This window comes from Hyaena hyaena, unplaced genomic scaffold (assembly GCF_003009895.1).
Source record: "Hyaena hyaena isolate Hyena2069 unplaced genomic scaffold, ASM300989v1 scaffold_165, whole genome shotgun sequence".
Lineage (NCBI taxonomy): Eukaryota > Metazoa > Chordata > Mammalia > Carnivora > Hyaenidae > Hyaena > Hyaena hyaena.
In genome coordinates, this window is record NW_024080797.1 from 2,258,971 (window position 1) to 2,510,994 (window position 252,024).

At 40.8% G+C, this 252,024-nt stretch overlaps 1 protein-coding gene across 2 annotated transcripts; it reads right to left on the bottom strand.

Moving 5' to 3' along the window:
- Positions 1-43,740: 43,740 nt before the first annotated feature.
- ITGA8 (integrin subunit alpha 8) lies at positions 43,741-231,242 on the bottom strand. 2 transcript variants are annotated; one of them, XM_039239983.1, is made up of 30 exons: positions 231,037-231,242; positions 230,220-230,353; positions 209,246-209,346; positions 205,313-205,436; positions 198,686-198,747; positions 197,350-197,395; positions 187,192-187,317; positions 186,022-186,066; positions 179,437-179,480; positions 178,330-178,386; positions 175,596-175,648; positions 161,582-161,787; positions 157,861-158,052; positions 120,891-120,936; positions 118,904-119,011; positions 111,951-112,006; positions 111,384-111,538; positions 109,955-110,092; positions 109,397-109,464; positions 107,661-107,808; positions 101,288-101,380; positions 96,717-96,796; positions 90,084-90,164; positions 80,185-80,290; positions 77,409-77,567; positions 67,476-67,604; positions 62,778-62,891; positions 55,455-55,556; positions 48,300-48,422; positions 43,741-46,537 (listed from the first exon to the last, which is right to left on the bottom strand). In XM_039239983.1, exons 1-30 carry the CDS (start codon positions 231,240-231,242, stop codon positions 46,451-46,453), a joined length of 3,189 nt encoding a protein of 1,062 aa, XP_039095914.1. In that variant the 3' UTR covers positions 43,741-46,450. The 2 variants fall into 2 exon arrangements, with proteins under 2 accessions (XP_039095914.1, XP_039095915.1); XM_039239984.1 differs by lacking the exon at positions 186,022-186,066.
- Between the last annotated feature and the right edge of the window lie 20,782 nt (positions 231,243-252,024).

Sequence of the window (252,024 nt, forward strand, 5' to 3'; positions counted from 1 at the left end):
TAGCAACATGGATGGACCTTGAGGGTGTTATGCTGAGCGAAATAAGTCAGGCAGAGAAGGACAAATACCATATGTTTGCACGTATAGGAGGATTAGGAGGAACTTGACGGAGGAACAAGGGGGAGAAGAAGGGCGGAAATGGTGGGGGAAAGGGAGAGAGGCAAACCATGAGAGACTCTTGAATGCTGACAAAAACTGAGAACTGATGGATGTGGGGGGGAGGGGGGGATGGGCATGGAGGAGGGCACTTTGGGGATGAGCACTGAGTGTTATGTAGAAACTAATTTGACAATAAACTATTTGTAAAAAAAAAAAAATAGTTGTGATGAATTAAAAACTGCTATAAATGAGGTACATAATTAAATGGAGGCAGAGAGGAGAATAGGTGAATTAGAAGACACAATTATAAAAAAAGAGGAAGCTGAGAAAAAGAGAGATAAACTGATCCAGGAACATGAAAGGAGAGTTCGAGAGCTGAGGGATACAATCAAACGGAACAATATCCGTATCATAGGAATTCCAGAAGAGGAAGAGAGAGGGAAAGGTGCTCAAGGAGTCCTTGAACAAATTATAGCTGAGAACTTCCCCAATCTGGGGAAGGAATCAGACATTGAAATCCAAGAGGCACAGAGAACTCCCCTCTGATGTAACTTGAATCGGTCTTTTGCATGGCATATCATAGTGAAACTGGCAAAATATAAGGGCAAAGAGAGAATTCTGAAAGCAGGTAGGGATAAAAGGGCCCTAACATACAAAGGGAGACCTATCAGAGTACTTAGAGACCTAGCTACTGAAACTTGGCAGGCCAGAAAAAAATGGCAGGAAATCTTCAATGTGATGAACAGAAAAAATATGCATCCAAGAATCCTTTATCCATCAAAGCCTGTCATTCAGAATAGAAGGAGAGATAAAAGTCTTCGCAAATAAACAAAAATTGAAAGAATTCATCACCACTAAACTACCCTACAAGAAATCCTAAGGGAGACTCTATGAGGGAAGTGTTGCAAGGAACACAAGGTACCAGAAACACCACCACAAGCATGACTCCTATAGAGAACACAGGGACTCTAAACCCATATTCTTCAATAATAACACTGAATGTAAATGGACTAAATGCTCTGCTACACAGGGCGGCAGAACGGATAAAACAAAAAATCCATCTATTTGCTGTCTACAAGAGACTCATTTAAAAAATTTTTTTACATTTATTTATTTTTGAGAGACAGAGTAAGACAGTGCATGAGCGGCAGAGGAACAGAGAGTGAAGGAGACACAGGATCCGAAATAGGCTACAAGCTCTGAGGAAGCATTCAGCACAGAGCCTGATGTGGGACTCAAACCCATAAACCGTGAGATCATGACCTGAGCCGAAGTTGGACACTCAACCAACTGAGCCACTCAGGCGCCCCTACAAGAGACTCATTTTAGACCTGAGGATACCTTCAGATCAAAAGTAAGGGGATGGAGAAATATCTTTCATGCTACTGGAAGTCAAAAGAAAGCTGGAGTAGCCATTCTCATATCAGACAAACTGGACTTTTTTTTTTTTTTAATGTGTTTTTATTTATTTCTAGGAGAGAGAGAGAGAGACAGCGTGAGCAGGGGAGGGTCAGAAGAGAGAGGGAGTCACAGACTGAAACAGGCTCCAGGCTCTGAGCTGGCAGTCAGCACAGAGCCCGATGCGGGGCCCGAACCCACGAACTGCGAGATCATGACCTAAGCAAAAGTCGGACGCTCAACCGACTAAGCCACCCAGGTGCCCCAGACAAACTGGACTTTAAAGGCAGTAGCAAGGGATGAAGAAGAAGGGCATTATATAATAATTACAGGGTCTATCCATTACAGGGTCTATCCATCCGGAAGAGATAACAATTTTAAATGTCTACACACTGAATTGGCAAAGAAATGTCACCACATCAGAAACATAAATGTCACTGCATCAGAATTGGCAAAGAAGAAGTCAAACTTTCACTTTTCGCAGACAACATGATACTCTACATAGAAAACCCAACAGACTCCACCAAAAAAGCCTACTAGAACAGATCCATGAATTCAGCAAAGTTGCAGGGCACAAAATCAACGTACAGAAATCGGTTGCATTTTTATACACTAATAATGAAGCAACAGAAAGAGAAATCAAGAAACTGATCCCATTCGCAGTTGCACAAAAAAACCATAAAATACCCAGGAATAAACCTAACCAAAGTTAGAAGAGATCTGTATGATGAAAACTATAGAAAACTTATGAAGGAAATTGAAGAAGACACAAAGAAATGGAAAAACATTCCATGCTTATGAGTTGGAAGAATAAATATTGTTAAAATGTCACTACTACCCAAAGCAATCTACACCTTCAATGCAGTCCCAATCAAAATTGCACCAACATTCTTCTCAAAACTAGAACAAACTATCCTCAAATTTGTATGGAACCACAAAAGACCCTGAATAGCCAAAATAATACTGAAGAAGAAAACCAAAATGAGGGGCATCGGCATCACCATCCCACACTTTAGCCTCTACTCCAAAGCTGTCATCATCAAGACAGTATGGTATTGGCACAAAAACAGACACATAGACCAATGGAACAGAATAGAGAACTCGGAATTGGACCCACAAATGTACGGCCAACTAATCTTTTTCAAAGCGGGAAAGAGTATCCAGTGAAAAAAGACAGCCTCTTTAATAGATGGTGCTGGGAGAACTGGACAGCAACATGCAGAAGAATGAAACTAGATCATTTTCTCACACCATACACAAAAATAAACTCAAAATGGATAAAGGACCTGAATGTGAGACAGGAAACTATCAAAATCCTAGAGGAGAAAGAAGGAAACAACCTCCTTGACCTCAACTGCATCTATTTCTTACTTGACACATCCACAAAGGCGAGGGAATCAAGAGCAAAAATGAACTACTCGGACCTCATCAAGATAAAAAGCTTCTGCACGACAAGGGAAACAATCAATAAAACTAGTAGCTACCGACGGAATGGGAAAAGATAGTTGCAAATGACATATCAGATAAAGGTCCAAAATCTATAAGGAACTCACCAAACTCTACACCAGAAAAACAAATAATCCAGTGAAGAAATGGGCAGAAGACATGAACAGACACTTCTCCAAAGAGGACATCCAGATGGCCAACAGACACATGAAATGATGCTCAGCGTCCCTCCTCATCAGGGAAATACAAATCGAAACCACACTGAGATACCACCTCACGCTGGTCATAGTGGCTAAAATGAACAAATCAGGAGACTCTAGATGCTGGCGAGGGTGTGGAGAAATGGGCACCCTCCTACACTGTTAGTGGGAATGTAAAATGGTGCAGCCCCTCTGGAAAACAGTATGGTGGTTCCTCAAAAATTGAACACTAGAACTCCCCTATGGCCCTGCAATAGCACTGCTATTTACTCAAGGTATACGGGAGTACTGATGCATAGGGGCACACGGACCCCAATGTTCATAGCAGCACTCTCAACAATAGCCAAAACATGGAAAGAGCCTAAGTGTCCATCAACAGACGAATGAATCAAGAAGATGTGGTTTATCTATATGATGGAATACTACATGGCAATGAGAAAGAATGAAATCTGGCCATGTGTAGCAACATGGATGGAACTTGAGGGTGTTATGCTGAGCGAAATAAGTCAGGCAGAGAAGGACAGATACCATATGTTTGCACGTATAGGAGGATTAGGAGGAACTTAATGGAGGACCAAGGGGGAGGAGAAGGGGGAAAGTAGTTGGGGAGAGGGAGGGAGGCAAACCATGAGAGACTCTTGAATGCTGAGAACAAACTGAGGGCTGATGGGGGTGGGGGAGGGAGGAAGGGTGGTGATGGGCATGGAGGAGGTCACTTGTTGGGATGAGCACTGGGTGTTATATGGAAACCAACTTGACAATAAACTATGAAAGAAAACAAAGAATAAAACTTCACACCTCTAATTCCATTTTGTTTCTCTCTGGGGTTTCCTTCAAATCCTGTTTACTTTTTTCATTCTTTTTTTTTTTATGTTTTAAGTAATCTCTACACCCAATGTGGGACTCGAACTCATGACCCAGAGATCCAGAGTTGCACACTCTACCAACTGAGACAGCCACTCGTGAACTTTGAAGTCATTAACAAAGATGCTCTTGCTCAACTGTAACACTGTCCTCAAATCAGTTCACTGTTAATGTGTCACCAGCCCAATTTTTAAAGAAAATCACATGATGCATTTTCTTCCTCACTTTGCAATGACCTTCAGTTAAGATTTTTAAAAAAGCGATCTGTTGACACAATAGCTTCACACTAACTTATTCCACTGGACCATCTGGTTTCACTATATTCCTGGTTAAAGAATTTAGCTTCTCAGTGATGGGGATGACTTTTAGCTCACCTGTAAGGTTTCAGATCATTTCTGAAGTGTTCTGTGGAGTTGCACACGAGTGAGGTAAATGTATTTAAAGAGTATTTTTTTGGAGGGACCGTCCATAATAGAGAATGTATCTCAAATCTCCAAATGTGGTTAAGAATGTCTTTCTCATTCTTTTGCTAAATTCATGACATTTTCATAGTCCCAAAAGCTTTGGTCTGTTTTATTATGCTTTTAGCTACTGACTCTAGGATGTTCTCCGCCACCCACCACCCGCCCCCCGCCCTCAACACCCACCACTTCATTTCTTCCATTTTAGGAAATTTGCCATAGCGTTTAGATTTAAAAAGAATACTTTTGGAAGGAAGAGAATTGCACCCATACAGATGGGGGATAGAATTCTTTATTTCTTAGTGAGGCTATTTGTAACCTGGGCTTAAACTTGATTAACAACAAGTCGTACAGTTGCAGCCTAAGTGCACTAAGAAAATCTCAAATCTTGTCTAGGCGGTGTGTGAGGAATGTGGGTATTAGCAAGAGATTTATGTACTGAAATTGGAGTTTGTCTGTTGCAAGTGCTCTCCTCTGAGCCAGCAGGAGAGGGGGAGTAGCATGTTTTGTTGAAGCACTCATGGGTGACTGGAGAAACCCAACAGGGTTCAACAGGCTGAAGCGATGGGGTCCTCTGTTTCCTAGGCAGGAGTCCTGCCTGCTGCCCAAAACCAATAATGTGTCCCTAAGCCTCTTTGTCCAAGACTGTGTTTCAGTTGTCTAGATGTTTGCTTTGGAAATGTCACAACGAATAACCTAAGAGAGGGTATTAGAGAAAGGTTACAAATTCTTTGGGGACATAAAGCCTCATGCATGTGGTCTCTGAGAAGAGGAAATCACTATAGATAATGTTTGCTTTTTCTGCATTCCCTGCAGACAATAAAATAGAAACAGGAACAAGAAGTAGAAGAAAAATCTGGCATTTCTTCACTGACTAAAGCCTTCCATCTAGTCATTTTTGTCAGACAAGGGATGCTGATTCAGTGCCCTGGGACACAGGAGTTAGATGGTTTTATCTGGTGGGGTGAGACCCACTCCCACGTCTGCACCGCTGGACCAGGTCTCCCCTGGGGATCTTGGCAGCGCGTCCTGCGTCTACCGGGTCTCCAGTCCATCTCCTCTGCCACATCCTGCGGATTTCTGGTGCAGAGTGAATTTGGAGATGGTTTTGCAATCTTGGCTGAGGGAGACGAAGGGTCAAAATCAAAGCACTTTTCATCACAATGCATGATCTTGTCTGTGCACAGGCAGGGGGCCTTCTCCTCCCTAATCTCTTTGAGCATCACTCTGGAAGGGCTTTGGCACAGGCACAACAACTGCCACAAGAATCGGTGAATCCGAGCCAAATCTTACATCACCAGGAAGATGAAACACTCCCTGTGCAAGGCCCACTAGCACAGAAGCATTGTTGGGGGACAGAAGAGGGCACCGGCTGCATCCTAGGTGCTGACCCTCCTCAGGCCCCACTGCCCCTCACCCCGAGGAGGAAATGTCTCCCATGGAGTCCCTGGATTACTCAGAACTCATCAAAGAAAGGCCACTACTTCCCTGGAGAGTGGCTTATTTGTCCTCCTAATTACCAAAGCAAAGCCTAAGTGTGTCTTTTCTGAAATGTTGATTTGGAATTCTGAATTTAAAAATGGGAGGCTGCCTCGTTTAGCTTGCAAACAAGATTCTCAACAGCACAGCAGGAAGACCTTTGGATTATACTGCCCTCAACCTGGAAGAAGTAGACATGAGAGTCAGGGAACCCTGAATTACTGACATTTCCAAAAGAGTTAGTAAGATGAACAAAGATGGACAAGTAACCATGAAAGGTGGAAGCTGCTCTATTAAAATTAGAGGGCTTTAGCAAGAAAGGGTCCCTTAGCCATCCGGAGGGGGTCACACTGGGATGGAAATGATTAATTATACTTGAAGATTCCTCTAATGTTGCAGATGACAGAAATGAAGAACGGTCTTTATTATCTGATCTGAAGTAGGGAGTCAGAAGTTGCTGAAGAGATACATATGGCTGATAGGGAGGAAGAAACGAGCAAATTTAAAATAAACCCAGGAAAGACTTATTGAGCAAAGTTTGGGGTTTTTTTGGGTCTACAAGCAATGGAATACTACACTTTTTAGACCATTGACATTTATTTTAAAAAGGAAGAAAATAACAAGACAGGCAGTGTCAACCAGGATGTAGTCTTCTGAGGAGCTGTGGTGCCTAGGCAGCCTTCTTTCTGGTCACAGGTGTGGTTTGTGGATCTACCTGTATGCTGGGTTAGTGCGGCTCCTCTGAGAAGCAGGTGCCAGGATGAGATTAATACACAGAGGTTTCTACAGGGGAAATGCCTGTGTGAGAAGACATGCAGGGGGAACCACGAAGGGAAGGAGAGCTATCAGACTACAACACAGGTCTGACCCTGAGTGAAGGAGAAAGGGAAGGGAGTTGGGTGGAAGCATCCAGGATTGCCACATGGCTCAGGGAAGGTTCAACAAGGCTGTTGAGGAGCTCTTGAACCAAATCCGGGTTCTGTGTCTGAGAGGCATCCTGTGTCTCCCAGGTGTGCCCTGTTGTGCTTAGCCATGGGCTAAGAGCAGCCTGTGGGAAGTGACCTTGAGGCAAAGGTGATGGTGGATTGAGCATGCAGCTCGACCTCTTGGTCACTTACACTTCCTGTAGTGGGAAGTTTACACAGCAAATTCTCATGGCCACCAGTTACCCAATGCAGCATTCATAATGGCAGTACGGTCTTCCATGGAATTGGAAGGGATGCTGGAAGTCATTGTTCTAACCTTCTCCTTTTGCACATGAAGAGACTTGGGCATGTGAGGCTTGTGCCTTCATTATTAGACAACCATGGGTGACAGAGCTGATTTTCCCCCTTAGAACATTCACGTCTCCTGAATATAGTGCACTTTCCACTGAGCCAATGAGATGGTCAATCTAAGTCATCCTTAAAAAATAAAGTTTTCATTTTCTGTGATAATTATACATGTTGTAAAAATTTGGGGAATAAAAGAGAAATTATAAGAAGGAACAGTATGACTCATAACAACCAAACCTCCAAAGTCTTAACCTTTTTGAAAGAGGATAAACTAGATGTGATTGAAAGCACAGGCTTTGGAATCACGCACATTTAAGTGTAGTCCTCAGCTTGGTCCTGGTCACACAACTGTGGATAAATTCTGTAATCTCTGTGAGCTTCAGTTTAATGATGTCTGAAATGGGAATAGTAACATATATCTCAGTTGGCTTATGTAAAGATCACAAAGATGTAATGCAAGGAAGGTATTTCACACTCATTTGTATACAGTTGAGTACTAAATAAAATCACTGCTATTATTGTTTTGGGCTTTAATTTGATAATGTTTTGTTTATTACTAATTTATTTATTATTTTATTTTTTAAGTGTTTTTATTTATTTTTGAGAGAGTGAGAGAGAGAGGAGGAGAAAATGAGTGGGGAAGCAGGTTGGGGGGACAGAAGATCTGAAGTAGGCTCCGTGCTGACAGCAGTGAGCCCAAGGTGGGGCTTGAACTCCCAAACTTCAAGATCATGACCTGAGCCAAAGTAGGATGCTCAACCGACTGAGCCACCCATATGCCCCTTATTACCAATTTATTAATCTGTTATTAACCAGAATTTAGCCAGAATGACATATCTTGTTCATGTAGCAAACCCAGATGTTTCCTTTCCTTGTCAATGACAGTGACAGAGTAGCTTTGCCAGCACGTATCGCCACTTGATGCTCATTATCAGTGATAATGGATTTGGATCTGGGTTATTACGAGTACACAGAAATCTTAGAGTAAAACACTGAGTATTTAATCAGTCTGTGACTTAAAATACTTCCAGTTGGTAATTGTGATTAATCTCTACTGTAACTAGGGAGTGTTTGTTTCTAGCTTTGTGTATAAAACAGTACAGTACACCTCAATCTCAGAATTGGGTTCCAAGCTCCCAGTACAGCGAATGGCAGAAAGAACAGTTTAACCCAGCTCAGGTCCCTAATTCACTTCACGTGTGCAGGAATCCAGTGTGTTCCATCAGATTCTGGTGATAATGTAAACACTCCTCTCCCCTCTACTCCCACCTTGGAGTTGGGAGCTCTTTGCTGCCCTTGGCCTCTGACACAAAAGCATAGTAGTTGGAGCAAAGGAGCCAGCGTGGCTGTAGTGAGGTGGGGGTCGGCTCACTGATCTATCCAGCGAGAAGCACATCTGTTCGAACTGGCAGAGCGTCATGGCGACGCTCTGCTTGATTCAAGATTTCCACGTGGTGTGACATTGGTCGTGCCTGCCTCTCCATTTGGTTAGCGGAACTGTGTCTTGTAGATGGCATTTTAAATAAAATCTCATGCAGGTCTGAGAATGTCTTTCATTTGCAAAGAGTATGTTTTTACCGGTTGAATACAGAATTCTTGGGTCACAAGCTTTTCCCCACACAGAGTCTGGTGGACTGTGCTTCTTTGTCTTCTAGTCATTAATGTTGCAGAGTCATTGAAGACCACACTAGTTTTTATTCCAGAGTCAATACTTATGTTTGCTGTCTGAGTGCTGTGGAATTTTTTCTCAATCCACTGGGCTAGAGGTTTCAATAATTTCCTCCAATTCCATAACCCCTTCCTAGAGAACTTGCTCCATCCTTAGCCCAGATGGGGCAACTCAAATGACAGTATGACCCTGGCTTTTTGGGTAAAGCTAATTGGTCCATGGATGGACAGCTATCTAGAGCTGGCCCATCATTCATCTTATCCAGAAACTCATCAGTGGGGAGCAGAAACTGATTAAAAAAAATTTTTTTTTAATTTTATTTCTTTTGAGAGAGAGAGAGAGCATGAGAGGAGGAGGGAAAGAGACAGAGAGAGAGACAGAGAGAGAGAGAGAGAGAAGGAGGGAGGGAGAGGGAATCCCAAGCAGGCTCTGCACTGTCAGCACGGAGCCTGATGTGGAGCTCACACCCACGAACCACAAGATCATGAGCCAAAACCAAGAGCTGGATACTTAACCCACTGAGCCACCCAGGTACCCCAAGACTGAGTTTTTTACCTGTAGGAATTTAAGCTCAAATCATGCTGACTCAGGTGTTGGATGTTTCATTTGGGAGCAGGCATTGTGAGCCCTGCATAAGCAAATGAGCAGGGAAGTCAGTTCATAAAGAAATGTGGATGAAGCCGTCGTGGAGTGGAGTTGAGGTGTGGTGGGTATGAGTAGAGGGAAAAACTCCTGATAATGCTTTTTTCCAGGAAGCCCAGCTATCCTGCCATCAGTTGACCTCTCTGAGATTCTCCCGTACCATCTCCACAGATGCACAGTTAACCTGCTTCCAGAAGTTCTTGTTCCTCTTGTTCCTCAGTCAGCACATTGACGGAGGCATTCTTATAACCCACTTTTTTTTCCCCCCGGAAGGAATCTCATTGTTGGTTTGTATTAACTGATTTGGTTTGGAGGTTTCTTTTGATCTACACACTTGGTTCTTTGTCTTAGCTCAGGGACTTTTGTTTCAGTCATTGCTTCTATCTCAGTCTGGTATAATTCTCAGAATTACCTATAATTCTTAGGTAAAAACACTGCTGTATCTCTATCATTTCTCTCTCTCTCTCTCTCCTTCTTTTCAACTTTTCTCTGCATTCTGGGAGATTATTTGAATTTTTCTTCTGTGTACCATATTAAATTATTTTCTGAGAGGTTTCCTTTCTGAAACAATTCCCTTTCTCCCGTCCTGCTGACTTCGGGGGCTTTTTTCTTTTCCTTGTTTTCTATTCTAGGATAGTAGCTGTAGAGAGTGAAGATTGCCCTTGGCTACATTCACTGTTCACTGGACGGGGTGGTGCTTCCTAAGATGTATGGAAAGGACCACTTAATGTGTAAAATTCCTAGCTGATTTTCCACTGTCAAGAAGGAACTTTCTTGTTTGTTTTTATATGTTTTTGTTGAGGTAAAATTCACATAACATTGCATTTAAAAGTGTGCTTCAGGAATTTGCACGTCACTTTGCTCAGGGCCACGTTAATCTTCTCTGTATTGTTCCAATTTTGAAGCGAGCGTGGCACATACTTAGCGTGATTCTGACGAGCTGAGGTGAAGTGATACTCTATCCATTGCCTAGTTCTCTGAAAAACGAAATCAGGTAAGACCATGTCCTGCCGGACCTTCCTTGTATTCTCTCTAGTCTGTTCGAGGGATCATTCCCTTCACACCGAGGCTGGTCAGCAGACACCAAAGAACAATGTCTCCTTGTCTCCGCGTTGTTTCCTGGAGTGAGTTAATAAAATGGCACCATGGGAGGCAGCTCTACTGCTGCCTAGCCAGGAGCAGAAGCTCAGCTGGAGTTTCTAACTGAGCCTGAGAAATATCAGGTACAAGATTTGGACCATTGTCGGTAGATAGGCCACCTCCACAGAACGATGCCATAAGCTTTTCATAGAGTGTTCGAATAATGGCAAGCAGAATTAAAAAAGCAAATGGTGAGGTTTGAGGATGCCTCTAGTTGCTGTGAAGCGCTAAGAATGTTAATGGAAGCTAAGAATGTCTGCACGGTTATTAAACTTAGAAGAATTACCTCACAGACTGTGAAGAATTCCAAAGTCCTGATAATTATTAACTATTTATCCCAAATGACTGGCAAATTTCTAACCGAGAGAAGACTGACAAGCCATTGGGTGTTGGGAAATTCAATCGGAGTTAAAAATTAAGCCTACTTTCTGTTGAGGAACAGTTGGAGAAGTTGCCAAAGGCTCTCAGCAGCCCTGGAAATGGTCTCCAAAATGTATTTGCTGTTGAGAGCACTTGCTTTGGGTTTAGTGCCAGTTAGGCTACAATCAAAGCGATTCATGAATGACCTAAGTTAGCTAGACAGAGCTTCAGTTTCTTGTTAAGTCAGGAACCTATGATGTAGTTCTTCTTGCTTTCATAAAGTGGGAAGGGGATCAATGAATTCATGTCGAAGTTAGGCCAATAACTTGCATTAGTGTTGCAATAGTGTTGATTTTTCTCCCCAAAGAGTAGGATGAAATAGCTCCTGCTGGAGTGGTTTTCATTACTGAAGACTAAAATTAGAGTAAAGTGCTTCTGAAAAGTAAGATCAGATCTGAGGAAAACAAAATATCTTGAGCTATTGAAATCATCATCATTACCCTCGTTACCTCTTTGGGTTTGTGAAGTTTGGGGGGTAAAGCAAATGAAACACTAAAAGTGCTTAGTACAGAATGGGAGGGGATGGTGTAAAGTACTGCATGACCTCAAGTGCGCATGTTCATTTGGTTAAAAAATACATAGCGCACCTATTGTGTCCCAGACATAGCACATGCCTTCAGCACTGTGCGGGGTGGGGGATATAATAGGGGAAAAATGAAAGTTTCTGCCCTCCTGAAGTTTACATATAATAATACTAACAAAGGACATCTGTAATATTAAATCTCATCAAGGCCAGTATAGGCTAGTGGAGACAGCCTTGGGTGGTAAAGAATAAAGCCTATACTTTATATGTAATTATGCCTCTATGTGTCCTCAGAAAGTCACTGATACTTTCCTTACTGATGTCTGTAACCTTCTGAAGGGCAGCACTGGCATCGGATTGTCTGAGTCTCTTAAATTGTGTGATTCCTCTGTCTAATAGATGTTCCATGAATGTTTTTTGAATGAACAGACCTCATATTCTCTTAAATTCCTAGCATTATGTTGAATGATTATGGTATTACAAATTACTTTGTCATTGAGACTCAGCCTTGTGTCTTGCATTTGCCAGTTTTTAAACCCTATAAACATGAAATGCAGGAGAGATGTCCCTCCTTCCACTCCCCTCTGCTCCCTCTCCCCCCAACCAATCAAATGCTAGCCAGAGATTCATTCAGCATGGCCCAGACACCCCTTGACCTGGCATTTCCCTGGCTCTTCTATTTGTGTCTCTGTCCACAGTAATCTTAAGTGGTCACATAGCATCTTTTCCTACTGGCCCACTGACTATGGTCCTCCAGCATCCATTCATCTGCTTGGGACTCTGATTCCAGAAACCCAGGTTATCTCCCTGAGACACAGTGCCCTCTAAATGATGAGTGAGTTCACTGCAAATTTAAAATCGCATTTTATAAGTAAAAAGAAGAATTTTTCAGGACTGCCAGTAAGATGAAAGATGTAGGTGATACATAGGTCCTGAGCCAACGAAAGGATTCCCATCCCATGGTGGCTATTTCTCCTCACTCCTGACTTCTCCTGTGTTGACTAAACTGACCCCCAGAATATAGGGATAGTGACTGTCTTGTACATCTCTGCATGTGTAATGAGCAGCTATGTGCTGAATAAATGAATGAATGTATTCAGGCTCTTGTCTTTGCCAGTTCAGGCTGCTATCAGAAATTATCACAGAATAGGTGGCTTAAACAGCACACTTTAATTTCTTATAGTTTTGGAGGCTTGGGGTCCAAGGTGAAGGTGCTGGCAGATCTGGGGTCTGGTGAAGACCCACTTCCTGGTTTAAAGTCCACTGATTTCTTGCTCTATCCTCACATGATGGAGAGAAAGAGAGAAAGTAGAAGCAAGCTCACTCATTTTTCTCCTTATAAAGGTACTAGTCATATGATGAGGGCTCCACCTTCATGATCTAATTATTTCTCAAAAGCTTCACTCCCTTATGCCATCATATGGTGGGTGAGGATTTCAACATACGAGTTTTAGGGAGACACAAACAGTTAATTGAAAGCAGGTTCAATCTCTTCTTCTGGGGTCCCTACTTCCTTTTCTAATGTATGTCCACAAATAATTTATTATAGCCATTGGGTTTGTGATCATCATCATCTTAAATTTTGGTATAATTTCATTGTTTGCATCTATGTCTGAATTTAGAACCAGATGAAACATAAATCTCTACTCAACCAGGACGAGGGTGTTACAATGATCACCTACATAAGTAATTAAAGGAAATCTTTGAAACGTGAATATGGACTAGAAATTATTAGTTATCAGAAAGTTGTTAATAATCTTAGGAGTGATTATAACACTGTGATTGTGTAGGAAAAAATAGATTTTTAGGAGCTTTCGGATTATATACTTAAGGGTAAAGTAACATGATATTATTTATTTTCCAGTGGTTTGCAATATCTAATTATTTTCTATCCATTTACCTAGATAAAACAAAGATGGCAAAAAGTTAACATTCTGGATTCTGGGTGGTGGGTCTGTGTGTGTTCGTCACCCTGTTCTTCCATATGTTTTCAGGATTTTTGTTAAAAGCATTGGAAAAAGCAATAAAGCAGATGTTTATGATCTTGGGAATACATGTGACCCCAGAGGGTCATCTGTTTTGGGCTTGCATCCCTCCAGGATTGCACATGAACCGTGAGTGTTGGGGAATCCTCTTTCCCTCAAGAAAGCATCCTTGCGCCCTCTTTGGCAGCCTCTCCTATATGTTCATCGTCTTTGCTGTCAAGAAGGTCTCTCTTATGTCTATTCCAAATGGTAAGTGAAATCTTTGAACCTCTTGGCTGTTTTGGTTTCTTCTGACTTCAAAACTTCGTTGGAGGTTTGGAGCAGGTACTAGATGTTTACTTTTCTTTAGAATTCAGATTCCCATAGGCCTTCTGGAAGAGCTGATAAGACAGGCCTCTCTCCAGTGTGGTCTGATATGTATCGGAAGCTCTGAAGGGAGACAGAACGCAGCTATGACACTGCGCTGGCTGTGTGTGGGTCCTGCTCCCTGGCTTCATGCTCTGCTTGGAAGGGAGGCTTTCCTTCCCTGACCCTCCTATCTGAATAGCACCCCATTACTCTCTCCCTGTTTCCTTGATTTACTAAAAAAAAAAAAGTTAAAAATGGTTGCCTCACATTATTTCACACATTTGTTATTTATTTACTGCCCAGTTTCTCCAGGAGAGGGTGTGCTCCTGAGAGTGGGGTCTTTGTCTGTGCCAGTGGTTTCCCAATTTAAATATACCTCATCATCTCCTGGGGATTTGCTTAAAAAAACCCAGATTGCTAGCTTCCCTCCTTTCCCTGCCTAGATTTGTGGTCCAGTAGGTCTGAGATGGAGCCCAAGAATGTGCATTTCTTTTTTCTTTTTTAAAAAGAATGTTTATTTCTTTATTTTAGAAAGAGAGACAGAGAGAGAGAGAGAGAGAGAGAGAGAGAGTGTGTGTGTGTGTGTGTGTGTGTGTGTGTGCAGGCTCCACATTCTCTGCACAGAGCCTGACATGGTGCTCGATCTCACAAACTATGAGATCATGACCTGAGCAGAACTCAAGGAGTCAGATGCTTAACTGACTGAACCACCCAGGCACCTCAAGAATTTGCATTTCTAATAAGTTCCCACGGATGCTGATGCTCCGGGTTCCAGCACCAGAGTTTGAGGACCACGGTTTTATTATTCGCCAATGTATCCCAGCACGTGGAATAGCTAATGCTCCTTAAGTACTTGCTGAATATGCATGAATGAGTGAATGAGTGAGGCTGGCTCTCTGATATGGTCACTGGGCTCTGGAAATGGGAGAGCTTTGAAAACCAGGTAACAAGCATCTGAGAAAGCCAGTGTGGCCCCCACACTGGAAGCCTGTGACATGGGGCCCATGTCCAAGCATGTTTTACTAAGAAGAGCATCCCAGATCATTGTTTTAAGTTATTCTGACCAACGCTTGACAGGGAATTTATGGATGTTTAGAAACTTCTGAGGATGATGTCATAGAGGATAAATTCTATTTAATTCCCTTTAATGCTCTAACTGGAAAGAGAACATGGAAGTAGATGGTCCAGTGGTCTGCATTTGTAGGACTTTTCTTCTTTTTTGGCTTTGGTATCTTCCTAGGATGCTTTTCCTTTGTTGGGGATAGTTCCTTCTAATCTTTTCCTTTCTAAGGGAAATACCTTTGTTAGAGCTCCTTCATTTGGAGTTACATGCTTACTTGGGTGGTCACCAAGAGGCCATTCTCCAAATGTATCTGATCTCTCGAATCTCACAGAAACAGAATAGCTTAGCTAAGTGCCTCAAATACTTTTCGTCAAGCTACATGTGATCATTTTCTACTGATATAAATAAAACATGCTGTTGGCTGCATAGAGGACTGGGCTCGCAGATTCAGCACCCGACCGATCTTAGGTGTTATTATTAGCAACATGTTATGTTTGAGTAAAAACAATAGTTTCCAAATGACACAAATGATCTCATCTTCCTGGGAATTATTCTGTAATGGACAGCCTGGTGTTTAAGGAGCTTAGCTGAGCAATTTGTGTTAACAGATGTACACTTGTTGGTCAAAACTGTGTACACATGCCCTATAGTGAAGGTGAGTTCAAGTCTGAAAGTGCACGTGTGTGCATATGTACACACACGCACCCACACACACACACACAGTCGCCAACTAAATATATGGGTGTGCTTCCTGGGATTGAAGCTGAAAGAGGCAGCGGGGCCCTGGGTGTGCTCAGTTGTTTGGGGGAGTGGGGGTCTGGGATGTTTTCAAAGTTCTGTTTTGGTGTCAGATTGAGTGGAGATAGAGCATCCATTAATTTAGCAGAACATCTGGGATCTTTAAAGCCAGAAAGAGCCCTACAATTTATCAATCTTAATTTGCTTCCCATGCAGTTAGAGGCAAGCTCTAGGAGACCCTGACAGGACACAGATGTTGCCCATTCAGCTGCTCTCGCACACCAGCAAAGCTGCACGGCCCCACCCCCACTTCCCCGGCCCCGTCAGCCCACTGCCTGCCATGTTTGCCTGCAGTGCTCTGCCCACCTAGTACTGAGGAGCTGACGTGCGCTAGGTCTCGGAGGTATCCTGTGGGCAACCCTCCTCGCACCCGGAGGCCACCCTATTTTAAGCCACTGGCCCTCACCATGGTGGAACCTTCAATCTAATAAATTATTTTTTTAAGTTTATTTTGAGAGAGAGCGAGAGAGCAAGCATGTGTGAGTGGAGGAGGGGCAGAAAGAGGGAGAGAGAGGACCCCAAGCAGGTTCCACGCTGTCAGTGAGAACCTGAGGTGAGGGTCGATGCCACAAACCATGAGATCATGACCTGAGCAGAAATCAAGAGTCACTCAACCAACTGAGCCACCCAGGCGCCCTATTTGTGTCCTTAATAGCAGATGAAGAGCGTGTTCAGGACACTCTTAGGTCTCAGAATGTCTCTCCTGCATCAGCCGTGTTGCAAGTTCCTTGAAGGAGCGAATTGGATCTTCCAAATCTTTTGTTTTCATCTAGTTTCTTCTATAGTGCCTTGTATGGCAATGCGCAAATAGTATGTATGGCCGAATGGGATCGTTGGACGCTTGCCTGTGTAGTCATTTTCATGGATTCATCTTCTTTTAAATTTCTTCTTGGAAGTTTGATTGTTAGTCCCATAGGATTAAAAACCAGCCACCCAGCCAACAAACACATTTCTCTCTTTGTGAGGTTACTGATTTCCTATGATGTGCCCTGTCCTAGTGGTCTAGCTCTGGGCATACAGAAGATAAGATGGAGAAAGCTGGCGGTTGAGACAGAGAAGTGGCATACAGAGTGATAGATGCTAGGGGGACAGGACAGGGGGATGTCCTGGGTCTTACAAAAGTGGATAGCCCCATTTATTATTCTAGTCCAGGGGTCACGAAGGAAGAATACTTATTTTGATCCCTAAAGCATGACAGGGAGTGAGTCTGGTGAAGGTGGGAGTGAATGTTAGCACACATTGCTGCAGTTGCTTTGATGGCAGGGAGAGAGAGAGAGAGAGAGAAAGAGAAACTTCCCTTTTTTTCTTTTTCCTGGTGCATAGTCTGTGCATGGAAGGAAGAGGTGACTTTCCTGATAGCACATAGAGGCATGAGGTTCTTGGGATTTGCATTATTGCTTGAATTTAGCCATTATATTTTAGAAGACCTCTGTAAAAATGTAAATGCTCCCAGGGAGAAGTAATAAAAAAGTAATTACCATTAGCAACTTGAAGTGATTTAAATGATCTCTTCCTACTTTCTAGTCACCTGTCTGGGCTCTGAGGAAATGAGCAATGTGGCTATTGATTTTTGAAGGGAAGAGGTGAGGTTCAGAAGAAGGAAGGAAAGCCAGAGATGGTAACGTCTTGAGGTTCCCAGTTGGGTTTTGGGGAACACTACTTCAACCTAGTGCTCTTGGGTTACTTTTGCTTCATTCAGTGACCAAATAACTTGGGAAATGCATGCCTAAAGAGTGAAAGTTTATTTATAAAAGACTTTTCAAAGCCTCCATGATGCCCTGTGCACGGCGATTCTCCAAGAAATGTTATGACATTAAACATTTCCTTTGTCCTTGACCATGAAACCCCTTGATGGAAAATTTTCTGGGGTTAGTGTTCCAGGAAACACCCGGGTTTGGTGTATGGAGTGGTTGAAAGGAAAGGCGCCTGCAGGAAGGACCCCTGTGTCACTGCAACGGCCAAAGCATCACATGGCAGAAGGTTTTGAGTTGACTCGTTTTTTTACCAAGGATCAGTCTGATTTCCTGCATGAGTATCTGTTTATGCCTGGTCTACTGTAGAGTTTGGAATGTTTTGGTTCTGTAAATAGTCTTCCCCTTATTTATGTACTTGTCCTTGTTTTTGAGATTAAAGTTTTGCACTGTGCTCTCTAAAATGAGGCAGACCCACAGAGTATCTGAGCGCTTATGCACTTGCTTTCCAGTAAAACGCACAAACTTCGTCTGTAAACGTCCTATGCAATCCATCTTGTCCACTTGACCTCTTTTATCTTGCTTCATTTATCAGTTCATCTTGGAAACACACACTTTCACCAGGCTGACTGTGACTATTTATATACATTTGGAAGACATTCCACTGGAAATTACTCTCAAAATGTCCTGTTCAGTATAGCAGGGAAGTGGTAATAGGACCTTACTGTTTCATCACTGTTTTCCTTAAGCTAGTTTCCTGCGGTGTTATCAGCCAGTTAAGGATTAAGAAAATCTCCCGCAGGCATTCCAAGACTTCCTTCCAACTCTTTTGGTTTCTGGAGCAAGAAACATTTAAGCAATTTCTTTGCTAAGAGCTGAGAAGACAAAATCTAAGAGAGGAAAGAGGGGGAGAGCTATTTGTTTTCTTTATTTCAACTATTTAAACATCCACCATGCACAAGAGCCTCTGCTTCATGCTGCGAAACATGGGGAAAGGGGTATGACATGACCATGTGGCTCTTGCCATCAGGAGACTGACAAGAGAAGAAAACAAGGGATCTGCACAACTATCGGGCAGATAAAGGCCAACAGGAGATAGCAACAAAATGCCCCAAGACTCACACTCTAAGTGGGGTGGAGGAAGAGCTTTCTGTGACTTCCTGAGAGCGCTGGAGGCAGGCTGTGAAGGGTGGGATTTCACCTTGAAGGCATTTGGGGATGATGCTTCAGGGGAGGGAAGAATGAGAGCAAAGATGTGGACATAAGTGTGTCCAAGAGGCAAGAGCAACCATTTGTATATTAGCACTCCCTCATCCTGGACTGTCAGCTAGGTGGCGGGAGTCAGTCTGGACTCCTCTGCCTCCGACCCCTTTCACTCAACAGCTCCCCAAGCCCTGTTGGTTTTCTCTCTCAAATCTCCCACCACTCTGTGCCGACTTGGCTTTCCTTTCCTTTCCTTGCAGCCGACGCCTATCTGGTTGCCCTTTCTCTTCCTGGGAGGCCTCCGATCTGCTCTCCACACTGCCACCAAAGCTACTTTGAGGAAGGCGAATCCACCCCTTCCACACACCTTCCCAGCGGCCTGTGGCCCACAGGGGAGAGCCCAAATTCCCCACCACAGCCTAGGCTCCGCAGTCAGATGAACCGCGGCTCAACTTCCCGCTCTGTTGTTACATGTAATATGAGCATCGCGGTCAACCTGAGCTGTGTAACCAAATCTCAGTTTGCTCCTCCATAAAGTGGGCATCATGAGTAGCCCTCATTGGTGTTCTTGTTTACTGATTCCTCTCCTCCTCTTTCCCAGCCCCCAGCTCTAAGGCCCTGCAGGCGTCTCTCTCTCTTACCTCTGTTCTCCCATCCCTTCTGCTGCCCCTCCTGTCTTCTGAGACTCACCTCCAGCACCCTCTCCTCTAGGAAATCTGCCGAATTTCCTTTCCTCTGCCCTCCCTAGTCCCCGGGGGCTTGCTATGCGCCCCTGTGCTGCGTTCCCGCCCCCCCCCTCCCCAGTACAGACCTCACAGTGTGTGTACTTTCCTCTTCCCCTACCTGGCTGACTGTTTCTCCAGGACAGATTCCCAGAAGGGGAACTGCCGGTCAAATGATACGCATATTTTGAAGTTAGATATCCCCAGTGCCAGACCGTGCTCTCGAAAGGGTATCAATTTCTACTCCCACAAATGGTGGATAAAAGGGCCTTATTTCCCTTGGCTATTGCGTAGCCATCCCTGGGTAGGATCACTCTTTTCAGTGTTTGCCAATCTGATAGGTCAAATAAGATACATCATTGTTGTTTAATGGGACTTTCTTTGATCTCTCCCAGTATTTCATGGTGTCTGTATTTCTACCTTTGTGAATCGCCCCTTTGTTTTTTGCCCATTCTTTTGTGGGAATCCCTCTTTCCCTTGCTGATTTTGATTTGTAAGATGCCTTTCAATATTCACCTTTAAAAATATGCATTGTAAATATTTCTCCTAACTTGTCATTTACCTGTAAACATATGTCATATGTCTTTTTTTTGTAATGATAATGAAACCTACCAATATCTTCCCATACTATTTTATGGGATTGATTTTTTAACATTTGAACTTCAGTCTATTCAGAATTTATTTGGATATGGAAAGTAAGGATCATTTTTCATTCCCCGCCCCCCCAACTGGTAGTCCATTAATTCAGTATTTGGTAATAGTCTTTTCTCTGTGAGTCACCAATTTGAAATATTTGTATCACATAATAAATTTGTAAGCATGTGTGTGTGTAGCATGTGTGAGCGTGTGTGTGTGTTCACATCTGGTTTCTGGACTCTTCATTCTTTTCCATTGATCTGTCTTTCCTCTGTGAGTTCTGTACTATTTTTAGTTAATGTGGCACAATAGTATGTTTTGAGATTGGCAAGTCAGCCCTCAACAGTCTTGTTTTCGGAAATTTGCCTGTGGCCCCGACCTTGTGACCCCGGGAGGAGGAAAGGAATCATAACTCCCTGCAGTCCCGGGACATGCTTAGGATGCTGGCCACCCCAGCAGATCTGAGTGCCCTTAATTGGTATGTTCTTTTAGAAACCCTCAAGATTTGGGGTGGTCTTAGATTTGAGGGTGCTTGCTGAGCCTCTGGGTCTCCATGCTGGCTCAGACCTCTCTGAGAGTGTCTATGCACTGTGGACTGTTTCTATAACAGTAGGAGATTCTAGAAATTAGGTATGTATCTCCTGGAGATTGATGATAGTGGTGAGGGAGGGCCTGACATGACATGATTTTGAACTCTGTTGCCATGGTCATTTATACTCCTTACCAATGTGACCCCCACAAGAAGAAGATTTCCACATTCCTAAAATTGGGATACTTAGCTGAATCTATTACTCTTAAAATAAGCACGTGAGAAATGAAGGATTGCAGACATGAACACTGGGGACTAGAACACTGTGTGAAATGTTCATTGACAGAAGGAATGGGATGTTGTTTATTCATACCATGAAATTCTTTTCATTAGTTTTAGGGCCAAGAGGAGACGGATTTTCCCCTCATACCTTACATGGGCCCCTTGCCTATCCTTTCTTGAAGTGAGAGCTCTTAAATTCGCCATGCCTTCGTTCATACATCCATGCTCCCAGCCACTGACACTGTCTAACTCTCTTAACTCAATCCAGTCCCACAAAATACCAAGTGCCAGAAATGGATCAGGAAAGTCAGCAAGCAAGGCTTGGATTAAGCCTGCAGAGAAGCCCGGCTGGAGAACTGTTACGTGAGGAAAGGACATGATAACACAGGTCACATTCCACCGAAGCAAGACTGGGGCAAAGCCTTCTGTGGTCTGCACTTTTCTTAGACCAGTGGTTTTCCTTAAAGTCGGCTATACCCGAAGGGCAGAGCGATCTTCTGTTATTGTCCATTTTTGTAGTGATTAGATCCAACCTATAAATAGAAATTGCAGTAAAATGTTCTTATGGGAATTTGGAGCCAATCAGACCTACACTCAGCTTTCGGAAGTGACTTGTCAGATTATGGACAGAGTATCATTTCTCCTTTGTTAGAAAATGACACATTTCTGAGTGGCGGTGTCATCCGCAGATGTGCAGTATGCGGAATGCTCTAAAACGCTGCTGGAGTGTCGAGATGTCTCTAGGCACCTTATTTCTGATCTGAGTTTACAAAATGAAACCCAGATTTTCTTTCTAGAGATATAAGTGGAATGACTCCCATGTAGAATTCATGGCTGGGACGAGTAAAAATGAGTATTTCATTAGCTTCCAGTTGTGTTTTATGATTTTCGGTATCTGCATTCCTGGATGCAGTCAGTTCAGAGACGGACTCAGGAATGTGAAAAGTGCTACTTTCAACCTGGCTTCCCTCACTTCAGACGATACCTTGCTTGGCAGTGAATAGTCCAAAAAACCAATCTTCCCCAATAAAGATTTGATTGAATATGTAATGAGCACATCAGTGTATGTCTGGTGTTTTGTTTTGTTTTCTTGGCAGCTTGTCTTTATAACATTTCCCTAGAAGTAATGAGTACCCCTTAGAGGTGACCACAGACATTTGTCGAGTGTCTGCACATGCCAGACCCAGGGATGGGCCTTGGTGGCCCAGAGGCAAAGGCAGAGTCCCTGACCTATGAGCTGGCAGCCGGGTGGATGGAGAAATGAACGGTGACCATCTGTGAGGTGGGAGGAAACATCAGAGCGGCAACTAATGCAGATTCGGGATGCGGATGGGGCGTCACAAAAGGCTTTCGGGAAGTGGCGATGTCTGACCTAACTCTCCAGAGGTAGAAGCAGGCCAAGTGAAGGAGGGAATGAGAAAGGTACTCTGGGCAGAGGGAATAGCATTGCAAAGTCATGGAAGCCTGAGAGGTAGTCCAGTCTGGGGAGCAAGTGGGCGCTGTGGGGTAGGGGATGCACAGGAGGAAATGGGCAATGCTGGCATTGTTAGGAGCCCCATGCACCCTTGTCTTGAGTGTGAGAAGTGACAGAGGAGTCAGGATGTTGGGCAGGCGATGCACCATCAGTCTGGTCCTTTGGAATGAACCATTTTAGGAAAGGGTGGGTGAAGGATGGAAAGGGATGGAGGTATTGAAAGTGATCAGCAAGTTGTTATTAGTAATGAATGTGAAGAACAAAGCAGGCCTGGGCTAGGGCAGTGACCCAAAGGACAGGTAAGTTGCTTCTGGCTGAACAGATGGTTTTGATGGCAGGGATGGAGAGGGAGAGCGTCTAGAATGATCCTTTGGAGGCTTGGATGACTGAAAGCAGGGCTGTTGGCTGACCTAGAGAGTGGAGAAGGAGGAGCAAGGGAGTGGATTCTGGAGAAGGCGGGGTGATGATGTGTTCAGATGGGGTGCGTCTGTGGCACCTGAGTAAATGTTTTCCTTCCTTCCTTCCTTCCTTCCTTCCTTCCTTCCTTCCTTCCTCCTCCCTCCCTCCCTCCCTCCCTTCCTTCCTTCCTTCCTTTCTGCATTCATGTCTGTAGCTCAGAATGAACATGCCCTTCCCTCCCTCCAGCCCATGGTAACCATTATTCCACTTTGTCTATGAATTTCACTATTCTAGAAATTTTGTTTTAGTGGAATCATACAATATTTGTATTTTGTGATACACATTTTGTTTATCCATTCATCTGTTTATGACATTCAGATTGTTTCTACTCTTGGGCTGTTGTGAATAATGCTGCTGTGAACAGGGCTGTGCACATACCTATTCTTGACTCCTGTTTTCACCCCCCCTGAATACCTGAAATTCCAGATCATAGAGAATTCCATGTTTATTTTTTGAGGAATCTCCATGCTGTTTTCCACAGCAGCTGTACCATTTTACATTCCCTCCAACACCAAGTTCCCAATTTCTCCATATCCTCGCCATTACTTATTTTCTGTTTCTTGTTCATTTTTTTTTTAAAAGTGTTTATTTATTTGTTTGAGAGAGCAGGGAAAGGGCAGAGAGAGGGAGAGAGAGAGAGAGAGAGAGAGAGAGAGAGAGAGAGAGAGAGAATCCCAAGCAGGCTCCATGCTTTTGGTGCAGAGCCCAGTGCAGAGTTCAAACCCATGAACTGTGAGGTCATGACCTGAACCAGAATAAGAGTCAGACACTTAACTGACTGAGCCACCCAGGAGTCCCTATTTGTTTTTTTGGTAATAGTTCATCAACTGTTCTTTTAACTTTTCTCTCTTTGGAGCTTATGTTCACCGAACTTGACCAAACCACATTTCCAGTCATCCCTTGTCATTAGGCAAGGCCATGAGGCTGGCTTCTGGCTTATAGAGCATATGTGCTGCTCCCAGGCATGGCCCATAAAAACTTCTATATGCTGATCCCATCCCCTAGCTGAATGGAAGCCTGCAGGGACCTCGGGGAGGGCAGAGCCACAGGACGGATGCCCTGGTCCTGATGAAAAGATGCCATGGTGGACCATTACAGGAGCAAGAAGTCAAATGTTATATTGTTAAGTCACTGGAATTTGGGGCTGTTTGTTATAGCAGTTATTGTACCTTAATAATAGGACTGCATAATCTTTCAACTCTGGTTTTGTCAGCACTGCTGCTTCATTTTCTTAAATAATTAGCTTTCTTTGCTTTTCCTACATGAGGCAGAAGATAGCCACCCTTAACTTTGCATGTCCCCACATCCTTCCAGTTTCATAACTAGTAGAGATGATTAGCCTCACCGAATTCCAGGTTCAAGTGGTTGGGATAGATAGAGAATCCGACAGGCCCACCTTGGAGCAGATACTCTCCCCTGGCCAGTCTGCCTCGGCCAGTGTGGGGCCTCTGCACCCCAACTGTGGGCCGCACAAGTCCTCCCGGTGGTGAAGGGGGGTTGAGGGCTGCAGGACATCTCTAAAGGTGTTTACCTCAGTATTGTTCCTTGAAATGAGATCTAAAGCTTCCCTGACTTAGTAGCACCTAATGAATCTGCACCTCAGGGGTGGAGTGGGGTGGGATGGCTTTAGAAGTCGGTGTTGTGGACAAATAGTGCAGGTGATGCATTTGCATGCGCAAGTCAGAGAACTGCTGTATTACAGGACTTTCATTGGTGTTTTAGCACCTGATCTCAATGAAAGCTTAGAACCTTCTGAGATTAAATATGCTATCACTAAAGTTTGTCTGAAATGGGTGTGTGGAAGCTCTCCTTGATTGAAAACTGAATATTCTTTATTCGTGTTGAGTCACTCTCTTGAGGTGCTCTCAGTGTTCTCTCAACTATGTACCAAGGGTCTCCTTGGGCACTACATGCTCACGTACTTTTAGGGACCAGGCGGGTATCATGAAGACAAGCTGCCAAAGGGTTTAAGACAGTTAGAAACGAGGGGACCCTCAGCAAATGGAGCATGTATGTTACATCAAGACTTCCATACTCACAACTGTGTTAACTAATGTGGTCGCACAGAACATGCATGGGGGAGGGGACCTGAGTACCTCAGTTGGTTGAGTGTCTGACTCTGGATTTCAGCTCAGGTCATGATCCCAGGGTTATGGGATTGAGCCCCACACTGGGATCTGTGCTGACAGCTTGGAGCCTATTTGAGATTCTCTGTCTCTGTCTCTGTCTTTCTCTCTCTCTGTCTCTCTCCCTTCCTCCCTCCCTCCCTCTGTCCCATTTCCTGCTCACTCTCTCAAACAAACAGAATATGTGTATGGAGGCTATACTCAAGAGAGGCTGTAAATTTGGGTCCTTTTTCCTTCCAAATCAGACCATTCCACATCCTTTCATCCTTTTTCACATGACCTCTGTGCCAGAAGTCATTTCTGCTACTCATTTTCAGACCCTTCCGCCATTTTTGGAGAAAAAAAAAAGGTAGAGAAGGAAACTTCAGTTCATCTTACTACATAAAAAATCATCAGTGCTAAGAAAAGGTCTTTATTCTTTTTTTAAAATATTTTTTAAATGTTTTATTTATTTCTGACAGAGACAGCATGAGCAGGGGAGAGTCAGAGAGAGAGGTAGATACAGATTCTGAAACAGGCTCTAGGCTCCCAGCTGGCCGTCAGCACAGAGCCCGACGCGGGGCTTGAACCCATGAACTGTGAGATCATGACCTGAGCCGAAGTTGGATGCTTAACCGACTGAGCCACCCAGGCACCCTGAAAAGGTCTTTATTCTTAAGCATCATCATTTCTATTAATATATGTTAGCAATGCGTTTATTTAAAACCGTAGTTGTTTAAATGTTGGGATTAAGGTAATATGTAAGCCCAGAGGAAAATTTGGAAGAGACAGAGTGAGCAAAATGAATTCATCACATCTTCATCCAAAAGCAATCACTGTGAACACTCAAGAGGTCTTTTCTTCCAGTCTTTTTTTCTGTGTAAACTTTGAAAAAATAATTAATTTTTTAAATGTCTCCTTAAAACGATATAGCATTTATCCTTCTAAAAAGAATGAAAGACATTTTTAAGTGATTGTTAGGTTCGTCTCTATTCATGCATATTTTATTTATGCATGTATTATATACATAATTGCAGTCATCTTGTGTGGTGCATGAGTGCATTCGACTGTAGTTTTTTTTTAAACCATGTGTCTAGGAGATCTCTCCGTGTTACTTACAACAACAACTAACAGTTATTGAGTACTTTGCCTGTGTAAGACCTTTATAGGTAAGGCCTGACTTTTAATGCTCACAACGAAGTACTGTTGTAAGCCTCACTTTCAGATGAAGCCCTTGGGGCACAGCGAGGCTCAGGGCTTGCTGTTCACCCAGTGGTGGGTGGTGCAGCCGGGTCAGGATACCCACAGGTCTGACTCAAAACCACAGGCTTCAGTCCGAAGCTGGACCGCCTCTCTTGCTTTTGAACTATTTGGTAGTGATTCATAGATGCCACCACCATTTTTTAAAACTAGTAATGTGAGGGGCGTCTGGGTGGCTCAGTGGGGTAAGCGTCCTACTTTGTCTCAGGTCATGATCTCACAGTTCCTGAGTTTGAGCCCCACATCAGTCTCTGTGCTGATAGGAGCCTGCTTCGGATTCTGCGCCTCCCTCTCTCTCTGCCCCTCCACTGCTCATGCTCTGTCTGTCTCTCTCTCTTTCAAAAATAAATAAACATTAAAAAATTTTAAAAAAAGCAATAGAAAGAAAATGAATGAAAATATGACATGGTCAGACCAATTTTAGATAAGAGGAAAGCAGCCTAGGCTGACACGTGGGATGGCTTGTTAGCAATCTGGCCCCCAAACTGTGGGTTCCGAGGAAATACAACGAACAAACTGTTCATTTATGATGACTGTTCGGATTATGTTGCTCACTGGGGGCACAAGCTAAGTATTTGTTTCAGCAACATGGGGGCTCAGTTGAAAGTTAAGGTTTGTGGTCATGTGTTGTAGCCCAACCAGGGTGAGTATTCGTGTCATTTCAGGGGGAGGAAAGTGAACTGGAAAAGGAGGGAGTAGAGAGTGCTGCTGTCAACACATAATTAAAAGGATTTTTTCAAGGTCATGTTTTTTAGGGACCTATGATTCTGGTGCGATAACAGGCTAAAATGGGGGTTGAGCTACAGAAGCATTGAAAGAATTTGTAGTGATTGTATACAAAACCCTTTGACCTGTGTACTAAGACTTGCCCCAGGCCTTCAAACTCCTTTAAAAATAACCTCATTATAGCTGCGTGAAGGATTGCCACATTTTTACCCACTTCCTATAAACAAGAATACTATGGCATAGACTTGGTCAAGATGATAGAGCAGAAAGATTGAATTAAAGCTTAAAGCTCCCGTGTGATGGAATATTAATGATAGGCAGATAACATTTAAAGAGTGGGAAGCCATTCTACATAACTGTGATTATCTCCTTCTTGTCTCTCTCTCATTTGACCCATGGGAACTGTCTCCTTTCTCCCAATTTGTCTGGAGGCATTTTGCATTTACTACTTAATATAACCAACATGATACCTGATGTGAAGTGATGAAAATGTCAATGCCCTTGAGCTGCCGCTCTTGCAGGTGTGGGGGAGCATGAGTCTGGAGGGATTGTCATTTAAAGATGCTATACAGAGAGTCACGGCCACCCTGTTGCTGTGCCAGGGGCATCTGTCTGGACTAAGACTCTAGGCAGGACTCGTCCTGTCCACTGAGTTTCAGCCAAGGCCATATCCTGTTCTCAGTGTCCTGAGGACCACCAAGAGAGAATGTGGACACAGAGTCCAGTTAGAAAAAACAGAGAGCAGGACATTCTCGAAGGCAGCCATTATTTTCAAACCAATTTGGAAAAAAAAACCAAAGTCTCCATACAAATAGTTGATAATAAATATTTAAATATTGCTAATTGGTCAGGTTATTTATGGTTTGTTTACCCATGAGACCGTAAATGACATGAGGGAAGGGAACATTTCGTTTACCATTGTATATTCCATGCCTGCACAGTGCTTTGCCTACGGTAGTGCTAGAAGATAAATTGACCGAGGTGCATTAAAAATTCTCAGAGCTTATTTGAGCAAATATTGATTCTAATTGGGTAGTGGTAAACCAGAAGTGTTTAGGAGTACTTAGCTGACAGAAGCTAGGAAAGACTTATATATAAAGAAAGGAAATTACTTGATTACCTATAGCTTAATTTTTTTTTACTATTTACTTATTTTGAGACAGAGATAGAGAGTGGGTGAGCAGGGGGGGACAGAAAGAGAAGGAAAGAGAGAATCCCAAGCAGGCTTCACACTGTCAGCACAGAGCCAAATGTGGGACTCTATTCCATGAACCTTGAGATCGTGACCTGAGGTGAAATGAAGAGTCAGATGCTTAACTGACTGAGCCACCCAGGTGCCCCTATAGCTTAATTCTTAGTTGGCTGTTTGTCCCTGGTTGTTCTAAGATCTGAATTGTGTAGCCTTGAAGCGTTTACACGCTTACATGTTGGTCTGCTTGTGTAGGCCGCCACAGCATTAGGGCCCCTCAGTCTAGTGGCCTCCCTGTTAAATTAACTTAATAGTGGCTACTAATGTTTATCTAGTAAATGCATACGGGAATGAATTCACAAGCAAGGACTTGGGAGAAGAGGTGGGAAGAATAAAAAAATCCTGAGCAGACAGTGTAGAGTTAGAGCACTTTGAGATTACAGAAGATGTTTCCTTGTGGACTTTGTAGCAGATAATTAATAGCCCCCATCCCACCCCAGACACACCCATGATTGAGTCCATAGAACCTAAGAATATGCCATGTTCCATGTCGAGGGGACAATAAGAATGCACATGAAACTAAGGATGCTAATCAGGTGCTCTTGAAGTAAGATTATTCTGGATTATCTGTTGGGACTAGTGTAGACACAAGAGTCCTTTCACGTGACTAGAGAGGTGGACACAGAGGTCACAACAGAGAGAGACTGGCAAATGCTGGGCTCTTGGCTTTAAAGATGAAGGAAGGGGCCACAAGCCAAGGAAGACAGGCATTCTCTGGAAGCTGGAAAAGCCAAGGTAACAGATTCTCTTGTGGTTTCCCAAGGAATATCATCCTCTTAACACTCATGTCAGCCCTGTGAGACCCATTTCAGACTTCTGACCTACAGAAGTTTTCCTCCTTTGTATCAGAGGTGAGCGTGCAATTTCAGACCTGGTCAACTGGAAGATTGTGTTTGCTTGGTCACAGTTATTATATTTTTCTTTCATAGTTTATTGTCAAGTTGGTTTCCATGTAATACCCAGTGCTTATCCCAACAAGTCTCCTCCTCCATGCTCATCACCCCCCCTTCCCCTCTCCCTCACCCCCATCAGCCCTCAGTTTGTTCTCAGCATTCAAGAGTCTCTCATGGTTTGCCTCTCTCCCTTTCCCCCACCATTTCCGCCCTTCTTCTCCCCCTTGTTCCTCAGTTAAGTTCCTCCTAATCCTCCTATACGTGCAAACATATGATATTTGTCCTTCTCTGCCTGACTTATTTCGCTCACCATAACACCCTCACGTTCAATCCATGTTGCTACACATGGCCAGATTTCATTCTTTCTCATTGCCATGTAGTATTCCATTGTATAGATAAACCACATCTTCTTGATCCATTTGTCAGTTGATGGACACTTAGGCTCTTTCCATGTTTTGGCCATTGTTGAGAGTGCTGCTGTGAACCTTGGGGTACATGTGCCCCTATGCATCAGCACTCCTGTATCCCTTGAAACCACATCTTCTTGATCCATTTGTCAGTTAATGGACATTTAGGCTCTTTCCATGATTTGGCTAATGTTGAAAGTGCTGCTATGAAAATTGGGGTATGTGTGCTCCTGTGCATCAGCACTCCTGTATCCCTTGGGTAAATTCCTAGCAGTGCTATTGCTGGGTCATAGGGGAGTTCTAGTGTTAATTTTTTGAAGAACCTCTACACTGTTTTGCAGAGGGGCTGCAGCCTGGTCATAGTTATTACTTAAGAGGTGGATATATCCGAGTGGATTAAGAAGAAGAAATGGCTTTTCCTGGGACCTTTAGAAGATAGGCTTATGGGTTGAACCATGGAGATATGGGGTCCCATCTTACCACCACAGAAAGCCCAAAACTAAAGGCAACATGATCAGAGCCAAGAGAAGGAGACAGATTGGATCCCGGGATCAAACTGCTCTTGAATTTCTCTGTAATATGAGCCAATAAGCTCCTTCCACCTATTTTCATCATAGAGCATGTTTTCAGTGTGCCCATCCGGTCACTTTTTCATCTTTAAGAAGATCTGTGTAAAGGCAAGCCCATTGCCAACACTACCAGCTGTAGCTCTTTATTGACATGCGGTCAGTTTGAATCTGTCTCACCATTAGTGTCAGGATTCTTTCAGGAAGACAGTACTCCATGGTGGAATTTTGCTGTAGCAAGTGACGCTTCTGTCTCTGTGTGCTCTACATTATATTTCTTCACATAATCAGATTCTTCTCTTCCTCATTTGAAAACATCAGCTATTAGGAGTTTAAACATTACCAGGAGGTTGTTTTTTAAAGTGCAATAAATTTTTTTAATGATTTGCCTTCACTAAAAAAATTTGTTTGGTTTTCCTGTGGTTTATCCATATTTAATTTATTTCTTAAAAACCAACTTGATTTTATACACATTGGCGGTTTTATTAGTTGAGGCATATTTGTCACTGGGTTATTCCACATCAAAGTACACAATTTTCTCTGCGTGGAAGCCTCAGTTAGGAGGCTTCATCCTGGATTGAGGCTGTCTTCTATTCACATGGGGGGTGGGGCAGTGGGGGGACTCACCAATTCAGGTGATGGTCGGGGCCAGATGGGTCATGGATGCAGCAGGCCAGTGGGCTGGGTGGAGACTGTGGTTAACAGGTAGCTCACGTTGGTTGGAAAGGCCCTGCTGCTCAGGCCAGATGCTTCCTGCTGCAGATTGTAGACTCAGTTGCCGGTCTTAGAGTTTTTCAAACAAGGTCATAAATCTGAATACGGGCAGTTCCAGAGCTTTACATATAGGAAACAAAGTTTTTAAAAAAGTACTTTATGGGCCAAATAAATCAAACAATAAAAGTCATGTCCCCAGGCTGTGTTGTGGCTCCTAGGCCACAAGTTTGTCCTTCTAGAATACACCGATTCTTCCCCTGCATCAACAGATGTCATGGGCCTCACTTTGATCATTAGTCTCAGTTGTGTTCCCTGGGCTTTGTGTTTCATCATCACGTGTTTTGGGACATTGTTAACCTTCACACGGCTAGTAAGTGCAAAAGGTGTGACACTGTTGAGAACACTAGCAAGGAAAGGACACAGTTATGGTGGGAGGGTATTAGAGAAAACATGACACAGGAAAATGCGACAAAACACAACTTCTGTCAGAAAAGGACAGGTTACACACACATCGTGGATAAATTCTTTGAGGATGGGTATGATTCTGAAAGAGAAAGAAAATCTTATAATATGTGAAAAGTCCATGCCCGTCCAAGCTTCAAAAGTAGCAAGAAAAGAAGAAAAGTTGTGCTAAACTTTGAGTGACAAAATGGAAAACGTGGTGGGATGTCTGGGTAGCTCAGTCGGTTGAGGGACCATCAACTCTTGATTTTGGCTCAAGGCAGGGTCCCAGGGTTGAGGGATTGAGCCCTGCACTGAGTGTGGAGCCTGCTTAAGGTTCATTCTCTCTCTCTCTCTCTCTCCGCCCCCCCCCCCCACCATCGGACCCTCTCCCCCACTCACAGTCACTCTCAAATAAATAGATAGATAGATAAATAAATAAATAAATTCATTTATAAAAAGGAGAACATGATGATTGCTGGCTGTAGGATTCGGCAATAAAATAGATGCTTATTAACCTAACGCTTTCTAAGAGAAGGTTGGCAGTGTGTTGAACTTAAAGATTATATACATGGTAAAAGTCCTGCAGATACTTTTGGGGCAAGCCATGGGTATGTCCATGGATCAAGTCCTATTTGGATAAGGAGGTGGCAAAAGTATGAATGTTTTAGCCATTAAGGAGTTTGCTGTGACATTTGTGGATGTCCTCAGTGAAGAGATTTATTTCCCTCAGCTGATTTTCAGTGTTGATGGAACTGTTTTCTTTTCTTTTCTCTTCTTTTCTTTTCTTTTCTTTTCTTTTCTTTTCTTTTCTTTCTTTTTTTCTTTTCCTTTCTTTTTCTGTGACATGATCTATATAACATATAATTTACCATTTTAACCATTTGTAAGTGTACAGTTCAGTGCATTCACATTGTTGTGAAATCATTACCACTATCCATCTCCAGAAAATTTTCATAACCAACTGAAACTCTGCACCCATTAAACACTAACTCCCCATTTCCCCTGCCCACACTGCCCTTGGTTGCCACTATTCTACTTTGTGTCTGTATGAATGTGACTGTTCTAGGTACCTCATATAAGTGGAATCCTCTTTGTCCTTTTGAAGCTGCTCTTTTTTCTCAAAAATATTTATTCATTCAGTTAAATATTTGTTGAACCCTTAGCATGTGCTAAACTTTGATCTGTGTGTGGGGATATGGCAGTGGACATAACAGACCTGGTCCTTGCTATTTAAATGGGTGGCAGGAGACAGACAAAAAAGGAATAAACATGAAACAAAGTAGGCAATTTCATACTAGACTTTGAATATACTAAATTTGAGATTCCCATTAGATGTCCAAGCAGACAGGTTGAATAGGAGTTGAATGGCGGGTGAACCTGCATGGCATACCTGAGGTAAAGCCTTGGTGTTCTTGTCAGAGAGATGACATCTAAATCCATGGTCTGGAAGAGGTCATCTAGAAAGAGTGTAAGTATATGAAACTGGAGAGCCTAGCGTGAAGTGCTACAAAACTCCCAAGATTTAGAAGTTGAACTATGAATGGAGAAGGACCAATGACTTGGAGAAACTCAAAAAAGCCAAAGGAAGAGTGGTTAGTGAGAAGGGAGAAAGGTATGTGCAGTGATTCAAAAGCCAGGAGAAGAGACTGTTTCCAAAATGGCGGGGTGGTCAGCTGAGCACATATGACTGAGTACTGGAGATGAACATTCTCACAGAGAATGCTCCCCTCCCAGGGGCAGGGGAGAAATGGAGATGTCGAGAGGTCATGCTGTGAAGGAAAGTCATGGAATGAGAGATTCTTTCTGAGAGAGAATTTTTCAGTAAGTGGGAGAAGTTCATGCCCCGCTTTCAAGACTCCTAGAGCCCATTCACTCTCTGCTCTGGAGAAGATGCCTCAGAAATTGCCACTTTCGAACTTATTAACAAATCCACTTGCGAACCACCTCTTAAAACCTAACACATTTGTAAATAAAAGAGTGTTTCTAAGCATGTCTCTTTTATTAAATCTGAAGAAGGTGAAAATATTTTGGCAAGTTTTTTCTCCTAAGGAACTTGGGCCAGCAATTTGTGTAGTAGGTCATGTTTTAGTGTAGGTAAAACAGTGTTTTATGCTCAGGTGGAAACTTTTCCATTTTGAAGTGATTTCATGTGGCAGAAGTATTCTGATCATTAATCAAATGGTGCAGGTAGACAGATAAGAGAGAAAGAGAAGGGATGATAGATTCTCAGGTGATTCCAGCAAAAGCCCGGATATTTAAGAAACACCATTGCAGGCAACACTCAAGGCCACTGGTCGCCATCCCTCCATGCCTGGCTTGGATTATGAGGCTGCTTGGTGCTGAAGTAAATAAAGCAAGAGCAGTACAGGCATCAAAGAGGGACCAAAAAAAAAAAAAAAAGACGATATGGTTTTGAACATTTAAAAAAGGCACTCTACAAAATCTTGTCAAAAGCTCTAATTGTGCCCAAGAATTAACAGTTGTGCAAGATTTAGAGTTTCCTCAAGGCCTCCCAATTTTTGTTAACAGTGTCTTCCTGGTCATTAAATTTAGGGCAAAAAGTGGTTGAGGAGCATGAATAAACTGTTAAATTTCCTCTCTGAAAGCACTCTCTATTCCTTCTCTCCAAATAAAACCCATACCATTCAAAAACCCACGCATTTTCAAGCTAAAGCATCATGGCCACGGGAGGGAAGCTGCCACATTACATCGTCCCAGCTGCTCTTCCCGCTACAGAACTTAACGCTCTCCAGATGTAACCCTTCACTCCTTCTCCCTCCTCATAATTTTTGTCTTGAGCAAAACACAACTCAGTGAGATTTTTTTCTCATGTGCATGTGAACTCAAAAGCAGGAAACACGAAATTGCAACTTCAGTGATAAATACTTGGTAGAGTGTGGTTTTTCTCCTGCCCCTTGGATATACGTATAAGGGTGACGGTATCATGAGGGAAAAGGAAAAAAGATATTTAGAGTGGGGTAAAAGGACTAGAGTAAAAAAAATAATGGTAGCTTATATCAAAGGAAAACCTTGGTTGTAGACTGAAAACGACAATTTATCAGTAATGACTCTTTCACACACAATAGTATTAAGGATGAAGAGGTTTGTGTGTGTGTGTGTGTGTGTTAGAGAGAGAGAGGGAGAGAAACTGAGACCCTGGTTAGGCAGCTAGGGCGATACTCTATGTAATGACTTATTCTGGTGGAGTAAATAGTCTTCAGGTTGTTTTTAGAATTAATTATATGAATATAGCTATTATCTTTTTTCCATGGGATGAGGTGAGCTCAGGATCCTTCTACTCCACCATCTTCCCTGACAGTACAGGGGGTGATAACAGAATGACTTCAAGAAACAGAAGTCTTGTGGCACCTGGGTGGCTCAGTCAGTTAAGCCTCTAGCTTTAGCTCAGGTCATGATTTCATGGTTCCTGAGTTCAGGCCCCACTTAGGGCTCTGTGCTAACAGCTCAGAGTCTGCAGCATGCTTTGGATTCTGTGTCTCCCTCTCTTTCTCTGCCCCTCCCCTGCTTACATTCTCTCTCTCTTTCTCTCTCTCTCTCATAAATAAATAAATAAACATTAAAAAAAGAAAAAAGAAGCCTTTGTAGGACATGACCCATTGGATATGAGGAAGGAGAGGGAGCCACATGGCACAAAAGACTCAGCCTCTGGTTAAGTACAAGATAAGGGAGGGCATGAAAAGGTCCTTTCTCTGGTGCTCAGTGCCTTGCTAAGTGTTGTAAGGGAACAAGACTGTGACGGGCAGTGTCCAGGGCATGACTTCAGACAGGTGCGGTGGCCACCACTGATGAGGGTTTTGAATTTGACTTTACTTCTCAAAACTTAGGACTTACAAATTACTAAGCACAAAATGGACCTAATTTTATATGGAAAACTATTTGTGGGCACCATCCAAGAAGCTGGATGCCCATTTTCTAAGCTTACAGTGAGGAGTCTAATAGCATATCTCTGTGTGATCAAGAGAATAATATTTTAATCAATTGACATGTTCTTAGCTTGTAAAGGTAAATATAAAATGCAGACTGTGATGTGTCTGCTTGTGATATGTAACTTCTAGATATATATGTTTACTTGAAGAGGATCTGAAGTTTAGTGCAGGAATTTTTAATAATTCATGAGAAATTTCAGCTTTATAGTAATCCTGTCATTATAAAAGCCAGCAGGGGCACCTGGGTGGCTCAGTCATTTAAGCTTCCAACTTCAGCTCAGGTCACAATCTCACGGTTTATGAGTTCAAGCCCCGCATTGTGCTCTGTGCTGACAGCTCAGAGCCAGGAGCCTGCTTCGGATTCTCTGTCTCCCTCTGTCTCTCTCTGCTCCTTCCCTGCATGTGTTCTCTCTCCCTCAGAAATGAATAAACATTAAAAAAAACTTATAAAAGCCAACTATAATGAAATCTGAAGATGAAAGCACTTCAAAGAATTGAAGCGTTGCTAACATAACTGGTTACCCTGTTAAAGTTCCAACCATACATACCTTATTACATTTGCCCATATTTTTAAAATGCTCCATGCACATATAATATGTACATATTATCACATATGTAATACTTCATTATACTTAAATCATGACATGGAGTTCAAGAGTCATTTCTCCCTTTTCGGCATGGGAACCCTCCTATTGTGTATGTTGGGGAGAATTATCCTATCTCATGATCCAACCTCTGACTGCGCAGGGGACAGGGTGGTGGAACAGAGGTTGGAGAAGAAGACCTTTCCAGGTCACCGTGAGCCCTCCCGACTCCTGGGAACTCCTGGACATGGCCGCCTTCCTGGATTGCTACTCCCCTCACACAAGCTAGAGTGGAGGTGAGATTCCAGGGTGTGTCACGCCTCCGTTTATTTGCCTTGCACTTTCATCCTCCACAGAACTGCACAGCATGGCAGTCAAGAGTGGGCTCTGGAGTCAGGCCTTTGCAAGCTTGTCTTTCTCTCAGACAAGGTACTTACTATGTATGCTATTTCTCTGGTTGGCAGGGGTCAGGTGATCTAGAGCGGGCTTGGGTGGGGGTGGTTCTGTTCCATGTGTCTCTCACCTTCATCCTGGCATAACGAGCTTACCCCTGGCATGTCCTTCTGGTGATGGCGGAATTAATGGACGGCAGGCTTCATTATGCATGCATCTGTTCATACCTCTGCAGGCTTCCCATCTGCTAACATCCTACTGGCCAAGGCATATCACGTGGCCGAACTCAGAATCATGGTAGAGAAGGATAGGCGGCCTTTTGGCGGAAGCAGTAGCAAAGCCAACATGGCAAAGGGCATAGATATGGGGAAGAATGAAAAATTGGGGTCATTCCTGCAGCCTGCTGTTGAAGGGCAGATGGAATTCCATGGAAATGAAGTCGCTGAAAGGCACTGCTGTGTAGGCAGGAAAGACTTTCCCATTGTCCTTGGGAAGAGCACCCATGGAATGAAGTAGTGGATTCTTGTTTCCTTCCTTCCTCCCCTGTCCTCAATTTGGTCATTCTGAAGAGCTTCCCGCTTCTAATCTCCATGCTGCTGATCTCAGTCTGCCTGAACGAAAGCCTGCTTCTCACTCACCAGACCTCCGCCCGGTGCCCATCCCTGTCCACAGCATGGTGTTCTGCATGTCTGAGCGTCTGGGCTAGTGGACTGTTCCTTAGGAGGCTTTACAGTACAGTCTACGTTCCCAGTGAAGCTCCCTTCAAGGTTTTCCCACCAGCGTACATTGCAGATTCTCCTCTTTACACACACATACTCTCTCTCTCTCTCTCTCTCTCTCTCTCTCTCTCCCTCTCTCTCTCTCTCTCTCCCCCCCCTCACACACACACACACACACACACACACACACACACACACTCATACCTCACATACATCTCTTCCAACACCTATGGATAAAAACTAATTCTTGAACACAGTGTGGTCCAAACTCCTGAAGAGAAAGTACAGTGTCTTCTGTATTTCCCTGTTGTCCTCCCCAGCCCAGGTGAAATGCTGCCCACCTGCCCCACGATGGCAGCATCAGGCAAAGCCATACATCATTACCTTTCCTTGACCCACGGTCTTCCTCACTGTGTGTCCAACAGGGGAACAAGTTAGGAGAGATTCATTCTTCTAAGTGTACACATAGCACCTTGATTTAAAAATAAAGTATAACATTTCAATATCACAGGTCCGGAATTACATGTTAATAGATGTTGATGCTGATGCAGTTAGCAGACCTCCTAGGTAGAGGATTAAACTGGAATTCTATTTGCCAGGGGTTAATCCTTCAATACCTCTGGTTTCCAAAAGATAGGAACAAAACATCAGATTAGTCCTCTAAGCAACGAGGTTACTAGACAGCAATTGTTTGAGGGCTTGGCAGGACGTTATATGAGAGCGCGGTTTCCTAAAATGAAACTGGAAAAGTCTAGATATTTTGATCTGACACATTAAGTTTATCCCACCATGAGGGCTTCTAACCAGTAGCTTTTTAGCATGAGGAAAACTATTTAAAGCATACCATTTTCCAGCTCTGATATCCATGTGGCTTTGGGAGTCAGCATCCGTCTTCACAAGTGACTTAAAGAATGAGTTTCTCTATCCATATATTCTGCAAATAAAATAACATATACCTAAATTGTAAGGTGTTCAAGGTTGTTGAGAATATTTCATCATGTGCTTGAAATCTAAAGAGAGTTTGGAAAGTAGGAGAGGACAGGAGTTCTGTGGTTCTAGTCCAGACTCTGTAACTAGATGGAGGACTTGGCTCTGTGCTTTTGTAGAGGTCACGAAAAACCATTTAACTCGTTTTCTTAGATGGGTCCTTCATTCTCTTTTTTTAAGATTATTTATTTACTTTGAGAGAGAGAGAGAAATAGAGTCAGAGTGAGCTGGGGGGGTGGGGGCGGTGTGTGGGGAGAGAGAATGAATCCCAAGCAGGCTGTACACTGCCAGCATGGAGCCCAATGTGGCGCTCGAACTCAGGAACCTTGAAGTTATGACCTGAGCCAAAATCTATTGTTGGACACTTAACCAGCTGAGCCACCTAGGCGCCCCATAAATGGTTCCTTCTCTACTCTCCACATGGAATATAGTAGAAGCTCTTAATTTGGTCCTGGCCTCTGGAGTTAGGCAGAACAGGTTTGAATTTCAGTTCTGCCAGGGCGCCTGGGTAGCTCAGTTGGTTAAGCCTCCGACTTCGGCTTAGGTCATGATCTCATGGTCCGTGGGTTCAAGCCCCTTTTCGGGCTCTGTGCTGACAGCCAGCTCAGAGCCTATAGCCTGCTTCAGATTCTGTGTGTCTCTCTCTCTCTCTGACCCTCCCCTGCTCACACACTCTCTCTCTCAGAAGTAAATAAAACCTTAAAAAAAAATTTGAATCTCAGTTCTGCCACTGTTTACTCTTTCTAGACCTCAGTCTTCTGGAAAACAGGGATAATCATAGTATCTGCCTCCTGCAGTGGCTGGGAGAATTAAATGAAAAATGTACAGAAGGCACTTAGCAGAGGGCTTGACACCAAGTGCAACCTTAATGCCTTTCCATTGTTATTGCTGTTATTACCTTTACTCTTCCATCCCAACTCCTTCCTTTTTCTTCCCCCTCCTTCTACTAGTCCTTCAGGGATTCCCAGTCAGATAGTATCCCCCTGACACTCTCTTCTCCATAGCAGCCATCCTCTTCACAGTGTGTGCTTGAGGCTCGGCCTATCTTTGCAGCATTTCTCAGCAGTGAAATCCTGCCAGGGCACCTGATGCCTGGAGCTTGCTAGTGTGCACTGATGCCCAAAGCTGAGGGTGGGGTAAGAGGCCAGTGGCCAAAGGCAATTACTCAGGGCTCTCCGCCTGGAGTGGGAGCCGCCCCACATGTACACTGATGGAGACTCCCTGCTAAGGATCTGGAAGAAGGTGGTGGGAAGAGCAGACCGGTGCAGCAGAAGCCAGAGACGAGGTCTGCTCAGTGGGCTCTGACTCTGGCCTGTTGGCCAAACTGTGAGACCAGGCTTCTGTTCATTGTCAGGTGCTGAGGGACTCACCTTCCTTCTCTCTCTTTTTCTTTTTGGGTGGACTCCCCTGCCACGTACAACACGTGCCCAGTGAATGCTGGGTATCTTTGCTTTATTTTCTCATCTCTGCTGTCCATCATGGTAGCTGCTTCTCTCAGCTCTGGGTTATTGCACATTTAAGAACTGTGTTGACCAGTGGGGCTGGGGTTCAAACCCTATGTCCCCAAATAGAAGCTTTTCTTGAGATTCCCTAACTCAGTACCAGCACCCTTGGTTTCTAACCAGGAGGGATTCTAGTCTCTCATATCACAAAGCTCACATCTATCCATTGAGTCTTGAGAATAAATAAGATGGTTCTTTCTAGAGAGAAGGAGAGTGGGGGATAAAAACAGGGTGTGGTGACAGAAAACTGCTGAGCAGAGGAGTCAATCGTATGACAAATGCAGCTGTCTTAATCTTCTAATATGTGCCTGAAGCACTAAATGGCAGGGGGAGGGGAAACGAATATTTATGTGTATATTAGGCACTTGGCAACACTAGTATATTACCTGTGTGAGTAGAAATCAAAAGAGAGATACCCTCCTTAAACTCGTCAGCCTGTCGTTAATTCGCATGTGCTTGGACACCTTGTCATCTATCTGTCTTGATATTGTTGAAAGAGGATGTTATGACTTGAATTGTGTCCACCCAAAACATTGTGTCAAAGTCCTAACCAGTCCCCACCCCAGTGTCTCAGAATGGGCCTGGATTTGGAGTTAGGGTCTTTAAAGTGAGGTCATTGGGATGGACCCTAAACACCTTCATTTCAGATTTCTGGCCTCAAGAAATACGTGACAGTAACTTTCTGCTGTTTTAAACTACCCAGGTTGTGGTACTTTGTTATGGCAGCCCTTTCAGGAAGCTAACACAGAGGAAAAAATAGGGATTTTTTTTTTTTTTTAAATTAAGCATTCTTAGAGAAATAAAAATGCTTGCGTATGCTTTGACTCTATAGTCAATTAAGTGAATGAAAGTTAAATCTAAAATTTGTAAACCAGGAAGGCCCACTGCTACTGCTTAAAACATAATCCAAAGACAGGCTGGATAGCAGGGCAATTTGCTGATGACGTCGTTCCTTCTACAACACAGTGCACAGCGAAGATATGCAACAGCACAGAGATATTAAGAACATTCATACCGTGTCATATCATGGTGCCGATAGAAGTTAAACTCAAGATTTTTTATTGTCAAGAGGTGCTAGTATCAAGCTACATTTCCATATGGGTTTTGGCTAACAATCATAAACGACAGAGAACTTGCGCATAAACAATTCCAAAAGGCAGTGTGTCAGGCAGATGGTATTTTGGGGGTGGGGTCGGGAAGAGTTTAATGTGGCAAGAAGGGTCGTGCGTTATGCGTACTGGCTGTTCTGAACTTGCCATTGACTTCAGCACCATTGGAGGGGTTATGGTTTTGCTCAGCTCCTGAGTCTAAAGTTGCAATGCTTTAAACTTTTCATGCTAAGGAAATCAACCTTTTCATGTCATCAGAGTTCTGAAGGAGAAAATCTGCTACATTTGGGGAAAAGAACATCGGACCCTTGGGAGATAGTGTCTTAGCATTCATGGATGTCAAGCAAAGGTTTTCATGTTTTTTAAAAAAGATTTTTAATTTTTGTTTATTTTTGAGAGAGAGACAGAGCACAAGTTGGGGAGGGGGGAGGCAGACACAGCCTCTAGGCTCTGAGCTGTCAGCCCAGAGCTCGACACAGGGCTCAAACTCAGAACAATGAGATCATGACCAAGGCTGACATCAGACACTTAACAGACTGAGTACCCAGGAACTCTTAGGTTTTCATGTTTCTGATCTCCCTGGGGTGCCAGGGTGCTGTGTTCTATAGGTGTAACCTGTAAGGATCCACGCAAACGTCACAGAGCAAGTGTGCAACTCGTCAGGGAATTTCACCTTGTCACAGAACTCTGTGATGGGATTAGAAAGTACTGATGCAGGGGCGCCTGGGTGGCTCAGTTGGGCAAGTGTCTGACTCTTGATTTCTGCTCAGATCATGATCTCACAGTTTGTAAGTGCGAGCCCCATGTCAGTCTCTGCACTAAGGTGCAGAGCCTGCTTGGGATTCTCTCTCTCTCTCTCTCTCTCTCTCTCTCTCTCTCTCTCTCTCTCTCTCTCTCTCTCTCTCTCTCCCTCCCCTGTTCACTCTCTGTCTCTCTCAAAAGAAATAAATAAACTTAAAAAAAAGAGAGAAAGTATTGATGCATTTTAAGTGTCTCCATGTAAAATGGCTGGAAGTGACAAAGATAGCGACAGGATTTGTTGAGAAGATCAAGTTCTCACAGCACACATCCAACTACAAAGCCTTTTACTTCTATAAAAGACATGGTAAGACAATTTCTTTCCCTCACTGTGAAAACGTTCAGGCTTTAACCAGTGCCGTTGGCCTAGAACAGACCTTCTGTGTGTGTTTTGGAAAGTCTTGCCTCATTCAGGCGAGTTGGTACTGGGATGGGGCTTTGATGGTTGGCTCCGATATTACCAAATCTCAGATTTGGTTTTGCATTTTTTTCATCTGGGGTGCACAGCCATCCTTGAAAACCACCATCAGCCTTTAGATATATGTAGGCTTTGAAGTATGAGTGATATCTAGTAATGAAGTGAGGGATTCATCCAGTGGCTTGCTTTGGGCTATAAGGAAGGCATGGAAATGTGGGGTTCTTCTCATTGGGATTCATGAATACTGGCCAGACAAATGGCAGGTACTTAAATGTCTTACAGGATATGGCCAGTACATTGGTCTATATTGAATGGTTGATAAATACTAGAACTCAAAATTAAACATATATATCAAATAACTGAATTCTAGTGAAATACAAATTGAAGTATATACCAAAATATTTTAGAATGCCAACAGAATTGTGAAGGAAATAGTATATTTAGATTAATGCAAATTGATCTAGTGCTCTTAAGAAGCAATCTGTTTTCAAGAACCACAAAAATCTATACTGTGACCTTTCTCATTGCCATGTAGTATTCCATGGTATAGATAAACCACATCTTCTTGATCCATTCATCTGTTGATGGACACTTAGGCTCTTTCCATGTTTTAGCTATTGTGGAGAGGGTGTTATGCTGAGTGAAATAAGTCAGGCAGAGAAGGACAAATACGTTTGCACGTATAGGAGGATTAGGAGGAACTTGACGGAGGAACAAGGGGGAGAAGAAGGGCGGAAATGGTGGGGGAAAGGGAGAGAGGCAAACCATGAGAGACTCTTGAATGCTGACAAAAACTGAGGACTGATGGATGTGGGGGGGAGGGGGGGATGGGCATGGAGGAGGGCACTTTGGGGATGAGCACTGAGTGTTATGTAGAAACTAATTTGACAATAAACTATTTGTAAAAAAAAAAAAAAAAAATCTATACTGTGACCAAGTAAAGACATGTGAAGTTCATTCATCGAAGTAACCAAAAGAAGTCTTGTGGATGGAAGTATTCAATTCAGTGTTATTCTTAATAAATGAATCTGTGAAGAACTATTTCTGAGGGGGGGGGGTGTTTAAACAAAGATGGCCTAAAATTGAAAAGAACTTTGGGTAACTATTATAACATTGTGTAAGCATTATGAATAGTGTATGCACCCTGGGGCTTTGTAATGGAAGTAGATCATAAAAGTACATGTTCCCTATGATTATTACTATATGCATAGGTATTTATTCTAGAAGTGTTTGTGAGCACTAAGATAGCAGATGTTGGTCCTAGGTACTGGAGACACAGAGGTGGAAAGATATGTTTCCTGCTCTCATTAAGGGTCAGTCCAGCTGGAAGATAGTCATGCAAACAAATGGAAAAGGGTAGTAATTCACAGAATGCCTTTGTAGAGCTGGAGGGACCTTCAGCTTGGCTGACAACACAGAAGAGAGCTTCATAAAGGAGCTAAGACTTTGGGGCACCTGGGTTGCTCAGTCAGTTAAGTGTCCAACTCTTGATTTTGGTTCAGGTCATGGTCTCATGGTTCATGAGTTCAAGCCCCACACTGGGCTCCATGCTGATAGTGTGGAGCCTGCTTGGGATTCTCCCTCTGCCTCTCTCTCTGCTCCTCCCCAGCTTGTGTGCATTTTCTCTCTCTCAAAAATAAATTTAAAAAACTTAAAAAAGGAGCTAAGATTTTTATATGGACAAATTTGGAAGGCAATGTAGAGAAAAGTGATCAGTTGTATAAGGGTAGAGGTATTAGAAATAACTTAAAAAATTTTTAAGTATCTTTATTGGGATTTAATCCACATAAAACTCACCCATTTACAGTGTACAGTTGAGTATTCTTTGGTGTATTCATGGTGTTATGCAACCATCACCACAATTTAAATTTAGAACATTCTAATCATCCAAAGAAATGTTGTATTCTCGCTCTTCCAAATTTCTTCCAACATTAAATGCCTTTATAATAATAAAAAACTCAAGGCATAAAGATGGAAATGTTTGATCTCCACCATTGTGGGAAAGCTGTACATTGCATGCAAAACAGACCACAGTACATCATCGTGTCTTTAATTTTTCATTTTATTAGTGACAAGGTAAATAGGTATGTGAAAATCTTCACAGATATCTACACATGTATTTAAATAAAAGAAGAAAAAAAGGAGTTGAGTTTAAAAAGTGGGGTTTCAGTGGCTACTAGTCTATGTTGTTTATTTACTGTATAAAAATCTCCAAGCATTATAAAACTTGATTTGCCCAGTTTTTTCCACGTCTTCCAAGCTGGCTGCAAAAATTTCAAAAGGGATATCAAAGATACACATAGACTCTAACAGAAGCACGCTACAACATGAATTATGAAAGTGACTGGCAATGCTATGGTGAGAAGCAGACACTCTCAGTGCATTGACAGAGTGTTCCGTAAGCAGAGGTGCTGCTCAGGAACTGATGACTGGTGGGTTCACCTGACCTCAGATGTGTCCTCCTTCCTCCATTTGCTTCTACATATGGAAGGGCAGAGGGGGCCACTGTGTGCATGATGGCCCTCTGCCAAGTGCCCGTCTCTCCAGAGAGGACTACTCAGCTGAGACTGTGAGGAAGCCTCAGATCTGGCTCCGTTCTGGGTGCTAGTCTCGTCCCTGGCATCTCTCCTTTCCTGCAGGTGTCTGTGTGACCCAGCTCATGGGGTCCTACATTTATGTAACCCTGGGGGCTCTGAGTTTCTTCATGAATGTTGGCTTAAAAGGCAATGGGTGTGTTTTCTCAGGGACCTTCTATAACCCCAAATCCTTAGGAGCTAATCTGTATTGGCCCAAAGCCAGGCATGACGACAAGAGTTAGGGAATTATTTGGGGGCAGAGAAACCTGTTTGGCACTCCTCCAGTCATACGTAGACAGCCACCTCCTTGCAAAACCAATTATACCTGGAGGACTAACACAGAAGACCTGCAGAGGCTTGCGTAGGAACCCCAAATTCTCTGAGGCACCTGCGTTCTCACCGCCAGTCAGCCATATGCCCTGGGAGCCAGACTTCTGTCCCTACAGACTTGAAACCACTACCATGACAGGATTTAATTTACAAGTGGGAAAAACACGAACTGCGTCAGAGTATTCTTCCGTGTGCCTTGCATTTGCTTTCCAAGGAGGCTCTGCAGCTGTGGCCAAATGGCTGGCCTCCAGGTGAAGGCACGACAGAAAATGTAGTATCTGTGAGTTTGGCTCATCTTTCAAATAAAGTGTGATTGCTGGTGCTGGGAATACAACTTTTCCAACTGGTTTATAAACCTAAGGATTTTGGTCCGCTTGCTGTATTATATGGATATTAATTCAGGATTTAATTAATCAGGATATTAATTAAAGCAATAACTAATGCCAGTGTAAGCATACATGCTTTAGATATGTAGGTCTATAAAATATTGCACATAAATATAAAATTTGTTCAGCATTTCTTCATAGTAATTTTTCATTATCATAAAAAGGCTCCAGAATTCTGCAGATTATATGAAATTTGGCTGGTCAAGTTTACTTCAGAAGTGATGACATTACACATGACTATGGATTTTTACAAGAGTTTTAAACATCAACCTTCTGTGGTGGTTAAATTTTAGGTGACGGGAGAAGAACCTAAATAAAGGTTATTTTCCAAAGTTGTGCATTATAAAGGTTAGCAGTAAAAATGAGTAGTAAAGTTAGTATAGGAAATTCTAAATAAAATTCTTAATTTTATTTAAATAAATCCCTTTTCTGGGTTCATCCCACATCTGCTTAGCTTTATATTTCTTTCCCGTGTATGTCTTCTCTGTGTATATAAATGTGAAGAATAGTAGAGAAAATAGGTATTTAATTCCAAGCTAAATATTGCTGTTTCTCTTTATAGATATTAAAAATGTTTACCCATATTGTAAAATTGCTTCTGTATCAATGCACTCAGGAATTTGACCATTACTTTTAAACACCACACAGGTTTGAGAGTACCTTGAAATCTGTGTATTGCTAATTAAGGCAATCGAAAGTGGGGGGGGTTGTATAAAAGGAAATATAAATACAACTTTTTGCAAAGCTACATTAAGCAGCTGTGAGTCCCCGGAAAGTGTGAATCCAAGTGATTTCAGGTAGCAGGAAGCAAGGTATTATGTGACACTGCTTTTTCTTAGCGCTGTCTCAAGAAGTTCTGTGAATTTATCTACACCAACTTGTTAATCTTAGAAGGAAATTTAGTGAGCGATTTCGAAAACCAGCTAACCAAATCTTAATGTCCAAATCTTCTAGATGACCAGAATATCTGCCCAGAGACATGGAAAATAAATAAATAGTTATCCTCAGTTAAAAGGTTATCTTTGTCATTTCAAAAGTACTTTCACAGTACCAACAACAGATGCTCGTCTCCCTGAGCCACAACTTCATTAGAAATGTTTCTTTTCCATAGGGAGGTGTCAAATATTCCGCTGTATACAGTAGTGTTGGAAGGTCCGGTCCTAGTTCACCTTCTGAAGTTGACTGTAATTCAGATAGTTTATCTCTGTGACTTGGGTTGGATTTACCTGGAAAGCAACTGAGTTCCCATGCCCATTTTGGAGAGTCTGCCAAAGACAGAGTGACTAAAGCAAAAGATGTCTTCCGTGATGCCTAATGGTTTCCGCAGTGTTGAGGACGTCACTTTCCCCAGAAGGGTCTCTGGGCTCCGTGACAGCTTTCCCAAAATGCAGCCTACATGAGGTGATATTTCTGGGGCCCTTCCATTGCCTAGGTTACTGGCAGGGACAGGGAAACCTTTGTTTAACCTTTATGTTCCTTCTTTTCTTTGAATAGGACCAGTGTTCAAGTTTCTTGAGCCTTGTCTTTACTTTTCATGTCTCAACGGTTTTCTCATCTGTGAGTTGTTCCCTGTCATTCATATCGTCTTGGGGTGGTCTTGCTCTGTCGAAGAATCCACACTATGAAAAAGAGAAATGGGCTATACAGTCAAGGTGTTCCGGGAATTTGTGAAACTCTTCATTCTAAGAATTTTTCACTTTATTATATTTTCTAAGGAAATTGAAGCTCTGTGGATATAAACTGAGCAATTATCCAAATTAGGAGGGGAAAGCAGAGTATCCTTTACCTGCAGTGAGGAATTTATTGCATAGGGCAGAGTGTTTGGGTCCTTCTGCCGTGATAGTGGGAGAATTTCTCTGCTTTATATAATCTACTTATGCACCTTATTTTTCCTGAGGTTGTAGCAGCAAGGCCCAAAGATTTCCTCTCTGCTTTCCTGCATGTTTTCTGGAGCCAGCAGAAGTGCTAACTGCTGCTGGCCAGGGCTGCTGGCCAGGGAGGCGACACTCTCTCTTGAAGTTTGTTGTAGGCTACCTCGGGGTGGAATTTAGGAAAAAGAGGGGAGTTGCTTGCATATGCCTTTGTACTGGTGGAACACACAGCATATAGAGGAAAAGTAGACTGTCGTTCTTTGTCTAGGATGGTCATTCCTTTGAATCCCAGGACATCTTAGCGGCTTTCTAACGATCAACCAACAACTTGGAGAAGAAGTGATTCTAGAATCTTCATCCTCCTGACTTTCAAATTAGTATTTGGTCTAGGAGAATATAACTTCCCCTAGAAATCTTGAACGTCATTTCTTATTGTTTCTTACACCGGAAGCCAAATTCACTGGGTTTTGTTGACAACTATTGAGTTGTCTTTTTTTTTTTTTTTTTTGGCAGGACTAGTACCATATTCTGTCAATTGCTGCATATCATTTATGGAAACAAAGATACTATAAATAACGGAATAACAAAAAGTCTATTTCTAAAGGTAAACAATGCAGTAGACTATGTAGGCTCAGGATGGCACAAAACAGCTGATAATGATCAGGAAAGCCATTATTTAACTCACATGGCAAGGTTTTCTCTGTTTCTTAAGCATGCCACATATTGTTTTAAAATAAAAATACACTGATTTTGGGGAACTACAACAATAGTGGTTAACTAAGATGTGACTGGATTAATTACTCTTACAGTCATGTAATTGTGCTCCACTGTTTCTTTTTTGGAATGGAAAGCTCTGTGAAACTTGGCAATTGTGTTGGTTTTCGGGCCAGAAATTAATTCCTATTGTGGATTTTTACAATATATTTTTGTAAAACACATGAAAGAATTCATTAAGACTTCCTAATAGAGATGGACTACTTGGCAAGATTAAAAAAAAAAAAAAACACCAAAAACCAAGTCCAAGAATATATAACATGCATGATCTATTTGGCCCAATAGTCCAAGTATCAATTAATTACTATATTAATTGCATCTGTGTAGTGCTTAAAACAAAACATTTCAAAGGATTGCTGATAGGACCATGTCAGCAAAAAGCTTGAGAACTTGATTAATTAAACAAGAAAGAGAAGGCTTCATCATAACATTTTCATCACAAGCATATTGGAAAGAAGATCACCGATCTTAGCTAAGAAAGTCTAACTTTCCCTGCACTTATTTACAAGAAATCTCAAGATAAAAGCAGCATTAAACACTCTTGGTCTTCTTAAATGTCAGTTACACAGGCATAGTAAGTTTGCCAAAACAAACAAGACACAATTTTCCCTTTATGTCTGTTAAAAATCCCCAAATCATGCCTCTGGCATTGGCTTTTCAAATCCCTAGGTGGATCCTTGTAAATCCCCTCAGTGGCCTCTCTACTCAAAAAGAAAAATAAAATAAATAAACTTACCTTCCATAAAGCTAAGGTTAAGATGGCCAGAACCAATAATCCAAGAAGTATTGCTAGTATTATTACCCATAATGGGATTGAGAAGGAAATATTTGGGGTTGCCCAGATAACTGATGTCTTAATCTGAAATGGAAAATAAAGCAAATGAGCTCAAATTGAAAACTGTTGGGTGAAATAAAGCAGTAATTACCATTCTAATACTGGGAGTAGTTCTGAAAAGATCCATATAATGTTGAAATCATTCTAGAGGAGATCTGAATGTCTACAGAATGCAAACATAAACTCTTAAAAAACTGCACATTCTGAGGTCCCCCAGGTTGAATGGAAGGTCTAATTACGGGCACTTGCTGGTGTTTGGCTTAGAACAGCCCAGAAATTCTGGAATAGAATTGAGATGGACCAAGAATCAGAACCAACAAGGTGGAAAGGAATGACTTTAAATTGGGCTGGACCTTTTATGACAGTAATTGACCCTTATGACTACTGTTGACCCTTTGGAAGGCCAAGTCTGTCCATACACATTTCTCTACCGAACAGGGCGAACCTCACTGAGAGGTGAGTTGAATTGGATCCGTTGGACTGTTGAATGTGCAAAAAGATTAGAAATCACCTAATATAACCACCACTGTCCCCCTCGCCATTTTACCGATGAGAAGATTGAGTTCCAGAGGGGCTAAGTGATTCACACAACTAATTAATGCCACCACCTCTTTATCCCGAGCTTCTGTGTTTATGATGGCCCACGGCTTGACTGGCCGTCTTGGATTTTATGGAAGTCAGCAAAGTGAATGCTACTCGTTTAGATGCATTGGCGCTGCCTTCAATCCTAAATTCAGTTTTCGGTTGCTATTAGAACTCATCTCATTCCTCACTGTTGCAAGAGAATTTGGAGGAAAAGGACCTTCCCAGCAGGACTCCATACTCAGTGTGCGTGAACCTCCCCTGCCTACCCTGCCCCCCCACCACGAGCAGAAGCAGCTTCCCTGCTGCCTATGTGCTGGGGAAATGTGCCTCTGGATACTGACAGCAAAGAAGGTGAAGACCTCCAGACAAAACCAAGAAGAGACCCAGCCATGGTGCTAATACTTTCTGCCAAAGAAAAGAGAAATGAAAATATTCTTGGATCTGAAATGTTATTCATCAAGGCATGTCTGTCTGGTTTTAAAGAGAAGCAAGCACTGCCTCATTTAGTCAGGCAGAATGGTCCTCGCTTTAACTGTGTTGGAAGGATCATGGGGTCCAGTCTTGGCACATGTTCGGGGCCTCTAGGTCACAATTCTCTAACCCATCAGTCAAGAGATGATGGACTTCTAGCAGAGGTTGGTGGCTCTGGAATGTGTCCTGACTGGAAATGTATGGGTGTTTTCATAACCTGCACCCAAGCATTGGGCCCTGACTGTGCTCACCTCTTTCCTCTGCCTTAACTAGTTTGGAGCATCCTGCCTCTGCTTTTCTCAGCTTATTAGGTTTTTTATTGCCCCTTCGTCTTGGCCCATTTCCCTTATGCAGTGGACATACTGATGACTTAATTCGCTCAAGTCTCCAGCCCCAAATATCATTGACATCCAGACCAAACAAAGGCATCAACACTAGTGAGACTGCTAATCATTCCATGGGCACAAGGGTGCCAGGGACTCCCTCCCTGCTCTCAGTAAGAAAAAGGCTGGCCATAACCTACTCACCATTACACCTTCCTCCTTCGCCTCTTAACAACCATTGCCAGCACAGGCCCTATTCATCCAACACGTCAGCAGGAGGTGCAACATTCCATGACCACGATGGGATTACCCTCACCCTGCTTGTCACAGTCTAAGGATGGGACACACAGCACACGAAGAAATGATGCAGTGAAGGACTCAAAGCAGTCACAATGCCACCTGGATTCAGCAGCCTAAGTGACTTATTCTAAAACAATCCTTTGCATGTATATGGCTACAAGTACAAGATGGGGACTGATGACTTCTTCATCACCTTCCTTTATATTCTTTTCCCTTGGTGAATTACATCTAACACCTATGAAATCAGTGCTCAATCCTCATCTTAAAGTGTTTGGAGAAAGGACACGAGGTAGTCTTTCCAAATGACCCTAATATTACTAGAAGCAGACTCAAACAACTTTGGTAATGAGAATTTCAGAATTTTGTAACTACAAGGAATGGGATTGATCATATACTGGCTGGCCAGTTAGGGTGGCCCATGAGAGAGAACATCTGGAGTCATGGCCAGTTCTGGGGTTTCTTATAAATGTTTCTTCCTCCTGAGCTGTAATTTCACTGAGGAAACAACATCGTTTCAGGCTATATTTGGCACCTGTGTTAGAGATTGCCAAAATTTACTAACAGGTAAATTTACAGTCACACAGCTAAAAGAGTTGAAAGAAATGCCATAGACTGTTGTGTTCATATTGTTAGTGTAATAAAAAGCAGTGGATTGGGAGAAGAGCTACTAACAACTTTGCTGGGTTTCTTTACCACTTGGCTACTGTAGGTTTTGATGTTATTATTTTAAAAACTGCCCATTCTGTAGAAACAGGTAGGGAGATCACTTATAAAGAGTAATGTTAGATGAAAGCTTTTTTTTTCAGCAATGATAGAAAAATAGCAATAAAATATTAAATTGAACAGGATATGCTTATTAGGGTTTCTTGAAACAGAGAACAGCTTTATAGATACAGTTACAAAATCTGTTGGCTTTCATTGGCATTCACTTCCAGAGATGCTGACAGCAGTGTCTTAAAAATGTCTGAGACTAGATGATCATTACTGTCCTTTTCAGTTCCGAAATCCTGAAATTCTCATCACCAAAACTGACATCAGTCTGCTCCCAGTAACATTATGCTCATTAAAAAAATACCAATCCATTCCCTTTCTCTGAGTATTTTAAATGTTGAGATTACACATGTCATGTACATTTCCTGTAAGTCATCATATGTAATTAACCAGGAGGAAAGGACAAAGAGTTCTAAAAGAAAGCAAACTTGAAAACCTTCCTCCTCTGCCTGCATTCTGGTTTGCTTGCCTGCTGCCTTTAGGACATCCGTGTGGCATGAAGGCTGCCCAATCTCCTCAATCTAAAATGGGAGCAGCTGCAAAGACCTTCCTTGGCCCCTGGTGTTTTCCTAAACTTATCTAGGCTTTTTGCTGCATAGTCAAGAAGTGACTGCACCAAAGACAGTGGAAATACAGAAAATCAACAACACTGCCCCACAGCATTTCTCCAGATCCCCAGTACAGGCGAACTAATTGGTTATTGCTGAAAGGGGTGGATGAAGAGTCAAGTGTAACACGTCATTGAAAGAGCCACACGTGTCTTGGAAAGGGAAGTCTTTCTGAAAACAAACTGATCAGGGAGGCATGTGACATAGTCATACCTACAAATGGCAATGGGGGCATTTCATCCATGGGTGGAAATAGGTAAAGCCCAGCCTTTCCTGAAATTCAGTGCTCTGTATAAATTAGAAACTTGAACTGCATAGGCAAACTTACTACGGAGAGACTTAATTGATTACTTTTATAGGACCAAAGCTTATTTAAATTTGTAGTTAGTGATATGGAAATGTAGATAGTGATTTCAGAATAGTTTGGGAAAGCTTGGCAAGAAAGAAAATGTTGGAAAATACTAACATTTTGTTACTCAATGTGTACGTTTGTCTTGCAGCTCATTTTGATAAGCCCACAAAAAGCTTAAATTATCCATTGGATAATAAATAGTAAGAAAAATAGGTCTTAATTGCCAGATTTGTCATGACTAAACACTAATTTTATTGTAATAAAATTTCATTTATTTCAAGTAAGATTTACTTAACATCCCATATTCTTTGGAGTTCTGTAGCTTTTATCATCAGCTCCAAACTGGAACCTTCTGTAACTCTAGATCAATGCTGTCTAATAGAAATACAATGCAAGCCACATGTGTAATTTAGGAATTTTTTAAAAAGAGGAAAAAGAAAGAGGAGACATTAATTTTAGTAATGTATTTACCCTATATATCCAAACTGTTATCATTTCAACATGCAGTTGATATAACAATTTCCACATTTTATTTATTATTTTTATTTTTTATTTTTTTAAACATTATTCACTTTTGAGAGACAGAGAGAGAGAGAGAGAGAGCAGAGTGCAAGGAGGGGAAGGACAGAGAGAGAGTGAGCCACAGAATCTGTAGCAGGCTCCAGACTCTGAGCTGTCAGCACAGAGCCCAACACAGGGCTCAAACTGGCAAATTATGAGATCATGACCTGAGCTGAAGTAGGACACTTAACTAACTGAGCCTCCCAGGTACCTGTCCACAAGACATTTTAAATTCTTTTTTTAAATGAAGTCTTCAAAATCCAGTGTGTATTTTATAATAACAAACTAGATTTTCAATGGAAAGTGAAATGTAGTCTCACCAAAAAAATATAGCTGCATTTAATGGAAAAAAATCTTAGAGTGCTACAGTTTTTTAGATTTACATTCATGTGAGTTATAATGAAGTAAAACTTCTAGTCACAGTGGCCATGTCTCAGGTACTCACTTTCTACCTGTGGCTGATGACTATCATACTGGACTGCACAGCTTTAGAACATTCTGTATAGTCTCACACAAGGGTGTGATTTGCCCAATTACCTAAGCCCCTCCTTGTAAGATTCATTCATCTAGAAGGTGGTCCCAAGGCAGAAGGTAGGGTGTGCTGAGGACTAAACATTTCCTTTAAAAATATGAGCAAGTGATTATATATTTCCCCTACTCTAAGAAGGAAGGGTAATGTTGACTAATTGAAGTACTTAAAATTTAGGGTGAAAAACTCAAGTGTGTGAAAACCAACCAACAAACTGTTTCACTTCATATTTATATATCAAGAACCTGTAGCAAGTTAAAGTATAAAATTTTAACAATTCACTTATAATTATGTGCAATTTTAGGAAGTGAGATCCACTTATAAGTGGAATTTAGACTTTCTTAAAGTGATGCCAAGTAGAGAACATTTAATCTTACCTTCATCATGTCATAAGTCTTGTTCTTTATTATGGCTGAAAGACCATATATAACTTTTTAACATGCCTAGATTTTATCATTGACATTTATGATATGTTTTTGTATATTTTGACAAAATACCAAGGTAGAAGGAAAAAGCTCCCTTGTATTTGCAACTGTAATTAATGTTGACATCTATATTTATGTATCACAAAATCTTGTGTAAACATACTTCATAGGGGTCACAAGAATGTTTTAAAGGTACCAAGATACCCTACTTACAGTGCCATTTAGAACAAAATAATAACAAAGTGGATGAGCTGAACACACATTTTAACAACATTTCAGTAGCCCCCGATGAGATAGGCAGTTTGAACTCGAAACAGTTGTTGAATATAGGAACTCTATTTTAAGGTTCTGAAGCTATGTTAACAAATAAAATGGATTCATAGTTTCTATATGAGGTTTTTTTTTTCTTAAAAAATTTTTCTTAAATGTTTATTTTTGAGAGAGAGAGAGAGACAGAGTGAAAGACAGAGTGTGAGCGGGGTACAAAGAGAGAGGGAGACACAGAATCCAAAGCAGGCTGCAGGCTTTGAGCTTTCAGCACACAGCCCCATGTGGGGCTTGAACTTGAACTGCAAGATCACAACCTGAGCCAAAGTCAGACGCTTAACCAACTGAGCCACCCAGGTGCCCCTGTATGAGGTTTTAAGTAAAAAGTTTCATTAACTAGTTTATAATAACTACTATTGGAGTTACTGGGCAATAAATATTCTCTTTCTGGACGTAAATTATGGAATTTGGCTTTAGTGGCACCGCATACAAATGCCAAAGATCATTATTAAGCAAAGAAAAGTGTTTAAATAACTGAATCCGGTTTTCTCTGCTGCACTGTAATGACTGAGTGTTCGGTCTGCCCCTTTGCCTCATGCAACTTTTCCCTCACCTCTGAACATGGCAAGTGTCAGGCTTCATGAGTTCATTTGTTACAAACACAGACGTGCTGCAAATGGGGATTGCTCTTTTCTTCAGCGAAGCTCACAGCAGGCTCAAGAAATGGCTGAATCATGACCTTGTTGCCAAGGGACTACAAACAAACTAATCATCCCACACAAGGCCTAGGAGTACAAGCCAACAGTCTCTAGTCTCATTAAAAAACAAATATCCGAGATGGTTTCCCCACGGCAGAGTATGGATTGGGGCTCATATTTATGATTCCCAAATACCTATTCCGACTGAGTTAGTGCCTTAAAACAATTCTATTCTGCTGCTTTCTTTTCCGCATAAGAAGGACCTTTGAGAAGAACTCGCTAGAACAAAAACATCAGTCAGCCCAAAGCCCAGTCCTCTCATAGCAAGCCACAGAAAAATCTCCCGGGAGGACAGAGCAGGTCCGCGAGACCTCAGAGCACCTTCATTCCGAAATGCTTTCATCACTGATAACCTTTCCATCAATGATGTGGTAAATCATTCACCCCAGATAACAAGGCTTTTTAAAAAAATGCAGTGACAGGCGTGGTGGGGATGGGGGAAGTACATGTATCTGATGATTTTGTGGATCTTTTGAGATGGGTTGAGAACAGCAGGCTGTCACCTGTGGCCAGTGCAGAAAGATGCAATACTGTTGACGGGACTGACTGCAACATATGTTTCCATTATGAAACACATGCTCAGAGAAAACAAAGGGACCCAGATTTATCTCCCTTAGAGCAACAAGCCTTTGAACCTCTTAGGAAGAACATCCTATATTAAAAACCCAAAGCCTCTGTCTTCTGGGTTGAACATAAATCCAAACAGCGGCAGACATCTTGCGAGGGAAAGAAAGATGAGCTAAATAAAGATGTGGCAGTGCTTACTTTCAAATGCCACCAGAGTTTACTCAGATACTCTGATATTTCCAACTTGGGCTTCCTCGACCTGGTGGGAGAGGGTAAGGCATTCTGGGGAGGGGTGCTATTGCTGACTTGAGCACCTTGTTCCATGTGTAATGCGAGGGCTTCACAGACATCATTGAGTGGGTGGCTCTGATGAAGCAACACTAAGAAATTTCCAGACCAAAATAAGGAAATGGTGATATGAAGGACACTTTCCTCAAGTTAAGGCGATAAGCACTTCAATGAGGCACAAGCTGAACGGTGATTTTAAAAATGGTCATTTCAGTGAAATCATTGTGCCTCCATGGTTTTCAGATACTCACTGCCATGTTTCCCTCGGGGAGTTTTGCTGGCCCATCTTGATAAGGCATCTTCTTAACTTTGAAGGACACCAGGGATGCAAGGGAATAGGGATCGTTTTTTCTCTGGAATTAAAAACACAGATTTAAATACATTCCATGTAACTCTTTTCAAAGTTAACAATGACAACCAACTGTTTTCAGTGTCTCCCATTATTTCCAAAGCAAAATTTCCACCTTCCTTCTTTCTTCTTTTTCTGCTTAAAATTTTTTCCTCATCCAGTGATCCGTCTATCCATCCAGACATCCATCTATCCACCTGTCCACCCAACAAGCCATCTTCTTCTTAGTTCTGAAAAGAATTGATCATATTGACAAAAGACTTGGTACAATGAGGTTAGAATAAAAACAGAAAATCAGAGTCCCTAAAAGGAGTCAGCACAAGGATTAATAGAGTTGTTACTCGTGAAGAACAAAGGGGAGATATAGTGAGTTACAAAACTCTTATTATCTGATAGAGGAAGTATTTTAGGAGAGAGACTGGTATTAAATTATAAAGAAATTTATTACATTTCATCTTATCAGAAGACCCAGAGAAGGGTCTCTCATTCCCAGTACTGTTAGAATTTTGGGTTGAATGTGGGACCATCCTGAACATTGCAGGCTATGTAGCAGCGTCTCTGGTCTCTACCCACTAGATGCCAGTAGTACCTCTACTGCAGGTGTGACCACCAAAAATGCCTCTCATTATTGCCAGTGTCCCCTGGGGAACAAAATCCCTTTGGTTAAGAACCAAAGACTTAGAACCATAGTCTTGAGAGAGAATTCTTCAGCATGAGTTTTTGTTTGCTTAATTGGCTCTCATATTAACTGTTGATTAAAGTCAAAGGGAAATATTTAGGAGCAAGTCAAGTCAAGCTGTGTTAAGAATGTAAGCTTCTGTGGTTCGCCTCCATTTAACTTGACATAGTGATTACTGCTATCCTGTCTTGGGCTGTAACTGGCTCATAAGGGCTCTTGAGAGCAGACTGTTAAAATTTCAGCAATTTTGAGTATCAGTTGTTAAACAGAACCATTATTAAGATTTAAATATATATAACCTTCAGAAAATCATATTTTTAGCACTGCTAGGAATTTACCCAAGGGATACAGAAATGCTGAGGCATAGGAGCACATGTACCCCAATGTTCATAGCAGCACTCTCCACAATAGCTAAAACATGGAAAGAGCCTAAGTGTCCATCAACAGATGAATGGATCAAGAAGATGTGGTTTATCTATACCATGGAATACTACATGGCAATGAGAAACAATGAAATCTGGCCATGTGTAGCAACATGGATGGACCTTGAGGGTGTTATGCTGAGCGAAATAAGTCAGGCAGAGAAGGACAAATATCATATGTTTGCACGTATAGGAGGATTAGGAGGAACTTGACGGAGGAACAAGGGGGAGAAGAAGGGCGGAAATGGTGGGGGAAAGGGAGAGAGGCAAACCATGAGAGACTCTTGAATGCTGACAAAAACTGAGGACTGATGGATGTGGGGGGGAGGGGGGATGGGCATGGAGGAGGACACTTGTGGGGATGAGCACTGAGTGTTATGTGGAAACTAATTTGACAATAAACTATTTGTAAAAAAAAAAAAAAAAAAGAAAAGAAAATCATATTTTTAAAAAGGTAGTACACACTCAAAGTTCAGTATTTCTTAATTATATCATATTTTACTATTATCTTTGCTCTGGATAGTATCTCGGTCTATCGTATCTGGGAGTGGAAAATACTATATGATGGTGTACTAGTGCCTCACTTCCCAATTCCATATTTGGTGACATTGTGTTGGCAGCTTGAAATCGGCCATGGTGGGGATATTTACACCATGGGAATCAGCAAGTGCTACATATTAGAGCTTCCCCTCATCCCCAGAGCAGTTTATTAAACATTCATGAGGGGTGCCTGCATGGCTCAGTCAGTTAAGCGTCTGACTTCGGCTTAGGTCATGATCTCATGGTTTGTGGGTTCGAGCCCCGCGAGAGCCTGGAGCCTGTTTCAGATTCTCCTCTCTCTCTGACCCTCCCCTGCTCACACTGTCTCTCTCACAAATAAATAAAACATTTTTAAAAATTAAAAAAAAAAATTCATGAGCACTTCCCCACCTATAATCCAATGTTAGGTTTCTTGACACCAACCTATCAGGTTGGATTGTAATAATTTTGTTTACTTTTTGTTTCAAAGTTCTTTTTCTCCCCCCTGTGGCTGAATTTTTTTCCCTCCCTTCAATAAACTGTTTCCTCTAGATGATAAGCATAGGCTAGAGCATGCAAAACCTTTAAATATTTCAAGTCACTCTTTGACTTTTTCTTTTTTTCTACCCTAAAATTCCAGGATAAGTAATTTTATTCATTTGGAAAAAAATTTTTTTTGGTGGTTATTCTTCTCATGTTCTCCTGTCTCCTGGCTTGTCCATTTTAACGAAAAGCTGGATTTTTTTGTTCGTTTATGTGAGAAGCATTTTTTTTAAACGTGGAAAACCTTGCTCATAAGTTTTCTGTGTACTTGATTTTTTAATGTTTTTATTTTTTAATTTGAGAGAGATCAAATTATTTTTGATAAAATCAAAAATTTTATTTTTTAATTTGAGAGAGCAGGGAAGAGGAGCAGAGACAAAGAGAAAGAGAGAGAGAGAGAGAGAGAGAGGGAGAGAGACCTTAAGCAGGCTCCACACTCAGCGTGGAGTCCAATGTGGAGCTAGATTCCACGACCCTGGGGTCATGACCTGAAATGAAATCAAGAGTCAGACATTCAACTGACTGAGCCACCCATGCACCCCTGATCTACTCTTTATTTTAAATTATTCTCCAAAACCAAGGTTTCTTCCATTCTTACCAGTAGGAAAAGATGCTGGTAAGATGCTCTAGACCACTAAGGAATGAGAAATGTAAGCTATTAGGTTATGATCAGCTAGGGCAGCACCAAAGATATGCTAGTCTTGTGGATGTAGGTCAAAGGCACAGCACAGATAAGTATTTAATTCATGAACAATAGTTAGGAGCAGACTCATTCTATGTTTAAAGTTGAATGCTTTCACCCGAAATCTTTACATAACAAGTACATTATTCTTATTAATGAGAGAAATCATGGGGCATCTGGGTGGCTCAGTCAGTTAGGCATCTGTCTCTTGATTTTGGCTCAGGTCATGATCTCACAATCATGGGATCAGCCCCACATTGGGCTCTGCACTGGGTGTGGAGCCTTCTAAATATTCTCTCCTCTCTCTCTCTCTCTCTCTCTCTCTCTCTCTCTCTCTCTCCTCCCCTTCTTCCCTCCTCCCCACCTCTTCCCCACTCACTCTCTCTCAAAACAAGATAAAATAAATCTCTTCTTCCATATAGCAGTCTATTCATGTAATTGCAATCACTGTCATATTGCAGGCAATTTAGGATTGAAAAAGCAGCTGGAGTTTATATCCCTTGACAATATCTCAGACCTTCAGCGTTCCCCAGTTAGCTATTAATCCTCAAAAAAAAAAAAAATGCCCTATTCCTCTGTTATGGCTGCATCATATATGCCCTGGTTTTCAGCTCACTAGCTGCCTCTATTATGCACTTTTGCACAATGATTTGCTTATGGTCTTGGTGCTAATAAAAGTCCCCTAGTTGGTAACAAATGGACAGTGATGCTCTTGCATTGGTTCAGTAGAGTGTGGTTAGTAACATCATGAGTTCTTCCCTTCCTGCCTTCCCGCTGCTTAATTCCATCTCAAAAATTGTTTTTGACCACATAGCCCATGTGTAAGTTCTCAACATTTGCCAGAAAAAAGCCTGTGAGATGATAAAACCTAAGCAATTACTGGTAAAATCTTACACTATGAAGGATTGTTTTCAGCAACAGTCATAGGACAGGGTGTCATTTAGGATTAACCTAAATAAAATCTTTTTCTGACGAGTTTGCACGTTCACCAAGCGGATGGAAACAAACACAATGCAGCAAATCACGTCGTACAAGAATTATAAACTTTCTAGTTTGCATTAGGAAGGCAGAAAATGTTTACCTCTGGGATCGTATGACCTCCAGTGTATAGTATATTGTTGGAGAGGGGGAGGGAGGGAGGAAGTGAGGAAAGGAGAGAGAGAGATTGCAATAAAGCACTCCTCTTTGGCAGTCAGATTCCAAGACAGGAATAAGCAGAAACTGTGGGTGTGCTGAAATTTGGGCTATGGCTGGGGGTAAATGCCGGTGACCTGAGCCACTCTCTCTGGTGTCTGGAAGGTGGTGCTTTGCTCTGGCAGGACTTTAGAATGTCCCTGCACATTGTTCTGGTTTGGCTCTGCTTATGCTAAATATTTATAGTTTGGAAAGTCCCTGAATTGCTATTGATTTTTTCCAGACTCACTGGGTCATCTTTAACGGGAAAATGAAGATACAATTTTCTTTTTTTTTTAAATGTTTGTTTATTTTTGAGGGAGAGAGAGACAGAGAAAGACAGACAGAGCATGAGCAGTTGAGGGTCAGAGAGAGAGAGGGAGACACAGAATCCTAAGCAGTCTCCAGGTTCTGAGCTGTCAGCACAAAGCCCGACGTGGGGCTGGAACCCACGAACCATGAGATTGTGACCTGAGCCGAAGTTGGACACTTAACTGACTGAGCCACCAGGGCACCCCAAGATGCAACTTTCACCTTAAGGTCCTCCTGCTGGAATAGGTTAACATCACAGAACTGACACATGGCATCGAAAATGATCACATCTTCCTTGACTGTGGTGTTGTGATGATTGTAGTCCTCCTTTGACAAAAAGTTATTCTCCCTTATTTCAATGGGATGTGATGCCCAAAATAATAGAAGAGATGGATGGTCATCGTTGAAAGTGTGTGGGCTTGGGAATTCAGTAAGACTCCTCCTCTCAACTCCTCAACTCTGAGATCAGAAATATAACAGCCCAAAAGTAGAGGGACCATGACAAATTGATGGAAAGTACGCAGTACTCGAAGCAGTGCCTGGTGCATAGTTGGTACTCCGTGGATATTTGTTGAGTGAATAGATAAATACTGGTTTAGTTAAAAAAAAAAATCAAATGAATTGGGTATTACACTTCTCTTTCATTTAGGCACTCAAAACCGGGATGATTTTGCCCGCAGGGGATATTGGCAATGTATGGTGGCCACACCTGGGGTGTGGGTTGTTACTGGCACCTAGTGGGGAGGGGCCAGGGATGCTGCTAAGCATCCTATAATGCACAGGATAGGGCCCCCCACAACAATGAATTATCCAAAATATTAAGGCTGAGGTTAAGAAATCCTGTCTGAGGGGGGCGCCTGGGTGGCTCAGTTGGTTAAGTGTCCAACTGCGGCTTAAGTCATGATCTCACCATTTAGGAGTTTGAGCCCCAAATCGGGGTCTGTGCTGATAGCTCGGAGACTGGAACCTGCTTTGGATTCTGTGTCTCCCCCTCTCTCTGCTCCTCCCCCACTCTTGTTCTGCTTCTCTCTCTCTCTCAAAAATAAACAAACATTAAAAATTTTTTTAAAAATCCTGCCATACTTTAAAAAACAAAAGCTTCACAATCTTTTCAAAAATACCTTTACCTTTCCATCTATCTTAGAAACAACATTAAATAATATTTGTGAGACTACAGAAGTATTTTCAATCACAGAAAACATGAAAATCCAGAGGATGAAATTCTGTATTTTGTAGCTAGACTCAAAAGGATTTTACCATTTGATTTTCTAGGGCATGATGAACCAAATGAATTTTTTAGTAGTTAAAATATGAGCAAGAATGCATAGAGTTGGTGGGGTTTTTATTGTAGCTTATTTTTCCCCTCTCTAAATCCCTTCCAAACAACAAGGTCACAGCAAAGTAGTCTCATTTAAATAAATAGCTCTTTCCAAATGGAAAAATTAATCTGCTTAGTAGAAAAGAGATTTAAAACCTTTAAGATGCACACAACCAGTGGCAGTATCTGTGGCAGTGTGGGGTGCCAGTGAACAGAAGACGAATCTACTCATCACATATTTGTGGATCTTCACCAAGATGCCTCGTGGCAGGAACCAGGCTGTAGGAACACTAAACAACTGAAACTTTCTAGGGCAATCTTCCTTCTCCCTTCTTAACTCCGTTCTCTTTTGACCCTTCTGTGCATATGGCTTGCACTAGGCTCTTATACTCACCATCATCCCATTGGCTAATATTTACTGAAGAACTGTTATGTGCTGGGCACTGGGTATAAAGTGGTGAGCTAAAGAGACTTATTTGAATCTAAGTTACTGTCTAAAGGTCTTAGGGACTCAGGATGTTGAAATGATCTTTACCTCAAAGCTGGTGAAGGAATATTACTGAGCTATAAAAAGGAAGTCCTGCCTTTTGTGACAATGTGGCTGGACTTGGAGGACATTATACCAAGTGAAATAAGTTAGACAGAGAAAGACAAATACTGTATGAAATCACTTATATGTGAAATCTAAAAACGCAGAACTCAGAAATAGAGTAGGTCAGATGGGCGGTTGCCAGGGGCTGGGTGCGGGGGAACTGGGGACGTGTTGGTCAAATGGGTACACACTTCCAGCTATAAGGTGAATAAGTACTGAAGACCTGATGTATAATTAACAATACCGTATTGTGTTCTTGAGAGCTGTTAAGAGAGAAGTAGATCTTAAAAGTTAACCACCAACCCTCTACAAACACAAACATGCTAAGGTAATTATATGAGGGGATGGAAGTATTAACTAACTTCAGTGTCACAATCATTCCAAAACATATATGCATATAAGTCATCATCTTGTACACCTGAAACTTACATATATTATATGTCAACAATATCTCAATAAAGCTGGAAAAAATAGTGTCTTCACCTGAGGGGAAAGATGACCAGCTGATATCAGCTCAACTCTTCCATAGACACTTAAAAAAATGTTTTAAAATGGACACATTTAAAAATATTCATAAAAATTTTAAGTTAAAAATTAAACAAAATTAAAAATTTTTAATGAAAAATTCAATTTTTAAAAAATTTTTATTAAAAAAATTGTTTTTACTTTTATTTTTGAGAGACAGTGAGACAGAGCATGAGCAAGAAAGGGGCAGAGAGAGAAGGAGACACAGAATCCGAAGCAGGCTCCAGGCCCTGAGCTATCAGCACAGAGCCTGACTCGGGGCTCGAATGCATGAACCATGAGATCATAACGTGAGCCGAAGCAGGATGCTCAACTGACTAAGCCACGCAGGTGCCCCAATTTTTTTGAATTTTAAAATGACATTTGAAATGACATTTAAATCCTTTCTAGAAAAGCTTCCTGCTGACCTTTTGAGAAGAGGTTCCCTGTAGAGTGTGTGCATATGAGTTCGTGTTGTTACCTGGAGGAAGGTCTTGGCCCATAACCGGGATCTGACTTTTAGGACGGCACTTTCTCCTCCTTCTAGTCGCCCCACCGTGCAGGAGATCTGTAAGCAGTCGATATTTGTACAGTTCTGCAAAAAACACAACAGCAGTGTCTTTAAACTGTGGTAGAAAATCCACATTGAAGTCAGTTTATCTACATTGCATTTTCTCAGAAGTCACCACCTAATCCATAAATTATTCATTTAAATAACAAACAGCTACACTGAAACAACCAAGATAAAACACAGTTTGGTGGTAATGATGCATCAGTTTTACTGGTAATAAAATTTAAGCTCTTTTCCCCCTTAAGGACTTAAACCGATCTTCCTGCAGCAGTGATTGGACTATTTCGTTTCATTTTCTCAGAAGTTGGGAAGACATTTCTTACAGACATTTACAACACCTTACCCTAAACTAAGCAAGTCCTGGAATGGCTCAGACGAAGCTCCCTGTGTCTAGATTATCACAAAGACCCAGTGATATCAGCCCATGGACACATTTCCCTATAACATTCTTCTCCCTAAATTACTTCCTGCTTACAAAGCAGAATCTTGCAAGCTCCATCCAGTAAGCTGTTTTTAACTAGTTTCTAGGTTTGCCAATTTATAATGGGTAACTTTTCCTATATGAGATACATCTTCCTGGGAAGTATTCATTGAATTGATGACATTCTACCTGTCAAATCATATTTTCTGATTGGACCTAGTATGGAAATAAATGGACAACTCCCCACCATTTTCTGTGTACCCATGTATAGGATGATACTTCTTGAATTGTACTCCCTCACTGATTTGAATTTAATGCATAGGCTACACTTATTTCTCATGTCTCAAACACTGGACACTGGCCTATAGATGCTCAGTAAACATCCATTTATTGGATATTGTGTGCAGGATTTAACGGAGGCATTTCACTTTCATGAAACTGATAAACCATAGAGTAATCCAAGGAACATGTTGCCTTAAAAATCTTTAAGAACCTCAGAATTCTCTAAGAACAACGCAATCAGTAATGTGTATCTGATAGATTCTAGCAAGGCCAGATTTCTACATGCTGTTTCCAAACTGAGGTGGCTGGGATTTTTGTTCCATTTGGGCTAGGTGCTGAGGTGTTTGGGGTTTTGTGCCTCTAGTAGGAGTGCGAGTCCTGGAAGCTTTGCAGCCCTTGTCACCTGTGAGGACCCTCATGTTTACCCTATGCTCCGTGACTGACAAGCTGTGTATCTCCAGTCCCACCCTTTGGAGGCAAAAGAGGGGAGTGAGAAGGAGGTGATTCTCATAAGCTCCCTGGAGCTGTTGATGCTGGTGAGCTAGCTCTGTTGGAGGATTCTGGAGAAGGTGGTGTTCGGAATGAACCTTGAAGGGTGAGAAAGCTAGGCAGACGGGGACAAGATAGTGCACATTCAGAAAGGAGGAGAGAAGGGTATTTGGGGGCAGGGCGGACAGGTAGAAATGGGATAGGAATTAGAGAAAGTCTAGGTGGTAAAGAATTTTCCTGTGAGCCAAGGAATTTATTCTGTTCAGAAAGTCCCATTTAAATGAGAGTTATGATTGGGTTTGTGTTTTAGGGGCAGGTGGTACATGAGGCAAGAATGGAGGGAGAATGGGAAGCAAGGGGGTGACGAGGGCTTGTTGCAAGAGTCCAAGTGGGAGGCGAGGAGGCTCTGAACTGAGGCCATGGGGATGGAGAGAGGAAGACAGAGTTTAGGGCAGGTCAGGAAGCAGAATGGGATAGTTCTGTCTCCAATGGGCAAATTGGAGGTCCTGCTGAAAAAGAGGATTGGGGGGAGCCCCTTTGGCTTGGGGAACTGAGTGGATGGGCATGGCATTACTGAGATTGGGAATTCTAGAGAAGCACATTCTGGGGGTCATGGAGACAGGGTCTTGGGCATGTTGGGACTGGCACTGCTATCAGATATCCAGATGAACATACATGCTGCACCCTTTGGGTCCAGAGCACAGCAGGGATGGCTAAGATGGCAGGAGGCACATAGGAATGGCTGGGGTTACAATCTTGCAAACCATTTCCCTGAAAGAGCGAAGTTGGTGGGGGAGGGGTGGGGCCCGAGGATGGAACCCAGAGGCACAGAGGTGTCTGAGGATGGGTGGAGAAGAAGCCCAAGAACAATTCTAAGAAGGCGCAGGCCGACAGGCTGGAAGAGAACCAGGGGAGAAGGTTTCTGGGGGAGGCCAAGGGATGGGACTGTTGCAGGAAGTGCTTAATAGAATCCTGTGCAGAAGAGGGTTTGAAAGGTAAGGTTTCTGTAAGCGGAGCAGGGAAAGGATGAGAAGAAAGCCTGGAGGGGAGGAGATGGGGTGGTCCCTACCAGAGTGGCGGGGGCCCAGGATGAGGACGGCAAGGACATTCTTAGGCAGAGGAGAAATTATGTTTCAGCGCTAACGGATACAGATTTTTCCTATGCAAAGTGGAAATTATGATCGCAACACAGGATGTTGGCATTTTGCACTTTCAAATTCCTAATCAGAAATGGGATTCAGCAAGTTGTTTTTAACTAAACAAAAACTGTAGGAGGTCTTATTTAACTTTTGATTTTAGAATAAACTTTGTATAATCACTTTCTATCCAGGACTGTTTTGACTTGAGGACATGGGGGAGGCAGAGTATTTGCAATTTTCAAACCAATAAGAGACAAAGAGAATAAAGCATGAGTTCACAAGGTCAGACATGGAAGTCAAGAACTGCCTCGCTGTCATCTGCAAGTAATAAGTTTCTATGATACTCAGAACTTCAAAATCATCTTGCCTTAAAAATCTCTGATGAGAAAGAACAGGAGGGGGCCAAACCTAACCCTGCAACAGAAGTGCATATAATTTTCAAAGGAATTTTAGTTACTGATCTCTGCTGCCTCCGTGAACTCATGAGACATACACTAAAATGGAAATTGATTTTTCTAAATTGTTGGTTCCCATAGGTCTGGACATTGATTCTCTGGAGGGTGTTCGCATTGGTACTGCGAATTAGAATTCTATAGATGCCAGTCATTGTTTTTCTTTTTCAGAAATTATAAATTTTAAATATATTATTAAATTATAAATTATTTTTATTTATAAATTTAACTTAATTTATAAATTATTTATTTATACAAAACATTGTATTAGTTTGAGGTGTACAACAGAATGATTTGATATTTGTATATCTTGTGAAATGACTGCCACAATAGTGAAATGCTCGCCATCATCACAGATAGTTAGAATTTTTTTAATGGTAACTTTTAAGATCTCTCTTAGCAACTGTCAAATATGTGATACATTATTCTTAGTTGTGGTCACCTTTCTGTACGTCACATCCCCAGGACTTAAATCATTGTTTTCTGGTCTTTTCTTCCTCCTGGAAGCTTTCTTAATAATATGCAAAATTGTATTATTTTATCCTAAGCTGAATAGCATTGTCAATTTCCCTACTCTTAGGTTTTGAAAAACATGACCGTGCCGTTAAAATTTATAGGGACTTAGGGGCACCTGGGTGGCTCAGTCGGTTAAGTATCTGACTTCAGCTCAGGTCATGACCTCATGGTTCCTGAGTTTGAGCCCCACATTGGGCTCTCTGCTGTTAGTGTAGAGTCTGCTTCGGATCCTCTGTACCCCTTTCTCCCTGCACCTCCCCAACTTGTGTTTTCTCTATGTAAGAGTTAAAAAATTTATAGGGACTTGAATCATAATCTGCCAATGGCTTTTTGCCAGGTGGCTTCAGGTACTTCTATTATCATAAACATTCCTCCCTTGATTTAAGTTTAACTGAATAAGTCACACTTGCTCATTATATTTTTCTGTCCATTTCCACATTTGAAACTTTTTATGAATGTTAGAACGTGTTCAAGACATACATTAAAATTGTTTTAGCCTTTTAAACAATGTTTTTATTTATTTTGAGAGAGAAAGAGAGTGAGAGAGAGCAAGAGAGCACAAGAGCAGGGGAGGGGCGAAGGGAGGAGAGAGAGTGAATCCCTAGTCTCTGTGCTGTCAGTGCATGGTCTTACAAACCCCGAGATGATGACCTGAGCCAAAATCAAGAGTCAGATGCTTAACTGACTGAGCCACCCAGGCGCCCCACATTTTAGCCTCTTTTAAGTGTAGAGTTTGGTGGTATTAACACTGACCTTGGAAGGAGTGAGAGAACAGAACAGAAAATCCTGACTCTTGAGCACTCTCTCAGGTTTGCAAAGGGCTGACTGAGCTTGAGACAGATACACAACAGCCCTCAGTGTTAAGGCATTGCAGGAGTTTTGGCCCAGGAGATCAGAAGGCCCCCTTCTCATCTCTTCTGGACGAGCAGATGAGTGTGAGATGGAGGGGCCCATTTGACTTCCCAGGACCAGCTGCCCATAGGCCCCTTTACTCTTGTGCTCCGTGTCTGGGGACAGGCTCACAGAGGCAGCAACATTGCCCGCCATGGTTTACATTTTCGTCATTAGTTCTCTAACATGGCCTGCATGGCAGGTTTAGAAGGGTGAAAACACTCTAATGCAAATACTCCTTTGTCTCCATGGAAAAGCGACTTTCATGCCTCACAACATGTAGGGCCAAAGCATGGCAGGCCTACCTGAGCACTGACCGACAAGGAGGAACAGTAGTTGAAGTTAAAAACATCTGTGTTTGGGAGTTCTGTCCGATACACCCTTTCCTCTCCGATCTGCCCGCACTGAGAGAACTCACCAGGATTTTCGCGGGGCTCTGTCTGTGGGGCTCCGGCACACGCACGTCTCTCTTCCTGACAAGATGAGGAATGGTCGAGTTCCGCAGAAAGGCGCTCAGCTCAGGGGTGTCCTCTGGGGGGGTGGCAGGCTGCACAGAGAAAGCAAGAGATGGCACGTCCATCTCATAAATGCTTGCCACGTTTCCGTCAGCATTGAACATCATCACCCTCAATTGGCTATGAGTCACATGAGAAGTCAGACCTGTTCTGATTTACCAGCAGTATGTTCAGCAGCAAAATGAACTGCGCTGACAAGGACCAAGGCTTCCCATTCTCCAATGATGGGAACTCCTGGAGGATGGGGAATGCATTCCTGGAAAATTTATCTCATAAGCGTCCAATTTTTAGCAGAAGTGATTTCTCCATAAGGGAGTGACTTTTTAAGCATGAGTCATTTTCTTGTTACTTTACTCTCACCATATATTGGGGCTGGTGAAACTCAGGAACCTTCTGTGTGGTGAGACGGATCCCGAGGTGGCAGGAGAGTGAAGCACTGGCCATGGGGAAACAGCATGATGTGGTCAAGGACCCAACTTTGGCAAGTCTGAGCCCCATACTCCTAAAGTCGTAAGATGCTCCCTCCAGAGTGAATCGTGTTCTAATAAAAATGACTTTTCCAAAGCATGCCACATGAATTTTGTGCTGTGAGTGGGCTTGTTTTCGGCCCTGAGTTTGTTTTGTGACTGTTCTAGAACTTATGATTCTTATCTGAGGCTCCATGCTGGGTACATCTGATAGCTGAATAAATATTTTGAAAGTTCCAATAAATCTCACACAATATCCTATTAAAACTCTTCATTTTAAACCAACTGAATATAGAAGGATAATTTTCTGTCCACCCCCACCAAGTTCCCCAAACACATGTTTTTCTTTTTAGTCCCAGGAGAATAATAGTATGCTCATTTCTGTGGGATGAATAAAGATAGTCTTATATTGTAGATGTAGGGTGCACCACAAAAGATCAAATAAGAGTGCTGTGTGTTGTAAGAACCTAGAGAAATCTAGTGGATAAACAGAAAGATAGAGTCCAGACTCCTTAGTATGCCATGAATAGCCTACTTCTCCAGCCTCATTTCTTACCAAGAGACCTTCACATCCTGCTCTGCAATGCGCAGAGCCTCTGTCCACTCGTGATGCGCACCAGGCTGATTCCCCAGCCCCTGTTTGATATTCCACATGATGGCTCCATTCCCCATCAGCAGCCATCAAGCTGGGGAGTAACTGTCTTTGACCAGTTGCCTAATGAGATGATGTAAAATGATAAGCATAGAGTCACATATAACATCCAAGGAAATATCAGGAAGCAGGGAGAGGAAGAAGATCCAGGGAGGAAAAGGAAGATGGGGGGAAGTCAGATATAAGAGACAATCCAAGAAAGTGTGACTGTAGGGAAGCCCAAGGAAAAGAAAGTTGCAAAAATAAAGGAGTGACAGCGTCAAATCCTGCCACCGAGTAAAGAATTAGGACTAAGAGGAGCCATTAAGTTTGTCACGTAAGAAATTATGGACATATGATCTAGCAGTTCCCTCTGCTAGAAGAAAAGGAAAACGCTAGCTTGAAAAGATGTATGCCGCTCTGTGTTCACTGAGGCACTACTTATAGTAGCCAAGATACGGAAGCAACCTAAGTGTCTACTGACAGATGAATGAATAAAGATGTGGAGCGCGCATGCGTGTGTGCACACACACACACAAACACACACACATTATCCAAACAGAAAAAAAAAGAAAAGAAAATCTTGCTATTTGCAAAAACATGGATGACCTCATGGACATTATGTTAAGTGAGCTAGGACAAAGAAAGAGAAATACTATGTGGAATCTAAAAAATAAAAATACAAAAAAAAAAAAAGACCATCAAAACCCCCCCAAAACCCAAACCAAACCTCTACCTCATAGACACAGAGAAGAGGTTGGTGACTGCACAGTTGGGGGACTGGGGAGAGGGGTAAAATGGGTGAAAGTGGCCAGAAAGTACAAGCTTCCAGTTATAATATAAATAAGTCCTAGGGATGGAAAGTACAGCCTAGAGACTACCATGAATAACACGGCATTGTGTATTATTCCTGCAGTGGGAGTAGTAGCAGTAGGAGTAGGGGTAAAATAATAGCCCACAGAGAAGAAAACGCTTCAATGTCCTGTGTGGTTGCATCAGATGCAGCTTGTGTTCAGACAGAAAGCACGTTTGTGGTGACCCATGGTGCGTCATCCTTTACAAATACTTAGGAGTGGTCTCTCAGCAAAACACAGGGCTCACTCTGAGCCAGAGAATGAACGAGATCCACAGCAGGGGTTGATAAAACACGCTTCTTTCTTTTAGTAATATTGTTTTACGGAGAGAGGAATGTCCCTCCTAAACACCACACTGAGAAAGTCTTCGAATGGCTTACAAACCAGTGTCCTCAAGTGGCATTCCAGAAATTGTTTCAGAATACAAAACAAAACAAAACCCCCAAAAAACAAAATGAACAAAACCCAAAAAACAAGGGAGAAGTTATCCAAGAAATGTAAACAACAGGTACAGCCTATTTTAGATGAACTTTTTTGGAGCCTGATTCGCAATCCATTGTGAACCCACAGGTCATGTGTTTCCTTAATCTGAAATCCGTAGCAGTGAGGGCCTCTTGGCACCCCTCTTAGGCAGACATTCGGTTCAGAATACAATTTGCTAAGTGCTCTAAGCAGCTGTTGATAAACATTCAAGTATCTTCTTCAGAACAAATGTGAACATTGCTCCTTTCTGTAATAAGGAAATGATTGTTAGTAAATACGGTTCTTTCCCCAGCTGCTACTCAGATTTTGACTCCAACGAGTTTTCTATTTCCGTGACTCTTCACCAAACTCTTCACTCTGGGCTAGGTTTAAATTTATGAATTAAAGGAATACTGGATAGCTGGATTGTGCAAGACAGTTGGAAATGCAGCTTTTGAAGAAAACAGTTGAAATTAGATTAAGGGCTTTTTGAACCCAAACAAACACAACTCATGGCATGCTATCTTCTTCTTGTTCGTGATTTGTCTTTGCCTGTCGGGCATTCCTAGTTCACCAAATATGGTGGACTTTCTCTCTTGTAACTCTTTCTCTATAATTAAGTCAAAGTAGACACAGACCCAGAAGGTCAGTCTACCATGTTGTTTCCTTGTTTCCTTTAAGACGTAACTGTTAATGATTGTCAGGAGAGGGAAGAAAAAAACACTTTTTTTTTTTTTTTTTTTAACATTCTGAAAAGTTCATGCAAAGAATGACTAAAAGAATCAATTCACTCCATTGGTGATTTTGAAGCTTTTCTTAGTTGGGGGACATGGTTTTACATTTTAAAATTTACAGGAGGAACTGAAGATCAGTGTAAAGAGAAGATAAAGCAGGGGCCCCTGGGTGGCATTGAGCATCCGACCTTGTCTTAGGTCATGATCTCACAGTTCCCGAGTTCCAGCCCCACATCAGGCTCACTGCTGTCAGCCTGTCAGCTCAGAGCCTGTTTTGGATCCTCTGTCCCCCCTCTCTTGTGTTCTCTCAAAAGTAAGTAAGCATTGAGAGAGAGAGAGAGAGAGAGAAGATAAGGCAAAGAGAAATTGACCCTGGAGAGTGTATTCCCTTTGGTGACTGAAACTCAGACCTATAGGCACTGTTAAAAATAAAAGGTGGGGCACCTGGGTGGCTCAGTTGGTTAAGCATCTGACTCTGGCTCAGGTCACGATCTCACATTTGTGAATTCGAGCCCCACATGGGACTCTGTGCTGACAGCTCAGAGCCCACTTCTGATCCTCTCTCTCCCTCTCTCTCTGCCCCTGCCTTGCTCATACTCTCTCTCTCTGAAAAATAAATAAACATTATAAAAAAATTAACAAAAGATGAATGAAATTTTTCTATCAGGGGAAACATGAAAGAGAGAGAGGAGAGAACACAAGTGGGTTGAGAGCTGTAACCAGTGTCCCTGCTTTCTGAATAAATAAGAAGCAGTAAGTAAATGGAGGCAGTAAGGAAGGAAAACATTCTCTTAAGGGTAAAACATAACTGCAAATTCACCAAGCCAGGCCACAGTCTGCGTGCTCATTGCTTTAAAAAAAAAAAAAAGAAAGAAAAACGAACAACTCGTTGAAGAACTCTAATCCTTGGCGAATGGCCTCTGTGTTTCTGGGTCCATGTTTGTACTGTCTGGTTCTAATTTGGGCTTCCGTGAGAATGGTCTCTTTCCAGACAGGTGTAACCTTCTGCCTTCTATGGCTCCAAAGTCCATGCTTTGGGCAACACTGGCTTTCTCTCTTGCCATTACCCTAGTCCAGCCTCTGTCAGATCTTTGGTGCCTCTGGCTTCTTTCTTGTGCTGGGGCCCAGAAGAATGTGGTGCCCTGATCTTAGCCCAGGTTGAATTCCAGCAGCTCGCTTGTCCGCCCTCTCCTACCCCGCCGGGTATGGCCTGACATCATGCAGCCATTTTGTTCAGTTGTCACACTTGGCCGCTGGTGATGAAATCTTGCCAATTAAAAAAAAAAAAAATCCCTTAATCTTTATGCAACTCTGGTTCCTAAATAATGTTTGCTTTTTCAGCTACATCTTATCAAGGGATCATAGCTTGTCTGGAGGACTCTCCAAACCCCAGGATAAAGTCCACCAAAATAAGATAATGGATAGTTTGAAATCATTCTTTGACCGCCTTTAGAATGGTTAAGAAATGCCATATCCAACTGTAAAAATTTATTTCAAGAAGGATCTGGAATGAATTAGATGTAATGGATTGGTCGGGAATGCTGCAGACAGTTGAGCGTTCCACAATGTTTTAGACGGTACAATGTGAAGAGATTGCCACGTTAAAATCCTCTGTCTCTGAAGCCCGAAGGCAGAACCTTCATGGCTATCTGCTTATGCCCCTAAGTTCTTAGAAGACTGAGACATGAACTTGATGAAGAGAAACCATCATAGGAGGAACAGAAAACCAAAGACAGCAACCATTTCACCTGGTGGCAGAAGTGAAAGCAGAAGTGAATGTACCCCAGGCAATGGTACCCTCTGGGGCACCATGAGGGGCCATGTGGCTCAGTCACTTTTCCTGAACCCCATCACCTGCACAAGCTCCCATTTCCCTTCACACTTGGGTGTTTGAACAGCATCAACAAAGCAGGTGAAGTGAATGCCCACGAAGCCTGATATGAGGCAAGTATTTAAAAAACAACTCACAAACTTCTAGAGACATCGAGCTGTGTCCTTGCCTGCACCCCACACCCCCTACATTTAGTCACTGATGCTCTGTATTTGGGCAACGGGTATGGTGGGTGTGGGTGAGAACTTCTGCCCATTGTCTCCCTTGACCAAAGGCAGTCTGCTCTTCAGACCTTGGGGACATTTGGGCCACTTGGTGGGATAACTAAACTGTACCGGTCACTGTTTTGAAGACTGAATCCTGTGCAGACCTTATCGGACTTTGAGGTTTATGTGAGGAGACTCACATTTGGAATGCACATTCAATTTACAGATGGGTTATATTTCAGAATATTTTAGACTAGATGTTTGGCACTCAAAATGCATTTCTCTTTAGAAACAATCTTTTAAATAGTGGTTCAGTTTTCAGGCCAGCCCACAAAAAAAAAAAAAGAAAAAACCCTTACTTTATCTACAAGTATGGCTTTGATGAGTAAAACTATGTATTTGCAATAAAAAATAAAACCAGGGAGGTTGCCATAGGAGTAATTGTTTTAAAAAACAGAAAAAAAATCCCCATTGTGTTAAATACATATTCAATGCTATTAGGTTTAATTAGGCAGAAATGAGGAATTATTTTGGAAATGTTGTAGAGATTCTGCAGGGGATATCTGGGGAATTTCAAAGGTTTTAGCGCTGGTGGTATTGGCTCCTTGGAACGGATGGCCTAGAAAATGTTTCTAAGGAAATCTGGACAGTTTCTTTACCATTAGCACATTTCCTTAGACATTTGTGGAAATTGCAAAAAGGCAGTGAAGAAGGGAGCTACCTTCAGTGGTTAAGTGGGAAAAAATGAGAATATATACAGAAGCAGGAAATGGACAAAAAGGCATTTGTGACCCAGAGAGAAAGGGATTTTGCTGAGGGGAAATCAGGTGAATGGCTGGCGAGGCAAACATGGCAGAGAACTAGGAAACCCTCCAGAGGATACCTGAGAAAGTTGATGTGGGGGCTTTCCTTCTGACGGGCTTTGGCTGGCCTGGGATATTTGGTGGCTTGTCCAGTGGGGACCAGAGCATCCTCAGAAAGAACTTGTAGAAAATGAACTGCTCATAGATGCTGATGTTTTAGAAGGCACTCAATAATTATTGCTGTTTATAAAGAAGTTGTAAATTTCAGTCAGTAAAGCATCCTACTTATTTTTTTTAAATGTTTATTTTCGAGAGAGAGAGACAGAACACGAGCAAGGGAGGAACACAGAGAGAGGGAGTCATGATCTGAAGCAGGCTCCAAGCTCCAAGCTGTCAGCACAGAGCCCAATGCAGGGCTCCAACTCTCAAGCCATGAGATCATGATCTGAGCTGAAGTCAGACACTCAACCGACAGAGCCACCCAGGCGCCCAAGCATCCTACTCTTGATTTCCACTCAGGTCATGATCTCACAGTTCCTGAGACTGAGCCCTGCATTGGGCTCAGCACTGAGCATGGAGCCTGCTTGGGATTCTCTCTCTCTCTCTCTCTCTCTCTCTCTCTCTCTCTCTCTCTGCCTTTCCCCTGCTCAAGCTCTTTCTCTCTCGCACACACGCTCTCTGTCTCAAAATAAATATATAAACTTAAAAAAAAAAAGAAATTGTAAAACCAAATCATAAGGCATTTTACCTTAGGGGGTAAATGAGATTGATTATTGATTACTAGGATTTAATTTTTGCCTATATGAATGTACTTTGACTGCCTGTTCCCTTTGCTACACCTACTCTTTCTCTGCTTCCTAAAGAATGAAGTTAAAGTATAGATATTTTTTAAAATATCTATATTAAAAAATAGCAATTAGCTTTGATGCAAGAATCTGAAATTGATACCTAAGTTAAAAAAATTTTCCAGACCTTTTCTAGATCTAATAAATAATTCGTTCTTTATTAATTTCCAATTTGTATTTAAGACAGAGAAAAGACTGTTTAGCTCTGTATTATCTAGGAAGAAATAAATTGCAAAGTAAATTTATAGTGACTTATTTAAATTATTGAATATCTTAAGAAGAAAATAACTTCCAAGTACTCTCAATTATTTATAGCTTAATTAATTTTTAAAATCTATTTACCGATAAAAGCCTTTTTAGACTGTCTGGATTATATGTGCTACATATAGGTAAAGGTACTTGGAGGACTTGAATGTATAAACATTTCAAGTTTTTCATCATTCCAAATTTCAAGAATTCATGAATTGTTATCATTTCTTATTTTGGGGAGACATTCCTTCACCTTGTACTCAAATCTTCTTATATTCAGTTACCACAAATTGAGAGTTTTATAAAAGGAGCATAATTAAGTTGCATTTAAAAAATTACTAGCCTTAGATTTTTAAAAGATGTTTATTTATTCATTTTGAGAGAGAGAGAGGAGAGAGAGCATGCTTGAATGGGGAAGGAGCAGATAGAGTGGGAGAGAGAGAGAGAGAGAGAGAATCCCAAGATCTTAGGCAGGCTCTGTGCTATCAGCATAAAGCCTGACTTGGGGCTTGATCTCACGAAGCATGAGATGATGACCTGAGCTGAAATTGAGAGTCAGATGCTTAACTGACTGAGCCACCCAGGTGGCTCAAGTTTTAATCAAAGTCTATACTTTAAAGAATATCTGTTAGTTTCCTGAGGAACCTCCACACTATGACCCAGCAATAGCACTGCTAGCAATTTACCCAAGGGATAACAGAAATGCTGAGGCATAGGAGCACGTGTACCCCAATGTTCATAGCAGCACTCTCCACAATAGCTAAAACATGGAAAGAGCCTAAGTGTCCATCAACAGATGAATGGATCAAGAAGATGTGGTTTATCTATACCATGGAATACTACATGGCAATGAGAAAGAATGAAATCTGGCCATGTGTAGCAACCTGGATGGACCTTGAGGGTGTTATGCTGAGCGAAATAAGTCAGGCAGAGAAGGACAAATATCATATGTTTGCACGTATAGGAGGATTAGGAGGAACTTGACGGAGGAACCAGGGGGAGAAGAAGGGCGGAAATGGTGGGGGAAAGGGAGAGAGGCAAACCATGAGAGACTCTTGAATGCTGACAAAAACTGAGGACTGATGGATGTGGGGGGGAGGGGGGATGGGCATGGAGGAGGACACTTGTGGGGATGAGCACTGAGTGTTATGTGGAAACTAATTTGACAATAAACTATTTGTAAAAAAAAAAAATATCTGTGTAGCAGGGAATGTAGGTGCAGGAATCTGACAACACTAAAGACAGATTATCTATTGGTAATTTTCCAGTCACTGCAAATTATTGTTAAATTGCAAGAAAAAAGAATTCACAACCAACATGGCGCACATCACACAAGCTACATAAAATATACAAACGTATATAAATAGTGTCATATATAAACCAAATATTACACTCAAGAGTTTAGAAACCTTCCCCATGATCATGTGTTCCAAGAATCCATGACTGAAGTAGAGAACCCGTTAACTACAGCACATGACATGTGAAAGCTTGAATTGCTTAAATGTTATACCTTATTAACATTTGAAGATGTCACTTTATAGTAAGCCACTGTCCTTGAAGACATTAAAAATCATCTCAATCAAAAGCCAAGAGAGAGGAAATTGGAAGAAAAAAAAAAAACCCAGGGAGGCAGTATTTTAAATAATTTTGTGGCATACAAGTGGCCTTATTTATTATTTCCCCTTGAAGAAGGAGATTTGTTGCCCTATAAGCCTTTTAATGCTGAACCCCTTTTACTCTTCCTCTCTTGGAACAGAAAGCACGTTGGGTTGAAGAAGAAAGCCTTCCCTAACTGGCCACATCTCAGTGCTACCTGTTAGAGTAGAGGCAGACCCGCGCTCCAAATGGTTGAGCTAGTATTTCATGAAGCACCATTTCTAATAGCGACACTGTCTCCCTGAGTGTCTAGACAATATGCATTCTTAAAATGAAGTTCTCTTTGGAGGATAACATCTGGTTAAAAAGGGTTCCCCCCCCCCCATTCACATGCGGCATTTTCAAGGGTCTATGCTAATTATGTTCTTTTAGTCCCAGAAGAAACTTAAAGCCAGATTTGGATCTTAATCTGAATGAGATCAGCTCCTTGGACATTTGAGCTCCCAGCGTGGATGTCAGGTGGGGGTTGCAGAGGGGGAGAGTTTCAGGGCCCCCTCAGACCCTGCCTCTGAACAGACCCCCAAGTGATTGGCTCTGCTTAAGAATTGGAGAAACCCTGCTCTAGGCTTCTCTGTAAGCTGCACTGAAGAATAGGGTCCAGAAATTTCCAGTCTGGGGGTTCTCAGGGCCCTGAGATGGCCTTTGGCAAATTATCGCATTTTACTACCTGCTATTGGCAACATCTGGAGAAGCCCATTTTGGCAAAGAGCCTTATATCTTTTGGCAATATACCAAAAGGACTCTAAAAATAGCATTTGGTACGAATTCTCCAAAACATGACATGTCTACTTACGATTTTGGTTTGGTTGTGCTGCTAGTCAAACCATCTGCAAAAGGTACACATTAAAATAGGCTAAATAAATGACAGGTTGCCATGAATGATAGAGCCAAGAGAAATGTAAGTTTTCAAAGAGTGACAGTTTAAGTTAGGTCTGGCATTTTAGCCATAAAACAGAAAGAAAAGGCTGGATAGATTATCACTGAAAGAACTTACTCTTAGAGTTATTTTGCTTAAAAAAAATAAAAGTGATAGTTTTAATTCTTTTTTTCTTTACCATAAAAAATGAACAGAGCAGCTTAGTTAGACCAGGTTCTTACCTTTATATCTTGTGGGTTGATGTCAGGATTTGTTTGACACCGCAGAGGTCCGAGAGTCTGAATATGAAAAATGTAGAGGAGAAATTCGTCCCGGGCAGAGAATGGCCAGCCCACCTCCAGGAGAGTGTCACTGATGGTACTTGGTCCAATATTGTGCAGCTACAAGCAAGGGACACATCAAATGATGGCACAGCACAAAACAGGAAGATGAAACCAAACCCCACATACTTTGTGCCCATTCTAAAGAAGCATGTATTTTTGCTTTTAATGCACCTGGGCTATGATAGCGGCTCTACGAATACAATCTCTATCAGCAGGAGGAGCTCTGAAAGCAAGAAGTGCTGGTGCTCAGACAAGAATCTTGCATCTTATGAAGCTCTAAGGGCAGATTTCCTTAGGAAAGACCACATTAACTGGGTCTGATAGTGCTGTTCACCTTAAATGTACATTCATTTCATCGCAGTGCTAGAAATGCAATTTTAATTATATGCTTTCAAAACCTAGTTATTCTCTCTTTACATTGAAATCTGCCTTTTCCCTGACTACCGACTTGTCAATTGTAACCATATGCAGCGCACTCTCTTTCACCCTCTGGAAAAACGGTTATCCGTCAAATGCCAAAGACAGTCCAGGCTCACCACAGTTCACTGCCAGTGCGCATTTCTGTTTGAATCAGTGAATCTCAAAGAACAGCTGGGCTCCTTCTGTTTGAATCAGTGAATCTCAAAGAAAGGCCACATCTCATGAAAAGATGAGCATTTTCAATACATGAATCCTGTACTTACAGGACACAAAAAGCAGCTTGAGAAGTTCACTAAGTGTATTTCAATTTCTTGTGATTTTGAATGTTCACTTCAAAGTTAACATGAAACTTTTCCCTCTTTTTTTTTTTCACAGTTCTGATCATTATAATGATCAATAAAACAATTTATAATTGGTTTTGCTTATTAGGTTGTTCATTTAATTCACATTATCTAAGCAAGATGATATTTACTGATAACAGTATAATTTGAGACATGAGAATAGCATGGAAGAAACATGTGATGATTGCTTTGTCACCTTGGGTTATTACCCTAAAATCTTATGATCCGTTTCTGCTAAGATTAGAAGCAGGGCTTCCCTGAGAATGATTGAGTTTGAATATGGTTACAGACTTTAAAGTTTCACCCTTCTTAAGGAGAAACTGGTGCTTACAAGGTTTCATCAATTATTTGACAGCATTTTTTTTTCCCAGCAGTGTTCTTAATCTGAGTGGCCTTGGGGACTGTGTTATCATCTTGCTATCAGGAGAGCTTAGGGCAAAGCTTTGATGCAGCTGTGGACACGGCTGATTGTGAACCACAGGTTGGGCAGATGACAAGAGGTTTTCGTGTTGACGCTGTGCAGGAGTTGATGCTTCTTTCCCACGTATGTAAACAGCTCATCAGTTTTGAAATGGCTTCATTGTTAACCTTAGAGAGTGCTATTCATGTCCCTCGTAGCTTAAGATGAAAGTCACAGTCAGGATTATTAGGTCAGTGGAGTTACACAGGAAATGGATAGAGAGCATTAAATAAAAAGGGAGCTCAAACAGAAGATGGCTTGGAGCATTGTTTGTACCAAAATTCTATTCCCAATCCTTTGACAATGAACAGGAATAACTACTCTCCACTAACAGTATTTGCTTTATTAAAAAAAAAAAAAAAGGACAACTACAGAACTAGCTCTTTATTACATATTAGTTTCCAACTCTAAGAAATTTAAATGTTTCAATAATTTTTTTAATGTTTACTTATTTTTGAGAGACAGAGCACGAGCGGGGGAGGGGCAGAGAGAGAGGGAGACAGAATCTGAAGCAGACTGCAGGCTCTGAGCTGTCAGCACAGAGCCCGATATGGGGCTGGAACTCACAGACTGAAGGATCATGACCTGAGCCAAAGTCAGGACGCTTAACTGACTGAGCCACCCAGGCGCCCCTAAGGAATTTATGTTTCAGTTGATGTGTCAGCAAAGCTCTTCCCTTTCACAATTTAACACTTGAAGTCGGAAAAGATCATCAGGGCTTTTTCATGAGCTTCTGATTTCCTTGCAGAAAATATTTTTCTAGTTAATGGGCTATTTCAAATCTCAGAATAAGTTATTCATATACATGTGTGTGTATATATATATATACACCTATATATACATGGGTTTTCATATATACATACACACACACAAATATATAAGGGTTTTTTGTACAGTAGTGAATAAGGATATTTGAACATGTGGGAAGAGGCAAAATACAGTCTAAGGAGCCAGTCATTTTCATGGTTAGTCTGTTTAAACATTAAAAGAAGAGGAAATAAGGAAGATTTAAAAGAGAGCAATAGGGGCGCCTGGGTGGCTCAGTCAGTTAAGCATCTGACTTCTGCTCAGGTCATGATCTTGCGGTTCGTGGGTTTGAGCCCTGCGTCAGGCTCTGTGCTGACAGCTCAGAGCCTGGAGCCTGCTACACATTCTGTGTCTCCCTCTCTCTCTGACCCTCCCCCGCTTGTGCTCTTGTCTTTGTCTCTCTCTCAAAACTAGAAACATTAAAAAAAATTATAATAAAAGAATAGTACAAGATAAAATATTCTCACTGTGTAGTGGCTCTCACCACTAAAAAGTGGTGACTCGTACAGTCCCCCCACTGCAATATGACAGCAGTATGCAAAGCCCAGATGTTGGAGCGGTGTCTTTCAGAACGTTACTAAGAGTTTATCGGCAAAGAACATAAGCGTAAACTCCTAAACACAGCTTTAAGATAGGTAAAAGCTACCTCATAAATATGTTCCACCAGTGGTCCAACTCCCTCCTCTTTGTGGGGCTCCTCTTCCGGTTCCCAGTTATGAATGGGCAGAACAATCTGCGGAGGGTGGGACACTCTGAAACATGGAATGTTTTGTTATTTGCTGCTGGTGACACAGGTAAAGAAGGCTTCACTAGCGGACAGTACACTAACAGCAACAGGAAAAAGTGGCCCGCAATTTATTTAAACAGATATTGCCCAAATGGAAAAAAAAAAATCCCTGGAAGTGATGTCCAGCAAAAGAGCTAAAGAAATAGAAAAGGATCTAAAACATCTTCCAAAGCCTCTTATTAGTCTCTAGCTCAGAGATGGACTATTTTATAGCATCTCATCCTTTGGGCACTAGGGGGCAGAGCGGAGAGCATTCCTGAGTTAAGATGGGTAATTAAACTTATACACATATAAATGTATACATCTATCTATAGGTCCTGTATAAGTGTATGAGTGTTTGTGGGTGTGTGTGTGTGCACAAGATATAAATCCCTGCTTCAAGCCATACCAAGAAATGGGACTTTTTTTGTGGATAAAAATCTGGAATTCTGTGCAGTGTGTTAAACATTGCGTTGTGAAGAAATGTAGTTTTTAATTAAATATCAGAGTAGAGAAGCAGCCACTTGTATATTCCTCCTTCTGAGATTTCTTTCACTCTCCATTAATGCAGCCATACCTCCCCCAAGACTAGGCCCGGAGCCAAAATAAAGCCTGATGGAATTCTAGAGTTGTATTCTAGATAGATAACTCAAGGGTAAGAGACAGAGAGAGAGTTAAATGATGCAGTTATGTAAGTAGGATATTAACTTGATTCATGGATATTTTTTTGCCTGCCATTTACACTTAGAGAGCACTGGGTGAATACAGTATAATACCTGACATTATTCTACAGTAAAAGCTGGTTACAAACCAAGTTGTTATTTTTATGTAAGCTTAAAAAGGGGAATTCCCAAAAGAACAATGATTTTTCTAGCAATTTTTAGGCAAAGGTATGTTTAAAAGAATTCCTAGGCCTTTAGTTAAAAGTAACTTGAACAGAAAATCCCTCTTTTGGGAATCAGTTGTCTTAAATGCCCTTTTAAACGCATTAGTAATTAACACAGCCTGTAGCAACTTCAAACAGCTATCTTTATTTTCCCCTCTGAGTCATCTCTTTCTAAAGCAGAAAGCAAAATTTATTGGGCTAAATAATGACCCAAGGGCAAGTAATTTAATTTCTGTGTGTTCCTATTTCCTCATATGAAAAATTATGATAAACTCTTTGGGTTGTATACCACAAATGATTGGAAAACGTCTCAAATGCTCTTGGTCAAAGTTAATTTGGCTGCATTGTCTTCTAGGGGTGGGTGGAAGAAGTAAGTATATTTTTTAAACTGACAACCCACAGAAATTCTACTAAGTTATAAAATCCCTTGCTTTCATCAACAAAAAGTACAGGGTGCAGTCTTGCTGGGCTGATACCTCAATGTTCCCTACCCTTACACTGGTTTGCTGGTATGTCATGATCCCCCTTCTGACTTGATGTGATTAATTCATGTTCAGACCAAACATGTACAGAACATAGAAGGTCCCTTTGATTTGAGTGAAGCCCAGAGAGTTTGGGCTTCCTTTCCTGTGGAGTCTTCACAACATAACCACCCAAAGCTTTACTTTGCTCTTCCCTTAGCAACAGAGAAACCTGTGGCGACTGCATGCACCACATCCATTGTGAGGCTCTAGGGAAAACTTTTTTTTTTTGGCATAGAGAACAAGTATAGGACAAGAAGTATAGAACAAGTATGAGCATCTTTTCTCTGAAAAATTGTGCTCCTATGGTCATCAATCCTGTAGGCCTGGTCTTAAATATTCCCATACCACAGAATCATAAATACTTAGAACTTGACAGGTACTATGGGGACGGTGTGTTCAAAACCCCTTATTTTATACATGAAAGGAAAATTGATGTTCAGAAAAGTAGAGGTTAGTTGCAGGTGAAGATGAGCTCTGGTTTATTCACTACCATCCATTGTATTTCAAATATACAGTTGACCCTTGAAAAACAGATTTGGACTGTTTATAGGGGCCCATTTATATGTGGACTTTTTCCATATATTAGATATAGTACTAGAAATGTTTTTTTCTCTTCCTAATGATTTTTTGGTAATATTTTCTTTTATTTACTTTATTATCTGCATACAGTATATAATGCATATACAATATATGTGTTAATCAACTGTTTATGTTATTGGTAAGGCTTACTGTCAACAGGAAGCTACTAGTAGTTCAGCTTTGGGGGAATCAAAAGTTACATGAGCAGGGGGTTGGAGCCCATAACTCCTGTGTTGTTCAGAGGTCAATTGTGTTATACACCACAGGGGCCACTAAGCAGCAATGATTTTAGTAAGGACAACTTAAAGAAACTTCCTGCCCCATTTCTGTAACAAAATCAAATAGAAATCTTTTAAGGAAACAAATAATCTATTATAGGGCATGGCAAAATCATTCAAAACGTATGGCTCACAAAATTCAGTTATCTACACTCTAAGATTTTTTCAAATCTGGGGAAGCCCTGCCAAAAAAATGACTCTCTAAAGATTCCAAATAAATAAGTGAAACGTTCATGGTTTCCAAAATTATTTTTTTAAGAAGGAAGAAAGGATGTAATCAACTATTAGCCTAAGATAAACAGCCCTAACAGCCCTTACTGAATAATGCTCACATTCTAAGATGGAGGACAGACATACCAGTAATACAAAGATGGGGACCCCAATGGTAATACTAGACATTAGGAAAGGACTAGGGAAGCAAGGAATTAGGTTTTTGATAAGTTAAAGTCTATATGCTATTGGGTGTTCAAATCTGATGCTGTGGTAGTATGGTAGGAGCCCTATTTGCAACATCCTATTTTCAAACACCATTAGTCCTAAATAGCAGGCTACTGTTTACTGTGTGGAGCAATGATAGCTCTACCCATGATAGCCAGTGTCCATACAGACCATGGTTGTTTGTGACTGCAGTGTCCCTTAATCAGACCCACTCAATCCTAATTATATTACAAAGGACATTATTTTATTATTCTTTGTGAACTCAGTACTTGTGGTGCTGCCTCTTGTGGCCAGATTTACTTCTTACAAACTCAATGCTAAAGTAATCCTTTGTACCAACAAATGACATGTAAATCTGCTGAAAGACATTGTTGACACCATCTGGCTTTAAACTGAGTAGAACAATTCTCAGTATTTGTTTTCCCCCTTAAAAGAAAGAAATCTATTCCAGTTTATTTTTAAAATTATTATAAAACAACACTAAACTAAATTAAGATCTGCTAGAGACCGTGGATGATAAAATATACTGGAATAAAAAGACTGGCCAAAAAAAAAAAAGAAAAGAAAGAAAAAAGATTTTTCTGGAGACTGAGCATGGAAGATTTTCAACACAGTAGCTATTCCTTGAAGAATTAAACATTGGAACCAATATTTTTTCTGAGTATTTGGAATAAAGAGTTTTACTTTGCAAAATGGCTCGAAAGAACTTTAACGCTGTATTAGAGAATAAACTGTGGTCAACTGATGGACATTAATCTAGTGATTAAAAAAATTGCACCCAGATGAGAAACCCAATTTTAATGACTTGTTTCGATTATGGGGTAAAATGAAGAGAAAATTTCCTTCTTTTTTATAACTTAGAAACACTGGTGTCATAAATGATGGCAGAAATGCATTTGTAAATATTTATCTTACAAATTGGATATTTAAGAATAAATACAGTTATTTTACACCCTATGCTGCCTTCGACTGAGTTAATGTCTTATGGAATAGAAATAGTTCCTGATTTAAAATTTGTTTTGAAATGAAAAAACAGTTTCAATTTATTTTTGGTTAGCAAAACAAAGAAAAACTAAGCTTAAAGTACACAAAATTTCATAGGTATAAATGTTAAAAATATGTAAAAATAAGATAGTACAAAAATGCTTATTTCTTTTCTGATTTTCTTTAGTGTTTTTCTCCATTAGAAAAACAGGGGAGTTAAGTAAGAAATGCACAAAAATGAAACATCTGGATTAGCTCCAATTATCTATAAATCAAGCTCACTTCATGTGAGTCAACTCATGAATGAAAGAAGAAATCACAAAGGAAATTACAAAACATTGTGACTGAAAACCCAACATATTCACATTTTGGTATGTGCTCAAGCAATTCAGAGAGGAAAATTTACAGCACTAAATGCCTATGTAAGAAGAGAGATCTCTAGTCAGTGATCTAATTTCTACATAGAAGAAGCAGAAAAAAAAAGAGAAAATCCAACCCAAAGTGAGCAGAGGGAAGGAAATATAATAACAAAAGCAAGGGAGAATGGAATAGAAAGCAAACAAACAAAGAGAGAGTTAAAAAAGAAAAATCAGTGAAACAAAAAATCTGGTTCTTTGAAAAGGTCATTAAACTCTAGTCAGAGTGACTGGGGGTGCAGGTGAAGTAGGGGAGTAAAAGACACAAATTGCCAATATGGGGAATGATGAGGTCCTGCATACAATAAAGGGAAAATGAGTGATTATATGAGCCATACATGTAACAACTTAGATGAAACAGACAACTTCCTTGAAAGACAAACTAAATGTTTCCCCTTAAGATCAAGATAGGATCGAAAACAAGGCAGAGATGTCTTTTTGCACCGTGTCTATTTGATCCTGCCTTGGCACTCCTAGATTGTGCAGTAGGAGAAGAAAAAGAAATAAAAGGCATAACTACGTAGTAAACAAGTTCATCTTTCTCCCGAAGTGTACTGGCCTTTGCCCTCAGCTTCTGAGAAGTAAAGTCTAAGTTTTAGAAATTTTATGCCAGAGAGGAAGAAGTATCTTTGTTTTCTGGGGGTTCTTGGGTCTCACTGGATATTCTAACAATATGATTTAGGGTGGGGGTTGCCCACATCAGAAAGACCCAACAGTGTGATTCAGGGTGGGAACTTGATCACATAATATCCAACAATCTGGAGACTGAGCTGAATTAAGTGGTCAGTCAATGAATCGATCATGCCTATGTAGTGGATCCCCAATAAAAACTGAACACTGAGGGGCGCTGGGGTGGCTCAGTAGGTTACGTGTCCGACTTCAGCTCAGGTCATGATCTCACAGTTCATGGGTTCAAGACCCACATCGGGCTCTGTGCTGACAGCTCAGAGCCTGGAGCCTGCTTCAGATTCTGTGTCTCCCTCTCTCTCTGCCCTTCCCCCGCTTATGTTCTGTCTCTGTCTCTCAAAATAAAAATAAATACATTAAAAAAAAATTGAAAACAGGGGTGCCTGGGTGGCTTAGTTGGTTAAGCGTCCGACTTTCGCTTAGGTCATGATCTCACGGTTCGTGGGTTCAAGCCCCGCGTCAGGCTCTGTGCTGACTGCCAGCTCAGAGCCTGGAGCCTGTTTCAGTCTGTGACTCCCTCTCTCTCTGACCCTCCCCTGCTCACGCTGTCTCTCTCTCTGTCTCCTAGAAATAAATAAACATTTTTAAAAAAAATTTGAAAACAAACTGTGAACATGGAGCCTTGGGGAGTTTACTGGGTTGGGGATAATCCATCCATTTTGTTATATACCCATAAGAGGAAAGTAACGTGTCCTGACTCCATGGAAGATAATAGCTGAAGCCTGTGTTTGGTGGCACTGTCCCCAGGCTCCAACTTAGGCACTTCTTTCCTTGGCTAATTTTAATTTTTATCTTTTCCCTGTAATGAACAGTACCCATGAGTATAATAGCTTTCAGTGAGTTCTATGAATTTTTCTATGTGAATTATTAGACCTGAGGGTGGTTTGGGGAACCACTCAAATCTGCATTTGGTGTCAAAAGTAAGGGTAATCTCTTGGGGCGCCTGGGTGGCTCAGTAGGTTGAGCACCAATCTCGGCTCAGGTTGTGATCTCACTTGCTGGACTCTCCGCTGACACCTCAGACCCTGGAGCCTGCTTCAAATTCTGTGTCTCCCTCTCTGCCCCTCTCCCACTAGTGTTTGGTCTCTCTCTCTCTCAAAAATAAATAAACATTAAAAATTTTTTTAAAAAAGAAGTAAAGGTAATCTCTTGTGGGTACTATTCCCTCAAATTTTGTAGTTGGCTAAACTTTTGCACATACAGATGAGATTAATCAGAAAAAAAATCAAACTCTGTATTCACAGATGACATGGGAATGCTAGAGGAAATTCTAGGAAGTCAACAAACAATAAAGCACCTAGAATTTGTAAGTGACTTTGCCAAGACCTCAGGATACACTGCTTGCATTTGAAGACTTATACATGTAGATCAGTGGAACAGAATGGAAGGTCTGGAAACAGCCTCATAGATGGATAGAGGTGTGAAGCAATTCTGGAGGAAAGATGGTCTGTCTACCAGTAGCACAGCAACAACTTATTACAAAAGTGAGCCCTGGACCCAACCTCAGACCAGATACAAAAAATAACTTAATCACAGACCAAAATATAGAATTGCAAAACTTATAGAAGAAAACAGTAGAAAATCTTGCGACTCTGCAGAAAGCAAAGATTTTTTTTTTTTTTTACAAAGGACAAAAAGAAGGAAAACTATAAAATATTTAAAAGTCAGATTTCCTACAAAGTAAAAACTTTTGCTTTTTGAACATCACTGTTAAGAAAATAACAATCCAAACCATACACTGAAAGAAATATTTCAGTAAGAAAATATTTGCAGGACATATAACTGATTTATGATTTTGTATCCAGAATATATAAGGAAGTTTTACAGTTTGATAATAAGATAGACAATAATAAATGGGCAAATTTTTATTTTTAAAATTATTATCATTTTTTAAATTATAAGGTTGGTTTTTTAATGTTTATTTATTTATAAATTTATTTTGAGAGAGAGAGAACGTGTTTGGGGGTAGGGACAGAGAGAGAGGGAGAGAGAGAGAATCCCAAGCAGATTCTGCACTGCCAGCGAGCCTGTGAGATCATGACCTTAGCCAAAATCAAGAGCCAGATGCTCAACTGACTGAATCGCCCAGGTACCCCTGGGCAAAATTTTAAAAGGCACTTCAAAGAAAACCCTAATGGCAAATGAGTTGTGAACAGATGCTCAGTATCACCGGTCATTAGAAAATGCTAATTAAAACTCCTTGAGATTCTTCTCACATACTTACTACAGTGGATAAAAACAAACAAAAAACCAAACCTGAAGCACATGCCTATATGCCCAGGCACAGCTGGAACTCACATCTGCCAGGAGGGGAGAGGGGAAAGGGAGAGGTGGAGGAAGGGGCTGGGGGGGAGGAATGCCAAATGGAAATGGCATAGCCACTTTGAAACACAGGTTGGCAGTTTCTTATAAAGTTAACCATACTCTCGCGATACAACTCAACTCCATCCATGAAAACAGATACCCCAACAAAGACCTGTATGTGAATACCTGTAGCAGGCTTCTTATTTATAGCCCCAAACTTGGAAACAACCCAAATGTTCACCAACCTGTGGATGGATGAACAATTCATAGGACTTCTGTACAGTGGGCTACTTCTCAGCAATAAAAAGAAACAGACCACTGATACATGTACGAACATGGGCGTTTTTTTCAAATGCATTATGCTAAGTGAAAGAAGCCAGATTCAAAAGGCTACATTCTGTAGGAGTAGATTTATATTATTTTTCTGGAAAGACCGTGACAGAAGATACATCAAGGTTGCCAGAGCCTGGGAGCGGGGGCTGGGTTAACTACAAAGGTGCATGAGAAGCTATGTGGGGTGACAACTGTTTTACACTGAATGTCATTTTGGTGTCTTAACGCTTCAAACTGAACACCTAAAAACAAATTTGAGTTTTACTATATATAATTTATACCTCAATAAACCTGACTTAAAAAAAACAAACCCCATAAACTGAAAAGATATTTGCAACCTGTGTCATTGATAAAGGGTTAGTGTCTCAACTTTAGAATAGGAAGGAGGGGAGCCTGGTGGCTGAGTGGGTTAAGCATCTGATTTCAGGTCAGGTCGTAATCTCACAGCTTGTGAGTCTGAGCTCTGCATCGGGCTCTCTGCTGTCAGCACAGAGCCAACTTCGGATCTTCTGTCCCCTCTTTCTCTGCCCCTCCACCGCTCATACTCTTTCTTTTTCAAAAGTAAATAAACATTAGAAATAAAAGTTTTAAAAACTAGAAAAGGAAAAAGTTCCTATGACTATGGAAAAAAGAGTCTCTTAGTAGAAATATGTCCTAAAATATAAGCAGAAATTACCCAATTTGGGAAGAATGGAGTCAGCAAATGCATGAAAAAACTACTTGGTCTCATTTAGGAATCAGGGAACAGCAAATTGAACCTTCGGTTAGATAGTAATACTCATCCATCAGATTGACTCACAAGGAAAGACTTGACCATTTTGTGAGTTGAGTTAAGTAAATAGTACCAAACTTTCGCCCATGTCTTGTGGAACGATAATTTGGTATAATTATTTTGAAAAAGTTTGGCCCTATTTAGGAAAGTTCGTGCACACTGTCTGATCCTGAAATTCTGCCGCTAAGCAGGCACCGTTTGGACATTCTTCCCCATGTGTACTGACTGTGAGGTATGCACAAGAACGTCTGTAACAAAGGAAAAAGGAAATACCCAGTATCCAAGACTGGAATGGATAAGCAAGTATGATGTCGCCTGACAATGTTAAACTCTGCTGCAATTAAAATGAACTATAGGCACCTGCCCTAGACTGAGTGAATGTCAAAAACACTCATTTGGGTGAAAAAACTCACAGAAGCATAAACAAAACAAGATTTTGTGTAGCTAAGGTTCAGAGAACTCTCTCATAGGCTGCACAGCATGATCATTCATAAATATGCACCTGGAGGCAGGCTCCCTGTGGAGGACTGTACCTCCCCACTTCCTAGCCTGGAAGTTCCAAAATTCCCTCACCTGAAGAGCAAGGATACTGGTCCACATTAAGATGTGCTAATTGGTTGGGGTAGCACATGGAAGGATCAATCCATGTTAGGTATTATTCTTCTCTAATCCACTAGGTGGCGCCTCACGGTCTCAGGAGGACAGGCTGGGCTCCCCCTCCCCACCTCCCCCTCCTCCACAGAGAGCAGCCTTAGGTTGGGAGTCATGGAGACAATGGCTCTGAAGGCAGTGGCCCTTGTTACCAACATGGAGGAGTGGGAACCACTCAGGACTATGAGAAGGAAGGGAACTGGGATTGCTGGGGCCCCAAAGACCGTTGAGCCCAGAATACCAGTTGACATTTTTAGACAAGTCCTTGATTGTTCTGAAGGAGTAAGAATTACAATAAAATCAATGAGGTCCACATTTGTGTAAGATAAGAGCTACATGCCCTCCATTTTAAATTTCTTTTCGTCTCGCAGGCGTGGATTTCCCAAGATGGTAGTTCTTCTAAGCCTTTCGCTTGACCACTTTCTTCTGGTTTCTCAACTGATTGTATGGGTACCTTCTTCAAGGAATAGGACACAAGGAAAAAGACATAAAATGGAAATTCCATCCACCCTCACATCTAAGAGTTGGCCATTTGTTAAACTCAAGATGTTGTATGGTGAGGCTGGATTTTCATTATATTTCCAAAGTAATTATTGGAGAAGGGAGACTATCAGGATATCACCTGTTTGTCTACCTGGCCTCTTATCACTAGTTTTTACAGTCTGATTACGGAACTGTCAGTTTGGGGAATAAAGTAATCTCTTGTTTTGATATCCTCCAAGTAAATTACCATGCAGGGTTTACTCTAGTTTTTAATGGAAAGCTAATGATGGGTAGAGAAGAATGAAAATTTATAACCAAAGTGGATTGTGATTGCTAATGTATTAGGAAAATTCCGTATAGTTTTTCCTAGTGTTTTTCATAACTCTCATACACAGGAAGCTATTATTATAGCATAACTACTACAATGTCTTGATTATTACTTACCCTCTTATTTCTACTTGAGCTACAGCAGTGATGTTGATTTGCAAACTTACAAAATTGCTGTCTGGGTTGTCTTTGTTGGAACTGAAACACAGCAACAATATGATTTCAATGTATTTTCTCAGACATGTTACAATATATGATCATAAAAAACATTCTATATATCAAAAGAATAACAAACATTACTAATACAGTCATTCAGAAAACAATGGCATATCCTTTCTACAAAATCACCACCATCTGAAAATGGAAATGCTAAGATTTTCTTTGAGTAAAAATAATGTAACTTTCCATGAGGAGGCATCTTATTTGAAAACACAATAGACATCTAGAAAAGCTAATGCTTTTTTGTTTCAGTGGCTAAACTCAAAAGGCAGCGGGCTGAGTTCATTTTCCCCCTTCTGCCTTGGACACATTCCTTAACTTCTCTGTGCATCATGTTTATTGCCCACCAAATGGGAAAGGACAGCACAGTGAACTCCTGATTCTCCATGCTAATAATAAAGAGAACTGGCAAGAACAATCCAAGAGCAGCACATAATGGGAAAAGCATTTGCATTTGGCTCTGGAATGCATCATACCATACACTGTTTTGGCGGCAAATTTACCTTCCTTATGGTTTATTTCTGAAGTAATATTTAAGTAAGTGTACATTCACTGCATGCTCGCTGGCTGACTGGGGGGGTGGGGGGGGCAGGGAGTGAATTAGAAGTATAGCCAATGGCAATGGCAGGAAGAAGCAAGAGCCCAGGAAGTGGGGCAGCTCAGACTGATGCAATTAGGAGATGCCGTAGATGTTGTCAAGGGCATCAAGAATCTCAAGTTTTGTTTTGTTTTTTTTTGATAGTTACAGAGAGAGGGAGGCAAACCCCAAGAGACTCAAATACAGAGAACAAACTGAGGGTTGATGGGGGGTGGGGGAGAGGGGAAAATGGGTGATGGACACTGAGGAGGGCACTTGTTGGGATGAGCCCTGGGCGTTATATGTAAGCCAACTTGACAATAAATTATATTAAAAAAAAAAAAAGAATCTCAAGAAAGAAGGTGAGTAATAATGTTTCTTTGAACAGTGGCAAAGTTAGTTTTAAGTCTGTGTTTTTTCTCTCTCAAGCAAATATAATTGCATATGAAATTTAAATTTTAAAAAATACATGTGTTGTGACTCAAGTTGGTTAAGCCCCCAACTTCGGCTCAGGTCATGATCTTGTAGTTCTCAAGTTCGAGCCCCACGTCATGCTCTGTGCTGACGGATCAGAGCCTGGAGCCTGCTTCGGATTCTGTGTCTCCTCTCCCTTCCCCTTTCCCATTTGTACTCTGTCTCTTCCTCCCTCTCAAAAATAAATAATAAAAAAAATTTTAAATTAAAAAAAAAAAAGCACGTGTTAAGCAGGCAGTCCTGTAAGGAAAATGAAACATGGTCTCATGAGCGGCTTGACCAGTAGCTGAGCTTTGAATGAAGATGTCATTTGCCTTATTACCCTAATGTGCTTTCACTGAAGTCACCGTCATTATACAGCTTTTGGCAAACAGATGTGGCCACACCACCACTGACAGGTTGTGTTTATATCCAGGTCTCATTAAGAAGAGAAAGCCTCCGCTTTTCATCATTGACTTTCACACAGATTCAGCGGATAATGCTTTCACACTGCAGTGGTGGAAATGGGGTGTGTTCCAACTAGCTTTTGAAGCTTTCCGAATGTGGGAGCTGGAAAGGAGATGTAAAAGTCGGCTTTCAGAGGAGGAGGAGGGGACAGAATCATTCCCACAGTGCTTTTGGAAACTCTTGTCCTATTGTATATACTGATAAGGCCCCTTAAACCACAAACACACATAAAAGATATAAACAGGCCAATGTCAGGCTCATTTCCTGTAATAGGGTATCGCTGCTAAGCTAGTGATGAGCCTAGGGGGACTTGTTCACCAACGTTTGAACCCCGGTTTCCAGGCCACTTTATTATTATCACATCTGGGGAAAATCAGTCAACTAACTAAAAAGTCTTTTTTTAAGGCAGAATTCTGAATTACCAGCAAGAAGTCATGAAGTCTACTTGTTACACGTTGCGTGGCTCCAAATGCATTATGGGAAACTCTTAAGTTTAGAAACTTAAGTCTCCTTGTTGCATGCATTACCCAGACTTGGTTCTGTTTTCTAGTTCGCATTGCTTTGCAGCAGTGAATGTAAAAATGATTTTTTTTAAAAAAAAAAAAACCGTTTCATTGAAGCAATCCCATAACTTCATTGTGTTTTGTTTCCACGTGGTTTAAATAGCACAGTTGTCTTTACTCACAAAAAATGTAAATGTACGTCAAGCACTGAAATCATCTTGGGACCGGGGTCTAACATGACTAGCCTTACGGAGGCTATTTTACAATGTAATGAAAGCAGTGGCAGACGTAGAGACGAGACCTGGTGGGCTAATCAAAATCATCCTCTGTCACACAGCCTTGTCATGGCACAAGGTACTGCCATCAGCCAGCAGCGTCAACAAAACCTTCCAGTAAGAACGGCACCAGGTTTGATATACAACTTAGATGCTTCCTTGACCTCTTTCCTGGAAGGAAGCCTCTGTCACTAATACCACCGCTACATTCAAACAAGCAATCCATCACCGCCCGGAGTGCTGAGGTATTTATACTGTTGGTGCTAATTCTCTGCGGGAACAATGGATTTCTTCTCCATGACTACGCCCTGTGTCACGCACCAAGGATAAACATGTTTTTCACTTACCACTCTAATGCTAGTTTCCTTTTTTTTTTTTTTTTTTAATGTTTCCTATTTCTAACATTCCCTCTGTACTTTCCGTGGGAATGTACAATGTAGCAAATGCAAGAGTATGTTCCTTCACCCTTGCTGAGGAAGCAATTTCACTGACATCGCAAAGACCTGTTTGTATGTGGAAACTGCTATGCGAGACCCGGACTACAACACCGAGGAGAATGTTTACGTGTCACATAGAGCCCTGGCATGAAGAGACCATTTAATAAAAGCATTTGGTAACATGAAATATTTTAAGTTGATTAGTACAGGAAGCCTGTTTCTCTTTGGGGTTCTGTTTGTGGAAAAGGGCATTAAAAGTGGGTAATGGTGGTCAATGTGGTCAAAAGCTTAAGAACTTAGACTTCAGAACATTTTGTTTCATTTATTTTTGGTTATAACACACTTAAATTGAATGCAAACCATCCATAAATACTTATTTATGTCTTTGGAGTCAGCCAGCAAGGCATGTAGATAAATGCTCACCCCCTTAATACTTTAGTATTTGGTATTAAGTATTCTCAAACGTTTTTATCTCTGAATTGTCTCATTTTGGAATTTGATGCTTTATGTATGTTCCTGTAGCCTCTCCAATTCTTCCTTCATTTACACATTTTTATATTTTTTCAGGATAATATTAAAGTAGTCATGTAAGGATAGAGTATAATCATGGTCCATTCTTCCATATGAAGTAAGATGTTGAAAGTATGACCATTTCTATTTTCCATCATTTAGCACTATACTGCTGAATTCACTATTTGAATGAATTCACATAGTCTGAATTCAAATAGAATGATGATCTCCAGGATGGATTTGGGGAGGGCATTTAGAACATCATTTGGTGTCCTTTGTTTTCAGAGTGACCTACTATTTGTATTTATTCTATTACCTGTAACTGCAACCTGAAGTAAGAAGGATGTGTCAAGGAATTTGCTTTGCATCTTTGTAACAGGTTTTATTTCTCAATAAGTGACTTACATTTTATGAGACATGTATCTTCATGCCTTTTTCAGGACCGACATCACAGACAGTGATGGTAAGAAATAGAAACTTTAGGCTACTATCTGAAGGATGGTGTTTCTCAGTATGGGGTGCCTTTACTTTTTTTTTCCTGAAAAAATTACAAATATAAACAAAGATTCCCAGTGGAAAATATTTAGAACACCTAAACCTTTTGGAAAATATATGTTTATGTAGACACAAAGAAGTGATTTAATATGCTTTTGGTAAAACAATATTACAGAATTCATTCTGTCAGCTTATCACTAATATGGGTAAGATTTTTAAAAATCCCTAAGATTCAGCAGAAAATATTAAGTTAAATTTTAAAAAGACTTCATTAAGGTCATAAAAAGACATAAGGTAAGTTAGAAAACCTTCCTTCTTTAGGGGATGTGGTTTGTGATACTGGTTGCAGATTTTAAAAATTTGCTATATTCTTATAGAGTTTATATATTTTATTTTATTACTATTTTTAATTTTTTAAACATTTAATTAATTAATTTTCTTAAATAGCTTATTGTCAAGTTGGTTTCCATGTAATGCCCAGTGCTCATCCCCACAAGTGCCTTCCCCCATGCCCATCACCCCACCCCTATCAGCCCTCAGTTTGTTCTCAGCATTCAAGAGTCTCTCATGGTTTGCCTCCCTCCCTCTCCCCCACTATTTTTCCCCTTCTTCTCCCCCACGGTCCTCCGTTAAGTTCCACCTAACCCACCTATACATGCAAACATATGCTATCTGTCCTTCTCTGCCTGACTTATTTCGCTCAGCATAACACCCTCAAGGTCCATCCATGTTGCTACACATGGCCAGACTTCATTCTTTCTCATTGCCATGTAGTATTCCATGGTATAGATAAACCACATCTTCTTGATTCATTTGTCCATTGATGGACACTTAGGCTCTTTCCATGTTTTGGCTATTGTTGAGAGTGCTGCTCTGAATATTGGGGTATATGTGTCCCTGTGCATCAGCACTCCTATATCCCTTGGGTAAATTCCTAGCAGTGCTATTGCTGGGTCATAGGGGAGTTCTATTGTTAATTTTTTGAGGAACCTCCACACTGTTTTCCAGAGGGGCTGCACCTGTTTACATTCCCACCAACAGTGTAGGAGGGTGCCTGTTTCTCCACATCCTCACCAGCATCTAGAGTTCTCTGATTTGCTCATACTAGCCACTCTGACCGGCATGAGGTGGTATCTCAGTGTGGTTTTGATTTGTATTTCCCTGATGAGGAGGGATGCTGAGCATCGTTACATGAGTCTGTTGGCCATCTGGACGTCCTCTTTGGAGACGTGTCTGTTCATATCTTCTGCCCATTTCTTCACTGGATTATTTGCTTTTTGCGTGTGGAGTTTGGTGAGTTCCTGTTAGATTTTGGATACTAGCCCCTTATCTGATATGTCATTTGCAACTATCTTTTCCCATTCTGTCAGTTGCCTATTAGTTTTATGGATTGCTTCCTTTGCCGTGCAGAAGCTTTTAATCTTGATGAGGTCCCAATAGTTCATTTTTGCTTTTGATTCCCTTGGACATTTTATTTTTTAGAGACAGCGTGAGAGGGGAAGGGGCAGAGAGAGATAGACACAGAATCCAAAGCAGGCTCCAGGCTCTGAGCTGTCAGCACAAAGCCCAACATGGGGCTGGAACCCACAAACCATGAGACCATGACCTGAGCCAAAGTCAGATGCTTAACCAGCTGAGCAACCCAGGCGCCCTATGTTCATATATTTTTTAAAAAAAAAATCCAAACCTTTAATTGAAGTAGCTATTAAAAAGTAATGGATTGCACAAAGTCATCACTTTCTAATCACTTCTTAGAGGACAGAAGATAGGTGTAGAGATTTAGCCATATTGCACACTAGTATTGGAGGACCAAACTGTAGATACTGACTTCAAGAGCTGAGTTATAGAACAAGGCTTTACCCAGCTGAGTATGTGCTGTCGACCCCAGTGCTGTTCAAACTTAAATGTTGTTCAAACTTTTAGAATCACAGACCATAAAAACTTATATACATTTCACAGGCTGCCCTACTATACACATTTACATTTCTCTAATTGGATTGTTTCATGAACAGGACTCTGATATATTATGTTCCATTCAATTTCCTTTTCTTTTAATACTGGCCTGGAGTCATGACATCGATTCCATCATTGGCTAATGGGTTAAAGTCCACACTTGGGCTTTCATGCACACTGTTCCCTCCAAGTCTTCCCACTCACTAAATATTATTTTTGGCCGTGAAGGAACAAACAGACTAGACAGTGAAAAGGTAAGTCACACTGAAAAGTATTAGTTTCTGAAGAGTATTAGTCTTAGAAAAAAGGGGCAGCTACCTATCTGCTTTGGCTTATAGTTAACAGAAAAAGCCCTGCCCTCTCTGAACATATGATCTCACCTTCTTTCTGCCATGGGACTCACAATGAAACTATCAAGAGACTCCTTCATTCCTGCAAAGTTAGATTTCAAGTTTGCAAACGCATAATCTATCGTTTTTGATGGAGATTTTATTCTCAGGGATCAAGCAACCCCCAGCTGAGAGCATGGTGGAAATCCTGTTGGGGTATTGGTGAGGGTGGGAGAAGGGATGTGAATCAGAATCAGGAAAAATGGAGGTAAACCGGGGTGGGAGGGTACCCAGGACATAATTTTACTAATATAACTTGGCTTACAAAATGGATCTCTTTTCAAACAAACAAACAAACAAAAAACAAAACAAACAAAAACTTACAATACTGAAATAACATAAAGAAAAAATGATCTGTGAAAGTCTGGGTTCTAATTCCAGGTTAAGGAGCTTGATTTGTGACCATTCCTTTCACTAGGATCTCTCGAATACTGGATGCTGACCATAATTTTAGGCATTTAAAGAGCTAACCTTCTGATTTGGAGATCGAAGTTAATGCTCACGTTTGTTTTCTCAAGACGTGGAACGGCAAATCGGAGGCCCAGAGAATACTAAAAGAAAAAAAAATCACAAGACACTAAGATTATTACAGGGAGGGACCATACACATGGCCTAAAAATCTTTTTAAATCATCCCTGCACTTCTCTCTTTCTCTCTCTGCCCCTCGTGGGATTCTGTTTCTCTGCCCCTCTCTCACTTGCGTCTTCTCTCTCTTTCAAAAAAAGGAAAAAAAAAAACCACCTCATCCCTGCAAATCCCTACCTGAAATCGCTGCCTTTTTCTCTGCTTCCACCCACAGGTTGCCTAGAGAAAGTTGTGGAACTAAATAAAGCTGCAGGGCCCAGACATTCAAGTTCCTCTACATGTGGTTCCTTCTCTTCATTTAGTCCTGTACGAACTCTTCTCCTGCAACCTTCCTATGTGCTAAATTAAAAACAACCTAAATATACAAGAGGCAGTTGATCTGGAAAACTAACGCTTGTATTTGATGCGCCTTTATGTAGTCATTGAAACTGTGGGTGTGAAGCCTATGCAACTATGTGGAAAATGCTTCTAATGGAATGACAACCAATAAAGAAAAAGGCTACAAAGCCATACATGCAGTGTGTTTCAGCTATGGTTTTAAGAGTTTATCGATGGAAAAATTACTATACAGGAGTAAGGGTGTATTGTAAGAAAATATACCAGAATACCATGCTATGGTGATGTTAAAGTTATGAGTGTAGGGATTATTTGTCCACTTTTCTTGATTTTCCAAAGTTTTAAACCTGCTCTTATTATTTTTTAAATCTGAGGACAGATTTTTAAAACTTCAGGAAAAAGAAATCCAATGATAATATCAATAAGGAAGTAAAATAAGAGCTAGTAATTATATTACTTATTCTCCTATGTACTATGCTAAAGCCTTCCATGCCTTGTCTCACATAATCCTGACAACCACCCCATGAGGTAGGTACTGTGATTGTTGACATTTTACAATCAGGCAGTAGTCTGAGGATTAGGGAGATCAAATGCCTTTCTCCAGGTGCACGCAAATGAGCTGTAGACTTGGAGTTGAAATTCTTGCAAGCTGACTCCAGAACCTGCACTACATGGCCACTACTCACCGAATTGGTGATTAAAAACTAATGTTAATATGAACCAATAATAATATGTGCTAATAATAAACCATCATTTTTATCATAAATCATCATCATTTCACTAGCCTGTGCTGAATGTGCTAGAAGCCAGGCGCTGCTGGTGGCTTTATATGTATCATGTCGTTGCGCTGCTCCAAACATTCCTAAACGTGGGGGTTCTTCCATTTCAGTGTGACTCGTCCAAGGTATCCCAACTGAGAAGCAGCAAAGCTGGGAGTTAATACCATGTCCATCTAATTTTTAAGCCTGTGTATCCTTATGCCCCAGCCATGATGAATTCCTTTGTAATACCACATGTGCAATTTTCAGTCAGACCCCTGGGACCTTGCACATACACTTCTCTCCTCTTTGGAAGCCACTTAAAACCTTTCCTGCTTTTTTCTACTTGAAGAAGTTCTACTCATGCTTCAAAGCTCAGGATGAGAGATTCTCCTGCAATACACTGTCCATTCCCACAGACCAGGTCAGGCAGAAATTTTCTCTTTATTTCCCATCTCCTTCTTTGCAACCTCTGATATTGCTAATGTTCAGTTTCTTATTGAATGGGGGTTGTATATTTTCATCTTGATGTTGTCACTCTCTAGCTTGGTACCAGGCATAGGGAAGGGATGCACTAAAACAGATTGAAAGACTGCTATTATTATTGAAAGACTGTGCTATTATTTGCAGTTTCAGTGATGAGGATCTTATTCGATTGTGATGAAGCCTGGCTAATGTTTGTCCTCATTACAGAACAATTCAGCCTGGTACAAAGACACAACAAAGATGTGATAATTTCATATTGGTAAGAGACACATGTGTTCTCAGCTAGAACCAAACACCAGATCTCTGGGTGTTGATTCTAAAGGACCTTGGCTGAACCACTGCTTTGTCTTCCTCCTTGAGAGATTTTGCAGCTTTTTAGAAACCCTGTTGGTACATTTTTTATATTACTATAGATACTCTGTGAAAATGACATTACTACTTACAAATCGGAAGTAATATTTCTCAGTACTACCTTGAATGTTTTGTTAAATTAAAATAAAAAGTCACTTGAAACTATTTTTTTGTAAATACTGGGACTCAAATAAGTGTTTCTGGTGATTTATGACGCTTTTTAATATGTAGGACTGCTTTTATATTTGGAATTTAACTACAATCCACTGAGAGTATTTTTTTAAAGTACAAAATGAAGTAAATAAATCAAAGTGTTTTAAAACAAAACAGAATGCAATAAAATTTGATGTGTTTAAGGGCATTAAAGGGTGAGATAAGAAAGCTATTAGGTTTCTTCCACCAGGGACCTCACAGATAAATGAATACAAACAATTTACCTCCTTGACTTCCAAAAATTAGTTGCTGGTAAAATGGACTGACATCCTTTCACATAAACACATCTGTGGTTAAGACCACACTGCCTTTTTTACCTTCCACTTTGAATGACGCCAGTGGCCAGTTTTGTTCGAAGATTATGATTTGTCATTAATGATCACAGGTGATCTCTGGTTTAGATTTAACACAATACTGAAAAAAAAAATGCGTGCCTGGTCATTGTTATAAATTTTAATGCAAACGCTGATGCTACCATGTCAGTTTGTTTGGTCTTTGGTCTTAGGTAGACCTCTTATTCATACCAAATTAGATTTTTTTTGAAATCTAGCAAAAGGCTTTATTAGTTTCTAGAGAAAAGGATTCTAACAGAAAATGGTCCAATTTCTCAGCTTAGAAATCTCATTCTGTCTTTCTTGGCTTCATTTAAAAATCTCATCTTGTCTGTTATTCATTAGTTTTTATCCAAGTACTTTCCCCAATTTTGCAGACCAGATAGAACATGGACCTTGTGTGCGGTCATGGTTCAAATCTTGGTTTCGTTGTTCATGATCTGTGTGGTTTGGGGAAATTTATTTGCTATCTCTCAGTCTCAGTGTCCTAATCTATAACACAGGAGAAATACTCAACTAATGGGATTATCAGTTGTGAATATTTAATGAGATATCATTTAAAAAAAGCACCCAGTGATACATTTATAACACAGAGGGCAATCAATGCATGTTAGCTAATAAAAATCTGTTATAAAATTTTATCTTTCATTTAAATAGTTACTTTTTTTGACCTAACAAGTGAATTTTTACTAGACTATAGCTTGGCACACTTTATAAATAACTGGGAGTTTTAAAAGTGTAAACAGTGTGCAAAAAAGCAAAAATATTATTTACTTTTAGAGTGTAAAGAAGCAAAAATATCATTCTAGTGGAATACCCTAAAGTATAAATTGGGAACAGGTATTACTTGACAGTTTCAAATGCTCAAATAAATGTGAGAGACCTTGTGCTAAAAGGTTTATTTACTGCAGGACTTCTCAGCACCTTTAAACTGCGAATGTGCACCTAAATGTTCCAGAGGAGAATATGAATCTCAGCAGTGACCACAGAACTCCCTTTTAAAGCCTTATCCCAAGGGATCAGCACTCTTTGGAATATTCTTTGGGAAGCTATGCAAACTCCTAATACAAACCTATGCAATTATGAATTTTTATGAAATTTTTTTCAAATAGGCCACTTCATTGATAAACATAAATACCTAATTTAAAACAGGAATATGTATGTTTACATTATGCAACACTGAAGTATGCAGTATTTGCAGATTTCAGAATATTTTCTAATTTATGACTTCATAATAAGTATGTCCACTGGGATATTTATTACAAGAAGATACTATGTGTACTTAAATGGCAGTTACATAAAATAAACTTATTGTCCACAAGTAATCCTGAATGAGAAGTTCCTAAATCTATAAACAAGGAAAGAAAAAGAAGAAGAAAAACATGTCCTTATTCTTCCCAAAGCACATGATGGATCATTATGCATTCTTTCTTTTTCTTCCTACAAACACATTTCGGTATGATTCTTCAATTAGAACACATGGAAAATATAGACCTGGTAAAGCTGACTCAAAAGCTAGATCATGGTAACATTTTAATATGAAAATATTGTGAATGATATTCATATGGGAGGTATGGCAAAAATCCAAGTTTAATCATCTTTGCTGAAATCTTTACTTATGTTATTTCTTAAGTCATTTACAGAATTCAAAGAAAAAATTGCAGTGAAATTCAAAGAAAAAATATCCCAAGAAAAGATATGTAGTAAAAAAAAAGTCTTCATAGATTTGTAGCATCTAAAAGACATGTAAGAGTAAAATTAAAAGAGAAAGTGTACAAAAGTATTCATCTTTTTATGTTTTTAACCTCAGAGTTCCCACTCTGTCTAGGATATAATGCTAAACCCCACTACCCTGGTCATTTCCTGCCTACTTTGGTTTAGTTACCATGTGCTAAACAGCTGAGGGTCAATTAAGGCACTTTCCATGAGCTGTATTTAAAATTCAGTTAGAACTTAGGAAGGGCTTCTGGGTTTTTCTTACATTTGTTCCAGCCACCATAGGGTTCCCAAGGTCACACACCACCATTCGGGTTGTATTTTCCATCTTGTACTCACAGCTCAGTGGTCGTAGCCCCTGCAATGGGAAAGAACACCAGCATGGAGCTCAGGGGGCAAATAAGTTACGTCGTGTCACAAAGGCAATGCGGTGTGGGCGGGAAACTTCTCTTGATTTCAAACACCTGTGTGGGCCACTGCCGTCCCCCCTCCTCCCCCCACCACACACACACCAAGAGTTCACGTGTGACCCTTAACTGAGAAGAGAAGAAACTTTAGAAGAAAAGATCAAAGTTTAATTTTAGAAACAAGTTGGATTGGTAAACGCAGTGTGTTTCACTGAGGAGGAAAATGTTTAATACCAGCAATAAGGAACACTTTAGAAATTATTTGCACTATTGCTAAGGTTAAATTGGGGGCAGTGAAGATCACAGATAAGTAAACATCACAGAACAAATTTAGTCTTGCCAAAATGAAATGGTGGCTATTAGCAGAGGATATCATATGACTCAGTGAGCATGTGCAAGAGAACTGCTCTGAACACAAATTCCTACAAACCATGGTCCTATTGTGAGATTACACAATCTTTGTTCAATCCTCTAAATACTTAAGACAGGAAGAGAACACTTTTATGTTCACCCAGTGCTTCCTGTCCCCCTTCTTCCCCTTATATCCAATTCTCATTGGAAAGTTTAAAAACTTGGGGCACCTGGGTGGCTCAGTCGGTTGAGCGTCTGACTTCAGCTCAGATCATGATCTCAAGGTTCGTGAGTTGGAGCCCCAAATCAGGCTCTGTGCTGACAGCTCAGAGCCTGGAGCCTGCTTTGGTTTCTGTGTCTCCCTCTCTCTCTGCCCCTTCCCTGCTCGCTCGCTCGCTCTCTCTCTCTCAAAAAAAAGTAAACATTAAAAAAAGTAAAGAAAAAGAAAAAGAAAGGATAAAAACTCATTTGAAGACATGCTTAGAACTATGTGTGGGACAAGTTCCCAAGGTTACTGCAGACGAGAGGGAGAGGTAAAGGATCTTTATCTTTGAACTTCTTCCCTCTGCTCCAGCTCTACCTCTTGTCTTCACGCTGCTCTCCACCCTCATCCCCTTTCCATTTATCAAAACCCAATGTCCCTGTGGCCCTGCTCCACCTTCGGTGATAGCTACAAATGTCCACCCATTATTTCCTTCTAACTTACTAAGTGCCACTAGCATATGATCTGTGATCCTCATACCCAGAGATAAGCCTTTACAATAGGAGGACTTTCACAAAGAGCAACCTTTTGGGAATTTCTGCCCCAGGAGAGGTCCGTGGAAGGAAGAACATTCTGAATATGAGGGCCTTTTGTCCATCTGTCAGCTCTACTGCAATTTCATTTAAGGGAGTAATGTGAATTTTCATATAAAAAGTTCAGAAACCATCCTCCATCCTATTCTTCTCACTTCATTGAGAAAAACCAAGATCCAACACCAAAACAATGAGAAGCCAAACAAACATGAGACATCGAGGTAAAGAATTCTGTAGGTACATCGTATGCTTCGAGAAAATTAACTTCAGGGCAGTAGGAGTTTTTGTATCTGTTTTATTCCCAGTACCTAGAGCTGTGTTGGGCACAGAGCAGTAACTGGTGTTAGGAGACAGAGCAGAAGCAGCTCACACTCTTTCCTGAGTCTGAAATGAAATAGAAACACAACTAACTATAAAATCTTCCCTTCTGGGGGCACCTGGGTGGCTCAGTCGGTTAAGCATCTGACTTCAGCTCAGGTCATGATCTCACGGCCTGTAAGTTTGAGCCCTGCCTCTGGCTCTGTGCTGACAGCTCAGAGCCTGGAGCCTGCTTCAGATTCTGTGTCTCCCTCTCTCTCTCCATCCCTCCCCCGCTCACACATTTATTCAAAAATAAATTAAAAATCATTTTAAAAAATCCTCCCTCCTATAATCAACCAGGTGGGAACGGCCACTGAAAAGTCTGTTCCAAATCACCAGAAAAGAGTGAATGACTGCTATCTGCAGGCAACTTAATATATGCGGTATCTAAGCAACTAAGAAACATATTTTCAAAAACCTGGTAAAGTTCTCTCCTCTGAAAGATAGCATTAGCATGAATTTAAATTCTTAAGGATCTATAACTAACCCTAATTGTACAGAGATGTTTGTGTTCGAGTTAAGTCAATCCTGAAAACAGAAAAGAAGAACCCAGCAGAAAAGCTTTTAAAAATGTCCACGAGCCCTCTGAATATAATTCAAAGTTAGTTTCTATAGTAAATATTTTTATCTTATCTAAAGGTTAAAAGTTATATGTACATTTTTCCAGCTTGCTAGAAATAGCTTTTTCACATCAATCAAAGATCTTTGCTTTCCCCAGGCCCTCCCACCCGTTTTCTTTTTTTAACCTTTATTTCCTTTCTCTGAGTGAGAGAAAGCATGATTGTTTTTCTAGGTATTTCTAGATTATTTTCCTTTGCTATTCCAGGGACACTCTTGCTCTATCCATTTATAGCTCTTAAAATATTATTCACTAAAAATATGTACCATGTACCTGCTATTTACCAGGAACTGATAGAAAAGACTCCTCATCCTCACTGAATCCCCAATTGTTGTAACAATTGTAATAAGTAATCACAAGCAATCATAAAAAGCAATGGATACATAATAAGTACAGTTTCAGTTTTAGGATAGGAGAGAATCATAGTGATAGAGGAGGTTATGCACCTAGATTTAAGTAGTAGATTGAAGGAAGTGACCTCAAGGCTGCTGGGGGGGCCAGTGCAGACCAGTGGTTAAGAGCACGGGATTGGACCCAACAGTGGAAGCGTATGTCTTGGATCTGCTAGGCAACAGATGTGTAACTTGGGGCATGTTAGTAAATTTGTCCTTATCTATAAAGTGGGGATGCTGATAGCCTTGCTGTTTATAAGGCTGTTATAAGGATGAAGTAAATGAAATCCGTATAATATCTCAGAGCAGTGCCCAGCCCATCTCAATTGTTCAATACCTGTTTGCAGCCTCCATAATGACTGAGCTGAGTCTTGAAGGATAAACAGAAAGAAGTAAGCTGGATAAAGGGGAGGAAGGAGTAGAGCTGGTGTGTCAGAGAGATTGAGCAGCAGTTACAAACTCTTGTGGTAAGAGAGCCCATGGGCATTACAGAAAGTGGAAAGAAATTCAGTCCTGCTGGCATGCGGGGGGGCGGGGGGGGAGGGGGGAAGGAAAGGATCAAAGCCCAGGGAAGAGGCTAAAAAGGTGAACAGGGGTGACAGAATCAAGGCCTCTGTAGTTACTGAAGGGATTTAGGCTTTATCCTAAAAGCAATGGGGACTTAAGGAGGGGTTTCAGCAAGAGAGTGCTGTGGTCAGATTTACATTTTAGGGAGAGGACTACCCCCTGCAGAGAGGGGAGGGAGGCAGGGGGCTGGAGAGATTAGTTAGGAGGCATTTGTGACCTCAGCAGAAGATCATGCCAGGCCTGATGAAGGCAGTGTCAGGGCAGTTAGGTAGAGAGAAGAGACGGGTGGGGACGGCAGGGGGCTGGAGAAACGAGGTGGCTCCTGGTGCCTTTCTCTGAGACAGGCAATGGGGGAGGGAGAAGCGGGAGTCTGGGAAGATCACGAATCCAGTTCTGGAATCACACGCTGAATATGAGGTGGGCATGAGGCAGGGGAGATGGTCTACGAGGTCCCCCGAATAGCCAGATTCATAGAGACAGAAAGTAGTCGGGTGGTTACCAGGCGGGGAAAAGAAGAGGGACTTAGTGTTGAGTGAGTACAGAGTATCCATCTGGGAAGATGAAAAGGTTCTGTGCTGGATGGTTTTACGTTAACGGTCACACAACCATGTGAACGTACTTAAAACCACTGAACGACACATTTAAGAAATGGTTAAACTGCTAAACCTTATATTATATATATTTTGCCATAATAATGTTGAGAATAATCATCATATAAAACACACAAGCCCTTATTCCTAGAAAATTCTAGAAAAAGTTAGCAAAGGGAAGTATGAAGTCTGGCTCAGTGAAGGTTTCCAGAGAAAGAGATGGTCAGCATTTATATTTTTGAAAAGATGAATGTTTTCAACAAAAGAATAACAAAACTTACAATCAGATAATCCTAATACATTTTCCCCTGAGAGAAGATTGTCTAAAAAAAACCTTGAACTGAGTTCAAATACAAAGGTACACAAACCTCAAACTGCTTAAAAAGAAAGAATAAATTAGAATGTGGCTTCAGTCATGTGAAATTCAAAGACTGAGCTAAGTCTCTGCCCAAGGGAAAATGATGGAAGAAAAATAGTTAAGGGCTTATTTGAGATTGTGGATGATGTCCGTTGTAATGTTTACAGCCAAAGATAGAAACGATAAACGTTCTCCCATATTTTCCATGCAACCAAGTCCGCAGTAAACTGGATGTTTTGCTGAAAGAAGAACATTTTAGAATAGATGCTTTGTTTAATGAAGTCAGGGGTGGAGTGACATGAAGGAATTGAAATGAAAATACAAGCGAAGCTGTGGAACATTTTTAAAAATAACATATTGAACTTCATTATTTTTGTTTGTTTATATAGTATTTACATGTAAGTGTATACAGGTGACTTTTTTCTATAAATTTCTCCAACAGAAACTCACAATGATTTTATGACTGTCAAAGATACATGATGATTACTCACCTGGATTTTTTTTCACTAAGAAGATAATTTAACCAAAACATAAACTGCAAGCCTAGAGGTATGAGTAGAGAATTTAATATTCTCTATATCTTTAACTGCCTATTAAGTATCAACATTGCAACAATTTGCTGACATTTCTTTATTTTTTTAAGTTATTGTCTACTTTAAAAATTTTTTTAAATGTTTATTTATTTTTGAGAGAGACAGAGTGCAGGTTGGGGAGAGGCAGAGAGAGAGGGAGACCCAGAATCTAAAGCCAGCTCTGAGCTGTCAGCACAGAGTCCAACATGGGGCTCGAACCCACAGACCATGAGATCATGACTTGAGCTGAAGTCTGACGCTTAACCGACTGAGCCACCCAGGTACCCCATGTCTACTTTTTTTTTTAAACTAATCTCTGTACCCAACATGGGGCTTGAACTCACGACCCTGAGATCAAGAGTCATATGCTCTTCTGACTGAGCCAGCCAGGTGCCCCTGCTAACATCTCTTGAGAGGAATCATTTTTCATTAATTATTTAGTCTTTATGGGGCACCTGGGTGGCTCAGTTGGATACGCAACTGAGTCTTGATTACAGCTCGGGTCATGATCTTGTGGTTCGTGAGTTTGAGCCCCACATTGGGCTTTGTGCTGACAGCGCTGAGCTAGTTTAGGATTCTCTTTCTTGCTCTCTGCCCCTCACCCATTTGCACACTCTCTCGCTCGCTCTCTCTCTCTCTCTCTCAAAATAAACTTAAATTTTTAAAAAAATTATTTAATCATTAGAATGTTCAAACCCCTCAAAGTATGTGGCATTTGGAAATTAACTGACATTTAACAAATCGTAGTTAAATGAACAAATCCTGCAGCATGTCTTAAAGGAGCTCCCGTTGTGCCTCATTCTGTGTGACCCACAGTGGTGGCCATGAAGGAATGTTAAACTGGGTCTCTGCCCTTGATTGTGAGTCTGTACATTTCTGAAAACGAGGGACTCTCTCCGCTATCCTGCAATGTATTTATGTTTTTTTTTAGACCAAGTGATTAAAAACACAGCAGAACCTGAGGATGCCCTGAGTGGGAAGATTCATGTTCTGATAAAGGAGAGGACAGATTATAAAAAGCATTGTCAGTTTAATAAATAGTGGCACTGCCCGACTAGCAAGTAATGATGAACACCTGACTTTTCTTGGTCCTGGTCCCAAAAAGGTGGGCCACGAAGAAAGAAGAATAAACGTGTTTCCTTTCCAGTGCCTGTCTCTGCTGTTATTAGCGTTCCTGTCTCTGCTGTTATTAGCGTTCAGCTGGGACTAGTCAGACCTTCCTCCATAAGCAGTAATGAAAACCAGAGCTCCTGGGACCAGTTTGAAATGAAAGCAACTGAAACCAAAGGCCTGAAAACAGCCAGCGAGGGTGGGAGTTAACAGGGGAATTGAGCTGATAGATGGCATTAGCGAGGTGCTTCTTTCAGCCAGCTGTAGTCTTTTCCTTGTATCAGCTCTCCACCTTTGGCCAGTTGATCTTTGCACCGTGGCCAAGAAAGATATTAATATTGCTTAAGACCACCTCATTTGGCTCATTGCTATTATGATTAGCGAAGTCAGGTGCCATTTTCTTCTCCTTCATTTGGGAAGAAAATCTCAGCTAAGATGGCTCTACTTAACATTGCTTTGACTTCAAATATATACCTGAGCTCTTTCTGACTTCAAATACTTTGCAAGTCATTATTACCTTGTTGCTGCGTTCAATCCCAACATAATCTGCCTCTTCCGGAATTATCACAAAGAGTTCAGCTTCGTAGGCACCTTCTCCTTCATTTCTTGCATTGATGATGAGCATAAGATGATTTTCATCTCCAATGATGACCTGATGCTTATCTCTAAAAACATAGTTTAAAAGGGATATTAGTTACCAGACTTCTCTGGGTTCATAGATATTTTGTCTAAGGACCTGGAAGAAAAGAAGGGAGATATGGACATATGAGGGACAAGAAGATGGATCATCAGGAGGGGATGGTGAGAAGAACTAAGAGAACGTCCAATGGTGTGCTGGGAATGTTGAACAACTAGTTCTCAAAGAAAAAAATAAAAAGAGTACGGATTTGTAGCATTTGCTGATTCCCGTGGCATCAGTCTTACCCCTGGGGTCAATTTCAGGCTACTGACATACTTAATCTGCCAGCAGAAAATCCGGGAAATCTGATGATGGGTTCCTAAACCGGAACAAGGCAGCCAGGGCACATCACTGAAAACTCCCAACAGGAGAGGAGGAACAGTGGGAGAAAGGCAGAGCCGGTTTAGAAACGAACAGAGGGGGAGGTGTGGATGAACCGTAAGAGGGAAGGAAGAGGTAGATAAAGTAAGATCTCGGATAGCTGATGGAGGATTCTGAGGTATTCTGAGGTATTGTAATTCTCTTCAAACCTCAAACTGAGCCAACCTTTGGAAATACCTTTTGCCACTTTAAAAAAAAATTTTTTTTTAATGTTTTATTTCTTTCTGAGAGAGAGAGAGAGAGAGAGAGAGAGAGCGTGAGCAGGGGAGGGTCGGAGAGAGAGGGAGACACAGAATCCGAACCAGGTTCCAGTCTCTGAGCTGGCTGTCAGCACAAAGCCCGACGCGGGACTCGAACCCACGAAATGTGAGATCATGACCTGAGCCGAAGTCAGATGCTTAACCGACTGAGCCACCCAGGTGCCCCACCTTTTGCCACTTTTAACCCTTAATCACAGCTATTGCTTTAGACACTGGCTCAGTTGTGATGTTTAGGGGAAAAAATCCTCTGAAAGAGTGCCAAGCAGACTCCAAACACTAGCGGTGAGATGGGCTTTGGGTGGGTGTGTGTTGGGGGTGAAGAGCATGAATCTGCTTTTCCCAATGTAGGGTGCTTTACATCTTAGTCTTGTTTCTTTCCATAACAAAATGCTGCGTAGTTACCAGCGTTAGACTGGTGACTCTCATTACAGGCAACTGGGAAGCCTTTGATTCTTAATTTGATTTGGGGACGCCTTCTGCTTTACTCCATAGAGTGCCATTAAAATATGCATTTCAGCAAATTAAAATTGATTTGACAATTTTAAGGATGCTTTGAGTCACGGGTGCTGCACACACTGGTTTGGGCCAAGGCATAAACAGAACCAGCCAGAGTCTCTTGCTCACAGGACTCAGGCAAGTACATACAACTTGAATCACCCCAGATGAGTTACTTTGAACAAAAACATTTTTCCCCCGCTTTTGCTGAAAGATGAAAAAACAGCTCAGGCAAAATCTTAGGCTGTGTCACTTGACACCAGTGACAAAGGACTGACCCAAACCAGAGGCTAAGCCAAACTGTTGCCAAGCTCAAGAATTTCACACAGAGGATTTTTTTTTGTAGTCGTTGGAAGTGTATACTTTCTCCAGAGAAGCTTTAAATAAACACCTGTATTCCATTAGATAAAGCGTACAAGTTTATTTATTTAAACTTACGTTCTAGCTGACAGCTTCAAGTCAGGAATGCACATGTTGTCTTCTCCACAGTCCACCAGGATGTGAGCCTGTGTTGTGCAAACAGGCATCAGGAATAATCTTGGAAAACCTGAATCACATCCTTTTTTCCTGACAACTATGAACGATTCCGCAAATTAAACCAAGGCTTTCGTTTCACTCTGCAGGATTCTGCCCAGCTAAAAACCCGAAGCGAGGCAGTGATCTCCCAGTGTAACTTAGTTTATGTAATACCTTTATCACCATTCATTCGACAAAGTCCATAAAGAAGGTACTTGGGCAGCATTTTGAGGATCATGGGCTGTATTGCTTCCATTACAGCCACATTATGAATAAATTAAATCTTGGTTGCATAAGGGGAAGGGCTTCTGAAAACACACTGATGCAGTGTTTCAGGAAATAGGTTAGGAAAATTTCCCAAACGTTACAAGTTGGTGTGCAGGTATGAAAACAAAAGAGGCTGGATTTGGTCCTAAGTTCACAGCAGCATAGCCCAGGGCGTGGCTGAGAATCAACCAACAAAGACTGTCAAGGACCTACCTGTTCAGTGACGGTGTTTTCCCTGTAGTAATTCAACACTGGTTTCACTTCCAGGCCTTCTTTAAAGGTGGATTCATCCAAACTGTAATTCAAACTAATGTTGATTGGAGATAATTTATCTCGGAATTCAGTTTCATCCTAGGGAAAATAATCACAAACGCAAGGAAGGCTTGGTGAAATAGCTACAAGATGTTAGTCTGTGAAAGGCAGGCAACACGTGACCTCAGCCAGTGGCCATGAACGATGAGGTCATTATCACGGCAACGGGACTAGGTACACACTGACTGAGGTGGCATAGATAGCCGGCTTAGTTAATATATGCTCATAGATGAAATCATTTAAAGTTGTGGCTTCGTTGAAATGGATGCTTGTGGAGGGAATCTTCAGGGTCTGCAGATCTCAACGACTCACACAAATTGGTCAAACCGCAAAGGAAAACAATCGTACTCATATATGCAATAAATGTCATGGAAAGTTTTCGTGAACTGGGATTTTTCTTTTCATGAGGTCGGCAGCATTTGGGTGTCTTCTTGGGATCAGGAGAAGAAAACGTCTTGGTTCTTTCCTTCTCTTATGGTCTCTTTCAGCTTGCATGAACTGCAAAACACCTTCAGCACCCTCAGAATAAAGAAACAGAACCCCTCCCGGAAGAGAGGGTCGTACCCCCAAAGGCCCTGAGCACAGAGAATACCTCAGACCATGGGGAGGGCACGCCACCTTCAGACACGTGTCGGTCCCAGTCATGATGAGACTCAAGGTCATCTTTGAAATGAAATGAAATGAAAGTGCCCAGCTTTTCATTCTAGCATGTGTCTGTGAACTTTGCCGTCACTGGTTTCTCTCACCTCCTCACTAAGTCCGTGAAGGGAAGAGACAAAATGAGAAAGCAGGATAACCCCACGACTGGTAAGAAACTGGAATATTAGGGTTACAAATATTTTGGCTCTTTAATTCCACGGTAGGTCTTGGAGTTACTGCAAATATATATTTGTTTAAAAATAGAATTATAAATTACTTTCAATAAAAGCATTGAATGCCTGAACGGTTTCCCGACTTGGCTCTGAAATGTGCATTGATAACATCTGGCCAAACATGCTCACGTGGGAGAAAAATTCAAATAAATTGCGTTTAACGTTTATGGGGTTTTGGGAGGGAGGCAGTGAGAAATAAAAACCACCTGGGTGAGTACTATTTTCAGGCTGGTGCACAAAACAGAGAGAAAGCCTTGGGAATGAATAGCCACACGCTGTTTGGTCAGCGGAAGGAAGGCTCAAAAATGGAGCGTGTGGCCCTTATAATAAAGTTTCCTCCTATAAAATGAAAATAGACGTGGATCTATGTGGACCAGAAGAATGGTTCAACAGTGAAAAAAGGGTGGAATCTGAGTCTGAACGTTAGGAGGCCAGAAGGGTGATTCTGGATCACTTACCCGGAGGTAAACGACAAAATTCTGGCAATGGAGGGGTTTCTGCCGCTGGATGGTGAGAGGGAAAATGAGATGTGACTGATTGTTGTCAAGGAAAAGTGTGCGTTTAATGGCTCCTTTTTGCTTCAGAGTATCTAAGTGGACCTCAGCGATCAGGCCTAAGGGACAGAAACAGAGCAAATATAATCAGGAAAGGAAAAGTATTCGGTGAATGCAGTGCTCGAATGCATTTCTATTTCAACTTGCTTATTCAGAAAACATTGTTTTCATAGTTGGGATCAAAAACAAATGCATGAGCTGAAAAGGTTTTATGAAATGGTCCCCAAGCTATGAAACTCATTTTGTAATGGTTGGATACAGTTATTTCCCACCCTCCCCATGATGATATGTTTTTATAGATAATATTAACATCAGTTTTTCAAGTAATATTTATAGACAGGTTTCCATATACAGTAGACCTCTTAATGTTAAAAAAGGGCTCTTTGAAAGCTTTATGGGGTCTGCAGAGAAACACTTACTGTTAACTTTTCTTAGCATAGTAGAGGAGTGTAAAAATTAAAAGATGCTCACCTATTGTATTTGAAATGCTTTGGCCTGCTACTGATGCACATACTTTTAAAGAAAAGCTATGGAAAATAACAGTCAATAATGGATTGGTTAATAAAGTTTTGAATCTGAAGTAGAAATCTTACTTTATCTCAAACCAGGTCAAATGAATACATCATTTTTCCTTTGTACTTCTCAGTATACACACACATACACACACCTAACTAAATATACATATATTTGTAAAAAGAAAAAAATATATATATATATCTCACCAGTTGACCATAACACTAATATAATTAAGACATTAAGACATGTAACTGAGCCGCCTGGGTGGCTCAGCTGGTTAAGTGTCCGACTTCAGCTCAGGTCAAGCTAACTGATTTAATCAATAGGTTAAGTCATTAATTACTCGCTGCTTTTATTCAACAAGTATAAATGAGTATCACCCAGGTGCCAGGGAGGGAAGAATTAGGCAGTGTAGGTAGGGGACAGCCACTTGTAGAGCCTGGAGTTGAGCAGGAACATGACTCCATTTGAGGAACACGAGGAAATTCAGTATGGTTGGTGCATTTGAGCAAGGTGGGGAAGCTATAGGAGGGGAGGCTGGGTGAGTTGCTCTGTGGGGAACAGGGCTTTGAAAATCATGTTAATCCTAAGAGCCACGGAGCACAATGGGATGATTAACCCACATCCCTGTTCAGCTTAGGAGGAGACGGGAACCTGGTGGTAACTTGCTGGGTGTGGGTATAATTTGAGGCAGAGACACCGCAAGAGGGCAGGGAGAGAGAAAGAACGTAAGGAGCTTGGCATGGTTTGTATCAAGCTGGGGAGGCACAATGATACGGTGCAGAGAGACAATGAAGAGGGTAGAGGTGCGAAAGAGTCACTGTATAGTTTTGCCTGGAAATTGACCTAAACTCCAAAGAGATGTCTGCCATGGTTTGTAGGATGACCGGCACTTGGACCTATTCTGTGGCCAAAGAGGGAAGGAGAAATGGCCAGCTGCCTCTGCCTGGCTTTGCAGAATGTGCTCACATCCTTCCTGAACAGTGGCAAGCCCTAACTGCCAGCATTTGAGATGGGGCTTTTTCACCTTTCTAAGAAAGTAAAAATATAAGAAACGACTTAATGACGATTTAATGATAGTCTTAATGTTTTTATTAATAAAATACTATAGTATATTTTGAATATTTCTACAGCATCCCAAAGCTGTAAATAATCCTCAATCATACTTTAATTATGTGTCAGCTTCCTGTGTTAAATATAATGCAAATGTGTCACATCTGGGACTCATCTATCTACCGTGACCTCAGTCAATGTCTCCCTTCAGGGTAAATAATTTGCCACATGCCATTAAGCCAATAGTTTCCTGAGATGTCTCTGCTATTACAAGTGTTTGTACCCTTTCCCCAGAGAAATCACAAATTCCAGCCCACTTCTACTCCAATTAGAATTATTTAAGAAAGATGAATAGTTCACCATATCTCTAAATTCTGCAGCAGGTATGACTTGCAACACTGAACTTTTTTCTGTGTCCAGCGTTTCTTGGGAAGTACTTGGCTCTGTGTTAAAATCAGAGACAAGGTGCATGAACTTTTATAAGATCAATTCCTACTTATAATGAAATTATCAACTTAGGTACATTAAAATAATTTTATAGATAGTATTTTGTTTAACATGAATAATTCAAAAGCACTAAAATTTTTGAAAAAGTAATAAATGAAACTGAATGTGAACATGATTTTCTTTGTGAGGAGTATTTGATCGACAGATGATGTTAGCAGCTGAGTTATGAATTATATCAGTTACCTGTCAGTGTTATTCTGTATTTCTATCTTAGTTCCGCCTTTCTGTTACCTTCAAATCATTAACTGGATGACTATAACTTTTTTCACGGAAGTTTAAAATAACTGCTACAACTGACTGAGTTATTGGTAACAGCACCTGAACTTAAATGTGCTAGTTTGTAGATGTCTTTCTCAGAAAAGAGTTGCCAAATCAAAACTTTCCAAGCACCCTGTTCTGATCTAAAAGGAAGACCTCAAAATTTTATGGTAGTGGACAAAAATAGTCATTCTTTTAAAGAAAATTTTTATTATTGGACTCCTGGATGGTTTAGTCCATAGAGCATGAGACTCTTGATCTCAGGGTCCTGAGTTCAAGCCCCACCTTGGGTGTGGAGCCTACTTAAAATTTTTAAGAAAGATGTACTTCTATCAGATATCCAAAAATGTCATCAAGTTATGATAAATAAAACATTTAGAAAAGTTTTATTATTGAAATGTAGTTGACTTGACACACAATGTTATATTTGTTTCAGGTGAACAACCCAGTTATTCAACTCTATCCATTACTCAGTGGTCACCATGGTAAGTGTAGTTACCATCTGTCACCAAACTTACAACAAAATTACTGACTCTGTTTGCTCTGCTGTCCCTGTCATAGCTGTGACTTATTTATTTTGTAACTGGAAGTCTGTACCTCTTAATCCTCTTCATCTATTTTGCCCATCTCTCCCCCCTCCCTCCTCTTGCCAACCACCTGTTTGTTCTCTGTATGAGTCTGTTTCTGTTTTTTTTTGTTTGTTTGTTTATGCATTTGCTTTGTTTTTTAGATTCCACATAGGACTGAAATCATATGGTATTTGTGTTTCTCTGTCTGACTTATTTCACTTAGCATTATATTCTCTAGGTCCATCCATGTTGTTGCAGATGGCAGAATCTCATTCTTTTATGGCTGAGTAATATCCCACTGTATATCTACACCACATCTTACTTATCCATTCATCTATGGACACTTGGTAGCTTCCATATCTTGGCTATTGTAAATAATACTGCAATAAACATAGAATTGCATATATCATTTCGAATTAGTGTTTTTGTTGAAATATTCACTTTGAATTTAGCCAAACATATATTGTACATAAACATACACATATATTTACTATGTGTGTTATATAACACACTATGTGTGTTAATTAGCCCACTCATGGTCTAATTATGAAGTACTCTTGCATTGTCAGGGAAAGCTATGACCATAATTATTGAATTAAAACTGCAAACTTGAATTTATGGTCACACTCAATATGGTACATTAGTCTGAATATTTCTGATTGGAACAAAGACATTAAATCAACCCAGATCCCTCATCACATCAGTTCTAAAGGAAACTGGTGTATGTAGTGCTTCTAATATATCAGAAAGGAGGACAATATGTTATAAATCCTTTGACACCAGCCCTCACTCGATATACAGTTGGAATAATGATGCTGTGGTATAATGGGGAGCATAGCCATGCATGAATAAAAAATAAAAAGGTGGATGTGAAATAGGATTTAAAAATACAAAGCAGTTCATTTTTCAGCCTAAGCAGTTTAATTCAATTTCAGCAACAGCAAATATCAGATTTTGCATAAAGGCATATTGGAAAAGGTTTTCTCAGGATAGTGATGGTCTTTTACATTTATCAAATGAAATATTTTACTAAATACTTTTTATATTTCTAATTGATTGGTATCTATTAATATTTATTGTGTCATTTTTTTTCTAATTTAGAAATACTAGTAGCAGATACTTTATAAAACTACACAGCTGTTTGAAAGACAAAGAAATTTACATTGACGGACATGAAGAACTATTTCCCAGTTAGGGTTCACTTAAATGGTTTTCAGATGTAGAATACAAAGGTCTATCAAATACAGACGAAACTATAAGAAAGCAAATCAACAAATGCTTGTCAACTATTTTGGAAATACTGACCTAAATTCCTAAAATAAACTTACAAAGTATCAGAGAAACACATTCTAGACTGAACCAGCTGTTAACTTGCATCTTCTAGTACTTTGAGGCACCATTAATCCAAAGTTTTGCATGTGAAAATGAAATGTCTTTCAGAGAATGCATGCAATAGAATGAAATAAACAACTATAAAGACATAAACTATGCATTTGCCCACATAGCAAATTACATTTAACTGTAATATGATTTAATGCAATAAGGAAAATGGCTCATGAAAAGAAACAAAACTAAACAGACCCCATCTCTATTAAAAAAATACTTATGTTTAATTAATTAATGTTAAAGTTTATTTATTTATTTTGAGAGAGACAGAGTGTGCACGCATGCCAGCATGAACAGGGGAGGGGCAGAGGGAGAGAGAAAGAATCCCAAGCAGGCTCCACGGGGAGCTCGATGCAGGGTTCGAACCTATGAACCTGAGATCATGACCTGAGCCAGGAAATCAAGAGCTGGATCCTTAACTGACTGAGCCACACACATGTCTCCTATTAAAACAAAACAAAACAAAACAAAACAACACTAAAAATCCTTAGAAAAAAATGATCTAGTTTATAACAACACTTTATATCAAAGTGTGTCACACATGGATACTTATAAGAATCCAGCCTGGGGTCCATTCAGCTGTGAATGGGTTGAGTAAAAGCCTCTTGGGGAACTGTCTTAGCACTCTCGCCCAAGTAGGTCCCACGGATCATTTCAGTTAATCACACCAGGGTAAGGATCGATGCTGGCTCTTTCACATACTTTCTCAGATCAGGTTTTCATTATAATATTTTATGGTTTGAAACTCTTTAAAAATGTGCTCAGGGCACTTCCCCACTACTTTTAAAAACTGGTAAAAGAGAGGGTATGCCTCGCAAAATCAGGAGCGCCCAGCACAGGACATTCTTCAAAGACTTATTAAGTCTCCCCCTCACTCTTCACCCTCCACCCACGATGGCTTTGCCTCCAGTATGAACTCCTGTTCAAAGGGCCATCAACAACATGCTGAAACTGGCTGGAAAGAAGTTCTCTGGGTCAAGACTGGTTTGTTGTGCATCTGACAATTCTCAGGAACTGAACATACTGTCTGAGTCAGACCACACCTTCTGGAAAATGAGGGCAAATCTCAAACACTCCAAGTATTTGTTGATTTTTCAGAGGCTATGCCCTGTTGGCATTACCCAATAAGACAGACCTGTCTGTGACCCTTGAGGACCTTTGTACTGAAAAACAAAGTGACACGTTCCCAAGCTGTGTTACAACTGAATTCCATTTATAGTTCCTTCAGATGACTGGCAGGATTGAGAAGGAACACTTCCAGAAGCCATCTAAGTCGTGTTCTCCTATGGCCCCCGAAAAGAACCATAATTTTATTGCTATTCCTGATAATGAGATCACAGCCACATAGAGTTTAGAGCACAAAAACCGCTATTTTTATAAGGTTTACCTTCTGTCGAATTGTGTGTGTTAAATCACAAAACTGACATGTGTTTTTAGCACAGGAAACCTAGTAGGTTCACTGAAGCCTGACTATTAAAAAAAACAAAGACACATGTGTATGGAAAGGGGTCTCCATACAAATGTAAGAGTCAGGTATTTTCTCCTATTTTCAGTTCAGTTAATATTTATTTTAGCACACCAAGAATCCAAAGGAGATCACCCACATTTGTTACATTGGGAATTTCCCCCATGATTCTCCTCTTACTGTGAGCCTGTAGACTGAGGAAGTAGCCTTCATGTGATAGGTTAACAACAAAGATTAGCATCATGTCATAGCTCTTTATTTTTCTAGATCTGTATTTATTTTTATCTCTATCTATTGAAAAACATGACTTTGCATTCATGCCTCCCATTCCAGATTAGCACAAGAAATAATCTAAATTTCCTCCTTTCTGTATTGGAACCTTTCTTCTCCGACACTGAGGAATATTGCCACCACTATCCTCATCGTATCTCCAATAGCTCTGAATATCATTATCTTTTTTTAACTTTTAAATGTTTTTATTTATTTTTGAGAGAGAGACACAGCATGAGTGGGGGAGGAACAAAGAGAGAGAGGGAGACACAGAATCTGAAGCAGGCCCCAGGCTCTGAGCTGTCAGCACAGAGCCCGATGCGAGGCTTGAACTCACAAACGGTGAGATCGTGACCTAAGCTGAAGTTGGACACTTAACCAACTGAGCCACTCAGGTGCCCGTGAATATCATTATCTTAAAAACAAACAAACAAACAAACACCTTTTTTTAGCATAATTGACACACAATGTTACATTAGTTTCAGGTGTATGACTTAGGGATTTGACAAGTTCTACATTATGCTCTGCTCACCACAAAGTATAGCTACCATGTGTCCCATTTACATATCACTGACTGCATTCCTTATGCTCTGATTTTATTCCTGTGACTTATTCCATAACTGGGGGCTTGTATCACCATCTCCCCTTCACCCATTTTGTCCAACACCCCCTGCCCCTCCCCCTCTGGCAACCATCGGGTTGTTCTCTGGGTTTATAGTTCTCACTCTGCTTTTTGTTTCTTTGTACATTTTTTAAAAGATTCCATTTATGAGTGGAATCATATGCTATTTGTCTTTCTCAGTCTGACTTATTCTCTAGACCCATTCATATCATCTCCAATGGCAAGATCTCATCCTTTTTTATGGTTGTGTAATATTCCATTGTATATATATTGTAATTTTATTTTTCTAGTAATATAGTGTATATAGTAATAGTGTATATACACACAATATATTCTATTGTATATATAGTAATATATTGTAATTTTGTATATCTAGTAATATGTGTAGATAGTAATAGTGTATATATACACAGTATATTCTATTTATATATATTGTAATATATTGTAATTTTGTACATATAGTAATAGTGTATATACATACAGTATATTCTATTTATTTATATTGTAATTTTGTATATATAGTAACATGTGTATATAGTAATAGTGTATATATATATACATATATATACACACACACATCACATTTTCTTCATTCATTCAGAAGGACTGACCCCTTGTTACTCCAATTGAGCGTGCAGACCCATGGCTTCAACATCTGACCAGAGCTTTTCAGAAATGCAAAGCCTCAGGCGGCATCCCATCCCAGGGGCTGCATCGCCCCAGATGCCCAGGTGGCGTGAGTCCACAGCAGAGTCTGGGAAGCGCCGCGCGAACTCACCAGGCCACAGGTGCCACGGACTCTGGAATCTGGCATGTTTTATTTTCCAGGTTGATAATCATCGGGTGCAGTAAAAGCTGGGCATCCACGGTCACGACCGGCCTTGCTCTGCAGGGAGAAAACGAGAGGTATTCACGAGCCATGTGCGCGACACCCCCCCTTCTAGAGGCCACTGCCAAAGCCCCCAGCCTTCATGCCAAGGATTTGCCTCGCCACAGAACAGGTGGGCTCCAGACTTAACTAATTACCTTAAACACATGCGGTAGCTCATGAAGCCAAAGGAAGGATGCAGTGGGCCCCATCAAGCAAAACCGCGTCCACAGACCTGCTTTGTTTATGGAGCGGGCTTGGGGTGTCTGGGGCTGTGGCCGTGAAGTGCCGCTCTGGGATCTGCTCACTTCCTCTCTGAGGAGATGCGTCATTCTGCCTTCACTGCTGCCCGTGAGTACTTGCGTTTTGCAAATTCTCTCATCTTATGGGCTGGTGGTTTTTTATTTTGATTGATAATGTTCTAGGCAAGCTTTGCAGATTCAGCTAAACTCTTGAGGGTGGGTTGACAAGATCATTCTGGACTTCACACAGAGCAGTGGTTCCCAATCCTGACCTCCAAGACTTTTCAAACGGGTGATATACCCAGGCCCCACCACAGATGAAGTGCATCAAAACCTCCGGGGGTCAGGGCCAGTCCCCGGAATGTTAAACAAACCCTCCAGGTGGTTCTCATGCACAGCCAAGTTTGAGGAGAGGGAGCTATGCAGAGCAAATGCAAGTCCAACCACCCAGGTGAGGCTAACCAGAGAGGCGCTGAACTCATTAGGGAAGGGGATGCATGTTTTGAAGCTGGGTTCCAAGCTTATGAGAGCTAAGAGCCAAGTCTCCAGATGACAACAAGAAATGATGTCGTGCGGGGAAGATTTTCCTCTGACAAGAAGGGGGGTGGGTGGGCCATGCCTTGGGACAGTGTGTATTTAGGACTTCAAACAGTTTCGTGATTATCACAATGGGCCCCATGGGGGATCTTCTAAACTCCTCTACGCTACTTACCTCTACTCTGTTACATAATTTTGTTTTTAATAGTGTGTTAGCTCCTTGAAAAAGCAGATAGTAAGACCGAGTCAGACATGCCCCGAGTTAGCCAATCACTGGGGCAAACACCTATGAGGAAAGACGGGGATGGAGGGAGGAACCTGGCAGCCAGCCATCAGACTGTGAGGCAGATAAACACTAACCTTTCCCCATGGGGAGCCCTTCTCTAGGAGCACATTTCAATGTGTTTTCAAAGGAAAGAGAAAAATTCAAACACAATGTATCATTTTATAAGTTCTCCTAAGATTCATTTCTTAACATTATGTGAGTAAGGGCTGGAAGTTTGGTCATCAGGAAGGCCCGTAAAAAGGTAGAGAGATGAGGTGCACCCGGGTGGCTCAGTCAGTTGAACATCCAACTTTGGCTCAGGTTCGTGAGTTCGAGCCCATGTCGGGCTCTGTGCTGACAGCTCAGAGCCTGGAGCTTGCTTCAGATTCTGTGTGTGTGTGTCTCTCTCTCTGCCCCTCCCCTGCTCACACTCTCTCTCTCACTCTTCCTTAAAAATAAATATTAGGGGCGCCTGGGTGGCTTAGTCGGTTAAGCGTCCGACTTTCGCTTAGGTCATGATCTCGCGGTTCGTGGGTTCGAGCCCCGCGTCGGGTTCTGTGCTGACTGCCAGCTCAGAGCCTGGAGCCTGTTTCAGTCTGTGACTCCCTCTCTCTCTGACCCTCCCCTGCTCACGCCGTCTCTCTCTCTCTCCTAGAAATAAATAAAACATTAAAAAAAATTTTTTTTAAATAAATATTAAAAAAAAAGAAAGTAATTGAGAGCAAAAATTCCTCCAAACTTTAAAAAGAGCATCCCTGTGTTCTTCAAAATAGTTAGGATGTACTCGTTAAGGCAAAACTGAGCGGCAAAAAGAAACAACGAGAAGAGCATTTGCATACTGCAAAGCACCTACCTGTAAACGGCTACTTTTCCCATTCCGAATGCACCTACAATTAAATCTAAAAAAGACAAAAATTCAAAACACACGCATACACTTTTATAGAAACAATCTAAGCCCATAATCATAAGTAGTGTCTTTAGCACCCCAAATGCTGATTGTAGAGTGATGCTATCAAACACGAGCCGCAAACTGCACCTTCCTGAGGACATTCTGGAAAGGATGCGGGAACATCACTGTAACCCAGTAGGTCACAGAGACCAGTACCCTTCTGGACTTAGGAAGGCCAGCCTTCTCGAAATGCTCTAAAAATGCATCATAACACCATTTCTCCCAGCCTCCGTACTTAAGACCTATGTGTTAAGGAAAGTGAAAGGGAAAAACCTGGTGTTTAGTGCCTGTGTACAGGCTTGTTACATACATTGTTTCCCCTTGCTTCCCCCTGTGAGGCAGGTATTATCACCCACGAAGTGATACATTTTGACTGTCGCTTTGACACAACCATTTGCTCTTTATGAATGGTGTGGATGGAGAGTATCTTCTTGGCAAAGCGATTAGTAGTTTATGAAATAACTGATGTGTCACTATCATGATATTTAATACCAACAACATGGATAATAAGAAACAGCATGTGTTGAACACTTACTCTAGGCCAGGAATTCTTCTGAAGGGTTGACCTTAATTATCCTTGGGATAAGTTAAGAAGTCTCTATTGTTATTAGCACAGTTTTGCAGGTGAGTAAACTGAGGGTTAAGAAGGCAAAACTGTGAATTCCCTGGGGTTGGTCTACAGCCATGCTGGATAATAGAACAATCTTAGGCGGTTTGAGGGGTGATGTTCACACTGATCCCAGTGACCGGCTAATACACAGGTAAAATGGTTTGCTCTCCTATCTCATGTATAATGTTATCCTTGCCAGAGGCAACCAAACAAAAGTAAAAATGACAGGGGCTGTATCTGTGGAGCACAATTTGGATGCAGACGTGAGAAAACTGGACCTGGTCAAAATAATAGCCATGGAAGGAAACTTAACAACAGTTGAGCCCATAAGCAGTTAATCCTAGCAGAACAGAAATGAAAACAAAAAAAGAAAAAAAAGAGGGGAACTTATCTGGCCAGTCCATATGGAAAACCGATCATGGAATTAAATGGGTTTAATGGACTTTGCAGGAAAATGATTTGTAGGCACTCACCTTTCCTAGACATAGGAGCAACATTGGGCTGCAAACAGGGAGGTCCCCTTGGAGGACCGGAAGTGCCCTGGCCTGAGCCCAATGATGGATGGACGTCGATGGTAACTAGCGATCCCTAGTCCTCAGCCCCCAGTGGGATATCTCTGAGGCATCTTCTTCCCCGTCTCCCACATGTCCCCAACTGTCCACTGTATCAACCTGCTTCATAAGCATCTTCATGGTGTTCTTCCTGCCTACGGCCCTCTTCCCTCCTGCCTTAACGTTTTTTGGGACCGTTTCTCACACAAACTGCTTGCTTTCTAATCCTTGTCTTCAGGTCAGTGCTAGAAGAACCCAACCAAGACAACATTTTTGTTAAAAGTGTTTGTTTAAAAAAATGGACTCACCATCTTCCAGGTTAAAACCACAGTCCAAATGTCTCATGTTTTATAGCCACAGAATCAGATTCTAATAACAGGCTTGAGACCGAAGTCCAAAGCTCTGTATCTAAAAAAGTGTGTATGCTAATGTTCAGAAAGGTCAGAATGAAGGTCATCTTAAAGGATTTGCGAGATTAAAAGACACATTAAGAAAAAAGACAGTTTGGGGGCATCTGGGTGGCTCAGTCGGTTAGGTGTCCGACTTTGGCTCAGGTCATGATCTTGAAGTTCATGAATTCGAGCCCCGCGTCAGCCTCTGTGCTGACAGTTCAAAGCTTGGAGTCTGCTTCGAGTTCTGTTTTTCCCTCTCTCTGCCCCTCCCTCGCTCTCTCAAAAATAAATAAACATTAAAAAAATTTAAGCAAAAGGAAAAAGGACAATTTGACCAACTGTGGCTCTTGGAGTAAAACAGTCTTTTCCAAGGATTCAAGTCTTTGAAAGCTAGAAACCAAAGTTTCTCAGTCTACTGATTTAATTTTTTTTAATTTTATCAGAATTGCAACTTTTTCAACTATTTTCACATATATTTTTTGTTACATCCTTTTTTCTACCACATCAGTGCATTTCTGATACATCGGAGGAAAAAGAGTTACTGATTTGAAAAAATGCAAACTCTGTTCTTCCTGTGTAACACCGACTCCAGGATTTAGACAAGCATAACTCAGGGTGATCCATATCTGTCGAAATGACACCAGACGTGTGTTCTGTTATGAAAACTGACTCAAGAGGAATTATGTGCTTTGTTTTTGGCTCCAAATAAGGTTAAATATTAATGTGCCAAGATTAGATATTTTATAAAAGATGAGTTTTAAGAATGGACTGTCCGGAAAAGGCAAAGAAAATAACTATAAGCTCTTCCAAGGCAAGAATCTTTCTTCAGGCTTGCAGATGACAAGCACTTCATGGAATGGTACAGGTTGAAGTCTAGAAATAATGTATGGCAGCACAGCATCAGGCACAGGGCCAGATTTGGAACGAGGGCCTTAAAAGTGCTTGAAATAGGAGAATAAATAATGAGATCATGTACTAAAGATGAGAGAGATGAAGTGGGACAGGCTAATGGAAACCATGGGTAACTTTGGCTAGAGTTTTGCACCGATGCGCCTGCACACACACGTGCACACACACATGCAGAAGCCCCAGCCAGATTCTAGAAAATTCCAGAAAGCGGTACAGAAGCTGCATCATGACTAGATCATCATTGTAGACAAGAAGCTGGGAGACACCATCCCAACAGTAATGAACAAGAGGCCTTTTCCTTTAGGAACTTTGATTCCTGTGCCTCGGGGTAGGAATTTTACTACTCTGGGAAAATAAAGTAACTGGCAAAGTAGGCCACAATTTTCTTCATGAGAATGTGGCCACAATTATTCAGAGACCAAGAAAGCAGTTATCTACCAGGAAAGTATGTTTGCCTTTGGAGACACCATCTTGGTATTGTGCCTGCTGGAAAAGACTAGAAACATTTATGCTCTGGACCTTAAAATTCTGGGGCCTCTGCAGGGTGGAGAACTGATCTTCCAATTTGTGTTCCTAACCAATTTGTCCTTTCAAAATATGGGATTTGTTTTAAAAAGTACTATGTTGTTTCCGTATGTGTGTGTGTGTGTGTGTATTCCATATATATACATATACACATATGCATGTGTACATATATACACACATATAATTCTTATATGCACATATATTGACATTTGTGTATATATGTACACACATATGTATGTATATACACTACACACATATATGTCCATACAGATATACATGTGTATATATATGCATATATATGTGTGCACACACAGTTTTTTAATCTTGTGTAATTCTACCATGCTTAGGAATTTAAAGGACAGCTGGAAGAGAAAGTAACTTGGGTACTGATATTTGGATTCATAACTCTGCAAAACTTTCTTCCTCATGCTAACAGGTCTTATACTATTATCTACTGTATATTCTCCTTTCTTCTAGAAACTTCATAGAGGCAGATTCTGAAAACAAATTAAAACTTTTGCCTTTCTTTATAGAGAAACGCAGCCATTTCTTTCCCCTTAGTCCAAAACTGTTTCCAAAAATGCTGGAGTCCTTTGTTATCACCTCACATTGCCTGAGAAACATAGTTTATTTTCCTTTTGGCTTTTGATGAAACAGCGGAGTACTTTTAAGGATACAAGAAGGGGGACATTAGCATGAATGCAGGATCAGTTGGCAAGAAAAAATAACCCTAAAAATGTGAGGTCGTAGGAGATATATTACACCTCCGGTTTGTATTTTATTTCTCCAAAATTATGATTATTAAATGAGGAAGAAGAAAAGAGCCAAACTTTTAAAGTGGTACTTGGATTATAGAGTCTGATTTTATTAACCTAAGAAGGAAATTTTAGAGGTGGAAGACATTCTGTGTGAAAACACCAGCTTTGTTTTGAGTGTGGATGTAGGGGGGGCAGGAGGGAGCGGACACTCCCTGGGGATGACGGAGGGGAGCTGGTAGGAGATGAGATAGCGGGAAGAGCAGTGACCTTGCTGTGTTAAAGGATCACCCAGAATCCCGCCATTTCATAAGATGTGAGCCTTTTACTGTCCACCTTCTTCCTTTTCCTTCCTATGCTCTCATCTTGTTCAGAAATGTGCTGATGCTTATGAAAATGTGTCAAACTCCTCCTTTTATATTTTGGAATTAAGAAGCATTTACTATTTTAGAATAATTCTGGACAATGAGCGTTACCATAAAGAACTTCAAACACACTTTCTCTCTCTGCCTCTCTCCCAAAATAAATAAACTTAAAAAAAAAAAAAGAAAAAAAAGTGGGGGTGGGGAGCCTGGGTGGCTCAGTCGGTTAAGTGTCGGACTCTTGGTATCAGCTCAGGTCAGGATTTCACAGTTTGTGTGTTCGAGCCCCATGTCCAGCTCTGTGCTGACAGTGCAGAGCCTGCTTGGGATTTTCTTTCCTTCCCTCTGTGTGCCCGTGCTCTTCTCTCTCTCTCTCTCTCTCTCCACCCCCCACCCCCGATAAATAAACTTAAAAACTGAAAAAGACCTTCCAAACAATTTGGACCTATGGAAACGTACAACTAATAGTTGCATATAAAGATTACTCAAGACAGAAGGCCTCCTCAAACGTGACCAAAACAATGTGGGAATCAAAAAGGAATTTTAAAGTGTAAATTCTTTTGCAAAAAAAAAAAAAAGTCAAAGCAGGGTAAAAAGAGAAATGAAAGAAACAGGGGAAGGTGTTTACAATGTATATGCCCGATCAAATGTGAGTATTTTTCAATGCTTGTAAGAATGTCTGGCATGTAGTGAAAAATAAATAATTATTAACCCCAATTCATACTAAACCCATAGAAATTAATAATAAAACTGTAAATAGGGGTGCCTGGGTGGCTCAGTCGGTTAGGCATCCGACTTTGGCTCAGGTCATGCTCTCACGGTTCATGAGTTCATGCCCCACATCGGCTCTGTGCTGACAGTTTAGAGCCTGGAGCCTGCTTTGGATTCTGTGTCTCCCTCTCTCTCTGTCTCACCCCTGCTCACACTCTCTCTCTCTGTCTCTCAAAAATGAATAAACATTAAAAAAAAACTGTAAACACTCTAGTAAAAAGACTGTAAAGAGGTAAACCACATAAAGATAAGTAGCTACAACTGACAAATATATAAAAAGATGTTCAGCCTCATTCATTGGCAAAGGCATCCAGAGGAAAGGGCAGTGAGATATCACTTTTGACCTTCGATCAGAAGAGATGAAAGATTAGTAGCAGGCAGCGTTGGGCGGAGAGCAAAGGACTGACCTCATGTTGTCTGTGTGAGGGAGGGTAAATGGGAATGATTTTCATGGAAGGTAGTTTGGAGACAGCTCTGACGACGCACACTTTTGACCCAGCATTCGCACTTCCAGGAATTTATCCTGAGGATATACTAGACAGTTGTGCAGAGATGTGTCAGATATAAGTTAACCTTATAAACACTTTAATTATTAAAAAAAAATTTTAATGTTTATTCATTTCTGAGAGAGAGAGACAGACTGTGACCAGGGGAGGGGAAGAGAGAGGGAGGGATATACAGAATCTGAAGCAGGCGCCAGGCTCTGAGGTGTCAGCACAGAGCCCAACACGGGGCTCAAACTCACGAACCGTGAGATCACGACCTGAGCCGAAGTCGTGCACTTAACTGACTGAGCCACTCAGATGCCCCTATAAACACTTTAGTTATACAAATTCCTTTGCTGCAATAATTCCATGAGGTGCATACTTTAATTATTCCCATTCCAAAATGAGGAAAATGAGATACAGGGAAGCTAAATACAGTAAGTGACAAGGTCACATTTTAAACCCAGGCAGTCAGGCTGCAGAGCTGATGCATTCCTGTTTTACCATACTGCCTCCCAGAAGCACATCTACAGGCCATTTTTTCTCTCTTTAAATTTTTTGTTTAAATTAAGGTATATTTTTCTTATAGTAATTGCCTCCTTTGTAGTATCCTGTTCCAAGAGCTTTGATAAATGCATCCAGTCATATAACCACCACCACTATCAAGACATAGAATGGTTCTGAGTGAGAGTGGGTGATGGAGGGCGGCTGAAGGTGACAGTGCACGCGTCTGGGAGTGGGAGTGGACATGCCCCAAGGGGCAATACTGAAAGGGGCCGGGGGCCCCAAGGGGTTGGTAGTATTCAAGGATGTGGTGATCGACTTCACCCAGGAAGAGTGGGACTACCTGGGTGCTGCACAAAAGGACTTATACAGAGACGTGGTACTGGAGAGCTACAGCATCCTGGTCTCCATCGGACTTCCCGGATCTAAGCCAGATGTGATCTCCCTATTGAAGCAAGAGAAGCAGTCTTGGATGGTTATAAGGGTCATGACAGGTGGACCTTGCCCAGGGCTACCTCAAGAAACAAGCCAAAGTACACATGGTGGAGAGTCCCAAATACCACTACGAGTAGGAAAATAAAATAACCAAGGTCTCAAAAAGAGAGACCAAGAGATATCATTCAAAGAACACTTTCTGAACAGACAGGCCCTGGACATTCAATGAGCCTTCTTTGGTACAGCAGCACTCACAGGTGCAGAGTGCATAACAAGCTGTTAAAACTAACAAGAGATAGAAAGCTAACCAAAATGACAAAATGAAAGAGCTCTCCTCCAAAGAAATTCCAGGAAGAATTGGCAGCTAAAGAACTGCTCAAAACAGATACAAGCAAAATAACTGAGCAAGAATTTAGAACAATAGTCATAAAATTAATCACTGGGCTTGAAAAAGGCATGGACGACATCAGAGAAACTATTGCTATAAAGACTATGGAGCTTCAAAATAGTTGTGATGAATTTAAAAATTGCTTAAATGAGATGCAAAATAAAATGGAGGCGTCCAATGCACGGATTGAAGAGGCAGAAAGGAGAATAAGTAATTTAGAAGACACAATTACAGAAAAAGAGGAAGCTGAGAAAAAGAGATAAACTGATACAGGAACACGAAAGGAGAGTTCCAGAGCTCCGTGATACAATTAAACGGAATAATATCCGCTTCATAGGAATCACAGAAGAGGAAGAGAGAGGGAAAGGCGCTAAAGGAGTCCTTGAACAAATTATAGCAGAGAACTTCCCCAACCTGGGGAAGGAAATAGACGTTTAAATCCAAGAGGCACAGAGAACGCCCCTCAGACGTAATTTGAATCGATCTTCGGCACGGCATATCATAGTGAAACTGGCAAAATATAAGGACAAAGAGAGAATTCTGAAAGCATCTAGGGATAAAAGGACCCTAACATACAAAGAGAAACCTATCAGAGTGGTGACAGACCTATCTACTGAAACTTGGCAGGCCAGAAAGGAATGGCAGGAGATCTTGATGTGATGAACAGAAAAAATATGCAGCCAGGAATCCTCTATCCAGCAAGCCTGTCATTCAGAATAGAAGGAGAGATAAAAGTCTTCCAAGTAAACAAAAATTGAAAGAATTCGTCACCACTAAGCCAGCCCTAAAAGAAATCCTGGGGGGGACTCTCTGAGGGAAATGTTGAAAGGAATGCAAGATACCAGAGACACCACCACAAGCATAAATCACACAAAGGACACGATGACTCTAAACCCATATTTTTCAATAATAACACTGAATGTAAACAGACTAAATGCTCCAATCAAAAGACATAGGGTAGCAGAATGGATAAAAAAAAAAACAATATCCATCTATTTGCTGTCTACAAGAAACTCATTTTAGACTGGAGGACACCTTCATATTAAAGTAAGGGGATGGAGAAATTTCTATCATGCTACTGGAAGTCAAAAGAAAGCTGGAGTAGCTATACTTATATCAGACAAACTGGGCTTTAAAGTAAAGAGAGTAACAAGGGATGAAGAAGGGCATTATACAATAATTACAGGGTCTATCCATCAGGAAGAGCTAACAATTATAAATGTCTACGCACCAAATATGGGAGCACCTAAATACATAAAACAATCACAAACAGAAACACTCTTATCGATAAGAACATTCTAATAGCAGAGGACTTTAATACTCCACTTACAGCAATGGAAAGATCAACTAGACAGAAAATCAGTAAAGACACAGTGGACTTAAACGACACATTGGACCAGATGGATTTGACAGATATATTTAGAACTCTACATCCCTGTGGAGGTTCCTCAGGAAACTAACATTAGAACTCCCATATGACCCAGCAATAGCACTGCTAGCAATTTACCCAAGGGATACAGAAATGCTGATGCATAGGAGCACATGTACCCCAGTGTTCATAGCAGCACTCTCCACAATAGCTAAAACATGGAAAGAGCCTAAGTGTCCATCAACGGACGAATGGATCAAGAAGGTGTGGTTTATCTATACCATGGAATACTACATGGCAATGAGAAACAATGAAATCTGGCCATGTGTAGCAACATGGATGGACCTTGAGGGTGTTATGCTGAGCGAAATAAGTCAGGCAGAGAAGGACAAATATCATATGTTTGCACATATAGGAGGATTAGGAGGAACTTAACTGAGGAACAAGGGGGAGAAGAAGGGCGGAAATGGTGGGGGAAAGGGAGAGAGGCAAACCATGAGAGACTCTTGAATGCTGACAAAAACTGAGGACTGATGGATGTGGGGGGGAGGGGGGGTGGGCATGGAGGAGGGCACTTGTGGGGATGAGCACTGGGTGTTATGTGGAAACTAATTTGACAATAAACTATTTGTAAAAAAAAGAACTCTACATCCTGAAGCTATGTAATTCACTTTCTTCTCAAGTCCGCATGGCACATTCTCCAAGATAGATCACATACTGGGACATAAAGCAGCCCTCAATAAATATAAAAGAATTGAGATCATACCATGCACACTTTCAGATCACAATGCTATGAAACTCAAAATCAGTCACAGGAACAAGTCTGGAAAACTTCCAAAAACATGGAGGTTAAAGAACACTCTACTAAAGAATGAATGGGCTAATCAGGCAATTAGAGAAGATATTTTAAAATATATAGAAACAAATGAAAATGAAAATACAACAATCCAAACTCTATGAGATGCAGTGAAGGCAGTCCTAAGAGGAAAGTACATTGCACTCCAGGCCTATTTCAAGAAATTAGAAAAAGCACAAGTGCAAAATCTAACAGCGCACCTAAAGCAACTAGAGGGAGAGCACAAGAGCACCCCAAACCTAGTAGAAGAAGAGAAATAATAAAAATCAGGGCAGAAATAAACAATATAGAAACCAAAGAAGCAGTTGAACAGATCAATGAAACCAAGAGTTGGTTTTTTGAAAAAATACACAAAATTGACAAACCTCTAGCCAGGCTTCTCAAAAAGAAAAGAGAGAGCACTCAAATAGACAAAATCATGAATGAAAATGGACTGATTACAACCAACCTCTCAGAAATACAAGCAATTATCAGGGAATACTTTGAAAAATTATATACCAACAAATTGGACAACTTAGAAGAAATGACAAATTCCTAAACACACACTACCAAAATTCACACAGGAAGAGATAGAAAACCTGAACAGACCCATAACCAGTGAGGAAATAGAATCAGTTATCAAAAATCTCCCAAGAAATAAGAGCCCTGGGCCAGATGGCTTCCCTGGGGAATTCTACCAGACATTTAAAACAGAATTAGTATCCGTTCTTCTCAAACTATTCCAAGAAATAGAAACGAAGGAAAACTCCCAGACTCATTTTATGAAGCCAGCATCACTTTGATTCCCAAGCCAGACAGAGACCCAGCAAAAAAAGAGAACTACAGGCCAATATCCTTGATGAATACAGATGCAAAAATCCTCAACAAGATACTTGCAAATCGAATTCAACAGCACATAAAAAGAATCATCCACCAAGATGAAGTGGGATTCATTCCTGGGTTACAGGGCTGGTTCAATATTCGCAAAGCAATCAATGTGATTCATCACATCAATAAAAGAAAAGATAAAAACTATATGATCCTGTCGATAGATGCAGAAAAAGCATCTGACAAAATACAGCATCCCTTTTTAATAAAGACCCTTGAGAAAGTCAGGATAGAAGGAACTTACTTAAACATCATAAAAGCCATCTATGAGAAGCCATCAGCTAACATCATCCTCAACGGGGAAAAACTGAGAGCTTTCCCCCTGAGATCAGGAACATGACAGGAAGGTCCACTCTCACCACTTTTGTTTATTAGCATAGTGCTGGAAGTCCTAGCATCAGCCATCAGACAACAAAAGGAAATAAAAGGCATCAAAATTGGCAAAGAAGAAGTCAAACTCTCACTTTTCGCAGACGACATGATACTCTACATAGAAAACCCGACAGACTCCACCAGAAGCTTACTAGAACTGATTCAAAAATTCAGCCAAGTTGCAGGGTACAAAATCAACATACAGAAATCGGTTGCATTTTTATACACCAACAATGAAACAACAGAAAGAGAAATCAAGAAACTGATCACATTCATAATTGCACAAAAAAACATAAAATACCTAGGAATAAACCTAACCAAAGATGTATGATGAAAACTGTAGAAAACTTAATGAAGGAAATTGAAGAAGACACAAAGAATGGAAAAACATTCCATGCTCATGGATTGGAAGAATAAAAATAGTTAAAATGTCACTACTACCCAAAGCAATGTACACATTCAATGCAATCCCAATCAAAATTGCACCAGCATACTTCTCAAAACTAGAACAAACTATCCTAAAATTTGTATGGAACCACAAAAGACCCCGAATAGCCAAAGTAATACTGAAGAAGAAAACCAAAATGGGAGGCATCACCATCCCAGACTTTAGCCTCTACTCCAAAGCTGTCATCATCAAGACAGTATGGTATTGGCACAAAACAGGCACACAGACTAATGGAATAGAATAGAGAACTCAGAATTGGACCCACAAATGTACAGCCAACTAATCTTTGACAAAGCAGGAAAGAGTATACAGTGGAAAAAAGACAGCCTCTTTTAATAGGTGGTACTGGGAGAACTGGACAGCAGCATATAGAACAATGAAACTAGATCACTTTCTCACACCATACACAAAAATAAACTCAAAATGGTTAAAGGACCTGAACGTGAGACAGGAAACCATCAAAACCCTAGAGGAGAAAGCAGGAAACAACCCCCTTGGCCTCAACTGCATCAATTTCTTACTTGACACATCCCCAAAAGCAAGGGAATTGAGCAAAAATGAACTATTGGGACCTTATCAAGATTAAAAGCTTCTGCACGGCAAAGGAAGCAATCCATAAACTAACAGGCAACTGACAGAATGGGAAAAGATAGCTGCAAATGACATATCAGATAAAGGGCTAGTATCCAAAATCTAGCAGGAACTCACCAAGCTCCACACCCAAAAAGCAAATAATCCAGTGAAGAAATGGGCAGAAGATATGAACAGACATGTCTCCAAAGAGGACGTCCAGATGGCCAACAGACACATGAAACGATGCTCAGCATCCCTCCTCATCAGGGAAATACAAATCAAAACCACACTGAGATACCACCTCACGCCGGTCAGAGTGGCTAAAATGAGCAAATCAGAGGACTCTAGATGCTGGTGAGGATGTGGAGACACGGACACCCTCCTACACTGTTGGTGGGAATGTAAACAGGTGCAGCCCTTCTGGAAAACAGTGTGGAGGTTCCTCAAAAAATTAACAATAGAACTCCCCTAGGACCCAGCAATGGCGCTGCTCGGAATTTACCCAAGGGATACAGGAGTGTTGATGCATAGGGACACATGTACCCCAATGTTTATAGCAGCACTCTCAACAATAGCCAAAACATGGAAAGAGCCTAAGTGTCCATCAATGGATAAATGGATCAAGAAGATGTGGTTTATCTATACCATGGAATACTACATGGCAATGAGAAACAATGAAATCTGGCCATGTGTAGCAACATGGATGGAACTTAGGGGTGTTATGGTGAGCGAAATAAGTCAAGCAGAGAAGGACAAATATCATATGTTTGCATGTATAGGAGGATTAGGAGGAACTTAATGGAGGACTGTGGGGGAGAAGAAGGGGGGAAAATAGTTGGGGGGAGGGAGGGAGACAAACCATGAGAGACTCTTGAATGGTGAGAACAAACTGAGGACTGATGGATGTGGGAGGGAGGGGGAGATGGGTATGGAGGAGGGCACTTGTGGGGATGAGCACTGGGTGTTATATGGAAACCAACTTGACAATAAACTATTTTTAAAAAGACATAGAATGGTTCCAACACCCTAAAAATGTCACCCATGCTACTTTTCATCAATCCCGTCTCACCCACAGCCCCAGCATCCACTAATCTGTTTTCCAGAATGTCAGAAAAATGAAAGCATATGGTGTATAACCTTCTGAGTCTGGCTGCTTTCACTCAGCTTATTAGTGCATCCAAGACTCATCTACCATGTTGCACGTGTCAGAAGTCCATTCCTTTTTATTGCGGAGCAGTATTCCCCTGTGTGGATGGCCCTGAGTTTGACCATCCTGGCTAGGGGACCCTTGAGTTGTTTCCTGTTTGGGGAAAGTCACTATAAACATGTTTACAGGATTTTGGTTTTGATTTGTAAATTCTCTTGTTGAATCTTTCTCCCATCACTGAAGCTTTCTTATAAAGCAGTATTTCATTTCAAGTGGAAAAATTACTGAGTGGAAGGTAAAAAATTAGGGATTCTAAACTCCACTTCATCTTGCCACTGGTTTTCTAATGGCTCTGGACAAGTCCCTATTCTCTGCCAAATGTCTGGCAAAATCTTCAAGGTTCTTGTGGTTCGAGAAAGCCACGAGCTCTGTAGAACTGTAGAACTCTGTAGCACAGAACATGACTGTGCCTTCCCTGCTCTGATTTACTGTCCAGGATTTTCCCCTTGCCTGTCCTTCAGTCTTGCTCCCGCAGAGCCTATATCTCCTCTTGCCCTCACTCTGGGATGGCCAGTTTCTAACTTTCTTCCTGGCTTACCCACACTTGGGCATGCAACTTGCTTACCTCCATGACTCAGCTGGCCGAGCTCACCATCCAAAGACTTCTGGCTCCTGTCCTAGCATTAGTGATGCTCACAGCTCACAGCCTCCCCTTCAGGCCCTTCTCCTCAGTGTCCAGACACCATCTCTGCTAAGCCCTCCCCACAGCACGCAATGTTTCCAGGACAGAGTGGAGGTTGTCCATTAGAGCTGTATACCTGGATCTTCCCAGGCTCTCCTCACTTTCCTACAGGGACACTATTCAGAGAACTGGGATTACAGATGATGTATAAAATGAAGGGGCCAAAGGTAGTGAGTAAATATGGCAATGTTGACTTATAAGTAGGTTATGAAATTGGCTTAAGTGTTTAGCCCTAAAGAAACAGCTCATGTCTGTGGGAAGCAGGCATTAAGATAAGTCTCCTTGAGTTTGGCAAATGTGTTAATCTAAAAATAGAGGCTGCCTTTATTCCTTGCTCTTTTATTGCAACATGCAAAATATTACTGGGAGAGAGGTTAGGAGTTGAGGAAGAAATGCCTGGAAAAAAAAAATGCATGGTTTTATCCCAGAAAGTAATAATCCTAACAATCTGTCTGAAATGTTTCCAAATGAACTCTGGAGAAAAACATTTATGAGCTGGAATGCAGTATTAGGTTGCAACATTCTAATTTACTGAGTGTTTATTTTCCTTTTTTTTTTAAAAAAAAAAATCCCACAAAAAATAAGAGTGAAATATCAAATGATGAGTCTTCCTTATGAAAACAGTTTTCCAAACATTATTGGCATCCTGTGGCTGCAAGGATCACCCTTTTCCTTCCGCTATTGCTTGATGTTTTACTGTTGCCACCGAATCAAAGGCATTTCACTTTATCCTTGGCGTGGCCACACCAACAATGTAGTGCTATGCAGTCAGTTGCTAAAAGCTTTGGGGAAAAATCTGTTTCTTTAGGACCAGTCCCATTTAGAAGTCGCTGCCTGTTGGGAATGATTTCACAGTCTCCAGAAGAGTGTGCCACAAGACACAGGCCCCACATCCAGCCTGACATATAAAAGTCTAGGATTAAAACATCGTGAGCCTTTATAAGTTTGCTAAGTGTTAGGGACTCAATTGCATCCCTTCCCCTAGAGTTTATATGTTGTAGTCCTAACCCCCAACACCTCAGAAAGTGACTTTTTGGGTTTTTTTTAAAGAAGTAATTGAATTGAAATTAGGTCATGAGGGTGGGCCCTAGTCTAATCTGTCTGGTGTCCTATGAGAAAATTTGGGCACAGGCACACTGAGAGGGCAGACCATATGAGGACACAGAGAGAAGATGGCCATCTACAAGCCAAGGAGAGGCCTCAGAAGAAACAAACCCTACCTACATCTTGATCTTGGACTTTTAGCCCCAGAACTATTGGGAACTAAATGTCTGTAGTTTGAACCATGTAGCATGTGGTACGCTGTAATGGCAGCCATAGCAAACTGATACACCACGATACACATTTATAGAGTTGTAAGGGAAGTAGGAGGGGGAAGAGGAGAACATTTATGCCGTGGTTCCCTCATTCAGACTTGTTATTGAACACCTACCCTAAGCCAAGTCCGGTCGCTACCACAGATTCACCAGAGGGCAAGGAAAGATGCTCCTTGCCTGTGAGGTGCCTATAGTCAGTCAGCCATCTCTTTGAGGGGGTCTTGTTAAAAATGCAGGCTTGTGCCCTCTAAATCAGACTTCTGGGTGCAACCTACTTCCCCAGGTCACTTGTATCCTGATAAGAATGAAGATATTAGGTCCTTCCCCCACCAAACATTTGAAAAAAGGAAAGAGTGTATGTTTCTGTAGCTGGTATGGAGGAGCGATTGGGGACAGAAAGAAAAGGAAGTGGAGGAAGGGAAGGGCTGAACACCCCCCCACTGAACTTCACCTACTTCACAGTCTAGCTTGAGGGCTGGCCAGACCTGTAGCTTTCTGTTGTACCTTCATGCTCTCGTGAATTTCTGTGAGGGTTGATCGCTTTTAGGAAACCAGCTGTTAGTAATGTCACCTCGAATGTCAGGAAGAAAATATAAAATGATGGCCCTTTAGAAAGAGGAGCATCCCATGAGCAATGTTTGCCAAGAGAAAGTACTGAGAAGGATTTTGCTCATGTTATTTTGAACATTTCTCATCCCTTTCTCATAGGAGGCTTTTGGCATGTTACCTAAGTCATCACCTTAAGGCGAAGGTAAAGGCATAGGTGTGGCTCAAAGAGCCTGGATCTCTCTGCCTTAGAGCTAGATCCCAATCCCTCTCACCTCTGTTTGGTGAGCAGTGTTAAGAAATAGCAATAATCGACTATGTAGAGGTCTTCAGTTTGCAAACTGTCTTCACCACAGTCTGAAGGGGTAGAGAAGCCAAGGTTAGGAGACGTTATGTTCCAGGTTACAGAGGTGGTAATGGCCCTGACTCCAGTTTGGTGATGTTTCTGTCATGCTGGCTACTGATTCTCCTGGTGTAGCAGTTTGAACAACCAGTGGTGTTCAAATGTCCACTGAATACAGAACTAGGGTCAAGTGTTCTGCTTGTCAACAATGAGGGCACCACTTGAATCAAGCTTACCATGATCCCAGGAGAGGATGTCAGTGTTTATTCTAAAGGGCCTTATCATCTCTGTGTACATTTCCATTCTCATTTTGCACAGGAATAAAATCGTTTACTGGATCTAAGTAGTGCTGGAAGAGAGTGGTCAGGTAAAAAGAGAAGAGGGTGATGGTTTATGTGCCAAGGCTTGTGGCTATAAGAAAACTGATTCATTCATTCATTCATTTATTCAACACATATTTATTAGGTGCCTTTAGTGTCAGCCACTCCTTTGGGCACAAGAGACTCCGTAGTGAGCAAAACCAAATCCCATGCTTGCCCTTATCTAATACAGTGTCCAGTATAGTGGGTGAAATAGATATTGATCAAATAATCACACAAAAGTGTACTTCCAATCTCAGTAAGTTCTTAGAGAAAGTCAACAGTCAGGGAAGACTTCTTAAGGAAGTGACATTTGAACCGAGTTCGTAAGTGGGAAGTGGACTCCTGGGAAGATGTCCAGGGTGCACAGAGACAGAAGAGATGCTTCAAGTGAATTATTCTGAAATATGGTTTTTAAATCACATATTAATAAATTAAAATGACTTATAGAAAGAACATGCAGTGGGAGGTCAGAAATACTGCAGAGGTTCTGAGTCCAGGAGAACTTCCTCCTGCTCCTCCACATCCTGCTCTCACCCCACCCCCGCCCATAACAGGAACCGTGGCAAGCCATCAAGTTTTATTAGCTATATCTTTGAAAGTAAGGTCAAGGATAAATGATATCCTGTCATAGTTCCTCCTGCTCCAGGTTTCATAAAGAAGCCAGGCCCTCTCTTTCTGGTCCGACACAGACAAAGCTCACAAGTCCCCACTCCATCCTAACAACAAGTGAAAAGCTGAACAAACTGAAAAAAACCAACAGCTCTTCGGATGTCCACAAGCAAAGTGAGGTCACGGGACAAAGTGCTGCGCAAAACGGGAGAGACTGACGGGCGCTACAGCGAACCGCTTGCTGGAAAAGCAGCTTCCATGGGAGCCAGGGCTGGGGTGCAGAACCCTGGACAGCAGCGGATGAGTTGCTGGAGTCAGTGTGGACGACTCTGAAGACTAACAACTGTGGGGGGGGGAGGGGAACCCAGTCACTGGGGGCTGGGGGGAAGGTACCCTTTAGTGAGTTTTATCTTCTGGGTCTCTACCAGGTTCTCACAATAAGTATTAGAGAAAAATCCCTTTATGCTTCTCGCAGGGGGAGGGGAGATACAGGCTCCATTCTTTAAAAACATTTTTTTAATGTTTATTTATTTCTGAAAGAGAGAGACAGAGTGTCAGTGGGGGAGGGGCAGAGAGAGAGGGAGATGTAGAATCCAAAGCAGGCTGCAGGCTCTGGGCTGTCAGCACAGAGCCCGATGCAGGGCTCAAACTCACAAACCAGGAGATCATGACCTGAGCCAAAGTCAGATGCTTAACTGACTGGGCCATCCAGGTGTCCAGATATATGCTCCATTCTTACCAAGGTCTGCCCTCAGGAGAAACTGAACCAGAGCCTAACTTGCTGTGCGATGAGAAATACTGACCCCAGCCTACTCTTGATGTCCTGCCCAACATAAAGAGGGGGGCTAAGAAGCATATATAAAGTTCACAGTCCAGAGGCTCACTAAAATACTGAGACCTAATCATGAGATTATAAAAACACTTCCCCTCCCCCAACACCTACCATCCCATTGCTAAGGCCTGTTTATAGCAGTTCCTTTTTTTCAGTATGTCATGCCGGTTATCAAAATGTTACAAGACACAGCTAAAAGTCAAAAAATATAGTAAAGAGAGAGAAAGAGCAAGCATTAGAACCAGATTCAGCTATGGCCCGGGTGTTGGAATGATTAGACTGTGAATTTAAAACAACTATGTTTAATATGCTAAGGGCTCTGATGGATAAAACAGACAGCATACAAGAACAGATGCTCAAGGTAAGCTGAAGGATGAAAACTCTAAGAACCAAAAAGAAATGATAGAGAGATTGTCAGAAGGCATTAAAAATAAAACCCAACTACATGTTGTCTATATGGTACACACTTTAAATATAAAGATGCATATATAATAAAAGTAAGTAGATGGAGAAAGATATCCATGGTAACATTAATCAAAGGAAAGCAGTGGTAGCTATATTAATTTCAGACGTAGCAGGCTTCAGAGTAAGGAAAGTTATCAGAAATAAAGAGAGGCATTGCATAATGATAAGAGAGTCAGTTCTCCAAGAAGACATAATGATCTTTAACATGTATATGCCTAACAACAGAGTGTCAAAATTCATGAGGCAAAAACTAACAGAAATTAAAGAAGAAGTAGATTAATCCAGTATTATCGTTAAAGCATTTAATACCTCTCTCAGAACTGAACAGATTCTCTCTCAGGCAGAGAATCAGTGGGGACATAATTGAACTCAGCATTATCAATCAACTGGATATAACCGACATCCATAGAATGCTTTATCTAAGAAGAGCAGAATGTACATTCTTCTCAGGCTCATACAGAATAGTCACCAAGATAGACCATAATCTGGGCCATGAAATCATACAATGTTTGGTCTCAGACCACAGTGGAATTAAACTAGAAATCAATAACAGAAAAATAGCTGGAAAATCCCAAAATATTAGGAGATTAAATAACATACTTCTAAGCAACACATGGGTCAAAGAAGAAAACTGAAGACAAATTAAACAACATTTTAAACTAAATGTAAATGAAAATACAGCTTACCAGAATTTGTGGGATGTAGTAAGAGGAGTGCCGAGAAGAAAATTTATAGCATCAAACGCATAAATTAGAAAAGAAATTTCTAAAATAAATAAACTAAGCTTCCACCTTAGAAAACTAGAAAAAGAAGGGAACATTAAATCCAAAGTGAGCAGAAGAAGTAATTAGGTTAGATATCAATGTAATTGAAAATAGAAAATTAATAGAGAAAGTCAACAAACCTGTGAGCTAGCTCTTTGAAAAGAGCAATATAATCATTAAGCCTCTAGTCAAGGTAAATAAGATAAAAATAGGAGATAAATTACTAATAATATAAATGATACAAGTGCTGTTATGAAAGATCCCACCAATATTAAAGGGATAATAAAGGAATATAATTTTGTACCCACAGATTTGATAATGGTAGGTGAAATGGAAAAACTTCTTGAAAGAAACAATCTGTCAAAACTAACACAAGAAGAAAGATACAATTGGAATAAGCCTGTATCTATTAAATAAATTGAACTGACAATATGAGTTCATTTGTGAATTCTACCAAAGATTTAAGAAAGAAATTATAAAATTATCTACATTCTTTTACAGAAGATGCAGGTAGAGGGAATATGTCCTAACTCATTCTATGATGCCAGCATTACCCTAACATCAAAACCAGACAAAGACAATACAAAGAAAGAAAACTACAGGCCAATACCTCCCATGAACATAGGTACAAAAATATTCTAAATATTTACAAATTGAACCCAACAATGTATAAAAAGAATCATACACCACAACCAAATGCGATTTAGGTATGCAAGGCTAGTTCAACATTTGGAAATCAATTAATGTAATCCATCACATCTAAAAGCTAAGGAAGAAAAATCACATGATCATACCAGTAGATGCAGAAAAAGAATCTGACAATAGCCTATACTCATTCACAACCCAGGCTCTCAGAAAACTAGGAATAAAGAACTTCCTCAACTTTATAAAAATGTCTACAAAAACCCTCCAACTAACATTACACTTAATGGTAAGAAACATGAAGTTTTCCCATTAAGATTAGGAACAAGACAAGATATCCTCTCTCATCACTGCTTTTCAGGATCACAACAGAAGGCCTAGCTAATGCAATAAGACAAGACAATGAAATAAAAGGTATATAGATGGGGAAAAGCAGAATAACACTATATTTGTTCACAGATGGCATGATCATCTAAGTATAAAATCCAGAAGAATCAGCAAGTAAACTCCTGAAACTATTAAGTGATTATAGCAAGGTTGCAGGATATAAGGCAAATATACAAAAGTCAGTCATATTTCCATATACCATTTACATACGAATAAGTAAAATTTAAAATTAGAAACACAATACCATTTACATTACCACCACCACCACCCCCACCATATGAAATACTTAGGAACACATCTAATGAAATATGTACAAATCTATATAAGGAGAACTAAAAAACTCTGATTAAAGATATCAAAGAACTAAATAAATGGAGCAATATCCCATGCTCATGAATAGGAAAACCCAATACAGTAAAACCTTGGTTTGCGAGTATAATTTGTTCTGGAAACATGCTTGTAATCCGAAGTACTTGAATACCAAAGTGAATTTCAAGAAGCATTGGCTCAGTTATGATCATGTGACATCCAGTGTCATGTACTATTTGTATTGCAAGACATCACTCATTTATCAAGTTAAAATGTATTAGAAATGTTTGCTCATCTTGCAGAACACTTGCACCACAGTTACTCACAATCTAAGGTTTTACTGTATTGTTAAGATGTTATTGCTTTATAGATTCAGTGCAATCCCAAACCAGATCTTAGCAAGTTATTTTGTGGCTATCAACAAACTGGTTCTAACATGCATACGAAGAAGCAAAGGATGCAAAATAACCAATATAATATTGAAGGTGGACAAAGTTAGAGAATTAACACTGCCCTATTTGAAGACTTACTATAAGGCTAGTGTAATCAAGATGGTACGGTATTGGTGAAAGAATAAACAAATCAATGAAACAGAATTGAGAACCCAGAAATACACCCATATAAATATGGTCAACTGATATTTGACCTAGGTGCAAAAATAATAAAATGGAGCAAAGATAGTCTTTTCAACAGATGGTGCTGGAAAAACGAAACATCCACATGCAAAAACAAAACAAAACAAAACTAGATACAGACCTGACACTCTTAACAAAAATTAACTCAGAACAGAACGCTGACTTACATGTAAAACACAAAACTATAAAATTTGTATAGGATAACATAGAAGAAAGCCTGTGGATGACCTAGGGTAAGGTGATGACTTTTTAGATACAATACCAAAGACACAATCCATGAAAGGAAGAATTGATAAGATACAATTCATTAAAATTAAAAACTTCTGCTCTGTGAAAAACATTGTCAAGAGAATGAGAAGATAAGCCACAAACGGGAGAAAAAATTTGTAACAGATGCATCTGCTAAAGGATGCTATTCAAAATATACACACAAGTCTTAAAACTTAAAAGACCATGAGCCCACTAAAAAATGAGCCAAAGACCGTAACAGACATGTCACCAAAGAAGATATACAGATGACAGTGAACACATGAAAAAATGTTCCACATTACAATTCACCAGGGAAATGCAAATTAAAAAGCAACAAGACACCACTACACACCTATTAGGAAGACCCAAATCCAGATCACTGAAAACATCAAATGCTGGTGAGGTTGTGAAAATATACGAGCTCTCACACACTGCTTGTGGGAATGCGAAAAAGTTGAGGGTGGCCCTGAGTCTGTTTGACCGTAACACACCTCCAGGCTACCCTGGCATTATTGCTGGATTCTCCTGGTTCAGTGCACTGCTTTCACCTGGGATATTTTAATGGCTTTTCCCCCTCAAGTTTCTTTTTCATTACAGCTCATTCTGATCATTGCTGAAGACTGAAGTACTTAAAATGTCATTTTGAAATATAAAATATAATCTTTTTTTCCATTATTTTCCTGATAAAGTACCAATTATTTGGCATGCTATTCAAGGCCCTTCATTAGCTTCCCTGAATCTACCTTTCATCTCTCCATTTATGCTCCCATCAGTTTGAACCAAATCAATAATAAAATTACCTTTTCTTACCTCTGAGTCTTGCTCCTGCTGTGTTCTTCTTCTGGAAAGCTGTTTCCTTATAACTACTTAAAATCATACCTGTATCTTAAGACCTTGCTTAACCATGGATTAAGTTAAAATAGTATCAACATGTCATTTATAACTAATATTTAAAAATTCTTACTAGGTGTTGTTCACAGTGCTAACCACTTTATATGTATTATACATATGTTTCTAGCTTAACATCCACAACACCACTTTAAAGAAGGATCTATTATTAGGCACCGTTATATGCATGTTACCAATGAAGACTGAGGCTTGTGGAGGTTATATAACTTGTAAAGCTTACACAGTCAGCCATTGTTACAACTAGAATTTGAACTCTGACTCAAGAGGACAGGGTCATGGTTAATTCAGTGCTTTATCGTCAAAACCTAGAAGAGGCACATGAAAGGCAGTTAATAAGTATTTGTTGAATAAGTTAATAAACTGTATTTCCAAAGTACAACTTCTTGAATATCATGTAATTAGTAAATATTATAATAGCATCATCCTTAAAATGATGAAAAATGAAGAAAAATGGTGGGTGTTCTCAACATTAGCTGAATAATATTAATGTTGCCCAAATACCTGTTGTTGACAACTCAAATGAAAAGTGTTGACTTACAAAACATAGGTTGACTAATGAAAACGTGATTTGTTGATTTCATGTCCTATTGATGGCTCGCAATGGAGCTATGATACATGGCAACATGGCAATCTACAGAATTCAGTGCATTACAAGTCTTGACACGCTCATTGCCATGATAAAACCTAGTGTCCCGATCTTGATTTTTAAATATTGTTCTTTAATAAAGAAACTGTAGGTCTTTGAAGAAATGTTGATTCCAGAGCTGAAGCCTGGAAAATACAAGATGAGCTTGGAGCATATCGTGATGTTATATGGTGAGGATATGCTCAAAACGGATGGGAAATATTAAAAGAACACAGGAATGAACTGCAAAGAATTCTCAATGGCCAAATATAGAACACAACAGGCAACAAATATAAACAAATATAGTAACGGATTATGGCCCTCAAAATAAAATAAACATCTGTGAAGTCATACAGATTTAAAAAAATTAAATGGGTAGAAGAAACATTGTTTTTCTTAAAACATTATTTTTTAATTCCAGTATATTTAACACACAGTATTACATTCGTTTCAGGGGTACAGTATACATTATCTCTATATTACTAAGTGCTCATCATGATGCGTCTACGCCTCACCTATTTCAACCATCCCCTTGCCATGTCCTGTCTGGAAACTATCAGTTTGTTCTCTATAGTTAGGGCTCTTTTTTTTTGTTCCTTTGTCTCTTTTTCTCTTTGCTCAGTTGTTTTGTTTCTTAAATTGCACGTATGAGTGAAATCATATGGTATTTGTCTTTCTCTGACTTATTTCACTTAGCATCATACTCTCTAGATCCAACCATGTTGTTGCAAATGACAAGATTTCATTCTTTTTTTATGGCTGAGTAATAATAACATATTAGCAATATTAACAATAACACATACATATATATGTATATATATACAAAGAAGTGGGGCATATATGTGTGTGTGTGTGTGTGTGTGTATGTATATATATGTGGCACTTCTTTATCCTTTCATCTATCGATGGACACGGGGCTCCTTCTATAATTTGGCTATTATAAATAATGCTGCAGAAATATAAGGGTGTATTTATCTTTTTGAATTAGTGTTTTTATATTATCTGGGTAAATATATAGTAGTGAAATTATGGGATCATATGGTAATTCTATTTTTAATCTCTAGAGGAAGCCTCCACAGTGGCTGTACCAGTTTGCATCCCCACTAATAGTGCACGAGGGTTCCTCTTTCTCCACATCCCCACCAATACTTATTATTTCCTGTGTTTTAATTTTAGCCATTCTGACAGGTGTAAGGTAATATCTCATTATGGTTTTGATTTGCATTTCCCTAATTATCAGTGATATTGAGCATCTTGTCACATGTCTGTTGCTCATATCTATGTCTTCTTCGGAGAAATCTCTGTTTTGTGTCTTCTGCTCATTTTTAGCTGGATTATTTGTCTTCTGGGTGTTGAGTTATGTAAGTTCTTTGTATATATTTGGAGATAAACTTCTATTGGATATATCATTTGCAAATATCTTCTCCCATTCAGTATGTTGTCTTTTAGTTGTGGTGATTGTTTCCTTTGTTGTGCAGAAAACTTTTATTTTGATGTAGTCTAGTAGTTTACTTTTGCTTTTGTTTCCCTTGCCTCAGGAGACATATCTAGAAAAATGTTGCTATGGCTAATGTTAGAGAAATGACTGCTTGTGCTCTCCTAGGATTTTTGTGGCTTGAGGCATCACATTTAGGTCTTTAATCCCTTTTTTGAAGTGGTTTTTAAGTTTATTTATTCACTGTTGGGGGGGGGTGTCTAAGAGAGGGAGAAACAGAATCCCAAGCAGGCTCCACACTGCCAGTACAGAGCCTGACTCAGGGCTTGAATTCACAAACCATGAGACCATGACCTGAGCCAAGATCAAGAGTTGGACGCTTAACTGACTGAGCCACCCAGGCATGCGTGGTTCTTAAATCCCTTTTAAGTTTATTTTTGTGTATGGTGTAAGAAAGTGATCTAGTTTCATTCTTTTGCATGTAGCTGTCCAGTTTTCTCAGCACCATTTGTTGAAGAAACTGCCTTTTCCCCTTTGGATATTCTTGCCTCCTTTGTCGAAGATTTATTGACCATATAATCACAGGTTTATTTCTGGGCTCTCTATTCTGTTCCATTGATCTATGTGTCTATTTTTGTGCCACTACCATACTGTTTTCATTGCTGTAGCTTTGTAGTATAACTTGGATGTCTGGGACTGTGATATTTCCAGGCTTGCTCTTCTTTTCCAAGATTGTTTTGGCTATTTGGGGTCTTTTGTGGTTCCACACAAATTTTAAGATTATTTGTTTTAGTTCTGTGAAAATGCTGTTGATTTTTTTAATAGGGACTGCATTAAATCTGCAGATTGCTTTGGGTAGTATGGACATGGTTTTCCCAAACCATGAGCTTGGAATATCTTTCCATTTGTGTTGTCTTCAATTTTTTTTTCTTTTTTAAAAATTATTTTTTTTAATTTAAATTTAAGTTAGTTAACATATGTAGTATTAGTTTCAGGAGTAGATTTTAGTGATTCATCACTTACATATAACACCCAGTGCTTGGGGCACCTGGGTAGTTCAGCTGATTAGGCATCCAGCTTTGTCTCAGGTCATGATTTCATGGTTTGTGAGTTCGAGCCCTGCATCGGGCTCTATGCTGGTGGCTCAGAGCCTGGAGCCTGCTTCAGATACTGTGTTTCCTTCTCTCTCTACCACTCCCTTGCTTGCACTCTGTCTCTGCCTCAAAAAGTAAATAACCATTAAAAAAAATTTAACACCCAGTGCTCACCAAAACAAGTGATCTCTTTAATGCCCATCACCCATCTAGCTCATCTCTCCCACTCAACACCCCTCCAGCGACCCTCAGTTTGTTCTCTGTACTTAAAATTCTCTTATGTTTTGTCTCCCTGTCTGTTTTTTTATCTTATTTTTCCTTCCCTTCCCCTATGTTCATCTGTTTTATTTCTTAAATTCCACCTATGAGTGAAATCAGATATTTGTCTACCTTATTGCACTAGCATAATACATTCACGTTCCATCCATATTGCTGCAAATGTCAAGTTTTCATTCTTTTTCATCACTGAGTAATATTCCATTGCATATATACACCATATCTTCTTTATCCATTCATCAGTTGATGGATGTTTGGGCTCTTTCCATCTTTTGGCTATTGTTGATAGCACTACTGTAAACATTGGGATGCATGTGCCCCTTTGAATCAGACACTTTGTATCTTTTGGATAAATACCTACTAGTGCAACTGCTGGGTGATAAAGTAGTTCTACTTTTAATTTTCTGAGGAACCTCCATCCTGTTTTCCAGAGTGGCTGCACCAGTTTGCATTCTCACCAACAGTGCAAAAATGTTTCCCTTTCTCCACATCCTTGCCAACATCTGTTATTTCCTGAGTGGTTAATTGTAGCCATCCTGACAGGTATGAGGTGGTATCTCATTGTGGTTTTGATTTGTATTTCCCTGATGAGGAGGGATGATCTTTTCATTTGTCTGTTAGCCATTGGATGTCTTCTTTGGAAAAGTGTCTATGTATGTCTTCTGCCCATTTCTTCACTGGATTGTTTTTTGGGTGTTGAGTTTGCTAAGTTCTTTATAGATGTTGGATACTAACCCTTTATCTGATATGTCATTTGCAAATATCTTCTCCCATTCCGTCGGTTGACTTTTAGTTTTGTTCATTGTTTCCTTTGCTGTGCAGAAACTTTATCTTGAGGTCCCAATCGTTCACTTTTGCTTTTGTTTTCCTTAATTCTGGAGACATCTAGTAAGAAGTTGCTGCAACTGAGGTCAAAGAGGTTGAGTCCTATTTTCTCCTATAAGATTCTGATGGTTTCCTGTCTTACATTTAAGTCTTTCATCCATTTTGAATTTATTCTTGCATATGGTGTAAGAAAGTGGTCCAGTTTCATTCTGATGTATGTTGCTGTCCAGGTTTCCCAACACCATTTGCTGAAGAGATATTTTCCCCCATTGGATAGTCTTTTCTGCTTTGTCGAATATTAGTTGGCCATACATTTGTGGGTCCATTTATGGGTTCTGTATTCTGTTCCACTGATTTATGTGTCTGTTTCTGTGCTACTACCGTACTGTCTTCATGATTATGGCTTTGGATCTATCCATCAAGATCTAACAATTGTAAATATTTATGCCCTCAACTTGAACACCTAAATATATAAATCAATTAATCACAAATATGAAGACACTCATTGATAATAATGCAATAGTAGTAGGAGACTTTAATACCCCACTTACAGCAATGGACAGATCATCTAAGCGGAAAATCAACAAGGAAACAATGGCTTTGAATGACATATTGGACTGGATAGACTTAACAGATATATTCTAAACATTTAACCCTAAAACAGCAGAATACACATTCTTCTTGAGTGCACATGGAACGTTCTCCAGTATAGATCACATACTTTGTCACAAATCAGCCCTCAACAGGTACAGAAAGATCAAGATCATGCGTAATTTCAGAATACAATGCTATGAAACTTGAAATCAAACACCAAAAAAAAAAAAAAATTGGAAAGCCCTCATATCATGGAGGTTAAAGAGTGTCCTAATAAAGAATGAGTGGGTTAAAGGGAAAGAGGCAAACCATGAGAGACTGTTGAATGCTGACAAAAACTGAGGACTGATGGATGTGGGGGGGAGGGGGGGATGGGCATGGAGGAGGGCACTTTGGGGATGAGCACTGAGTGTTATGTAGAAACTAATTTGACAATAAACTATTTGAAAAAAAAAAAAAAAAAAGAAAATGAAAACACGACAGTCCAAACCCTTTGGGATGCAGCGGAGGCAGTCCTAAGAGGAAAGTATATTGCAGTACAGGCCTATCTAAAGAAGCATGAAAGTCCCCAATACACAATCTAACCTTACACCTATAGGAACTAGAAAAGGAACAGCAAATAAAGCTTAAAACCAGCAAAAGAAGGGAAATAATAAAGACTAGAGCAGAAATAAACAATATAGAAACAAACATGGACAAAACACAGTAGAACAGATTAATGACACTAAGAGCTGGTTCTTTGAAAAAAGTCAACAAAATTAATAAACCCTTAACCAGACTTATCAAAAAGAATGGGAAAGGACCAAATAGATAAAATCACTAATGAAAGAGGAGAGATCACAACCAACACCACAGAAATACAAACAATTATAAGAGAATATGATGAAAAATTATATGCCAACAAATTGGTCAACTTGGAAGAAATGGACAAATTCATATAAATATACAAACAACCGAAACTGAAAAAGGAAGTAATAGAAAATTTGAACAGACCCGTAACCAGCAAAAAAAAATTGAATCAGGATCCAAAAATCTCCTAACGAACAAGAGTCCCAGGCCAGATGACTTCCCAGAGGAATTCTACCAGACATTTAAAGAAGAGTTAATACATTCTCAAGTTGTTCCAAAAAATAGAAACAGAAGGAAAGTTTCCAAATTCATTCTAACGAAGCCAGCATTACCTTAATCCCAAAACCAGACAAAGACCTCACTCAAAAGGAGAATTACAGGCCGATATCCCTGATAAAACTAGACGAAAACATTCTCAACAAGACAGTAACAAATTGAATTCAACAGTACATTAGAAGAATTATTCACCATGGTCAAGTGGGGTTTATACCTGGGCTGCAGGACTGATTCAGTATTCACAAATCAGTCAACGTGATATGCCACATTAATAAAAGAAAGGATAAACACCTTATTATCCTCTCAATAGATGCAGAAAAGCATTTGTTTGTGTTGACTTCAATTTCTTTCACCAATGTTTTAGTTTTCAGAGTATAGGCGTTTCACCTCCTTGGTTAACTTTATTCCTAGGTATTTTATTATTTGTGCAATCGTAAAAATGAATGTTTTCTTAATTTCTTCTGCTGCTGCCTCATTATTAGCATTTAGAAATGCAACCAATTTCTGCACATTGATTTTGTATCCTGAGACATTACTGAATTCATTTATCAGTTCTAGTAGTTTTTTGGTGGAGTGTTTAGGGTTTTCTATATAGAGTAGCATGTCATCTGCAAATAGTGACAGTTTTACTTCTTTCTTACCAATTTGGATGTCTTTTATTTCTTTTTCTTGTCTGATTTCTGTGGCTAGGACTTCTAGCACTATGTTGAATAAAATGGCTTAGAGTGGCCATCCTTGTCTTATTCCTGAGTGTAGGAGAAAAGCTATGGTTTTCACCATTGAGTATGATGTTAGCTACAGATTTTCTACATATAGCCTTTTTTATATTGAGGCATGTTCTCTAAAACTACTTGGTTTAGAGCTTTCATTATGAATTGATGTTGAACTTCATCAAATACACTTTTTATTCACATACTGGATTGATCATGTGGTTTTTATGCTTTTTCTTATTGATATGTATCACTTTGATTTGGGATTATTAAGCCACCCTTGCATAAATAAATCCCACTTGATTGTGGTGTATGGTTTTTTAAATGTATGGTTGGGTTCAGTTTGCTAATATTTTGTTGACGATTTTTGCATCTATGCTCATCAGAGATATTCGCCTACAGTTCTCTCTCTCTCTCTCTCTCTCTCGTAGTGTCTTTATCTGGAAGGCAGTAAGCCTAGATCTTGGGTTATAGAATCAGAGGAACATAGTGTTCAAAAAGATCCTTGGAGAAGCTTTTCATGCATCCATATCACATTCAGGGGAGTAAAGTCAGGCCCAGAGAAGCTGAGTTACTAAAATAGTATTATCTGGGGAGAACTGGTTCTAGAACTCACATGTTTTGTCTTTCCATTCACTTTTACTTCCACTTTATGGCGCTGCTGAATTCAAGTCCGGGAACTCTCGTCAGTTGACTTAATTAATTCCATTTAATCTAATTCATAAGATATTTTTTACAAGAAATGTAATACTCTAATTTCTAATGTGCTTATAATGAAATTATGAAAATCTTGCTCAGTAAGGAACATTATCTTTTGCTTTTCAGGAAAACCTGAGTAGAGAAGTAGAAATAAACTTTGACCGTAGATCTGAACTTAGTTCAACTAAACTTCAAATCAATTTCAAGGAGCCCAAGGTATGATTATGCATTATTCCCTTTGGCTAAAATTTTATCTCTTTTTATGTGTAGGTTCTCTCTTGCGTGATTGCTTGCACACACACACACACACACACACAGCACTCATTAAAACAGATAATGGGTCACTTTTTTTGCCATTTGGTATAATTGTCTGAGATGGCTTCATGGTATAATCATCATCCATTATGGTCTTAAACAAGACAATGATAGTCTTGGCATTCAGCCCATGTTTTCCTCTAGTTTTCATTGCCTGTAAGATTTCTGCGCCTCACAGAATCTGTACTTCCCCTCCTCTACTCTCCAAAGTCTGAGCTATGCATTTAGCAGATGGTCTTGTTATACAGTCATGTTTAGAAGGATTAGGCTAGATCATTGAATTTTAGGGATTTCTGACTATCACAGCTGTTTCTTCTCTGAAGGCTTTCACTCAGTTAATGTATACAAGATACTCCTCTGCCCGACCCTCATTTTCCAATCAGCACCAGCACAGAAACCTGAGTACATCCATATTTGGAATAGGAAAAAGAATTTTGGTGCCAGAAATGAATATACTAATGACTCCTATTTATATGTGTACTAATGACAGTATTTACTATAAGAAATCTAAAATAATACTGAATGGTTAAACTAGATATTAGGAAAATTATTCCAAATATTATTTCTATAGTAGAATCTTTATTTCTATAACTACATCTCCCCATGTCTGTCCATTATACCATTCTTTTCTCAGGTACACTGGATAAAAATTCCAGAATCATCTTTAACATCTCTTCATTACTCACCCCACCTCCTCTACCTACTGTCATGGCCAGTCATTACCAAGTCTTAATTAATTTTAATTCACATTATTTCTTTAGTTCCTTCCTTTCAGTTTCTATTGTTCAGGCCCAGCTTATATGAAATTAAATGCCTTCAACTGGTTAAGAGGTTAAGAAGGAAGAATATTTTCCATTCTTCGCATCCAATAAATCACAGTAGTGAGCAATGGGAAAAGTCCCTTATACATCATCTTCCACTTAGGGGTGGGAGGTGGGATGGGGTGAATGGTGAGGCTACATCATAGCAGGGCAGTAATCTAACGATATTAGCAGAAGCTTCTAGTGAGGGCCTAGCAACAGGCCTTTTACAAGAGATTGACTTGTAAAATCAAATTCTTAATATCAATGTTCTTAATATCAATGTTCCTACTCTCATATGCCTACTTGTCTGAGTGGGGGAAGCAAATACAGTGAGGACTATGGAAATGAAATAAGCAAAAGAAATAATATCAACTAGTGTGTATAAGAAAAGAATGCCTCCAAAATATGTCTTGTTTCAAAACTTGATTGGGGGGTACCCAATCAGTTAAGGGTCTGACCCTCGGTTTCAGCTCAGGTCATGATCTCATGATGTGTGAGACAGAGCCCTGTGGTGGGCTCTGCACTGACTGTAAGGAGCCTGCTTGGAATCCTCTCTCTTTCTCTCTCTCTCTCATTCTCTCCTCTCTCTCTCTCTTTCTCTCTCTCTCTCTGCCCCTCCCCTGCTCCCTCTCTCTCTCATAATCTCTCTCTCTCTCTCAAAATAAGTAAAAAAAAGAGTGGAGGACCTCAGTGAGACCCTTAACAAAGAGATGAAAAAGAACAAAGCAGAGATGAAGAACACGAGAAATGACGTTAAATATACACTTGGAGGGGCACCTGGGTGGCTCTGGTTAAGCAACTGACTCTCGATTTCAGCTCAGGTCATAATCCCAGGACTGTGAGATCGAGCCCCGCATTGGGCTCCACACTGGGCATGCAGCCTGCTCAAGATTCTTTCTCTCTCTCTCTCACTCTGCCCCTCCCCTGCTTGCTTACTCTCTCTCTTTCACTCTCTCTCCCTCAAAAAAAAAAAAAAAAAAAACTTGACTGAAGAGCTGCCATTTATTAAACTATGTTCTATGTAATCTCATTTTAACTTCAACACATCATCTCACTTCATATTATATAAACAATGCCATTTTATCTTTAAACCAACTTATTATATCTAATTTCACAGATAAGAAAACTAAAGTTTAGAGAGATTAGGAAATTCTCTTATGCTTATACAGGTAGGAAACCATGGAGTCAAGTTTAAAACCCATTTTGTCCATCTCCAGAATCCAAGAATACAACTCTGCAACATTTTATGTGGCCCAATACGTCTGTGAAATAAATTAGCTTTTCTTCTATTCATGTCAATCAAATGGATTTCCTCTTTTGTTCTAAGCCATTTCACAACATTTTGTAAAATTCTTTTCCCAACTTAGAAAGTGCAAACATATACAACCAAGTGAAGGAAATATTATTAGCCTCATAATTTCAGATAAGGAGATGGAGGCTCAGAGAAATCAAGTAAGTTGTCCATTGCCACAGAGCCCATCAGTGATGGATGTGAATCTTAACCTGGGCAGTCTGACTTCCCTTCTCTTGTTCCCAGCCACACTACTAGCTTTAATAGGTTATTTTTATACTGGTTTGATGTTTCCCAAAAAGAAAGATATGGAGTATTGTCTAACTTTACCCTATAAACTCTCTTGGGGTACACACACACACACACACACACTACACATGGAAACATACACATGTGCACATATAAGTGTGAGTGTATGTGTGTGTGCACGAGAGAGATTAAAAAATATTCCAGTGGATACGAACTGTATTTCTCTGCTCTGCAGTGGAGGCCATAGTAGTAATAATTGCTATAATTGTAATAATGTTAGCAATATAGTTGGCCCCATGTCTGCTTTTTTGGTAGCTTTCTTGTTCCCTAAGACAAGAAAACAAAGTGTCTGGTCTTTCTCAAATTCAGAACATCTGGAACTTGCAGAAGAGATCATGTGACAAAGGGTAAATGCAAATCAAGCCACCTTTTGCATGTCTGTGCTTTTGATTATCTCGGGTACTACGTGACCCGATGTTTCGTCTATCCGGGAGGTGAAACAGCTGTAACTCACAAATAAAGGTCCATGGAGCATCACAATCAACCTTATTCTTTCTTCCTGCAAAAGGCAGCTGGCCTGTATCACTAACATGTAAAGTAAATCTTTAGAGAGAGAGAGAGAGAGAGTATGCTATGTAACAAACGGCACAACATGTATGCCCCCCATTATTGCAGGTAGGTTTCATAGCAGTGTGCCCAGAAGTGGGTAGATGGCAGGCAGTGAAGACCAGGGGAAGCCAACCCTGCACTGCTTGCTGACACAGCTGCTAACCTTTGGTGCCTAACATGAGGTAAAACGAGTTCACCTCGAGAATGGAATAAATTCCCCCATCCGAAGCCACCAGTTTGGGTGAGTACAGGTTTTCACGTGTGTTCCATTTGCTAGCAACTCCAAGGGGTTTGACTTATGTCAGTGCAGAATGTCACATCTGCTGTTTGCTTCTGTACTTGTACTCGTCTTTGCGTGAACTCTGCAGGCGACCAAGGAGACAGAGTGAAGAGTTTGGGGATTTTGTGTCTGATCTATTTAGAATGGAGGACCTGGAACAGGGCAACTGAGAACCCACCATGCCTGCGTGCAAATTCAAAAAGGTGGCCCTGTCTCATCCTGCATTGAGGGAACCCCCTGGTATATGAATCTGCCCTCACCTGCCCCTTGGCTGGATGCAACCTGTACACAACTTGTAGCCCTGATAGTGGAATCAGTCTGGCACCTGGAAGTTTGTCAGGGGGACTGGCATGGAGGTGCCTATCTGAGGAATCGCAGAGTTCATACATTCTTCCTCAACTAATTCACTTAATTAGGACCAAACCATTATAAAATTTCCAAAGGCCAACAGTATTTTTCTCATGATAGGCTTAAATTTTTTTAAATTTTTGTTAACATTTTTTATTTATTTCTGAGAGAAAGAGAGAGAGAGAGAGACAGCATGAGCAGGGGAGGGTCAGAGAGAGGGAGACACAGAATCTGAAACAGGTTCCAGGCTCTGAGCTAGCTGTCAGCACAGAGCCCGACACGGGGCTCGAACCCACGAACCGTGAGATCATGGCCTGAGCCAAAGTCGGACGCTTAACTGACTGAGCCACCCAGGCGCCCCTGGGATAATACATTTTAAATGAAAGTTCACAAGGCATCATTTTAATGCACAGATAACTCCCAGGAGATGTAGAGCAGTGCATGCAAAATAAAAAAATTTTTGAGTATTTTCAGTGGACCTGCCTTAATTTTTCCAGATAAGGTCAGAGCATGTATTAGGGTCATGCATCCCAATGGCAGTAACTACACAGAGGTGACCAGGAGAAAAGACCCTCAGATTAGTTTGACAAATCGAAATGAATAAATGGAATGCCAGAGTTTAGTTAACAGGTCCTTGCCAAAAGAGAACAGTACATATCCAACTCCTGTATGCACAAAGACTTGAGAGCAGTGTTTCTCAAAGTAGTGTCCTGGGTAAGAACACCAGTCCCTGAACCTCATCTCAGACTCCATAAGTCAAAATATCTGAGGGGGGTACCATGCATTCAGTCTGTAGGAACAGACTAAGTAGGTGACTTCCATGCACACTGTTTCAGACCTTGCTACTCGGGATGTGATGTGAAGCCGTGAGGCAGTGATATAACTTGGGAACCAGCTATAAAGGAGGAATCGTTCCCACTCCCTTGACATGAATCAAAATCTGTATTCTAACAAGATACTCAATTGATTCAATATTCATTAAAGGGGGAACTTTGTTCTAGATCATTAGTTCCCTACTGGGTTGTACATAAGAATCACCCAAGTGACTTAACCATGTTACTCTGGTCTGAGCTCCACTCTCTAGAGGTTCAGACTTTGGAGAGTTTGATTCTGGGTTTGGAGAGTGACCTGAGCAGACAGAGATTTTAAAGTTCCCCAGATGATTCAGATATGTGGCCAAGATTGAAAATCTGCTTATTGAGGATGACCAGATATATCTTAGAAGAAAGTCAACTTGTTAAATGGATTTTGAAACTCCTAGAAGGCACAATAATCTGAAAGAAGACTAATTTTGATGTGGGAGAGCAGGACCCCAGAGAGAAAGAAGATTGTATTTCTTTTTACGTTCCAGGTAGAACTGGTTTGGGGAAAAAATCACAGGATAGACCATGGGGGACTAGGACATAGGGTTTATAAAATGAACTATAGAATTGGGAAAGCATGCCATCCAATAGCTTTTGGAGCGGGCAGAGATGGCTGTCTCCCAGGCAAAACCTAAGAAGATTGAAACTCCATTAGGCTGGAGTAATAAGATGTCTTGGTAAAAAATTAGCAATGGCTAAAGGAATAATCTAGGGGGATAACAATTTCAGAAACCTGAAAACCCAACTTGTAAGTACCTGAGTCCTAATGGTAGCACTGAGTCACATGCTGAGAGTGGACCACAGGAGGCCAAAATAGAATGGGGATCCAGAACACATGGGATTTTTGAGCAGTGGCCGCCACATCGGCCATGGGCTTCATCACAGAAACTTGAGCAACGCATCAAAGGCCAGGAGAGATGGAATTATCCTTCAGGCAGAAGCTAGTAAAACCAGACAATGCATTTGGGCTACATGCCTCTTTCCTCATTCCTGGACAACAGGCACACCCTTTGCCACTCCATTCCTTGAAAGAATGGCCTCAGAGAGAGGAAAGGAGGAAAGTCTTGAATCTAAATGAAGATTTGCTCAACTGAGATTAAGTTTGAATCTGGAAGTGAGTGTGAGATTAAGGTTTTCCCAGTTAAGGGACATCGAGGCTTAAGAGCTACGTGGAATTTCTTTATGGGATCAGGAGGAAAGTTACATGCCTAATTCCTGAATTATGCCTGTGAATTTCAAACCCACGGTGGTGGTGAACAGAATGTAGTCACCCGCCCCTTAGGTGGCTTCCCTCTGCACAGGTCTCTGGGGACTTTGTGTCATTATAAAGAGCCTTCTTTGAATGTCATTCTTTTGCAAAAAGATGGGGATCAAGGAAAATGTTACAGGATCATGAATCATAAGACATCCACATTTCCATGTGAGAGGTAGAACTGGGACCAGAACCCAAGTCTACTAATAAGATGTACAGATGAACACTGGACACCTCAAGACGATCTCAAGGGATAAGAATTCAACTAGAGGCATGAATGGTCCTGCCTTAATGAGGAACATTTACTTTATAGACAGACAGATAGACTGCATTAACTTCATTAGTTAGTATAAATTGAATCAGCCTTAGTAGATACGGTTAACGAATGGCCTCAAATGACCTTTTCCTGGTTGTTAAGAAGGGATAAAAGAAAATATAATTAAGAGGGGACTAATTACCAACATTTATCTACTTTAGCTTCTCTCTTCCCTGTCTTCCTCCTCTTTTCCTGCCCCCTCAACCCTCTACCCACCCCCAGAAGAAATATTCCTAGAGATAAAAATTGTTTCATGATTCTCTCCTTCCTGGCTTTTATTTAGGAGACTTCAGAGAAAGGTGATGAACTTCCTAGGCGATCGATACATCCCTTATTTCCTTTACCTTGTGGAAGATACAGCCACCTGTCTGTCGAGTTCCCTAGTACTGAGGTAAGAATATGACAAGCATAATGAATAGCAATCACTTTCTAAAAATAACTGTTCATCTAAAATTACAATCTGTAAGTTGAATTTCATGAATCATCCTGACATATTTTTGGGAAGAATTCACATAAAGGACCTAACTTTGGGATTATTTAAAATAGAATATATTATGAATGACACCCTCTCCCCCCCCCCCAAAAAAACCCCATTAACCTCATTGATTAGACTATTATAGTATAACCTAAGAAAATAAGCTTAACTAGATGCTCTTGAAATTGCTGAAGGTAGGATGTATTCGTATACAATATAAAACTAAATCTGCTTTGAGCCCCTTACAGAGTCTATGGTGGTGCCAGGAAAGATTTCTGGCAAATTTATGAGAAGATGATGCAGGATCCTTTTTGCCTGATCCCAGAGGGGAAGAGAAAATGGAAGGATGGAATTAGCAATGTATATTTAGGCAGTCATTGTACTGGAATGTTGCCCCAAATCAGAAAAACAACTCTACATATGGAAAGTACCCAATTAGGGTGAGCAGGGCGGAATAAGACGTGGTTTTAATAAATAGGTGAAGCTGTCAGTTAACTATTAGTGATTTCTAAGTATTTGTTGAAACCATCTTAAGATAACTAACATAAAAGTGAAAACTGAATCATAAAACCAAGAAGTCTAATGTTCTCTGCTAAAAACCCTGAGATTACCAAAACAATCCTTTAAGTTATGCTTTCCTCCAGCATGCACAAACCGTGAATTATCTCACTGCGCCATATAATTTCCATGAGCCCTCAATCGGAACAGAGTAATCGAAAACAGTTTACCATCTTTCTTATCAACCAGTTCCTTTTGCTTCACTTTGAAATATGCAGTCTATTTTGAAAAACACCAAAGTAGGGCTAAAAAATATGTATGCCCCAAAAGCATGAGCTTTAGGACAGAAATGTTGAGGTTCATGAGTTACCTAATAGGAACTAGGAGCTCAAAAGGGAATCACAGGGTTAAAATAAATTGCTGTAGCTGGTCCTGAGGCAAGCTGCCTTCATCAACAGACAACAACTTATTGGGAGAGTTCAAACAAAAACTTTTGTCACAAGTTGACAAGTTTTATGTCCAGTGCAGTATTTCAAAAGCCACCTTGAGTTTCTCACCTTGTCTCTTGGTGGGAAAGAGAGTGTTTGTTATGTCCGCCTTCCCTGTTTTGTCACTTGGGAATCATGCACAAAAGCCCTGGGCCACCCGTGGGTAAGCTTGGCCTTCGCCTTCAGGAGAGAACCCCTTTCACATGATGTGTTGTCCAGAGAACAGGCTTCCTTCCAGGAAGCAGGCTCTCATGGGAAAAGAACGAAACCCTTACCTGGGTAATCATTCTTGTCTATGTCTGAGTCTCCTCTGAGCGTAAAGCCAAATCCGGAAGGGATGGTCTGGGAGGCCCACACTCCTTGCAGAATCTGGGAAGGCTGGGTATTTAAGCCATCCTTGTTCCCATTGTAAATGAGCACTTTGCCTCTTTGATCCCTGCCTGCAAAGGGTGCCCCGATGGCAATGTCTACAAATGGACACACATAACATATTTTTTAAGTCAGGAAGAATATTTTAGACACAGAATTAAGTACAGTCAAAGAGCAGTGTTGTCAATACAAAGGGCTTATTAAGCTTTCCATGAAAATTTCATAATACTGCAGCAACCAGAAGTTATTTGTTGCCTTTTATCCACCCGGCAAATATTTATCGAGTGACTGCTGTGAGCTGGATGCAGCGGGTGTGACAGCGAACCAGAAACTGCTTTTATTTTATTTTATTTTTTTAATTTTTTTAATGTTTTATTTAATTCTAGGAGAGAGAGAGACAGCATGAGCAGGGGAGGGTCAGAGAGAGAGGGAGTCACAGACTCTGAAACAGGCTCCAGGCTCTGAGCTGGCAGTCAGCACAGAGCCCGACGCGGGGCTCGAACCCATGAACCGCGAGATCATGACCTAAGCGAAAGTCGGACGCTTAACCGACTAAGCCACCCAGGCGCCCCCAGAAAATGCTTTTAGAACGTTTATATTCTAGTGCATGTGGTAGACGATTTGAATAAAGAAACATTCAAGGAAAGATGGAAAGTGACAAATTCTATGTGGAAGAATCAAAAATATTAATGTGATGGAGAATGCTTGTTATTTTTACATATCTTTTTTTAAATGTTTATTTATTTTGAGAGAGAGTGCAGGAGTGGGGGGACATGAGCAGGGGAGGAGCAGAGAAAGAGGGAGAGAGAGAACCCCAAGCAAGTTCCACGCTGTCAGCTCAGAGCCCAACTCGGGGCTTGATCTCATGAACCATGAGATCATGACCTGAGCCGAAATCGTGAGTAGGTCACTTAACCAACTGAGCTTCCCAGGTGCCAAGACTGGTTGTTATCTTTAGATTAGGTGATCAGACAAGGTGTCATTAAGGCTCACGTTGAAATGGAAATCTAGGGACAAGATGAAACCAACTGTGTGAAATCAGAGGGAAGAGCACTCCAGGCGGAAAGAACTGGCGTGCAAAGGTCCAAGGTTGGAAAGCTCTTGGCCCATCGGAGGTGCAAGGCAGAGAATGGACTGCATGGGAACCAAACAAGGAGACACAGGGAGGGCTGGGCCATGTCACTAGGCTGGGTAGGACAGGGGACTTATGAGTTTCTTGTTAAAAGAGAAAAAAGCCAATCTCTTTCACAAAGATTATCTAATGTAATGATTACATCGCCCCATGAGGGATGCAGGACCCCTTTTACAGTAGAGGATGCAGAGAAACCTGGAAAGGACCCTATCACTTGACTCCCACTTAAATATAGCACTGAATGAAAAGTAACCTCCACACATTGTGCTCATCAGGATTGCTCTAAACACTACATACAAGGGGCACCTGGGTGGCTCAGTCAGTTACGTGTCCAACTCTTGATTTCTGCTCAGGTCATGATCTCCTGGTTCATGGGATCAAGCCCCACGTCAGGCTCTGCACTGACAGTGGGAGCTTGCTAGAGGTTCTCTCTCTCTTTCTCACAAAATAAACTTAATAACATAAAACACACGAATATTTAGTTTTACATAAAAAAGAGCACCAATAACACAACAACACAACAGCTCACCACAGTGGATGACGATTATGTATCCTCATTTTGTCATTCATTTCTCTTTGCTCCTAAGTAAGTTTGATAAGACTAAGTAAAGCATGAATCAATTTTGACTACATAACAAGGATCAGAATTCCAGCTTCATTTAACAGGTAAGGATAAACTCTCCCAAATCTCAGGTTATTGTGGAAAATGAAGATAGCATCACGTGGCAGGTGCAAGGGGACCCTTCTTCCACTTCCTCTAGGTCCATCCACATCTGTCCCGTGTTTCATCCCAGTCTGGCATTATTTTGTCCACTTAAAAAATGTTTATTGTATTTATTTTGAGAGAGAGAGACATACACACACACAAGCACAGCATGAGCAGGGGAGCTGGGAGCAAAGAGAGGGAAAGAGAGAATCCCAAGCCTCGCTGTCAGCGCAGAGCCCGACACAGGGCTCGAACTCACAAACCGTGAGATCACAACCTGAGCAGAGTCGGTTGCTTAACCTACAAAGCTACCCAGGTGCCCCTATTTTACCCACTTCATACTCAATGACATCAAGGTTCAGAGAGGCAGAGCATGCTTTATGCCATTAAAAATGTTTCTCTTGGGGCGCCTGGATGGCTCAGTTGGTTGAGCGTCTGACTTCGGCTCAGGTCGTGATCTCACAGTTCGTAGGTTTGGGCCCCGCATGACAGGTTCTGCTGACAGCTCAGAACCTGGAGCCTGTTTCAGATTCTGTGTCCCCTCTCTCTCTGACCCTCCCCTGCTCACACTGTCTCTCTCTCTCTCTCAGAAATAAATAAAACATTAAAAAATGTTTCTCTTACCTTTTAAAAATATTATGATGGGTTTGAGGGAAAAAAAGACAAATAGAGGAAAATATGGTGAAAAGGATGCTTGATGGATAATGTAGCATTATTTACTTTGCGTGGTGCCCAGGGATAGGGCAGGTTTCAAAAGTAGCCTATCAATTAAAGATGAACTTGTCTCTTTTTTTATTATTTTACTGGAACCATGAACTTGTAATATGCATTTATGTTTTATGGCACTTTAAAAATTACTAACCATACATCTCTGGGATGTCTTTTTTCTCAAAGAACACATAACATCTCAAAACCCCTTGGCAAAGGTACTAATGAATACTGATCTGATGCAAGCAGTCCCTAGGCTATTTCATTGGAACAAATTCCTGTTGCTCCCTTAGACCTTAAGGGACACATCATACCTTACTTCTTAACTTAAAGGTCCTGAAAATGTATGCAAAACCTTGTGCGAGCTTGCACGTTTTTCTGAGGAGAGGGTACTCACTAGGGATTCATAAATTCCTAGCTTAAAGAATCATAATCCTAAACTAAGAATTTAACACTACTGCAAACACTGACGTTGCTTTAAGCTGAAATTTACCGACCCAATAAAATTCAGCATAACCTATATGTAACCCATATGGGTTAATCACAAGGCAATATTCTTGTTTATACATCAGCATGCATTTCTTTGTCTGGACTCCATACATATGGAAGGTTCTCTAGTTTTCTTTGAGTCACTAACTCCAAATATTAATTTAAAAAATAAGAGCTGCCTTTCTTTAGAGCTGTTATATGACACCATATATAAACTTTAAACTGTCTTGAGATTTTTTGATAGTTTATTAAAAATCAATAATAGAGGTACTGGGGGGCTTATTGTGTTAAACGGCTGACTGGCTCAGGTCATGATCTCGCAGTTCGTGGGTTCGAGCCCCGCGTCAGGCTCTGTGCTGACAGCTCAGAGCCTGGAGTCTGCTTTGGATTCTGTGTCTTCCTCTCTCTCTGCTCCTTGCCCACTTGTGCTCTCTCTCTCAAAAATAAATAAACATTTAAAAATTAAAAATGTCAATAATAATAACTACTATACACACTTCTGTAAATACTTTTAAGAGGTCATTGTTTCCTTCATGTAACAGCAATAAGAATTACGCCACATTAAACAATCCCACATATTGTTATAAATTACCATTGTATCCATCTTGGTTCAGGTCTCCTAAGTGTGCCACAGCACTACCAAATCTCCCAAAAACCTCCGTGCCCGCGAGGATTTGTGGGTCCCTGAAGACAAGAGCGCTCACTTGCAAATACAGGTAAACTTGCCCTACTTCTCTAGGGCTGGTCTCAAATTCACGTTCCATGAAGAGAGGAGCCCCAATCAATACATCATCCATTCTGCAGGGAAGAAAGAGAAAGGTCAGAGCACTGACAGACATGAGATTCCAGGGGGGACATTTTTTTCAATGTTTATTTATTTTTGATAGACAGAATACAAGGAAGGGGGAGGGGCGGTGAGAGAGGGAGACACAGAATCCAAAGCAGGCTCCAGGCTCCAAGCTGTCAGCACAGAGCCCAACGCAGGGCGTAAACCCACAAACTGCAAGATCATGACCTGAGCTGAAGTCAGTAGCCCAACCAACTGAGCCACCCAGACCCTCCCAGGGGTACATTTTTAATCAACTAGTTTGGTAAATTTCTATTGGTATTTCTCCTTTACCCAGGTACATCTTACAATCATTGTGTTTCTTTCATTGCTTTGTTATTTTATGGGATAGAATGTCGTAGAAAGGAAGAGTTGTTATACTGATCGTTTAGACTGTGTTACAAATGACCACTTTAAGAAAACCACAGATACTTCCCCCTTTTCAAAAGATTTTTAGTGCATTAACTAAATGCACTAAAATGTTGCTAAACAAGCAAAACATATCAAAGCAATCTAAAAAATGTTCTCAAGGTGGATTAGTGTTGTCTACAACAGTAGAATGGTTCACATAAATTACGAAGTTTTCTTGTAGTAATAAGATTTAAAATGAATGCTGCCTTCTTTCTTCCTCTTATTATGTCCATTTAAGTAAAACAGAAGCCAGAGGGGGTTATAGTACTGCCTATAAAGAGAAAACAAAATTTTCATCCCAAATAAGACTTGATAGTTATTCTTTGTAAAGGTAGATACTCTAGCAGAAAATTAATAGATAATTTTTAAGGTTGAAAAAAATTCAAGAAAAAATACCTATGCACATTATTTAGAGACAAAGATATAACCCCCAAGAGAACAAAAGAGAAAAGTGGTTAAAGGTGTTCCCTTCACAGAGCCAATGGGCATGAAGAAGAATAGAACAGAGATTCCTAAACTATTTCAGTTTTTAAAAACACATGCGTGTATTATTTTTATTTTAGAAATCTTAGGAAAAGTCACATCAACCAAAATTCAAAATTTGATCTGTACTAATGACTTCTGAATATGCTTCAGTCTTGGGAGATGCAGTAATCTGAAGAATGAAATAAAAGTCTGCCTTTGGTTTTTATGCCTACATAGATTAGGCAGCATGCAGAAATTTGCCAACTAAACTGAAAACGTTACCATTCATCTAAAAGGCAGGAACAAGGTAGAACAGTTACTGAAAACAAAAAGAAAACAAAACATAGCGACATCACCAAGATGGTCTCTTTCTATAACTTCTTGCCATCCCTTTAGTGTTCATCTATTACCCATTTCCCCGTATGATTCAAGAGACATTCTGTGTAACAACATATTTAAGATATTGTGATAAGCGACTCAAGGAATATAATGACAATTAGGTCAACCCTGCTCCTAATTAATTTGCAAGTGAGGTCAAATTGCTACTCATTTAACTACAGACAAGGCAGAGTGAAAAAAAGCCCGCAGATAATCCAAACTAAAGCCTAGGAATCCTGGATAGGAGAGAGAGCTGGTATTTTGAGAGAGTTAAGCAATGCTCATGGAGCAGATGGCCTTGGACCTGAGTGGGATTCTGACAGGTGGCTCTAAAGGCAGGCTTTCCAGGTGACAGTACTCTGAGCCCAACCCAAGTGTCTCTGAGTGGAGTCAGGGTACAGAGAGCAGTCCAGGTGGGCTCCGTGCTAGAGGGGTGTCAGTGATTTTAATTGGAAAAGTAAAATAAAGAATTCTTTTTTTTTAAATTTTTTTAAATGTTTATTTTTGAGAGATACAGACAGAGTGTGAGCAGGGGAGGGGCAGAGAAAGAGAGACACACAGAATCTGAAGCAGGCTCCAGGCTCTGAGCTGTCAGCACAGAGCCCGATGTAGGGCTCGAACTCAGGAACGGTGAGATCATGACCTAGGCTGCAGTCAGACGCTTAACTAACTGAGCCACCCAGGTGCCCCTACAAAGAATTCTTAAAACTTAATTATTTGAAATCACATTAATAATAATACATAACAATAACATATACAATACGATACCATTATATATTATATAAATATATCATTGATGTTATATAAAACCAATATTATATGTATATGACATATAGTAGAGCAATAAGAAAACAATGCAATTAAAAATTGGGCAAAAGACCCTCAAGGTCCATCCATGTTGCTGAGCGAAATAAGTCAGGCAGAGAAGGACAAATATCATATGTTTGCACGTACAGGAGGATTAGGAGGAACTTGACGGAGGAACAAGGGGGAGAAGAAGGGCGGAAATGGTGGGGGAAAGGGAGAGAGGCAAACCATGAGACACTCTTGAATGCTGACAAAAACTGAGGACTGATGGATGTGGGGGGGAGGGGGGGATGGGCATGGAGGAGGGCACTTTGGGGATGAGCACTGAGTGTTATGTAGAAACTAATTTGACAATAAACTATTTGTAAAAAAAAAAAAATTGGGCAAAAGATTTGAACATCAAAGATTTACATATGGCAAAGAGCATATAAAAAGATTCTCAATGTCATATCATTAGAGAATTGGAAATTAAAACAAAAATGAGATACAACTACAAATCTATTAGAATGACTAATATCCAAAATGCTGACATCACCAAATGCTGGCAAGGGTGTGGAGCAACAGGAACTCTCCTTTAATGCCGGCGAGGATGCAAAATGCTACAGCTGCTTTGGAAGACAGTATGGCAGTTTCTTACAAAACTAATCACAGGTTTACCATATGATACAATAATCACACTCCTAGGTAGTTATGCAAATGAGCTGAAAAAATTATGTCCAGAAAAAAAACTTGCAATTGCCAAAAACTGGAAGCAACCAAGATATCCTTTAGTAGATGAATGGACTAATAACGTGTGGCACATCATATAACAGAGTATCACTCAGCAATAAAAAGAAATGAACTATTCAGCCACAAAATGACATGGAGGAACTTGAAATGCATTTTGCTAAGTGAAAGAAGCTAGTCTCAAAAGCCCTCATACTGTATGAGTCCATGTTTATAACATTATGGAAAAAACAAAACTATAGACATGGTAAAAACGATTAGTAGTCAGCAGGAGTGAGGGGAGGGAGAGAGAGGACTAGATGGGACACAGAGCGTTTTTAGGGCAATGAAAGTATTCTGTACGATACTGTAGAAGGACACATGACATTGTGCATTTGGCAGAACTCACAGAATGTGTGCAAAACTGTTCACTTTAGTTAATATGTACCAATATGGGTTGATCAGTCGTAACAAATGTACTGCACCAATGCAAGATGGTAATTATAGTGGAAACTAAGGGTGAAGGGGAGAGGGAATATATGTGAACATTCTTTAATTCCTATTCAATTTTTTCATAAACCCAAACTACTCTAAAAAAAATAAGACCTACAAAAAAAAAGATATGAGAAAATCATGAGTTTTGACGTCTACTGATCTAGATTTAAAACCTGGCTCTTTTAGTAACAAGCTGTGCCATATTGAACAAGTTAAATTTCCTCAAAAACATGAATGTGGAAATAGGCTACTTCACTGGGTCCATCACTGAAGATCTCCCTCAGTGTCTGTCGCTGTCTCTCTCTGTGCGCGTCTCCTTCCAAATGTGCACACACACGTACATAGACAGATCATACTATAGTATTTAATAAATGATCGGTATTATGAAGCCACTGGGTTAGGTGTTGAGGGAATACACACTTTTTTTACATTATGGCCATGTAAACAGACAGACCTCTTGGTAAAAAAGCAAAATGCATCCCCCCTCATCCTCTCCTCCCTTGTAGGACCCAGAAACCAGGTGAAATGTAACTCTGGGATAGTCTGGGGCTGCCAGCTACTTCTACAATAGGCTCTAACTGGTCTCCCACAGCAAGAGACCTAACGCACGGACAAGCAAGGAAACACCGTGAGTGTTACTTGGCCAACTTGTAAGAAGGAAGTGGGTGACCGTTATAGATAGATCTGAGGAATGGATATTATTTTTTTCTTTTGTTTCTTAAAAAAATTATTTTAATTCTGGTATAGTTAACATACATTGTTATATTAGTTTCAGGTGTACACACAGTGACTCAACACTTCTGTACTTCACCTTGTGCTCATCACGAGGGCCCTAGTGGAGGTGAGTGGGGGGATGGGTAAATAGGAATGGCTATCATTTTGATCTCACATTTCAAAACCCAAGTTGGATTACTATACTTAGGTAAAATATTTTTTTTAATTTTTTAATTGTTTTCTATTTATTTTTGAGAGACAGAGCATGAGCAGGGGAGGGGCAGAGAGGGAGACACAGACTCTGAAGCAGACCCCAGGCTCTAAGTTGTCAGCACAGAGCCCTACGCGGGGTTCAAACCCATGAACCGTGAGGTCATGACCTGAGCTGAAGTCGGATGCTTAACCGACTGAGCCACCCAGGTGCCCCTGAACATTTTCTTTAAAAAGTTACAAGCACATTGATTTAAAAAAAAAAAAATCCCACTGCTTGCCATCCTGCTCCAAGACCAGAGGAGAGCAGGGATTGGGGTTACTGCCCTTGATCTTCCCCTGCAGGTTTGTGGTTGCTTCTCTTCCTGTTATTATTTATTGCCCGTAGGCAGAGGCATTTGCTAAGCAGCTAATTGTGTTGCTGCCTTGTAGTTCAAAGAAGTCTGAAGTCCCTGGTCTCTACTATAGAGATGGAGTGGGGCCATTTTCTCATTCTGTAAAGAAGGAACAAGCCATATAATTGGTCCCCTAGGGTGTAAACATGACGCAGGACCAGCATGGCAGATGCAGTGCCCTTCTCACTGCCAACACCAAATTCTAGAAATGGGACATTATTCACCCCATCGTGGCGAAAGACTAGCACATCCATGGAACCGATTCTTGGGAGTATTATGACAATATTAATTTATTTTGTTAGAAACATATTCCCTAGATAGTTAAGTGTAAGTCCTCTAAAATCTTCTAAGTGCCATAAAAACAGGGAAAGACATTTGTTTTTCATTTATAATTGTGTTTCTCATAAGGCTGAAAGACAATAACTGTCTTGGATTTAATTTGTACAATGTGCTTTATAGAATACTTTGCACTTAATGTCAATATTATTTTATTACAGCAATACTGCTTAAGAGCCACAATATATATTATTGTTTAGGCTGCTGTTTTTAAAGCTTGATTTGCAACACATTAGTGGATTGTGAAATCAGTTCAGTTTTTAAAAACAAAATGGAAAACAGCAAATCGAGTGAACACACATGAGAGTAAGTATTGTTCCATGAAATTTTTGTTTCAACTGTGTATGTGTGCGCTGGGTTGGGTTGCAATGTCTAATGTATTTCTTATTATGGACCCTGAGGCAAAAACAAAAACAAAAACAAAAAACCCTGAAAAAAAAATAAAACTTTGCAGTAAGCTAGGTATGCTATTAGGCTGTTTCACAATTCGTATGTCAAATCCTGGTTTTGAATATGCCCAATTCAAATTTAAAGTTTTAAAATATTTATTAGTAAAGATATTTTTCAGTGATCTTCTGATACATAGTTATGTAACAGGCTGGGTGCCAGTCTAAGAGTGTGTGTGTGTGTGTATATATATATATATACATGTATATACATGTATATATATATACATGTATATATGTATGTATGTATCCCAGCCTGTATTTTTTTTTTATCTTAATTCATGATGAAGAAATATTATCAATGATGAGGTTTTCACTAAACTCCATCCTTTCTGTTTGGGTCATGGTGGTGGTTTGTATGAGAACTAAATTATTATGTAAAGACATTTTATAAAAGGATACATACACGAAATTTCACTTTATCTGAAATATCCAATGTTTAAGCACAATTTTCTTTAAAATCTCTGGGTAGCGTACACACAGGTTTTATCTATGCCTCTTTATGTTTAAATCCACTCTGATAATATAATACAATGCAAGGCTCAATTTCTCATCCTTCACATGTTCTTTGAGACAGAAGCATTATAAATATTTTCCTGAGAAGCAAAGCAAAAATACAGTGAGAGAGAGAGAGAGAGAGAGAGGACCCATGAATGAGAATATTCAATATGAAGAGTTTATCTAGATTCAGGTTTTCTGAGTCAGATGGTGTTGTGTTGATTTAATATGTAAACTTTTTTATGTTTCTTTTTTCCCAGTGGTAGATATGCATATTAATGACCAGGATTAATTTTTGGAATGAGGTCATTTATAAACAGAATGCAGATTAGTAGGCAATATTCTAGAGTTGCTATCAACTGAATTGTTTTATGGTGGGAAAAATTAACATTACTTATCATTTACATTACAGAAATCAATTTCAGTTTACAACTTCTTTCTGTTTTAGTTTTCTAAATTTTCTACTTATTTCAATCATAATGATATGAGACAACATACTTGGACTAAATCTAAGGCAAAAACATAGTTACCCGAAGCTGATTCCTTTCAAATACATTTTTTGCTAAAATGTTCTCAAGTTAATGAACAGCTAAAATCTCTTTAAATTGAACTCCTTTGGGCCCCACAGAGATGAAAAAACAACCAATTGATTAAATGGTAATTCTGTGAGTTTCTGAAATAGTATAAATACTGTAAGTTTCAAAAGCCCTACGAAAAGAACTAATTTGCTTGCTTAGGCTCAAGATGAAATATTCCGTCTCCCTTTGTTAAGTTTGTCCAGAAATTCCTAACAGTTTACATTGGCAGGGTTTATAGCTCTGGCTATCTTAAGATAACTAAACTAAAGTTAATTTCACCAGCTTGTTTATATTTTCGAAACAGTCACAGGCTTGATAATGTCAACTACTAACCAGCATGCACACCACTGTTTGGTCTAAACTTTTGGAGCACCCTCACAATACCTGGAGATTTTCCTTTAATAAAAAAAATATTGGGGAAAATTTCGACCAAATTACTAATTTTGTCATCATTACTTAATGACACTGTCTTTTTTTTACTCCTGATATTGAGATTTTGGAGGGACCTTGCTTTTGTTGCGTGGTAGGTACAGAAGCTGATATATGCTGTCAAAGAATGTTCTCTAGGGAGTCTCCTATACAATAGTACTTACTTATCTTTTGGCTGGAGAAGGGAAAATCTGGTTTAATATCACAGAACATGGGGAGTCCTAATTTCTGAACCATGAACACTCGACAAGTGATATTCTTAATCCTCTTCTGAGTCACTGCATAACATCTACTCAGATCCAAGGTTTAAAAGATGCAGGCTTTAAAAAAAAAGTCTTTGGGAAAATTAGAAATTTGGGTAAAAGAGGGGAATTGAATCTCAGTTTTAGTACTGAACTTTGATGGGTGATTAATGCTCACTGATAATCCCCTGATCACTGACTGATAAATGCTGGTAAGTAAGAAGGGTTTTGTGAATTTCAAAGAAATATCTAGGAGTTATAGACTCAGTAAAATGCAGCAGACTAGTATGGCTATTTTAATATAATCACAGTGACTGATTTTTCTTATATGCCATGACATGAAAAGCTATACCTGAATTTTTTTCTCATGAACCAGTTATTTTTAGCATCACTAAAGGCAATCTTAAAGTTCTTAGGAGGAAAATAACTTAAAAATTATGATTTTTGTATTTTTATAAAGTGGAAGTAAGACCTTATAAGAATCATGGAAATTAATAAAATGCACACTTAATAAATAGGAATGTAGATTCTTACAAAAACAGAGTAAAACACTTTAACTCATATATATGTTATTCTTCTACCACAACCCTTATTTAAGGTTACTGGAATTGATATGTATTCTATACATATATATAAATCTATATCAATATATGTATACAGACTGCATCTATATGTTTTTAAATATATATGTATATAGAAATAGTTTAAAAGATCTATATATGTGTGTATCTATACATATAATCTGAAATAGTCAAATTTGTAGAAGCAGAAAGTAGAACAGTGGTTACCAGAGGCGGGGATGGGGGCAAAGTGGAGATGTTGGTCAAAGGGTACAAGGTTGCAGTAATATAGGATGTATTCTAATATAGGATGTATTCTAGAGATCTAGTTAGTGTATAGCATGGTGAGTACAGTTAATAACACTGTTGCTAGAAATCTGCTAAGAGAGTGGATTTCTGGTGTTACCACCACTACCACCACCACACACACACACACACACACACACACACACACACACAGAGGGTAACACTGTAATGGATGGATTGCACAGTTGGGTGAATATAGACGGATCCTATAGATGGATATGTTAATTAGCTCGATCACAGGGATCGTTTCACTGTGCCTATGTATATCTAAACATCGTGTTATATACCTGAAACATACAATTTTTATTTTAAATTTTAAAAAATTTAACATTTATTTATTGAGAGACAGAGACAGGGCATGGAGGGCAGAGAGAGAGAGACACACACACAGAATCTGAAGCAGGCTCCAGACTCCGATCTGTCAGCACAGAGCCCAATGCAGGGCTTGAATTCACAAACTGTGAGATCATGACCTGAGCCAAAGTTGGACACTTAACCAACTGAGCCACCCAGGCGCCCCTACATTTTTTTTTAATTAAAATTAAAAATGGTTGTGGAGTGTTTTAGTGACAAATATACTAATTTCCCAGCTTTAATATTTTTTAATGTTTATTTTTGAGAGAGAGAGAGAGAGAAAGACGGGGGGGCCGGGGGCGAGCGATTAGAGAGAGAGGAAGACACAGAATCTGAAGCAGACTCCAGGTTCTGCACTGTCAACACAGAGCCTGATGCAGGACTCGAACTCATGATCCATGAGATCATGACCTGAGCTGAAGTTAGGCGCTTAACCAACTAAGCCACCGAGGCACCCCTCCCAGCTTTTTAAAAGTCAGTGAAAGTCACCCAATCCTTCTACCAACATATTAAACTGAAAGTTCCTAATTCTTACAGATTGTAAGTCCTTGAACACTGAAATTATATATTTTTTTCATACCAGTTATTTTATAAAGTTTAGTATAGAGTTCTTTGTATATAATGAAAAAGAAATTCTGTTGGGTAAGTCAACAGAAGGTCTGGGATCTGATCAAGACCTTGGTCTAATTATTGTGTGATCCTGGGCAAGTAACTGAGCTTTTGTGTCTCAGTTTCCTCATGGGTGAATTTTATTTATTTATTTTTATTTTACAAAAATGTTTATTTACTTATTTTGAAAGAAAGAGAGAGAGTATAAGCAGGGGAAGGGCAGAGAGAGAGAGGGAGACAGAGGATCTGAAACAGGCTCTGTGCTGACAGCAGAGAGCCCAATGTGGGCCTTGAAGTCATGAACCATGAGATCATGACCTAGCTGAAGTCAGACACTTAACTGACTGAGCCACCCAGGTGCCACCCCCTCACGCATGAATTTTAGATAACTTCACTGGACTATTGTTTGGGTTGTCCTGTGTTATTAGACAAATATTACACAGGAAGGGACTTTGAGAGGAAAAAAACATTGTCTGGTAATCATGCATGATAAAACTTTGTTGCTTAAAACAATATTAGGTTTTTCAGTAGTTTCAGTGGAGAATAGACATTTTTGCATTTGAAATGGCTAAGAAACTAGGGAGACCAAATACATCATGTCCAGGAAAACTTGATTTGAGATGGGGATTCGGGTTTCCTGTAAATCCCATGCAATCTTCTGATTCCTGCTAGAAATACTGTCAGAAGTCAGAATGACAGAAGCACACTTTCTCAAAATGAGGCCACATGTGTCCTGACATGGAGCCAACACAAGAGCTTAAGAAAAGTCACTGGCACATGCCTTTCTTTTCTCATTCTGCTAAGATTTCTGAGGGATTGCAGGTTTATGTCTCTGCCTTAATGGCTTGTTTATGCCTTCCGTGGGGACGAATGCCCACCCAGTAAGGACACTGCTGTCACAATTATTAGTGGTTTTCAGGCCCCCATCTTGAGATCAAGTATAAACCTAGACGCAAGATGTCTATTTGAAAGCCAGCCATAGCAGGCGATTTTTCCGGAAACACAGGTGCTACAAAGGTGATGGCAAATCATAGCTTTGTTATCATAATTTCAGACTTCATGTGAATTGTCTGTCTTTATTTGGGATGAAAGATTCTCAGTAGCATCTATAGCTTACTCATTTATAACAGGACTTGAATTTACATAGCATTACAGTAACCAAGAATGGCAAACTACATCCACACTGAAAATCTACAGGCATTTTATCTTTAAGAATGTCAACATTGGTTGGGGCACCGGGTGGCTCAGTCGGTTAAGCGTCCGACTTTGACTCAGGTCATGATCTCATGGATCGTGGGATTGAGCCCCGTGTTGTGATCTGTACTGACAGCTCAGAGCATGAAGCCCGCTTTGAATTCTGTATCTCCCTTTTTCATCCCCTCCCTGCTCAAGTCTATCTTTCTCTCAAAAATAAATAAATAGTTAAAAATATTAAAGAAAAAAAGAATGGCAGTATCAGGGTGCCTGGGTGGCTCAGTCAATTGAGCATCTGATCTCTGTTTTGGCTCAGATCATGATCTCATGGCTCGTGGGATTGAGTCTCATGTCAGGCTCTGCACTGATGGTGCAGAGGCTGCTTGTGATTCTCTCTCTCCCTCCCCTCTCTGTCCCTCCCCAGCTTTCATGTGTGCTCTCTCTCCCTCCCTCTCTCTCTCTCTCAATAAATAAATCTTTAAAAAAAAAAAAAAAGAAAGGCAACATTAAGATAATGGGCTTAGTTTTTTCATGCAGTCTAAAGAATTCAGACTAAACTGCCTAATAAAAAAGAAATAATGTGCATAATAATTTTTAAGAACATCGAGAAATAACAAATTATCCCTGGAAAATTCCTGTATTTGTAACCTCCATGTTATTTTGATTAGCAGGGGACTGAAGAGGTTCTTTCCTCACAAGTGTTGTTTGTTTTTTTCTTAACATGGCAAAAAAAAAAAAAAAAAAAAAATGGGGGCTATCAGTGTCGTTACAGAGCTTTGCTCTGTCCAGACTGGCATGAACGAATTTCCAGGAAGGAGGCAGTGTCCTGCAGGACATGGTGTTGACCTGGGGGAGAGCTGAAAGGGTTCAAGGCAGGGCGAAGTAGAGGAGGGGCTCACATGGAGTTGCTCTGGACCCCATTAAACACTGTGTGGCTCCAGGGACGAAAAGCCTTGTTTGTTGTGTTACCACCTGTTGAAAGAAATGTGTCTGCGCATATCCCAGTGACCGCCGTGGGATTTCTTTCTGTTTTTACTAAAAGTCTTACTAAAGTGTGGGCTTCCCCATTTGAGACATCACACCATGCTTTGGATTCAAGTTCTTCTTCAGTCCCACTTCCCCCTCCTCATTTTTTTTTTCCTAAATCACTCTGATAAATCCAATCCATTGAGGTTGGAAATTATGAATTTCCTAATGGTCCTAATTGTTGCTCTCTCTTCACAGCTCCGCTGATGAGGAAAGCAATTTAATTTGAAATCCCTTGTTTCCAGGATCAGATTGGCATTCAAATATACTTTCAGAATGCATCCAGAGTGCAGCCCCTTTCACTTCCTGCCACAGCTATTGCTCTGGCCCAAGGCACTGGCCTGCCCCACCTGGCTTATGGCAGCAGACTCCCAGAAGGCCTCAGGCCTGCCGAAACCCACCAGACAGAGCGTGTCTGCTGAAACCAAAGTCAGAGTAGGCCATTCCCTTGCTTATAACCCTCCAATGGCTCATGAAGTGTGTCCTTCTTGGAAACAGACTCATTCTGTCCATAGCAGATGCAGTGGCTCACAAACTTTTCTGATCCTGTGACCCCTCATCACCTCTCCAAGCCTCTTTCATGTTCCTTGGCTTCTAGCAGCCCCCACCTCCGGGAACCTGAGCACTCTTTCCCCTTGACCCCAGCTCTGCAGATCTTTCCTCAACCTGAACACCATGGTCTTCCCTATCTACCCCATTTCATATTACCACCTTTCCAATATTCCTACCTCCCCTAATAGACTATCTTTTAGAGAATTTTTTGTTCAAAGCAAACTTAAGCAGAAAGTACAGAGTCCCATACATTCCTGCCACCACATGCACAGCCTTTCTCCCATCAGTGTCCCCCACTCGTGTGGTGCTTGAACCTAAGTGACCCATCACCATTACCCAGAGTCTATAGTTTACATTGGCGTCACTCTTGGCGTAGAACATTCTGTGGATTTTTAGTTTTTTTAATGTTTATTTTTGAGAGAGACAGAGACAGACACAGAAACAGAGCACAAGTGGGGGGAGGGGCAAAAAGAGAGGGAGACACGGAATCCAAAGCAGGCTCCAGGCTCTGAGCTGTCAGCACAGAGCCCAACATGGGGCTTGAAGTCATGAGCTGTGAGATCACGACCAGAGCTGAAGTTGGACGTTTAACCACTGAGCCACCCAAGTGCCCTGAACGTTCTGTGGATTTGGACAAATGTGTAATGACCTGAATCCAATACTGTAGCGTCTTACAGAGTAGTCTCACTGCCCTTCAAATCCTCTCTGCTCTGGCCTGTTCACCCCTCTTCTCTCCACTGACCTCTGGCAACCGCTGATCTCTTCCCTGTCTCCATAGTTTTGCCTTTTCCAAGATGTCATACGGTTGGAATCATACAGCTACGTAGCCTTTCAGATTGGCTTCTTTCACTCAGGAATATGCCTTTAAGATTCCTCCCTGTCTTTTCCTGCTTGATAACTCATTTCTTTTTAGCACCCAGCAGCCTTCCTGGGTTTGTTTCCTATCTAGTGCTCATCATGATCTAAATACATTTTACTTGACTTAGTTGCTTTTTGTCTGTAATTTCCACCTCCGTGTCTAGTATAGCCCTAATTGGGGGGGGGGGGGGTTCTAGTTTGTTTTCTGCCTTATCCTAATGCCTAGAACAGTTCTAGCATACATTAGATGCCCAAGAAATATATCTTGAACAGAAGAAAAAAGGTATTTTCCAAAAGGCACAAAAGTGACTAAATGTATCTCTAGTCATAGGACACCACATAATATATAAAGTACATTTCTGTCTACACAAAGGTCTATCAAAGATGTCTATCAAAGATGTACCTAAAATGCTTGCTTAACCCAGATCCTGGAATGTCGTCAGACTTCTGCAGGTATTTGATTTCTATAAATATGTGAGCTCTCTGAGAGAAGAGATCTATTTTGCCTCATTTGCCACTATATTCTGGGCACCGAGAATAATGCCTGGCACACAGTAGGTGCTCCACCAGTATTTAATCAGTCTGTCTTAATGTATTGACTTTCTTATTTAATCATTGTTTTATCTATCAAGTAGATGGTTTTTGTGAACCACAGAGATGTTTAATAATAGTTTATTTCTGAAGTAATGCCTTAAACACAACTGTAATTTATCATGGTGTTTGATCCAAACTCAGTCATAATTTACTGCTATAATCTGAAAAATAATATCATTTCCTCTTCTCCACGGGTGTTACTAATATGTTGGTTAAAGCAATGTCAGGAGGAAAAAATGTTTATTTACGGGCACATGTTTTATGAATGGATCACATGCTAAGGGGTAACGACAGACAGATGAGCAAATACTTCAGTGGCTTTGGATTTTGAATGGCCAAGGACTCTTCAATTCATTAAATGAAAGATAAATCTAAGTAAAGTAGTCCTTTTAGAAAATAGATGTTGAAAACAAAGAAGAAAATCGATGTTGAAAATCTCCATAAAGACTATAAAAGAGGATGATTGTATCCTCTTCCCCTGAACCATAAAACAATTCAAACAAGAGGGCCTCTATTCTGTACAGTATGGAAAGATCTACTTCATGAAGGGAAAAAAAAAATACATCTTTGTGGATGAATATAACATATGGTGAGTGAGGAAGTTCTTAAAAAACTTACCCATCATTGTTAACATCTGACACTGTGACCGTATATCCAAAATAAGATGCCATCTGCAAAGGAAAGCCAGAAGATGACATCGTTTTTGTTCTAAAATAATTTCTATAGTCCTCTCTCAATTTTCCCGGAAGGATGAATCTCACTGCAGCAGACTTTCGCACTACATTCATAGACTCCTGGGCATGGACAGAGTCTTAAAGTCATTTTGTCGGTTCCAATGCATAATTTCCCTCTCAGGAGCCCCGACCTCTGCTTGGACATCCTCTGCAGATGGTCAACAATCAGCCCATTCAATTTGTGGACACAATTATCAGAATTTTCTTTGCAAATCTGGCCCTTCTGTGACTTCTAGTCCTTACGCCTATCTAGTTCTGCAATCTTGAACCTCATAGAATAAATCTGATTCCACTTCCATATGAAATTTCATATGGAAATACTGGCAGCTGGTGCACCATAGTCATCCCTCTTTCTTAGAGTTACCACATGTGATACCAAAGAAAAGATGATACCCTACGAACGCACAGCCAGGAGAAGACGTAAGTAGGACTTACACTCTTTGCTTTGGGTTCTTTAAATCACTGAAACCTGAAAATGGCTTTGTTTTCAAAGGGAATCATGTCTCAGTATCAATTCACATTGAGGTTAGTGTCAACTAAGGTTTCTAAGACTCTTCTGAGTATAACCAGTGTGCCATAGTTTGTCCACATTTTGTGTAAGATTTTGTTTTTCAAGCTATGTTTTCAACATTTATTACCTTTTCAGATTTGGCCCATAGTTTGAGCTTTTTGGGATTTTTTTGTTCCCATATTTTGGCATCCATTTAGCTGATTTAGTCTCCCATAATCTACTACTTTCTTCAGTCTACGTTCCACTAGAAAGTGTGCTCCACAGAGGGCAACGACTTCGGTCTATATTGTTCGGTCTTCTGGCTGAACTGCCTGACCATGGTCTGGCTCAGAGAAGGTGCCAGATACTCTTTGCAGAGGGACTAAATATGTGGGTTCACAAGTGTCACTCAATAGTTAATTTCTCCTACCTCTTCTCTCTATTCCAAACACATATGATTGCTAGAGACTGAGTGTTTGTGGCTCTCCCTTTCCCCCAAATTCAAATATTGATCCTAATAGCTCTAATATAATGGTACTAGGAGGTGAGGCCTTTGAGAAGTGATGAGATCATGAGGATGGAGCCCTCATGAATGAGGTTAGTGCCATTATAAAAGAGACCCCAGAGAGTTCTGAAGCCCTCCTTACACCATGTGAGGACACAAGACTATGGCCATGTATATGAATCAGGAAGCCAGCTCTCACCAGATACTGAATCTGCCTACCCCTTAATCCCAGGCTTTCCAGGCTCCCAGAACTGTGAGAGATAAACATTTGTGGGGGGTTTTCTAGCCACCCAATGTGTGGCATTTTATGAGAGTATTCTAAAGACTAAGATACAGGTTCCAGGTGCCAAATGCTCTTGGCAGAGGGAATGAATGTACGAGGAACTCCATTCTCCCACCTCTCTTCTCTATTCCAACCATCTACAGTGAAATTCTTACTCCTGGTGTGGCACTGTGTGGCCATCACTCAAAGGAATTTCACCCCTTATGTCCTGAATTCTGAAGTTCAAGACTGAAGAACTAGATGGTATGGAAGACACAAAGTTATAGACAGGCCAAAATTTAAATGATAAAAATGTCAAACAGAACTGGGAAAAAGAGAAGTCTTGCCTGATTCTCAACAAACCATTAAATATCATCACTGGAGAATAGTTAAAACTTTGTAAGTCCATCCAGGTTCACTACTGTCCCAGCCTTCCTTCTTCATATTTACCATAAGAGCATATGAGAGACATTGTTAAACACTTTGTTGAAAATTGTAGAGTAAGGGATAGACTAAAGCCCCAATTTGGGGGGAAAATATAAAAAGTGTGTTGTGTTCATTAACCAACTCTATCAATCAAAATTGCCTGACAATTACATTATTCCAAATCTGTATTTCTAGCTAAGAGTGGAGCATCTAAGGATCTTCAGCCATGATCCAGGAGGCCAAGACATGGCCAGATTCAAATGTGAGGCTTCCTCGGATTTCAGTAGTGTGGCTTTCTGGTTATGGGTTGCCCAGAGTAACTGATTCATCTTATGATAGGCTCCCTTAAATAACCGTATCATGTTCATTGTTTAAAGAAATGTGCCAAATTTCCACAGGTAACAGTACCTAGGAAAACTCAGGGTGGTGAGTCAAGTATGACCTCAGAGAACGACAGACAGTTAAGCTTTTCATAATAAGACCTCAGCCAGTAACAGTGGGTGAAGAGTGATATCTGGGCCTGGAAGGAAGGAACCAGAACCAGGTAGCTTGTGAACCTCCACATATTGTTGCTTTGGGTGGAGGGCTCCAGTCACAGTGAGGAATGGAGAGAGAGCACAAGCCCACTGACTCTGATACAGCGAGACATAGGAGAAGCCTGTGTCTCTCAGAGGGAAGGCACACACCTACACCTCACCACCAAGGACACTCCATACAGGGCTAGGACATAGCAGGATTGCTTCTCAGATCCTAGCACTTAGTGACACAGCAGTGTGAGAGCTGGGATCCTGTCTGCCAGAAGCATGTGCCCACAGCAGCTCCTAGCACATAGTAGGTGCTCAGTAAACATTTCTTTTATGAAGGAATAAATGGTATGAATATTGTGATTTACTGTTAGTACCGAGTGACATTATTTGATAGTAAAAGGTCTTTACCTGTTCACCAGTGAAATTCTGAATAAAAGTCATGTCTGTAGAGTTAATGATTGAAACCTGAAATCATAGAAATGAAATAGGTTATATCATTTGACAGAATTGGAGGAAAAAAAGACATTTTAAACTAGAGCTTAAATCATTTTTAAATTTTGGGGAAGAGTGGTAGATAGTTAACACTATGTAAAACAAAAATGTAATCCCATGAGAATGATCTTTTAAAAATCCAAGTGAACTTTTATCTGTGGTTCAGTCTGTGATGCTTTCAGGTAAAATGCACGCTTATTAATCTGAAAAGGAAAAATAGAAATTGGATTCAACTGAACGCTGAGAGCAATTAACCTGCTGGCCAGTTAATTCACCTAATCATGATTTTTATTCAAATTCATTTCTGTGTTTATATTATTATGAAAAGTTGATGATTATAGCTCTTTGCAAAAAAAAAAAAGCTTAAAATTAAAAATACTATCCATATAGCAAAAATACTACTTTTAATTCTATTCAGCAAATGTAAAATCTGCAGGTATTACATTTACTAGAGTTTTAAAATAATAAACATTTAAAATATATTTTTTTTCTTTTAACAAGGTGTCTTGATTTTCTTTTCCTAATTTTGTGGTAACTAGCTACAATGGGCTTAAAATAGTATCCCTCCCAAATTCACATCACCCAGGATTTCAGAAGGTGACCTTATTTGGAAATAAGGTCTTTGTAGATGAAACAGGTTAAGGAAATTGAGATGAAGTGATCCCAGATTTCGTGTGGGCCCTATATCCAATGACTGATGTCCTCTTTATAAAGAAGAGAGCACACAGACACCCCTGGAGGAAGGCTCATCTGGTGCTGTCCTGAAATACTTAATAATTTGAACAAAGGGCACTGCATTATCCTTTTGTGCTGGGTCCCACAACCTATGTAGCACATCCTGTACATAGATAAGAAAAAAAAATGTAGCCTCACTTGCTTTTCTTCGTTTTTAGTAGGCAAGCAAGCCTGGGTCTGTAGGGGCTCACTATTAAAAGGCATGGCACGCCATTTAAAAGTTGAAGGAAAAGAAACATTTCTTTGCATATGTAAGAAAATATTGCACAATGTATTCTTGGTACTCACATATCCAAAATTCTGTGCTCCTCTTGGAACTCCAGCAACCAGTTCTGGGGATAAAAATAATCATGTAGAAGGAGAATTGCATATATTTTTAAGCTATCCAACAACCCAGTTAAAGAGAGTGCTTTTTACGTGAGTAAGCATCACTTGGGGAGCTAGAAGCGTGAGGTCACAGTTCTGCATTCTGCTTCTGCTACAGACCATGGAACACAGAACAAAAGTCGTCCTGTGAGATTTACTAGCCTTCATCACCAGCCTCCGTGTGTTTCTGCCTGCACAGCATAAGCCTGGCTTCTTGGCTCCGCCTGTGATTCGTAAGTTAAACCTCTTAGTCTGATTTCTCCAGTTTTCACTGTGGCGACATCTTTTGTACTAGTGTGAAAAGTACAGCTTCTCTCACCCTCACATGACAAAACAAGTTCGGTTACCTAAAGAAAAGCCATCGTAAATGGTACTAGTCTGGCCCCCTTGGAAGTGTTTGCTGGCAGCAGAATTAGGGGGCGACCTGGCAGCTTAGGGCCCCCCAGAAAGGAAGCTTCAGTAACACAAACAGAGGAGGCAACACTGGGGAAAAGAGTCCATATAACTCAGAGAACAGTGATCTGGCTCTAGATTCAGAAGACAATGGTTTTTTTCTTGGGTCTGCCATATACCTGGAATGAGTCAATTAACCCCTCTTTTTCTGGTCACCTGCAATAGTGTGGGAGTTGGAGTGGCTGGTTGTCAAAGATCTTTCAGCTCTTGTTTCTACAGACCGAAACTATCCTTTGATTCACTGGGGTTAACATTGTAGTTTAACTTAAATAGGAAGGGCCTGGAAGAGCATCTGCTTCCCCTTCCCCTGCCTGGAAAGGTATGGCTCAAGTCCCAGTGTCAACTACATCTGGTGTCCTGTGTTCTAGCAGAGTTGGGTGCTCATGCTGTTAGCATGAATAATCGAAGAAGGTTTATTTGGGGGTAGATGTTGGACTTTTCAGTCGTAAATCCACTCATTCAATCAACAAACATTTATAGGCAAATGGAGTCAAAAATAGTGAGCACACAGGACAAAATGCACTGCTCTCTCGGAGCTTATACTCTGGTTGGAAGAGGCAGTCAATTAAAAAAACAGAATTGATGAAATGGCATATTTGAAGGGGATAAGTATGGTGAATGGAGAAAACCTGAACTGTAAAATGGTACATGGGGTAATGGAGGTGGGATGGGAAAGGACTTGGGCCTTATTAGGGCACAGTCAGCAGAAAAGGACTTGGCAAGAAAAATACATTGGAGCAAAAAAATGAAGTGGAGATGTAAATATGGAGATCTTGGAAAAGTATGTTCCAGTCAGAAGGAATGGCAAGTGCAAAGGTCCTGAGGTAGAAGTGTGTCTGGAGTATTCAAAGACTCGTAAAGAGGCCAGGGTTGCTGGGGGAGAGGGAGTGAGGAGTAAAGGGATAGGAAATGAGGTCAAAACCTTATGAATGGAGTCTTTTAGGTCATTGTGAAAACTTGGATTTCAGACTGAATGAGTTGAAAAATCACTAAGTCAAAGAAGTTACATGATCTGACTTCTGTTTCTAAAGGACCAGTTTGGTTGCTGAATTTAGAGCAGACTACAGGAGGACAGAGAGAGAGAGAGAGACCAGGTAGGAGGCTCCTGCAATAAAGTTGGGGGACTTGGATCAGAGCACAAGCTGTGCAGGAGGTGAGAAGTGATCAGATTCTGTCATATTTTGAGAGTTTAGTTAGCAGGATGGATTGTGAGAGCAAGAAGACAGTCGAAAGCTGACTTCCCAGGTATTTGGCTCAAGCAACTGGGAGGGTGGTATTGCCGCATACTGAGATGAAGATGATAGAGGGTAGACCATGTTTTGGGGAGAAGGTCAGAAGTTCGCTCATAAGCACGTTAAGTTTGAGAGAGCTATTCAAACAGAGACGTTGAGTATTGAACTGAGGTCCTAGATCTTAGAACAAATTTCCCTGAACCTGGAATTCAGTGTAATCTGGAGGAATACCTTGAACCTGTCACTCAGTACAAGCAGAAAAACAATGAGACTGGATGATATTGCCAAGAACTCAAAGAGGAAAGAAATCCGAGTATTTAACCCTGGGACACTTCAATGAGAGGAGCTACCAGTGTCTGGGAAGCCAAGTGAAGAAACGAGGAGGGAATAATGAATTCTATCAAATGCTCATGATAATCAAGGAAGATGAGTTGCATGCAGACCACTAGTTTGCTTGATAGGAGCCATTTCAGTTGAGTGGTGAGTTTAAGAGGGGGAGGCGGTAGAACTGGCAGACAGATACAGCAGAGAAGAGTGACAGCTCTTTTGAAGCAGAGTATATAGGTGCTTGCTGGAGGAGGAATGGAGTAAGAAATTTTCTTCTTAAGATGTAAGAAATAACAGTATGTTTGTATGTTGGTGAGAACGATCCGAAGAAAATTGGGATGTGGGATAGAGAATCAGGAAAGGTTGGAGTCCCTTCTCTGAGTCATGAGAGGGAATGGGATGTGGGGCAAAGAGGAGAGGTTAACTTCATACAGTAATATGGACTGATCAACTATAGCAATGGGAGGGAAGGTGAAGCAAGTCCTTGAAGAATAAAACTGGGTTCAGAATAACTAAGCTATCTGGACAGATTTCTAGGAAAGCTATCAGAACTGGTAGCACACGGCTCAGTTTTGAATGAATTAATTCCTTTTCAATGAATTAAATTGGCGTCTAACAAAAACCCACCACCAAATATAATGCAGTTGACTGATTCCAGGATCAGGCCTGTCAACCAGAGAAGATTGAAGGGACTATCCCATCTGAGATACATGACAGCCACTACTAAGTCTTCCGCAAACATTCAGAATTTCATTTAAAAGAAATTAACCATCACATTCAGTAATGTTGGAGTCTCCAACCTCATGTGGCCACAACACTAAGAAGTTATGAAAAGTAATGTTCATAGTTGTTTAAACAGGATCAAGACAAGGAAATGGTTTGGAGTTTAAGACAAATTAGAACTGTCACTCAACTACAGAAATTCAGTTGCGAGAGAAAATAAGTGACCTTTCTTAGATCCTTTCCAATAACTCATACAAAAACCTTCAGAGGTCTCTTAATATCCCTACCCTTGAAATACATGGCCTCGTCATCAACCCCACCAGCAAGAAGCAAAAAGGAAGCTAGTTGTTATCGAATTTTTTTCTACCTACTAGACAATGTGCCATATGCTTTATAATAGTTCCATAACTTAACCTCTAAAAAGTAGGCATTCATACGCCTTTTGACATGTGGAAAAATGATGCTTAGAAAGATTCAGTCACTGTACATAGTTGGTGAGTAGTAGTACGCAAGAACTGAGTGCAAGATCAACATTTTTTCTCACCACATCAAATGACTTTCTAGCATTGGTGAGGGCTGTATCACTTTTTTGGTTTTAGCTCACCACATTGGACCTTAAAACAAGAACAAAAGAGCTAAACCTTTTTCAAGTCATGAACACACTTGGGAAGTAGATGTAAGTTATGGATCTTTTCATTGTAGAAGTTCATACACATATAAAACCTTGCATAAAATTTCTAGGGGTTCAAATCCCATGAAGTCTATCCATGGACTTCCCAGTATACAAGGATCCCATATTAAGGACATCTAGTCTAGAGGACATCAAGTCACTCACTATTTTTCAAAGAACTCCAGCTTCTTCCAGTTTACTAAGTAAGTAGTGAACATGGGCAGTCTTGGACTCGGTGTGGTCTGATGAATAGATCCGTTCTGATGAATGGATCACTCTCTGATAGTGCCTTTACTTTACGTATCATTTAAAACTTGGATCCATTTTCTAGATATTTCTCTGATCAAATGGAAAACCACTATGATCTTTTACCATCCTTCCCTGTGATGTGCTGTCATGCATCCCTAATAATTTCCTTGGGTCAGGACTGAATGTTCTTCTGGGGAACTTTCTAATATGAGTTTAAAGTCATTTTTAAAATTGTTTGGCATATTTTTCAGTTTCCTTTGCTAAAACACTGATTATAAGATTTGACTTTTCTAAGGTACTAGGAATTCAATTTTATCTCTGATAGACTCCAATCCAAGAGTACTTTCTTATTATAGCTAATATTTAAATACTTGTTATGTATAATACTTGTTATGTATCAGCATTATACTATTTTATGAATATAGGAATCACTCATTTAATCCTAAGAATCCTGTGATATAAAATGATACTATCTTCACTGTTATCATCATCACCATCATTACTACCATCATCATCATTATCATCTTCATCATCATCATCATCATCACCATCACCATCACCCCTCTTTTAGAAATAAAGAAATGGAGGCACTGAGATGTTAGGTAACTAGGTCACAGAACTGGTAAATGGCAAAGTCAGGGATGAAACCCAAGTGGTCTAGCTCCAAAGTCCACGCCTTTAATTACCACAGTAGATTGTCTTTTAATATCTTGAAGAAAAAAATTTGGCTGTTGGAAAGAGACAGCATTTAAAAATTTCCAAGGCTGTTGGAAAAAACCAGCCTTTAAGAATTAGCTTGTATTTAGGGGCGCCTGGGTGGCTCAGTTGGTTAAGTATCCAACTTTGGCTCAGGTCATGATCTCATGGTTCCTGGGTTCGAGCCCCACATCAGGCTCTGTGCTGACAGCTCAGAGCCTGGAGCCTGCTTCAGATTCTGTGTCTCCCTCTCTCTACGCCCCTCCCCTACTTGTGCTCTTTCTCTCAAAACTAAATAAAGGTTAAAATAATTTTAAAAAATAATTATCTTGTATTTAAAAGAGAAGTATTCTTTAAAAAAAAACAACCTCTTTGTTCAACCCCTACCTCACTGCATACAGAATGTTTTATTCTCTGTGAATTTCTGCTTTGTAGGTCGTGTTGAGATGAAACAATTAAAAGAGCTCTGGGGCACCTGGTGGCTCAGTTGGTTGAGCATTTGACTCTTGATTTCAGCTCATGTCAAGATCCCAGGGTCATGAGATCAAGCCCTATGTCGAGCTCCATGCTGAGCTTGGAGCCTGCTTAGGATTCTCTCTCTCTTTCCCTGTGCCCCTCTTCCCTGCTTGTTCTCCATGCGATGAAATGAGATGAGATGAGATGAGATGAGATGAGATGAGATGAGATGAGATGAGCTGAGCTGAGCTGAGCTGAGCTGAGCTGAGCTCTGATGACTTCTAGGGGAGGCCCCATTTCATTTATTCTTAATTCTTTGTGAATTTATTAAAACACATTAGTGAAAAGCAGTTAGGGTTCATATGATACAAGATGGAAATATTGATTGATTGATGATTCAGTCATTCAATAAATATTACCAGTCTTGTATATGATAGGTATTCCTAGGGACTGAATGTGTCCCCCCAAAATTCATATGCTGAAACCTAACCCCTAATGAGATAGTCTTAGGAGATAGGGCCCCTGGGAGGTGATTAGGTGATGTGGCTTGATTAGTTTTATGTTTAGAACTTTATCCTAGCACTTACTACAGTTGTTTACCAGGTATTTTCTGTTCATTGTTTAATGCCTGTCAGCAACTCTGAAATTAAGAACCGTCTGTTCACTTCTGTGTTCAACACTTAACACAGCCTGGCACATAGCAGGTGCTCAAGAAAAATTGGAAGAATGAATGAATGGTAAATTCCTTAAGAGAGAGAAAAATGAGATCATACAGGAGTTTACAGAAGGAAGTGAAAGAATGATTCCTAGAAGAGATGACATTTCAAATTGTACTTATAAAAGTAGCATTTGACCCCTGGAAGTTAGAGTGGCTACAGATTCAGGGGACTGAAACCAGAAATGGCAGCCATTACAAACTATAGAGGACAGAGGTGAGTGGCATATATGAGAATAGACGTTAATTTGTTCTGTTATTTTGGGCTTGAGCATGCCCCAAGGGGAAAAGGAAATAATGTAGAGATGTTGGGTTAGAGCCTGGTAGGGAGTTTAGTATGGACACGCCCAGTGGGAATGTCCAGAAATTAAAGATGAGGGGTCTTGACTTTTCAAATTTGACCTGTCACTAATAGCATGACTTTTGTGTAGGTCATTTTTTAAGTTTTTTTTTTTTAATTTATTTTGACAGAGATATAGAGAGCAAGCAGGGGAGGGGCAAACAGAGAGGGAGACAGTACCAAGCTGACTCCCCACTGTCAGCCCAGAGCCCAATGTGGGGCTCAAACTCACAAACCATGAGATCATGACCTGAGCCAAAATCAAGAGTTGGACTTTTAACCTATTGAGCCCCCCAAGCACCCCTGTGTTTTTATAGTCCTTCGCTGTTCCTCTGTTAAATGGTGTGGACCATTTAATCACCTATATTTTTCTCATGCATAATATGGGATTATTGGACTAATTTTTTATTGTTTAACTCAATTATATAAAAATTGATATTCAATATTATGAATTTTTTTAAGACTTAAAATGCTGTGCTGAAGTGTATTTGGTTTGTTTCTCTACAGAATATTATCATATACACTCAGGGATTCCATTATTATACATTTGTTTAGCAAAGAAAATTACACTGATAAAAGGGCTTTTGGAGTCCCTTTACCTTTCCTCGTGCTTTATAAATGGCTTACATTCAGTAATGTCTCTCACCTTGCTCAGAGTCTCCAGTGAATTCCCCAGCAGCAACTGAATATCCTGGGTTAAAGAAAAGAAAAACTAGTCACTTGTTTGAGGGCTTTACAAATGAGCTATGTTTACAAAAACAAAAGAACTATCATAGTACTATGTTGCTCAGAAATCTCGATCAATATTGTAACATAAAAGTTTAGGGTTCTGAAAAAATTTAGGGCTCTGTAAAGGGACAAATTAGTGAAAGGAATATGAATGCTTCTCTACTAAATCATGGAAGCATAAAAGATCTGCTTCTTCTGAGCGTGGCAACACAATCATATTCTGAGGAATGCTTCATAATCCACCTTAAAGAGAAAATGACAGCCATTGCAAGGTCACTGATTCATCAGCATCAGGCATGATCCTCTGAAAGGTTATCTTTTGTGCTCAACATTTGCTATTTCTGATCATCAAGAAGGTATATATTTCCTAATTTCTTTAATGATGGTGTTCCACAAAAATTTCTCTTAGCTCTAACATGAGGTCAGGTGAAAACCATAACTACATTTTGCTTAATTTATCAAGCAGTCAAAATGCCAATAGGCTACCAAGGGTGGAAGACGATAGTGGTGCAATGGCATTGTATGGTTCCCACATGATATGTTTTGACAACATTCTAGCAACTGGAAGGTCTTTTGTTGTTGCTCTAAAAACTGGAAAGGATGGCCACTATGTTGCCCTTCTAGCACTGAGCAGCCCTACTAATTCAGTCTCTACAACTGGCAAAATATTTCATGTGCAAGACACTGTTACAGTTAGTGTTTGATTGCATAACTGGATACTATAGCCTCAACTGAAACATCAAAAGTAATCATCAAAAACCTCATTAAATAAGATATTGACTTTGGGGCTGAGGCCAACGTTTTATTGTGTGAAGGACATATCCTTCTAGTGTAATTTATTGAAATTTTTAACATAAAAAATGGTTGCTGAATTTGAAGCAAAAGTCTGTTACAGAGCTTATAAAACAAGCTTAACAGAAAAGACTTCTATATCGTGGCTGAACAAAAAGAAAGCCCATTCTAAGCTAGTAAGAAAAGAAACTTTGCACAAGTTGCCAAATAACATAAGTGAGGAATAAAATTTGCATCTACATTTAGTGTGTTAGCCTTTTGAGAAACAACAAATGTGTCCAACAATGAATCTCACCAAGGTAACTATCATCATAGGAAGCTGGAGCCACGTCTGTCTGTTTTTCTCGAGCCAATTTCCGTAGAATATCCTTGAACGAGTAATTTGCAATGATACCTGCAATACTGGCAGTGATGACCTGACCTGTGTTCAAACAAATTAATGCATTAGCTGAATGAATGCAAGATGCAGGACCTCCTTGAGCAGACACAGAACATCTGAAAAACACATACTCTCTTGAAAACAATAATGGAATTGCTTGCGTTTTTTGAAGATGAATTTTCTCACCTACCACTAAACTGCAGGTAAAGTTGGTTACTGCTGGGTGGAGCCTTCCATTCTGATGGAAGAACCAGAGAGCACTACATAATTTTATCTATCTTCCTGCTGCCTTCACAATATATACTCCCTCTACCGCCAAATGATAAAAATATCTGAGTAAAGACTCCTGTAGGCAAAATTTATGGATTAACTTTTTAATCTGGAACATTGCAGCTAGAAGAAACATCATCTAACTCTGAGATCATCTAGCTAAAATATAACTATATATGTGTGGAGAAACTGAGGTACAGAGAGCATGAATGCATTCTCTTAAGGTCATGTGGTTTCGCTATTAGGGTATCTGGCATTACAACCAAGGTCTCCTTTGGCATCCCGTTAAGACATTTTTGTGGTCCTACAAAATACAGATTAAATCTAAATACTCAATTAATAGATTGTGAAATCTATCGGTTATTTTAAAGGAAGGAATTACATAATTTTTGAGCAATTTATTTTTGTACTAAAATGTATACAGAGAGCATAAGATTAGACGACAGGAGGCAGTGAGGTCCAGGGAGATCCAGAATTTTAGCAAAAAAAAAAAAGAGGAATCCATGGCGGCCAACAATTATATGGTAAGAACTTGGCTAATATCTGCCAAATAAAGTCACTATTAAAAGTCTTGAACTATGATTGTACTGGGGTGGTCAAATATCCAAAAGATGGCCAGAAATTTTCCACACATTCTCATATTTATGATGGATATCTAAGGGAAAAGTGTGATCTCATTCTTTTTGGGAGAAAAGTGGAGATATGCTTTCAAGAAACTTCCATTTAATAGTAATTTTAAAGCCAAATTATTCTTTGGGACTTCACTGATAATTCATAGTCTTTCTGTTTGAAGTCCAAAAGGAATAAAATTATCAAATCTGGCCATACATATTTACCAATGACTCTTCCTGAAATGACTGTTCTGATACTAACATAATGATATTTACACATGTATTTCTGAACAATGTCTGCAGAATTTGCCAACTTTCTCTGGGTTAAGGCTAAATACCCCCTTTCCTTCTCGTACATATACACTGTCTTTGCCTGTTTCCTTTAGTGGCTTCTAAAAACATTATAACCTAAGCCTAAATAAAATTTTACATGACCTATCACAGACAATGCTTCCCTATCTCCTTGGGATGGCTACTTTTCAGCAAATCATCTGTATCAGATATTTTTTTTAACTTAAGGAAAGAAAAGAACGATCTAATTGAATTAGAGGAAAATCTGTTAAATACATACTTTTTATTTTATAAGCATCTGTTCCATAAAATATATTAACTTTCAATCTGCAAAATAATTTTTAAGACTGAAATGTTAATTATTTGGTGTTCACAGTTGTACACGTATGAATTAAGCTCAACAGTAATTTCACAATTTTATCATAAGGCCATATCCTCGATCTCTTCTATTGGCTTGAAAAAAGTATTTGCAGTGTTATTTTTTATTTTAATTACAGTATGGTTAACATATAGTGCTATAGAAGTTTCAGGTGTACAATACCATAATTCTACAATTCTATACATTACATAGTACTTGTCAAAATAAGTGTTCTCTTAATCCCCTTCGCCTATTTCACCCACTCTCCCTTCCACCTCCCATCTGGTAACCATTAGTTTGTTCTCCATAAAGAGTCTGTGTTTTAGTTTGTACTTTTTTTAAATTGTTCATTTGTTTTGTTTCTTAAATTCCATATATGAGTGTAATCATAGGACATTTGTCTTTCTCTGATGGACTTACTTCATTCAGCATAAGTGAAATATTACTATAGCCTATAGATCTATCCATGTAGTTGTAAATGGCAAGATTTCATTCTTTTTTAAGGTTGACTAATATTTCATCATGTATATACCCCTTCTTTATCCATTCATCTATTGTTATACAGCTGGGCTGCTTCCATGATTTGGCTATTATAAATAACACTGTAATAAACACAGGGGTGCATATATCTTTTTGAATTAGTATTTTTGTATTCTTTGGGTAAATATCCAGTAGTGAAATTATGAGATCATATGGTAATTTTATTTTTAATTTTTAGAGAAAGCCTCCACAGTGGCTGCACCAGTTTGCATTCCTACCAACCGTGCACAAAGGTTCCTTTTTCTCCAGAGAAAGGATTGAGGATCAATACTTGTTTATTGTGTTTTTGATTTTAGCTATTTTAATAGGTGTGAGATAGTATCTTACTGTGATTTGATTTGCATTTCCCTGATGATGAGTGATGTTGAGCATCTTTTCATGTGTCTCTTGGCCATCTGGATATCTTCTTTGGAGAAATGTCTATTCAGGTCTTTTGCCCATTTTTAATTATATTATTTGTTTTTCGGTACTGAGTTGTAGAAGCTTTTACATATATTTTGGATACTAATACTTTATTGGATATATAATTTGCAAATATCTTCTCCCATTCAGTATGTTGTCTTTTAGTTTTGTTGATTGTTTCTTTTGCTATGCAGAAGCCTTTTATTTTGATGTAATCCCAATAGGTTTTTTTTGTTTGTTTGTTTTTATTTCCTTTGTTTCTGGAAACATATCTAGAAATATGTTGCTATGGCTGATGTCAGAGAAATAACTGTCAGTGCTCGCTTCTAGGATATTTATGGCTTCAGGTCTCACATTTAGGTCCTTGATCCATTTTGAGTTTCTTCTTGTGTATAGTGTAAGATAGTATCCAGCTTCATTCTTGCATGTAAGCTGTCCAGTAATCTCAACACCATTTGTTGAAGAGACTGTCTTTTCCCTTTTGGATATCCTTCCCTCCTTTGTCAAAGATTAACTGACCATATAACCTGAGGTTTATTTCTGGGCTCTTTATACTGTTCTATTAATCTATGTGTCTGTTTTTGTGCGAGTACCATACTGTTTTGATTACTGCAGATTTGTGGTATTAACTTGAAATCTGGAATTACAATACCTCCAATTTTGTTTTGCTTTTTCAAGATTGCTTTGGCTACTCAGGGTCTTCTGTGGTTCCATACCAAGTTTAGAATTGTGTGTCCTAGTTCCGTGGGGAAAAAAATGTTGTTAGTATTTTGATAGGGATTACATTAAATCTTTACATTGCTTTGGGTAATATGGACATTTTAACAATATTTGTTCTTCCAGACCATGAGCATGGAACATCTTTCCATTGGTTTGTGTAGTCTTCAGTTTCTTTCATCAATGTTTTACAGTGTTCAGAGTTCAGGCCTTTCATCTCCTTGGTTAAATTTATTCCTAGGTATTTTATTATTTCTAGTGCAATTGTAAATGGGATTTTTAAAATTTCTCTTTCTGCTGCTTTACTATTAGTGTATAGAAATGCAACGAATTTCTGTAAGTTGATTTTGTATCCTGCAACCTTACTGAATTAATTTATCGGTTCTAGTAGTGCTTTGGTAGAATCTTTAGGGTTCTCTGTAGTATCATGTCATCTGCAAACAATGACAATTTTCTTTCTTTCTTACCAATCTGGATGATTTTATTTCTTTTTCTTGTCTGATTGCTGCAGGTAAGATTTCCAGCACTATGTTGAATAAAAGTGGTGAGCGTGGCCGTCCTTGTCTTGTTCTGAGCTTAGGGGGAAAACTCAGATTTTCACCATTGAGTACTATGTTACCTGTGGAATTTTCATGTGTGGCCCTTATTATGTTGAGGTATAGTCTCTCTAAAACTACTTGGTTGTTTAGGGTTTTCACATGAACAGACCTTGTACTTTGTCAAATGCTTTTTTTGCATCTACTGAAATGATCATATGGTTTTTATCCTTTCTCTTGTTTATGTGTTGTATCATGTTGAATGATTTGTGAATACTAAATCACCTTTGCATATGGGGAATAAATCTCACTTGATTGTGGTGAATAATTTTTTAAATGTATTTTTGGATCTGGTTTGCTGATATTTTTCTTGAGGGTTTTTGCATCTATGTTCATCAGAGATAATTGGCCTGTATTCTCTTTTTGTGGTAGTGTCTTTATCCGATTTTGGTATCAGAGTATTGTTGTCCTCATAGAATGAATTTGGAAGTGTTCCTCGGTCTTCTATTTTGTGGAATAGTTTGAGAATAGGTATTCACTGTTCTTTGAATGCTGGACTTCACCTGTGAAGCCATCTGGTCCTGGACTTCTGTTTGTTGGGAGTTTGTTTTTAGTTTTTTGGTTTTTTTTAATTATTACAAATTCAATTTTGTTTCTGGTAATCAGTCTGTTCAAATTTTCTATTTCTTCCTGATTCAGTTTTGGTAGGTTATTAGTTTCTATGAATTCACCCATTTCTTCTAGGTTGTTTAATTTGTTGGCAGATAATTTTTCATCATATTCTCTTAAAATCCTTTGTACTTTTGTGGTGTTGGTTGTTATTTCTCCACTTTCATTTCTAATCTTGCTTATTTGAGTCCTCTATTTTATTCTTTTTTTGATGGGTCTGGCTAAAGGTTTATGAATACTGTTGATCTTTTCAAAGAACCAGCTCCTAGATTCATTGATTTGTTCTTTTGTTATTTTTTTGGTTTGTTTTAGTTTCTCTTTCATTTACTTCTGCTCTAATTGTTATTATTTCCTTCCTTATATTGGTTTTTGGTTTTGTTTGCTGTTCTTTTTCTAGTTCCGTTAGGTGTAAAGTTAGGTTGTTTATTTGAGCTTTTTTTCTTGCTTCTCAAGATAGATAAACTTCTATCTCAAGACAGATAAACTTCCCTCTTAGAACAGCTATTACTGCATCCCAAAGGTTTTGGACTGTGTGTTTTGATTTTCATTTTTCTTCATGTATTTTTTATTTCCTTTTGATTTCTTGGTCAATCCACTCCATTTTTTGTTTAGTAGCATGGCATTTAACCTCCATGTATTTGAGCTCTTTCACAATATTTTTTTCTTGTAGTTGATATCTTGTTTGATAGCATTGTGGTCAGAAAAGATGCATGCTATGACTTTGATCATTCTGAATTTGTTGAGACTTGTTTTGTGCCCTAATATGTGATCTATTCTGGAGAATGTTCCATGAGCACTTGAAAAGAATGTATATTCTGCTGTTTTAGGATGGAATGTTCTGAATATATCTGTTATGAGTGTATCATTCAAAGCCACTGTTTCTTTGTTCATTTTCTGTTTGGATGATCTGTCCAAAGGGGCATGTTAAAGTCTCCTACTATTAACTATATTACTATCAATTACTTCTTTTAGTTTGTTATTAGCTGCTTCATGTATTTGGGTGCTTCTATGTTGGATACATAAATATTTACAATTGTTATATCTTCTTGTGGGATTGTTCCCTTTATGATTATATCGTGTCCTTCTTTGTCTTCTGTTACAATCTTTTTTTAAAACTCTTATTTTTTCTGTTATAAGTATTCCTATACTGGCTTTCTTTTCACATCCATTTGTATGATAAATTCTTCTCCATCTTTTCACTTTCAATTTGCATGTGTCTTTAGGACTGAAATGGGTCTCTTGAAGGCAGCATATAGATGGGTCTTGCTTTTTATCCATTCTGTCACCCTACATCTTTTGACTGAAGTATTTAGTCCATTTAAATTCAAGGTAATGATTGACAGATTTATACTACTGCCATCGCATTCTTTGTTTTATGTTTGTTTTTGTAGTTCTTCTCTACAAAAACTACTCCCGCTCTGTTCTCTCATGGTTTGATGGCTTTCTTTAATGATATACTTGGATTCATTTCTCTTTATTTTTTGTATATCTATTACTGGTTTTTGATTTGAGGCTATCATTAGGTTTATATATAGCCTCTTATATGTAAAGCTGTCTGTATTAAGTTGATATATATAAATCTGAACTTATTCTTTACTCCTTTCCCTCCCACATTGTATATATGTGTATGTGTATGTGTATGTGTACATACACATACACACATACTGTCATTCTTTACATCCTTTTATTTTGTGAATCCCTTGACTGATTTTTATAGATATACTTAGTTTTACTGCTTTTTGTTTCCTACTTTTCTTATTCCTACTTATGGTTGTTCCTTCCTACTCTTTAACATTTCTTGTAGGGCTGGTTTAATGGTCATGAGTTCTATTACCTTTTGTTTGTCTGGGAAACTCTTTTTCTCTCCTTCCATTCTGAATGAGAGCCTTGCTGAATAGAATATTCTTGGCTGCAGATTTTTCTCTTTCACCACGTTGAATATATCATGCCACTCCCTGCTGACCTGCAAAGTTTCTGCTGAAAGGTCAGCTAGTAGCTTTATGGGCTTTCCCTTGTATGTAACTGTTTTCTTTTCTTCTGGTGCTTTTAAAATTCTCTCTTTATCACTAACTATTGCCATTTTAATTACTATTTGTCTCGATGTTGACATTCTTCGATTGATTTTGTGGGGACTCTCTGTACCTCCCAGGATCTGGATTTCTGTTTCCTTCCCCAGATTTGGGAGGTTTTCAGCTATTATTTCTTAAAATAAATTTTCTGCCCCCTTTTCTCTCTCTTCTCTTTCTGGGATCCCTATAATGCAAATGTAACATTATGCTTGATGGTGTTATTGAATTCCCTACATCCTTTCATTTTCCATTATTTTTTTCCCCTCACTTGTTCATCTTGATTGCTTTCCATTACTATTGTCCACCAGGTCACTGATCTGTTCTTCTGCTTCCTCTAGTCTCCTATTTATTTCATCTTGTATTTTAAATTTCATTTACTAAGTTCATCTCTGATTGCTTCTTTTTTATGTTTTATATCTCTGCGATAAGGGTCATTGATATCCTCCACTCTTTTCTGAAGTCCGTGAATATCTTTATGATTCTCACTCTAAAATCTCTATTGGGCAGATTACCTATCTGTTTTGCTTAGGTCTCTTGCAGTGATTTTGTCCTGTCTTTCATTTGGGACATATTCTCTGTCTCCTCATTTTGTCTAACTCTCTGTGCCTATTTCTGTGTATTAGGAAAGTCAGCTACATCTCTTGCTCTTGAAAATAGTGGCCTTATGAAGAAGTAGTACCCTACAGTGTAATGTCCCCTGTTCACAAGAACCTGGTGCTTCAGAGGTGTCTGCTGTGTGTGTTGTATGTGCCCTACTGCTGTATCTGAGCCACTTTTTCCTTCAGTTCAGTCTTCTGCAATGGCTCTCTTTGCCTGTTTTGTGCAGTGTTTGGTCCTTGTGTTGTTAGTGGGCCAGTCTGGTGCTACCTTGGGCTTGAGTTGAGTCAGACAAGGCATTTGCCAGAGATTTAGTATCACTGAACTGAAAGGTACTTTCTCCATGTTGTTCCCGGAGAAGCTTTCATTGGTGGGCAGGTCCTTCAGTCACACCAGCTGTCTGGGGCCACAGTCTGACTGGTGTGTGTGATTATCTTTCCCACTCCTCAGGCCAGGAGTAGTGCTGGCCCATTAGGGCTGCTTGCACACTGCCGGGTTTGTGGCACCACTCTGGATGTCCTCTGGCCAAGAGTGTGAAAGGGGCGGATCCTCAAAATGTAGGGGGCAGGAGACAAGGTGTTTACAAGTTCTTTGCTGGTCCTTTGTGGGAGGGGACCTGCAGCAACTGAGACTGAGATAGGTCTGGCTGGAGGAGGCAGATCTGCTGAAGTGCATAGGGTGGTGGCAGTATTAGCAAGTTAGGTAGTGAGTACTGGCGGCACCATGCTGGTTCCTGCAGACGGCCCTGTTTATGCTGGGGGTCAGGGGAGGAAATGTGCCTGCCAGCTCTTTGTTTCTGGAGAAGTCCTCCCGTGATCCCTGCTCCTTCAGCACACACTGAGTTGAGTAAACAACTCTCCCTCCAGGTATTTTTCAAGATGCTGCTTCTATGCTATATCTCCACGGGCTGTTTATTGTACTGTCTCTTTAAAGGCAGGGACTCAGTTTCCTCTTGCCCTTTGGCTCTCTCAGAGCTGAGCTTGCTGACTTTTAAAGTTCCAGGTTTTAAGTCCCACTGGTTATAAGAACTTGTAAAATGCAGCTCCTCTGGGTTTCAAAGCCAAATGTAATGGGGATTCATCTTCCCCCTGTGGGATCCCTGACGTGATAGTCTGTTTCTCTCCCCTCTCTTTGTGTGCAGCGTTCCTCCCTCCCAAGGACAGCCCCGTGGGTTTGGTCAGCTCCCTACCACATCTCTGCCCTTCCTACCCTCTTCAGTGTGGCCTCTTCTCTACATTTAGTTGCGGAGTTTGTTCTGCCAGTCTCGGGGTTGTTTTCTGGGTCCTTTACACTGGTGTGTGTTGTCTAGTTGTATCCTTGGGACAAGGTGACCTTAGGGTCCTCTTTCTCCACCATCTTTCCCAGACTCCCAAAGTTTATACCTTTCCAATGGCTTTTTAATATGATCAGGTGTCTCATTTTAAAAGAAAACCTTCACTCAACTATTCCTCTCTCTCATAGTCTATCTTTAATCCTAAACTTTACAGCCAAAATCCAGAGAATATTCTCCATCATTTCTCTGTAGGCATTCCACCCACATCCATGGCTTTAACTGTCACCAATATGCAAGTGACAGAAGTCTGTATGTTAGCCTAGATATCTTCCCTGAGCTAAAGCCCATATATCCAGACATGAAAAATCCTGGATACTGTAAACATTTCCATATTCAATATAACCAAAAGCAAATTCATAATCTTCCCTCTCCAGCCCACTCCAGCCTCTTCTCTTCCAGGGTTCCCCATCTCAGTGAGTGCGACCCACCTATAACCATGCAGTTGCAAAAGTCAGAAATGTATGCTGGGCGTCCTCCCTTTCCTCACCCACACATATCCAGCTAAGCTGTTTATTTTCCCTCCAAAGCATCTCTCAAATGTCTCCTCCTTTTCAATCTGTACTATTCCCACTTTAAGAAGCAAACGTCTTCATCTGAACCTTATAGCTAGTTTAGCTTAAACACTTATAACTAACTTACCACCTTATAACTGGTTTGCTCATCCCTCACTCTGGCCAACCTCCAATTTGTCTTCTATATGGCAACCAGAGGGATCTTTCCAAAACACAGATGTGACCAGAGCATCCCATGCTTAAAACTCTCCAGTGGTTTCCCATGAGTCTCAAGATAAGAAACAAATACTTACTATAGCTAAGGCCATCTAGTCACACTCCTGCAGTTCCCAAGGGTTTCTTGTTGTTTTGAGGATAAAGAAAAGGGTTCTTACCTTGGCCTGCAAACCCTTCATGGCCTTGGGGGTGGGGGAGGGAAGGAGGGCTGCTTCATACCACTCAGAAGCCCTCCCCCCTTCCCATCTCCTGACTCTAGTCACCCTGGCTTACATCTCACCTGACTGCTCTACTTCAGGTCACAGAACTTTTCCATACAATCCCCTCTCTCTTTGCTAGACCTCCCAGCAAAGTTCAGATCTCAGTTCAGGGTTGCTCGTTTCCAAGCAACCTTAGGGCTGCTTCTGGCCCATGTGACACCTTTACAAGCATCAGAAGGCATCCTCCCCTCAGGGCAGATGCTGCCTTACACATCAGGGCTCCCTAAGCAGAGCACAGGGTGATCAGAGGACAAAACCTGTGCGTGCAGCCACCCCTGGAGAAGGCTCCTCTGCTCTCATGGCCCCATCGTGACATCCCCTTCCTTCACAGCGAGCATCACGTGCGGAGTGTCTCAGGTATTCGTGTGCACATTGGATTGATGCCTGTATCTTCCCCCAGGTGTTAACCTTATGAACAACGTCTGTCTTTCCTCATCACTGTATCCTCAGTATCTAGCACAAACCTGGCATAGCGTTAATAAATACTTGGTGAACAAATAAATTAAGTTGCAGCCATATTTAAAAATATCATTTATAGACAGATGAAAACGATGCCTTATTCCTTTGAGAAACTATGAATATGGATATAAAATTAATGTCATAAAAGGTCAACATTTGGTGTTACTGGTGTTTCATCTCCTTGTTAGTAACCACAAACAGGCTCCCAGGCTCTTCTCGGCTCCCAGAACATACCTTGCCAATAAAAACTTCCAGGTCCTCCTACTATAAGGTCTCCATTCTACAACACAGAAACAGCAACAATTGGAAAAGAAAAACAGATTTTTTTAAAGGTGATAAATCATTGTTAATAAGCACTGCTCTAACAATTTGTTATACGTAAAAAAGCAATTTTTAAATGAGGCCCTTGTATCTGAGTCAGGCAGGTCATTTTATTTCCTTTTTTTTTTTTTTTTTTTTGCTTTCAACTATTTAGTGTGTTAGCATATTAAATAATTTTCATTTGACTCAATTAGCTAAGTTGAATTCTCTCCCGTGAGGATACAGGAATTCAGATTTTTGGCACTGGGTCAGGTAAGCAAAATACGTACATGTTTAATGCTGTGTAATTTAGCAGACATGGTCTTTTGAGCCTTGGCAACAAAAGAAAATATGGTTTCTCTTTATCTCAAGGCCACAGCAATGCCTATTTTTTCCATACATCTGCAAACACCGCCCTCCCCTTCTCAGGAGAGACAGCGAAAACCCCAGACTAGCAAATATAAATGTTCCCTCCTCCTTACCACCCCACCTGCCACCCTCTGCATCCTTGACTTTCAGTGGGAGGGGGGAAAAAGGACAATGACTTTAAAAAGGCCAAGAAAGAGTAAAACCTTGTATGCTGATGGATTTTTTCTTTTTTTTCTTTTTTTATTTCTAGGAGAGAGAGAAACAGCGTAAGCAGGGGAGTCAGAGAGAGAGGGAGACACAGACTCTGAAGTAGGCTCCAGGATCTGAGCTGGCAGTCAGCACAAAGCCCGACACGTGGCTCTAACCCACGAACCGCGAGATCATGACCTAAGCGAAAGTCAGACGCTTAACTGACTAAGCCACCCAGGCGCCCCTGATGGATTTTTTTCTATACTGCTTCCAAAACCACAACATCTTTGTCCCTTATGATCTTATTGGGTATCTCTGTAATTTTGAGAAAGGATGTGTGAATTTTAACACTCATGTTAAATCTAATCAATTACACCTAAGAGATAAAGCAATTTTCTTTTTTTAGGAAGACATTTCTCTCACTGAGTTCTTGAGATTTTTCACTTAAATGATTGTCACAGAGGTGGGAAGGAAGACTGTTGCTTTCCATCACACATGTTTCTGCGTTATGTTAATCGGTTTGTCATCTGCATCAATTACTTAAATAAAAATAAAAAGCAAGCAAAAACATTTAAAGAAGTGTAGGTTCTTTGGTTGGTGGTAGTTATTGGGGGTGGGGATGAGAGCGAGAGGCAGAGAGTAAAGTAGAGAAAAAAAGAAAAAATCAAACAGATAAGACAACTACTGGAAGCTACAAGCTAAATGAATTCACCTTGTAAAAATCCAGACTAAATCCTGCTTGGCAGTAACCTTGGCCTTCGGGATCAGCATTACCTAGAAGGACCCAAATATAGAAATGTTTTACATCATCATACCCAATATATATTTTAATAACAACTTCAGGATATTCTGTTGTTTTCCCTATTGATTTCTCAATTTAAAATGCTCAGGGTGCCTGGGTGACTCATTCAGTTAAGCTTCTAACTTTGGCTCAGGTCATGATCTCACAATTCGTGAGTTTGAGCCCGGTGTCAGGCTCTGTGCTGACAACTCAGAGCCTGGAGCCTGCTTTGGATTCTGTGTCTTCCTCTCTCTCTGCATCTCCCCTGCTCACGTTCTGTCTCTTCTTCAAAAATAAATAGTCACTTAAATAATTTTAAAAAAATATAATGACCAATAAATATGTGCTTTATATTTATTTTTTAAACATTAAAGAATGTTTTTAATGTTTATTTGTGATAAACATAAGGATTAATGTATATGTGTGCTTTATGTTTATTTTTAAATTCATTCTGAGCAATTTAGGAAACATAATGTATCTTCTTGGCCCAAATATCATCATGATTCTATAGTAAGATCACTAGGAATGACATCCCTTGGAGTTAGTACATTGGGTTTGACAACTTATGTTTGTCTGAAGTAATAAACTCTCCTTCACTCAGCGTGAAGCCACACAGGTGATTCCTAAGGAAATGCACTGAGAAAGAGAGCTCAAGATGGTCATCTGAGCGGATGCCTTGTGCTGAGGGCACCCACCAGGATTCTGATCGTAATGATCTCCAAGAGGAAAGTAATTTTAAATTATTCTATTATCATTAGTTAGGTACATTTGGAAACTGTACCTTGGAATTTCTTTTTTTAATTTTTTTTAACATTTATTTATTTTTGAAAGAGAGACAGACAGAGTGCAAGCAGGGGAGAGTCAGAGAGAGAGGGAGACACAGAATCTGAAACAAGCTCCAGGCTCTGAGCTGTCAACACAGAGCCTGACACAGGGCTCAAACTCAGGAACCATGAGATCATGACCTGCGCAGAGGTCGGATGTTTACCCGACTGAGCTACCCAGGTGCCCCAAGGAAATTGCATTTCTGGTTATGATGAATCACATAGGCATACTGGAATACTAGTGTTTACAAGAGAGAAGACTCTCTAGTAATGGCCTATTTTGTACTCTATCCACTATGATTTACTAACTGAATGTCTTCATCATACAGTTTTCAAAATTATGGGCAGATCAATATGTGGATTCCCAAGGTATTGTTATTAAAAGTCTCTAGGACATTAGGATCAGCAATTTACTACTTGTCACTTGTACTGTAAGAGTTTCTACAGCTTCTAAAGTGCTTAAAGTAAAAAAGGTAGTTCAGTGTGGGGGGGGGGAGCGGGGATCTCAACCGTTATGTAGTTTGATACAAACGTGCAAATAATTACTTCTTTTTTATCAAGGATATTCCTGAACAGAAACTAAAATAAGAGAGCAAGAAAGGAAATGCACATCATCACAGGAAAAATTTATGGGCTGGGTAGCCTATTCCGGAAGCTTTTTAATAGATCTAGCCTTTCTAGCTTTTTCTAGAATGTCTTTTGTTTTTTCTTTCCTTTGATTAGTACTTAAATAATTTTATCATTGCCATCAGCCATTCTTCTCTAGATGCTCCCTGTATATTTTAATCCACTGTTCTATCACATACACTGTATTTTTTAGTAGCAATACCTCTTTTTAATCGAAATGTCCGTTAATGTCTTGTGGGGTTTTTGTAAGCTAAGTTTTTTTTTCAGCTTTATCGAGATATACTTAATGCAAAAAATGTACATTTTAATGGATACATTTTGATGAGTTTGGACATATGCATACACCCACAAAACCATCACCAAAATCAAAGTAAAATAAGTATTTCTATCACCTACAAAATAATTTCTTGTGTCCCTCTGTTTGTTTTGTGTGTGTGTGTGTGTGTGTGTGTGTGTGTGTGTTAAAAACATTTAACATAAGGTTTACCCTCTGTAATTAAAAAAAATATTTTTGAATGTTTATTTATTCTTGAGACAGAGACAGAATGAGTGGGGGAGGGCAGAGCAAGAAAGAGAGACATAGAATCAGAAGCAGCTCCAGGCTCTGAGCTGTCAGCACGGAGCCTGTCATGGGGCTCGAACCCACGAACTGTGAGATCGTGACCTGAGCCTAAGTCAGATGCTTAACCGACTGAGCCACCCAGGCGCCCCAACCCTCTGCAATTTTTAAGTGCACAGCAACTTACACTGTAGTTTTATAAAATTTATTCCTTATTTTAAACTATATTTTGTGGTTTATAGTTCTGAATGCTATTAAGTCCCCTAACGTTTCATCTGTATAACCTTAAATGTCTGGGTTACCAGTTTTCTGGAAGTTTCTGTATGTAAGTACTTACATGAATCCAGAAATATCCATGAATACCTGACATATGATTATGTAAGTATATATCTACAATCTTGAGTGTATTTAAGAAATGTATTTTTCTAATGTACAAACCTCTTTAGAAATCATTTTTAAATCAAGTCTTTCATTTTTAATATTGTAAATTATTCAAAGAAGAAATATGACCATTCTTTGACATTAGTTTGCTTCAAAACAGGAACCTGAAAAAATTAAAAGAAAATACTAATACTTTTTATGAAACTCACTGAGAAAATAACCAATTTCAAGTGTGTTTCTTTGAAGCAGTGATTGTAACAGAATATGAGGTAACTTTTTTCTCTTAGAATTATCGTTTATGAGAGCTGAAGGAATTGATCTTCCTGGAATTTCAGAGCATTTATAAACTTTACAGTTATGTTCCAGAATGAACTCAGGATCCAAGGAGTCACTATTTGTTGGCTCTCAAAGTAGAATGGAAGGCAGTGTGCAAATCGTCCCCAACTGAATTATGAATGATTCTAACAGCAGGAGGCATGTCATGAATATGAATGAGCAGATCAGTTCCCGTATTGCTCCGCGTATCAGCGGGGTATGTTTGTGGTATGGAAGGACCAGGAGAAGGTTCCTTAAATTCTCTTTTGAAAATAATATTGCTGATGTTCCTGTCGTGTGACATTGACCATATGCTCATGAACAAGCGGGCTTTGTGTTAATGAACTGTAAACTCCTGGGGGAAGGACAGGAAGTCAGCTCCTTGGGTGAATTTCTGGAGGAAAAAAGTACTTGTAGGAAGAGAGTGGCCGTGCTAGGAAAGTGAGAACTATCGATGTGTACCAGAATTGAAAAGAATCCTTGGTAATTGACTTAGCCATTCTGCAGTGCAACAAAAACTCCGTTTTTACTTTTGTCAAGCTATTCGTTTATTTAGGAAAAGAAAGAGTAAGTAAATTGGCATCATAATGAGCCTGTGTCACTCAAGCCATGAGCCCACCATGATTGTTATTTTCAGATAAGGATTCAGATTCATGGCTCAGTGCCATGTGCTGTATTTCAACCTGAGTTCTCTCATCACAGAGGCACTCAGTCCAAAAGGCAGAACAAACAAGAGGCAGTGACAGCCCTTATAAACGATCGCCCTCCGCATTAGCTGGAAGAGTATGATAGATCGCCCAGACAGGAGGGGTGTGAAGGATGGCTCATCATTTCAGCTATGATAGTTTACTGAGATAGGGAAGCATCTTTAGCAAGTCAGGAGAAACAGGATATAAACGGTATTGATGAAACAGGTTTGGAGTTAAAGCTCAGCCCTCCTGGTAGTTTTCTGAGTAAATTCGGGATTTTATTTATCTCTCGACTTGACTTTTTTTTTTTTTTTTTTTTTTATGTCTAGTGTAATAGTAACGGCCTCTCAAGGAACCAAAGAACACAACTGCCCTGAGTGGAACATGACTCATAATGTGCCTCTCCGGGCTGCTGCCTGTGTGTGGGCCGCTCTTCCTGCCCTGATCCAACAGCCATTTGCTAAGAGAGCCCTTCCACTGGTCCTTTCTCAAGGCTCTTCTCCCCACCCGGGCCATGTCACTCCTACTCTCTTGCCTTATTTTATTTTTCATTGTTGCGATTTTCGCTATCTGACTTTATATTATGAATTTATTCTTTTTAAAAATTTTTCTTTTTATTGATATATAATTGGCATATGACATGTTCAGTCCAAGGTCTATAACATAATGATTTAATACATGTATATACTACAAAATGATCACCACAGTAAATCCACTTAACACCCTTCATTACGTATAATTACAGTCTGCTTTCTTGTGATGAGAGCTTTTAAGATCTACTCTCCTAGCAACTTTCAAATACACAACACAGGGGGTGCCTGGGTGGCTCTGGGGGTTAAGCATCTGAGTCTTGATTTTGGCTTAGGTCACTGATCTCATGCTTCCTGAGATCAAGCCCCATGTCAGGCTCTGCACTGACAGCATGGAGCCTGCTTGGATATCTCTCTTTCTCTCTCTCTCCCCCTCTCATTTCCCCTCCCCCATTCATGCTCTCTGTCTCTCTCAGAATAAATGAATAAACTTAAAAATTATACAATAAAGCACTGCAGTTTTTTGTTTTGTTTTGTTTATTTTAGAGAGTGTACGAGCCAGGGAGAGGGGCAGAGGGTGAGAGAGAGAGAATCCCAAGCAGTCTTCAAGCTCAGCAGAGTCCAATGTGGGGCTCGATCCCAAGAACTGTGAGATCATGATCTGAGTCAAAATCAAGAGCTGGAAGTTCAACAAACTGAGCCACCCAGGCAGCCTTACAATGCAGTATTGTTAGCTTTGGTCACCTGTTGGACATTACATCCCCTGGACTTATTTGTCTTAGACATAGGAATTTGTACCCTTTGACCCTCTTCACCAATTTCACCCATCTCCTCACCCCCCCACCTCTGGGAACCACCAATCTCTTTTCTGTATCTGTGAGTTTGGGGGGTTTGTTTTTTTGTTTTATTTTTCATTAGGTTCTGCATATAAGTGGCATTTTTCTTTGGTATTTGTCTTCTTCTGTCTGACTTATTTCACTTAGCATAATGCCCTCAAGGTCCATCCATGTTGCTGAAAATGGCAGGGTTTCCTTCTTTTTATGGCTAAATAAGATTCCATTGTACATATACACAACATCTTCTTTATTCATTCATCTATCAATGGATGCTTCAGTTGTTTCCATGTCTTGCCTAATAATGTGCATAATGTTGCTATGAACATGGGGGTGCAGATACCTTTTTGAGATACTGATTTCATTTCCTTTGGATCTATACCTGGATGTGGAATTGCTCGATCTGAACATCTACATGTTTGTTGTCTGTCTCCCCTACTAGAATATAAGCTTCTTAAAGACCATGTTTTATTTTCTCTTGTTGTGTGCTTTATTCCCTAAACACAGAATAAATAATTAGTGCTTAATGTGTTGAATGGATACATAATCCAGTCTCATTATCAACAAGGAACCTCTGTTTTTAAGCCATTTAAAATAAAATCTTAATTTCACAGATTATTCATTCAGCTGACATTTGTCATAATGTGAGGAAGTGGCTAATTTATTTCAGTATTTTTAAACGGAAGCCATAATCTTCTCCTTGCCAAAATCCTCCCCCCAAACCATCTGAGTAGGCTGTTCCACTTTGTTCTTTAGATGAAATCTCAGTGGCCTCTTTATTAACCCTCTAATATCACTGATGCATTCTTTATCTTCATTGTTTTATTTTTAATATTTGCCCATTATCTTGCTGAAGGTAATCTTGGATTTAAAAAAATATTCATGCAAAATGGGGAGATTTTACTTACAATTTTGGAAATCTAATTCAGGATTGGGTTTTTTTAAAAATCAATTTCCCATCATCAGTTAGTAGAATCTTCCTTCTAATGCCTTTCTTTCCTCATTATGGTTTTGCGAGCTATCAGGAATAAGGATGAAAATCCAGCGGCTGCTCCCTGACAAACCCCATTATCTCCATGACGCACAGAAAACTTCACAAAAGAAGTTCACAAAAGAACGCACAAGAAAAGTTCACAAAAGGACTGAGTAGACCCAAGCAATCGGAACTGCAGCCCCAAATCCGGGAGTGTTCCAGCACATGTGATTAAGACAGCAGGGTCCCTAAGAAGGAACTCACAAGGCTTGCTTTCAAAGATGCTTCGCTGCAAGTTCCCTGGAACGGCCAGATGGGACTTCCACTCTAAGCTTGCAGAGTCCTTTTGAAAAATGGGGACTAAACATTTAAAGGAAAAAAGCCTACCATACAGATAACTAGAGCACAGAGCTGTCAGAGAAAGAAACAGGCAGCAGGAACACAGGCTGGACAGAAAGCCGACGTCAGAGTGTCCCCAGTTCCAAGCACACTAGAGAATGTCACTCTTCCCACACACGATCAAGTGGATGGTCAGTATTCTTTAGATCGTGGTGTGAATTCTGAATAGCAACCGAGAGTTTAAGGCCCAAATAAGGAACCAGTCGATTCTACTGCAAAGTCTCTAAAAGAAGTATCTAGAGCGTGGAAGAGGACCAACAGAATTCTGTGTCTTGGCCCTCGTGTTGCAGTAAGACGTCCTAGGAGGCTGCCCGTAACCTTCAGCCCCACCTGTCTTTCGTCATCAGTGGAGTTCTGATATTGCCGCACCGTCTGTCATAGAAAGGCCCTGGAGCTAAGGTACAGTGTCAAGGAATGAAGTCACTTACTGTTCCGACAAGGCGAATACTCCGCATATGCACTGAAATTCTGAATTGCTACGTAGCAGGTGCCGACCGGATCCTTCTCTGGTGTTGGTTTAAGAGTTCTCCAGTGGTATAAAGGGGCACAGGCCTGTGACACATCGAAGACAAAATGTATTTTCGTGACATCAGTTCCTCATACAATGATATGGACTGAACTTGTTGACTAATGTATCTAAATTCATCACAAACTATGTTAAACTAGTGGGTGAGTTAAGTGGCCTCCAGCATGCTGCTAGGTACCTCAGTGGTCAGAGTTAATGAAACTTCCAAAGCCTTTTTTTTTGGATCATTAATCCACCATAGCATGGGAATAAATTAAACATATAGAAAGGAATGAGCTTTTTCCCCACAGGATTTTAAATTAAATACATGTAACCTGGCAAAAGTAATTATTTCTTAACAGCAAAGAGCTCACATTTTCTTTTCTTTTTTAAAACAATTGGGGCACCTGGGTGGCTCAGTCGGTTAAGTGTTTGACTTCAGCTCAGGTCAGGATCTCCTGGTTTGTGGGTTCGAGCCCCACGTCGGGCTCTGTGCTGACAGCCAGCTCAGAGCCTGGAGCCTGTCTTCAGATTCTGTGTCTCCCTCTCTCTCTGTCCCTCCCAGCTCACGCGGTCTCTCTCTTTCTCTCAAAAATAAGTTAAGAAAACATAAAATCAATAAGTAAACAAAACAATTGGACCTGACTAGAATCAAACGATCGCTTCAGTCAGTAAATCAGTGTGATGTGTTAAATGAGAGCTACTTTTTGTGTCTACTTGTTGCTTTAAGAAATTATTTTCTGGGGTGACTGAGTGGCTCAGTCGGTTAAGCGTCTGACTTTGGCTCGGGTCACAATCTCATGGTTCGTGGGGTCAAGCCCCATGACGGGCTCTGTGCTGACAGCTAGCTCAGAGCCTAGAGCCTGCTTCAGATTCTGTGCCTCCCTCTTTCTCTGACCCTCCCCTGCTCATGCTGTCTCTCTCTCTCTCAGAAATAAATAAAACATTAAAAAAAATTTTTTTAAATAAATTATTTTCTAATTCAAAGATGCAGACAAGTTTGTAATCCTCTGTTTTATGTATTTCCCTGGCTTACTACTGATGTAGATCTTATGAGTTTTTAAACAATGACTTTCATTTGGACATGCTACTCCCTTATCACATTGTTCCTGACTTTATTTTTTAGTTAATGGTTTTTATTCATGGCAAAACAAAAATTAAACAACAGAAAGGAAATATGATTCTTGCATGAAATAGTCTGGTTACTTCTTCAGAAGCTTGGATTCTTTTTTTTTTTTTTTTCTAGGAGGTTCTAATGTATTAACAACATTAATTTTGTTATGAATGAGAGAGGCAATAAATATGTAGAAAATTATAGGCATCTTTTTGTCTTGTTTTGCTAGCGTGAATCCTCTGTAAGTGTGTTTTACCTGGTTATTCAAGCACTCATTTCGAAGAACACTGATTTACAGATTCCTAGAATATGGAACTACTAGCCTACTTCTGATTTTGATGCGATCACTCTTGAAACAATGTCAGGAAAATGAAGGAAGACACTGAATTTGAAGTCCTTTCATGGGGGCGCCAGGGTGGCTCGTTGGTTAAGAGTCCAACTTCGGCCCGGGTCATGATCTCACGGTTCGTGGGTTCGAGCCGCACATCATGCTATTAGCACAGAGTCCGGAGCCAGCTTCAGGTTCTATCTCCCTCTCTCTCTGCCCCTTCCCTGCTCACAATCTGCCTCTCTGTCAAAAAAAATGAGTAAACGTTGGGAAAAAAAATAAAGTCCTTTCATAATTCCAAATGTGTCCTTGGTAATCTGTCCAATGCACAACTACTTTTAGTGAAAATATTTTATTTATCTTCTCATGTAAGAAGAGTGTTTCCACAACTTGACTTCTTTTGGTATTGTGAGGTCTTGGCTGATAACCTGATGCCATCCATCTCATACTCATTCTTTCATTTTAGGGACCCCTTAATAAACTGACACGCTATGTGCTAATATGTTTAACTTAAGGTTCCAAAGGCGAAAAGCAGGGGCGTGGGCAGTGTGGGTGCTCACCTGTGCAGCACAGTATTCTGAAAACTGACGTCACCTGCCGGATCCCCTCACCACCCCCCCTCCCCAGCCCTGGCACACTTAGATGTCAGGAAAATTCTTCCCAGTACTTGCCTAGAAAGTTATCCTATTTATATCTGCTCGGTTTCACAGTGATGAGTTTGGACTTTGACCCAAAATTCATACATACTCACATACACCTGGATATTCAAAAGGATACTTCAGCATTTTAAAGTTCTAATAATTATCACATAGAGTAGAATTTAATTCCTTACCCTAAATTTCAGTGCTCCAAGGAAAAAAATTAGCTTGAGATATGCTTAATATCATTGGATTTCCTTTTACATAAATTTGAAAATGCAAGCATGCCGCCAAATTAACTATTTTTATTATGAACATGGCATATGATTTTATTTCCAGAGATCCTGACAGCTTCTACAAATAATGAATAAATGCACAACATGTTATAGATAAATCTTCAAGACTTAAAAATATCAATACAGTACCCTAAAGATTTTTTTAACCTTAAGTACTCATTAGATGGAATTAGCTTCCCAAAGCTATTCACATGTCATATGCCACTAAAGGAAAAGGTTTTTACCAGTGGTGGAATGTGAAAACCATATTAATGCAAGTACAGTTCTATAGAGACCATACTGTGAATTCTGGATTTGTAACTGGAGAGGGCCGTCTGTATCTTATACATTACCTGTTTATGTCAAAACCTCCTTGGGGGATTAACCACAGACCAAATAAAGCAAGACATTTCCTTAAGATATTCCTTTTTTAAAAAAAAATTTTTTTAAATGCTTATTTATTTTTGAGAGACAGAGTGTGAATGGGCAAGGGGCAGAGAGAGGGAGACACAGAATGTGAAGGAGGCTGCAGGCTCTGAGCTGTCAGCACAGAGCCCCATGCGGGGCTCAAACCCACAAATGGTGAGATCAGGACCTGAGCTGAAGTCGAACGCTTACCTGACTGAGCCACCCAGGCGCTCCAAGATACCTATCTTTATTAAATCATAATTCAAGAAGCTCTAAACAAATTCTAAAAGCCAAAGTTATTGCCTAATTGTTGTAAGGAAATTAAAGCCAATGGTTGAAAAAATTCTCCCAAGAAAAAATTTCCAGATCAGCTTATTTGCTATATTAGTCATTTATTTCTCAATAGCTTAGACATGTATCATTGCTTGAAATAAAAGAATCATAAAGTCATAGCAATTTAAAACTGAATGATATCTACTTGGGAGTGAGATTTTTTTTCACTTTAAAAACTTATTAATGTACATAGAGAACTATGTAGTTAGTAGTTATATTTTAAAAAATTTTTAAAGTTTGTTTATTTATTGGGGGGAAGGAGGGGCAGAGAGAGAGGGAGAGAGAGAATCCCAAGCAGGCTCTGCATTGTCAACAAAGAGCCTGACATGGGGCTCGAACTCACAAACCGTAAGATCACGACCTGAGTTAAAGTCGGATGTTGAACCTACTGAGCCACTCACACATCCAATTTTTGAAATATTTAAAAATATCTAACTGATATGGAAAACAAGCTTTATCTCCTATCACTTCAAACACTAAAATAAATTCTTTCATTTTAAGCGCTAAATTTATTCTTTAGAATGCTGATACATTTGTCTTTAAAAATCTGACATGTCCTAGGCTTTGGTGGGTTCAAACCCTGCTCCCGGCTCCCTCTCTCTGCCCCTTCCCCCCCCCCCACTCTCTCTCTCTCAAAATAAATACACTTTAAAATAAAAAAGAAATATAATTTATAAAATAATCTGATGTCCTTACATGAAAGTAGTTTTGTAAATATGAGAACATAATACTCCAAAGCCTCGCCACGATTCGTACTTACCACAACCTCCCCTTTGTGGGCTTTCACTGTTGCTCCAAACCACTGATTCGATTTAAATTCAATAGGTTGCTTGGTTCCATTAACTCTGATCTTTCTGTTGTCTGACAAGGAGGACATGGAACTGTTAACAATTCATAAACCATGGCAGCCAAATATAATACGTAATAATGAACATGTCCATCAAAAGTACTTGAAAAAACAGTGTTCAGACACCGGGTCGGGGGTTCCAACCAAGACTTTTCATTTAGAAAAATACCAACTGAAAATGCATATTTGAACATGACATTTCACACCTTCACTTACAAGAAGCATTTTTTTTTTTTACCACTTATATTTTCGGAGATAACCATATTGTAAACTTGGCATGAACTCTAATAGCCTCAAATCTACCCATTTGTCGTTGATTTACATAAGAGATCGAGGACCAAATATTTATAACTGCCCCAAGGAATTCCAAATCTTTCCCAATAGGGAAACACACATGGGAATTTCCCTGATGGGAGAGGCACAAGTTTTTTGGCATGAGTTAGCAAGAATGATCGTGAAGGACTCCAAGGTCTTGGTTTTTAACAGAGTAACATGTGTCCACACAGCCACGGAAAATAACACCTCAACGCAGTTTTATATACACTTTGCAGATGTCAGAAGAAGGCGGGGGGCATCTGGGTAGAAACTCAACCCAATTATAACACACTTCAGGTCTTAATAAAAAGCAGATATCGTTCTTTTCACTCTTGATTCCCAGTCAGCGTATTTCCCACATGGCTCTAACCACATGGTTCTCACTGGAGCTTCATTGGTAAAAGCTAATGGATTTCAAGACATTTGCACCAGGGTATCTTGTCTGTATATTTTTCCTTTGGTACATACTTCCTTTTTCTTCACTGACTCTATAATAAAAATGCATTACAAAATGAACTTTTAACTCTTATTATGTGAGGCCAAAATACACATGTAATTAAAATGAAGTTGAGTTTACATAGGATTACAGACTTTTCAAAATTATATGCAGTCAATCTTAACCTAAAATTTATTTTTATGTGTTAGTAGAAAATCATGAATTTCCTTCTTAAAAATCTTACACTCTTGTTGTTTTTGAGCTTTTTATTAAAAAAAAAAAACAGGTTCTGTAAAATCCTTACCCAAAATGCACACAAGTGGCAATGAATGGAGCATTTTACATATTACAGCATAAACTTGAAAATATAAACATTTCTATTTACATCTAGGCACTGTGGAAGACTGCAAGGCCTCAGAGATAAAGAATCTTATCACCATGAACTGGGTGATTGGGGGCAATTCGTTCAGTCTTTGGAGTTTGGGTTTCTTCTATAAAATGAGGCTGAGAATACCTTCCCCCTTTCCTCTTTCACAGGTGATCAAAGTCATAAAGATTACATGAGCTAATAAACTTGAAAGTGCCTTCTTTATAAGCTGGGAAGCCGTATGCTCAGAAAACATGTAGCCATACAACTGAAAATCCAAACCCTTTCCAAATATCTCTTAATGAGAAACCTGGAAACTCCACTAAGTCCAAGAATTGGAAAGGACCTCGTTGACACACACGTATCATGTTATTATCAGTGACCTGTGGTACTCAGCAATGAATTAGTGACACCTCTCAAGACTGCCCATGTGGCTCTGGTTAATTACCAGGAGAAAGGGCTACACAGTGGATTTGGAATTTCCACACTGCTAAAAAGCCACGAAAAGACCAGCACCTCAAAAATTTCAAATATATTTAAAGAAGATCCCAAAAGAACTGAGAAAAACAGCCTGCTGGGAGGAAGGAAATGGATCTTGGGGAAAGACAGAAGCCAGTGCTAAATTGGTCTTGTTTTGCTAGAGAAAATGATGTGACTTTGCCTGTGACTCGCAAGGCATCTTTTCTGTTGTTCGGAGTTGAACTGTATAATAACTGGATTAAAACTGTCAACTGGGGGTTACTGTCCAGCAACAAATTTCTTCTGGACCAAGAATACACATGAATGGGCTTCACAAATCCCACTAATTCCATACCCACTCCAAGGATTGCAACAGAGAATTCCGCTGTCCTAGGTCTATTTACGGAGATGAGCTTTTGTCTAGATGTATCATCCATTCCTTGATCTTTGAGGTGAACAAATCATCTTCTCTAACTTCTGCTTTATTATTTTTATAAGTCCTCTGACTTTAATATCAGAATTTCATAAAATTTCAAATGAATAAACTATATTCATATTGACTATGCAACTCAATTTCTCACCCTCCTTTTCTGAACAAGATTCTTTCATGCCATATACCCCAACACAAGGCTCTGTACTCAAGAAACCTCCCACGCATGGACAATGTTTTTGATTTGATTCAATCTGATCTTTACTGAAAACACGCTCCAGGTAATATCTGTAAGTACTCAGCATGATTTCAGCAATGCTGAGCTCTCCTCTGTAGAGCAAAGGGCTGAAAGCCTGGAATATACATTTTCTAGACACTCTGACAAGTAGGACTCTTGTTGAAAGAGAGGCTCAGGAGAGGTCTGGAAAGAGAAGATGGGGAAGTCTTTATTTTCTGGTGGCAGCTGCAGGCACACACGTGGGCATCAGCTGTGACAGATGTGATCTTCTTCCCGCAGCTCTTTAAGTATCCCTTGATAATAATCCCCTTTCGGTGCGTCTGTCAGTAGAGATCAAGTCCTGAAATTCTACATTTCTTCATCTGCAGGCAGTGACCTTCCTGACCTCCACACCCCCAGGCTTTCCAATGGCCAGGCAAGCTACTTGATCTTTGAATGCTATTCCTCCAAAAATCTCAAAGTGGTTTTTGTTTTCCTGACCAAACTCCCGCTGATACATTGATGACACGGGGTAAACAATTAGGAAAGAGACATGTGGATCTATAGGAGAGGGAAGGCACTGGTTACCCGAAATGCACTGTCAACCCCAGAGAACTCTTGGCGGGGGGCAGTGGTCATGGAAGATGGTGGAGACTGATAGTTCCCTAAGCAATTCTCTCCTTGGCATATCACAAACTATGGAGAAAACAAAGCCATAAGCTTGGGAAAAAATTTCATAGTGAATGCATGTGATTTAAATTTTTCTAAGCGGTAAAGGGCTAATGGGTGGCTCAGTCAGTTAAGCATCCAACTTCACCTCAGGTCATGATCTTGCAGTTTGTGAGTTTGAGCCCCGTGTCAGGCTCTGTCAGCTGTGCTGACAGTTCAGAGCCTGGAGCCTGCTTCAGATTCTGTGTCTCATTCTCTCTCTGCCTCTCCTTCTCTCCACCCCTCAAAAAATGAATAAACATTAAAAAAAAAAAAAAGATTTGTAGGCCTACCTGGAAAACTTAGATGGGTGGTAGTAATCAAATTGACTTATCTTGTCTTACATTTCTGGGCTTTGAAGCCAACTTTCTTCAATCAGTAACTTCACTTTCTGGGCAATCTGGGTACAAATCCCAGTGTGTGGCAAGCCTATAAGCTTTTGGTTCCCTTTTCATGGGAATACTCATTTCAGAGCAGGAGTGAGAGTATAGAATATGGTGCACATATGGGCTCCAAGCAGGTTTTTCTAATCTTTTAGCTTAGTCAAATGGGAGGCATTACAAGAAGTAAAGACAGATGACCAAGGGGGAGAGAGGAGCTGAAACTCACACAGGTGAGGCCAAATATTCTGGTAGAAGAGGGGATTTTTGAAAACTATTTATAGATAAGTCCTTGACCTCGTGCTGGAAGACAGTAAGCTTCCTTACACCTTCAGTCACCACTTTAAGTGAAGAGCATTAGGGATTTTCTTAAAGTTGTTGCAGGGGCTGTCCAGACATTTTTAATCAGGAAAAGGGAAAAAGAAATCTTTAAATGTTTGTTTGCAATCTTTCCCATAATCAGTGTGTGCTGTAATAGTTTCATTTAAATTGAAACTACGTATCTCAGAATAGGGATTACTCCTTTGTAAAATTCAAAAAATATAGCTGTGGCAAAAACACTCCTTGTGGAGAAGAAATAAGCCCAAGAAAAGAACCGGGGTTGATTTTTATGTCCCGAAAAATTAAACTTCCAAACATATGATTCCCCATACCCTAAAACCACTATTACAAAACATTAAGGGGCACCTGGGTGGCTCAGTCAGTTAAGTGTCTGACTCTGAGATCTGGTCATGATCTCACGGTTCATTAATTCGAGCCCCCCATTGGCTCTGTGCTGACAGCTCAGAGCCTGGAGCCTGCTTTGGATTCTGTGTCTCCCCTCTCTCTGCCCCTTGCCCTCCCCCGAAAAAAAACCAAACATTTTTAAAAAAACATTAAAGAACACCTCTTTAGCTTTCATACTCTGATTTGATTTTCCATGTAAAATTCAAGAAATGTGTTATCCTCCCCCCCGTTTTATTGAGATATAATAGACATCCAGCACTGGAAAAGTTTAAGGCATACAGCATCATGATTTGATTTACATATATTGTGAGATGATTACAGTAATACATTTAGGAAACATCCATTATCTCCTACATAGATACAAAAAAGAAAATAAAATTTTTCCCTGATGATGAGAACTCTTAGGATCTACTCTCTTAACACCTTTCATATATGCTATGCAGTGAAGTTAGCCATAGTCATCACGTAGTACATTCCATTCCCAGGACTTGTTTATCTTATAACTAGATGTTTGTACCTTTTGACAACATTCCTCCAATCCCCCCACCTCTGGTAACCACACATCTGATCTCTTTTTCTGAGCTTGTTTTCCTTTAGAGTTCACATAGAAGTGCGACTATATAGCATTTGTCTTTCTGTATCTTATTTCACCTACCATAATGCCCTCAAGTTCTAGCCACAGTGATGCAAATGACAAGGCTTTCTCCTTTTTAATGTTTGAATAATATTTCAATGCATATATATGTATATATACCACATCTTTATCCATTCATCTGTTGATAGACAGAAGTACATTATTCTGATTAAATATTCTTTAGACTTATTTATAGATTTATACCAGATACGTATACAATACACAAATACGTGTCTATGTGCACAGACATGCACTAAACAGGTTTCCTGTCTTTACCTAGTAGACCAAATCTAAATGCCCTGCCCTCCACAGCGTAGTTCTAGAACCCCACACCTGATCTCCAGGTATGGTCTTTTCTTCTATTCAAGTAACGTTCTCTCTGCTCCCTGTCAAGTCGTACTCCTAGATCTCAGACATGATGTTTCTCTTGAAATATTCTGTTCCTTCTTGTTGGCTAACTAATCTGAATCACTTCCTTAAAAACCTGCTTTACGGAGGTGGTAATTAGTAAAGTGGTAGTTAGCAGGAGATGAGGGGATGGAGGAAAATAATGAAAGAATGATGGTGTTTAACCGCACAAACTTTCAATGAGTAGTAAATAGGCCACAGAGATCTAGTGCATGGCGTAATAAATATGATTAATAATCTTCTAAAATGATAGAATGCAATATGCATGCTTCAGAGGCAATCATTACATTATATAACTTCATTAAAGTATAAATTTGTGGATTTTATCAGGTCAAATTTATCAATTATAAATAAGTAAAGAAGCAAATAAGTAAAATAACTGAATGAATACACATGGACCCCATGCATTATGTCTAAATAGTGAAATGATGTAAGCCAAACTATTAAATCAAATATATTTGTCATAAAAAATGCTTTAAAATGTAGTTTCAAGAACTCTTTCTTCTCAAACTGAAATTCTTTCAGATTTTTGTTCTTAAAAATTCAAACAATATAAAGTAAAAAAAATGTATGAAGAATTATATAAGGTACTAGGAGGAAGGTCATTGGAATCCTATGCCTTGGACATAGTAGCTCTTAAGTTTTGGTAAACCCCTCCAACCTCTTAGAGTTTAAGAGGCTTCTGACTCATTCCTCTAGTTTAAGCCATTTCTTTTCTGGCAATCATGAAAGTTTTATTAAATTTTTTTTTAATTTTTGAGAGAGAGAGAGATCACAAACAGGGGAGAGACAGAGAAAGAAAGGGACACAGGAACCGAAGTAGGCTCCATTGAGCTGTTAGCACAGAGCCCAATACAGGACTCGAACCCACGAACCGGAAGATCATGACCTGAGTGGAAGTCGGATGCTTAACCGACTGAGCCACCTGGATACCCCATGAAGTTTTATTTTAAATTATTTTTTTCAAATACTATTTAAATGCTTCATTCCACATATACTACATCGTTTTCCTGATCTAGGTGGAATATACATCTGCTACAATTATTTCCACATCTATATCATCTTGTCAAGCATAAAGATCGCATTTCAGGTTTTTAAAAACCAATAGTGCCTAGCCAGTGTTCTTTAGACATTTTTTTTGGTAATAATCTGAATGAGTTTTCTACATCATACCAGATCGTTTGAAATATTTTTTATATGCAAGTTAACTCAGGTCATATGTAAGGTTTGTTCTGGAAATAAGGAATTTTGTTAGTACAGTGCAAGTGATTTGGGAGGTGGATATTCTGCTATTTATGATGCAGCTAGAGGAACCTCTCTCCAAAGAGACATGGGAGGCCATCTCCGGCAGACCAGATTAAAGATAAAAGAAAAGAAAACAAACTTCCCTGGTATGAAATGACAGTCTGAAAGGGAGAGCTGGATAGAGCTGAACCGCAGAAAGACATCACCTCTCACCTCATCTGCTCCCACACACTCCACAAATGTGCGCTGGCCAGAAGAGTCTTCTCCCCAGCTCACTGGCCCCTGGGACAGACAGCTGGCACAGGCACACCCACGGGCACCCACACACACGCACACACATTGCTCTTTGGCTCTGACCTTTAACGATCCCCTTTCTGAAAAGCTGTCCCTGATACACACAAACCCTCCTCTGGGCAGGGAAAGAAGCCCTTCTGCACACCTAAAATCTTCACTTTTTGCTGTCATGTCACTTGACCGTAGACCACCACTGCCAGGCATTGATGCCGTCATCCTTTGGACTTGAATGTTGCAAGGTCAGAGATTACGTCTGTCTTGTTCGTTATTTATACCTAATAAAATGGTAGCCCCATGAACCACGCCAGGAGCTTCGAATGCATCCTTGGCCATCAGCAATCCTGCACTCCCAAATTTCATCCCCTAGTCAGTTCCTGTCGACTCTTCCTTCCAAAGCCTTCTCTCAGGTCCATCCGTTTCTTTCTATCCCTGTTGCTACATCCGTAGTAGTAACTGCCATTTCTTTAGCCTCTGTTTCTGCAACAGCTTCCTTCTGGTTTCCCTTCCTCCAGGCTTGCCACATTTATTATGTTTTACTTTATGTTTATTTATTTTTGAGAGACAGAGGCAGAGTATCAGTGGAGGAGGGGCAGAGAGAGAGAGAGAGACACAGAATCTAAAGCAGGCTCCAGGCTCCAAGCTGTCAACACAGAGCCTGATGTGGGGCTCGAACTCACGAATGGTGAGATCATGACCTGAGCGGAGTCAGACACTTAACCGACTGAGCCACCCAGGCGCCCCAAGGCTTGCCACTTTTAAATGCATTCTCTATCCTGAAGCCAGAGATCTCATGCCACCCTCACCTCGCCAGAATAATCCCTTCATTCCCAGCCACAGTGATTTTCTTAGAGCTCCTTGAATACGTGAGACCGTCTCTCAGCTCTAGATTTTCTCACACTTGGACTAATTACCTGGTCTCAAATGTCTTGGTCATAGGTACAGCTGGGGAACTGACAAGTCTCAGTATGGCTTATGGGTCACCTTCGGATTGTCAGGAACACAGCATGCTTCTGTTTAGTGCCCGGCAATTTATTTGCTTCAAGAAGTAATGAAAACCTCCCAGCATAGGAATCTCAGGAAGCAGATTGAATGACATAAATCTCTTCAATATGACCTCAAAGCAATGCTTTTAAATACAGGATATGATTGGGTTTCAGGATGAAGGCTGTATAAACTGGCCTCCCAATCGCGTTTGAAAATGTATTTACACTAACTCCTGTCACATATTTTCCTCTTCCTTGAGATCTCATCTGTGTTGCCAGAAGATGTAGTAAAAAGGATCCCAACCATTCATCTAACAAAACGGTTCATTTTGTGGTTAAATTCCTAATGTTACCTAAAGTAGGCATTTCCGACAGAACTCAAACCTTCTGTGTCTGCAGTGTAGCCTCAGAGAAGATTCACACTCAGGATGGACGTGTTCCCAGGGAGACCTTAAATCCTATTCCAAATGAGTACAACCATAACATAAGGTGAGCAGAGGCAAAAAATTTATTCCTTCCACCAATAAATTTAGATGTATAAATTTGCATGGTCCCTGCACACTGCCTGTGAATCAATGCTGTGACCTCACTGCTCGATTCCTTCTGCCCTGGAACTACTCTCCACACTTCCTCCTTCTGCTAACCTGCCCGTGTGCTTCCTTCTCACACTCAGCTCATACCCTTGCTTGCTGGTTCATGGAGAAAATGCAAGACGTGAGCCAAAGTCATTGTCTTCATCCTGTCTCCAGACCCACCAAGCTCCTCTCAGTGCTGCCTTTGTTGTGCTGGGTCTCGTCCCCGAGGAAGAGCTGCCCCCATCCTGTCCATCTGTGTAAGAGTCCCCACCCACCCCTTTTCATCCTTGCTGGATTTTTTTCCTAAAGGTCCCCTTCTCTTTCAGTCACTGCTGCTTCCCTCTCAACAGGATGATTCTGGTTAGACTGCAAACATGCCGTAAGATCTTCTCAAGGACTCCATTTCCCTGAGCCCATTTGTAGTGAAGGTCCTTGGCCTTTGCTGTCCTTGGTCCTCTCCCCGTCTCTCTCCATGATTCCACTTCCACCACTTTGTTCGGCAGCAAGAACTTCCCATTGCCAAAGCAAATGTTCACATTTCCGTCCTCGCTTTACTCCACCTCACAAGACTTGCTTCGCTGGCTTCATGACTTGGGCTACCTCAGTGGCTCTCCTTCTCAGTTCTCCAATATTTCTCCAAATGTCAAGGTGCCCCAGGACTCAGTCTCAACCATGATCTGCCCCCTCCTGTTCTCTTCCCTTCTCGCTTGGCTGTGCTTTGCTTCCCCCTTCTCCTGTCACACCCATGCCCAGAAGCATGGTCCTCAACATCATCTACACATACATGGCTTCCCAATCTCAGTCTCCAAACCTCATGCTTGAGCTCCAGCTTTATTCATCCGCCCTCCCACGTGACCTCACCTGGATGTCCAGTAGGCAGCTCAAGTTTCACCTGTCTGGATTCGACCCCTGATTATTTTGTTCCAAGACTTGCTCCTTCCCCCATTGTTCCCCATCTCTGTCCTGTTCCTCTATTACTCAGGTCAAAATCCTCTCTTTCTTCCACACCTTTCATCGGTCCCATCATGGAATTCCACCACCTGCACTTTCAAATGAATCCCAGACCCAACCATTTTTCAGCCCTAACTGACACTTCTGTCACTGGACATTAGGGATAGTCTTCCATCTTATCTGCTTCCACTCTTGCTTGCCTACCATCTGTTAAACTGATCCTTGGAAAAACATAATTCAAATTATCTTACTTGTCTACTCAAAGCCACCCGTGGCTGCCCATCACTCCTTGAATAAAATCCAAAGCCTTGACCCTGGCCTTTAAGCTATTACATAGTCTTGCCTCTGCCTGGCCCTCTGGCTTCATTTTCTGTCTGTCACTCTTTCTCTGACTTATTTGGGTCCAGCTCAGTGGGCTTTATCTATCTCCCAAGGATACTCTCATCTCCAGACTTCAGCAATGACTTTACTGTAGGCTGGAACACTACCCAACCCTCAATACTTAGTTTCCTCCCTCACTTCATTTAGGTCCTTGTCCTGATTTACCACCTCCTCAATAAAACTCTAACCACTTGTGGTAAGCAAAATAATAGACCCCTAAAATGTCTATATCTTAAGCCTCCCCCCCCAACCTGTGAATATTTTAGGTTGTCTGGCAAAGGGAACTAAGGCTGCAGATAGGATTAAGGTTGCTAATGAACTGAGTTTAAAACAGAGAGATTATCGTAGATTAACCAGGTAGGACCAATGTCATAACAAGGCTACTTTGGAGTGGAAGAGGGAGGCAGGAAAGGAAAACCAGAGACTTGACAGCGGAAGAATGACTCAGTCCGACATTGCTGGTTTTGAAAACAGAAGAGGGCTATCACCAAGGATAGTGGGCAGTGTCTGGAAACCGGAAACAGGTTCTGCCCGCAGAGCATCCAGCAGGAACACAGCCCAGCCAGCGCGTTGATTTGAGCCCAGTCGGACCTAGTTTCTACTTTGGTCTCCAAAACTGTAAGATAATCAGTTTGTGCTGCTTGAAGCCACCAAGTGTGTGGTAATTTGTTACTGCGGCACCAGGAAACTAATACCCACCCAATCAAAAATAAAAACATGGGTGTGTGCACACACTGATCTCTGTCCCTTGGCCTTACCTTTCTTTTTCTCTGTCACTGGATGTGTACTGTAAACCCCACAAGAGTATGGAAGGCCCTGGGCTCTGTTCATGGCCACACTTCTACTCTTTAGACCAGTGTCTGCTTGCAGAAAATTACTAACCCTGTTCTAGTCAAAATTTGATTTTATGGTCTGTTAATATGAAGCTTCACTTTCGACTCCCTTGTTGTCTTAAGATAATATTTTTAGAAGTAAAGGTCGTTTAAAATGAACTGAAGGGGGGCGCCTGGGTGGCTTAGTCGGTTAAGCGTCCGACTTTTGCTTAGGTCATGATCTCGTGGTTCGTGGGTTCGAGCCCCGCGTCGGGCTCTGTGCTGACTGCCAGCTCAGAGCCTGGAGCCTGTTTCAGTCTGTGACTCTCTCTCTCTGACCCTCCCCTGCTCACGCTTGCTTTCTCTCTCTCTCTCTCCCCTAGAAATAAATAAAACATTAAAAAATAAATAAATAAAAATAAAAAAATAAAATGAACTGACGGGCACCTGGGTGGCTCAGACAGTTTAAGTGTCCAACTTCAGCTCACGTCATGATCTCATGGCTCATGAGTTCGAGCTCCGTGCCAGGCTCTGTACTGACAGCTCAGAGCCTGGAGCCTGCTTTGGATTCTGTGTCTCCTTCTTTCTTTCTCTCTCTCTCTCCCTCTCTGCCCCTCCCCTACTTGTGTGCATGTGAGCCCTTGCATGCTCTGACTCTCTCTCTCAAAAACTAATTCATGAATATTAAAAAATGAACTGAAATGTGCTTTGAGGGAGAAAAGATGTTATGACTTTATAGCACGTATCCCAAGGAGGCTGGCTGAAAGGATGAAGGCATTCAGTCTTCCCAGACAATATTTGTGGCAGAGAATGGAATCCAGGCAGATCAGGTTAAGGACTCATTTTTAGTAGAAACTTTTATTCAAATCCCTGCTGAGAGAAACACCTTCATTTTCTTGCCATTTATGTGCTCTCTACTATAAGGGCAAGGGTTGGGACTGCAGCCCCAAAGAGCTATGCCATTTCAGTATCCCCAAAAATATGTCTTACAAATATGCCTGTGAGGTATAGAAGAAAAATCAGTTTTAATCACATTTTTCAAAACCAACCTCTTTTACTACATTTCCTGTCTGGAATTCTTTTACAGGTTGTAGATAACAATTTTGTTAGGGGTGTATTAAAAAAAAAAGTGTGAAGTAAGTTGGCACAGCCAACCTCCTGGCCATGCTTTGCCCTACAAATGTGAGAAGTGGTGAATGTCAATTCCAGGCAGAACCTTTAACAGTGTGCACTTTTCCACCTGCCTTTACAGTGGGAGTGATCTTGAAAGCGCTCGTCAATAAGGAACCTCCATTAGCCTGTGTCCTTGGGTGACTTGAATAAACAGAGCCTCCTTACCAACGTACATTAAGCACACAGGGGCACCTGAGTGGCTCAGTTAGTTAAGCATCTAGCTCTTGGTTCTGGCTCAGGTCACAGTCTCATAGTTTCCTGAGTCTGAGCCCTGCATCTGGCTGTGCGCTTACAGTGTGGAACCCTCTTGGGATTCTCTCTCTCCCTTTCTCTCTGCCCCTCCCCTACTTGTGCTGTCTTTCTCTGTCTCTCTCTCAAAATAAATAAATAAACTTAAAAAAAAATAAACATACACAGTGTGAGCAAGTGATACACCTGGGTTGTTTGAAGCCAGAGATCCCGAGTCATTCGTTACTACAGTAATACCGGGGTACCTACAGCCTAAGAAATGTGAAGATAAATAGTGACCAACCAATAAATGTTCTACCCAGGAATCTGGTGGGTTTCCTTAGTTCATGAATTCTCGGTGCCTTTCCGAGGAGAACATGCATTGAACGTCTCACAGAGGTTAATTTGTAATGGTTAATTTTACGTGTCAACTTGATGGGTTCATGGGGTGCCCACATATTTCTGGGTATGTCTGTGAGGATGTTTCCAGTTGAAATTAGCATTTGAATTGTTAGGCTCTATACAACAGTTTGCCCCCTTGAGCAGCCCCTTCTGCCCTGCACATCATCAAGTCCGTGTTCCTGTTGATTCAGGGACAATCGAATGTCTTACATGTTCTTATTTTTACACATGTAAGTGTTACTGAAAATATCCTTGGTCTTCAATATTTGTAAATATAAACACCCATATAGAAATAGTACAATACTTCATGAACTCAGCAATTTCACTTAGAAATGTTTGCATGCTTACTTTTACTAGTTTTCCAGATCATAAATAAATACCTGTTCATATTTTTGAAAATGAGGTAAAAATGCATTTTAAAAAAAGAAAAAAAGGGGTGCATGGGTGACTCAGTTAGTTAGGCATCCGTCTCTTGATTTTGGTTCAGGTCAAGATCTTATGATTCCCGAGATGGAGACCCGTGTTGGGCTCTGTGCTAAGAGTACATAGCCTGCTTGGGATTCTCTCTTTCTCTCTCTCAATCTCTCCCTCTACCCCTCCCCCCACCAACTCATGTGTGCGTGCTCTCTCTCTCTCTCTTGAAATAAATAAACTTTAAAAAATTTTAAAAAGAAAAAATTTGGTTTTAAACACACTTTCCAAGGACAGCTTCTCAATGCATATGCGTTCTTGTACCCTCCGACAGTTCTAGATACAATTTTGAATTTTATGTTTTTCACCTGACATTAAAATAAAGCCATTTTCTCATATTAATAGTGATTCTTGGTAGACTTCATGTTTTATGATTATATATTACTTAATTGGGTGGTTATACCACAATTGACCAACAGTTGGCAGCAACTTTGCAATTAATGTCTAAAACCTATTTCCCATTGGGAATGGTAGGAAGCGAGAAGCCAGAAGTACTAGAAAGTCATTACTGGGAGAGAGGATGTTCTGGATGGTCAAGGACACCAGGACGTGGGCCCAGGGTGAGAGGGGACATGGGTGGATATGTAATACATGTTTCAGAGAAACCCTGTGCTGTGATATACTGTGAATGGAGCTGTAACCCAACTAGTGGGAACTGGCTTCAACCAGCCACACCTGGGGCCAGTGTTCTGCATGAAGGGGGCTGTGCGAGGTTTCTGCATAAACCTATTCCAATGATGTGTGCCTTTCCAATGTCTACACATCCTGGAAACCAAGATTGATGAATACAGAAGCTTTTGCAATGATATCATTTGCAAATCTGTGTCCTTATGTCACAGAAGGTAAAGAATAAAATTGAACTAATTTATTATGTACATGCCTGGCAGTGGACTTGGCCTGACTGTGATAACTACAGAAAATGTCTGAAGTGAGGTCTCCCTAGTTTAATGACTACCAGTGAGGGGTCCCACGCCTGAATTTCAGTAAGGATAAGAAAATTACACAAGTATAATGCTTCATCACAAAGATTTATTCTTACTCAACATGTTTTCATTGACAGGGCTCTTACCAAACACACTCTGAACATATGATCCTTTAATTTTTTTTAAACCTTTATTTATATTTTAGGGACAGAGGGAGATAGAGCATGAGCCGGGGAGGAACAGAGAGAGAGGGAGACAGAATCCAAAGCAGGCTTCAGGCTCTGAGCTGTTAGCACAGAGCCCAACGTGAGGCTGGAACTCACGAACCATGAGATCATGACCTGAGCCAAAGTAGGACACTAAACTGACTGAGCCACCCAGGAGCCCCTGAACATATGGTCCTGTACTTAAAGAATAACAAAGAAGGTCCTACATGATGATCTGACCAATTGTTCCCCCATATTTAGAGGCAGTAGCCTATGCTCTTCAAAGATAATGTGTCTCCTTATACTGCCAGTGATTATTACATCAGACCTTCCAATAATCCAGGAGCTTAAAGACCACAGGCTCATAGCAATGGTCACAAAACCAAACTGAATCTCCACATCCAATATACAACTCTCTGGCATTTTCCATAAAGATTTTCTTTTTCATTTCCCAACAGTCAGATTCACTCGTGGTAACAGATTGTTCTATGGGTTTGGACAAATACACATATTCATGTATCCACCACCACAATCAAGACATAGAAAGTTATATTGTGTGTCAACCCCTGAACCCCCAAACTCCCTTGTTCTCAACCTTTGGAATCAACACCTCCTTTCTACCCCCAACACCTGGCACTTTTACAAAGAATTATTTTGTAATCTATGCCTTGTTTCTACTGAAAACAATTAAAAGGCTTAATGATCACTTTTACCAATATTTATGGATCTAGAAAACTTGGCAGACCTTTGGGGCCATATACTAAATATCAGAAGTTCAGCAACTGGACTTTTTGCAGAACTGAGATTCAGCTCTATTTCTTCCAAACTGATGTGGGAGGTACCTGGCTCTCAAATCCAAGAAAATAACACCAGTGTATTAGGTAGAACATTTTAAGTGTAAATCACCTATCAGTGAATTGTGATTTGCTTATGTACCTTAAATATCCATAATAGAATTAAAATTATGTCAATCTGTTTTTGGATTTCATTACACAAGTGTCCCTTACTTGATACGTTACATATATTTTTGTAAGGATATACTTAAACTGAATTTTGAAAATTAAATATGATTTTCTAGGCGACATTTTTTTTTTTAATGTTTATCTTTTGAGAGACAGAGAGTGAGCAGGGGAGGGGCAGAGAGAGAGGGAGACACAGAATCCAAAGCAGGCTCCAGGTTCTGAGCTGTCAGCACAGAGCCCGACGCGGGGCTTGAACTCACAAACCATGAGATCATGACCTGAGCCGAAGTCAGATCCTTAACCAACTGAGCCACCCAGGCACTTAGGTGGGTGCTTTTAACGGAATCAATAATTAGTCTCCTATCAAAATTCCTCAAAAATCCGTATTTTTTTTTTTAATCTGAATGGTGTCAGTCAGGGAACACTTGATCTGAGCTTTTCTGGTAATATTGGCAACATTCTTTATCAACACACTTGCACAGCTACGGGTCTCTCTATACGCAACAGGTAAAGTCTGAAGGCACACATCTCAACCAGTCACCTTAAATGCCCAAATGCTTTTTTCTTCTCTGTCAGAATAATTTTGAGACAGTTTCTTACCTTTCTCCCAGAATGCTGCAGCTGCTACACGGGCCATTCCTGCCAAATGCCTGGAAGCCTGTCCATCACACAGACCTCTAGCTTCTTGAAAGAATTTTGCAGATCAGGCAACAACAGGCGCCTAATGCTCATACTACTCAACCAGCCACAGAGCAGATCTGTTTCCCATTTCTAGTTACAGTTTCAAGGACTTCCTTTTTCTAATTGCTTCCTCAGTTGCTATGTGCTGTAGGGACCACTGCCTCCTCCCTTCTCGTATCAGGACTCGGGTGCATTCTGTCGTATGAAAGTCTGAGCCAATTGGGAGAAGCTTAGGAAGGTGGGTGCATCTGTCTGAGGCTGTGTGTCAGGCATGGTAGCCATCATGAGTTGTTTCTAGAATACCACCATCCAGCGAAACCACCCTCAATGAATGATTCAGCAGGATCAACACTGAATATATATGTATATATATGGTTCTGATTAGCGAAACTTACACTAATTATGGCATGATTAATTCTTAATGGAGGTCATATTTAGGCTGCCTCCTCCCCTTTTCCACTTTCAACTGACTCCTCAAAGCCCAGATTTCTGCTGTCCATGAGTTCTGTCACATTGGTGTTATTTCCTCTGTCATTTACGTGATAGCTCTGACCTACGTTTTTCTTCTCTTTGTTCCTGAACAAAACCTGATTTCTCTCTGAGAAAGCTGGAAACAGCAAGACTTATGCGACCAATATGTTTCCCAACCCTCACATGAGATGAGGGCACACCCAATATTATCAAAAAGCAGCCCCTGTACAAGTCACAGCGCCAGATGCTTGAAGCTGCTTCTTATTGTGGGCTCGCTTAACACAAAATAAAACAGACCCCCAACACAAAGGCTTCCGGTCCCGAAGCTAAAAACACAGTTCCAACAAAAATTGTACCATTACAGAGCTTTGAAACAGCCTGACCAAAGGGTCTTCCATTTTAAGGTTTTGTTTTGTGGTGGTGGTTGTTTAAACACAAAGATACTAGATAAAGGCCAGACAAATTCTAGCACTTTTTCTCACATGACTTCCAAATCTCAATGGCACCTCCCACCTCTTCCTGGTTCGTTCTTTATGTGGGTCCCTAATTGCCAGTGGTTCCCGGCTGCACTGCCTCACCATTTTTCTCAGTGCTAGGATGATTGTCATGGGTAATTAGCATGTCATTATCTTGCTCCTCAAAATGTTTCATTGTGTATTTAATCAGATATTTGCACACCATGCCTTTGCTACTATTGTTGCAATTTGCCCTTCGTCATTCCAAAGGTGAGGCTCTATTCATTCTGTTTCACTCTTTCCCCTGTTTGGAGGGGGAGGCTGTAATGTAGTAGCTTTATTTACCCCACACATGGGTTTCGAAAAGGCAAGAAAAAGAAGAAATGAACCTGGGAGTAGATTCAGAAAGGAGAGGCAGGAATTTGGCAGATGCTTTGTTTTAAATTGTTTAAGGCACGGGGCACAGTTTAGGGAGTTCCTGAGGCAGAAGTGAAAGAGATCAATTTGGTGATGGGGGAATTGTATTCTAGTGAAGTAAGAGGGCAAGACAGAAGGGAGATGAGAGAAGTGCTTTTTTTTTGCAACCACTTGATTTTGCGCAGAGCAGGAAAATTATCTACTCTTTGCACTTTGCCCCTCCCCCGCAGCCATATGCCTCCCTAAGGTTTCCTTTCTCCATACTTGAAAGGACCACAGATTTTAATAGTATTCATGCATTTGAAGTGTGAGGCTATTCCCCGCTTCCTGGTTTTGCATTGATGGTGAGGAAGTAATTTTTGAAATCCAATATGATATGGTAATATCCAATCCTTGTATGATAAAGTACAAATAAAATAAATGATTATTTAATGAAAACAACAACAATGAACTAAATGGAAGTTTAAAAAGAAAAAAGGCAGTTGACCTTACAGAAACTGAAGTTCAAGATTACAACCAGATTCAGGGACTGAATTATAGGCTAGTCTCCTTCAATGCCTAGGCTGAGTTTAGTTGGTTACCACTGTGAACAAGAAATTGTAGACACCCCAGGGGCCTGAACAAGTTGAAACAATGTCATTAAAGGGTAAAGTTTACTCAGAACGCCTTGAGTTCAGATGTAATAGTAAAAGCAGACCCAGAGTTAAAACACCAGGGAAGTCAGGACTATCTTTTCAGAGGAATATTTGCAGTGCAATACGTATTTCTGCCAGGGACATCACACATGTCACACTATTATGTGGCCATCAGTTTGTGGGTGTTCAGGCCTGAGAGCCAGTACTTCGTCAAGCAGAGAAATTTTCTTCCTTTTTTGGGAAAACTGTGCATTGCCATCGATGGGAAGAGAGTAAGACAGGAGACAGGTGACAGGGGACAGTGAGGGGACATAGCCCTCTGTGAGGAGCTCTGGCAAACCAGGGGCTTGTACGACCCATCGTTCCTATTGAGACAAAGTCTCCTTCTATGACCTCTGCTTTCCACAACCCCCGACCCAAACCCCTTTTCCCTTCCAGATCTTCTCTAGAAGATCATTTTAATTGGAATCTGTGAAGGTAATTGTGGGGCAATGGAATGGAGACACGGAGGGGAGGGCAAGCAATGTCTCAGCTCCATAGGATTGGACTCCGAATTTGCACCTGATCAGGGCCAGGCTTCTCCCCTTTCTGGAAGGAAGGCAGGGGGAAGAGGCAGGCTCTATAGCAGGCAGACCTCTTTTTCAACCTTGCGCTGTCCACTTACCATCGTGTGGCCTTGACTGTATCTTTTTCAAATACGTTTGATGTCAATTTCCTTATTCATAAAATGCATTTTATGGATTAGAAATACGCGGTATACAGTAGGTGATCAATACATGTGAAGCATGTCGGAACACTGACTGCCAGACCCGGAGGCAGCAACACCTTTGTTTCTGTCTTTCATCTTTGCTTCCAAGATAACATTCTGCGCAAAGAACAGAGGCTTAAACTGGAAAATTGCTATACTAACACCTGGTGCCCCTCCTCTTTCCGTGCTTTCCAGCAAATCGCAGCTACTGGCATTTCCATTGTCTGGGGCGTCTGGATAGGAAATTGGTAGAAATGACGTGTCCTGTGCTAGCACCCACTCAGTAGCCAAGGTCAAGCCGAGCTGGGGTTCCCAGGCCATTCCCAACAGTCAAGGTTCCTGGGCCCACAGTACCCCCTGATGGCTAACATGGGGAACTTTCTTTACTCAAAGATTCTCTCGGTGGGACTCCCCCAACCTTTCACAGACCACTGCCTTGTCCATTCCATCACAGACCACTCATTTCTCGCAAACGTGTGGTTTCCTAAGCTTTTTTTTTGTTTTGCTCAATTATTTCAGAAATATCAATCTCCCTCTCTGCTTTTTACCCCTTATTTTTTGTTCATTTTATGAATCCTCAAATCAATGCAGTTATAGTTGCTAAGTATAATGGTAGGATAAGGGCATCTATCTCTCAAAAAAAAAAAAACCACCCTAAGAACCTCCATTCGTTTAGAAGTAAAATAAGACATAGTGAAAGACCACGAGCATTAATCTCTAAAGCCCTTTGAGATATCCAGAGTCTTCCTCATAACTTGCACAGAAGATGCCATTCACCCCTGGCTCTTTCTCCAAGTAACACTGATCTTTTCTCAGCCTTCTTATTATTTTGCTATTTCCTTAATTGCTAAAATTGGACTAGTCTGTCCCCTACCGTTTCACTGCAAATATAATTCGGCTCCAGTAAGGGTTAAGTGCATTCCTGTGGGCTATTCTGGAAACCAAAGCACAATCTTTCAGCATTAGTTCTCTATGGGAAAGTGAATTCAAATATCCAAACAGCGGCTTTAGAAGGAACTTTTGGAAAATTTACCTATTGTAATTTAACACTGGATATTTGGGGTTGGGAGTGTTCCATTTTTAAAAATTCATATTGATGTCTGATTCTCTGGTTTTCATCTATTGAACCATGATATCTACTGGGATTAGCATTTAGAAAGGTATTCAGATGTGACTTATCTGGGCAGACATCAGTTCTTCTTTTATCAAAGGAAAAATATACTAACCAGATCCTGATTTGGTATGTTATCGGAATGTTCTAGAAGGTTATAAAATTCACGTCCATGACTGTAGATTACTTTCTCAGTAAAAAGACATTAACATATGTTAAAGCCTACATACTTATTTTCCTTTACTTAAATTCAAATAATACCAATGCTTTATGTCTTTATTTATCAAGGCATAAGTTTGAAAGACTTTAAAAAATACAAATGATTTTGATATGGATTATTAAAAATGTGATTAATTTGATCCATAATTCTTCTGATTTAGGAAATTTATTCTCATGCTAGAGGTCAGTAATCAGAAGCATCTAAAATCCCAATTAAACACCTAATTGAAAGATTTCTTCTACAAGTTGACATCAAGCGGCTTAATTTTTCTAATTTCTAATTAATTTAAAAGTGTAAAGCTTCAAAATTGGTAAGAAATAACCGATAAAGCATCTAAAATTAATAAAATGGTAGCTGAGCTTTGTGACTATATATAGATACCTATAAAAGACGTAATTTGAAAATGCTTTTGTAAAATATTTTCCTTATTTGGTCATAATTCAAGGTAAACCTTGCATAAAAGTTTTTTCTTTGAAATGATTTCCATATTGAAAGAATTGACATTATTTTCTCTTTTAAAATAAAAATATGCAAAATACCACCCATCCAGTTTCATTAAAATGCTGTGAAGATAGATTTTCTACATTCTACCTGCACTCTAATGTAACAATAATGAAGAATGATGTCATCAAATAGTTGGGTGGTGCAAAAGGTATTTTAAGTGGTTGATCAATCAAGCATTATTTGAGTTCACATTTTTCTGAAAAGAGATATTTGGTTTTCGATCATGTATACCTTTTGAATTCATAAAGTTTTAGAGGTACAAATGAAAGCATTCAGTGTTGATGTTTTTGAAAGCATTACATTTAAATTATTTTCTCGGGACCCAAAGAGAAAATACCAGGGGAAACATAACCAGCCTGGATTGTTTAAAATGTATTTGCCCTTTAATTAAATAAGAAACATCTGTCTGGGGATTTTGGAAATGAATGTAATCCATCCACACTCTGCCTGTACTAGTTTGCATCCAATGTCCAATATTTTGAAAGAAAATTCTTTCTTTCTGTAAAGAATTAAACAGCAACATGGAGCAATGTCTGGGTCTACAGCAGCTGAGCTTTGCCTCTGGAGTCTGGGCACTGGAAATGCTAAGGGTCTGTCTTTTCCCAGATCTCTCCTTGGAAGCAACCAAACTCTCTCCATAATCAAGATTAGGGTGGAATACTTGTATTTCTTCAAAGCATCCACTCCCCCTGAAAGTGCTCATCTTGGAGCAGTAAGGAAACAGAAGTTACTAGGACATACCCAAATACTCAAGGTCAAAATACCAAGGCTCCCCGACTGGGGTTCGCCATACATTTTCCTCCCGCTCACTCAGGCTTAAGTGGATGGACCTGGACAGCCCACAACACAAACCCATCAGACAGGCCGAATGAAGAGAAACAAAGTGGAGGAGTTAACTCCAGGATGGCTCTGGTTCTTTGAAACCGGGACCCGCGCTGAGAATGACAAATATCACTTACTGGTGGTGTCAAACGGTATCTGCTTGCACTGTGCAGACCCCTCGGCGGGCCAAGGACAGTAATAGACGGCTCCCCCTTCCACGATGTCTGGCTGGCTGGTGTTGGCTTTGGGCGCCCCCACCAAGACACTTGCTCTGCGAAAGGGTCGGAGAAAATCACTCCTTGGGAATCATAAAAGTGTGCGTATGCGATGCAGGCTCCGTAGCCGCGTGCTCGCTGAGACTAGAGTGGGGGTCGGGGGGTAGAAACGTATTTATGATGGAGACCGACTGTCAAACTGGATTTCCCGTTGGAAACCTACGGGCGTCTGAAACCTGGTTTTGAAGAGGCTGCAAATAGTCCTAATTCTTCTCTAGGTGGAGCTATGTATACAGTGAGATGAGAGAAGGGGGGAAAAATAGCAAAGGACAGAGCCCAGCCGCTAGCAGCAGACCGCACTTGCGCCCAGACACTTAATTGTTACAGGCTCTGCATAAACAGACTTGAAACTGTTCGGTCCCCCTTCCCCTTTTGTACGATGGATGCTCGAGTCTTTGCTGAGTCCTGGGAGCTCCCCCGGACTTGCGTTGTCTATGCAAGTGGCACATCATTAATTCAAAATTCACGAGGCACATCTAGCTTGTGGGGGGCCGGGGGGGCGCAAGTGGCGGGGAAGCTGGAGGGAACCCCAAGTGCACAGCGGGATGGAATCCCTGGCCTCTCCCTCCGTGGGGCTGCGGGCACAGGCGCGGGTCCCCCGGGCAGAGAGAGGGGCAGAGCCCCAGCCTGTGGCCAGCTTGCCCGCCGCGCGCCTCACTCCCCGCGCGGGGCGACTTACGTGCGAGCGGCAGGTATGTGGAAGTCCACCGCGTAGCCGAAGTAGCTGCCCGCCGGGCCGCTGTACACCGTGAGCTTGTCCACGTCCAAGTTGAACGCCTGCGAGGCGGGGACCCACAGCACGCCCAGCGCGGCCGAGAAGCACCAGAGGGGCGCGAGCGGCTGCACCCGGCTGTCCCGGGGACCGCGGCGGGCCCCGGCAGACATCGCCCTCCGCCCCGGGGGGTGCTCACCCGGGGTGCGGGAGCCCCAGAAGACGGCCCGGCTCCTCAGCGGGGACGGCGGGCGGCGGTCCCCAGATGCTTGCGTCCCGGGCTGGTGCGCGCGGCGCGGCGCGGCGGCGGTGACAGCCCCGGGCGCTCGGCCGCGCGTCCTCTGTGGTCTGCTCCCCGCCTGCTCCCCGGCCCGCGCGGGGACTGGCGGAGAAGGGATGCCGGCCCTCCTCTGGCAGCGGGCGGGGGCACGGGCACGCTCGGGGCGCCTCCTAGCGGCGGGTCCGCGGGCTGCGGGGGCCGGAGCGGGTGACTCCCGGCCGCCCGCGCCCCTGCTGGAGGCCGGCGCCAGGCGCCTGCTTCGGCCGCCCCGCGGTCCCCCGCAGTCGCATCTCAAGGAAGATCTGAACCTCGCACATGCCAATTCAGGCCATCGCTTTTGGGAGAAATGCCGCCCCCGCACGGGAGAGTAAGCTCCAGTTTCTCCCCAATGGAATCATGTGAAAGCGTACCCCACCAGCAGGCGAGATAAAGCCCGGCAAGTCTCTGCATCCATCACCTCTGCAGCCTGATGACCCCTCGGGGTCCGAGCGCGTTCATAAGTGGCTGAGGGCTTAAATCGAGCAATACTCTTCTCCTCCACCCACCCCTCCCCCGCCCCCTCTCCTCCCTGCAGAGGTGCCTAGAAAACAAAACCTTAGGTCTATCTCAAAGGCCCGTGGGGCATGTAAATGACTTGGTACTAAATCTTCGGTGGCCCGGTGTAATTGTGGTCAAGAGTAACAAAGTTAGAAACGTTCGAATGTACCATATGTTTGCACGAATAGGAGGATTAGGAGGAACTTAACGGAGGACCGTGGGGGAGAAGAAGGGGGGAAATAGTGGGGGAGAGGGAGAGAGGCAAACGATGAGAGACTCTTGAATGCTGAGAGCAAACTGAGGACTGATGGGTATGGGGGGGAGGGGGAAGATGGGCATGGTGGAGGGCACTTGTGGGGATGAGCACTGGGTGTTATATGGAAACCAAGTTGACAAACTATTTGAAAAAAAAAAAAAGAAAGGAAAGAAAAGAAACGTTCGAATGTACGATTTACCCTGGGGTGGGGGAAGATAAAAGATATAGATTGCAAACTACAGGAATTCAAACTTCAGTTCCAATGCATTCCCATTATGGATCTCTTTCTGTGCCCTCAGTCTGGGGGAGGGAATGAAGAATAAGTAGGTGAAGAGGGAGAAGAGAGAAACGTGGTATAGACCTTTACATAACACGCGCTCTTACAGGTAAGCACCGCTATGCACCAACAGAGCATTAACCCGGGTGGGGCTGGAGCTAATAAGCAAGAAAGTGTAGAGAGAGGAGGGGTGAGCAGCTCCCAAAGAATTTTAAGGTGATCTGGTGGCCGATGTAGACTTGGGCTGCAATCGGAATAGGAGGCTTGGATTTAGGCATTGTGGGTTGAAACGCTGAGGAAAAAGTATTACCGACACCAGGCTGGGAGCAAAGTGTTGTGTAAGAGATAAAATAAAAGAGAGGGTTAGGGAGTGGCAGGAAATAGGGATGGATCTCCGGAGACAGGATCTTAGAAACAAGAACATTTATTGAGCCTAACAGAGCCAGTTCTAGAGCAGAGGCATGACATACCTACAGGGATTCAAAACATTTCCTGGCAAGGAGGTGTGGGGGAGGGGGCGCGGAGGGGCGTGGCCCTTCTTAGAAGGAAAGGAAAGCCAAGAAGCTATTGCCCAGATGTGATGGGTGACGAGGACCTGGACCTAATTAAAGAAAGAAGGGAAGGGAAAGCCACCATATTAATGAGAAGGGAAAAGGTCAAAGATTAATGGCAGAATGAAAGTGAAGGAGAGTCGAAGGTGAGTCTGAAAGTATCCACTTAGAATACAAACTGTAGCCATGGGCAAGAGAATGGGGTCACGTGGTGAGTCAGACGCTGCACTCTTGAATCTGAATGCCTGGCATAGGAGCCCCAGAGGCTCTGGAAGCATCCATTCAGGCAGGCAGTAGTCCACCTGGCAGTGCAGATTTGGGAGGCTGTCCACAGAAACAAGTCTGAGCCCACTGAAAAGCTGGACTTTCTCATTTCTGTCACATCAGACCTCACGTAGTAGATTGATTCGAATTTTATTTCATTATCCTTGTTGTCTTATCCCTTTAAAAATAGTAAAATTTAATAGGCTATCCGATTACCTGGCAAATCATCACATCTGGGTAATTCCCTAACTGGACGGTCGTTTCCCAGACAAGGGCTTAAAGAGTAGATGGCAGAGAACATTTTTCTCAGTCCAAGAGTCCATTTGTGTTGGACATGGAGTCTGCAACTCTGGTCAGGTTACAATGTTAATAAAAGCGATGTTCCCTGTAGTAAATTTCAGTGAGTAATTCATATGCAACATACTCACTGGACACATTCAGTGCTGTTGCTAACATTGAGACTAGCTGGTAACCTCAACTCCTTATTTGCTGACGGCTGACGTGCTGAAATTTGGAAATTCCTCATATTGTAGCAAGTCTTAGGTAGGAAAACAATACCTAAATTGGTAGAAAGTACTAACATTATCTTAGACGACCTCTCGGCCCCCATACTGACTTAGTGGGCAGAAGTAGCTATCTATTACAAAATGCTTTGATTTGTATATAACAAAACATCACCAGGGTATCCCCTTGCTTTGCAATATTTCCAGTGTATTCTTTTCCTTCTTTTCTTTTTTTTCTGTCTTTTTTTCCCCCCAAACCCAAGTGTCGACGGCTGACTTTCAATAGATCACAGTGAGGGAGTTACTCTGTTACAGACAAAACTCCAATCTTTATCTTTTCATTCCAGATAGAGTAGGTAAGGAAAGAAAATTCTGCTCATTGCCATACAGTTGGGTACATGTACTGTTCCTCTTTTCTAATTCACACTTGTTCTTCACTTACACATCAAGCCTATATTCTTAATCGTGTCAATTCCCACTCTATAGTTGAGGGCCTTAAGGAAATGCAATGATATACATATTTACAGAGCAAGGTCAGATATCAAAACCAGTTCCTCATGCTATTAGATCTATAAGATTTTTTCTTTAAGCTATTAAAATAATGAGCAGTCACCTTTCTAGACTTAGTAAGCTATTCTGGGCTGATCTTTTGGACATGCCTGTGAGCAGTGATAGAGACATGACATGAAGCAGCTGTATACTTCTCCAAGAGGTTCTGGAACAAGGTCTGGTGGCACCCTGGTATTGAAAGAGTGGAAACTCTTTGACCTCCCTGGGAGGCCAGGAGCCTGGGAGAGGAGTACATCTCCCAAGAAGACAGAAGTGGGAAAAAAAGCCAAAACACAAAACGAAAGAAAACAAAAAAACGCTGCAATGATTGCAGGGACAGGATAAGTCTGAGTAGGTATCTTGTATATTTCACTATTCTGACCCAAGGAACGTGCCAGTCAGTCAGGCCTGGGGTGCTGTCAAAGAAACACATGGACAGTGACAGGCCTCGTGCTGAATGAGAAGTTTGACATTTTAAAGATCTGCCAGCAGTGATTTATTTGTCAGAAAAGCAAGTCTGGGAACTGTTTATCGTGCATGTGAGTATGTGTGTATGTTTAATCCTGGGAAAGGTATACGTTGTTTTCCTAAAAAAGAAAAGAACCCAAAGGTCAAAGATGGAACGGATTTGGCTCAAACTCTCCAAAAATAAATAAGTAAAATGCACCACAGGAAAAAATGATCTCTGGGTTGTAGCCATGTACTGAGTCCTTAAAAATAGAGATGCCCTAACATTTGACCATTAGGGCATACTTTTTGACAGAAGACCAAATACATTTGTAACTTAATAACCAAGTGTTATTCTTACTATGTTTAAATCTGTTTCTTTATAGGGTAAAATGGGATCCTGCCTTCAAATCAGGGGGCAGGAGCATCCCCACAGGGCTATTTCATTCATACAACCACATTTTCAATATGTCGATTAAGCCATTTACAAAAATAAGGCAATGTAAAAGCAGTGTGTTCTTGAAGGTTCCATCAGCCTTAAAAATGAATGCACCCAAAATGAATGGTAGTTTTTCAATCTCATCTTGTATTTTGGGGTAATTGAGGTAATCTTGGGTTTTTCTTTTGCTCAACTATGTTCAGTTTTTCTGCATTATTAGAAACAACTGATACTAGAAATTGGTCGGTTAAACTCACTGAGGGCAAACTCTGAAATCTAAGCGTCTCTGCTAACATAAGCTTATGTCTGCAAATTTCCTGTTCTGGTACCTGGAAGGCGGATCTCCCTACGGTAATTATCTTTTTGATAATTTTGTTTGCAGCTCTCTTTTGTGACCTCCCTTCACTCTACCAGCCGCTTTTAACTTAAAAGCGCTATAGCCATGCCCCTCCCCTCCTGCCCTCTCATGTTGGCATATTTTCAAGCACAGCCAACAGTTTAGCCGAAGGAAAATTCCCACTTGTCAAAAACAGACTCTGACTTGATCTCTTTTTAGAATGAGCCTTTTAAATACAGCTCTGCTTTAAACAAAAATAAAAATAAATACAACAAGTCTTCCTCTAAAGGGAAGGTAGCTAAGGAAAATAACGCTCATTCAAATCCTTGACATTTGGACATAAAGAAATCTTCCTGAGAGGCAAAGCCCCAGGTGACACCTTTCGTTCCAGAATCCAACCTACGCCTGTCTGATGGGCTGGTGAGCTGGATTACTTTTAGGTTACTACTGGCCGAAGTGACTAAAGCAAACGTCTTGGGAGGGGAGGCACCTCACACCATCTTAGCTGTAAACTAGAGAGTATGGCAACTGGACATCCAGTTCTCCCAGAGCTTACATTTGGCACCCAAGTCTCCAGTGCCAAATACGGCTGTCGGGATATAGCCAAGGGGCTTGTGGTTATGATTAAATTTCAGTAAGGTTAACACCTTAACGTGGTTCAGGGCAGTATCACGCTAGTCGTTGGGTTACTTAAAATGGGGAAGGAGGCACATGCCGGATGTCTTAGTCCATTTGAGCTACCAAAACAAAGTGCCACAGACTGCGCGGCTTATCAAAAACAGAAATCGAGTCCTCACGGTTTTGGAGGCTGAAAGTCCGAAATTGGTTTGCCGGCACGGCTGGGTTCTGGTGAGAGCTCTTTACCGGGCTGCAGACAGCCGTTTTCTTGTTGTTCCTGCTCATGGCCACATGGAGAGAGTTCCCGGGGGCTGCTTCCGGAGGGCACTGATCCCCTTCACGAGGACTGCACCCTCAAGACATAATGACCCCCGTAGGCCCTACCTCCTGATACCTTCACATGGGGAGCTAGCGCTTCACCGTATGAGTGTGGAGGGACACAGCATGTAGGTCATCGCACCAGGACTTGAAGGCAGAGGATTTCCCGTGGACCCAGGACAAAACAAAGGAGCAGTGGTTTGGGTTCCTGAGCGGGAAACAGCAGCCATGGCCCGAAAGAGCCAGACACCCTCGTACAGCTCTTGGGGGGAGGCTGAAGGACCCCGGGGAAGCACAACGCTCTCCTAAAGTAGGTTGGAGGTCATGGAGCAAGTCCTCCAATGGCAGGAGGAGCAGAATGCTGGGGCGTCTGGTTTATCAACATGAGTGGATTTTAAACCTCAGGCTAGGTGGCTGTGTTTATTGGGCCTTTGGAAGACACTACAAGTGCGCCTACGAATGCCCTCTAGTGTTCCTATGGAATTTTCTCATGAAAAACAATTTAATCTCACAACCAGTTAGGTGCCTTTTTTTCCGTTAAGAAATGTCCCAAAACTGAGTTGATCTGTCCTACACTCATCGCCATCTTCTCTCCCCCACCCTTATTACAGCTTTGCAAATTATTAGGCAAGAAAGAAAAAAAGAAGAGAGATAAAAAGGAGGGAAGGGAGGTCAAGCACTCAACAAGCATGAGCCGGGGCTACGTCTTAGTTATTGTGCCAGCAGCTGCAGATACAATCATGAGCTAAGGAGGTAGTTTCTCCCTTCGTGGAGCCTGCGATTTGGTGAGGACGTGGGTGACAGACAAGCTAGCAACCTGATAACAATATAATTAATGCACAAACTGATAAGCACCAGGAGCAAAACTAAGAAGGCGTGCTTAGAGGATAATGGGAGTGAATATTTTATATTCTAAAATATAAGGTGGGTAGGCTTTTAGGAGATATTTTTCTTCAAAGAATACAGCCATGTGACAAGCCAAAGAAAGAAACACTCTTCATGCCATAACTTAAAACTATATATACAGTCAGGGCGTGTGGGTGGCTCAGTGGCGATAAGCGTCCAACATCCACTCAGGTCATGATCTTGCAGTTTGTGGGTTCTACCCCCGCATTGGGCTCTGTGCTGACAGCTCAGAGCCTGGAGCTGCTTCAGATTCTGTGTCTCCCTCTCTCTCTGCCCCTCCCCTGCTCCTTCTTTCTCTTTCTCCCCCCGCTCCAAAATAAATAAACATTAAAAATTTTTTTTCTAAAATATATGGTTGTAAACCTACTTACCCAGATCTGGAAAGCAAGGGATCCTATGGCTTGTCTGGGCCCATTGACTTAGAAAAGGTCAATTTTAGGGGCTCTTGGGTGGCTCAGTCAGTTAAGCATCTGACTCTTGATTTCTGCTCAGGTCATAATCTCACAGTTCGTGGGTTCGAGCCCCACATTGGGCTCCATATTGACAGTTTGGAGCCTGCTTAAGATTATCTCTCTCCCCTTGTCTCTCTGCCCCTTTCCAGTTCTCTCTTTCTCTCTCTCTCTCAAAATAAAGAAACTTGAAAAAAAGAAAAGGTCAGTTTTAGTAGAAATCACCAGTGTACACAGAATCAAGTTAGGGCATTCACACTCCTAGAGTATATTTTGTCATCTGTGTAACTTTCATAAAAGCCTCCTTCTTACCACAACAGTGAGTTACCCGTGCCCATGGCCTTGATCGTTTCAATTCCGTCTGTTCAGGAATGCCCTCGACTATTTCCAGTCTTAGCAGTCTTCAAGAGAACAACTTGAAGGTTGGAAGTGAATTTCTTGTCTTCTACTTAGATTGTTTAAAACGTGACTGATTGACTTAGGGTGACCTTTCTGGTTTTTATTGTTCTGACTTATTAAAAAATATGTCCTTTTCCCAAAGGCCTCTGGGCACATGCACAAAAAAATCGAAATATGACAAGTTAAATTAAAACCAGCAGATGAAAGTTCAAATACCCTCATAAAGGAATAAAAAGATGCCAAATAGCGTTACTGGAAGAAGAAAAGTAAACCACATGGATTACGCTTAGCCCAATTTTCAACTGGTTTGCAAGGAGGACTTGTTCAAAGTAGGTCTTAGAGTAACTTCCTGTGGAATCCCTGAAAAACTTTTGCCGCTGCTTATTATCATACAAAATCAGGGAAATAATGGTAATTCCAGAAAGAGATGGGTTCTAAACTGTAATTCTTTTAATAATAATGTTGGGGTTGTTGTCCAGTCCTTAGCCCCTGTGTGATCTGATGCATTTGCGTCTCGCTCTTGCAAGGTGAGAGATTAACCCTAAACACAGTGAACATTTCTCTCTTGAACCCTAAATTTCTGCTGTCAGCCCAGTCCCGGGATGAGTCTCTTTGAAAACCAGTTCATACGTGTTGGGGCCGGGTATAATATAGGCATTAAGAGCATGAATTCCAGAGCGAGATATCTGGGTCCAGAGACTAACTTTTCCACCTGCCTGGAAGACTTTGGTCAAGTTACTTACCATTTCTATGCCTCAGTTTCCCCAACTGTAAAATGAAGATACTAACAGTGTATCACAAACATTTATGGGGACTCAAAGAGTTGAAATGTATAAACCTATATGAGAGCCCATATGAAAAGAAATATAGGGGCACCTGGGTGGCTCAGCTGGTTAAGTATCCGGCTCAAGTCATGATCTCACGGGTTCATGAGACTGAGCCCCATGTCAGGGTCTGTGCTGACAGCACAGAACCTGCTTGGGATTGTCTCTCTCCCTCTCTCTCTGCCAGCCCCTTGCTTGCATGCATTCTCTCTCTGTCTCTCTCAAAAATAAATAAATAAGCAATTAAAAAAAAAGGAAAGCAATGTTAGTGTTAGTCACTGTTATTACTTACACTTCTGCTTGGTTATGGAATGACATTATCTTTTCCTCTCAATTATCCACATGTGCCTACCCTTCACCAAGGACCTCAAGTACTCACTGTGTGCGGGACCCTAGTCTATAGATGATTATACTCTTTTTTTTTTTAATGTTTTTTATTTATTTCTAGGAGAGAGAGAGAGAGACAGCGTGAGCAGGGGATGGTCAGAGAGAGAGGGAGTCACAGACTGAAACAGCCTCCAGGCTCTGAGCTGGCAGTCAGCACAGAGCCCAACGCGGGGCTCGAACCCACGAACCGCGAGATCATGACCTAAGCGAAAGTCAGACGCTTAACCGACTAAGCCACCCAGGCGCCCTTATAGATGATTATACTCTTAAGCACTGTGCCCTGCTGTCTTGGTTGAGCTTTCTTAATTAATACTCCTTTGGGCAATAGCAGTTTGTAGAGAGGTTATCACAAAAATCATGAGGTTTTCTGGGTAACAAATGATGTTTTAGGCATATTAATTTAAACGTTATGTAAGTGAGGGAAAGACAGAGAATAGTTGGTACTTAACTGTATTAGTCTACATGTGAAAAAATAAAGATCAGAATTAGGGTGGTACAGGGGCACCTGGCTGGCTCAGTCTGTTAAGCATCTGATCCTGATTTTGGCTCAGGTCATGATCTCACATTTTGTGAGATTGAGTCCCAAGTGGAGCTCCTCGCTGTCAGGGCAGGATTCTCTTTCTTACTCTCTCTCTCTGCCCATCCCCCTGTTCATGCTCTCTCTTTCAAAATAAATAAATAAACATTTTAAAAAAAAGAAGTAAGGTAGGGGCGCCTGGTTGGCTCAGTTGGTTAAGCATCTGACTTCAGCTCAGGTCATGATCTCATGGTTCATGAGTTCGAGCCCTATGTTAGGCTCGGTGCTGACAGAGCAGAGCCTGGAGTGTGCTTTGGATTCTGGGTCTCCTTCTTTCTCTCTCTCTCTGCCCCTCTCCCATTCATGCTCTGTCTCTGTCTCTCTCTAAAATAAACATTAAAAATTATATAAAAATAAATACAAAAGAAGCAAGGTGGTACAAGGCAATGGGTAGTCAAAAGTTCTGTTTTTAGTGTGATGTGCGTAGTCGTGATTTTTTAAAAATCTATGCCTCTATACTTTAAAATTTTAACTTTGCATATCTGGGTTAGTGTCTTAAAACCTCAGCTATTATGTTCTCAAGTATTGTTTCTTTTCCACTCTCATCTCCTTTTTTAAAACCATTTTTATTTTAGTTTGGGAGAGAGAGAGTGTAAGTCCAAATCGGACCCTGTGCCCAGAGCAGAGAGCTTGATGTGGGGCTCGAACTCGCTAACTGTGAGATCATGACCTGAAGTTGGACGTTCAACTGACTGAGCCACTCGGGTGCCCCCAACTCTCATCTCCTTTTGAGACTCCAGTTGGGGTATGTTTGACCTTCTCATAGTATAGCCTTCTAGAAGAGTTGAATATTCTTCTAGGGAAATATGGCTGTCGATATTGGCTACCAACTCATCTCCCGGACATTGGCTCGACGATTCCTTAGTGACTTATAAATGCTCCAATGTCTTTAAGACTATGGAACAAAATACTTTGTCAACTTTTTAAAATTATACTCAGCAGGAGGGTTAGTGGAAATATCTAATCTGGCATTATCAGAGTTTGAGTCTGGATAATTTAGGTGAATTATGGTTTGCCTTTTAGAAATGTAAAATTCTAATGGGGGACTTAGTTTGGGGAAAATGATTTAGCTTTGGATATTTTGAATTTGAAGCAATATTTATACACACATAGAGTTGTCCAATAGTTGGTTTGAAATACAAGAGAGAATCTTTGATAAATAAGTCAACTGATTCTTGCATTAGAGAAGAATATTTACTAACGCATTTATCTCTTGCTCAGAGGTCCAGATTGCAGAAATAATAGGTGACTTGCATGCTAAGTGGTTACTAATATTTATTGGTCATGAGCTTAATGTTTTGCTTTATATATGGTATATGTATATATGGTATATACACACACACACACAGTCTCTCTCCTTCTCTCTCTCTCTCTCTCTCTCTATATATATATATATGGATAATCTCTTATTTTTAAATATTCCATTTTTAAAATGAGGAAACAAACCCTATGGGCTTAAGTAACTGGCAGAAAGTCACATATCAGCAAAGTGGTAAAACTTGAGGATAAATCACACAGAATGTTTCTCTGATTCTTAAGAACTTACTTTTCTGGGGCACCTGGGTAGCTCAGTCTGTTGAGCCTCCTACTTCGGCTCAGGTCATGATCTCACAGTTCGTGGGTTCGAGCCCCGCGTTGGGCTCTGTGCTGACAGCTCAGAGCCTGGAGCCTGCTTCAGATTCTGTGTCTCCCTCTCTCTCTGACCCTCCCCTGTTCACACTGTCTCTCTCTCTTTCTCAGAAATAAATAAAACATTTTAAAAAAAAAGAACTTAATTTTCTATTACTCCATTTCTATTTTCTAGATTTGAGGTAGGAAACTATCGTCAGACTCTTTGAAAAATCAACATAAGGGACATTCAAACAAGTATTGTCACCGCGTGGGCATGTAGACAACACCTGGTGGGGACAAGCAGACCCAGGGACCAGGCTGTGTGTCTAAAAATCATTCTCCGATAAAAGGAGTCATGGCCCCTTGGAGAAATGGCCATTCTAGGGCTGTGAGAAGCAATATGTAAGATCAAACTGGAGCATCTTGTAGTGTAGAAAATAAGGGAGGGCTCAAAAAAACAAACAGATGGGGCCACGTCAGGGGACCATGAGAGTCAACTTAAAGAGCTCCCAAAGGTTACTTGGACCCAAAATAAATAATATAGTACCGGATTATAACCCAAAGTATAAAAGAAGTCATCATAATCCCCGCTATGGACTGAATTGTGCCCTCCCCCAAGCCCCATCAAATTCATATGTGGAAGACCCGTCCCCCAGTGTGGACGTCTGTGGACTTAGGGCCTCTAAGGTGGTAAATTAGGCTCCTGGGGTGGGACTTTAACTCCATAGGAGTTTAGCCCAATAAGAAGAGGGACAGAGAACAGAGACACCAGATCTCAGCCTCTCTCTCTCCCCGCCCCCTCTCTCTCTGCATGTGCACAGAGGAAAGGCCAAGTAAAGATACAGTGAAAGAAGGCCATCTGCAACCAAGAAGAGAGGTCCCATCATACACCGGCCCTACTGTACCCTTGATCTTAGACTCCTTACCTCCAAACCTAGAAGAAAATAAATTTCTTTTTAAGTCATCCAGTCTCTGGTACTTTGTTATGGGAGCCCCAGCAGACTCCTACAAGTCCATGGTGATATAAATAAATGATTTAATAAGTAAAGAAGTGGAGAGAAGAGACAAATTTCCATATGGAAGAATTAATATATATATAGACACTTCCCCTTAAGAAGGTGAAGCATAACTTCCTATCCCTTAAATGTGGACTGTACACAGTGACCTTGTACCCAGTATGGAAAGGGGGTAAATTTTCAGAAGATTAACATCATCAGTGGAAATTCACGTTGATAATGAATCTCTATCATGACTCATGAGTTTATTCATGACTCATCCCGTCGTGTCATGACCACAGTTACCTCTGCGGTCTTCTTCCCCAAAACTGTAATTCCCCTGGGAATAGTGGAATCCAGAGAAGACCATTGGACAAACTCTACAAAATACTCCTCCAGAATGACAAAGTCGGCCAAAAGAAGCAGTCTAAAAAAGGTCGCCCCTTAGAGGACTCTCAGACATGACAACTAAGTGTGATGCGGTACCCTGGGTGGGCGCCTGGAACACACAACGGACTGGGTAAAAATGAAGGACATCTGAATAAGGTATGAGCTTTGGTTAGTAACATACCAGTTTGGTTGGTAAGTTTGAGAAATGTTTGATACCCGAATGTAAGCTCTTAACAGTGGGGGACACTGGGCACAGAGTATTATGTAGAAATTATCTGTACTATTTTGTTTGGCAAATTTTCTGTAAATCTAAAACTATTCTAAATTTAAAAGTCTATTTAGGGGCGCTTGGGTGGCTCAGTCCGTTGGGCATCTGACTTCAGCTCAGGTCATGATCCTGCAGTTCACAAGTTTGAACCCTGTGTCAGGCTCTGTGCTGACAGCTTGGAGCCTGGAGCCTGCTTCGGATTCTGTGTCTCCCTCTCTCTCTGCCCCTCCCCTGCTCACACTCTCTCTCTCTCTAAAATAAGACAACATTAACAAAAATTTTTAAAAATAATAAAAAAGTCTATTTACAAGAAACAGGCAAAATTGCATATTTGTTCCATCTTTCCAAGCTTCTTACATTGTTTCTCTGAATACTCCAAAGTGAAGTTTTTAAAAATGTTTTTTGTTTATTTAATTTTTGAGAAAGAGGGGCCACCCGACCGAACCACCCAGGCGCCTGCTCCTGCAAAGTGAATGTTATGCCCGAATCATGAGTCCCCAGAGACCTCCAAGGAGCCAGCACCGATGCAAGAACAAAAGGGTCTTTATTACAAGCTCGAGCAGGGGCCCACCTGTCTACCGGCACAGCGGCAGCAAAGTGAAGCCCCGAGAGTCTTTTAAAATGACCAATTATGAGGTGGGCTCAGAGAACCTACGTGGGGCTTATGCAAGAGGTGATTGATTGGCAAGTTTGTACAAAGTAACTACCTGCAGTTCCCAGCCCTGACTCGTCTCCAAGACTACAGGAATGTTACACATTTCTTTTGATTGGCAGATCGGAGGGCGGTCCGAGGGGAGCTTCCGCTGAGGCTTTTCCTGGAACTGGGACTACGTGCAGCCTGAGGTTGTTTCTAATGGAGGAGTTAATTTCAGGCTCCTCATGAACTTTTATTTATTTGCTTTATTTTGGGAGGAGAGTTTAGTTTTTTTCTCACGGAGCAGCACCCATGTTTGCAGATAATATTGTGCCACATCTTGGCAGAAGCCCTGGAGTTAAGGAAGGCGGTGTGGGGGGGGCGGGGGGCGATGCAGAGGGAGCAGCTCAAAATGGAGCACGTTTATCTATGTGAATGACGAATTCCTGCAGGACACCTTTTTTTTAAGTTTATTACTGCGAAATTCAAAGATGCGCATGCGCCAGCTGCGGGAAAGCAGAGCGACAATCCCTGAGACAATCCCTAGCTGGCTCAGAGCCCCAGGCAGGGCTCGAACTCAGGAACCAAGAGATCGCAGCCTGAGCGGAGATCAAGAGTCCCTTGCCTAAGGGACTGAGCCCCCAAGCACTCTTGCCGGTATACTTTAAAGATACCTGTGCAGTCCCTGTATGTGAGACGTCTGCACGGCCTCATCCTTCTCTCCCTTAGTCATCAATTTCTTTCTCCCTTTGTAGAGAATCTCTGAAAATTCCTGAAAACAATATTTGTGTTTAGATGTTTTGGATTAAACCCTCTATTGTCTTTTTTCCTTTGAATCCTCGTGTTCTCCCTTTTCCCACAGAGAGACTCCCAGATTTTTCATTTTAAGATTATGTTACTGAACCAGATGATCCAACTTCATCCTTTGCTTCTCAGGCTCCAAAGGAAAAATAGAAAAAAGGAAGGAGCCCATGCTGTGGGGTTTAACAAACACTTTTACCTCTTCCCTTCCAGACCCTGTCAGCTGTGTTCTTCCAATAGCACTCAAAGTAGATCTCCTACTCCAGACCATTCCTCCTGGGTTTTAGGGCTGGCTTTCAACCAAAAACTTGCTCCAGCTGTACTGGCCTCTGATTTTCGTAACCCTTTCCTCTTCTTTACGTTTTGAGAGACAGAGGAGAGGGGATTGCCTCCTTCTTCCCCAAGGTGTTTATCAGCCGTCTGGGCTGTGCTGGCCACCTGGATTACACCTGCCTGCCCAGAAGCTGCAGTCTAATGGGTGGGCGACAGCCACGAAGCACTTATTACTGCTACAAGTGTTAGTTGCCTCTGTGATCCCTCTTAGTCCAGATGAAGTAGCCACTATTGTTTTCCTCATTTACTGCCACACAGATGCTAACTGACTTACCCAATTCATGCAGCTGGTGAGTGAGGGAGACGCAATTTAAATCCAAGGGCTCGGTTTCCACAACACTTGTATCTCTAACCGTTATAAATATTGGTAAAAATTGTTCTTAGGGGGTAGCTAAACATTGTCCTGTTTCTGTCTTTCTCTATCGAATCTAAAAAAGTGCATGCTGCTTCAAATATATACATATATCTGTAATGTCTTTACTATAATTCCAAAAAGACAAAGCAGTTCTTTTCTAAGGATGCAGTTGGCATTCAATAGTTGCTTATGTAGCATAGCGTCCATCCCTTCTCTTTCTCATTTCTTTTTGTAATGTTTGTTTGTTTGTCTTGAGAGAGAGAGAGAGACACAGAGTGAGTGGGGGGCAGGTCAGAGAGAGAGGGAGACACAGAATCTGAAGCAGGCCCCAGGCTCTGAGCTGTCAGCACAGAGTTCGAAGTGGGGCTGGAACTCACAAACTGCCAGATCATGACCTGAGCTGAAGTCAGACATTTAACTGACTGAACCACGCAGGCGCCCCTCTTTCTCATTTCTATGGGGGGAACTCGCACCCCCTCTACCTTCCGACCCCTGCCTTATGAGCTTCCAGACATTTCAGGTGGGATAGACCTCAGGTTAGGCTCTGATTGGCGCTAGCCAGACAGCACATCTTTCTGGCCACATGATTGGTAGGGGTGAGGTTAGTGCTCAGGTATAAACCAATAGTGAGTCTTTTTCGCCACACTGGGAAGGAGGAAGCACGCACGGTAATTGCTGGGGGCCGGCGTCATGGAGGAAGCGCCGAGAGAAGCAGAGATAAATGGAGCCAGAGTTTTGGCTGGACCACACCTTCCATCTGCCTGGCTTCTCATCTTTTGCGTGATGTGAGTCATAAATACTCTTTATTGTTTAAGTCACTTGAGTTGGAGTTGGAGTTTCATTGGAACTCATGCCATCTGATACAAATAGTTTTTATACTAGACGTATACATTCTAAATAAGTAGGTTTTTCAAAACAAATTTCTCTAGAAACTAGGGGAAAAAACCAAAACGCACTAACTGATCTAGAAAGCTTCGAACATTCAGAGAACATTTGCAGACACACGTGAATCTCTGACTTAGGTGGGGGGAAAAGATGAAATCCACGTAGCCCAGTGATTTCTCAGTTTCACACATGATGATAATCAAGACCGTGAGTTAATAGTTTGGGGCCAGATGTAACAGATGCTTAGTTAATTGGCCCACAATATGCTGGTTTCAGATTGTAGCATACCTTTGCCTTGGATTTTGTTGCTAAAAACACTCCTGTCTTTGCCAAACAACACTGTTTTGGAGGTTTGCCACCACAAACACAGAAAGCTTGCTGTGATGAAAGTTTGTTCTTTTGGTGGGACCATGAGACACCACTAGATTCTAATAACGTGAGAGGCCAGACATCAGCCTATATGTCTTCGATTAATCACATCCTACCGAGTAAATTTAAAAGCACAGCTTCACTCTCAGTAACCAGTAGCTGAGAGTGAAGATAATCGTGATGTGATTAGAACTTTAAAATGTACAGGAATCTGCATTCTGTCTACGAGTTGAGCACACATCCAGGGACATTCCCTCCGTGTCCAATGTAATGTTCCGTGCAGATATCACCCTCTGTGGATGCATGACCAAAGCTAATCGAGAATCAGTTGAGATGTAGCACAGACTTTTACCAAATAGGGAAGACACAGTTTGGAGAGGATTGAGCTCTCTGTCGGGAGATATCCCTGTAGCTTTTAGCTTCACATTAGCTTTATTGGCCCATGATGCCTGTACAATAGCATAGTGAGAACGGCTGCCTTCTGCTCTCCTCTTAGAATATTAAGAAAATAGAGGTTTGGCTCCAGTGGTAAAAACAGAAGTGGTTAGAAGATTTTACCTTCCATTTTTTTTAAATATTAACCACTGTCTCTGATAATTGGGACATAGATGGGCATAAATCATGTATTTATTCCCATAGGAAGAAAACATATCTGGATCTCTTCCCTGTTCTATTAAAACTAATGAAGGTGAAGTTCATGTCTAATGCAAGTATAACTTCACATATAAGCAGCGCCTAGGCTCTGGACACACTGTACCCTCAAAGCTAGTTTATATGAGTTGTCTTGAACTTGGAACACATTTTTTGATGGGAACAAATGTGAGTCAAAAAGCCAGCCCACCTAGTTTGTTCATAATGGCCTTGTAATGAAACAGTATACCACAAACCCTAGCCAAGATGTTAAAGGTGCTTCTGGGATGAAATGGTTCAGACCACACTGGGTTGCTCTCCTTCTCCCTGGATGCAGTGGTATTGAGGTCCTTCTTGCCTATTCCTTAGGGACATAGCAGAGTAGTATGGAGAACGTCACTGATGGATAGGAATAGGCAAGTCCTAAGGGCTCTGCTTATGACTCCTCTCTTTTTAAAAAAAAATGATTTATTTTTGAGAGAGAGAGCACGAGCAGGGGAGGGACAGAGAGAGAGAGAAAAAGAGAAAGAGAAAGAGAGAATCCCAGCAGTTTCTGCACTGTCAGCCTGGAGCCCAACACAGGGCTTGATCTCAGGAACCATGAGATCATGACCTGAGCCAAAATCAAGTTGTGTGCTTAACCAACTGAGCCACCCACGTGGCCCATGACTCCTCTCCTTTTTAGAAATTCTTCTTTTCGGGGCGCCTGGGTGGCTCAGCCGGTTAAGCATCCAGTTCTTGATTTGGGCTCAGGTCATGATCTCACCGTTTCGTGGGTTTGAGCCCTGAGTCAGGCTGTGTGCTGGAAGCACGGAGCCTGCCTGGGATTCTCTCTCCCTCTCTCTGGCCCTCCCCTACTCATGCTGTTTCTGTCTCTCTCAAATAAATAAATACACTTTAAAAAATTTACCTTCATGGACATCAAGGATATAGGTTTGGCTTAAGGTCACTTCATAGACATGGGAAATGATAGGGCATAATTCAATACAAAGAATTGACACAATTGTGAATCTGGACACAAGCCCGGGCTCTTCTGATTTTACAGAACACCTCTGAGTTCTGTAGATGAGAATTTTCAGTGCCTACGACCATCAGAAAAAGAAGCCAAAATTGAATAGATGTATACTAACGCGACATGAACATCACTGTAACAAAGGCCTCCTCATAATCTTACTTTCCTTTTCAAGGCAAACAAAATTTGAATTCTCTTTGAAATGTGAGCAGAGTTAAACTTTTATTATTTGTGAATTTTAATTTAGTTCAATTTTAGGAAGTACACATTGATTTTTCTGTGAAAAACTGAAGTATGCATCTTCAATATATTTTGTCAATGTGAACAAAAACCTTTCTTCAATAAAATAAAGTACATGATATGTACCTTTTGGTCTGCTCATAGTTAAAGGAGAAGACCTGGAGATTTTTCTAGCAGCACTCAAAATGGTGACTTTAAGACTTATTTATTTGAAAGGACTAAATTCCTCTTTTAAAAATGACAATTCCTGTTTGAAGATGACAAAAAACGTAAATAGACCTGTCGAGGGTTTATGTATATCTTAGCAGTTTACAAAAGAGAAATGTTGCAAATATATAACATTTATACATAAACATAGTTTTATAATACTTATATATTAGATATTACTGAAGGGAAATATGCATTGTCAGTTATCCAAGCTAATGATAATCCCAGATGATGAAATTATTATTTCTTATTAGGACACTAGGGTCCAGGTTGTCATTAATGAAAAAGTAGACTGTGTAAACACGTTCTTCAGGATTGGGAATGCTACCTTCGATGTTCTTTGAAACTCTAAAAATCCAGTCTCTTGCTCTCCACCTTTTTATGTGTATCATAATACTATATTTTATCCTTGGGCAGAATAACTACTCACTGGTCGTCTATCTTCCCTTTTGTCTTCTGATTACCCCCAACTACTCAATATTGTAGTAATTCTCTTCAAATGTTAACGTCTCTGTCAGTATCCTGTGCTACTATTAATTCTTTCTGCTATTCCCACTGTAATAATCTTGGCTCACTTCACCAGCTTTCTGTTAACACAGGCTTCCTGAAATTCCACCATGCTCCAATCTCCTTGCTTGGCAGGAAAGAACCAAAAACATAAGCATTGAATAAGCATCGCCTGAGCACATTCCAGGAGGTCAGGCAGTATGCTAAGTGCTGGGGACGAGATACATGGTCTCTGCCCTACAGGAGTCAAAATCCAGGGAGATTGAGCAAACTGGTCAGATGTTCCGGGAGCTTCTGTCCTCTGCTAGGAAGGGAAGGGGCTGTTGTAATGAATACAGTGGGGGCTACCTAGCCTGCCATATTTAGTTATCAGATGTGTCCCTGAGCACTGTATGGGCACTAAGGAAACATGCCAAACCAGTCGCCCTTGACACAGCGACAAGCAGGCATGCAAAGATGGTGGCCATTTTATAAACGCATTCATTTCAAAATTAATCACCCTGAGAACACCCCAGTTTTCCTACCAAAAAACCAGCCCCATTCTTTTCTGACCGCTATGATGATGATCAGTACTTTGAGGAAAACTGCTTTGGACTTTATTTAATCACTCAGTCACTTGGCTAGTTCACATGTCTGCCGAGCACAGGTTGTCACGTCCCAGATTCTGGGCATTCGGCTGAGAACAAGACAAAGCCCCCACCCTCAGGCGTTCATAGTCCATTGGAGGGAGTGCAGATGGGAATCCATTCCGCTGTCCCCTGCCTTATTTCTCTTAGGCCAGCTCTCATTTCCTTTAAGTCCTATGAGTGCTATAAATAGCTGGTTCCGTTTGCTTGGTGGGGCCAAACTCGGAACTCCTAACTTGAAGGCCCCAGTGTGTGACAAGACCCCTGACTGTAGCTCACTTAGTGGCAGTAACAGTGGCTTCTCTGCTACTGTGGTGGATTTTACTGGCTCTGTGTGGATCACTTTTCAGTGGAGACACAGTGGTAACCTTAACGACCTTGAATGGAGTCACAATAGTATTCTTTTGCCAAGTTCTTGTACAAGATAGACTGTCTGCCATTTGTGTATGCTCCTGGGAAACTCATAAAGGTGGACGTGGTCCATAAGAGGACTGAGAGCTTTTCCAGAGGTATTTTAATTTGATTTTTGGGAAAACACAGGAGAAGCCAAGGCCTGGGATACAGACTTCAAAGCCTTTAAGAGCAAATAATCCAGCAGAGGGGGGTTTGAACTGTGTGAGATTCCACTCCTCCTTCATCCTGACACTGCCTACACCTTGCTTTAATGCATTGAGAACATGACGCATATCCCTCTATCCTTGTTCAGGACCCTGTGCACTGGAAACAAGGACTTTCTTCAAATAGCACCATCGGGTTTTCTCATTATTTCCTACACTGTGGTTTCCAGAGGGAATGAATACCATCCTGGTTGGGTTGGTGTTTGTTTGTTTTTTGGTTTGGGGCCCATCTATGCCTTCATTTAGCCACCCATCTACAACCTGGGGGAAAGAGAACACCCCTGTATCTGACCCTTGAGGACCTGTGGTCTTCTACATTCATTAGGGTGCCCACTTGGCACTGTGATGGTTAAGTTTATGTGTCAACTCGTCTAGGCTGTCATGCTCATATATTTGGTCAAGCCTTCTGAGTGTGTGTGTGAGGGTGTTTTTAGATGAGATCATCTGGTCATAATCTCATGGTTCGTGACTTCAAGCCCTGTGTCGGGCTCTTTGCTGACTGCAGAGCATGCTTGGGATTCTCTCTCCCTCTCTTTCTGCCCACCCCCTGTTCATGTTCTCTTTCTCTCAAAATAAACTTAAAAAAAGGATATTTAAATGTTATCCAGCAAGTCTCTTAGCGGCCTTAAGTCTGCCACGACATTACACTATGTTGCCAACTAATGGGCATGTCCATGAATTGACTGACTGATTTATTTAGAAGAATTTGGACCATTGGAACCCATTCTCCTCTTGATCAAATTGATCACTTAACTCTAGGAACTTTAAAATGAAATGTGACCTAATTATTGGAAATTGTGGTCAAAGAAGGAAGCGGTGGTAACAGTGGACTGTCTACCATCTTATACCCAAGCTCCCATTTTCATGGATAGGGATGTATGTGGCTGGCAAAGAGTTGATGCTAATAATCTGATACCCTGGATTAATTTCACTCAGATAGCATCTTTTTCCTTGCTTTCTCTGTGGAAATCATCCAGAAAAAGTTGACTCTATTAATTGACATGTTTCCAATAGTGGTCACATTTTTCCAAGGACTCTGCTTTCTTATAGTGCCCACCATTCCACTGTCCTTCCCTTCTCATTACTATCAGGGCAGAGCCTTGTTCTCACTGGTCACTCTTCTTGTTCTGATATCGAGTGTTTACAAGCCATTAGTCTGTTTACTCAAGTGTGGTCAGAAGTACAGTGACTCTAATCTTATTGGTTCAACTTTATTTAACTTTCTAAAGGAACTGCTTCGGAATAAGCGCTCTATCTGGCTAGACTAAGCTGACCAGAACAAGGTTATATGATCGAGTATATATTTTAAAACATTTAAAAATGATCAATTTCTAACTTTAGACACATTCACAGATTCACTAAGCATATAACAGCTCCATAAGTTACATGGCCCCACATATCATAGATTATCTGGCCTCATAATACTTGTACAGTTTGACCACATAATATCAGAATTTAGTCCTCATTTCATCTCCCAATTTTATAGAGCGTTGATCTAGAACAGCAGTTCACCACCTTGGCTATGTCTCTTTTGAGGTTTTTTTTTTTTTTTTTTTT

Excerpts from the sequence above, each read along its gene's own strand:
- ITGA8 (XM_039239983.1), bottom strand. The coding sequence starts at position 231,242 with ATGTCTGCCGGGGCCCGCCGCGGTCCCCGGGACAGCCGGGTGCAGCCG. Across the intron at positions 175,649-178,329 it reads AGAATTTCACTGGTGAACAG|ATGGCATCTTATTTTGGATA; the intron begins GTAAAGACCTTT and ends TTTCCTTTGCAG. Across the intron at positions 80,291-90,083 it reads GCTCAAGTAGAAATAAGAGG|AGTGTCCCACCCTCCGCAGA; the intron begins GTAAGTAATAAT and ends TCCATGTTTCAG.